Source organism: Triturus cristatus, chromosome 5_1, assembly GCF_964204655.1.
Source record: "Triturus cristatus chromosome 5_1, aTriCri1.1, whole genome shotgun sequence".
NCBI classification, from domain to species: domain Eukaryota; kingdom Metazoa; phylum Chordata; class Amphibia; order Caudata; family Salamandridae; genus Triturus; species Triturus cristatus.
This window is the reverse complement of record NC_140587.1, coordinates 806,578,058-806,866,415: the sequence shown is the minus strand read 5'-3', so window position 1 is coordinate 806,866,415 and position 288,358 is coordinate 806,578,058. Positions and strand designations below refer to the sequence as shown.

General features: G+C 45.3%; 2 protein-coding genes and 1 long non-coding RNA gene across 4 annotated transcripts; 2 read left to right on the top strand and 1 right to left on the bottom strand.

Annotated features, from left to right (window-relative positions):
* Positions 1-67,002: 67,002 nt before the first annotated feature.
* LOC146831502 (uncharacterized) lies at positions 67,003-156,437 on the bottom strand. Of its 2 annotated transcripts, none has more exons than XR_014961583.1 (3): positions 156,274-156,437; positions 143,025-143,112; positions 67,003-68,530 (listed from the first exon to the last, which is right to left on the bottom strand). It is a non-coding gene; the product is annotated as an uncharacterized LOC146831502 (long non-coding RNA). The 2 variants fall into 2 exon arrangements; XR_014961584.1 differs by lacking the exon at positions 156,274-156,437 and adding an exon at positions 153,504-153,811 and having other exon boundaries at positions 67,135-68,530.
* TGIF1 (TGFB induced factor homeobox 1) lies at positions 153,897-181,684 on the top strand. The gene is made up of 3 exons (XM_085605837.1): positions 153,897-155,802; positions 174,130-174,350; positions 180,652-181,684. Exons 1-3 carry the CDS (start codon positions 155,745-155,747, stop codon positions 181,228-181,230), a joined length of 858 nt encoding a protein of 285 aa, XP_085461963.1. The 5' UTR covers positions 153,897-155,744; the 3' UTR covers positions 181,231-181,684.
* Positions 181,685-245,350: 63,666 nt separating this feature from the next.
* MED24 (mediator complex subunit 24) lies at positions 245,351-256,103 on the top strand. The gene has a single exon (XM_085605836.1). The coding sequence runs from the start codon at positions 245,719-245,721 to the stop codon at positions 248,707-248,709; it is 2,991 nt and encodes a 996-aa protein (XP_085461962.1). The 5' UTR covers positions 245,351-245,718; the 3' UTR covers positions 248,710-256,103.
* Positions 256,104-288,358: the final 32,255 nt, after the last annotated feature.

Here is a 288,358-nt window from a genome sequence, read left to right as displayed (position 1 = left end):
TACGTTGACTATCAACTTAATTTCTAAGCTTTTTCTTAAGTGCTACTTCCCTACTGAGTCTTGTCACTCTGCCTACCTACTGCAGTTTGTAAGAAATACTTATTCAGTTCAGCTGGTTTTTCAACTGCACAAATAGAAGCAGAATTCTCTGTTCAGCTATGTCAGAGGTTAAAAAATTTCCACTCTGTCGCCTTTTAAAAAAACTATAAAAAATAAATCCCAAGTTAACGCTGTCCAGTTCCAAATCATTATAGGCTATTGCATTTAAGGCTGAATTTCCTACAAAAAATTTACTTGCTAGCACTATTAAACTAAAATATTTTTCAGACTTGTGTTTATGAAATCATAACTGCATTGCATTTTTCAACATTTCTGATAGAACCTTTCCTTGGCCTTAGGCTAACCTTTAGCCTTTTCTCTTTAAATTTCTCTTAGTTATTGGCTAATAGAGCTGCCAAAATATCTTACTTATAATTGTTTTTATTGATTTAGGAGTCTCAACTTGTGTAGGAACAGACTCGAGCCACTTCTAGCCACAGGACTCTTCGTAGAACATGTGCCTGGCAAACCTAAGGTTAAACAAGCATTAGCATAGCACACCAGCAGGTTGGACTACGGAAACGCCCTCTACGCAGGAACCTCGACCAAACTACTGAGACGGCTTCAACGCATCCAGAACGCCTCTGCACGTCTGATCCTCGACATCCCCCACCGTAGCCACATCACACCCCACCTGAGAGACCTGCACTGACTCCCTGTCAACAATAGGATAACCTTCAAGCTCCTCATCCACGCACACAAAGCACTCCACGACACCAGACCAGCATACCTCAACAGACGACTCAGCTTCTACACCCCCACCCGCCAGCTCCGCTCGGCCAGCCTCGCCCGCGCCGCAGTCCCCCACATCCAAAGAACGACTGCCGGTGGCAGATCCTTCTCCCACCTCGCCGCCAAGACCTGGAACACCCTCCCCAACCACCTACGGCAGACCCAAGACCTGCTGGCCTTCAGAAGACTCCTCAAGACCTGGCTCTTCGAGCAGTAGCAGCACCCCTCCCCCCAGCGCCTTGAGACCCTCAAGGGTAAGTAGTGCGCTTTACAAGTGACATGATTGATTGATTGATTGATAGCCAATAGGTATCGCCTTTGGGACCTTATAAGAGTTTAGCCATGCAACAGTTGATGTTGTTGCACCAAGGATATTGTGCTGGATAACTAAACACTTATAAGGTCCCAAAGTCGAGACCTATTGGCTGTGCCAATGCTTGTTTTATTTGGGTTGAGAAGACAAGATATTCTTAATGTTGCTTGTTTGCGCGTTTATTTGTGTACCTGAAGGCATTATGTCATAGGGAGCTGTGTGGCGACTGGTTTATTGATCAACACAGTAAGCTGCGTTATGATAAGTGAATTACTACTGTAGGTCGCACTGTGATTGGTTAGTATTTACCGTAACAGCACTGTGATTACATGATCAGTGTTGTTTATATCATGTGGTTCTGAGTTAGACCGAGTGAAAATTGGTGCAGGATTGAAAAAGTCTAAAGTTCCTCTTATTGAAGGAGAAAACATACCTTCAGAATATTCTCCTGCTTATGAAATTATGTTAAATTCCCCTCCTTTTGTGTATTTACGACTGATATTTGGGAAGATGAGGGTATACCCATTGCAAAGACTTCTCACTCCTTTGGTTGTGATTAAATTCAGGATTCCATACGTGTATGTAGTGAAAATAATTAAATTAAATCATATCTAATGACAAGAACATGCAATTTCCTTTGGAGGGTACCTTTAATGTTAACAACCTTGAGACTTTGTGGTGGGACGTGTGTGAAAGAAACCCTGCAACTTAGACCTGCACAATTTGAAGCACTGAATGAGTGGTGCTGTATAGCAATTGAGAAGAATTGGAAGAAAATGAAGAGTCACGTCAGAAATGCTGTGAGGTGTAGCTTCGATTACAAATGGCAAATGCAAAGAAAGGCAGGGACAAAGGAGGCAATATTGGGGGTGAGTGTGTTCTCAGCAATTCTAAATGAGGCAAATAAAAAGAAAATTGATAATGAAAATTATTAACTTAAAACTAAGAAAGAAAAAGAAAAGAAACGTATGGAGAATAATTCAAATTGGGGGATATGTTTTTAGATGATTTATTAGACTCGAGATCTCCTCCATAAAGTGATGTTTCACAAACAACCAGACCAGTTACTCAGGTTATCGAGGCAGGAGAACCAAGCATCAGTATGCATACACTAGGAGTACCAACTGCACCTGAGATTAAAGCAGGCCCTAGTGGGATTATTACTACTAATAGCATTACATCTACCGTTAATACAGTTGTTCCTGCTGTTGCTACTGCTACTGCAGTACAATAGAGTGGACCGACAAGGAAGGGAATTAATATTTTCCAGTTAAAAGCTCAATTTGCTGAAATTATAAAAAAAGCAAAACTGGTACGGAAAGACTGGCTGTATAAAGGCTGTATAAAATGAGGAGGAATTGAAAAATCGGATAAAGGAAACAGCTAAATGTGCATGTCAAGCATAGGCAGCCTTGAGCATTTGGCAGAAGAATGTAACATTGATTTATACAAAAAGAGAAGTTCGCACAGAAATTATAGAATGGATATGAGTGAAGATGACGTGAATGGCACGGGTTTATTGACTCTACAAGCACATAATAAAAATGTAGTGAGCTGTACCAAAGATTGGATAGATTTAAGGAAATACAAGGATTAGTGGAAGAAGAAAGGGGCGGTAAGACACAAAAGAAAAGGACTGAAGTAGAAAAGGAAGCGAGTGGGGGCAGTGGTGTCAGAATTTCCTTTGCGAGAGGTACTAGCAGGAGGTTAGGTGCATCTTCCCTAGTAGAGATCTGATCACCTTGCATGTACGCCACATTTTCTAAAACGTAGGGAAGAACCAGATATATGTTATACGCAGGTAGAAACATTACGGACAATTTCGAAGGTACTTTGGGTAGATTTGAATATATTGTTTGAAATTATTGTCCCAAAAGTCTTGTGGGCTGAATATAAATCATCTGTGGCCTGGCCAACAGAAGAACCTCCATGTGTGCCTTCTCATAGTGGTCCAGCTGCATAGAAAGCATAGTGGAGTCCAAGTTCTGACAAAACAAGGCATAAGTGATTTTGTATCTGCCTTTGTGTTAGGTTTGCGTCCAGAGCTTCGTTCTCATATTTAGCTGAGTGTGATGTGTTGACAGACTAAGAGTATCAATGAAATACTAAAGTACGAGAAATTTTGTAGAGACTGTTATGACTCGAAACAGAGGAAGTTGAAAAAACAACTCATGATTGCACAGACAAAGCAGAAGAGGTAGAAAGCATTCAGTGGATTTGGGTTTTGATGATTCTGGAATTTCTGGAGTATACAAGAAAAAGGTGTGTAAGGAAATAATGTTCAATTTGTGCAAGATGGGAATGTTCTCCCACAAGGTAAAGGAAGCGGATTGGTGAACCCTAATGGGAATAATGTGAACATAAACATGCTAAAGAAAAGTACTCTCGGTCATTATTATGAGCTTGAACACTGGAAACGGAATTGGAGGCAGATTCCAGACCGGGTTCAAAATGCTTCTGTTCGCCAGATGCAGCATAATCCAAATAAGATAGTACACAATGGTCTGTAACATCCCCAGTCAATGGTCCCATCCCAGTTGACATCAGTGCATATCAAGGGCAAGTCAATGCAAATTTGCCTGTATCTCCAGTGATGCAGCAAAATATTTTAAACAGAATGCCTAATTTTCTGCAAAATTCAATTTTTTTCACAGAATTCTTTAATGATCAACAATGATTTCCCTCAGTTTTCAACAACATTAGGAACCCCAAATCAGTCGCAATGACAGTGCCTGAGGGGACTGAGGAATGCATAATTGGTGCAGTTCTTGCCTTGAGGTAGTCCAGAGGAGCCCATATGTTGAGGTGAGCGGCCATCCAGTACAATTTCTAATCAATACAGGTGCTACCTGCTCCACGGTATGACCTATGGAGATTTCCCAACCTACCCTTCTTGGGAAAAGAAGTCCAAGTCATAGACATTAGTAACAAGACGTTTATTAATCAAGTCTCAGGAAGTGTTCAAGTGAAAATGCGGTCAATAGAGGACGGCCATCAATTCATAATATGCAAGACAAGCCCTGTGAATCTCTTAGGTTGGGATATTCTATGGAAGATGAACTGCATGATTTATTGCACACCAGATTGAGTTGCAATTCGAACACACGATGACGAATCTGAATCTAAAATACAATCACAAGAATCAAAATTCCATCTATCCCAATTTTTGCAAAAGAGGATTTACTGCCTGATTTAGGACTTACAGTGAAAGAGGAGGTATGGGAGAAAGAGGGTGGAGTCTGTCATGTGTTGATGGTTCAACAGTGTTGCACTTACATAGCAGATAACAGTCAGCTGATTAATGATTACATTATTATTACTAGAAAGGTTCTTAAAGAGCATGGGTTGTGGGAGTCAGTAAATGGTTCTCAGGAAGTGGTTTGCAAAGGTGGCAAATGGTTTAATAATACTGGTGGGAGTGTGCTTTTGAAATTTGTAACCCCACTATTTATTGTCTTCTTTATATAATCAGTCTCATTCGTTTGTAAAATACATTCTTAAAGCAATTTGCTCTAAAAGGAGTTTAAATTGTGAGTGTGAGAAGGTGTCAGCAGCATCTACAAAGAATACGAAGAGAAATGAAACTGAGTTGTAGAACATTAAAGCTCATCCATATAATGATGTCAAGATTTTGGAAGAATCAAGATGCAAGAAGACAAAACTATTAGAAACTGGGTTGTAATTGGAATAGTGGGAATTGTGATGATTGATTTAACATCAGAGGGGGGATTTATAAGAGATGTCCCTGAATTAATAAATAATGTTTGTTTACTGTCATGAAAGTTCGCATCAAAAACGATTATATTGTACTTTAAAGAATTGTGTTTCCCTAAGCCTGGACAAACTAGGCCCAAAGAAGACCTGACTCTATCTTGAAATTCTACCTGGCAACGTTTTTCATTTCTTCTCTCGCCGCATGCATGAAAATGTGCGCTAATGAAGTGCTTTGTGGAGACATGTTGTTCCTAGTGAGCTCAGGAGGAAGCTTTCCTTTCAAATGTAACTGTTTAAATTTGTTCCTGCCTGTACCTCAGTGGGCCTACTCATTTCGTAAGTCTGACATTGCTTTGCGTGCAACTAGAATTGTACTGTCACATCCTATGACATTAGGTCAAAAGAGGGCCAATTTTTATTCATTTAGGTGATGATGATCGATATTGTAACATTTATTTCTGAATTGTGTTTCCCCAAGCCTATGTAACATTTTCCTCACTTCATGCAATTATTTTTGCTGTGTCTTTTGCAATAAAAGAGGGCTAATTTTGAAGGAGAGGCAGAGTTACTTTCTTGATTCTTAGAGAGCAGTCTCACATTGGTTTATTGCATGATCTGGACTTAGAAATGTTACAGTTGTATTGAGAGAGACTCTATTTAAGACCTCAAGCTGCATTACTAATTTCTGCAAATTATTTGAGCCTTATGCTAATTCCCTATTTAAGATATAATATGAATATTAACTGATTTTGGAAAAAACCCTAATTTGCCTTCTGTAATGATTGCTGATTTATTACTAAATCTTCATGATCTCTAATATATATCTGACTAAGAAGTCTTATTTAACTGGTTATGCTATTCGTTTTATTAATAATGTTGGTCTTGTTAGGGGCTTATTTCCTCATATATTCTTGAGGATAACACCATCCGCGATCGTACTTAGGCCCATTATCTGATTATTGTATCAGATTATCAAAGAGAGAGTCCTCAATTTATTGAAAAAATTAGTTGTTTAACCAATCGTTAATGATTGGTGATGGTATATCCCAGAGTAGGCTGAAATGCCATAGGAGCTATTCCACGGGGCCAATAAAGGGTTGTGGGGCAGCTGCTCGGGGCTTTAAGCGAGCAAGGGCCCTGGTAACAGCATTAAAGATGGACATTGGGTGGTAGGGTCAAATTCAAGTAGGGCACACAGAGGTATTATCAAAACACCCGGTCTTAAAACTAGCAAATATGTCTATGAAGCTGCTGAATCTGGATGACCAAAATTGAAATAACCTCTTGCAGTGCAATTGCCTGACTAACAGGAATATGTACACAGCATTCCTAAGGTGGTTTAAGGAATGAAACCCAGATATTTTCTTTCTAAAAATACATGTTAAAAACAGTAAACAAAAGTCTATGTTCCAGCTTGGATAGCTTTCATATATTTTTAGTCATAGCAGCAAATCCATAGGGGAAAAGTGAATCCTTTGCTGTGAAATGTTGTAATTTATTTCAGGTAAAGAAAGGCGATAGATTATGATGACAACTCTAATCTGTAGCACTATTTTTACAATGGTCATAAATTTCAGTCCCATCAATGATGATTGTAATTCCTTACAGCAATTGCGTATCTAATAAAAAGCTCTAGCTATCCGACAATGGGTGGCGATATAAATTTTTATTAGTTAGTAGGATTATATGCTTCTCTGAGAGGTATAAAGCAACATAACCAAAGAACTTCATAGATGATTGCATGTTTAAAGAAGGTATATAGGGTTGATAGAGCATTGCGGGGCTGATAACCCTCTGCGAGACAGTTTTTACACACTTCTAAAAAATATGTACAATGTAGTCCGACTGAAGTTCTTACTTTTGTCTCAACCTATTGTAAGGAACAAATCTGAAATGATCACTGACTCTTTTTCTGATCACTCACTTATCCAGACTGAAGTGGCATTGAATTCAATTCTCTCTCCTACTGACAGATGGTCATTTAATAAGCATATAGAACTAAATGATCGCTGTATACCAGATACACATTTCTTTATCAAGAACTGTTTTGAAATAAATATAGGATTAGCTAAACTATCAATTGCATGGGATGCGTTTAAAGCTGCATTACTTGGGTTGCAGATTGCCTACTTTTCAACATTGAAAAAACATAAGGCAAGTCAAAATTTCAGAAATGCAACCAAAAAGTGAACCAGTTCACGCATGTTAATTACAGTATCGGTCGAGAACAAACTAAATGGGAAAAGCACGACAAGTTGTCCATGATTTTAGTTTAGGGATGTGTAAAAACATAATCATGTATTCCTATTGTGTCTCCTACACCTGTATATCACGACGTAAACTGACATATTTTATAATCAAGTGTGGGGGTCGTTTTTGTATTAACAGCCTCAGTATGCTAAGTTTCATGATTCTGGCAGGCCTAGAAGTCGTTTGATCCGAAGTAGTGAATTTGCTCATTTCCTGCATCTCGTAGTAAAGCATAGCCTTGCTGTCAATGTTGTCAACCAGAAGTGTGAGTTTAGGAAATTAAATAGTTCATGAGTGTGTTCATGTCTTTGTGTCTTAGGTTCAAGGCTGTCTTGCATTTTCTCCATGAGAAGATCCTGCTACCTGTTCATTAGATAACTTTTGCTGAAGTAACAAGTTTCTGTCATGTTCTTATGCTGCATAGACACGTACTGAAGGAATATGTATAACAAAGCGTTCAACATTGCATGCATTTTAGCATTACATGCTCCATCTGGCCTTCTGGGCAAGACCTCTCTGGTCGATTGAAGGGACAATCTTGTCCTGATTATTTTCTGTGCTGCTTGTTATTTTTGCATTGAATGCATGTTAGACGTGTTTTATTGTAACAGATAGCGCATTGTCGGTGGGAAATTAACTCCAGAAGACAGGAAAGTGGCTCACATTATGACCCCAGGTGCTAGAGGTTTGGGAGAAGTTTCTCCAAGGGAACTAGGGTGGTGCACTGCCCAGCACTGGACCTGGTGAATTGACTAAATGCTTCGGCACTACTGAGCCAAACTTTAGATAAGTCAAACCGCGCTTACTGTATATTTGCTTACTTGCTTTTCATGGCCTGTATTTTTTTATGTTTGTCCACGTATGGTATGAGACGACTCAAAAATAGGTTGGTTGAGCAGGTAGGATTGGGCAGAGTCCGGTGAATAGAAAATGTGTATGAGTTTGAATCCATTGTTTAGAGCAAGTGAGATCTAGGAATAGTGCTGTAGCAGGAAAGATAGTGCCTGGACCAGAAGCACAGACCCTTGAAGGAAGAACATGCGAGAGAAAGAGGCACTCTGATCCAGTCACCACAGGCCCTTCACAAACCTCTCTGGGCACTGACTGAAAGTTCACCAAACACAAGAGGATCTTTGGGTGCGAGTGCATGAACCTTCACCCCCCCCCACACCATCAATTATAGATTTATAACTGAGGGAACCCTATCACGTTGTCTGTCTCATTTCCTACCTCCCTCCCGGGATGTGCAGCAGACACATTGCTGGCAGACCCCTTACTTAATACCAATGTGCGAGTGAGTAATGAGGAGCAGAGATGAGGGCTGAAAATCTTCTCCAAGAATACAGTGAAGGCACGTGCAAGTAGGACCCTAAAAATAAAACAGACACTGAGCAGTGGCCCCTCTTCCTGCAATGGAATGTGGAGGCACACAAGAATAAGCATGAATCCCATATCCAAGGTGTGAGAAATGCGAGGAGACACTAGAGCACCAAAATAGTCATCTTAGGGAGAGAGGTAAGGCTTGTGTTCTGCCTCAAACATATCAACCCCCTCAGATCACTGAACGACAAAAAAAGTAAAGTCGCAGTTGTGGTACTGACTGCATTGTAAAGGCACTACGATGTAAAGTCAGCGTTGTAATAGATGTTTCCCGCATATTAGTTCAGATATCCAGTGTGCTTGATTGAGGACCTTTGCTTGCGAGAGACTGTCATGGCTGGAGACTAACCCGACCAATGCTGCCTGACCCTTATTGTGCGGAGAGAGTGAAGAAGCCATTGTGAAAGACCTCAGGAGAAGTGCAAGCTGTGCAAGATCTCTCTCCTCCACAGCGTCCCGCCACCCGTGCTTGTGATGCTGATTCTGTATGTGAGAGCCTCAAAGTCTCCATACCCACAGTCATCACACCTTTCACCCTGACTTTGGAGTTATTCCTGTAAGAGAGGTCCCGTGATCTTCCACGCCACACCAGACACACTCTTCTCCTCTTCTTACAGTGCAAGGGGGGCAATCAGCCTCCATAGCATTCCTCACCTGTACCTTGATGTACGCCAACTCCGATGTGAGAGATCCCCAACGCTTATCTGCGCGCACTCACCACTCAGTTGCATGGACTACATCCACACAAGACCGTGCCACCAAGAAGCCACCTGCTTCAACCAAAACTAATTTGTAACCGTAACAAGACGAGGCAAAAAACAGGCACATGGGCAATGTGTCTTACTTCCACAGTAACTCGAATATGAAGTTGTGGTGTGCATGAGAGAAGCTGAGGAGCAATTTGTGTGTGTGCATGGAGAGTTTTAAGAATGATTCTCAACCATTTCTCAACAACATGTTACCATACATAGGTCTTTACCTGTTTGGTATCTCCACCTGGTGCACCAGGTCCATGAGCCTTGAGAGATGTTCCCATCACAGTGTCTATAAGTGAATAGGAGTTTTCAACACAATCGGATCCATGGAACGAGGGAAGGTCTACGTGCAGATGGGGCCTCTGAGGCCTGTGGCAACACTGATGCTCCTTCCCTTATCTCGTATCCCAGTGGTCTCGAGGAGCCCCAACCAAGGCCCTACTGGTCCTGCCTCTGCCATGTTGACTGGTGACATTCTTTTCAACACTAGGTGAAAGTTCTCAGTAAAGTCTGCCTAAAAGGAGGCAACGAGAAGAAGGGCATGATATGAAGAGAACTGACGCTCTAAGTCACAGAAGTGGAGAAGATAACATTTATTCCTTCAATCACCAACTGTCAACCACAACTGTCACCAAGGTGACAGGAGTTACGGAACATTCCAAGGACGAGACAGGGGGAAAGAGGAAGCCAGGAAGATATCAAGGGAAGTAAAATATGACTAAGCCAGGTAAGAGGGGAGTCACAATTCAAATAAAATAATATATTATGTAACTGCAATAATAACAGTAGAAGAATATTAGACAAGAATCCAACAAGAAGCATGCAGAAGGAAGTGGGGCTGGGTGAGATGTGAAAGGGGCGATTCTTCAGGTATTGAGTAAGGCACACAATAGGAAAATGAATTCTAGTTGTTGGAAGACCTTTATAGCCCATATATACCTAGATGTAATATCGGTATTTTGGTTTCCTACTGTGTGCACGGTAGACAGTCCATTACCTCCTAAATTATGCACAATATTATAGAGGCACCCGTCAGCTACCCTCTCCCTCGGGACGCATTCTTTAGCTACAATCTGTATTTAATACACAAAGTGTGCACTGGTTATCCTTTATCAGTGCAATTAAGTACTGCTCCACAACTTTTCCCTTACCTGCTTTTAAGCGTATTTTTTTTTTAAAAGGATGGTGATGCAGAAGGGCACAAATCCTTCGGAGATTGTCCCAAGACTTCAATCCTGTAGAGCAGTGGTCTCAGTGCCCGCACAAGGGGCAAGAGGAAAATAACAAGAGATTCTTACAACAGAGATGGACACAATGGGAATTAAAGGATAAATGCACAAGAACAGAAGATTATGAAGGGTGCACTATTGTTTCTTCCCTATGGCCGCTCCATGGCAGTCAACCCTTACTCTAATATAAGACTAGAGAATGGGGGCAATAGTTATTTAGAGGCATCAATTGCACCCATCACTGCAGAGAAACATGACACCTAGCTATGGGCAAAAGGAAAAAGGAGGTGAAGTTCCCAAATTCCTAACATTGATTTTGAAATAGATCTATAAAAATGAAGTCTTTGATACTGGGTGAAAGCTGGAAGGAGGTGGACGAGAAACGGCCTCTAGAATGCAGAATCTGGAAGCATCCATGTTAAAATTAGGGGGGAGCCCCAAAAAGAGGAGAGAAAGGAGCCCTGTTTTGGACACAACCCCTCGATCTCTGAAAAAATTCTACTCAGAACAAGAACTTGGTGGTGGAAACGTAACAGTAAGATAGGGAAGTTAGATAGAGGTTGGACCCTATCTTTCTCCACCAGAAGTGGCCACATCAGGAGCAATTGATGAAAGTCCTAGAACAGATGCCCCTACACCCATCACTGACACTCTTAGAAGGAATGAAAAATCCTAGTGGAGGCTCATAAGATGAAGATACAAAACATTAAGATGAAGGTGCATAAAATGGCCGCCAATATAAATACATCATCACCTCCAAATTCAAACCAAACAGTGACGTTGATCTAGGGCTTGATTTAGAGTGCGCCGAATGGGTTACTCTGTCACAAATGTGACAGAAATCCTGTTTACCTTATTACAAGGGCATTATATCCTCTGGCAGCTGTGATATGGTGAATGGGAAATCTGTCACATTGTGACGGTGTAAACCGCACGCCAAACTCTAAATCAGGCTTTAACAAATATAAATGTCGAACCAAATGATGCCTCATCATTGCCACCAAGCCAAAAGGCTACCTCGAGAAATAAAGGATGCCAGCTGGTAACTGTACTAAAATGGCATGAAAGGTAAACCTTTGACCTCCGACCAAAAAGCCATTGAATCGAACACATTTAAAGATGATTTTTGGAAACATCATAAAAAGTAAAACCACAAAGCCATGGTGAAGTAAAAGAGGATATGAGATCAAATGTCCGACAGACAGACTATCCTGATCAACAATGTCTCCAAATCAAAAACTAACCGTAGGAATCATTGAGAAAGACAATCTTTCTTGGTTATTAACTTATCAAGCACTGGCAAAGCCAATATGCTTGATGCTGGCCCTCGGGGGCAAACAGAAGCAATATGAAATGCTGCTGCACTGCAAAGTAATTTTAGAATGGATTGCTATGTGCCTACAATGCAAAGATGAGATAAAGAATTACATGTTTATTTATTTGCAGTTTTATATAGCGTGGACATGGCCCGAAGGCATCAGAATGCTTTACAGCTCACAAGATACAGAGTTGCAGCGGGTTACAGGAATAGTAGTTAAACTCATATGTTTACATCAGTGGATGTGTACAAAAGATACCACAAGAGACAGTTACAACAATGGGGCAGAGGACATACACAGTTACAAAAAGTCAGGTCAGGGCACAGTGGAGAAAGTACTTAAGTCTGGTCGAGGGTGAATTAACCAAGATGTCTGTCAAATAGGAGGAGCTTCAGGTCCTTTTTGAAGGTTGCCAGGCAGATGGTTAGACGGAGTGTGAAAGCAGAGAGTTCCAGGTTCTAGTGGCATTACAAGAGAAAGACTGGTTCATGTATCGTTCTTGACTGAAGGTGGGGGTTCCAGGAGCAGGGATTAGGCATTTATGGAACCTTGATTAACTCCGGAGATTTTCAGTTTCTCATTTAGATAGGGAGGTGAGGAAGAGTGCAGCGCTCTGTGGGTAATGCAAGCGATTTTAAATTGGGACCACACTTCAGTGGGGAGTCATGTGAGGGTTAGCATGGCAGGTGAAATGTGGTCAAATTTCGTGATACCCAAGACAAAGTGTGCTGCAGCATATAGTGTTGCTATCAGTGGGCCCTAGTGAACTTTGGGAATGCCTGAGCGAAGGGCAATTCCATAGTCTAGTCTAGAGAGAATGAGAGACTTCACCACTGGTTTGAGGTCTTGTTCCGAAATCAATTGTCTAATGTCCCAAAGCTGCCCAAGTTGGAGGCGTGCACTGTTGGCCATGGCTGCTATCTGAAGATTGAAGCAATTATCAAGGGTTATGCTGAGTGATCTGGCACTCGTGACAATGGCGGGCAGCAATCGAAAGCAGGAAAGTTGGTGATCCATTCTTGTGCTGGAGGTATTGCTTTCGGAGATGAGATGAAAAGAAATTCTGAATTAGTTGGATTGAGTGTTAAATGGTGGTTGGACATCCCCTTTTGAATCTTTAAGAATGGATTTGAAAGCATGGCAAGGTCCTCCAGGGATGAGATTTTCAAGTATATTTGGGTATCGTCTGCGTACAGGTGGAAGAGAAACCCAGATTTTCTGAGAATCCCACATAGCGGTTCTAGGTAGAGGTTGAAGAAGGTTGGGGAGAGGATCGAACCTTGAGGGACCCCTTGGTGAACGCTGACTGGCCTTTAGAACGAGTTGCCCATTTTCACAATTTGGGAGCAGTTGGATAGGTAAGAGGACAACCAGTTGAGGACAGTGCCTCCACATTACATGGTTAGTTCAAGAATACGAAGGAGGTCAAGATGGTTGACAGTGTTGAGTGTCAAATGCTTGATGATGGAGTGTACTTTTCCGATGTACTAGTGTCCCTCATGCCTTCTCATGAAGGCAGAAGCAGGGCCAGCGTTTAGCATGGGCGAGCTGTGCCCAAGCAGCCAATTGTTTGAGGGGTCGATGGAGCTGTGTGCATTAACTTTATGCCAACAGCAGCACCCTTCTCATCATGCTCCAGACTTGTCCTTGTCCTTGCCTGTTTGTTTCTGTCTGATTTGTCAGTGTAAAGTGGTTTTAGAGCTTCTTTATCATATGGCGGGCGATGTTTTTAACACCCCTTGGCCCCCCTTCCTTGCCCTCCCTTCACCCTCTGACCCCTGCTGGCACACAAAAACAAAACCATCATCTGTGTGAGTCAGCTAAGCTACAGTGATTTAGGTGAGCTGAACGAGGTCCGGGGATTTTTGTGTGCAGGGGCCAGTCACTGCTCAGCCAGGGACTGACCACTGAAGACAAAAGGGACCCCCTGCTGCCTCATTTATTTCACTTCCATCAGCAAAGGGGCCACATTTCTCTCCGTCCATGCCCAGGGTGCTATCTTAGCAATGGCCAGCTCTGGGCACAAGGAAACACCCAAACAGAGAGTGGGCTGATTTAGGATGTGATTGACAATGTATCAAGCGAATGGCTGAGCTAAAGAAGCCAGTGTTGGAAGGAGGCTTAAACAAAGGTCCTCAGAGTATCATAGTTCACAGTATGTTTGCCAGGAATGGCACAAGAACATTAATGTGAAGCCTAAGTTAGATTCAGTGCTGGTTTGGCTACGCGCTTTCAGAAAGGTAGAAACAAATTACAATATTCTAGAGTGTGTAAGAGGAATCTTTTAGGTTTAAATCTGTTTTATTGTCACACTTGCCTGGTAAGATAACAATAGACTGCATGGAATAAATCTCTTCAATGCATAGTATAATAATACAACTTTAACCCCCAAGACAGAAAGGGAAGGGGAAATTGGGACAAAAGACAAATCAACAACCCCCCCACACACAAAACCCCTCAACCCCACCCCTCCTCCTTACTCTTCCCCCCTGTACCACTTGCTATGTAATGTATGGTAGTGGTGCTATTGCAGCATTCTCCTGAGAGGTTTGGTCCTCTAGAAGTATGTGAGGTCTGCAAGTCGTAGTAAGCATATATACAAAGGGCAGGTCAGTTCCCTAAATTCCTTCGTCAAAAGGGCTATTACAGGGCGCAAAATAGTTCTGAATGTATCGTCTTGCGCTGTGAGTGTAAGTGTGAGTTTCTCCATCCCCTTATGTCCCAGAGACGCAGAAGCCAGGCTACGTGGGTTGGGGCAGTGGTGGTTCCCCATAGGGCTATGATAGTTTGATGTGCGGCCCTGAGCGTTATGCTAATCTGGCGCCCTCTGCGAGATGAGAGGGGGTATGTGAGGGGGGTAGGCAGGCCCAGTAGAGTATATGCAGGGAATCTGGGAAGTTGAGAAGAAAGGTGGGAATCAATTTCGTCCAACACCTTCTCCCAGAACGCTGTGACCCCCGGACATTCCCATAGTATGTGGGTTAGCGTGCCTTTCGCCCTGCACTGCCTCCAACAGGTGTCGCTACGGGCCAGGTTTTATTTATTTATAAAGTTTTATATAGCGCAAACTTGATCCCAAGGGATATCAGAGTGCTTTACAATTTGAGGGAAAGGAAGGTAACTGGTCAGTACAAGAGTCAAATGGGAATATAAAACAAACAATGAGTCAAATAGGGCCCACATAACAAAGCCGGTTACAACTCCTGGGGTCAACAAAGAATGGGCTAGTAGCTGATACAAAGCAAAATAGGAGGGGAGCAAATGAGTCAACAAGGGAGAAAGAAGCGAAAAGACAAAAAAAAACAATATATACAAGATTAACAACCACCTTTGGAGTATGTCCAATGCATTATAGCAGACAATCACACATCATATTTAAGTAAGAACTTATTCCTGAGGAATCATTTTACTTCCGATTTGAAAGCAACCTTGGAGGAGATTCTATGAATAACCGGTGGAAGAGAGTTCCAGATTTTTGGTGCAGAGCCGGAGAAAGCTCGTTGGCATGTTTTCTTTTTGCGAAAGATCTGAGGTTTCAGGAAGAGAGAGTTTGCACTCCTAGATGGTCTACCCCCTCCGGATAGTTCTAGCTTTTGTGCTAGATAGATGGGTGTTTTGAAGTGGAGGGCTTTGTGAGAAAGGCAGGCAATCTTTAGCTGAATTCTTGCTTCATAGGGCAGCCAGTTTAGGGATTTTAAGACTGGGGAGATGTGTGCATTTAGCTTGGTGCCCATAACCAATCTGGCCGCTGCGTTCAATGATGCCCTTAGTGGGGCCAAGGTATATTTGGGGAGGCCACAGAGCGTAGCACTGCCATAGTGAAGCCTCGGCAAAACAAGCACTTGGACCACTTGCTTGAAGTCAGCCTGTGGTAGGAAAGGTTTGAGATTCCTGAGTATCCTAAGAAGGTGGTTATCTCCCGTGCACACATTGCTGATTTCAGTCTTCATGTTCAAATGCTTGTCTAGGGTGACTCCTAGAGATTTAGATGAGTCAATAATGCGGGGGGAGCAGTTGAAGGTGGTGAGTTGGTTCAACCAGAGGTCGATTTTAGGAGTGTGTTTCGGGGGAGAAATGAGGAGGAATTCTGTTTTGGAGGGGTTTAGCAGGAGGTGGTTCTCAGTTAATCAGTTTTGAGTAGTCAATAGGGTGGAGTTGAGTGAAGTGATGTTATCCAGGGAGGAGATTTTTAGATAAAGTTGGGTGTCATCTGCATACATATGGAAGAAAATGTCCATGGATTTTAGTTTATTAGCTAATGGTTCCAGGAACAGGTTGAAGAGTATGGGAGAGAGTCGACCCTTGGGGAACCCCCATGGAAACTGGTGATGGCTGGGAGAGAGAGTGGTTGGCCTTAACTCTTTGGGATCTGTGCTGGAAGAAGGACGAGAACCATAGCAGCACCTGACCAGAGAGGCCCATCCTGTGCTCCAGAGTGGCTAGGAGGTTGTCGTGATTGACAGTGTCAAACGCAGAGGAAAGGTCAAGGAGGATAAGGAGGCAAGATTCATTTTGGTCAAGCATTATTAAAATATCATCCATCACGTGAGAGAGAGCCGATTCAGTGCTGTGCCCACTACAAAAGCCAGATTGATGTTGGTCCGGTAGATGGAAATTTTTGATGTGCGCACAGAGTTGAGCCTGGACGCATTTTTCTAGGAGTTTGGCTAGTGTGGGGATGCTGGAGATAGAGTGGAAGTTGTTAAGATTAGCGCTATCTGCTGTAGTTTTTTTTTAATATAGGTGTTACCTGTGCAGCTTTTAGGCATTCTGGGTTTGTGGCTTGTGAAAAAGTTGCATTGACGATCTTTGTTCAGAGGGGAGAGACATCATCCTTAATTTCTTTGAAGATGGAGGGATGTAACGGGTCGCTGAAGTGATTAGACGGGTTGATACTCCGAAGAACCTATTTGATGTCACTTTCACTAAGTGGGGTAAAGGTGTCCCAGGATGCATTGTTCTTGATACCCCAGCTACTTGGTTAGAATTTGTCTAGTAAGGCCGGGGGTTCCCCCTGTGGTGACGAACTGGTGTGAGGTACCAATAAGAAGTGAGTTTGACCGACGTTTCTGTGCTGGCCATGTTATAGGTAGTGTGCCGGGCTCGGTAATAAATGTCGTGCCAATCTTTCGGGGAGAGAGGACGGCCTATTTCAGCCTCCCACCGCTTCTGGGAAGGGGATTTATCCTCCAACATGTTAGGTTGGAGCAGAACGTACAGCTGCGAGACAGCGATCGGGGTCAAGGGGGACGGCAGGGTTGTCAATCTCCCTCTGCGGATGCAGTTGCTCCACACCTTTAACAGAGAGCTCGTTATCGGCGAGACGTACAGGGTGGGTGCTCTATGGGCTCGTGGTAAAAACGGGACCTTTGGCAGCGAGGTACCTGCATGGTACGGTCCATGAACAGCCAGTGCTTTTCTGATTCTTTCCTGGACCACTCCGCTAAGTAATGGAGCTGGACGGCCTGATAGTATCGGAGAAGACAGGGCACCCAAACCAACCTCCGCTGGTGGCAACCAACTCCAAGAAGAATCTTTTAGACCAGCTAAGGAAAAGTAAAACCTTGACAGATAGAATCTCAGAACTCTTGACTATTGTTTATACTAGTCCAATATCTGATCGCACACTTCCCCAGCTAAAAGACAAAGCAGAAATTTCATAACCGAAATTTATAACCCAGCAGCTCATCCCCAAGACATAATGCTGTTTTTTTTTTTTTTAAACCACCCTGCTTTGACTCTTCTACTAATATGACCTTTCAAGAGACTGAGGCAAGCAGTGCTTGAAATGGGAAAATAGAAGTGCAGGTACTCTGTACCAGAGTACCTCCTTGTTTCTGAGAAGTGCCGGTACTCTCCAATTAAAAGTATTATATTTCTCTTGAGAAGCGCCGGTACTCTCCCTCTAAAAATAAAAAAGTGCCGGGACTCAGTACTGGACAGTACCGGCCCATTTAAAGCACTGGAGGCAAGTCATCACCCTTGCTGGCACTCACTCCAATCGTCCTAAGTTTCATTTTATTCTGACTTTTTTTCTAATTTAATATTTTAAAAGAGTTGTATTTTCTAGCGGAAACAACGTTGCTTGTTTTTATTACATTTTTGTAATGTCTTTTGGACTGTAGCAGTCAAATTGCAACAAAAATACTCACTTGAAAGAAGCCTTTGAGCCATACTCTGATATTTCTTCTCACACAAACAGGAGGGAAGGTCTGATAAAGTGGGACCCGGCATAGCCCTTCTCTCGGGGAAGGGAAGGCGTGTATTTGGGGGATAAAAGTAGCACAGGAGGGAAAGAGTTAGAAAATACATGGACTCACATGGAGTGATGAAAGTCAAAGAAAAAAAAACTTGCCTACCTGTGAGCAGGGGAAAGATTCAAGCCAGCCAATAAAAAGGATGGTAAAGCGACTGTGCTCCAGGGGATGGACAAACAAAAACAGAGGAAGGCAAAACATCCAATAAGAGTAATCAAATGAGATTGACAATAAAACCAACTAATGGTACGCAATGGGTGGTCTCTAAACCCCCAGTAAGTTTTTGGAACGACCCAACTAAAGACAGCTAAAAGCTGTCTGGTAGGAGAGCCCTTAACAGATGGTTTTGCCTGGGGGCTATGGCGTTATGAATACCATCTATGTACTGACCTTTGATTTTGTGTTTTGCTCCCACTGATGTTGCTGTCTGCTATTTTCTCCCCCATCGTATGTGATGACTAATTTCCCACGCCTGCAAGCTGAAAATGTAGCTGTTCGAATTCGGGTTCTGTTTTTTTCTTCTTTATTCATAAACAATAATATATGTCAAACATATAGCAATCACGTTGGGGAGTCAGACATTCCCTCTCGTATCCATCTTCTACCATACTAGCCCTTCATTACCTCAAGATGAGGTCCAAGAACATTTGCTGTTGCTCTGAGCTTAAAGACGGGGCCAACTTTATGTTCCCAACCACATCCGAGTGGATTCAGGGGCGTAACACAGGCCCCCGCATCCCCCGCAGTGCGGGGGGGCCCCAAGCTTCAGGGGGCCCCCTCAGCACTGCACTTGGCAGGGGAGCTCCTGATAGAGTCTGGAGGGGGCCCCTCCACGTACCTTGCAGGGGGGCCCCCTCAATTATCGTTACGCCACTGAGTGGATTCTTTCACCCACTCCCGCAGGGTCATGTAACAATAACTCAGCAGGGGTTGGGGCATGTGAGCATTCTGAGGGTCCAAACCTCCTGGTGCCTCAAGCCAGCCTAGAGCTTTACAGTTCCTTCCCTTTGGTTCCTGAGAGCCCTGTCCCGTCTCCTGGGGGGAGGTGCCTCCTAGGTTAGGGGCTCCAAGGTGCAATCATTCTTCCTGGGGGGCTTACAGGGCATAAGCCTCTCTGGGGAGAGGATGTGGCCTAACGGCTAGAGTGGTCGACCTACACGCCGGAGAACCGGGTTCGAGTCTCGCAGGGGCATCCTGTGATTCTGAGCAAATCACTTAATCTCCCGGGTCTAACAAAAAATGAATGTGTCCGTCTGTAATGCAACTGGTACTCATGTAAAGCGCTCTGATACCTTCGGGTCAAGTTCACGCTATATAAAACTCTTGAGAAAAAAGTGCAGGTCCTCTCTGCTTAGCAGATAATCACAATCTCACTACTCTAGCTCCTTTTGAAATATTCTGTCATACTCGGCCACTTCCCTCATGCACATAAGACTCAGTCTATGTACACTATAGAACCCCCTCCCATCACTCAAGGGGGCAGTGAAGTCCTGCCATCTGGGTACACTCTCCGTGGCACCCCAGGAGGGCTTACAGGAACATCACACGCCAGAAGCCATACACGAACATGAGGCTTGGTCTCCACTCCAGCTCCCACTCAACATTTAGTAAAAAGATTGTTAAAAAAAAATGTAATCAAAGTTGGATATCTTGTCCTGGGAAGGTGGACTAAATCCGCTCTTTGTCCTGAGCTATGACTCAAAACCTCCACATTAAATATTAGATCCAGGAGGACTCTTATCAGGCCACCCAAAGCAGCCCTGGCAATTTTGTAGGACCAGCCCCTGGGGAAGCACTGTCCAGCCCTGGGAGGCTGGAAACGCATACTTGCTCTTGCTGCTGCTGGGGGGGCCGATAAGGCAGCACCACTGCAAAACCGGCCTCCAGTAACAAAACCGACCCCGCCACTGCAAGACCGGACCCCGCCCTTCCAGCCTCCTGGGGAACTGCCGATGCCCGCTACGGCCAGTCCGGCCCCGACTCTCATCCACAACAGACAGTGATGAAAGTGGGACTGGTCCTAATAATTAAAGGTCTGAGAGAAAAGGGAAACTGACCGATAAAACAGCTGATCCTCAATCTGACGTAAAATTTACATCTGACTTTAAGGAAAATGTGAGTGCCTTTGTTTAAGGTACTTGACATCCATAATGTGATGCTGTAAATGTCAAAAGTATTAAACTTACAATGTTGTGTGCTCTGCAAGCTACAAGCAAATGAAAAATAAAGTTTGTTCTTTTAACTTTCACATTAAACAAGTGAAGAAAAGCCACCAGCAACGTTAAGCCATAAACATGAAATTTTTTGCAAAGATTAAAAAAAAAAAAATCATTATAAGCACTGGCAAAGACAATAGATCCTGCCTTTTGGAGATGCTCTACAGTGTTGGGCTTTTTGATGATGCTGTGCAGCGGAGTAAAAAATAATAAATAAATAAAAAAGGCAGAATAATGTGACTGCTGCTGGTGGTCGTGCCATTTCACAGGTGTGCACATGTACAATGAACTATGCCTGTGCCAGCATCAGAACACAAGGGTGTACTTTATTTTTTTATTTACTGATCCAAGATGGCAGAGGCCAATCAGATCAGTAAATAAATAAATAACGATTTCTTAAGTGAGAAAACACACATTGTTGAAAAAAATGAGCATGGGGAGACAGTTTAAGCGATGAGTGAATGGGGGAGCAGGTGGTGGTGAGGAAGGGAAAGCATTGAACAAGGGAAAGAGCAACATTGGAGGCAGGGTAGAAAAACTCATAGAGAACAGAACACAGAGTGAGTGTGTTGGAGAGAAGAACACAGAGCGTGGGACAAAAGCACACACAGGAGCAGAAAGCACACGAAAGTAACAGCAACATGAAGAATGGAGGAGAAGCACAATAGAGCAGGAACTGTATGGAGCGTGAGAGGCATGGAGGAGAAGTACAAGAGCGAGAAATACAGAGCACAGGTGGATGGATATTTGGGGAGAGCACACAGCGGATAGATGGAGAGAGCTGGAAAACACATGCAGTCTCATGGAGAGCTTAACCAAAAAGTAAAAACAGTTCCCTAAATGTGAGTAGTGGAAGGATAGAAACCAGCCAATCAGATATACGGTAAAGAGGGTATGGTCCAGACAAAGGTCATACACAAGATGGACAAGCTGGGACAATGAAAGCCATCGAATAAGAAGCTCGCAAATGAGAGTGAAAATAAATCCAAGAGACGATAAGCAATAGGTAGGCAGTAAGCCCATGTAAGTTCTTTATAATCGCGCAATAGGTCATATGCAACAAGGCAGGCTGCGCTGCCTGGTAGGCTCGACCTAAAAATGCAACATTACTTTGATGCTTGGCAGTGATGACTAATAGGTCCTGAGACACCTCCTAAATCTCCCCAACTTGACCTTTCCTTTTTTATGTATTTATAAAGAGAAGTCCTTGCCAAAACTAAAGGAGCACTGTGCAGCTATAAAAGTCCAATGTAATCCAATTTGAACAAATAACAGACAGAAAACATATGAAAGATATTCCTGTACACAATAGATAAAATGTTCAATTAAGACAGTAATAAAAGAAGATCCACAAAATCAAGACGCTTAACTGTACGAATAAAAAGGTTTGAAGCTGTTTAGCAAATACCCGCAGAGTAGAAGCCGGTCTCCAAGACGGACAAAGAACATTCCAGGAGCGTGGAGAATTTCCTAACCAATGGGACCTTAAAGCACACAAGAGAGTAGAACACTGTCTTCCACAGATCTGGAGGTTTGCTGCCAAATATTAAGATTTCTATGTTATATTATGTTACGTTTATTTGTGTGGCAGGCATTTCAACTGGGAGGATGTCCTGCTGCCTAAGAATGGTGTAGCTGCCCTGACTGAAGCTTATTGGATGAGCCAGGTTTTCAGTTTCTTGCGGAAATCTGTGATGGAGCTAGCAGCTCTGATGTGGAAAGGGAGGCCAGTCCAGGCTTTGGGGTGCCAGTTTGTAAAAGGCGGGGCCCTGGCTCTGCAGACAGGTGGGTTGTGGGCACGGAGAATGTCAGCCAAGAAGCTTGTTACAAACCAAAGGCCTTATATGCAAGGCAGGCGACCTTAAACTGAATACGGGTCTCAAGTGGCAGCCAATGCAAAGATATGAGAATGCTGTTAATATTCTTGAATCTCTTGATTTTGGCCATTGGGTGATGAGTTTGCGATACCAACCAGGCGGCAAGACGTAAAACACCAATTAATGTACACAGGAAGTGTCTGCTGTGCTCCACGCCTACATACAATTTAAGACGCTCTATGAGACAGTTGAGCCAAAGAGGTGGTGTGACTGTGTATAACAATCAAGGCGAGTCTATGGAATAGGGGATAAAGTATTCCTATGTGAAGTGAGAACTCGAATTTTGGGAGCCACGTGGGCCCGCCGTCTCACTGGATTCATGAGGGGATCCATGAAGGAATAGAACTAAAAGTCTATGGAAAGACATACCCTCGAATATATACACAGACAGTAGAGATCCAAGTGTTAGAGAATCCACACTGTAATAATTGATACACCTACTATTGGGATATTTAATAAAATATTGTTGCAGTGATGTAGACTGAGACCAAATTAAATTGTCCTGCAGAAGGTGGTTGAATTTGTTTTTAATTCTACCGCAACGCGTTGACGCATTTCTCACGCAAAATATGTGTACAATAAGGGGCTTTAGATGAAGAAAACCTGCTTCATCTGGACCTTGGTTTGATAAAGATAACAGATCAGCATAGATAACAGATACATTAGTACTGTTTTGTACGGTGCTCTCGTTTGTGGTAAAGTTTCCTTGAATTATTTTTGTAATTGTGGAGTCATGTTGCGCCGTATTGTGGAAGGGTCACAGGAATAAATTGCATTTGACACTTATTCAATGTACTAATGGTTTTAACTGTATGATGATATGTAATTTTTATTTGTCATGTGGGCATTGTGATTTTATATATACATGATATTAAAATTGATATATTTGTCTAAATCCTGGTGGTACTTGTTTAGGTGAAACCAGTTTAAAACGGATGCTGTACGGACTTGTTTGAATGTGATGATTGACAACTTGTTGTAGTTTGAGATAATCTCACAAGGAGAGTCCTTTTCTACCTGAATCTCTTAATGCCTACAATCAACTTGAATGGAAAGCAGCACTTAGTGGAAAGACCACACGTAGAACAGTATTAACCCCTCTTGATTTCTTGTATAGGGAAGAATAGTTTCACACACCAAAGAAGAAAAAACCTGAAAGTAAGCCCTTTTGAACTTTTAGGAAGATATGCTTGCACAGAGAGCTTCAAACAGAGAAAAGACCTGAAAGAACTGAAAGTAAAGGTGTGGAACAATCTCAGTCAAGGAAAAAAAAGTCAAGATTGGAGCAGAGGATTATCTTTTCCACTTGGAAATAGAGCACATTCTGGTTTTCTAGGAATGAAAGAGTAGCTTGCCATCCAGGTTTCAATTGCATGAAGGCAACTCTGCAGACCAGAGGCCAGCCTGAGACAACACAATAAAATAGTTTGGCATCATCCACTTACTACTGCTCATGGACGCACCAGATGTCCCCGAGGCACCTTAGATAGCCGAAATACAGCTGGAAAAAGAAATAAATCATTGGATACTCCAAAGTGAGTGGCCGGGGTCTGTATGTATTCATCTAGATGCCTTGAGAGCAGCCGGAGAGAAATGATGTAAACTAATCCAGGAATTTGACTTTCCCACCCAAGCCCGGGCAAGATGACAAGATGGAAAGAAGTGTTCATGCCCCAGCCTCTCAAAAGCTGTTGAGATACCCAGCAGCACAAACGTTATGTTAGGTCACGTGGAAAATGCTTGCAACAGTTTACGCACAAGTCAGAGCGGTATGACGCATCACGCACAAACAGGATTTTGTGTATGTTCAGCTCCCTTCTGCATTCAAACCCTGCCAGCTCTCTGCAAACGTCAACTCTGACAGCACAGATGACTGCCTGGCTACTCACTGACAGGAATGTCCCAATCCCCTATAACTCCACAGCTCGTCCGAACCTCAAAGAATAGTAATAAAAGAGGCTTTCCGTCTCAAGTGCCAATAAATCTGAGCTGAAGGGGCGGCGGGCAGCAATCTGAGCCTGGGACAAAGACACAAGCAGACAGAAAGACTCACACAAACTATATATCTTATTTACGGCGTTGCTGGGAGCAGAGCAGGGAAGCAGGAGTGCAGGCACAACCACTCATGCTGCAGACCTGTGATGTATTGGTCTTTAGTCGAAACCTTAATTTAGTCACATGTATTGTCTTTTAGAAGGAAATATGGTCTAGTGATATTGTGTGTTACTTTGAAATAAATAGACATGGTATGCAATCATGCCACATGGACTTTGAGCCTAATGCTTTTTTAACATATTTTATTCCAGTTTTTTTCGTGTAATGTCCCAGTAGTTGGCACCACATATGATATGTATTCATACATGGATGGATAGCCAGTAAACCGCTATATGCAAACCAACTGTAGACGTAATAGAACATTTACAAGCATGGGATAAGGTTATCTTGGGGCTGAATGACAGATGTTTATTGTTACCCAACTCAATTGTACTCATTTTAAAGACAAAGTGATTCTCATGCGTTGGCTGGACACAGGCAATGTCCCTCTGGGCACACCGTAGCAAGCGAAAGCTGAGAGCGTTTTAAACCATCTGAACGCTGCATTGAGTAGGGATGCAGTAGATACTTAGAGTCAATAGTTTATTGAACAATGATTTTTTTCAAAGTGCTTCATGTGCTTTAGATGCAATGATGATGATATTATGTACACTCCATATCATCTGATTAACATGATCCCAATGCATTTCGGGCCCATTTGGCCCTTCATCAGGGGAATCTAAACAAAGAGATACACATATGTAACTGAACATTTACAATGAGGGATTATGCCATAAAACAAAAGCCGAAAAAGGACCCTGCCAATGAAGTAGCAGTTAGTACCAAGATACTTAAGTGGCCACCCTATCATGTGCTACAATAGATAAACACAATGAAAAGCAGAAAAGAACGTGCCATGTGAAACGAGAGTGTGTTACTCGAATTGCAGTGATTAAAAAATAATAAGTTGCTGAAGGTAGGAGAAAGAAAGTGGACCCAAACAAAACCATGTTCCGTGATCATTAAAAAACAGGAGAGGCAAAGGAAAAAAGTATTTGCAACGTCTATGCGTCATGTGCAAGTTAATCATATACAAACTACGGGTGAAAAAGTGAAAAAGTGAAACAAGTGATATTCACAATTCGTGGTACGTGAACTGAGGTGAAAACAACTAAACGCACAAGTGCTCCGGTTAAAACAAACATTTACCTCGTGCCGGTAGTTCAGCGTTTCGTGCTGTTTAATACAGCAATGCCGGTCAACGGTCTCGGGTTGAGTGTGTGACTGCTCAAAATAAAGCGCGTATATCAAAAAGAAAAAAAGCCGGCACAAACCGGAAGTAATGTGAGGTTGTTAAACCGCATAGACATCTTACACCAACGGGAATAATCGGCGCCATGTTGCAAGGGGTGGTGAAGGAGCAATATTGATGGGAAAAAGTCACAACATATTACATAAACATGGTCCCACCATGCTTAATGAATGATACAGGAAAAGATAATAAAGAAAAGATAGCAAAGAGAGGATATAGGAGAAGGATAAACAATAAAGATAAAAAAAGTGATAAAAAAGAAATGTAAACATGCACATGAAAGTGTCCTGATTCATAGGTAACAAGCGAATTCCAAGCGGTCATTGAGACCCTTAGGTTTCAGAGAATCCAGTTTGTAAATCCAATAGTTCTCGCGTTGTAGTGAGAAGGTGTCAGTGTCTCTGCCCTCCATCTTTGTCACAGTTTCCAGGACCAAAAATTTCAGTTGCGCAATGTTGTGTTGTTTTTCAAGGAAATGAGTAGCCACAGTTGATTTCAAATTGCCAGTGCGTATATTACTTTTGTGCTCAAGTATACGTGTCTTGATCTTTCTTATAGTTTTGTCAACATATACCAGGCTACAGGGGCATTTCAGTAGATAAATGACATTGTTGGTGTCACAAGTGGCATTGACATGTAGTTTGATGGGAGTACCTCTCATTGGATGTGCAACTGAATTACCCTTGATGATATTATTGCAGTTACTGCAGTTTAGACAGGGGACTGTTCCTCGGAATGGAGTGATAGGTGCTTCAATCCTAGGTCGGATTAGCTCTTGAATGTTTTTGCTCCTGGGATAAGCAAACATCGGTGGATTGCTGAAAATGCCATTGAAATCAGTATCAAAAGTCAACATTGGCCAATGTTTTCTGATGGATTGTTTGAACTTATGGCTCATGGTGGAAAACCGGGAAACCATTACCATGCGATGCTGCTCTTTACGTACAGTGGGTTGTAACAACCTTCCACGTGGTGTGTTGGCCGCTTTTGTAATGGCGTTGGAAACAACCTCCTGAGGATACCCACGGGTGGTGAAACGATGTGCCATGGCCTGAATTTGATCTTGTGATTCTGAATGATCTGACACAATTCTTTTTACCCGAAGTAGTTGTGAGAATGGTAGATGATTCTTCAATGCCGGTTGATGAAAACTGGTGTAATGTAAAAGGTTGTTGCGGTAGGTGTTTTTTCTCATTTTAAAGACTACAGAAGGATGAAAGGCTGAGTGGACCTACCAGGATTTGAACCTGTGACTATGAGGTCAAACACAGGCCCCTAAAGCGGATGCATTTGACCACAAAGCCACCAGACCCTGCTGGTAAACAACAGCGATAAATTCGTTGGCGGGATGGAGGGGATAATGACAATGCTTCTATGTACCCAATGGTTGAGCGGGATTGGAAGATGGCCTGTGGCGGCCGCTATTTACGGGGGTGGTGGGGCGGAAAGGAGCATATGGGGGTGTGTGAATTAAAATAAGAAAAAATAAAACACTTACTTTCAGGCCGGAGACCCACAGGCTGCCACCTCTCGGTCCACTCGCCGCCGCCTTTTGCTCCTAGGAACCAGGAAGCATCCAGGCTCCTGACTCCCCTAGCCTGCAAAGCAGCGTTGTGATTGGTCTGAGCGCTGTGGTTTGGTGCTCAGATGGGGAATGGCAGCCTGGGCATGTTCTGCACCAGGCTGTAATGCAGCCTGGGTGCAGAATATGCAAAGTGCGTATGTTGTGATTGGTCTGAGCGCTGTGGTTTGGCGCTCAGATAGGGAATGGGAGCCTGGGCATGTTCTGCACCCAGGCTTATAAGTTATAATGCAGCCTGGGTGCAGAATATGCAAAGTGTGCATGACTGTTATGGTCAGCCCCAGAGGACCAGCCAAACAGTTATGTGCACTTTAGAGTGGGCAACAACTCCTCCTCCTGGCCCCTGCCCTGGCAGTCCAGCCCCACCCATACCAGGAAGCAGACAACTATCATTATTATCATTTTACTTTTCCTTTAACTACTGCTCGCAGAGCAGTGGGGCGACGCTCCTCTGCCTGTGCTGACGAGCTGCCCCTGGAGATGGCGCTGAGATACCATAACTGTGAGCATGTTCTCTGTCTCTAGACCTTTCGTATCTCAGGGTGGCACGTCATCTGTGTACGGGTCTTGAAGGCATCTTCTAGCGTTGTTCATGACCATGAAAGGGATTTCTGCCTTGGTCCACTTAAGTGACTCTCAATGTCATATTCTCAGTGAAGGGCCATTCGTGGCTTTCCACCCCATAGTTCTATTTCATTTTACAGATAGGAGCTCCAAGTCTGTGAATCTACTCATATTTGGCTTGACCTCAGTCCAGGACTATGCCAGCAGGCACAACTCAAGTGTTCCCGACATTGCATAGTTGATATCTTATAGTAGTGCATGCCTGCATAAGGGATTCGTTCTGGACACTCAGATCCCAGATGACATCTAGGGCAGTTACCAGATCCAGGGTTTAATATTTGGCATACCTTGGCTGATGTGAGCTATATCTATGGAAGCGATAAAAATAATTAAGCATGAACCATCCATTTCTAGAAACTTGACCCACATAGGCCACACGGGCATTGAATCACCAAAATGCCTGGGGAAGTGGAAGTGACATCATCCTTTTGAACTCGATATCACAGGAAGTGACATCATAGAACCTTTGACTGTGAATACAGTAAAAAAAAGTGATGCCACATGATCTTGATTCTGATGACATCACATTAATTGATGTCACTGAAGTGTTGTGTATAACTCAAAGGACAAAACACATTTATACATCACAGGGAGATTCACAAAAAGTGATAAAAAACAATAGATAGGTGTCATGCCTACCGGTATTAAAATATGTGGCCCATATGTTGAATATGAATTATGTTATTCGCTTGATTTACTCCATAGCGTTGCTAGCAAATTTGATGTATGATTATTTGTAAGGAACTACCACATTTACGGAGCCTAGAGGTGACAGTTTTTTTCCAGCACATCATTAGGTGTGGCCCAGAGACAGCTTAAGCTGTTTCGCGACCCGCATTTAATTAAAATAATCATATGTCAAAGAAACGCAAATATATACATACAGAGAGGGGATTTGGGTCAATCTCTTCATCCATTGGTCAAACCGACAGTCAGTCACATTTTGCTTCTGCCCACTGCAGAATACAGCATAGAGCAATTGATCATCACACTTCATCCGTTTGCTGCTTTGCACTGTAAGTAACAGCATTTTTCCTGTCACATAAACACATGTTCCTCAAAAGTAGTGTACTTCAATGCCAGACAAGGCGAGCCAATACTTTACTTTCAAATGTTTCGTTCTTTCCAACCTTTATTGGTTTTTAGTCACTAATGTGTGTTTACCGGTGGCGGCTATCGTGAAGGAAAACTGGTGTGGCAGAGTGGGGGAGAAAACGAGGAAAATAAAAATAGAACTTACCTGCCGGCCACCGCCTCTGTGGTCTTCTTCTCCTCTGGGAGCCTGTGACTGTTCTCCACCCGGTTGTGCAGCATAGCTTGGGTTGCAGTTACAGTGCCCCCACTCCTCCCTGCTTCAAGATGCTGTTCATCAGGATGGCCCCGCCCCGCTCTAGACTCAGCTCAGCTAGGAAAAATAAAATGATAATAACCTTGTTTTATCATCGTTTTATTTTTCCTGTTTGCACTGCTGAGAGAGCAGGGGGGACGTTCCTCTGCCTTAATGGAGGAGCTGCCGCTGGTGTTTACGCTATGTCTTCAGGTTACGGTAATTTACAGTGACCATAAGAATCATATTTTCTATGACGTGCATTAAAACAAAAAAAATGGGTTTGTACACAATTTTAGGTACAGTTGTGACCTAGGTAGGATCCATGTTGTTCGATTAAAATTGTATTCAGTTGTTTTTTTCATTTAAAATTATCATTACAAGCACATCCCACCATGTTTAGGAGGTGTGTTTTTTTGTGTGGCATATCCTCACAGTAATAACACAGAACTAAACATCTCACAAGCTTTGCAAGACTTATTTGTTTTGCCAGTGCTTATTTTTCATGCACTCACAACAGTGAAGCATGACTTTTGTACATTCTACAGAACTCCCTTACTAACATTCAACTGGTGCTCTTAAAAAAAGCCTCCTCGAAGTTTTCAATGGAAGCTTAGAGTGGTGAATGATACATGTGTTCAATCATGTTATGGAGCAGAGATACCCGCAGCAGACAAGCAACTGTACTGTTTGTTGGCTGTATTATATTTGTTCCATGTGAGAAGTTGGCCTGGTATATGATGCTCACTAGTTAAAGTGATCACCTTGTACCATGCCAAGCAACCCTTATGGTGTGGTTGTAAGTCAACCTTTTCGGACTAGCTGCCCTAGTGGTAGCGTAGGCTAAGCAGTCTTTGAGGCTAAACTCGTGAAGCGTGTTAAGCCAGCTGTTTTACCAAATGCAACCCCCTTTTATACCAATGAAAGGACACCACACAGATATATATTCAAAATATATATGTATTTATTTCTCAAAGTAACCCTAGTCTCTTTATGAGCACAGGAGCACAAATCGTCAAACAAGATTACAGTAGAATACACAGAAGTTGCACTTTATATGGATAGGCCCTGGTGGCCACTCAAACCATATACTAAAATAGTGGTATAAGTACCACGAACAGAAAAGGGAAAAGGCCTAGGGCCTCTAGAATCGTTGGGCCTACAAGGAGCTAACTTCAGTTAGTGACCAGGAGGTCCACGGGTTGCGTGTGCAGAGCAAATAGTCACACGCGTGCTCCCATAGGTTTCAATGGGTGCGTAAAAAGTACAAAGTTACTGCAAAGAGGATCTTCCGGATGGACTAGGAACTCAAGATTTGGAACACAGGCACTAGAGATGTAATACTACACTTGGGCACAGGTGTGCCAGCTTTACCTCACCCACAGGAAGCGGGTGCATAGGTCTCGAAGTGCGTCGGGTTTCTTCTATCTGTTCCGTGGAGCCTGAAGACAAAGATGCTGCAGGCGGTCGGTCCGGGAGAGATGCAGTGGATCCAAGAGTGGATCGGAGATGTTGAAGACCTGTAAGCAGAGGGGACAGTGTTCACAGTCACTAGCCAGTGACCGGCGTGGCACCAGGTGGGTACCAGGCAATGTCGGGTGCAAACAGGAAGAAAGGTGTAGCTTGTCTCTGCAGCCACGTGGTCCCTGGAGGTCGACGACGTCCAGGAGTAGGTTCACGAGCTGTCCCACGCAGGCTCTCGCTGTCGGCGGTGTCGGCGACTTGATCGAAGCAAACAAGCCTTGGCAAAAGCAATTGTTGTAGGAGATGAAATAAGCTGATGGTTCTGACCAGCAAGGTCAGAAGGACTGCTCCTTTGGAGGGGAGCAAGGGCCAGTCTGGAGCAACCAGACCAGTGGTGTATTTCTTGAAGTTCGTCGCCAAGATGGCTACTAGCCAGCGGGCCAGCAACCGGTTAGGCGCGTCAAGTGGCAAAATGCAGAAGGGCCCCACGCAGATCGTGGAGATGCTGGAGGGCTCACCTTTGGTGCAGATGCTGCTCGGGTGTTGGGCTTCTCAGATCCCAAAGCACAACTTGGAGGGAGCCTCGGTTGTTGCACTTGTCAGCTTGTCGTAGTCGTTCCAAGATGGCTGGCTCCACGTGTCTCGGTGCCTCCACGGGTCTCCTCTTTTCAGGGACTGTGGATCGGGCGGTGAGAGGTCTGGAGGTCCAGGTCTTGTCAGTCTCTGGGCTCGGGCTCCGGCGGGAGGCGGCGGCAAAGCAGACGTTGATTCGCTGGATGGTGCTTGCGTTAGCAAGGTGGTCACTCCCTGACCACAGGGGAGATTGGCTTCAGTCCTCTGTGCAGCAGAGCGTCGAAGTTCCCGTCTTCTTCTTAGTGTTAAGTTGATTCCAGGATGTCTGAAGTCTTAGGACACAGCTCCTACCTTTAAGCGGATTCTAGGGGCCGGACTACCTGCTAGGTCCCTCCCTATGGGTGGGACCAGGAAGGGGGGTGGTTACACCCCCAATCCTTTGTCCAGCTCGCCCCAGGCCCGGGACTGGTGTGCCCCAGGACCGGTTTGAACTGGCATATGCACCGAGGCTCCTTGTGAGCCACAGGCATGTCTGGTTTCTTTCAAGCCCTACCTGACCAATACACAAAATCCTGTCTGGGGTGGTGCACGCACCTCCCCTGGCAGGAAACCCTTTGTCCACACCTCCCAAGCTGGAAGGACTCCCAGCAGCAGGAGGGCAGACTTGTGTCTGTGGTGGCAGCATCCATTTTGTGGAGCTGAGGCTATGTCTGATTTTAACCGGGTTTCAGGCACTGTACATGTCGTGTCCCTCTAGAAGGGTGGAATGCTAACCCCGTCGCCAGAATTGGCCAGGGGTTAGTATTCCAATTCGTATGACACCTTACTCGACATGTTTTGATAAAGCCAAACCAAAGATAGCATTTAACCGCGAGGTTCATAATGCACTTAAGAGTATATGGTATGACGATATCTGGAAACAGTAGAAGGAAGTTGTTCCGACCACTGCAGACAGGCTCAGCTCATGCCAGAGCACCATCTCACATGGAACCACGCACTCTGCCTTCAGGATTGTTAAGGCCTGCCATAGGAGTGACTTATAGGTTACCAGGTGTCCCATTTAAGGTTAGGTATAGGTATACTACACCTAAGTAAGAGGTGATTACACCAACTTACCCCAGCTGAGTGATCAGCCAGTTGTGTCAAATTGTTAGGCCAAGCCTGGGGTGGCATAATACATGCTTCAGCCCCTGGCAGGCCTTGGGTACACCAATGCCCTGGGTACCTAGTGTACACTGGTACAGGGGCTGACAGGGTGATCCACTTCCAATTGGTTATGCACCTAGGGTGCATAGTTTTAATTTAGTAGAGAGAACAGCAGGCTGGGGGTCTGATTGGCAGGCCCACAGCCTCAATATGTCAAAAACCAGTGAAGCAAAAAGCAAAAATTTGGGGTGACCATAGGATAGCAGACCCTACTCTCCTACACAACCCCCCCCCCAAACGCTGGGACATTAAACTAGCCTTGACCAGTCTCGTCTTCATGTCCTAAGTGGAAGTACCTGGAGAGACCATCTGCATTCCCATGGTCAGTACCTGGCCGGTGCTCCACTGTAAAGTCCATCCCCTGTAGGGAAATGGACCACCTAAGCAGTTTGGGGTTTTCACCCTTCATCTGATTTAGCCACAAGAGGGGCTTATGGTCGGTCTGAATCTTGAAGTGAGTGCCAAACAAGTATGGCCTCAGCTTCTTCAGGGCCCACACCACAGCAAAGGCCTCCCTCTCAATAGCTGACCAATTCTTCTCTCTGGGGGTCAACCTTCTGCTAATAAAAGCAATGGGTTGGTCTTGACCATCTACATTAAGTTGTGACAGCACAGCTCCCACACCCAACTCAGAAGCATCTGTTTGGACAATAAACTCTTTGGAGTAGTCAGGACTTTTCAGGATAGGTGCAGAGCACATGGCCTCCTTCAGGTCATCAAATGCCTTTTGACAGCTTACTGTCCACTGAACCTTTTTGGGCATCTTCTTGGATGTCAGATCATTAAGAGGAGTCACAATGGACCCATAGTTCTTAACAAACTTCCTGTAGTACCCAGTCAAGCCCAAGAAAGCTCGAACTTGAGTCTGGGTGGTTGGAGGGGACCAGTCCTTGATGGATTGTATCTTACTCTCCAGTGGTTGAACTTGGCCTCCACCTACAAGGTGGCCCAAATATACAACCTTACTCTGCCCTATCTGGCACTTTGTAGCCTTGATAGTGAGGCCTGCCCTTTGCAGAGCCTCAAGAGCCTTCTTCAGGTGGATCAGGTGATCCTCCCAGGTGGAGCTAAAGACAGCAATGTCATCCAGATATGCTGCGCAAAAGTCATCCAACCCAGTAAGGACTTGGTTCACCAGCCTTTGGAAGGTGGCAGGTGCATTCTTCAGACCAAAGGGCATCACCACAAACTGGTAGTGCCCACCTGGGGTTGAGAATGCTGTTTTGGCCTTAGACTCCTCAGCTAATCTGATTTGCCAATAGCCAGCTGTTAAGTCAAATGTGCTCAAAAACTTTGCAGAAGCTAGTTTGTCTATGAGCTCATCTGCCCTTGGAATAGGGTGTGCATCTGTCCTGGTGACAGCATTGAGTCCTCTGTAATCCACACAGAACCTCATCTCTCTCTTGCCATCTTTGGTGTGAGGTTTGGGGACCAGAACCACTGGGCTAGCCCAGGGGCTCTCTGAGGGTTCAATGACACCTAATTCCAGCATTTTATGTACCTCAGCCTTTATACAGTCCCTGACGTGGTCAGGTTGTCTGTAAAGCTTGTTCTTTACAGGCAGACTGTCACCAGTGTCCACCACATGGGTACACCAGTCAGTTTGACTAGGTATCAAGGAAAACATATGTGAAAATGATTGTAGAACCTGTCTACATTCAGTCTGCTGATGGGCAGTGAGGTTGCCTCCAAGGGTCACTCCTTCAACTGAGCCATCTTCAGGGTTCTGAGACAACAGGTCTGGGAGAGGGTCACTCTCTTCCTCCTGTCCCTCATCTGTAGCCATGAGCAAGCCCATGTCTGCCCTGTCAACATATGCTTTAAGCCTGTTAACATGGAGTACCCTGTGGGGACTCCTGGGAGTTCCTAGGTCGACCAAGTAGGTGACCTCTCCCTTCTTTTCCAGGATTGTATGGGGTCCAGACCATTTGTCTTGGAGTGCTGCTGGGGCCACTGGCTCCAACACCCATACCTTCTGTCCTGGCTGAAACTCAACCAAGACAGCCTTTTGGTCATGCCAAGCTTTCTGTAAGGCCTGGCTTGACTCAAGGTTTTTGGATGCCTTCTCCATATACTCAGCCATCCTGGAGCGGAGACCAAGTACATAGTCCACTATGTCTAGCTTAGGCTTTTTGAGAGGTAACTCCCATCCTTCCTTCACCAAACACAGTGGGCCTCTCACAGGGTGCCCAAACAACAATTCAAAGGGGCTGTAGCCAACTCCTTTTTGTGGGACCTCTCTGTAAGCAAACAGAAGGCAGGGTAGAAGGATGTCCCATCTTCGCCTGAGCTTTTCAGGTAATCCTTTGATCATACCCTTTAGGGTCTTGTTGAATCTCTCAACAAGCCCATTGCATTGTGGGTGATAAGGGGTGGTGAACTTGTAGTTGACACCACATTCCTTCCACATAGCTGTCAAGTATCCTGACATAAAGTTGGTACCTCTGTCAGATACTACCTCCTTAGGAAACCCCACTCTGGAGAATACTCCCAGCAGGGCCCTGGCCACAACAGGAGCTGTAGTGGTCCTAAGGGGAATTGCCTCTGGATACCTGGTGGCATGATCCACTACCACCAGTATAAATCTGTGCCCAGATGCAGTGGGAGGATCCATGGGACCCACTATGTCTATTCCCACTCTTTCAAAGGGGACCCCCACCACAGGTAGTGGTATTAGGGGGGCCTTTGTTGTGCCACCTGATTTGCCACTGGCTTGGCAGGTAACACAGGAGCGACAAAACTCCTTTGTATCTTCATTCATGTGAGGCCAGTGAAAGTGAGGGACAAGTCTGTCCCAAGTCTTGTTCTGGCCTAAGTGTCCTGCTAAAGGAATGTCATGGGCCAAGGTAAGAAGGAAGCCCCTAAATTGCAGAGGTATAACCAACCTCCTGGTAGCACCAGGCTTGGGGTCTCTAGCCTCTGAATAAAGGAGCCCTTCATCCCAATACACTTTATGGGTACCTTGAGCATTCCCAGCAGCCTCAGCAGCAGCCAGCTGTCTGAGGGGTTCAAGAGAGGGACAGGATAACTGAGCCTGCCTCAAGTCAGCCCTTGAAGGTCCCCCTGTCCCCAGAAACTCAACCTGATCAGGTTCAAGCTCTTCAGGGACAGTTCCTTCAGGGTCCTCTAGATCAGCTTCCTGGGAAGGCTGATCATCACTCTGAGGCAGGGGGGAAGGCACAGCCTTGACCCTCCTGTTCTTCTTCTTGGTAGGTGCTTGGTCCATTGTTCCAGGATCCAAGACCTGAGGTTCAGTGAGGCACTTTTTGGCCTGTGACCTGGTCACAGCAAGGACATGTGATGATATACCTAACATCTCTGCATGAGTCCTGTACTCCACTTCTGACCATAGAGAACTCTCTAGGTCATTGCCCAACAAACATTCTACTGGGAGGTCTGCACTAACCACAACCCTTTTGAGGCCAGTTACCCCTCCCCATGAGAAGTTAACAACTGCCACACTGTGTGAAGTAGTGGCATTGCTGGCATTGGTCACCAGGTAGTTCTCACCTGGTATGTACTGTCCAGGGTCCACAAAGCCTGGTGTCACCATAGTGACACTGGCACATGTGTCCCTGTAGGCTTGAGCCACTTTGTCATTAATTAAAGGAGTCTGTCTGTACTTGCCCAGGTTACTGGGGCTCACAGTCAGGGACAAATCAATGTCCCCATCACAGATCAAGACTGCCTGTGTCAGGGTTCTGTCTAAGTCAGAATCTCCTTCAGTTCCCATAGTGATTCCCACTACACCCTTTGTCTGGGGACCAACACTGCTAATAGTAGTACTGGGAGCAGGTGCCTTAGGGGCAACAGTGTTGGGGGCTCCACCCTTTTTGCAATCACTAGTCCAGTGAGTTGTATTCTTGCAATGATTGCACCAGGGTTTCTTTTGACCTTCTTTCTTCTTTTTGGACTGTTGTTGGGACCCACCCTCCTTAGCAGTAGTTTGGGGCCCTGTTGAAGACTTCTGGTCTTTAGATTTCTGATCTCCACCCTTTTGGTCTGTTTTCTTCTGATCACCCCCTTGGCCCTGGTTCTGGTTCTTTTGCTTAACCCTGGTTCTGACCCATTTGTCTGCCTTCTTTCCCAATTCTTGGGGAGAGGTCAGATCAGAGTCAACCAAGTGTTGATGCAGTTGCTGGTTTTGACAGTTATTTAAAATCTGTTCTCTCATCATCAAATTATACAATCCTGTAAAATCAGATACCTTACTTCCCAGCAACCAACCCTCCAAAGCCTTAGTGGCACATTCAACATATTCAGACCAGTCCTGAGTCTGTGTCTTTTGGGTGTCTCTGAACATTAACCTGTACTGTTCAGTGGTTAAGCCTAACCCATCTACCAGAACACTCTTCAGGACTCTGTAGTTTCTGACATCCTCTTCTCTAACAGTAAGGAGTCTGTCTCTGCCTCTTCCTTCAAAGGAGAGCCAGAGGATTGCTGCCCACTGGTCTTCAGGAACCTGCTGTACTTTGCAGGCTCTCTCAAGAGCAGTTATCCATTTGTGGATGTCATCCCCACTTTTGTAGGGGGGCACAACCTTAGACAGGTTCCTATTATCAAAGACCCTATCTTTGTCCTTAGGGACAATGCTGCCACCAGTGGGTATAGACCCACTCTCTCTAGGTTGCCTAGCCTTGTTCAGTTTTTCTTCCATCAGGGCTACTTCTAGCTCCTGCTTCCTGATCCTCAGCAGGGCTTCCTGCATTCTGGCCTCATGTTCCCTCCTCTGAGGGGTGGTCATCCTTTTCCTGGAGTGACCTTGAGAGCCTCTAGAGCCATGAGAAGCATTGGAGTCACCTGAGCGATTCCTTTGCCTCCCAAGCCCTGTGTTAAGTCCACTGGGGAGATCCAATGGGGTAAACCCATTGTCAGTCCCCAATAGCCTTAGTTTAGCTGGGCCAAGTATAATACTTGGCACTGGGCTAGTTCTCCCTTCATCATCACTACTTTCTGTATCCTCACCACTTTCCTCCCCTGTAGTATGATTCTCATCTAAGGGATGGCTATTGGAACTGGGTACCTCTGTAGCATCTTCAGAAGGGGGGCCTCCTGTTCCTGTCCCTAAGGGGGCTAACTGGGAAGCTTTCTTGAGCTCTCTCTGATTCTCATCATTTTGTAAGAGTTCTCTGAGCTCAGCAGAGGTAGGGTTCTTGGGCTGTTTAAGGCCTCTAAGAGTTGCCAAATGCCTGAGCTCATTCTGATTAAGGGTAGCAAAGCTGGATGGTGCCCTCTGGGGGTCACTCTCAACAGAGATGGGTACAGTGGACCCCTCTGCCCCGGCCATTGCTCTTAAGTGTGGGTGGATGTGTTGCAATCTACCTACACTTGGGTTTACCTACTAAACCTATCTAGTAGTTGTAGTCAGGGTGTGCTACTCCCTTTGCTCTACAACAACTAAGTTCAGTAGAACTTATGTATATCTAAGCTTGTTTTATATGTACCTACAGGTACCTATGTGATCTTTCAATTGGTAACCAAGAGATTACAATGGTAAAACACAGCAAGCTCAAATCCAACCGCTGCTCACCAATGTGAGAAGTTGGCCTGGTATATGATGCTCACTAGTTAAAGTGATCACCTTGTACCATGCCAAGCAACCCTTATGGTGTGGTTGTAAGTCAACCTTTTCGGACTAGCTGCCCTAGTGGTAGCGTAGGCTAAGCAGTCTTTGAGGCTAAACTCGTGAAGCGTGTTAAGCCAGCTGTTTTACCAAATGCAACCCCCTTTTATACCAATGAAAGGACACCACACAGATATATATTCAAAATATATATGTATTTATTTCTCAAAGTAACCCCTAGTCTCTTTATGAGCACAGGAGCACAAATCGTCAAACAAGATTACAGTAGAATACACAGAAGTTGCACTTTATATGGATAGGCCCTGGTGGCCACTCAAACCATATACTAAAATAGTGGTATAAGTACCACGAACAGAAAAGGGAAAAGGCCTAGGGCCTCTAGAATCGCTGGGCCTACAAGGAGCTAACTTCAGTTAGTGACCAGGAGGTCCACGGGTTGCGTGTGCAGAGCAAATAGTCACACGCGTGCTCCCATAGGTTTCAATGGGTGCGTAAAAAGTACAAAGTTACTGCAAAGAGGATCTTCCGGATGGACTAGGAACTCAAGATTTGGAACACAGGCACTAGAGATGTAATACTACACTTGGGCACAGGTGTGCCAGCTTTACCTCACCCACAGGAAGCGGGTGCATAGGTCTCAAAGTGCGTCGGGTTTCTTCTATCTGTTCCGTGGAGCCTGAAGACAAAGATGCTGCAGGCGGTCGGTCCGGGAGAGATGCAGTGGATCCAAGAGTGGATCGGAGATGTTGAAGACCTGTAAGCAGAGGGGACAGTGTTCACAGTCACTAGCCAGTGACCGGCGTGGCACCAGGTGGGTACCAGGCAATGTCGGGTGCAAACAGGAAGAAAGGTGTAGCTTGTCTCTGCAGCCACGTGGTCCCTGGAGGTCGACGACGTCCAGGAGTCGGTTCACGAGCTGTCCCACGCAGGCTCTCGCTGTCGGCGGTGTCGGCGACTTGATCGAAGCAAACAAGCCTTGGCAAAAGCAATTGTTGTAGGAGATGAAATAAGCTGATGGTTCTGACCAGCAAGGTCAGAAGGACTGCTCCTTTGGAGGGGAGCAAGGGCCAGTCTGGAGCAACCAGACCAGCGGTGTATTTCTTGAAGTTCGTCGCCAAGATGGCTACTAGCCAGCGGGCCAGCAACCGGTTAGGCGCGTCGAGTGGCAAAATGCAGAAGGGCCCCACGCAGATCGTGGAGATGCTGGAGGGCTCACCTTTGGTGCAGATGCTGCTCGGGTGTTGGGCTTCTCAGATCCCAAAGCACAACTTGGAGGGAGCCTCGGTTGTAGCACTTGTCAGCTTGTCGTAGTCGTTCCAAGATGGGTGGCTCCACGTGTCTCGGTGCCTCCACGGGTCTCCTCTTTTCAGGGACTGTGGATCGGGCGGTGAGAGGTCTGGAGGTCCAGGTCTTGTCAGTCTCTGGGCTCGGGCTCCGGCGGGAGGCGGCGGCAAAGCAGACGTTGATTCGCTGGATGGTGCTTGCGTTAGCAAGGTGGTCACTCCCTGACCACAGGGGAGATTGGCTTCAGTCCTCTGTGCAGCAGAGCGTCGAAGTTCCCGTCTTCTTCTTAGTGTTAAGTTGATTCCAGGATGTCTGAAGTCTTAGGACACAGCTCCTACCTTTAAGCGGATTCTAGGGGCCGGACTACCTGCTAGGTCCCTCCCTATGGGTGGGACCAGGAAGGGGGGTGGTTACACCCCCAATCCTTTGTCCAGCTCGCCCCAGGCCCGGGACTGGTGTGCCCCAGGACCGGTTTGAACTGGCATATGCACCGAGGCTCCTTGTGAGCCACAGGCATGTCTGGTTTCTTTCAAGCCCTACCTGACCAATACACAAAATCCTGTCTGGGGTGGTGCACGGACCTCCCCTGGCAGGAAACCCTTTGTCCACACCTCCCAAGCTGGAAGGACTCCCAGCAGCAGGAGGGCAGACTTGTGTCTGTGGTGGCAGCATCCATTTTGTGGAGCTGAGGCTATGTCTGATTTTACCCGGGTTTCAGGCACTGTACATGTCGTGTCCCTCTAGAAGGGTGGAATGCTAACCCCGTCGCCAGAATTGGCGAGGGGTTAGTATTCCAATTCGTATGACACCTTACTCGACATGTTTTGATAAAGCCAAACCAAAGATAGCATTTAACCGCGAGGTTCATAATGCACTTAAGAGTATATGGTATGACGATATCTGGAAACAGTAGAAGGAAGTTGTTCCGACCACTGCAGACAGGCTCAGCTCATGCCAGAGCACCATCTCACATGGAACCACGCACTCTGCCTTCAGGATTGTTAAGGCCTGCCATAGGAGTGACTTATAGGTTACCAGGTGTCCCATTTAAGGTTAGGTATAGGTATACTACACCTAAGTAAGAGGTGATTACACCAACTTACCCCAGCTGAGTGATCAGCCAGTTGTGTCAAATTGTTAGGCCAAGCCTGGGGTGGCATAATACATGCTTCAGCCCCTGGCAGGCCTTGGGTACACCAATGCCCTGGGTACCTAGTGTACACTGGTACAGGGGCTGACAGGGTGATCCACTTCCAATTGGTTATGCACCTAGGGTGCATAGTTTTAATTTAGTAGAGAGAACAGCAGGCTGGGGGTCTGATTGGCAGGCCCACAGCCTCAATATGTCAAAAACCAGTGAAGCAAAAAGCAAAAATTTGGGGTGACCATAGGATAGCAGACCCTACTCTCCTACATTCCATGACTGACTTATCGGACAATGGGATGACCGAGCCATCCAAGCTGAATTTGTAGATTTGGTGGGTGCGAAACCCCATATCCTATATGGAGGTGAGGTGCCCCAACTCTTCAGAAGTCACTGTAATCTGGTGGCTCAGGGGACTAATGCGTCTACTGCAGGGGCCTGTGTTCGACCTCATGGTCACAGGTTCAAATCCCAGCGGGTCCACTCAGCCTTTCATCCATCTGAGGTCGATAAAATGAGTACCATTGAGTTGGGTAACAACAAACATCTGTTATTTAGCGCCAAGATACCCGTAGTGGTGAACGTGTGCTTTACAAATTTATGTTATGTAATGGCTATTGACTGCTGTCATAAGGCTCTCTGTTGGTTGGATTGGGACTGATGGGCGACACAGGAAACTCCCCTGTTGTGTGGAACTTGGCTAACTGAAGCAAATGGCCACATGGACTTTAAGCAATTTCAAGCCATATGGATTTCCAGGGTGGAAGTTATTTGAGACCACGGTCACATGAAATCAGTCCGAGGCCTAACTGTAGAGTTTGATATACACTAGTCATAATTCTTTGAATAGCTTTACCTGAGACTTGCGGCGGAAGGGAATAGGAAAAAAATTGCTTATCTTCCTGGTTGCAGCCCATTAGAAAACAGACAGACACTTAGCTCAATGGGGAGGAAGAACACCTCACAGGTCTACCGATATGTAATGGCTGGAAACATTTGCAGACGGTAAGCTCTCTTGGAAGGCAGGTTTAGGCCTGTTGGAAGAAAGCAATGGCTTGAGGCAAAGGTGGCAGCCAGAGAGCTGGCAATTTCAGCCTTGCTCCACCCTATTCTATTCAAATACATGCAAAGAATACACTTCACGCCAGACAGCACTGGCAAAACGGGTAAAATCCCATCCCCCGAATGTTCCAGATGTCAGACTCATAACTGAGATTTCTATAACGAGATTGGGGGTGTGGGCGATCCAAATACACTGGTACTCAGTCACCCAAATGCTGTCAACAGTATGCCTTTAGCTCATTGATTTATCTCCTAAAATGGACATACTGGGTATAACCGAAGAGGCGGTATCGCCACACAGCACCCATACACTCATAGGTTTAGGATTCCGCCTTGCCAAGAGAGACCCTGCAAAGTATTGGAGGTCCACCTCTGCCCCTCTCATTTGTGAATTTCTACAGGGGATAGAGAGGTGCTCAAATAATACATCTGTCAAGCAAAACATGCACAAATCTGAGGACTTTGGGGTCTCTATAGACGTCAGTAGTATACCAGGATACCATTGCTCATCAAACCCCTGTCCTTAAAAGTGACAGCCCGGTTACCTGTGGAATGTGTGTCCTTAAAGTTTGAATGAAGTTTTAGGACCTGTGGAATGTGCTTCCTTAAAGTTTCAAAAACGTTTTGGGGACCTGAGGAATGTGTGTCAGTTCCTGCCCTGTAGAATGTGCGTCCTTAAAGTTTAAATGGGGTTTTAGGACCTGTGGAATGTGTCTTTAAAGAACTGATGGCCGCAAACTACCCCCAGCAGACTTGAGCAGACCAGGATAATCTGATAACACAGGGCGGACAAAGCACAGGGCCTGCTATAATTTTATCAGTCACACAGCATGGTTTACAAATATTTCCGGGGCCTAGCTCCTTACGCCAATGTTCAAACGGGATTAGCAGATGTCAAAATGCTATCAGGGATCCCAAACCGTCACTGCAGCTGTCTGAAAATGTTTTCGCCCAAGACCCCTTTACCTGTGTGTAAGCCCTCCCAGCCATTCATAATGTGTTACACTCTTCTAATTAGCATGCACGGACTAGTATAAAAGCAGACTTTAGAGTACAGGAGATACAGACATTTAAAAGACCCTTTTGGAACAGAGCCCTGGGCTTGTTTTGCTGCTGCACCTGCCTAACACAAGGATTTAAAGGACAGAATGGCATTTTCGGAGATTGATGCGGCATGCTCTACTCTTAATGAGGTAAAATAGGAGTACTTGTACAGTGTAGATGTCTTAAGGATTTATTTAATGTAATATGTTGAAATGTATTTAAGGGGGGGATTAGGATTGTACTTTTTTTAAATATATTTTTTTTTTTTTAAAAAGGGTGTCTAGCGCCATGTAGAAAATGTGTTCACGTTGTTTTAAATAATGCTTAATGCAGGGGTTGCCATTTTAAACTGCGCAATGCGCAAGGAGAATGCCCTTAAATTAAATACTGTTGTACTTTTAAAAGGGTCTAGCGCAATGTAGGAAATGCATTCACGCTGCTTTAATTAATGCTGCTTAAGTTGTATAATAAGGAGGTGAAATATGGCTGGCATGTTATTTTTTAAAAGTTGCAAGGCTTCATATATGTAATGTGAATGGCCGTGATAGTTTTTGATAGGCTGCTCATGACTTTAAATACAGTGTAGAGCAGGGTAGGGGGGGTATTTAAAAGTGAATACAGAACATGTAAAACATATTAAACAATTTACAAAGCAAAATACAAATAAAATAATACTGTTTTGTACTCACCATATGCTTATGCTGGCTGTGAACTCCTGCTTTCGGCCCAGGGATGGCTCAGGCAGGCTGTGTGTGGGCGTTGTCCAAAGTCGTCATGTACACTCAGGGTCCCGGGTCCACATACGGGACGTGCCATGGCTGGAGTCCCAAGCATATCTAGTTATAAACCCAGAGAGCTCCAAGGGCCGTGAAGGTTACGTTGTTTATGGTCGTAGGATCTGTCTTTGGCACAAGTCCCAGGGGTGAGAGCTGCTCTAGGGGGCCTGTGCAGGGTCTTGGGGCTTGTTCTGTATTGGTGCGGATTCGCTGGGGCCCCGGTAATTATAAATTAAGAGTCCCAGAACCTGTTGTGCACCACCGGGGCTCAGGGGTGTGTGTGTGTGTGTGTGTGTGTGTGTGTTTGTGTCTGTGTGTGTCTGTGTGTGTGTTTTTATTAAAATACGAGCCCCGTTGTCCGTGGTGGCCTCGAGGGGCTCTGGCGTGATGACTCGATGCCCACGTTATTTATATAAATATTGCCCCCGGAGTCCGTGGTGGCCTCGAGGGCTCCGGGGCACTGGCGGTAATGGGGGAGGGGTGGGGGGGTTGCTACCCCGGTTATTCATAAAAAAATAAAAATAAAAATACAGGCCCCGGAGGCCGCTGTGGCCTCGAGGGGCTCCGGGGGGCTCTGGTGGTAATGGTGGGGCCTCACGGCCACCCCTGACAACACGGAATGGGAGGGTCCTTCCAGCCACGAGGAAGAAGCCCCTGGCTGCAGGGTTTCCTCATGTTGTGTGGGGGCTGGGGCAACCAATGGGCAACAATAAATATTTAAAAACGTATTTAAAGCCCATAGGGACCGTTTAAGCAGCGTCCCTGGGGCTTCTTTTTATTTTAAAAAGGGAGCAATTTTATATAGCGCGAACATTACCCCAAGATGTCAGAGCGCTTTACAAAAGGGTCAGTTACATTACACAAGAGCTGTGATTATAGGCTTTAGAAACAGGAGTGGGATGGTCGGATTACCAGTGTACACGTTGTGCACTCAGTCCAGCAGGAGTAGTTGAGGGCTGGGGCAGCCAAGGGGTCCCACAATAAATATTAAAAAAATTATTTTCAGCTGCAGGGACAGGATTACAAGCGTCCATGCGGCTTTCTTTTGTTAAATGTATTTATAAATTTTTATATAGCTCTGACTTTACCCCGCAGTGTCAGAGCGCTCCACAATAGGAACAGTTACGTTACAGAAGGTGAATGTTACAAATTTACATGTTACAGAAGCAAATGACCTACAGAGGGGCATATAAAACAACAAAAGATGCTGGTCACACATAATCTCAAAGGGACCATGCTAATATAGCGGCAACAATGTCCTAATGTTTTGGCGCACGGCCAGGGACCGTTGTTTATTTTAATGTAATTTTATATAGCGCGAACATTACCAGGGGGCGTTTTAGAGCATTTTACAAAAGAATCATTTGCGTTACACATGAACCCGTTCATTTCAGGGGTTGTTGGGGGTTTAAGGGTGCTGGGGCTTTTCTAACATTTAACCATGCCCCTCTAAAGCGACTGCTGCCCCTGGTATTGTGGTGTTATTTATTTATAAAACCATGGCGTTTAGGATCAATGTTTCTAGGGGGAAAAAATAAATAAAATGTCTGCAGATAACAACCTGTACAAGTGGTGGGCCTGTGATTACGCATGCCCTGTGTAAGGATGTGTGTCACTGTGTAATATGTTTTTTTTATTATTATTTTTTTGTATTTAACCACAGACACAAGACCTCCCTGTATTATCATTCAACATCGATGACCTACTTACCACAATGCAGGGTAGGTGCATTTTAGAGTTGTATAGCTCTTTTGTATTTTTTTCACAATCGTGTCTCAAACTATTTTTATCTAATGGTATTCCCATATGTGTATGAATCTATAGTTGATGATGACGTATTATACCAACATGTGGCGGATCTGGAGTTGTACCTGGATGGTCAAGACCCGGCGGTCGATTTACAGGATAAAGCAGTTCCTACCGGTAAATAAATAAAAAATGTTTTTTAAAAAATGCCCTGTTTCTTTAAACTGCCTAAGACATGGTGGGGCTAGTCCCCCCCCAAAAAAAAAAAAAAACACAGCGTGGGAACTGTAGGAGGACGCCTCAGAAGGAATTGCTAAGATCTAGTTTATACTTCAAAGGTAATTATTTTTTTCTTTACAGGTCCATCAACGTCGTGCCAGGTCGGCAGGATTGTGCAGGAGCCTACAGATTCACGGTCAAAAGAAAGGCCTCTGAAGAGGAAAGCTCCACCGTCTAAAAAGGGCCCGGAGACAAAGAAAACAGCGGGGAAAATGGCTCTAGCAGGTGTGTTTTTTCACAAAAAAAAAAAAAAGGAAGAACTTACAAGCAGAAAGGGTCATCGACATGTAGTACCTGGTGTATAAAGGGTGTGTAGAAACTAGGTGTGGGGGTGTGATGTCTGTGGGACCCTATTTTTTCTAATATATATTTTTATGTTTATATTCTAGAAGCGGCACACAAGAGGTCTGGAGAAGAAACGTGTACGGTTAAGAGGACTACAGCACCTTTAAGGGACATCACAAAGACCGTCCAGAATACGGGGCAAGCATCTAAAGGTGTGAGTAGGAGTGCACGCCAAGACACTTTATGCTCTTATTACGACCACATCCAGCAGCGAACAGGCGTACCTGGGACATGTCAAATCAATACCGCTGTTAACATGATGAACACTCTCAATTTCTTAAAAGGGATTCTCAGCACAAGCAACCCCCCCCTTAAGAAGAAATAGTTGAACACGGGTCCCCAAACAGCCTCTTTTCCCCTCAAGGTGAAGAAACCGGGGGGCCCTGTTTCCCAAGCAACACTTTTAGAACTCAACAAGAAACCGACGGGCCCTGTTTCCCAAGCAACACCTTTAGAACTCAACAAGAAACAGATTGGCCCTGAGTCCCAGGCAGACCCTCTAGATCTCAACAAGAAACAGATTGGCCCTGAGGCCCAGGCCGCCCCTATAGATCTCAACAAGAACCATATTGGTCCCCAGTCCCAGGCATCCCCTATAGATCTCAACAAGACACAAGGGCACCCTGAACCACAAACAAATCCGTTAGACCTATCATTAAAAAAATGTGTCAAGCCGGGGAATGAGCCCTCGGCCCCCATAATCTCTAAGGGCCCCGAGGATGTTGCACCTGTTGCAGGAGTACCCGTGCCACCCCCAGCCCCTAAAGTAAATCGCCTCTCTAGAAAATATCTCAAGAAGCAGCAAGGGGTCCCCTGGCCTCAAGTAGAAACCGGGGTAGGGCCTTCTATAATCATTCCTGCAGGACTTAGGGCCTCCATCAGTGAAAATATTCAACCTCTAGAAGACCCTTATACCAGCAACAGCGACTGCTACAAAACTCTGACAGGGGCTGTAGACGTAGCACACGAGGGGCCGTCTAACACACATGATAAGGATATGCACACGCCTGTTACACCTTCAACCGCTCACACACCCGGCAAGTCCTTCACCGATAGGACCCTCAATTCTAGCGACAGTCAATTACACTGGCCATGCATTATGTCCCCGAGCAACGTCCCAGGGGCGTACGATCCAACCAGCCCCGTATCCAATGTAACCACCTCATCACCCCCACCAATATATGCTGATAACAGTATGGACTTGGACGCTGGGGCTGATCAGGATTTGGTCGTTTACGATAGTGAGAACCCAGCACCGAGCGTTCCTGGGTGTTCACACTGGGACCCCTCTTCTATCATCCCCCACGACCCTCCTTTACAGAATGGTGTTGCGCCGGCTGTTGTGTCAGAGAGCGTTATACAAACAGGCGGGGTGTTCATCCCCAATGAGCCGCAATATGCTTCTGTAAAGGATGAAATAGGAGCTTATTTGAAAGACATACAGATGGCTGTCAGAAGGCTAAAGCGACAATCCAACGCAGCAGCCTTAAAAAATGGGGTGTGGGGGTGTAGCGGTGCACGGATTAGGACGGAAGCGGAGCAGAACATACTGCAAAGTTTTGCCGTGTTTAAAAGGGGTGTCCTCCATAGTTGTCAGACAATTACATCAAACCTATGGGGTGTAAATGCGTGACTATGTAGGCGACGGTCCCTAAAGACACCTCCGGCCGTTACTAAAAGTTCAAAATACAGCAGAAGTGTACAGACAATACTGACAAAGTCAGTGCGTTTCTTACGCCTGCTCCGGCGTAAAAAGTACATAGCCCCTCGCAAACAAGGCCATACATTTTCACAAGCGGCCCCTGCAGCACATACACCCGTACACGACACCCTACAGCCCCCTTCTCCAGGAGCAAACAGCCAGAGCGGAGGGCATTTGAAGGGCTCAGAGGTTATAGAGGCAGTACTTCTGAACCCAAAACATATAGACGGTTCTAGGCCTGGGCCTGTAGCAGCCGGATCCACCAGTACGGCGACCCCAGATGCAGAGCACACTGTCCAGAACGGAGGGGGGTAGATGCCTAGAAAAGCAGGGGACTGTAAAAAGCAAAAGTGGGCTAGTAGCGCTAGGCAGCGAAGGCTTTTAATAAGTAAGCTAAAGAAAGCCAGAATATGTGCTACAAGGGTTCTTAAAAGACACACAGAGCCCACGCTAAGGCAGAACCCCCAAAATGATACCCTAACAAACTCCCCACCAGGTCAAATTCCTCAGGGTGAAGACGCCGAGGACGTCTTGTTAGAGAGTGTCAGAAGGTACAGGCGTACTGTAGAGAGATTTAACGCTACAGAACACTATGAGGAGTTTAGGTTTGTGAACATACATCGGATAAGGTCCTCAGATGAAGGTGTTTTAGCCATACACAGGGCTGTGCAAGTGCTCATAGAAAGGTTGTTACACGATGTGGGTCCTAATGATTTTTTCCAGATACGCTTCCAGGGGCAGGGCTTTGACAGTCCGCTGTTCACCAAACGAAGGTCTCTCGACATGTTTGACGCCGTGGAGTTTTTAGAAAACCTCTCTAAGCTTTTACAGAGTAAGGCTGAACTAGTCGCCTATGGTACTTTCAGAGTCATAGCCCTCATTGTACGCGGTCGTGAGGGGGGTGTTTCCAGACCTTTAAAGAGTGTGCTATACAGTCAGATAATTGGCAAGAAACAGCGTTGGCTGCTCAACTTTACGAACGACGCATCCAACACCTGTCTGGCGGCCAGCATCGTGGAGCTGTTGATGGACCGCAGCACACCCGACGCTGTCATAGTGTCTAGAGCTGCTGAAGCCCATGAGGTTCTTGAAATACCTCCAGACCGCATGGTCAGATTTGGCGACATTGGTCTTTTTGAGAACTATTTCGCCGCTACGGTGAAAGTTCTTTATCACAATGGTTCTTGGAAGTACTTTACGACCGGGGACCGTGTGAAAAACAAGACCATATATATCCTTCACCATGAAAATCACTTTTACGGTATCTTGAACCTTAAAGGTTTTCTGGGTGTCAAGTACGTGTGCACACACTGCGACCATATATACAACACGAAGGACCACCACCAGTGTGAAATGCACTGTAAGATGTGTCAGAGGGACGGTTGCGTCGCAGACACGTCCCTGAAGGTGAGGTGTCAAACCTTTAAGGCGTTTTGTCGCTCACAAGAATGCTTGAGCATACACCCTAAATCTGTTAAATGCTTCCCTAAAATGGATTGTGTTGAGTGTGGTCGGTATGTGGTAGAGGATCACAAATGCAAAGGCATGAAATGCCCAAGGTGTAAAACACCTTATTTGGCTGGAACTGTACACATGTGTTACATGGTTAAAGGACGACAGCAGACCAAAACCGAGGACTACATAGTGTTTGATATAGAGTGCACACAAGAGACTGGGGTACACCAACCTAACTATATTTACGCCCATCATCTAACTTCTGACGACAGCTGGGAGTTTGAGGGACGAACTTGCGTTGGTGATTTCCTTAACACTTTTATTCAAACACGCTTCAAAGGGTATACCATGCTGGCCCATAACTCAAAAGCATACGACTCATTCTTTATTTTACAAGATATGATTCGTGAAAAGTTACAAGTAGAACTCATCACGCAGGGTTCCAAGCTGATGCTGTTAATGGCTGGCCAATTACAAATACGGTTCATTGACACATTGAATTTCCTGCCCATGAAATTGAGTAAGCTGCCAAAAGCCTTTGGCTTCCCCGGGTGTAAAGGTTATTTTCCACACTTCTTTAACACCTGGGCGAACCAGGATTATGTGGGGCCCATGCCACCTCAGGACAGCTACGGGGTTCGATATATGATGCCTGCTGAGAAAGAGAACTTTCTGCAATGGTACTCTGAAAACCGTGAAAAGGAGTTTCATTTTCAAACAGAGTTGAAAGCTTATTGTCAGGCTGATGTTATGATCCTACGACAAGCCTGCAACCTCTTCAGAGTTGTTGTGGTAGAGATGACTAAGAAAGTCAGGGTGCTGAAGCCCAAGAACCCCAAGAATGGCAAGTTGCTGAAGCCCAAGAACCCCAAGAAAGGCAGGGTGCTGCAACCAGAGACCTCTCAAATGTCAAAGGCCATCGAATACATAGACCCCTTTCAAAACATCACTTTGGCCTCCATGTGTATGTCCATCTACAAACACATGTTTTTAAGACAAAAAAGTATCGCTCTTGTGCCGCCTGACCTCTATAACGGTAAACAGAAACGTTATTCAACCCCCTCTATCCAATGGCTCATGTACGTCTCTGAGAAAGAAGACATACATATTCAACACGCCTTACAGGGGGGCGAATGCCGCCTGGGCCCCTATCACCTGGATGGGTACGCTTTAATTAAGGGTGTGCCAACGGCCTTTGAATACAACTGGTGTTTTTACCACGGCTGCCCCCATTGTTACGAACCCCATGAGTTTAACAAGTTGCGGGGGGCCAGCTTTGAACACCTATACAGGCGTACTCAGATGAAGGCCCAGTATGTTGAAAAACGTGGCTTTGCTCTGAGGGTCCTTTGGGAGCATGAGTGGTTAGACCTGCTAACAACTGACAGCGAGCTCTGCTCTTTCCTTCAGAGTCGTGATTTACCACAACCTTTGGAGCCCCGCGACGCTTTATTCGGGGGTCGTACAAATGCCATACAGCTGTACAGGGCAGCTGGTGAGGGGGAGAAAATACACTACTATGATTTCACCAGTCTGTACCCCTATGTCAACAAAATGAAGGTATACCCCCTGGGGCATCCTACCATCATATATAGGGATTTTAAGCCCATATCCGAATACTTTGGGTTAGTCAAGTGTGAAATCTACCCGCCGAGACAGCTTTACTTTCCTGTGTTACCATACAGAGTCAATGGTAAGCTGATGTTCCTACTCTGTCGAACATGCGCAGTGTTTAAAGAGCTCGGTGGTTGTAGACACACTGAAGAACAAAGATGCTCACAGGGACCTGGTGTAGCATCGAAGTCCAAGCTGCCTTAGAGAAAGGCTACCGACTAGGGCGAGTACACGAGGTGTGGCATTTTAAGAGGACCACAAAACGTCTCTTTTCGAGCTACATTAATTTGTTTCTCAGAGACAAACAGGAGCCCTCAGGATATCCCGAATGGTGTACTAGTCAGGCTGCAAAGCAGAAATACATCGATGACTACCACGCTCACGAGGGTATACGTTTACGACCCCATTTGATAGAGGTCAACCCTGCCCGCAGACAGTTAGCCAAACTCTGTCTCAACTCGTTATGGGGAAAATTTGCACAGCGTACAAACATGTCAAATACGACCTTAATAACAGATCCTGACAAACTGTTTAAGTACCTTTTTGCCCCTTGTTACGAGGTGTCCAGCTGCCATTTTATCGATGACGAGACGGCCGCTCTGTGTTGGAAATATACAAAAGAGTACCCCACAACGTGTAACAACATAAACATCTTCATAGCGTGTTTCACAACATCACATGCCCGTCTAGAGCTTTACAGTGTTATGGATATGCTCCAGGACCGGTGCTTGTATCACGACACCGACTCTGTCATTCTTCTGAGCAAGCCAGGGGATGAAGACCCTCCTCTTGGGGATTACTTAGGTAATTTGACCAGCGAACTGGATAAGGGTGAACATATAATAGAATTTACCAGCTCAGGACCTAAGACCTACGCCTACAAAACAAACAAAGACAGGGTGTGCATGAAGGTCAAAGGTATAACATTAAATGTAAACAACACCCTAAAAATCAATTTTGACAGTCTGAAGGATCTGGTGCACGAATACTCGGCATCGGACTCTCGCGAAAAGGATAAAACCATCGTTGTGAACCAGCCCTGCATAGTCAGATCCAAAAAGAAGTGGGAAATTACAACACACCCCTTACATAAAACCTTACGCGTCGTTTTTGACAAAAGGGTCCTGACTGCTGACTATAAAACACTACCGTACGGTTATTAGGCACATTAGAGAGATCGACACCACACTATGGACACCCGCTCACAGCATCTCTTCTCCTGCGTGTTAGCAGGCCCCTCAAACTGTGGTAAAAGCTACTTTATAAAGAAGCTCTTAGAAAATGCTGCAGGCGTGTTATCCCAAACCCCTAATAACATTGTTTGGCTCTATTCCTGTTGGCAAGATCTTTATACCGATCTGTCCCGTCTTTTCCCACATATCAGATTTATAGAAGGTATACCAGACAATCTCAACGATGATGAGCTGCTTCCCCCTGCCCTTGTAAACATGGTAATTGTTGATGACCTTATGCGTGAAGGTGGTGATCATCCTGAGTTAGAGAGAGCTTTTACTCAATATTCACATCATCGCAATCTAAGCATATGCTACATTGTGCAGAACTTGTTTTACAAGGGTAAGAACAGTCGCTCTATAGCTCTCAACGCCTCATACCTTGTTTTATTTAAAAATCCCCGCGATAAGCAGCAAATATCCGTCAGAGCTAAACAGATGTATCCTGGAAATACACACTTCTTCATGGAGGCCTTTAACGACGCTACCGCAAAACCCCACGGCTACCTATTGGTCGACTTAAAAAATAATACTCTAGAAGACTATAGACTGAGGGCCGATCTTTTTCCACCGGAGCTCCCTGTCGCTTACACCCCAAAGACCAAGTCCCAAGCCTATAAAAAGCGGCGTTGAAACCCTGTTACAGACATTCGCAGCCTGACCCTTATAACACACGGTATTGACCATGTCTGAACGACTACGCCGCAATTTGGCTCTCCTGAAGATGCTAGTTACAGCCAGCCCCCAGCACCGAAAGGCCATCCTCTGCTCAGCTTCTGACGATTTAGTTGCGGCCATTTCAGAAATAGTCCTAAACACCCTAAAAGGCAACGTCCCTATATCCAAGAGCCAGTTACAGGTGTTGAAGAAGAAGTGTCAGCTTATCAAGAAGCTCAGTAATAAAAGGTCCTCACTCATTACCAAGAAGAAACTTGTGAAACAGTCTGGGGGTTTTATAGGCTCTTTTTGGGCATAGCCATACCCCTAATTACAAGTCTCATCTCAGGCCAGTGATGGAGCACGCCTCTAAGATGTATCTGGTTCCTAGACAACAGTTGGAGCAGTTGGGTTCTTCTGCGGACAATGCATGGGATATACGGCGAAATGAGACTCAGCGTCTGGATGCTGAAATTAAAGACATTTTGAACAGGACAGATCTAAATCCGTACGACAAAGCTAACCTTTACACAACCACCCTTAAAAACTTTTTAAGCTACTACAAACAATGGGATGCTGAAAAAAATAAGCGAACTCTATATACCACGGACTCTGAACAAACAGCAGCACCAGCGCCAGCTCCTCAAGCCCAGCAGTCACAGCCTACCCATGCACCACCCCCAGATATCTTCGTTGACGACCTCTTAAATAATATAGGTCAGAGGCACAGGGGAGCTGCGCAGATGTTGATGAGTAAACTCTCCGCTTCTAAAGACATAGCAACGTGGAATGACCGAGGTGAATTTCTCTACAAGTGGCAGCCTGTTGTTGGTTCGCACATGTACGATCTAGTCAAAGGGCTCACGCATCCTAAAGCTCTAACACCTCAAAATGCTCCTAGAGGTTGGGATCAGTTTCTGAGAGCCGCTGCTGAACTCAATATACCTTCAACAATCGTGGTTAATAATGACCACCGCCGTATGCTTGAAATTTTGAAGGACCCCCTCCCCCCATCGCCAGCCGCCTCTGTAGGCCCCCTCCTTTCCCCATCGTGGACTACCGCTCCTACGGCAGCTGCACGGAAAAAGAGGCCGCTGCACAAAGCCGCGATATGGCTTGCGCCTTAATGTTTCTACAGACTTCTTTCGGAATTGCTACTTGTAAAATCGTTTTCTGTTTTTTTTTTCTTCTTTCTTCATATATTGCTTCAGCAGGGTCCACCCTTGTATTGTCCAGCCTGCAAACCTGTTTGTAATAAACACTTTTTTTAATAACTTTTCAACACGTTTCACTCGTCTTTTAAAAATGTTTTAATTATGGTGTATGTACCTGCATAGAAATGCAGAGTCTGAATGTTTGTTTTAAAAATGTCTTTTTATTTTAAACGTTCATTATTAAACATGCGCGGGTTACAAACCCTTACAATTTTGACAAACGCTATATTCGGTTTTCACAGGCCTGACCGATGCCCTTGTATTTTCTTTTACATATTTCACAACTAGACTATCGTTGTTAACAAGGTCACTCGAATATAGATTTAAGAAATTTCTAAAAGGCACACCCTCCGACATTTTACTGATAAAATAAAGACAGTGCTCCCCACATGTGATGGCTAACGAATCCTGGACCCTCAGCTTGTTATACTCCACCCGCGCTGCGACTTTTTTCACAAACTTGAATACGGGTTGTGTATCGAGATGGTGTTCGGGGAACTCTGCTGTACTGTCAAACACCGTAACCTTGTCACTATCTATAAACACAGCAGCCCAGTGTGTTCCTCCCTTGTAATGGGGATCTGTGTTAAAGACTAGGGTGCGGGGTCTTTCTGACCCTATTTCGCCTGGTAGCCCGTCACTAGGGAAAACACCTAAAAAGTGTTTCCTAGCGTATTTATGTCTGGTTAAGAAGTCTCGTATCTGCACAGTGTCCATTTCACAAGCTCTTTAAAGATAGTCAAACAGAACTTGTCTGGCGTGGTTGATCTGAATGATACTGTCGAATACCGAGAAGACGATCATGTTCACATTCGTAGGTAACGGATTACTAAATCGTATTTCAGCTTTTAGATTCCCATTTTTGACCAGGTTGTAGTGCCCTCCATCTTCCATGTCGGGGGTCAGGTCGAATGCGAACAGTGTGTATCCGGTCCCATAGCCTTCTCTTGACACGGCTACTCCACAGTCCCGTAGATGCTTCCCAGTTATCGACACCAACCCCTGATATTCCCTGATGTAGTTGGATGTTATAAAACTGGGTGTGTAGGGTTTTGCAGGAATCACAGAGCCCTCATGGACCAAGGCGGCGTAGTTGATGCTGTAGTGCTTAAAATTGAAGGGGTTTGAGGTGTAAACGCCGCTAAAAGCTGTATTGTCCACAAATCCGATGATGATAAGCTTGGGTAGTTGTCCCAGAAATAAATTCTGCTGCTGTGTTAGCCGTGTACCGGCAGGGATGCTGAATACCTTCAGAGCTACTCTATCCACAGCGTACTTGGCGTTTGATATTTGCAAAGCGTCGGCGTGAGCTAGTCTGACACTCGCTGACACTTTCACTCTCTTTACAAATAGACTCGCCGATAGTATGTTCAGTTTGTACTGGTCCGCATCGCCGCTGATGAGACAGAATGAGTCCTTGTTGCGCGCGAGCTTGATCTTAAGATCAATTCCGTTGATGAGCAGTTTATCTTGGAAGAAGAGGTCTGAATGTATGCGCCCGAGGAGATCAAACTGGTTACTATTCCCAGCAAACCCTGCTCTTTTTACAAAACCTTGATTGTCACCGTCCAGCTCCTTGACTTCAAACTGCCCTGGTGTATCCTTGTAGAAGAGCCCCGCTGAAAGCTGCGTGTCGAGGGCGTCGCTACTGTAATTTAGAATGCTCTCTATGTAGGCTCTGTAGGCGTACATGTTATCGCTCTGTGTGATGAGTCGATCACCCAGGGTGATGTCCACCTGATTAAACATTTTTGCTAGCGGGTAAGCGATCGTCGCCACTTTAGCGTCTGCTGCTATGTCGGAACCATCAGGTTTTACGATTTTACACATAAGATGGATCAGCGTGTTGTTGAGATCCAAATACATATCCGTGGACCCCGACACACAAAACTCTATAGGGGCCAGCGGTGTCAAGGCGGCTAAAGGTGATACCTCCATGTAGAAGCTGTTTTCGATGCTCGTCTGCGTCGGATTTAGAGTAAACAAGTCTAACTCTGATTTGGCACACTCGCCGGATGCACAGTGTACGAAGGCCATGTTTTAGTTTATACCGCTTTTTAATATTTACTTTAGAACCGCTTCTCTTCTTCTTCGCAGCTCTCTTCCGTCTTGGCGCTCTCCTTTTGTGAGTACGTTTTGAAGAACTCCTCCTTTTTTTATAGGGGGCCGGAGGGCCTCGGCGTCTCGATGCACGCCGCTTCCTTTTAATACCTGCACGCAGTTGGTACACCAACCCAGCTCCTTCTTGCGGTTGCTTGTTCATGCGCTCTGCAACCGCCGATGTAACAGATCCTACAACGTCTTGGGCTATGTTCGTGGCGGCCGCTTTCACATGGGGTTTTACAATTTCATATCCTCTTCTCAAGATGGGCATAGCCCTTCTAAACAGACTGCGGAAGAAACCCCCTAGACCAGCACCGTACAGAACCGGTGACCCCTGAAAGTACGACGGCCCTCCATAGCTGGCCTGGTTTCGGTAATAGTCCCTGTACATAGAAGGGTCCCCGTATGTTTTCACAACTACCATGATGTCCGCTTAGTAGCCTCTGTCGCGTCTCGGCCTTAAATGAAGCTTAACAATAACTTTCCCGTATTTGAAGGACACCGGTTCGGACTGATCATCGAAGATCATAATTGAAATAGTGTCAAAATGGTTTTTAGAAACTGTGACGTAGTCGGGTTTGGTGAATTGTATATTGACCATCGTATTATTTTCACCTTGTACATGGACCCATCCCAACAATGGAGCGTAACTATCGGCGATCCTCTGGGCCTCTACAATATCGCTATACACATAGAGCGTGTAGAACCCTGCGTTAATATCGGGACAGGTATTATCATGCTCAACCTGACTTTTGGAATGTAGTACGGTGCCTAAAACTCTTCTTAATTCACCGGTGCAGTTAAAAGTTGTGTTGCGGTTCGGGACTTTAAGAAGAACCTTCCTTCTCACAGCATCTAGCGAAAGGTGGATATTGGTATATGTCTCGATGTTGGCTATGGACTTGTTGATGGCGTCGACAACACTTGTAACGGTTGGGTAGTAGCCGTATGGGATGTCAGCGTCCATAGTCAAAGGGTCCTGCTCCCTCTTCATGTAAAACTTGGCCTCGCTCGGTGTAAATGTATTCCATGTTCTAGGGTATTGGATTTCGGTTAGGGCTACCTCCCAATCCCCCTGTAGGTCCACAGGCTTAGCCAATTTAACGGTGTAGTTAGAAATCTGGTTGTCGGGGAACATCCCCTTAGAAGCGTTGGATGGCAGGGTAATATAAAAGGACGTTGTCTCCATCTTAACAGCTTCTTTTAGAGGGCCCTGTAGCTCACACACCCTTCAGGGAGCTTGCCAACACCCAACTGTTAAATTTCTCTGGCCACCCCCGCCATTTGACATATACCTGGCTCTTAGCACCACTACCTTTCCTTTTCACAATCTTTTCAACACTGTACACCTGGTGCGGATCATCAGGTACCCTTTGTAACTCCTCCTTGTAAAAGACCCCCGACACCTCTTCCCCAGTGTAGTCCTTTAACTTGTAAATATACAGTCCTTCTTTAAGTTCCACACTTTCCACTATAAATATTTCGTCGCTAAAAGTCTGCTGGTAACCCTTTGTAAAGACCCCTTTCGATTTTGAAATCCTGACATGATCATCTTTTTTAAAAATAGGCTTCTTCACCTTTGTAGCGAAATTACGGCCGTACACAGTTCTCCAAACAGTTAACGAATTATCATGAGTTACCTTCAGGGGCGCAGTTTTGATGGTCCTGTGATAACTGGCGTTATATACATCTAAAAGAGCCTGTAGAACATCCACGTATCTGTAGGTGTTGTGGGCTGTAAAATACCTCCACATCTTAGTCTTTAAAGTTCTGTTAAACCGCTCTACAACCGCGGCTTTTACCTCCGTGTGTGTTACAAAATGTTGAACCCCGTGGTGTTTTAATAATTTCTGAAAGGTCTTGTTTAAGAATTCTTTACCGGCCTCTGTTTGTAGTTTTTGTGGTATTCGCCCCTTCTCAAAGATGGCTTTAAAAGCGGCTGCGACACTGGCCCCACTTTTATCGCGCAGCGCTTCTGCAAAGGCGTACTTGGACAACACATCTATGACGGTTAATATATACAGAACACCGTTGTTATGTTTTGCTATATCTTGAAGGCTGATAATGTCCGCCTGCCATTGATTATCTATTTGGGCATTAACGATTGTAGGTCACCTCTTAAAGCGTCTTCTGGCTGGTTTATGGAGTGAATACGCCTCTTCTCTTGATAACCATGTCTTCACCAGGTCTCTGCTTACACGTTTGTTTTCATATACAGCCCTTCTATACAGAGCTTTGCCGCTTCCCAAACTACCAACACCCCTTGTATCGTAATAAAGTTTTCTTAGCAGGGTCCCCGGCATGTTATCAGCCACTACCCCACAGACAATGAACGACGCTTGTTTTGCGTAAGGACATTTTATTAGAAAAATAATATTAACAAAGCATATGCAAAAGGTACTTTACATTTTCACAGTATGCGCCTTAAGGGTTGTTTAACAAACAGCCACCTTATGGCGTAACATTCTACTATTTTGTTCTAAATACACGCATGTATATAACTCTACGTATTAACTCATTTTATTCTAAAATAGCCTTCGGGGGGCCAGAGACCCTATTTTTCTATTTTTTTTATACACATAACAAGATCGCCTTTGTACCAGTCTTTCTATCATCGTTCTATCAAAAGATGTGCAATACCCCTTCATACATGATAGTTTAAACTTCGGGTCGGGGGCGTATTGGACCTCCTTGAGAGCAGCTGCCATGATCCTCACCATCCGGAGGTGGACACATTTCTTTTCAGTGTACATACCATACACAGTGCTTAGCATTTTATACAACTTGTACGGATCTAGCAAACTACATATATAGCGTATTGTTCTTGAGCTGTATGATTCGCACAAACAATCGTGCGCAGCCTGTTCAGGATCCATGATCTGATGACCGTGACAAAGGCTGTAATAGTCACGCTTGACACAGTTTAGCGCCACCGCCGCAGCAAAACCTTTAGCAGCCAGCGTGGCTGTGTAGGACACCCCTGGCTCCTCCTTTTCACACTCCCCGTTCTCAACTCCGCATACACATTTATCACACCCTTCATTGTCTCGGCACTCCATACTTTGTGTCTGCTTTGAACACCACAGACAGTTCAAAATTACGTTGGTCGCTTTTGGACGATGTTGTAGCCACTCCTCTCTTTTTGGGGTTGCGATCTAGGGTTCAAAAGAAGACAGATTGTCAGTCAGTTAGCTGAAGAAATAAAACACATAGTTATGTAGCTGCCTACTGGTAAAAATCTTTTTTTTATTTTTTTTACTAACCTCCATATTTTCAACACCCTCTACGGCAGCTCTGAAATCTTGAGAGTCTGTAATATCTTGTGATTCCCCAGCATCTTCGACGCTTGTACACGGCTGCTGCACAACTACCTTCTCAGGAGCCTCTTCCTGCTGAACAACCATGTCTTCAGGGACTGTTGTGCTAGGAGGTGCTTCAGCTTCTTCGCCATAGTGCTTTATAAAGTATGTGCAGCCTCCTGTGGCTGTTCTCTATGGTAGAAAGAAGAAATATTAACAAACTCTTAGTTGAAGAACTAAAATACATCATTATTCAGACTCCTGATCATGACATTTTTACTAACCTTTGCATTGTCACCACCATCTACGACGTATCTGAAATTTTGAGATGCTGGAATTTCCAATGATGCGTCCTCCTGAAACACCATGTCTTCATAGATGGGGGTGTTAGGGGGAACTATCGATTCTTCATATTCCTCCATGTCAACGCTACTGACGCCCGCACACAAACTGCCCTTACATGAGACTTCATTGTCGCTGGTGTCACCCTTAATAGGGTCCCTCATGCGTGTGCCGTACATGTGATGGAGTGCTGCCATAGCATCAGCAGCGTACTCTTCACTGTGCCCCTCAAAGAAAATGCCACTACCCGAGACTTCACTCGCGCTGGTGTCACTCTTAATAGGGTCCGTCATGATGTCCCCGGCCCTGAGACGGAGTGCGGCCGTAGCATCACAATTGCAATCGTTAGAACTGTGAAGTTCGCAGTCCCTAGGCTTAGATAGTTCTAGTTGAGTCTTCGCCTCCAGTTGCTGGGATGTTAGGCTCTGGTAGTATGTCTCGATAAGGGGCTGACACCTCCACAACCTGGGGCTTTTCACGAGAGGGCTGTATCGCTTCATATCGATCTGAGCCTCTTTCTGCATTCAGACGCCTGCTGTCTGTAGACGGCGACATAGGGACTACTTATATGTATTCTAAGCAGGGCCTAAAAGAGACGCGCCCCTCTACATCACAACATTGACGAACCAGCGTCATAGGGCTCTGGTTCGATGTCCCCGTAAACAGCCCACCCCCTGTTAACTCCACCCCTTTGGACACATGCTCACACATTCCTCAGGTCCCAATACTTTTTTGAAACTTTAAGGACACACATTCTTCAGGGCAGGAACTGACACACATTCCTCAGGTCCCCAAAACTGTTTTGAAACTTTAAGGACGCACATTCCACAGGTCCTAAAACTTCATTCAAACTTTAAGGACACACATTCCACAGGTAACCGGGCTGTCACTTTTAAGGACAGGGGTTTGATGAGCAATGGTATCCTGGTATACTACTGACGTCATTATCCACTAATGTGTACTGAGTCGAGTTATAATTCTTTTTTATTATGCACTGCCAAATATGTTGTGATGAGCCTAATCGACCAGATGCCAATAAAAAAAAGTGCTATGAAAAATAGTACCACAGAGGCTTTGGCATGCCTGATGATTATAACTTACTTAATGGATTTAAAAAGCCTTCCTCTTCGTCTTCCCCATTTAGAAGTTCTTGCTGGACTAAACTCGAGCTGACATTCCAGCCAATTAAGCTCATCAACTAGCCATATTTCCTCTAACATTGGTGTTTGATCCTAATACAAGTACATAAATGGTTTGCAGTCGCTCAAATTTCTCATAAGCCTTTAATCTTCTAATTGTTTGTTGTCATCTTCATCATAGCAGTTTGCATTGTCGAGAGCCCCCAGAAAGGACTCACTACATGTTTCTTTTAGTGTGAATTGTTCCTTTAGGGTTACAGCTTCATTTGCCTTCATCATCTTTTCCAGGTTTCTAAAGGTCCTTGTTGGGACTTAAAAGTCCCTCGCATAGTGAAGAACGTGTATCCTTGCCCCGACTGCCCAGGTGCCAAGGATGACTGAATATCTGCTGCTGATATTTGTTGTCATGGTTTAAAACGGATCATGCGTGTGCGCCATGACAAAGGGTTGTCTCACGGATAGTGGTCTTGTTGGACCAGGAGGTGTGCCCAAAGCGTTACCCTAATAGTGGCAAAAGGCCTTTGCCAGAAAATAAACAGCACGAGTGTGGTGGTGGTAGCGTACCATGTAGTAATCAGGAGAAGTAAAAATACCTTTTTACCTGCATCACTAGAGTGAGGCTTACAGGTTCACACATGTAAAGCTCTGCTGCTCTATGCTTAACTCACCCTTGGCCTACATCAATTTAGTGTGCAGTGCTGTGCAGTGAGTGTGTGTTGTATGCATGTCCTGGGTGTATGTATGCCTGTGAATGGTATAATACATGAAAGATTCTAGGTTTCTTTTTGGGAGTTCCGCGGCAGACTGGGGGAGCATGAGGAATTCCCCCCAGATGGATTTGTGGATTGCTGCATTCCTGTGAGCTGGATGGGACACACTGGAGGAAGAGAGAGACAATCTCCTCAGTAGACTTCACAGGATACATTTTGATTCAAAGAGAGGTCTCTGAAGAGGTGCCTGGGCACATCTCAGGAAGGAGGCTGATAAGAGAATCATAAAGTCATACAGCATCCTACTGTGACAGATAGCTTTCTGGATGAAGGGCAGAGGAGTGGGCACTCCAAAAGGAAGCAGAGCCGCAGCTTGAACTTTTAAAGACGCAGACCCTAATTCTCATTTGGTATCTGGAAACGGACTATAAGAAGGGGAGATCGAGACCCCTAAATTGTCAACTCCCAAGCAGCCTGCTGGGCCATGTGAAGAGCAGAAGCTCTGCAAGACTTCTTCCTGTGACCAGGATTTGTGATTAAGGCCTGGCACTGTCCCAGCTGGGTGAGGGGACATCACCCAGGGAAGATCCAAGACCACCTGACCCTAGAGCACCAGTGTCTGCCTGCCCGCAAAGACCAGTGTGCCCTGTGAGGAACAGGAAAGCCCTGGAGGGAGCGAGGTCCAGTGGGGGATCCAGGTATGTGGATTCTGTAATGGAGATGTCAAGTAAGGACTACTGTGCTCATCAAGGCTGTCGTCCATGTGCGGTGGGTAACTTGGTGACCTTGTATGCACAGTGTAGTTAACCGTGCCCATTCGGCATTACCTGTGTGTGGTATGTATGTCGGTGACCCTTTATGCGACCCTTTATGCAAGATAGGGCCGCCGTGAAGAGAAACCTGCTGCTGTGCCGATAGGGCAGTTGTACGAGTGTGGAGCAGGTGGGGTGACCCTTTATGCCAGAGGGAGCTCCCGTAAAAGACATGGATCGGAAACTGGGTGAGGCCATCGTCACGAGGAGAGGCCGTCGTGGTCACCCATGTGAGCCCGAGCCCCAGCTGAGGACCAGAACCAGAAGCCGCTGATCCCCTCCTCCCCCACTTGCGGGGAAAACCAAAGGAAATTTATTGATGCATCAGAGCAGCACCGAGAACACCGAGCTAGGGCCCCTACAGAGCTGCTCAAGTTATATTCACTGAAGGCAGCTGCTGAAGTCACCACACCCACGAAAGAGATGTACTCAGAGACTCCGGTCGGGCAATCTCTGCTGGTTTGGGTAAGACTGATTGAAGGGCTGGAAGACTTCAGGGGAACTTGTGTGCCAGATAGTACTTTGGTGCTAGAACATTTTTGACTTTTTTTAAGAGAGTCAGAGTGGAACTCCTGAAACTCGGACTGCTAGTGTGGCCTAACCTAAATGTCGCCTATAGTGAATGGGGAATACCCACTACTACTAGTGAGAGGGAAGTAGGACTCAGGGGTCTGCCTATTGAAAACTAGTGCCCTGACCTCAAGGGATTGTGCATATTTTGTATGTATGCCATATTGTGTCGGGCCCCGTAAAAGGCATCAACTCCCACGGTTGGGCCCAGTAATGCCTGCTTGCTTCGTGGCCCTCTGAAGGAAATTCTGACAGTCCTGATGGACCCTAGTATAGTAGATATATTTTATACTGCATAATGTCTGGTACTCTCTTCTTTTTTTACAATCATATACTTTTGATAGTGACTGATTATCACTGATTGGGGTAGGTTACCACTCTCTAATCTCAGCATGATTCTGAGCTCAGCACATATTTGAAAATGTAATCAGCTTATGAAAGGTGCTGATGATTTTTCGCTGCTTGGAGCAATAAATAACAACTTTGTGAGCTTCTTCAACTGAAATAGGATTTGATGCCAACCAAACTCAAATCTACATGCCCTTGTATTTACAGTTCGGGCTGGACTGTTCCCATTGGGTACAGGCTCAAGGCTGATTTGCATATGGCTGGGTCCAAACTGAAATGGCATGGTGAGCAAAAAAACTATGGATTTAGGCCCAGATCTCTGTACTGGGGTGAATGTATGACATTGTTCTGCATTCTGTCCATCAATTGTTGTTTTTGCATTTGCCACCCCAAGGTGGGACGGGTAGGCCCAGACGTGGGTCCCATGCTCTCCATGCCACTGATGTCAAGCTATCCTGGCTGATGAGGGCTGAAAGCCCGAAACCATTCCTAGGATGCTTGTTTCCAGTCCAGGGAGGACCTGGCCTGGCAGTTCGGGCTGGACTGTTCACATTGGGTGCAGGGTCAAGACTGATTTGCATATGGCTGGGTCCAAACTGGAATGGCATGGTGAGCAAAAAAACGATGGATTTAGGACCAGATCTCTGTACTGCGGTGAATGTATGACATTGTTCTGCATTCTGTCCATCAATTGTTGTTTTTGCACTTGTATTTACCAGGCATTTTTCTTTCAGCAGGTTTGACCTGTTGATATTTATTTGGTGGACGTGGTTTTTATAACACATGGGATTTACCAGGCGCAATAAAATCCAGAAAACTCCTAATTCTGATATGTGCTTTAACAATAGTTACCCTAGTCTTCCCAGACTAGACACAGCTTCTTCAATGCCAGAAAAGATCCTTTGAAGCTGTGAAAAGGCACCAAAGCAAGCAAGGCTTAAAATATATCTTATTCTTCCCAGCTGAACTTAAAATTCTGAAGGAAGGCAAATAATTCTTCCTTATGGCTTCCAAAGCAGATTGGGACTGGATAGAAGGTAACTGACGATCAAACACTGAGAACCAAACATCATATTCTAGAGACACAGAATATTACAGAATGAAAAGGTCAACATGCAGATGAAACTCCACATCCTCTGGACAACTATATATGTACGAAGCTAGATGTATCAGTCATGGCTCTGGATCTCCCATTGTCCCAGACTCTGCTGGCAATCTGTGTCTCGCCTGTGACACAAATGTATATTTTTATGTTTGCTAACATTCAATTTTATGGTTTCAAGTTTTGAAAAGTTGGTGGGTTGTAGGGGGTGATCAGATGTGAACGGTGAGGTTACCTTCATATTTTTGGAAGTGGAACTACCACATTATAACATTAAACAAACATCAGTTCCTAGGGTAGGCGGAGAGAAGCTAGAAATACAAATCATTGATATACTGTACACTGGGCACATATGAGATAGATGCACAGGTGAGAAGCGAAATTAAGAGGGAGAGTCGATAAACCTGGCAAAAGCCAAAACTGCACACACTCAAAATCAAATGGCCGGTAGGGTAAAAAATACTGACTTGGAATGCATGTGACATATTACTATAGGGAAAAGCACAAGATCTTAGCATGCCTAAAACACCAGGGAATAGACTTCCCCAAAAGACACTCCTAGCAAAGACTGAACAAGAAAAACTAGCCAGGAAAAGGAGATAAGAGATATATTACTCCTCCTGTTCGAGATTAGTGGTAACATAGTTCACCAGAAGAACGCCCTTGCATGTTTTGCATATCCTATATATTAACACAGGGATGTGGAATTCCTATAGCCCGACTCCTAGGACATATTGTTTGGGGTCAAGGACAACAAGTTTTCATGTTTATTTTGTACTAGGGAAAAGTAGGCCCAACCCCCTACAGCACATACTCTTTGACTGACAGTTTAAAGTACTACATTATGGATCAGTAAAGGGCACTGTCTGAAGTTAAGGTAATATTTGTGTCCATATGATAATGCTGTTAGATATTTTATTCATGGTTCCTTAATGCAAAGCTTTTCTTATTAGGGTGAACGCTCTAAGGAAAAGGTGTAAGCTCGGACTGCACTACTGAGACAGTGTTCCAGTGAAAAATGTGTACACACGTTTGCAAAGTTTAACAATATGGGGCTACATACAATGCTCCCTGAATACTCTCTAATTACATGCAAATATCTGTAGAAGCTTGAAAGCAAATACTTTGTTTTAAAAAACAAATTCACAAACAAACTACTGTGAAATTGTAGGTAACATTTCTTTGAAGCATCATTTAGTAAAATGTGTTGATGCATCTAGTATTTCTAAAAAAACTATTCATAATGGAAAATCAGTGCAACAACAAAATAATGTGAAACTTGAAAATAAACAGGCATTGGCTAAGCCAATAGGTCTGATATTGGCGGTCAGCCTTCTGCTTTTGTCAATCCGTGTATGTCTTGTTTTAATATTGTTTTAGTAATACTTTGTGGAGGCTGCCAGACCCTCACCATTATAACGAACATTGGCTAAAAGCAACAATATTTTTTGTTCTCAAAAAGCACACATTACCACAGTAGTCCCTTGCACTGAACAAAACTACTTTGTGTGCTGATATGCTCCTTGTGAAAGAATGCAAGGCAGTTGACAGATAGATGTAGAGATACAAAAACAAAAGGTCTTTATTAACTCCAGACCTAATTAGGTGCCCAATGCTTAAATAAGGTCACAAAATTGCACCCAGGGCATATCTTCTTGCATTAGGACACATTTACGGCGTTCATTGATTCACAAGAATTTGCAGAAGTAGGCCAGGAAATCGTACTCCTAGAAAATATTTGTGGACTGCTTTTTAGCACAAGCAAATATAAAGGTATAGATTTGCTAATTTGAAAATCTGTTGAGCATTTACAAGTTCACTTTCCATCCAACACATTTTTTACCAAACCTGGAAGAAGTTTTACTTCTGCCGTTGTCAGGAGTAAATTTGCAACTTTTCTCAGTATGGGGAAAAATTAGAGAAGAGCTGGCAAAACCCCCTAAAACACGCAATTTATAAGGTTTGTACGGACTCAAACGGGCATTCTAACCCTGGAACTATTACTTCACGCTTACTCCAACCCTAGTATGTAGATCTGCGGAAAAGTGGCAAAATAAGGAAATTGACAGAATTCAAACTCTACTATAGTATGAGCCCTGGCATAATCAGAAAGGCTAATATCAGAGCTTTTATATAATGAGATTGCTGCCATAATGTTTCGCTGCACTACGTGGCACCAAAGGGGCAAGCATTCTCACATGGTAGTAGATATATGAAACAACCTGTCCCATGGACAAGTAGATATTTTATTAAATGCCACACCCCTGTATAAAGCAGGCAGACTTGCGATAGTGAAATTGGCTACAGACAGACAAGAACTGTGTTTGATCAACAAGTCAGCCCCAAACATCCAACATCCATATATTATAACTTGATATTTTCTACATCACTTTAGAAAAGTTGGGCACAGAAATACACACCCTAATGATATGTGTGAGTGACTTAAACAATGCTATATCCGGAGAATTGGATAAAAAACCACAAAGGATAGGTGAGACCGCTACAATAACAACTTAAAGAATCAGCAGAAACACTGACCTAAGGAGATCTATGAAGAGAACAACATTCCCTAGATAAAGAATTTTTATTCTACGCACCCCACATAATTCCTCAGTGGAATTCATTTAAATTAATTCGGACTTGTAGAGAGCATGGCTACCCAAAAGGGTCTCCCAGCAGTAAGACTAAGTTCAGAACCCACTAATCCGATTACAAAAACAATCAGGTTTTTTATCTCTTCCTAAAGTTACTCTCCTCTTCCACCCTCCTTAACGTGATGGGCAATACATCTAATGTTTTTGAGGGTAAATAAGATAAAGCCCGACCCCCACTTCTCACTCTATGCACCCTCTAAATGTCAAACAGGTGCAGAAAGGAGGATCTCAGAAATCATGTAGGTCTATAAACCTCGCTCAGATAACATGCTCAATGTGTGATACAGAGATTTAAAGTGAATTCTCTTTTTCACTGGAAGCCAATGCAAGGAGGTGAAAGGACTCACAACCAATTGATGCTTCAATATCTTTGGAAGTAGACAAGAAGCTGTATGTTGTACAATATACAGACTTCTCAAGACATATTGCAGGCATCCCAAGTATAGAGAATTTCCATAGTCCAGGCAAGAAATCACAAATACCTGTGTTAAAATTAGAAGTTCTAGGAAGACAAGACGAGGTAAGTGGAAATGTTCTTTATTCTGGTCATCCACTCTCCACACTGATAAAAGTGTCAACATTCTATCGTCAACTCTAGGTGGGATATTCCATTGTACATAGGGAAGGAGGGGAGCACCGGGAGGAAGGAACCAAGGTATGATGAGGTTACAAGGGGTGCAGAATATATTTACATGAAAGATTACAACATATCTCCCTATATAGGGGAGGGAGAAATATGCCATGTTCACAAGTCTGGGAGCTTGTGTTTGATGGGCACAATTCACCTGGTGTGTTCACACCGCTATGTAAACATGATTTCACAAATATTTTTTTATTTACTCTTAATAATTCATTTTCAATTCAAAAGATGCATATACTTCTATACAGTTACACATACCATTTTCCCCAAAAATTGTTTTTTACATTGCACATCTGTTTCTCATAGATGTGAGTTTCAAGCAAATTTATACATGTACAAAAATATACATTGATAAATGCTCATGCCCAATGCATTTCGGAACCTAATAGTTCCTTCCTCAGGGGAAATTCTTCAGTTGGTAGTCCTAACTGTCAGAGTCCAGCTTTCCTAATGAATAATCAACTCTCTAGGGTTTATCATATAAGCGGTCTTTAAAGCTCCCACTCAGACATATATCTGAAGACATGATGATAACGTTCAAAGAATAATCTCCGTGTGGCGTGTGGTGTTTGTGATGCCCATGAGGACTTGTTGCATCATTTTATGGAAAACTGATGCAGCAGAGGCAAGTCCAAAGGTCATCCTGACAAACATATAGGCTACGAATGGAGAGGTGAACGCCGTTAATGGCCTAGACTCAGGGTGTAGTTCCACCTGGTGGTATGCCATAGATAGGTCAATGACTGAAAAAAACTTGGCCTCCTCCATGGTGCTCAGCATCTCGTTTATATTGGTGAGGGGAAATCTCTCTACCCAAATATTGTCGTTGAGGCTGCGCAGATCAACACAGAGGCGAATGCCTTCCCCATTGACTTTGGCTGCTATAACTATGGGTGCCAACCATTCCGAGGATTCTATAGGTTGGATGACACCCATCTCGCATAACTTGTCTAGCTCCTTCTTGAAAGGCTCTCTCATAAGGAGAGGAACCGGGCGGGGTTTGTGTACCACAGGTTTGGCTCCCTGTTTAACCTTTATCTTTAAAACCAGAAAGGAAACAGCACAACCCAACACACACTACGAAGTGTATGTGACGCACCTTCCTCTAGGCAAAGAACAACACTCTTTTTGCCAACCCTCCTCTAATCAAACTGACATTCGAGCATTTTGCTCTCACAGTGTGCAACACCACTACCCCTGCCGTTTCCAAGGGGGGATCCCAATGATCAACATAAACTTTTACCAACTGTAGGTTGCACCTCCCAATTCAAATTTCCAAAGAAAAAGTAATTTATGAATGTCCATCCAGTATTAATAACGTTCAAGTTTCTTTATACTTCTTTTTAATTTGCAACAAAGCACCGGGCAGCCAACGCGTTTCGTTCTTTTTAAACAAGAACTTCGTCAGGGCTGTAAAGACATTTAAAAAACATATGTATAATACAATCTTAAAATACATTCACATCTAACAATACATTACACATAATACACCAAGACAGGAAACACTCTAAAAAATAATCTTACAGAAATTTGTTTTCTTTTTTATCAAATCATGATTTTTCAAATATGTAACAGGTCGAGCACCTAACCAACTTTCTATTCATTTAAATTTCTTATTATTATTTTAAATTGTTGATCCACACTCATATTCGCATAATGATTATTTCGATATCTACAAGAAAATATGATATGTTCATCTTCCACAATTGGGACCAAGTCAAAACTACAAGGACCCTTGGTGTCTGGTACTATATCCTTTTGTCCATCAACCTCGTCGTATAACATTTACTGGACAGATCTAATATTGCCCCATAGGATAAGTCAGGCATGCTTTTATGGAGGGAAGAAAGTAGAAATGTGTATAGTCTTTAAAGCTATCTTCAAAAGATGAAAGAAGAATCAGAGAAGAAAAAGAAAATTAGTAACAGCAGTTGCATCCAACAAGAAGGGGCTGCATGACAATCGCTATAAATTGGGAACAGCTCTGTTGGCTATATTCAATTCATCTAATTTGTATGGAGGTCATCCAAGAATAGGCCATACACCTACCAAGTTCATCCACAAATAATTTAGGTAATTCTTCACATAGCGTACATTTACTATTGGAACCCTCCACAAGGATGACTTGATCTTTATTGTTAGGGTCTAGTATGATGCCCAATTCCTTATGGTGTTGCCAGTCAAGGAGATTGGACCCTTTCTCTACAACATACACCTTACAGACAGTGGATCTTCCTTTGAAGTCTATGTGTACCTGTGTCATTTCTATACTTACATCTCCCCGTATTTTTTTGTAATCAGTAAGATTGAGTAAAGTGAAAGGGGAACAAGAATATGCGAAAATATCTACTGGCTTATTATTGAGTAAAACCATGCATTTGGGATAGTCAGGTTTAGAAATACCGTCTTCACCTTTCACTTGAAGTACAAACTTCTGACGTTGTTCACCCTCCACATTAACTATCTTAACTTGGTTGTTGTCCCCATCCCTATATACTCTAGCAAAGTGCCCTCTCCTATTGCATCTCTTACATGTAACACTGCGGGGAGGGCATTGTAGACTGTTAGTGAGGTGATTACTACTGCCGCATCTAAAACATTTCAAACCATGACATTCCTTTATGGGTTTGCTGACATATACATCTTTGTTTTTCACTTTGAGTATCTCATTGTGTATTTCCTCTACTTGGACGGACGGCACTACTTCTTCAGTAACCTTAATTTCTTTCATGCACTTAGCTGTGTGCTGAATGGATTGCACTAAAGTAATCGCTTCTCTAAGTGTGGGGTTCTTAGCGAGCAATTTTTCTTGTATTCTGCTACTATTTGTACATCTGACTAACTGATCCCTTATAAGGGAGTCATTGAGTTCCCCAAAATCGCAGAGTTGGGTGAGTCCCCTCAATTTTGTTACGTAGTTGTTAACAGACTCGTGTTTGCCCTGCACACGGCTGGAAAACGTATGGCGTTCAAGAACTACATTGACTTTATCCCAAAGTGTATTCCTAACTTCATAAGCGTAACATTATACACGTCTAGATCGTCATCATCCTCAACTTCTGGTTCTGGCAATGTTTCATATACCTTGCGACCATGCACTCCCAGGTTATGCAATAGAATATGTTGTTTGCGTACTGCAGAAAACTTCTCCCCACCCATGGCAACAAATAGTTTTGTCCAATCTTTCCAATGAACTTCTGGCTCCCCACTATCATTTAAAAAGGATGGTGGTTGATACCGGGGGTTCCCATAATGCAAGGACAAACAGTACAGTGGCCAGAAATATAACACAGTAATCCACAACAAGAGACACCGTAAACTTGAAAAATAATGGTACAACATGCACTGGAAAGAGAGGGGGCACAGCAATTTAGAAATCCTCACAAAATGATGTGTAACCGTAAAACAATGGTTTACAGAAACGAGAGAGTCACCGGAGAAATAATTAAAAGAGGAACAAGAGACTCAATGTGGTGTGCATGTCACCGAGGTGGTTGACACACTATTATGGTGAGTGTGTCACCGAAGGCTGAAGGGGAGAGGAGATTCAGAGATTCAGGTCGTAGCAGGTGCCCTTGGAATTAAATCTGAAACAAATGTACAAGGCGTTGAATGGCGTGTGTGTCACTGAGGATGGATGGCACACTGGTAAAGTGAGTGTGTCACCGTGTGGTATTGAAGAATTACAGTTTTACCTCAGAATGTAGAACTTTAAAAGCAGGGATCCAGGAAGATGAGGAGGTTGAGGAAGCGCACACGCAATACTAAAGGGATAAAAAAAGTAAGCAAGCGCTTTTCATGGGAGCTCCACACGGCATGCCCCGGTGCTGGGGAGAGTAGCATCATAGCAACGTGTCGGAAGACTGTTCCAAAGGAGCCGTTACACGTTGTACGACAGGAAATCCCAGGGGTTGCCTCGGGATAATCGTGGTCTGATGAGGAGTTGCGTAGGCAAATTAGGGTGAGCCGCGAACAGACGAGATACCTCATAAGCGGGTCCGAAGCAGCTTACAGGAACCGATTAGCTGTGGGCGTGAGCAGGACTGACGTGGAGCAGTGCCACTCTGAAGAACTCCACCGAGACGCGGGGCTCCGAGGGAAATCACCAAAATTAATCAGTTGAGGAAATGATCGGAGCTCACGCTGGTTAGGCACACCTCAGGAACAGTAAAAGTCATGCGGTAGACTAGGTGAGCTGGAAAGCCGCTCCGAAGATCTTCACAGAGACGCTGGCCTCCCAGTGAAATCTACAGAGGTAATCAGCTGATGACCTTCACAGAGAGAGGGGGCTCCGAGTGAAATCGATCTGGTAATCAGCTGAAGCAATGATCAGAGCTCTCACTGGCCTGGCACGCCTCAAGAACAACAAAAGTCAAAAAAAGTATACCAGATGAGCTGGAATGTGATGCAAAAGTTCCACTTCAAATCCCACAACGCACGCAATAAGGATGTAGTCTTGGAGAGAGTACTGAAAGGATAGATGACAAGCTGCCCCCTGAGCAGGATTGTTGCCAGTGTTAAAATTAGAAGTTCAAGGAAGACAAGACGAGGTAAGTGGAAAGTTCTTTATTCTGGTCATCCACTCTCCACACTTATAAGAGTGTCAACATTCTATCGTCAACTCTAGGTGGAACATTCCATTGTACATAGGGAAGGAGGGGAGCACCGGGGAGGAAGAAACCAAGGTGTGATGAGGTTACAAGGGGTGCAGAATATAACTAAGTGAAAGATTACAACAGCCTGAATCCCAATCCTCCATGTTGAAGAGGGTAAATAGTCTAATATCTTAAAATGCCATAGCAGCTGGCCGTCACTTTCTTTATTTGAGTCAAAAAAGTAAATTTATCATCCAGCCGGATACCACGATTCTTGATCTTGGCTTTAGGTTTAGGCCGTCTCCTAGAGACTCAGACCAGCAAACGGAAAACAGAATTGACTATACACTCATGTCCATGAGACGCAACCTTTCGTAAAGACACAAAACCTTGACTGAGTATTGCAAACAAAACTAGAATACTGCCTCACTAGATTAGAGTGGGATGCAACGAAAGCAGATGAGAGGTGTATACATAGGGAAGATGAACAAAGTCAGAAAACAAATATAGGCAGACATAGACAGTCTTGAAAAGGAGGTGGCTGTCCTGCAACAGGACATGTTGAGCAGACGAGAATGCTCCAGACATATACAGTTGAAGAAGCAGGAATGAAAATAACAAGATGACACAGTTGATAATTACTCCTACACCTCTGACAGGCAGAGACTATATAGTGAAGGAGCTACGTAAGCTACTAGCACTGATACTTAAGAGGGAACAAAAGAGACAGTGTATCCTGCAATATAAGATAAAACAGCATGGTTATATAACTCCCAAACAGGAATCAACTAAAGACTGCGCCATATACTAAGCTAGCCTCCTACAGAGTGTCAATCATATAGGTCTCTTACCATGATCCCAGTAGGCACCGAGATACTTAGTTTCATGTTAGCCAAACGAATATTGTCAGTGTTCCCGGAATTTGGTACATCCAGATCAGTCGGGATTCATTTGAAAACTCAAAACTGTACACAATCTATATAGACTCGCACATATACAATACTCCTTGGACATTTTAGAAAGTGAAGATAGATAGCTGCCCTGGACACCGGAAAGGCATTCCTCTTCCGAGATCTAGAAAAATATAGATTTGGCCCACATATAATGCCATGGATACAATTCTTAAGTAATAGAACTAAAACCCAAGTAAAATGGGTAAATACATATCAGACAGTTGGAAGCTGAGGCGAGGCACCGAAGAGGGATGTCCTCGTCACCTTTAGTATTTGCTCTAGCACTGGAAACACTAGCACAAACCTGGCTTTTTACCAGTCCATCAGTATGAGCTCAATGTGTTTTTTCGTCTGATGGCCCACCCAGCAGCGCCTTGACGCCTTCCGGTTAAGTCGCGCTTTATAAGGCTAATACTCATTCATTCATTCAAGTCAAACAACAGAGAACAAGAGCTACTCAGAGGTAGACACGGTGGTATTGATCTGAAATATATGTGCTTTACGACCGCCCCACCCCCAAAATAAATGTATTCCTTAACTGATTACTTTAATGAAGCCAATATACAAAAAGACTTGTAAACTGGATATAGATGAAGGAATTCTACTTAAGGGAGGTACATATGAAGGTAAAATGTTGTGCATATTTGAATAGACTAGAGAATATTATACACTACACAGATGGCAATTTCTGTTGCCCTACATCAGAGGGATGCCTCGGTATATTTACCGACTTACTCACGTTGCAGGCTTTAGTCACATGAAGTATAATATCAACCAAAGGAGATAGAACGTTTAGATCAGGTTCACTGTTCTTCCAAATGTATCATTCAATTAATGTGGAGAGAAACCACTATATGGTCACAAACCAATTAACTCATCCCAACGCAAACTCAAAAGGGAAAGGACTCTCACCCACTAGACCTAACTAATGGAATGCTTCATCCTCGAGTACTCACCAAGAATACCCATTGTGTCTGGGTAGGCTCGATCTCAAAAGAAGGGAGCTCTTATTAGAGTTACTTTTAGTGGTGGGATCTGTGCTAAACATAACATTGTCTTGTGTCCCCTCTACACACTTTATTCTGATTCAGGGTGCTCTGGCAAGATTAAAAACAAGGATGATGCTAGTAGGGACAATGAGTGATCCACTGCATTGGGTCTACATATTTCAGTCACTATTGCTCAGCCCAAAAGGGTCTCATGGCTTGCCTTATGACCTATAATAGCAGATCCTTGTGTATCATATGAAGGGGCTTTCCCATATGCTACAGCCTTTAATCAACTAATTATAGTCAGGTTTGCTATTGTATGCGGGATAAACACATACAGTCAGGCAAGCCACACGTACACACCCTTATGGTTCATTGGCCCTTCTGTTACCTGTGTTTGGGGAAAGAAACATAGATTAAACATTCAGAATTTTGGATAATGTTTTCCAGTAGATTAGGACTATCTCACCATTTGTGAGCACTGCAAACTCTATAGAAAGAGGGATTGTGTGATATTCTATGAACAGACAAAACTAATGCAAACTAGACAACAAATAGTGTGTTGTAGGTGTCAGCCACCAAGGCTAACATATTCTTATATACACAAAAATGTGGTGAGGGCGTGGTCATCATTCATGCATGAAATATGCATAGATCAGCTCTAGCTCAAGCGATAGGAAAAAAGTTCTACCATATCTTAGGGCATTCTGCGCCCACTAGGGAATTGAGAGATGGGCGGACCCTGTAGTCGTACACTAGAAGGGGAACCAAACTTTTGCTTTGGTGCCTGATAGGTTACTGTGTAAGCCCCCTCTGATTAACTCAAGACAATGTGACTTACTCCGGCGTCACTTCTACACCTGCTTCCTCTTCCAAATCCCTGCTTGTTGACAGTGCTGACCATGGTTGGGTCCAAAATATGCCCTTAGCGTAGCTTGTCTTAGCTCTGCACCCACTACGTTTAGCCGTATGTCATAGCACCACCCCTCCTGATATGTCCTTTAGGTCGATAGATCCATTGTTGTTCTCTTTGAAAATGAATTCTTTCAGCCTGCTTAGTCATGTCCTCCAGTTGTCATGTATATTTTTAAAGTGCACTATCGCCCATGAGGATATCCTTGGATTCCTGGCACTGAGTAGGTGTGTGTGTCTAGCCTTACCTATGGTAGGCTTTTTAATCAAAAATCTAGGTATTCAGTTTCCTGTGGATTTTAAGAAGAGAGGAGGACACTCTGATGTAGTGTGGCAGGTCGTTCCACGATTCAAGAGCGACGTAAGAGAACGCTCGTCCTCCTGATATGGTTCTGTGTATGCTTGTGATGTGTGCGAGTAGGAGTCCGGCGGAGCAGTAGTGTATGGGTGTTGGTGGAGGGAGATGCAACTGTTCAGGTTGGTGGGGTCTGAGTTGTGTAGTGCTTTGAAAGTTTGTGTGAGGAGTTTGAAATAAGAGCATCTGTGTATTGAGAGCTAGTGTAGTTCCCTGAGGTGTGGTGTGATTTGAATTCTGTGTGGGAGGTTGAGGATAAGTCTGGCTGCCGAGTTTTGGATGGTTTGTAGTTTTTTTTTTGGGAGTTGCATAGCGATCCAGCATAGAGGATGCTCCCATTGTTCAACTTGCGGGTGACTAGGGCTTGAGTAACAGTTTTGCTAGTTTTTCCATTTGAAGTGGGCACTTTATGGATACAGTGGTGTAATTTGTATGGGTGAGCTATTGAAAAAGTTTCCAGATCCAGTCAGACACCCAGGATATTCAGAAAGTGAGGGATATGTAGGTAGAAGTATTCACTACAAAGGTATTTCTAGGAGACACTAAATATTACTGTACATTCATCACCTTCTGAACATTCACCAGGAGTCAGACTGGATCCAGAAACTTTTTTTACACATCAACAGCTCTCATGGGCCAACAGGAGGCTCTTGATCATTCCGGGAGGGTCGTGGAAGATTTGGTAAGCCACTCTGTTAGAACTTATTACTCTGCTCTCTCATCCTCCCCTATACAGGGTGGGGCTGCTTTTGAAACTGGAGGGTGGGGTTCTCCACGTCATTCCGCTGAGGCTGCATGTGTGGAGACTGAGCTTTCTTCTTGCTGCCAGATGTTGTGGATGCCATATTGCCCACCAGGAAACCCAAAATGTTTGCTCAGTTGTGTAAATTGGAAGACCTGAACCCATTCCATTCCAACATTTCCAATGATTTAGGCTTCACAATATCTGTTGCCCAGCAGGGCTTGGTAGTGGCTACTCTGAAAAGCTGCCTTCTCTATTAAACTTTGGGCTTCACTGATCAGCATTATTTAACTGAACACTGTTGGTACATTTTTCTAAAAGGTTTACACTACTTAGTTGTTCTAATACAACCCATCCCAGGTCTTTCACAGTGTGTTCTTGTGTGATGAAATGGTTGCTTATCTTTGTTGTAATCTTTTTGCATCATATGTTAAACAACTCGCACATTGCTACCAAACACCCTCACGCCCAGCTTCATTGATTTTAAGGTTAGTGTCCATAGAGCCAGATAGTATGGTCTGAAAAAAATACTTTGACTAGGGGCACTATAACCAGACTGCCATGTGTGTCAGTGAGCACGTGGTCTTTGGGATGTATGAACAAGTGTGCATATGAATGGGATATATGTGTATGGGTGATTGAGAGCCTGTGTCTTATGTACTTGTGGCACAGGACATACCTTTCGCCACATGCCTCACCGTTACATGTAAAACACAAACCAACAACCATTTTTTTTAAATGGGAGAAATTTATATTGAAGAAAAATGTTCAGCAAAAATGATAAAAGTATGGAACATTTTCCTACAATTAAGTGTCTTCCAGTTATAAATATGGTACAGTGTACAATGACCGCTGGGAGCAAGAGGCCTGCTGTTTGTAAATACAACACTTTGAAATGGGAGAAAATTAAAATGAAACATAAACTTAATCATTAGGGTAACTTTCCATTTTAATTTTCTCCGATTTAAAAACATTCGGAAACATAATTTTGTTCTCATGCTCCAATATTGAGTTGCCAAGCATTTTTGTTTAAGCGTTAAATCCCTCAGTGCTTCAGTTCTTCACTTCTGTGCCCCAGTCCCCAGCCTGGGTGATAAATCTAAATGAGCACTGCTCATTATCAGACCCTGCTATCGGCAGCTTGATGATGATAAAGTAAAATAAGCACAGCCTTCCCTTAACTTTTAAAGGAAAATGTGACCATGCCCTTATTTAAAAATGAACTTAAGGCTGTGTGCTACTCTGAAGGTGTCTGGGAGCTACTTATCTTCATCTGCCTCCCATATAATCAACACATCATCAACATATCATTTCCACATCATAATATGTGATGGGATCAGGTTTCATTCGTTGAGGATGAATTTTCCCTTTAAGTGGTGCACATATAGGCCAGCCTCGATTGGGGAAAAAAGTGCTTCCAATTGAATTACCATGAGTTTGAAGAAAAAGTGTTCCTTCACATTCAAAGATTTTCCCTAAGTGCCAATCGTATACATTCCAAGATGAAATGTCTGAGGGTATTGCTATTGCATTTTTCTTGGTATATGATCTCTGTGATTGCATCCTCTCTTGTGTCTTGGGGGAGGATGGTGTATAGCCTCTCGCTGCCAAGTCCCACCAGTAAGCTGTGTGAAAGATCGAAGGTCAGTTCCTTTAGTGACAACAGAAGGTCTGTGGTATCCTATGTCGGTGTGTGCTGTACAATTGGTCTCAGGAAGAAACCACTGAACCGAGACAAAGGTTCCAAAATTGAACCTATCCCTAAAACTATCGGGCATCCAGGTGGAAGGTTTCTCTTCTTATAGATCTTTGGTAGGATGTAGAAATAGGGGGCAACTGGGTCCATGTTCCTAGGGAAGTCTGCTTCATTTTTTTAAATCCAGCTTCCAGTTTCTGCCTCCTCCACCTATTGTGTATGATAGTTATCAATTTTCTTATTGGATCCTCTGTGATCACCCTATAGTTATTACCATCCTCCAGAAGCCATCTGCATTTTGCCAGGTAGTCACTTATAGTCTGGAGGACAATACCTCCTCATCATCAGGTCTTATGGTAATGTTAGGATCCCTCCGGAGTTTTTTCAGGGCCCATCTCTCTTCCCGGATTATATTGTGGAAGGTTCTGAGTTTAGGGATGTCTTATGGACTCGATTTCATTAAAGATTGCTTGTTCAAATGCTTGGAGCACTACTGGGACGGTCAATGTGGGTGGGTAAAAGGAAGGTTTTGTCCATAGGCCTGTAACAACTTCCTCTGTGGTCTCATGTTGGTCATTCAAATTGGTGCAGAGTTTAATCTTCCAACAGAATTCTGCAGGATCACAGTGCAGCCAGAATCCGTCAAATGTTTGTGTACGGATACAGCCCAGTATCGAGAACTTTGCTAATAAATATGATTGCATGCCAGCATGGCATTTCAAACTTAAGGAACAGTTTATAAACTTTAAGCCTTCAAGATGACACAGTCGGGTTTCTAATGTATTCTTTAAATACTGTAGCCAAACATGTTTTAACATTGCAGTTGGTGCATCTGAGAAGGACCTCTCTAAAGGATTTGAAGGTCAAATAACAAGGCATACAGCTTTTTCTTGTTTCAAATTCTGTTTATTGAGTTTTAGATTGATACAGAAATGTAGTACACATGCAACAGTCATCAAACAGGCCAAGAGTTACAGAAATCACATGTAGGTTACAGCTTGTTCACAAGTTCTGTGGCATGGAAAACTTTATTAAAAAGTATAATCATATCCTGTTGCATTTAGTATTCTACGACATTTTCCGTCAATCCACCCTCTAAGGAGAGGAACATTGAAAGGAAACAATTTTTTTTTTAAATGTGATGTCATGGTGCAGATAATAATGAAGTGGTCATGAGGGATGGGCGTCTGGGCCACCGATGAGGCAGGCTACCAGCTGACATCTGTACTGTTATGGCATTAAATATGAAACAGGTTGAGGGACCTTAGACGTGGGGTGCACGCCGTCAGCGGGAGCCACAGCTTTTTCTTGTCCAGTTTGTTGCTCTAAAGAAGCATTTTCTCTCAGAGCCATACTTGTCTTTCTGAGGAGCGCACGGGCAAACAAAACATAGCTTTTTACAGCATAACAACATAGAGGCAATTGGCACAAATCCTATTAATAGGGTACTTAAGAGTCAGCAGAGTGAAAGATATGGGACAATGCTGCATTGCCCCTTGGGAGTGGTTTATTCTCAAGGAAAGACTGTATCCTCAGAAATCACCAGCAAAGATGACCTGAGGTACAAGCATACCCTATATACTTTCAGGAGTGGTCCCATCAAATACCCCCATATCTGTAGTCAAACCCTTTTGAGTGCAGTCATTGTTGATATATCCATAATAGTCATAAGATGGACATCCCTTCTCACAGACCAACACATAAGGCAACAAACATGTTTAAACACATTTAATGCATCAATGCGAGTGCCCCTAAATGACTATTATGCCTTCTTCAACTGACTGCATGGGCTGTTCTCTCTAGTAACTGTGTTCCAGACTAGGACCATCTCTAGCCTCACAGTGAATGAGCATTTGAATTGCACTGAAGAACCCCACCAGGGTATCTGCCTCTCAGTTTATCCCAGGGCAAACGTCTTAGGGGTGAAAGCATGTGATAGGTCCACACATCTAACATATTATATCCTCTGTTGGATTTTCAATATTTATCTTTTTTGTTTCACATTACAAATACCTGATCACACAACAAATAATTCTTTCTGAAAACAGCCTGGATCTCTGAAATATTGGATAGCTCTAGTCTAAATCCTTTTAAGGGTTTGAGCAGAAAGTCCAGGTGTGTTAATATGTGCACTTTAGTGCAAAGTTGTCAATCTTACTTCGCTGAGGTGCATAGTGTCCACCACCCAGTCCAAGGTGGATGCCATGTTATGAGATATGTTTCTGTGCTACACAACTTTGTTGCTGTTCTCTTAGGATGGTGTGTGTTACGACCAGATCGACGTATCTACATGGTGCACATGAAGACAACGTGGACAACAGTTAATGAGAAAGCAGCCAGCAAGCCGGCTTCATGGCCAGGGGCCATTTTGTGTGCATGATGGTACAAGAGTTTTAATCCAGTGTGTACACTTGATGTAATGTCTAAATATAAATAAATTGGGTATGACATTAAAGTAGTAAATGTGTGGCAACTAATCAGCTCTTAGTTATGTGCCTCACATCATGGTGGCATGTGTTGGCTAATGGTGTGTGAAGGGATATGCCTATGACTTGAGATAGGTGTACTATAGGGGTGTCAGGTGTCAAGCCATATATATGGTCTGCAGCCATGTTGTGGGCATGATGTAGTGTGAGATATGTGTAATGTGTACTTTTTATATAGTTAGAAGTAGGAGAGTGATGTTTCTGCAGAGTGGCAAATTCTTAGCCAACTATTTGTTTGGACTTGTGCTGCTCACAGGATGGAGGCATGGGATGCACCTAATGGGTAATGTCGGTGTGAAATAAATGTTTGCTGATTAGGAGATACTGGATGAAGAGCTGTAGTTTGAAGTCTTTAAGGAGAGGCAAATCAAGCCCTCACGGACACAAAGATTTCATAACAATCATTTGTTTATGCTCACGATATTAAAGGAAGGAATTCATATGTATTGTATCAGTCGTTCTCCTGGCATTGGATGTCTTCCATTTGGCTGAGATGCATTCACGGTAAGGAAACCCAACAGTTGTGCCAGAGGCCCCTACTCTCCAGGATTGTAGCTAGTGGCACAAAATGTATGAAGGGATGATACTAACAGACACAAGAGCCTCTTTACAAACTGCATTTTGTAGCATGTTTAGTACTACTACAATAAAACTACGAACAGACTACAAAGTGCTATTCGCTAACCTACATGTGGGTGGTCAACGTCTCCGCCTCTACTATCTTTTATGTGCGGAGATCTCTGAACACGTAGGTATATGGTTTAATAATAAATGTGGGAGGGACAGGGAGGAGTGACTGGAAAATGAGAAATACTTATTAATAGCTGGGGGGTTAAGGGAAGAGTAAGTAGGTGTTTAGAGGGGGTTAAGGAGGGCTTTAGGGAGGGACATGCAACCACTCACAAAACAGTAAGCCCATTGCTATTCACAAACTGTACTTCTGTAGTTACTACAGCCAAAAAGGACCCATATCAACAGTAAATGTACTCTAGCTCATGGCTGGAGTAAGTCCAGCACCACAAATGGTATTGCAGCACCCTTCCATAGAAAATAATGGCAGCACAAACTTTAAAAAAGGCCATACGAACTAATGTTAAATTACATGAACTTATTACAATTATAAACTTAATTTAATATTAAACTAATTAAATAAAAAATAAAGCAATTATTTTATTGTAACATGTCTAAATAACCTTTTTAAATTTAAAAAGTAATGTAACTTCAATAATAAAAATTTTCAAATAAATTTCAATTAATTCTACACAAAACGTTTAATAGGTTTTACTACATAATCAATATACAGTTAATGCTCCTAAGAAAAATAATTGTAATTATAAAAAATATATATATTTAATTCAAGATGTAGTTAATAATGCTGTAGCATTATTTCATGTATTCATACATTTAAAATAATACATTATTTACAATTAATATTTCAATTAAAATATGTTACTCATTTAATTTTATAATAAAGTTTTAAACGTTTCCCTCTATTTTACCATTGGGTGATGTTCGGCTCCGGTGGTGGAAACCTCAGCCTACATGTGAAAAATACAAGTAGTAACTTTACATTTGTAAATTAGGCTCCACCCACTGAATTCAGTGGGTAGGGACATATAAGTCTACACTTTTGCTTAATTTTACACCCATAATGGTGACTAGCCAAAACGAGTAGAGACACTCTAAAGTGCAAAAGTAAATTTACTTGAAGTAAATCTATATGTGTAAATTTATCTTTGTCAATAGGGCCCACACAGTGCAGGAATATGCGTCCATCATCTTTCCACTGTTTGTCTGGGTCTGGATAGGGTCTGACACAAGTGTCAAAAGGGGGCTCACCTATACTTGGATTTCTGGGCAAGAGAACCTGTATCAACTTGCGAGAGAGAGCTCATGTTTGGTTCAAATTGTCCTGATGGACGGATAGCTTCTTCAGAAGTCTTTTGGGATTGTAAGAATGAGGGTGTAAAGTCAGGAGAAAAGAGGAGGGTGCTCAGGATAGAGTTAATAATCTGGGGGTGAGGGGGGGGAGGTGAAAAAAAATGAAAAATAAGCTAAGGATGAGAAAACAAGAGGAAGAGAGGAATTGGAAATAGAGGAGCTATTTTCAGCTAATTTCCATATTTATCAGTTCACAAGATCTCCACTCTACCAGCTTGGTTTCAGTTGGTTTTATGGCAGAAATGGTGCATTTGGTTTTTCCATGTATCTTCAGTCGCTAGCGTAGCGTGTGTGGGTTGTAATGGATATGCAAATATCGCATTGCCCAGGGAGCACAGAAAGATACAATTTTTGCTCTATGTTGAGCATTGGTAGTGATATTGGAATGGTCAGATAAAGCAGAATTAAGGAGTTCACAGTCCCAAAGCCAGTGTCCATAGCTCTACCACAGGACTTGTCTCCACAACCTAGTATCAGTCTCTATTTTCAATGTAGGTTTTTCTCTTTTCAGTAAAAGGTGTCCCTCGCTGCCCCTATGTATGTTTATCCCTGTGTCAGTATTTATGGCTCCGCAACTCTGTGTCTGTGAGTCCATTTTTTTTTTTTTTGAAACATGTTTTTATTGCAGCATTTTAACCAAAACATCCATCGGGGCAACCGGCATCCACGTACAATCTCAGATCACACCCCACGGTGTAGCAAAACACACAGCCGTTTAGCCCACATCTCGGGGGCCGGGCGGCATAGTTAGACAGTCAGTCAAATTATCACAACGATCTCCTCATAGCGATGCCCGGTCCATGTCCCATGAGAGCCTCTGCTTTCCTTCCTATCAGATTCTCACCCCAAATCCAACTCGTCATAACATTACAACCCTACCCCAGTAACTCCCCCCCCGCCCACCCCACCCCCCAACCGCTGCTGATGTGGGCCCTACCAGTGGTCCCTAACTCTAATGCGTGCCAATCATCGGGGATTGCATGCAGTCTCCCCAGCCTCAAGGAACTCCGCTCTCCTCACGCTCGCGCTCCACACAGCTGTGTCTGTGAGTCCATGTCTAAATCTTTTATCCCTTCGTCTGTTTCTCCTGTTAAAGATGCCCAGGATTCCCTGTCCCAATGCCCTTGTTCAAGTGTAACTTTATTTCTGCACCAAGGCTTGTGTCCAGGTCTCCTGTCCCACTCTTTGTATCCCAGTGTATGTGTCCCCCAGCCAAGTGAGTACATAGTTTCCGGTTGGAGAGTCTGTGTTTCCCCAGCCTAGTGTAAGTGTTTTTCTGACCACAAGTCCCATTGCTTTTTTGTCAGTATGTCCTATAATGGTGCCCATACAAGAAGGTGGTAGTGTTTGTCAATGTAATATTGTCAAAGGACATGAGTAGCCGACACTGCATTGCTCCACCTCTCAAGTCTTGTGAGTTGTCACAGGCCTTTAGTGTTATGTCTACTGACTGGCCTGACTGCCATGTAATCAGGAAAACACACATGTGGTTACTTCATGAGGACATGAGGTGAGCAGGGGTAGTGGACACTCGGCCTGAGACCCCTAACAGGTGGGCCACGCCAGAGGGAAGATCGCGAAGGCAGCAGAAGCGACTGCGTTTAGGTCATGGTGCGGCTTGTTGCCCACGCCCACCCCCATCCCACTTCTTCTTTCACTCCTCTACCCTGCAGTATTCATAAAGGAGTTTGAAGGAATGAATGTCACAGACAGCAGTTTTTAATATAATTTTACTCCACCAGCCTTTCGTGAGGAGGCACTTTTCGCATAAATTGAAATGGCTTCTTTTCCTAGAATTTGTTAGGAGTTGCTTTTAAGTCTCCAGTTTAAAGGATATTGCGTTTGTTGCTCTATGGCTTCTCTCAGCCCTGCTGAAGACCTCCACTGGGGATCAGGCTTGGTATACCCCTGAGCAGTGTGATACTTAGGGGAGTGTACTTCATTTTTATGGGACTCTAACTGCGTAAAAGCATCTAATATCCATCATTCACCGCGTGATTTGAAATACTGCAAGTACCTCTCCTGTCCAGGGACCTTGAAGCTTGTGGTGTGCATCGGAGTACAACTGAGGTAGTGAGTGCAAGAAGTCTGAATAGGAATAGGACTGCGCAGGGCACACTCCGGGCTGTATAGTGACTGAGGACATAAGTCCTAAAGGGATCTCGGTGGTCTCTTATCTCCTCAAATACAAGAAGAGTGCTTGAAATACTCACACATGAGGTATCAGAGGAGCATAACGACCGCAAAGAAACTGAAATCAGGTCACCTGCTATTGAGGAGGGCGTGTACAAAAAACAAATCCAATCAGCTATGGAATAGAGATCCCTCAGTCATTGCACTAAAAGGCAAGAAATAAATCTTCACTCTGGGAAAAAGAGAAGACAACTAATGACAAATTGAAAGATATTGCAAACCACTTTCTGGGGCCAAATGGGGCTACTCGGTCTGAAAGATTAAGTGGGTGAAGCTCTTTTGGGGGTTGTTCCAATAGCAACGCCCGTTGAGGAGGACAATTTAACAGCATTGCACCACGTGGATCCTCTCCAAAGAGAAGAACCTGGTCCACAAACTGTGACCCCTAAACTCCCCCATAAGCACTCCTCTCCTTTATGCCTAGTCACTGATACGCCACTATCAGCCCCTATTGTAGCAGACAGGTCATCAATAGCAACCCATGAGGTTCCTTCTCAAAGAGCAGACCCAGGCACATTGGTTGAGTACTTCACGTTGCCAGACATAGATTTAAATCTGTGTAGGAGGTATGGGCTACAAGATAGGGATCATAAATTGCAGCTCGTGGAGCCCCCTCCTTTGATATTACCTACTGGTCTCAAACTCTTCAGCAGTACACCTTCAAATCACTCTTCTTTGTTATCTCAACTATAAGCGACACCAGATTTGGAAGTAATTTACAATCAGCTGTGTCACCCTCCCCCGGATCAAGAGGTAAAGGTTTCTGCCTCCTTATTCTGCTTAGAAAGAGTTTTATTGTCCATTTTAAATTTGCTGGAAAAATGTGTAGGCGGGTCAGACTCTATTTTTGACACAGTGACGGCAATATTGAAGGAACTGATCAATGACAAGAAAGACAAGGGACTGGCCCTGGGCAAACGGCCCCAATGGAGGGGATTCCAGTGACAACCATAATGGATGACCATAAAGAAGCACGTACACAAATTGATTTAGATTCCCAGGCAGGAAAACCACAGTGTAAAGTCACCCCTAAAGAAGCTCTCACTGCTGAAAGACCAATCGGTTCTATAAGGTACAACTTTGACACTTACTATTCCTGCAGCTAGGGTTTCCGCCGGGAACAATTTGAGTGCAGAACAGGAAGTGTTCCCTAACTTCAAATCTCGCTCTAGGCAGTACATAAGTGTCGGTGAGTCCTGTCTCCTCCAGTCAAAACCTAAGGGTGGGATAAAACAAATCGGAGAAGGAAGAAAAGATCCAATCACAGAATTCCAAAAAGGGGACTCAGAAAATTGTGATTCAGAGAGAGGACGGATCTCTCACAAAGCTCATAATGGCCATTGCCAAATTTCTGGTAGCGAGCCCTGTAAGTGTACCCTCATGCTTGGCGAATCCAATGACTAACCTATTTGTGGATTAAAGCATGCAGACGGACCCCGGAATCGCCTAATCAAGAAGCCAAAAGTTCCATGTGGTGCAATATTGCAATATTGATACCTGTGTATTAGACTTTATTCCCCCTTTTGACCCTGGTTTAATTCTGAATAGGTCCTCTTTGCAGGCATGTTTCATGGACATCGAGACTTTGAATTTAATCCAAAGCAGGGAAATTACTTTAGTTCTTTATTATACACAGGGCTAGGATCTAAATCAAGGGTGACCTTTCATTAAAAAATAATTGCAATTACAATATTACAAAATTCTGAAAGCTTGCCATTGCAGAGGTATCAATGTTTTTCCAGCACTGGAAGAGAGCGGTGTACAGGGCGTAAGTATGGTCTCACACAAGAGTAGCGAGAGGGGTAGGGGGTTGTCTCTCCCTGCATCTTCTAGTAGTGAGCTGTCGGTCGATTATAAGGGGCTGTAAGTTCACCTAGGAAACAATGGCAGACAGGTGTCATTCAGGGAACCCTTAAAAACCTTTGATCAATGTGTAAATGATGAAATACACAGATGGAATTGGTTGCCTGCTGTTTTAAATAGTGCACGTATGCTCAGTCATTCTCTGCTGCCCCATAATTAGCAATGAGCTGAAGATTATCTACTAGAATGCAGAGTGAATATAGAATAGTAGGGAGAAGTTGCACTTTTTAAGCTTGTTAAAGGCAGACGTGATTGGTCTCCAGGAGACATGGTGTGATGGGGAGTTTCAGTGCGAAGATTATTTTATTTTGTCTTGTAAAGGCAGGCCGTCCAGGAGCGGGACACGCAAAGGGAGGAGTAACATGCCTTTTGTCCAATAGGTTTAAGTGGAAGTATGTGTGTCAAAGAGATCCCACTAATTTATTTATGGCAGTAACTCTGTTCCATCCACTTTTACTGGTAAATGCTTATATTCCGCCAGATACAACCAAAGATGCACTCCTGCAGAAGGTATTTTCTTTTATCCAAAAAAATCCTGGATAGGGAACAGGTTCGCCATGTAATATTGGTAGGGGATCTAAACTGTAAAATATCTCATTATGCTTTGCACCAACAGTGCGATGATGAAAAAGAGGAAGCCCTGTGAATCCCTCCATTTGCCTTTCCTCCAAAGATAAGAACTGATAATAGAAGGACGTTCCTACACGACCAATTGAAAAGCAATGACTGCATTATTGCTAATGGGAGACTACCCTCAGACTCCCCTGCACAATCCATGCATAAATCACAAAGGGGAGGAGCAATTTTGAATTATATTATGGTCGGATGTAACTCGTGTTATCTGTTGGGCAACTTAAAGGCAGTGGATATGCCCATCAGCGACCACTGTCTGTTGACTTTTTTCCTGGATTTAAGTTTGTCTCCTATCAGTTCGTGGAGGTTTGATGAGTCCTCTTCTAGATTTGATCAAAAAAACTGGGAGAACACAGTGGGAAAACACACTTGAAAAACTTGATGTCTGGGTGAGAGATTAATTGGATAGTTCCAAAAAGCACCCAAGGGAAATTTTAAGCAAACTCCCCTCCCGGTACTACTATTAAATAGAGAAATAAATGCCCTAGTTAGGAAACAATGTGTGTCATATTATCCTGAGAAGGATGCTAGGATGTTCCTATTAAAGAGACGAAGGAGTTGGCTAAAGGCTTGTATAAAAAGAGAGGCATGTGACAGGCTTTGGGTTGATGTAAGAGAAGCTGCTGTTAAGGCACAGTTTAGGTCCTTTTGGACTTTAGTGGCAGAGGGCTGTGAGTAAAGAGTTAGATCTTTTCCCTCGGCCATTTCAGAAACAAGCTGGTTTGACTTTATTTCTAACTTGTATGCAGCAAATGGAGAGGAGGTTGATCTGTCCAATTCAGAAGGGGGTATACATAGCCATGACCCTCCATTCGTAAATGAAATCAAGAGGCCATCTGAGGAATGCAGACCTCTGCTGTGATGGGGCCCGAAGAAGTCCTAATCTCTGTTATAAAAAAAGAAGAAACATTTGGAGCAAAATACTGTTCCTGGTTTTCAAAATCTTCTATAAGCATAGGAGAGTTAAACCCTCCTGGACTGGAAGTGTTATAGTCCCGCTATTTAAGATGCGGGAAATTGAAAACTGCCAGGGAACTACCATCAGATCTCCCTCTTAGATGCGGTGGGCAAAGATTTTTGAAAATGCCTATTGACCCAGATAAGCAAGTGGGCCGAAGATAACAAAATCATACCCATGGAGCAAACTGGGTTCAGGAGAAAACATGGAACTATTGATAATATAGCAGCTCTCTGGGTGATCAATGAGAAGTATGTAACAGTGAAAGGGGGAGTGAAATATGTGGCCTTTATAAACTTTTCCACAGCATTTGATAAAGTCGATCAATCTTTGCTGAGGAGAAAGCTCTTAAGACTTGGTATGCCGTGCACCCTCCTAGATTTAGTTATTACCCTAAACTCCTCTGCCTGTGCAGAGTATTGCTAGGCGGTGATCGGGCTTTTGTAAGGAAATACCAACACTAAATGGTCTAAAACAAGGGTCTCTCCTAACTCTGTTACTCTTTTCTCTATACATTTCGGACCTCCGAGCCCGCTTATCACAGTGTGAGCATAGCTCAGTTAATTGGCGGAAAGGCAATAGCCTGTTTATTAAATGCGGACGACATAATAAATCTGGGGCCAGATGTACGACCATTGGATTTAGCGCCTCGCAATTTGCGACAAATTGCGAGACGTAAATTGCGAGGCGCTAAATCCAATGTACATCAGTGTCTCAGACACTGTTTGTGATTCCCAATGGGTCGCAAATTGCAAGGCTCATGAATATTAATGAGCGACACGCAATTTGCGAGCCCATTGGGAATGACTGGCGGTTACAAAATATTAATAAATGGCTAGGGACTCACTATTAGGAAGGGAACGCCCCTTCCTAAAAGCGAGTCAATTTTATGTGATTTGCAAAATAGTGTTTTTACATTGACCATGTAGGTTTTTGCATGCGCAAAAGGGTCGCACACCCGTTTGCGCATGCAAAAACTGGTCGTAAATCTGGCCCCTGGACCTTACTCTACGAGGTTTAAATAGTCGTGATCAGGCATTGCAACAGTTTGCTCACCATTTACAGATTAACATCTTTAAAAGTAATATCATGGGCTTTCATGGTAGGAAGAAACCCAAATATTGCATTTATTTATGGTCCCGGGGCGCACAAAAGTTAGAACTAGTAAATCCTATACTGTTCGGGGGAAGATAATGTGTGGTAATCTTAGTGATAAGGGCCATATTGAGAATAACATGAATAAAGGTCAGTCTCAGGCTAAAGGTTTGGGCGCGCTTTACAAGGTTGTCGTGTCCCCGATGTCCCATAAACACGTAGAGACATGTAGGTGGTAATTATTCTTTATTCTTGTTCTTCGTCCGTGCCCACAGGCAGGTCTTCTTTCCTGCCCTCGTAGCACCACAATGCCCGTCGTCCCCACTCCTTGACCGGAAGTGGTGTCCGTTTGCTGATCCTTCCCACGACTGGGGTGCAGGGTCCTAGTACCCTCTGCCCCAGGTTACGATATCTCTCCCAAGAAAGAAAGAAAGAAAGAAAGAGAGTGAGAGTGAGAGAGAGAGCGAGAGAGAGAGAGAGAGTGTTTGCTGACCCCACCACTATATTTCCTCAATAAGTCTCTGTGCCTTCTGCTCACTTTCTTTGGGCAAGACCCTTCTGTCCCTTCGTTTGGTACCTCTTCTTGTCTCTTGCTGTTGTGTGGCATCATTCCCAGGCTGCCCATAACTTCCTCTTTGTCATGTGTTGCATTGATCTTGGATGCTGTATCTCTTCCGTCCTCATCTGATGTCTTGAGTCCCTTGAAATGTGAACTATTTCTGGAGATCACAGTAGGGGCCCGATGCAGCTGTTATCATTGGCCCTTTGACATTTATTATTGTCAGCGGTTCACCTGAGAAAGGACTGTCTGATTATCTTGCTTGTCGTTGGCGCACCAGAACTGAATCCCCTTGCCTCATTTATGATGATGTGGCATGTCCGCATATAGTTTCATTTTGTTTTTCGCTTCCTGATCTCTTGCTGCAATGCTATTGTGTTCTGGTGGCGCTTTTGCCTCTAGCTGTCCTGCTTGTTCTTCCCAGCACCAGTTCTGCTGGGCATCATCCCGTGGAGCTGTGTCAGGAATCAGACTCATGTGGTGTCAGCAGTGCACCATATATGGCAAAAACCAAAGAGACAGCGGATTCTTGTGAAGCCGCAAGTGGTGAACTTATATCGAGACTTATAATGTTCTATGTGCAGTTGGACCTTTCAAGATGGCCGCGGCTCTTGCCGTCATTTGCTGTACATCTTTGACTTGACGGTTGGGCGCGCGGCAAACTGCGCACTTCAATCGAGATATCCTGAGAGAAGCTAGTGTTTTCCGTGAGCTCCAGTATCCTGAGGAGAACTGCCCTAGAACTTGAAGAGAGATATTTTCGGAATAATCCACAGAACCGAATCAACCGCTAGTAGTCGAGTAGTCAAGTTAAGCGGTTTTCGGTTACCCAAGTTTCAGTCAAGAAAGTTGCGGAGAGTTCAACTGGCTGGAATATTCGTTTGTTCATCTGAGAAGGAAGCTGTTTTCCGGAGTGGCTGAGTATCAGATTTCTCTGTGAACTAATAGAAGCCAAGTCTGAGCCAGCGACTAAAGTCAGTGAGTGCGCATCTGCGCCGAACCCCCAGTTTCCTCTCCTCCCTTTGGCGACCTTTCCTTTTCCTTTCCTCCCTATTTTACCTTTCCCTGTACCTTTTTGCGCGCATCTTTTGCAAAGGAAGTTGTTGAAACTACCTAGACTTTCTACACTACAGAATCTGCAAGAAAGAGAGAGTATTCCGTTAATTCATTATTTATGTTCATATCAAATTCTTTGTAAGAAGATGGAACTTATTTCTCAAGCCTGCAGATGTGCAAGTCAGTAATAATTAAAAGATTACAAAGAATATCACTATATAGAAGAGTAGCAAGCCTGTAGGAGTAAAAGGTAGGAGCAGAGGAATATAAAAGTCATTAGGAAGATTAGGAGAGTAGGATGTTCTTGTAATCCCCTTTTCACCTCTGTGCATTAGGTGTACCTCGTTAAGACGTGCCAGTGAAGAACCACACACTACAGAAGACTCAGCAGAGAAGGCAGAATCACCACCTAGAGGTCATACACCATCCTGAGGCAGTCTCTTCTCTTCTCTTCCACTTCCCCTTTCCCCCGTGCTAGTGCCGTTACCCTTGCTTGGTGGCTGCACTGATGCAGGGGCATTGGGAGTAATCGTCACTTCTGCTTCTGTGGAACTTGAGGTACATTCTGACAGATTGAAGTGCCCACGAAGTAATTTCCACCCAAGCAGAATGGCGGAAGGTTTTAGTTTAAAATCCTTAGGGGAGATGTTAGAGGCCATTCAAAGGGATTTAGGAGCGGTAAGGGAGGAAACGGTTTTGCTAACTCGGAGAGTCGATGGGTTAGTATCGGGAGCCACTCCTGTAGCTCAGACCTCTTCCCCCAATTTGTCTTCAGAGTCCAACCCTAGGACTGTTGCACAAGTGGTCCATTCTGTTTCCCCACTAATTCCATTAGCTTCTCCTGAAAGGTATTCTGGGGACGCACAGAAAGCGCAATTATTCTTGACACAATGTTCCCTCCATTTCATGTGTCGACCAGCGTTATTCCCTGACGCACAATCCAAGGTTGCGTTTATTCTCTCTTATCTGAGTGGGGATGCGGCTAACTGGGCAATGCCATTGGTGTCCAAAGACTCCCCATTTTTGTATGACCTGGAGCGTTTTAAGGCCGAATTTTTGAGGATTTTTGACAGAAGAAAGATCTCTCAAGTCACGGACAATGAACTTTTAGAACTTCGTCAAGGAAGTAAGGATTTGGTAACTTATTTAACCCTGTTTAATAAGTTGATTGTGGAAACGGAGTGGCCAGAAGAGAAAAGAGCGGCTCTCTTCTACAGAGGGTTGCGAGAAGAAATCAAAGACACATTAGCTCAAATTCCTAACCGTCCTACTGAATTATCAGCTTTAGTGGATCTGGCTTTAGAAATCGATTTTCGTTGGACAGAACGGAAAGGTGAAAGAAGAAAAGAATTTCGTTTCCAACCTCCTAGATTTGATCGAAGTCGACAAGAGACCAATAAGACGTCTCCTTCGGATGTGGAACCAATGCAAATTGGAATGGTAAGAGGCCCTTTGAGTAAAGAAGAGAAGGAACAACGAAGACAGAAAAGACTGTGTATGTATTGTGGAACTTCAGGACACTTTGTAAAAGAGTGTCCAAAAAGGCCTAAAACTTTGGTGAAGGGAAACGAGCAACACCATCAGTAGAGGGGAGCACACTGGTGGTGTCAGAAGAAAAGATGGCTCCGAATTCCCATTATGTGATGAACACTTTACAAACCATGACACCTCATTTGATTTTGCATATGACTATTCAGTTTCGGGAGCAAGAAATTTCTGGGGTTGCCATTATGCTAGATTCTGGAGCCACAGGAAACTTCTGCGACATAAAATATGCACGAAGAATGGGTATAAAAGGCATCAGTAAAGAGAGAAGTGAATTGGTTCGGGCAGTAGATGGAACTAATCTCTCCTCTGGGCCCATCACTCAGCACACTGAACCTTTGAAGTTGATTCAAGCAGATGGCCATAGTGAAACTATTCAATTTAATCTTATTGATGCACCTCAATTTCAGATGATTTTGGGGCTTCCATGGCTCACTATCCATAATCCTACTATAGACTGGGAAAACCGAACAGTATACATGAATTCCCAATATTGTCTAGAACATTGTTACCATGATTCTGAGGAAGATACCGAACCCTCACAAGCAACCTTGTTATCGGGCGGAGGAGAATCAATTTGTGTCATCAGTACTACAGAAATTCCCCCTGAGTATCAAGAGTTTAAAGAAGTCTTTTGTGAAAAAGATGCAGAAAAATTACCTCCACATCGTCCATACGATTGTACCATCGAATTGGAACCGGGAGCGGTTCTGCCTTGTTCAAGGATCTACGCCCTAACTGAAGGTGAAAATCGCTACCTCAAGGAGTATTTGGATCGATATTTGGCTAATGGATTTATTAGGCCTTCACAGTCCCCAGTATCCTCTCCTTTATTCTTCATCCCCAAGAAGGAAGGATCTCTTAGGACTTGCATTGATTATCGTGCCCTCAACCGAGTGACCATCAAGAATCGATACCCGTTACCCTTGATTTCCGTCCTTCTTGATCAAGTAAAGGAAGCTCAAATTTTCACGAAATTAGATTTAAGAGGGGCATACCATCTTATTCGTGTCAAAGAAGGCCATGAGTGGAAAACGGCATTTCGAACTAAATATGGGCTATTTGAATATCAAGTTATGCCGTTTGGCCTTTGTAATGCCCCAGCCGCTTTTCAACATTTTATTAATGATATCATGGGAGATTTGATTGACAAGATCGCAATTGTATATTTGGATAATATTTTGATTTTCTCCAAGATTCCACAAGAACATGCTACCCACGTAAGGAAGGTTTTGGAAAGGCTGCGTCTGCATCAATTGTATGTGAAACTGGAAAAATGTGCTTTCAGTGTGCAAACAGTAGAGTTTCTCGGATTTGTCCTTTCCTCAGCAGGAGTGACCATGGATCCAAAGAAGATTCACTCAGTTATAAATTGGCCCTCTCCAGGAAACGTTAAGGAGATACAGCGATTCTTGGGATTTGCTAATTTTTATCGTCGCTTCATTCAAGGATTCTCACAGAGAATTATTCCTATCACCAAACTCTTGAAGAAAGGCCAGAAATTTCATTGGACTGAGGAGGCTGAGATGGCTTTTGAGTTTCTCAAGAAGAGCTTTACTACTGCTCCCATTTTGCTACATGCAGACCCGGCAGAACCCTTCTTTGTGGAAGCGGATGCTTCAGATTTAGCCATTGGAGGAGTGCTGTCTCAGCGTCACAAGACAACGGGACAGCTTCATCCAGTGGCTTTTCGTTCTAGAAAGCTTACGCCTGCCGAAGTCAATTATACAATTGCTGAGAAGGAATTGTTGGCGGTGAAAGATGCGTTTGAAGAGTGGCGACACTATTTGTTGGGAGCTCGTCATACTGTTACAGTTTATTCTGATCACAAGAATTTACAATTTTTGAAATCTGCTAGAACTTTGACCCCTCGTCTCTTAAGATGGTCTCTCTATTTTGCAGACTTCGATTTTGTGATTACCTACCGCCCAGGAAATAAGAACGGAAAGGCAGATGCATTGTCCCGAATTCAGACAGAAGCTCAAGAGCCTCCAATGACTCAAAAGACTATCATCCCAGAAACCAAGATCATCTGTACACTTGATTTGGTTGATTTCAAAGAAGAAGTAAAGAAAAGGTTGTCTCCAGAAGAGATACAGAATTGGGTTCAACAGGATTCTGTACGAGAAATCTTCGAACAGTTACCCTACGTTCAAGGTGCCCTGTATTTACCCACTGCAGAACTTCAGCACAAAGCAATGCAAGCATGCCATGATCAACCTTTGGCTGGACATAAAGGTATTCAAAAGACTCTCGAGCTCATTCAACGATATTTTTGGTGGCCAGAGATTCGGTCCAGTGTCATACAATATGTGGGAACTTGTCCAACCTGTGCCCAAGGAAAAGCCATGAGACAAGCCCCATCAGGCCTTTTGCATCCCTTGCCCACCCCTTCCCAACCTTGGCACACAGTCACCATGGATCTCATAGTGGATCTGCCTCCGAGTCATGGGTATAACACTGTGTTAGTTTTTGTTGACACCTTCACTAAGATGAGCCATTTCATACCTTTAAAAGGGGTTCCTACTGCGAGGGAGTTAGCCAAACTTTTCAGTGAGCACATTGTTAAGATACATGGAGTCCCAAAAATCCTGATTTCAGATAGAGGGTCTCAGTTTGTATCCCATTTTTGGAGAGCCTTCATGCAAGAGTTGGGAGTAGAGACCAGATTTTCCACCAGTTATCATCCTGAAACAGACGGGCAGACCGAAAGAGTCAACCATGAGTTGGAACAATATCTGAGAATGTTCCTTCTGGATCAGGAGGGTGAATGGTCTGATTTTTTATGGATGGCAGAGTTTGCATGTAATAATGCAAAAAATGTGTCTACTGGGTTCTCTCCTTTCTTCCTAAATTATGGTAGACATCCAAACCCTTTCATGGGACAGGGAGATATGGGGGTTCCAGCAGTAAGAGACCTCATGCAAGATCTTGTTAACACTCGCAAATCGGCAGAATCCAATTTAGTCAAGGCTAAAGCGAGTTATAAGAAACAGGCAGACAAACATAGAAAAATGGCTCCAGATTACAGGGTGGGTGATTTGGTGTGGTTATCTACACGTAATCTCCATCTCAAGGGTAATCGGAAATTTCAGCCACGTTTTGTGGGACCTTACCTAATTGAAAAAGTACTAAGCCCTGTAACGGTAAAATTAAAATTGCCCTCAAATACAGGTATTCATCCAGTTTTCCATGTCTCTCTGATTAAAAGATGCACTCCAAACACGAGAATAGTGAAGCCTCTAGCGCCCCTAGTGATTAATGGACATCCTGAATATGAGGTCAAAGATATATTAGATTCCAAAAGAACTAGAGTTGGGCTTTACTACTTAGTAGACTGGAAAGGCTATGGACCTGAAGATCGCTCCTGGGAGTTAGCTAAGAATATTCATGCTCCTCGACTTTAAAAAAGATTTCACATTCGATACCCCTTCAAACCTGGGCCGATGAATCGGCCTTTGAGAGGGGGTACTGTCAGGAATCAGACTCATGTGGTGTCAGCAGTGCACCATAAATGGCAAAAACCAAAGAGACAGCGGATTCTTGTGAAGCCGCAAGTGGTGAACTTATATCGAGACTTATAATGTTCTATGTGCAGTTGGACCTTTCAAGATGGCCGCGGCTCTTGCCGTCATTTGCTGTACATCTTTGACTTGACGGTTGGGCGCGCGGCAAACTGCGCACTTCAATCGAGATATCCTGAGAGAAGCTAGTGTTTTCCGTGAGCTCCAGTATCCTGAGGAGAACTGCCCTAGAACTTGAAGAGAGATATTTTCGGAATAATCCACAGAACCGAATCAACCGCTAGTAGTCGAGTAGTCAAGTTAAGCGGTTTTCGGTTACCCAAGTTTCAGTCAAGAAAGTTGCGGAGAGTTCAACTGGCTGGAATATTCGTTTGTTCATCTGAGAAGGAAGCTGTTTTCCGGAGTGGCTGAGTATCAGATTTCTCTGTGAACTAATAGAAGCCAAGTCTGAGCCAGCGACTAAAGTCAGTGAGTGCGCATCTGCGCCGAACCCCCAGTTTCCTCTCCTCCCTTTGGCGACCTTTCCTTTTCCTTTCCTCCCTATTTTACCTTTCCCTGTACCTTTTTGCGCGCATCTTTTGCAAAGGAAGTTGTTGAAACTACCTAGACTTTCTACACTACAGAATCTGCAAGAAAGAGAGAGTATTCCGTTAATTCATTATTTATGTACATATCAAATTCTTTGTAAGAAGATGGAACTTATTTCTCAAGCCTGCAGATGTGCAAGTCAGTAATAATTAAAAGATTACAAAGAATATCACTATATAGAAGAGTAGCAAGCCTGTAGGAGTAAAAGGTAGGAGCAGAGGAATATAAAAGTCATTAGGAAGATTAGGAGAGTAGGATGTTCTTGTAATCCCCTTTTCACCTCTGTGCATTAGGTGTACCTCGTTAAGACGTGCCAGTGAAGAACCACACACTACAGAAGACTCAGCAGAGAAGGCAGAATCACCACCTAGAGGTCATACACCATCCTGAGGCAGTCTCTTCTCTTCTCTTCCACTTCCCCTTTCCCCCGTGCTAGTGCCGTTACCCTTGCTTGGTGGCTGCACTGATGCAGGGGCATTGGGAGTAATCGTCACTTCTGCTTCTGTGGAACTTGAGGTACATTCTGACAAGCTGTGAGGTGTGTTTCGGTGGTCTCTTAATATTTGACAGAGTGCCTGGCCTACAGAGATCTGTGCCAGTTTTGCTCTTTGGACTGCTTTCTTGATGTTACCCATGAATCTTTCCACCATGCCATTTGCTTGTGGCCACAGGGGCATTACCTTCCGGTGGTGAATGACCAGGTAGGCCATGAATCTGTGAAACTCCTCTCCTGAGAAGGGTGGCCCATTATCTGTCTTCATTGTTTTTGGGGAGCCCCAGGCTGCAAAAATGTCATCCAGTATTGGCAACGTTGCAGTGGAGGATGAGACGTGTCGAACTATAGGAGACCTGGAGTACCCATCAATGACCACTAGCAAGTAGTTGCCATTGTCCAATGGGCCATAGAAATCAGCTGCCTATGTTGTCCACACTGCCCCTGGAAGCTACGACATCTGTAGCTATTCTGGCTTTGCGGGCCGTCCCGTTATTTGGCATAGGTGACGTTTAGGATGGTGTCTTCCACCAGTTGATCCAAACCTGGGAACCATACTCTTTGCCATAGCATCTATTTTGTTGCTACTATGCCTCTGTGGGACTCATGTGCCAGATTTACAGTCTGCCACCGCAATGCTTTTGGTATTACTATCTTTGTTCCTCTTAGTATGATTCCTCTTTCTGTTTCCGAGAGTTCCTCTTGTATGTTTTTGAACGCAAGCATTTCTTCCCTGCTTACTCCTCTTCCCATGGGGCTGTTGTTGTTTACGCGTCTCCATCTTTGCTGTTGTGTTGTTATTTTGATGGCTTGCATTGTGGCATCCCTTGTTGTCTTTCGTTCTAGCTCTTCAGTTGTTATTGGCACGGGAGTTTTCTGCTTTAACACAAAATTTAGGTACTCTTCTGCCATGGATGTGTTTTTTGTTGCCTGCGGTAGGGGATTGTCAGCTGGGTTGTGTTACTTTCCCGGTTTGTTTACTGTCTTGAAGTCATAATTCATCAGTCTTATTCCCCACCTTTCAATGCATGGCGGTATCTTTGCTTTTGGGTTTCCATATATTGTCACTAGGGCTTGGTGGTCAGTTACAATGGTGAAAGGTTTTCCGTAGATGAACATGTGGTAGTGTTCACAAGCCCATACTACTGCTAGACTTTCCTTCTCTGGTTGTGAGTATGCCCTTCCATGTCCGATAAGCTGTTGCTCGCATATGCGACAATGTGCCTGGGCGAGTCTCTTCCAGGCGTGTGTTGCGTTAGAATTGCTCCTAACCCTACCGGGCTGGCGTCAACAGTGAGCTCAGTGCATAGCGATGGGTTGAAATAAGCAAGATGATCTACAGCCATTACTGCGTGTCTGATGCTCTCAAATGCCCTGCCACATTCATGTGTCCAGAGAAATTTCTGACCCTGCTTCGTTAGATCCCGAAGGGGTGTGCTCACTGTGGCAAAGTTCTTTATGTATTGAGCACAGTAGCTTGCTAACCCAAGAAATGACCTCACTTCTGCCACTTCTGTTGGAGGCCTTGCTTTTTCCAGTGTTTCCACTTTGCTGGGATCCAAACTCATTACTTTTTTTGAAAAGATGTGTCCAAAGAACACTAGTTCCCTTTTCCCCAGTTCACACTTATCTTCATTTAAGGTCAGGCCTGCTTGTTCCAATTGGCTGCAGACCTCATGTAGGGCCTTGTCGTGCTCCTCATCTGAGCGACCGAATACCAGGATGTCATCATTGTAATTCAAACTCGTCTTTACAGGCCTGATCACTTGCCTTATGAGCTCTTGAAATATTTCTGCTGCTGCTGATATTCCAAAACTTAGTCGCTTGTAGCGAAAAAGACCCATATGGGTGGAGAATGTTGTGATGTATCGTGATTGGGGATCAAGCTCCAGTTGATGGTATCCTTTGCACAGGTCTAACTTTGAAAATCTGCATGCACCAGTAAGACAGCTGATCATGTCGTTTAAGTGAGGACCTGGGTGTCTTTCCCTCTCAATTGCCTGTTTGGTATTCTCATGTCAACGCAAATGCGAATCTTTGATGTGTTCTTCTTTGGTACTGCGACTGTCGGAGATACCCATGGGGTCGGTCCATCAGCTGGCTCTATGATGTCTTGTGCCAGTAGGCTTTGTATTTCTTCTTCCACCTCTGGTTGCAGATGTATGGGCACTCTTCGGTAATGCTCCCTCAGAATGTCTTGTCGTTCTGACATGTTATAGGTCATTGCTAAGAGAACCATCACCTGCGCGGTGACATTGCTTAGTAGACACGGTGCTGGAATGTCTCCTCGTAGCACATGTACTTCCTCCTTTACCGACCTTTCTTTGTATGTCAGTGTCTCTATGAACTTCCCCATGTTCACCACTGGTTTTCTTAAGCCCCAGGTGAACACATCAACAGCGAACGGTGATAGCGGCGGTTTCACTCTCATCTTTTCATATTCTGACATGCACATGATGTTGCATGTAGCTCCATTGTCCAGTACAAAGCTTGTGCTGTAACTCCCTACCTCAATGTTCACCGTCGCTGTTTTCTTTATCTCCTGTTTGTCTACTAGATGGATCTGTTCTGGGGTGCTATCTTCCGTTGGTACATCTGACATCAGATACAGCCGTGTGTTCATGTGCCGTGCGTATCTGCTTGTCGCTGTCCGTGGGCTTGCTGGTCTCCCTTGCTCACTTTTGAATTGTCCACTCATGCAGGCACTCGAGAAATGGTTTTCCTTGTTGCGTTTCCGGCACTTGTGACCAATCGCTGGGCAGACGCCAGCATGTGGGAATTCTAGTCCACAGCGATAGCATATTTTTTCTTGTTTCTGCTTCCAGGGCGGCGGTGTTTTGTCTCGTTTTCTGACGTTCCCAGCTACGCAGTTGGCTTATTCCACTGCTCTTGCCTTTCCATTTTTCATTTGCCTGGCATTTGCTTTTGCTCTGGCCTCAGCTCGGGCCATTGTTTGTATTTTTTCGAAAGTGTACGGTTCTTTCAGTATTCGTGCACGGAATTCCACTGACTGACAGCCTTCAATGATGAGTAGTCGTATGCCCTGCTCATTCTCAAATTTGTCGAATTCGCAATATGTAACTAGTTTGAGTAGTCTGGTCGCAAAATCTGTGAGGGACTCCTCTGCCAGTTGGCATGTGGTGTTGAACGTGTATCACTCAAAGTCCACATTTCTTTGAGGGCCCAATTTGTCCGTGAGGCACGTCATCAGTCCCTTGTATGTTGAGGTCTGTTCTGAGGGAAATGTTATCAAAAGGTCCTAAACCTCACTACCTACGAAGTTTAGGAACAGATCTATGCTTTGCTGTTCTGTGTAGTCCTTTCATGTGGCACGCATGTAGCGTTCAAATTGCCTTATCCATCTGTTAAAATAAAAGGGTTCTTCACGCAGGAGATAAATCCAGTGTAGTTTTTAATAAGCACAAGAGTAAAAGACCACCAGTCCATACACAGGTCAGGCTTTAACAGACTCTCAACACTCCATATTCCAAGTGGAATACAGGAGTTACCAGGCAACATGGTCAAGAGTCAGAATGAAGTAATAATGTTCAACCACAACACATCTTCCTCCCATGAAATGATAATACAATAATAAAAGAAAGATAAATGAAAGAAAATATGAATAAATGGGAAAAGGAACAATATAATGGTCACATCTATGTCTAAGTTAACACATAAGAACTTTGTATATAGAACCTAAATCCAAAAAGAGAAAAATGCATTGTTCCCAAAAAATGTAAAAACGACATCATAGCATAATCATGATGCCAAACAGGAGGAAACCTTAATCCGCTTGCGGACTGTCCTCCAGTAAGGTTCCTGTCAATTACATTATTAGATTGAGCATCAGAATTAGAAATTTGGTCACTTAACATACTCGGTAAAGCAGGATGACCATAAGAGGTTTTAAAAGATCTGGAACTACAACTATTCCACTTGACCAATTTGGACATACTCCAAACATTGCCGGAATTAAGACGCACAACATTCTTTCTTACTTCAGCAATCACAAATGGGCCCATAAACCTGGAACTACCTTTTTTTAGAAAACCTGGTCTCCTGATTAACAATTTTTCTCCGACACACCAACCTTTATTGCAGACCCTATTTTTACAATCATATATAGCTTTATATTTTACTTGATGAGCTAATCTTTTGGTCTGGAGGCTTTCTTTAGATTGACACACACTTAAACTCCTCCTCAACCAAGCTGGATTTAACTTATCGTGAGGTTTTCTACCCCTCAAAATGGAAAAGGGTGACATCAAAGTTACACAATTGGGAGTATTGCGGTGGGCCCAAAATGTCTCCCTAAGCATGGATCTGAGAGATGATTTGATTTGCAGAGCTCTCTGGGCACAGTTCTTCACAATTGTGTTCATACTTTCTGCTAAACCATTAGCTTGTGGCGAATATAATGCAGTTTTGAAGTGCTTGATAGATAGATCCTTAAGGAAAGAACACATTTCCTGAGAAACAAATTGGACCCCATTATCAGTAATGAGACATTTTGGAATGCCTTCTCTAGAATATTCCTCTGAATGGAACTCTATTACAGACTGAGTGTTAACTATAGGCACACATTTAGTTACGACCCATTTTGAAGTATAATCAACAAGTAGCAGCACATAACGTTCATCAAAAGGTCCAGCAATATCCAAACCCAACTTGTACCAAGGTTCAGTGGGAATTTCTACTGGAGATAATGGAGCTACATTAGTTTTCTTACTTTTGTCATTGTTAGCACATTCCCAACAGTCCTTTACAACTTCTTCAATCTGACGGTCCATGCCTGGCCACCAATACCATTCGTGGACCCTAGCCTTAGTCAAATTCCTACCTACATGTCCTTCATGTGCCAAATTTATTAATTTGCTCCATAGACTACGAGGAGGTATAATTCTCTCACCCCTGAGTAGTTTCTCATCAATTATGCACAACTCATCTCTCACATGGATAAAAGATATATAGGGATCCGGCACATCTTGATCAGAAGGCCAACCTTTGACAATCCAATTTTTAAGTACATCCTTGTCTTCTTGACAAGCTCGAGACCATCCATCAGCATCAACAGCAGATTCACAAACCCATGCCACTAAGGAATCCTCAACTCCTCCTTCTACACGATCCAATGGCATCCTAGACAAACAATCAGCTGGTACGTTTTTTGAGCCTGGAACATATTCTACTCTAAAGTTAAATTCAGATAGTCCTTCCATCCATCTTTTGATGCGAGGGGACAAGTTTTCAGCATCTCTACAAGAAAAGATCTGACATAATGGTCGATGATCTGTCTTAACAAGTATAGGTATGCCCCACAAGAAAAACTTAAAATGATGAATAGCCCAATATACTGCCAAGGCCTCGCGTTCTACAACGGAATATCTCTCCTCAGCGCCTCATAGAGAACGCGAGGCAAATGCAACAATTTTGGTTCATCCATCAACAACCTGGGATAATAGCGCTCCTAATCCACTCATACTCGCATCAGTTGTCAAAATGGTCTTTTTGCAAGCATCAAAGTGTCCCAGGGTAGGCATCCTGCTTATGATTTTCTTGATACTTTCAAAAGAAAGTGAACACTCTTGAGACCAATCAAACTTTGCATTTTTTTTTAACAATAATCTTAATGGAAGAGACAAGCTAGCAAAATTTGGAACAAATTTTGAGCAAAATTCTGCAAGACCCAAGAAAGATCGTACTTGGTCCTTGTCTGAGGGTATAGGCACTTTAACTACACTTTCAGCTAGGTCTAGTTTCGGACTGATTCCTTCTCCTGAAATTGTGTGCCCAAGATAATTCACGAAATTTACATTTTTCATTCTTGATTACAAGCCCAGATCTTTGCAACCGAGAAAGAACCTCCCGCAACTGCTTGTCATGCTCCTGTTCATCACGACCATATATTAACATGTCATCTTGAAATATTAACACCTTATGTAAACCTTCTAACACTTTACACATGACTCTTTGAAAACAAGCAGCTGCAGAGGCCAAACCAAATGGCATACGGATAAACCTGTATGCCCCCATAGGTATGCCCCCATAGGTGTGACAAAAGAAGTTATGTGCCTGGAATCCGGATGGAGCTTCACTTGGTGGTATGCGGACGATAAATCCATCACGCTGAAAAAGTTTGCATCTTTAATAAGTGACAAAGTCTCTGAAATATTAGGTAGGGGTTGCCTACCACCCAGAGCTCTCAATCTCTTCGATGACACCGGCTTGAAGAAGTTTCTTGATTTCTTGCTCTAAAGGTTTCATCATTAGATGCGGTACTTTCCTCACTTTTGAGACAAAAGGTTGAGCTCCATGTTTCAAGATGATTTTATGTTCAAAATTCTTTAATAAACCTAGTTCGTCACTAAAAACCATAGGAAATTCTGAACAAATATCATCAGGTAGTTGACAAATAGACAACAATAACACTTTCTCAGGAGAATTGGGATTCAATGTGATGCCCATGTCTCTCTGATGACTCCAACCCAGCAAATTATGTCCTCTTTTTGCCACATAAACTTTACCCACCGTTTCTCTATCTTTAAATTGTATTTTCATTACAACATAACCTAAAACATCAATCTTCTTACCACCATATCCAACTGGATTAATATCAGGTGGAGAAAGCTCTATGTCTTCCGTACTGAATAACGTTTCCCAGTTCTTATCTCCTACCATCGTGTAAGAAGAACCAGAGTCAGCCAAAACTGGCAACTGCTTACCCCCAACAATGATGTTACAAACAGGCATCTCCAAAGTATCACCATCAACTACACCATCTCCTTTGACACTCAACAAAGATTTTTCCTCCTCCTCTACACAATGTACAAATTGAGTCTTAGCACAGCGACACATACGGGCATAGTGTCCTTTTTTGACCACAATTCTTACACAATGCAAATCTTGCAAAACAACTCTGACTATTTGATAAATGTCCTTCACTACCACATCTAAAACACTTGAAACCATTGGGAAAACGCCCAACATTTTGATGTTCATTACCGCTAAATTTCTTGCGTACATCAGAATTATTTTGTCTTTTAACATCACTCACCTTGTCACAAGCACTACTGTCATTATCGTTCTTTATTTCATTGACAACAACTTCCTCATTAGGCACTGTCTCCTTTTGATCATCTTTCATTTCACGAACCCACATATTAGTATTTTCTAGGCTTTCAACAATAGCTATTGTTTCTTTGAGATCAGGATTTTTTGCTAAAAGTTTTTGTTGAACCTTCACATCATCTGTACATCTTACAATTTGATCCCTTATTAAAGAATCAGTAAGTTGTTCAAAATTACATGTGCGAGCTAAAGTCTTTAAAGTCGCAACATAGTTTCCAATTTTCTCCTGCTTACCTTGAACCCTTGTGAAAAATTTATGACTCTCTAATACGACATTTATTCTAGCTCCAAAATGCTTCTCTAACATCATAACTGACATATCATATACGTTTTCAGGCTCACCTTCACCACGTCCCAAAACAATTTCCTCTAGACTTTCATAAACATGTCTACCCTCAATTCCAAGGTTGTGTAAAAGAACTGCTTGTTTTCTGAGAGCAGAGAACGTTTCACCACCAATGGGCAACAAATACGAGTCAAATAATAATTTTCATCTATTCCAACAGAGAGCAGGGTCACCCTTATCAGAAAGAAACTGCGGTGGTTGAGACATGTTAGATGATGCCATGGTAAATATGTGAAAGAAAAGCAAACTATTAATAAATGTTGACAGAAATCCCAATGAAAATTAAAAAACAATAATAATAATATTGAATAAGCAATAACAAGTAGACTGTATAAATATTTAAAATGGTCAAATTACTTACAATATGCCTTACACAATGCAATATTCTATACTCGTAAATAATGTGTGCATCATCGCACACGTTTTAGGAGAAATGTAAATTCAGGCAAAGGTGTGCGCATCACCGCGCATATCCAATGATGAAAATTCGAATTTTAAATCCAAATGAATGGTGTGCGCATCACCGCGCATGCTCCAAAGACAAAAGAAGTTGTTATTTGGTGTGTGCATCACCACGCATGCTCAAGAGGATCAGTGAATTTGTTTAGTAGGTGTGCGCATCACCGCGCATGTGCAAAATGCACTGAAAATATGCTCCGGAAGATGTAGCCGACCAGGAAATGCTTCGAGGATGCGGAAATGAAGAAAAGGCCAAAAGAAGTTAGCGCGTTGCACTTCCACACGCAGCCTCACGCCACAGAGGCACATTAGAGGAAAGACCATAAAGAGCTGCTTTTGCGCGTTCAAACGTCACAGGAGGCCCACAAGAACAGTCAATAGAAGCAGAGTCGCGCTGAATCATCCGCGAGGGGCCACAATCTGCCACTTCATTTGAATCATGCAGGTAACGGTCAATTCAACAAGACTCCAATTTATCCTTAACAAGGAATACATTTTAAAGATGACGGAGATACAGTCCATTTAAGGTTGACTTACAGTTTATATAAGAAGGTAGTTCCTCGAAAAATAAACGATTCTTCAATGTTCGTTTTATGGTTTATCCTTGTATCCGTGGGTTCAAGAGGGAAACTGGTGGTCCATGAATACCTGTCCCCAGCAGGTTGTTGTCCATCGTCGCCAATGTTAAAATAAAAGGGTTCTTCACGCAGGAGATAAATCCAGTGTAGTTTTTAATAAGCACAAGAGTAAAAGACCACCAGTCCATTCACAGGTCAGGCTTCAACAGACTCTCAACACTCCATATTCCAAGTGGAATACAGGAGTTACCAGTCAACATGGTCAAGAGTCAGAATGAAGTAATAATGTTCAACCACAACACCATCTTTCCCAGCGAATGCCTGTCTGTGGGTCTGAAAGTTGAACGGTAGTGGTCTGCAAAAGATTGTATTTGCGCTGTTGTCATTGCCTTCCTCTGTCATTGTTGTTGTGGTGCAGACCTGCTTCTCCTGACTCTGTATGCCTTTCCCCTTTTTTGTGTGCAGTTTCCTCTTCGAGTGTACTTAATTTCCTTTAATTTCCACCTTTTTGCTTTTCTTGTGCTTTTCCAGGGCGCACCTGACTTCAAAATGGCTGCCGGGCCTTCTCCAGCCTCTGATTGGCTCCCTCACCTGACTTCAAAATGGTCGCCAAGATTTCTACGGGGCAAGATTTCCTATTTTTTCCTTGCCTGACTTTAAAATGGCTGCCGGGCCTTCTTCAACCTCTGATTGGCTCTCCCGCCTGGCCTAAAGATGGCCGCCGAGTTCTCATGAGATTTCAACTTGATATCTACGTGGGAGGCTCGGGGCTATCTCTTCAGTCAGCGGGAGACTGCAGTCACGGTCGGGTGCACTGCTCGTTTCCTCCTCACCTTTCTCACTCGATGCGGCTGAGGTTGTAAAGTTGCTGCTTTGCTGTATGGTGCAGGCCCTTCCCAAGGATGAGCAGGAGACAGGATATAAATGTGTAATTTGCCTTTATTCACCAATTATAGCCACCTCACCGAGAGAGCGCCGGGCAACAAGCTCCGTTCGCTTCTCTCGCGCCGCGCTAACTAACGCGCATGCGCAGTAGCGTCCAATATGGCCACTACGCGCATTTCTGCCCTGACGTAGTGTGCGTCAACTAGACCGCGACACTACATATCTCCCCCTTTTATACCATACAACACAATGTACCTAACCAGGTGGTCAGTCCATTTCATAGTCTCTGAACTTGGCTGGTCTCACCACTGCTCGCCCAACCCGGGTGTGTCTTACCGGGGTGGTATGTCCTTCTTGACCTCCTTCTGCGACCGGGCTCCCTCTTCTACCTTCCGGAGTGCCCTGGCTCTCTCTCACTCCGTCCTCACCGTCTTCCCGGGCTCTCTCCTCTGGGGCCCATCCTTCCAGTATGTCTCTCTCCCCGTCTTGTTCTTCACTCCTGTTCTCTCCGCATTCTCTCTTAGGAGCTCCTGCTTCCCTTGTCGCCCCTTCTGGTGGTGTCGCCCCTTCCGCGTCCTCCCGGGGCCATTGTAGGATTTTGTTGCACTTGGCCATGCGGTCATGGGACCACACGTTTCCATCACTGAGCAACGCTGCTCGGTCGTACACTTCTTCCACTCTTAGGAGTGGGGAGTACTTGCTTTCTCCCTTTCGCTTTAGAATTGCCAGCTTCACTCTGACCCACTGCCCTTTTTCCAACACTGTCTCCTTCACCTTTCTGTTGCGGTTGTAGTGTTCCATGTAAATGCGTTGTGCCTTCTCCAGGTTGTGTTGTACCACCGCTGGAGACCACTTGCTGGTGATTGTCTTCTCTTGCCAAGCAACATTGTCTCTGGTGAATGGTTGCCTTCCTCGTAGGATTTGGAAGGGGCTGTACCCCGTACCGGTGGGGGTGATGCGATATGCCCAGATGGTGCTTTGTACTTCCTTTTCCCAGTCTTTGCCCCTCGTGATGGTGGCCTGTATGGAGCCCATGAGCACCCTATTAAACCTTTCTACTTGTCCGTTACTGGCCGGATGATATATCGACGTGTGTCTGAGTAGAATGCCGTTCTTTTCTGCGAATTTGGACCATTTGTCCGAGGTGAATTGGGGACCATTGTCACTGATTATAGTTCTGGGGATGCCTTCCCTGAGGAATACCTCCTTGAGGAAGCGCAATATTGCGTCTGTGTCCATGACCTCTTGGATGTGTACCTCTGGCCACTTTGAGTACTTGTCCACTAATACGCATAGGTATTTGGGTATCCCCTGATCGTCCAGTATAGGTCCTAGGATGTCCACTGCCACCTCTTCCCATGGGTTGCTGGGATTCGTGAATTTCCCTAGTGCCGGCCTCATTGGCTTTAGTATTTTGTCCGCTCCTTGGCACTGCGCGCAGTCTCTCACGTGCCTTTCTACTTGCATATCCATCCCCGGCCACCAATACGTTTGTTTGGTCCTGGCCTTCGTCTTCTCGATTCCCAGGTGTCCTTCGTGTAATATGGATAGCAGGTCCGGTATTATGTTCTCCGGTGGTACTACTCTGTTTCCTCTGTATACGAACACTCCGTCGTTCCCCACCGACAGCTCCTCTCGAACCTCATAGAACTGCCGGACTTTGGGCCTCTATCGTCTCCTCTCCGGCCACCCTTGTACGATGTACTCCTTGATGTCGCCCAGATCTCCATCTGCTGCGTACGCGTCTTTCCACTCCTGTCTACTGATGGTCTTTTCCGGATCGTCCGTCAGGGCCACCATCTCGTCTTCTTCCTCTGTGCCGCTGGTGGCGCTTTCCATAGCTGACGCCCTGCTGAGGTAATCCGCTATCTTGTTTCTCGAGCCCGGTATGTACTCCACGTCGTATCTGTACTCCAGGAGTTTCAGCGTCATTTTTGCAATCCGGGGAGTGGCGCTAGCATGGCCGCAGGACATCAAAACCTTCACTAGGGGTTTGTGGTCCGTTTTCACTTGAAAACGTGTGCTCCACAGGAACTGGCGGTACTTTCCCATGGCCCAGACCACGGCTAGCATCTCTTTTTCGATCACGCTGAACTTTTGTTCAGGAGACGTCAATGTTCTGGACGCGAAGCTGATCGTCTCCGTCCCGCCTTCTGGTCTTTCTTGCATGAGCACCACTCCTAACCCTTTTTCACTTGCGTCCGTCATCAATATGGATCTCCCCCGGGGGTCGTACCCATGCAGCGGGATCGCCTGGCTGATTTCACGTTTCACCGTGTCAAACTCTTCTTGCGCCTCTTCCGTCCATGCAAACGCAGTCTTGTCCCTCGTGAGTTGTCTCATGTTGTGTGTTTTCGTGGCGAAATGGTGGACAAACTTGCTGTAGTATTCCGCCATCCCTAGAAAGGACCTTACTTCTTCCTTGCATGTGGGCGGGGGCGCGTCACAGATGGCCTTCACGTTCCTTTTCTTCGGTGTTCTCCAGTGTTCTCCTATCTCGTGCCCCAGGTATGTGACCGATGTCATTCCGAAATGACACTTCTCCCACTCCGCCGTCAGACCGTTTTCCTCCAAGATCTTTAACACCGCTTCCAACTTGTCGTGGTGGTCTTCTAGCTCCTTCCCCATTACTAGGATATCATCCTGGAAGTATTGCACTCCCTCTATAGCTTTGAATAGGCGGGCCATCAGCTTTTGGAACACTGCTGCTGCGGATGCTAGTCCGAAGGGCATGCGACAGAACTGATAGCATCCAAACGGCGTTATAAATGACGTCAGTTTCTTGCTCGTGGGATGCAGCACCACCTGGTGGTATGCCGATTGCAGGTGGATGGTGGAGAACCATTTCACGCCTTTCGTGCGGGCCAACATTTCCTCTATGCGCGGTAAGGGGAATTTCTCTACCACGATGCACTTGTTTAATTCTCGGAGATCCACACATAAGCGCACCTTGCCTGACGGTTTCATGGCCACTACCAGTGGCGCCAACCACTCCGCGCTGTCGATCGGTTCGATGATTCCCCCGTCCTCCAGTCGGTGTAGTTCCTGTTGCACTGCCTCTCTCACTGCGATCGGTATGTTCCTTACTCTGTGCGCCACAGGGCTGACGTTCTCCTTGAGGACGATCTTGTGGGTAAACTTCTCAAGTTTACCGATCTTGCCGCCGAACACTTTCGGGTGTCCGCCCCGCCATTTCGCTGCTGTCAACTCTTCTCCGTCCAAAGTCACCAGCACTTGGGTGTCTCCTCCTGGATTCAGCTGTACGCCCAACTCTCCTTGGTCCATCCACCCAAGGACTGATGGTCCCTTCTCCGCGACATATAGTTTACAGTGGGCGCTGAGTTCTTTGAACTGGAACAGCAGTCTCCTGAATCCTACCATCGGAATGGGTTCCCCTGTGTAGGTGACCGGTCGTATGTCGGGTGGTTCTAGGCGTGAGCCCAGTGTGGGTTTGAACCTCTCGTTCCATACCGATCTTTGGACGATCGTGTAAGGGGACCCCGAATCCGCCACTATGGTGATTCCTACTCCTCCGATGAGCATGTCGCACTGGGGCTTGCGTGCTCTTCTCCCCTCGATGCCCAGTACCTGGTCTTCCATGCACAGGACTTCGTCGTCTTCCTCCTGGCCGTCTTCTTCTTCACCTATGTCCTGCGCCACGAATTTCACCGCGCGTTGTTTCCCTTTCCTTCTGCACACCTTTTCATAGTGGCCGACCAGGCCGCAAAATACACATTTGGCTCTGAAGGCGGGGCACCGTTTGTCATGTGCCGCGTGACTCGGGCTTCCACATCTGTAGCACCTCGCCGTTTCTCCCTTGTCTTGCTTCCACGGCTGTCCCGGTTTTCCTTTCGCCTTGTATGATCCTCTGTATTCTCCAGGCGCCGGTTTTCCTCTTCCATACTGGTCCGCGTCGTCTACCTTGTTTATCGTGAGTCTCGGGGCTTGATCTCTCTTTGCTGCTTCTGCGCAGCGCTTGGTCAGCTCTGCCCTCTTCACTATGGCGATCACGTCTTTCAGCGTCGCATCTCCACTCACCCACAATTTATCTTGCACTGATTTGCTTGTCGTATGCATTACGATTTGGTCTTTGATGAATTCGTCTTGTAATACCCCATATTTGCATGTTATCGCAAGTTTCCTCAGTGCCGCCACGTAGTCGTCTATCGTTTCCCCCGCTTTTTGCTTCCTCTGCTGGCAGTTGTAGCGGTCAATGGAGGTGCATACTGCGGGACGATAGAGGTTGTCCAAATCTTCAAGGGCGTGTTTGAACACGTCGGTGTCCGCTGCCTGTCTGGCGACCGGTGTTAGGTTTTGGAATACCCGTATGCCTTCTGGTCCCAGGTTGTGCAAGAGTATCCTCTTCCTCCTGGCGCTGGAGAACGCCTCCTCGTTCTCATCTTCCAGCACTTCTAGGTAATTTTTGAAGTACTCCCTCCAGTCTTCCCATTTCATTTGGGGTTCTCCTGGCCGTGGGAGGAACGGAACCGGCGTCGTTAATGCTGATGCCTGCGCACTCATCTTGACGTCCGCCTGTTTCCTCGGGCTACCTGGCGCTTCTGTCCTCTCCCCCCTTCTTCGGGTCACTGGGATCTCGTCAGAGCTGCCTGCGCCGTCTCCACCCGATTCCGCCAGGGTCTCTGCTGCCGCACTACGGTTCGCCCCTGACGTTCCTCTACCTCTTGGAGGGCACACTTACTGCTCTCGTGCCTCCCTCTGGCGTCCGTCTGCCACTGCCGCGCTCTCTCGGTGCGTTGGTGTCTGTCCTCGACCTCCTGGACCTGCTTTCCGCGTGTTGTGTCGTCCCCCTGCGTAGGTCTTCCTCCTATGTGCAGGTTGGGGGTGACTCCCTCACTGTGGATCACCGGGTCCGCTCTGTCCGAGCCTCGTCGCCACTGTAAAGTTGCTGCTTTGCTGTATGGTGCAGGCACTTCCCAAGGATGAGCAGGAGACAGGATATAAATGTGTAATTTGCCTTTATTCACCAATTATAACCACCTCACCGAGAGAGCGCCGGGCAACAAGCTCCGTTCGCTTCTCTCGCGCCGCGCTAACTAACGCGCATGCGCAGTAGCGTCCAATATGGCCGCTACGTGCATTTCTGCCCTGACGTAGTGCGCGTCAACTAGACCGTGACACTACAGAGGTGGCCTCCCGATGTCGCTGCAGTTCTCCGTATGCAGACCAGGGTGGGCTCCTGGATCCGTTCTTCTTGCGATTGGGGTGGGCTCCCGATGTCACGTTTCCTCTTCTGGGGGCCAGCGGACCAGGGTGGGTTCCTGGTTCCGTTCTTCTTGCAATCGGGGTGGGCTCCTGATGTCGCGTTTCTTCTTCTGGTGGCCGGCGGACCAGGGTGGGCTCCAGGCTCCGTTAGAACGTTGCAGTGGCCACGGGCACGCGCTTCCGGTGGCGATTGCAGATACCACCTTGTAGTCGCCAGTTGTCATGTCCTCGATGTCCCATGAACACGCAGAGGTAGGTAGGTGGTAATTATTCTTTATTATTGTTCTTCGTCCCTGCTCACCGGCACATCTACTTTCCTACCCTTGTAGCACCACAATGCCCGTCCCCACTCCCTGACCGGAAGTGGTGTCCAGTCAGGGAGTGGTGTCCAGTTGCTGATCCTTCCCACGATTGGGGTGCAGGGTCCTAGTGCCCTCTGCCCCAGGTCACGATAAAGGCGACCTGCAGAAGACACTTCTCCTACCTTAGAGGTTTTCCAAGCAAAAATTCAAGCTTCCCTGCTCTATGGTTTGGAGCACACTGAAGAAGCTAAATGGGGCTTCTTAGATCTGATAGAAGGGTGCGTCCTAAGAAACATCTCCTTGGCTAACTTCTCTTATGCTGTTGATCAGCTCCAATTAGATTCCAACTTGGCTCTTGAATTACCTGCGTCACAATTAAAAGCTAGCCTAAAACTAGACACTTGGGCGTTATTTTTTCGCCTGGAGAGGGAGGAGTGCCTTAAAAAAAGGGGGAGGGGTATCAGAATATAATAGATTTCAATCTCAGCAAAGTCCAACCATATATTAATTGGAATCTACCTCATGGGCGGATGTGCTTCTGGATTTTGCTGAGGTTGGGTATACTCCTGCTTAAACCCCTTTTGGCCAAATGGTATGGAATCCCCGCTGAAGGTAATTTATGTCAAAATGAGATCCAAGTCCTGAATCAGGTTATTTTTGTTTGCCCAGTGCTTTTATTATACCGTTGAAAATGGCTGAAGCCCTTGTTTGCATTAATCCATATTTTCTGTCTCAGATGCATTACAGTCACTTTATGTGCCCCCTAATGAAATGTTCTGTTATAGAATTTTTAACCTTTTTAAGAGTTTTTTAAATTTGTATTGTTTTATTTTTATTGCGCTTAAAATACTATACCAGGGATGTGTTATGGCACCGACCCTGTTCTCTCTTTTTATAAATGGGGTGGCAGACTATTTGAGAGATGACGGGGTCGATGCCCCAACCCTGAGTGAGGAAAGATCACCCTCTCTCCTTTTTGCAGACGATACGCTCCTGATCTCTAAGAGCCCTATGGGTCTCCAAAAACTCCTGTCCCGCTTTACCGAGTTTTGCAATAGCAAGGGCCTTAAGATTAATACATCTAAGACCAAGCTAATGGCCATGTCCCCCTCTAAAAGATTCAGGAACAACATTAGGGTGGACAATTGCAATCTGGAGCTTGTGACTGCCTTTGATTACCTTGGGGTGAGGGTTATCAACAAGTTGAACTGGGCACCTCACCTTTCTAAAATGCTCCTGAACCACAAACGAGCCGCAGGAGCCATAGCCAGGCATCAAAGGCTATCACTCAGTCGGCCAATAGCCGCAGCAACCATGGTCTACCAGGGGAAGGCTTTATCAGCTTCTCTCTATGGGGCGGAACTTTGGGGATTTGATAATGTAGCAGAGTTGATAAAATCTGAGAATAAGTTTTTTAGAGACATTCTTTCACTCCCTCAATCTACTCCATTAGTTCCCCTTTGCAGCGACCTCGGTAGACACTCCATAAATGATGTGGCAAGGCTGCGCCCCCTACTGTATTGGGTTATGCTTAGAAGGTCTCCGGACCTAAGCCAATATGCCGCGGCTTTGAATGACATACTACATCTTGGAGCATGCCACAAGATTCCGTGGTTATTCAAACTAAAAAAACTGGTGCTAGAGTTAGGTTTGGGCGAGTTTTGGGAGAATCAGCAGTCACCTCCTAAACCCATCGTGAAAAAAATCTATTGGGATTGGGTTAATGCTGCTACTTTGAGGTCACAGAGAGGCTCCCTAACTGAAAAATATTTAGGTGTTAAACCTGCTCCTAGTTTGGAGATGTTTTTGGACCTTATTGAATCCCCCAACGATAGGTCCCTTTACCTCAAATTAAGGTACGGCACACTCCCACTACATGAGTTTCAAGTAGGGTGGAGAGGTGGGTTGGAGGTTGCTAAGGGTTGCCCAGGTTGTGCATCCACTACGGAATCTAACAGGCACTTCCTGTTTGCCTGTTGGGCCTATAAACAACCGAGGTCTCGATGGCTGAAACCCGTATGTGCCAACCTGGGCTGTAAGTTGCATTCGGTGGCCTTACGCATCTTAACGTATGAGACGAAAGTGCCCAGTGTTATTTGTGGGACCGCTAAGTTTCTGGGCAGGGCTTGGAGGATAAGGCAGAGGCTTCTTGAGAAGCACTAATCACTGAGTAAAACATCATCTTTCTCACTTCTGCCTTGGCCTCCAGTCCCTAAGTAAATACACTTGTCTTCCTACTTCTCCTTCTTTTATGGTGTCCATATTACAAAACATCTTTTTTTCTGTTCTGGGGGCATCGAAATACGTTGTTTTAACTATGTCGATATTTTATTTTGTACCTATAGGGAACCTGTTGTTGTAGTGGGTTCTTTTTATCCATCATTGTTTTATATAATGTTTTATACTTTTATGATATTTTTATATATCGAATAAAGTTACTACAGCTTAAAATACTGTTTTTTAATGTTGTCCTGGATCTTAATGTTTTTCTAGGAATCTAATTATTATTTGCATTTTTATATTCTGCGACCATATTTAATCTTGTAAGTGTTTTATGTGGATCTCATCGGATTTCCAGAACGTAAATAAAATAAACTTGAAACTGTATTCATGTAGTGAATGCTAATAAAATGTTCTTCAACAAAACAATTTAAAAAAAGACTTGAGTGCTTAAAAACTACATTCAGTCTCATGGGATATCTCCTAAGTACAGGAACCACTCTCACCTCACCAGAAAAGATAAGAAAAAAAAGGCATGAAACTAGTAGTGACTACACCAGCTCGGAATGGTAATGATTTGGTTGGAATACATCTCTTAATTTGAAAATAATTAGCTAAAACAATAAGTCCACATAGCTGTTCACTCACTCGTTAACATCTTGTGTACTTTGCAGACCGCGTATCGCAATGTTTTTAGTGGCACCTCCACTATGCCTTCATCATCCTCGTGGGACCGACACACCATTTTGTAGTTGCATAGGATGTGCATCCTCGATGATGCTAGCATACTAGCCTCAAACGCTTCAACACACTGTGTACTCTCAAAATAAAGCTAACATCTGAAATATTTGCATACGCGCCAACATTTTAGATCGTGGGAGATTTTTAAATAATAATCTTGAGAACGTATTTCCCCATTGACCTCTATTGAAGCAGTTGCAATTCCAGGTGGGAGACAGCCAAAATGAAGGAATTCTTGACTGAAAAAAGCGTGAGTCTCCCACCTGCATCGGGTCTATAGGGCATTTATGTATTTGGATTATTATTATTGATCAATAAATGTGTACTCCTACTATCTTTTCTTGTTTCTCTTGTTTCACTTCTTTAACATGTTCTGATCTTTGCACCTATAGTAAATTCAATAATACACATTAAATGCAAAATAAACCATAAATGGATTATTATTGTCATAGCAACACTCCCAATTCAAACAGGGCACTTAGTTTTAAAGCCACAAATGTCTTTCTTTTAATTTTCCTTCTCTAAAAACGCCCTACTCTTCAATGCAAGTTAATGGGGAAGTTATATTCGTAATTTCTCTTTTTTGATGGAAGCCTCTATCCACAGATTCCTCACTTTGAGAATCGCCTCAGGCGCCAGACAGGATCCAAAAACTCTTGCAATAGCTTGTGTTCTAACAGATGGTGCAATCAGTCTTCATTGCGACTCTGTCTTGTAACTGTACCTCTGCTCTGACTTTAGTTCCCCTTTCCCACACCTAAAGATTCAGATCCGGAGCACTGCTCCTAGAAATTTAGTTTTTTCACCGAAATTTTTTAAATCATGCTTCAGCAGTGTGCAGGGATGTCACCCCTGAAGACAACAGCATTAAAGTCGCACCGCATGTATTGGATGCCTGAGTGGTTAGAATTATGGTGCCTTGGGGCCAACCAAAACTCCAGGGCCTCTGACAAATGCTCATAGATGCACATGAAGGCCATCATGAAAACAGAGGCCAAGCTTAACACCCCAAACATAAGAAACAGGGCTGATCTTAGTCGAGGTTGCCAATCTGTCGAAGGTGAATTTGAGGGACAAGTTGAAAAAGAAGCATAAACAAAGCTAGCGCTCGCAGCATCTGAGGTAGACTTCGGTGCCTGATTCGGACCTTATGCTGGATCTGGAGCAGATAGGCTTTGAGTTCCCCAGGCCATCATCGACTCTGCAACAAAGTGAGACATCCAAGAAAGCCATGCTGCAGATCAACAAAATGAATCTGGGTCCCCCTGGCATGCCTTTTGGCCCCAAGCACACATCAGGTCTCCATTTGGACGTCCACCAAGGGGTCTTTTCCCGGCTGTCCCTGGATGAAATCAGCCCACTCCACCACTGAGCTGCACCTCAACTCCTCTGCTGTAGGTCTCACTTCCTTGTCCACATTCAGTGGCACCGGTGCCAGATTTGTACCCAGCTCAGATACGGAACCATTGCAAGGGCTTGTCTAATCTCGATACACCATCACAAAGGCTGTGAAAGGGCCTTCCTAAGATGAAGGACATTTAGTATCTGATTCCAATGCCATAATTTGTATGCTGAGCATGCATATGCTGATGGTTACAACGAGGAGGCAGATAATTTGCTCCACTACCCCACCAATAGAGAAGATGGCTTTTAACTTGACTTGCAAAACCCAGTTGCTTGGATACCTCTGCAGAGTCTGCCCTGGATTGACCTTGGAGCCCACAACAGAGGAAAGTGCATCTTTGGTGGTGGTGTTTCACAGGGCCACAGAAGCACTGAAATTAACACTCTCAATACTGAGGAGAATAAAGGTAACCTCCTTACACTGATTTTGCAACCTCACCCAGCTACCTTTGAGTCCTTGTTGCTTTTCAATGAAGCCCGAACTGACACAATCCAGGCAGCTTGTTCAAGAACAGTCTATGGTCCAGCAGTAAATCACCCATTCACAAGATGTCACAGACCAGCAACTGTTGACCCTAAGTTTTCTAACACAGCATCCGAATCCTTAGAGTGTTGTGATGCATAAACCTTCATCAGTAAAGTAAACCCAAATTAATTTCAGACAACTCCACCAGACAGGGAATTTTAAAGCATTAACGCCATGGGAAATCAATCAATCATAGCATTTGTAAAGCGCACTACTTACCCGTGAGGGTCTCAAGGCGCTGGGGGGTGGAGAATGCTGCTACTGCTCGAAAAGCCAGGTTGAAAAGCTAGGTCTTGAGGAGTCTTCTGAAGGTCAGTAGGTCTTGGGTCTGCCGTAGGTGGATGGGGAGGGTGTTCCAGGAAAAAGTATTACTACGATTTTGCCGTTGTGCTCCTTGAATAAGGTTTGCTACCTGGGTGGCTGCACGTGCCATTTGGGACATTGCTCAAAAGATGTATCCATCCTTGTTAGAGGCTATGCGCAATGCCTTTGCTCAGATAGTATAAGACAGATGGGATGCTGTGAAGTATATTCTATGTTATGGTCAGGACACTGCAGATTCTGTTGTCCGTGTGATGGGAACCAGTGTCACTGTCAGGAGACTGCCCTGGATGCATTAAACAGGCTTGTTTGGGGGTGTCCAGGACTCTTTGATGACCATGCCTTTAATGGATCAGTGAGAAGGCTGGAGCAGCCTTAGGGAAATTTAAAGACAGTGGTGCTACAGTCCACTGATAAGAGATTACTTTTCTCTGTTCAACAGTTCCATTAGCAGAACGGATAACACCAACAGGGGGACAAAATAAGCTGTTCAGATACTGAATGTTAAATTTGTAGAATGATTGAACTGTAATGGACCCATGTGATGAACATAGAATTAATAAAATGTGTGTTTTTTGTTTAAAAACCAGTTCAATCAGCAGTATAGAAAGTTCAGAGGATATTTGAGCGATCTTGTGCATTGCCAGTGACAACCTCTAAGCCGGTACAGCAATCCGCCCAGACTTTTTGTGGTGGCAGAGGTGGTCAATAACAAAAGCAGTACTCCTCCTTTTTGTCTCGCACCACTGACAAAACTCTTTAATTCATCCTCCAGACATCTGTTGAGGTTGCTGGAGGAGGATAAATTCCAAGACTGCATCCATTATTAGCACTCTATCACGTCAGATCGATGGATCCTCTAAAAGGTCCAATTTGGCTTTTCCCTTCCCACGCATTTACCCAGTTTACGCTCAGACATCAGCTGATCATGCCAGTATTCTGCCCAAAGTAATGCTGATATTACTTGGCAAAGGAGCAATCATACTTGTACCCGAGGCAGAGAGAGGGCTGCATTGCTCCTCTGTACCTTCTGACCCCAAGAAAGATGGTGACTGAGATGGATTCTGCACCTCAGGTTCTAGAATTGTTTCCTAAAAAGGAGAAGTTCAAAATGTCAACACTTGCTCAGGCCCTGCTAACCTTTGATCCTGTAGACTGGATGGTGTCCATGGACTTGCAGGATACTCACTTTTGTGAGCCGGTCCTGCAGTCCCATAGGAAGTATTGCATTTTGCATGAGGATCAGGCCACTTCCAATACAAGTGTTCTGCAATTTGGCCTCACTCCAGCTCTTTATGTCAGTGGTTGCAGCACAGTTTCGCAGGTTGGCGATAGACGTATTACCATACCTTGCCTGCCTGCTGGAAGGCGGGATTGCCTCAGTCTCTAATCACCTACAGGCAACAGTGTCATTACGGTCCACCCTATGGTTTTCGAGCATTGACCCAAATCTCATCTATAACCTGTGTAAAGAATGCCTTTACTTAGGCCATTCCAGACACAGTTGCCATGAAGGCCTTCTCGCCTCCATAGTGAGCCAAGTACAATCAGACTTTGATTCTGACAGTTCTGGCAAGAGCTGTTGTTACGAACTAGATGATTCTTAGGATATTTGGGCTCTCAGCATTGTACATCCTACTGCACCTTATCCTGTTGGCAAATGCAGGCCCTTCAATGGAATATGTGGCTGCATTGGTGAAGCCTTTCAGACAAGATCTGTGTCTCTGATGAGGCAGCAAAGAACCTTTAATGGTGGATGACAGATGCCAACCTGACGTGTGGCCGACTGTTCTCCCTGCCCCCTCTGGAGCGAACAGAAGTGACATTTGTGTCATGTATTGACTGGGGAGGAAAACTGGACCTGTGAACTATCTCGTTGGGTATAAAGACAGACCACACGACTGCCATGTGGTACTACAACAAAAAGGGCAGAGTGATTACTTATCAGTCAAGTAGTCGGGAGGCTTTGGCAATGTCTAATGCTTCAGATGGTCATAATGTGGCAGAATCCCTCATCGTCAGGATGGATAAACTCAGCAGGCTTCATCGTGCCCATCACAAGTGCCATCTGCGGAGGAGCCTAGCGCGCAACCAAGATGGCCGCGTAGGTGCGAGGCTCCCGAGGACCTCCGCGACCTCCTACACAAATCCTGAAAATATCCTGTCCTAGATGAGGGGACTGTGTTGGTGAGCCCGAGCTGAGGTGTCACCCGTTTTCCGCTTCCAAATTGGACCTCGGACACCGGCGGGAGCACCGATTGAGGTTTGCGGCCTTCTCCACGCCGGCCCCCCGGATTGGAGTTACGGGGCGATCCGGAGACAAAGTGATCAACAGCGGCGGGCAGGGCTGGGCGACTCGCGTACCCCGCACTTTCACTTTCGCTTTTGCACCCTCCTTGCTGTATAGGCGAGGTTGGGTTGCGGGGCGGTGTGTGGTGGTGTGGCCTCGTTGGGGTGCCCTGCTGGCCCGCCGGCTGTGACCCGTCCTGCGGACCTGTGGCTGCTCCCCCCCGGAGCCCGTGAACTGGTTTGTCGGCCCTTTCCGAGGTGATTGGCACGATTTGGGGACTGAAACCATGTCCTCAAAACAAGATGGCGACCGGGCGAAGGTGAAATCGACCCGCCGTGGCGCAGCCCATCAGTCCAACAGCATGGACCGTTACACCCTCCAGAAGGGATCTCCCGAGGTGCCGCGTAGGTCTCCTGAGGACCCGACTGATGCTCCTGCGCTGCCCGCGGATCTGACCCTGCGAGATGTCATGGGTGCTATCGCCGAGATGAAGGCCTCGGTGGACCAGCGCTTTGACACACTGGCGCAAAAGATTGACTCGGTCCACGTGGATGTTGGCCTGGTGAGGGCTGATTTATCCAAGACCAATGACCGGGTCGATTCTTTGGTCCACACCACCTCGGGCCTTACAGCGGACGTGGCGGCCCTCCAAAAGGAGGTGCGCCGGCTTGGCCAGGCGAGCGCCCTGATGGATCGCCGACTGGAGGATTCCGAGGGTCGGGCCCGGAGGAACAATGTTCGCATTGTCGGGGTGCCGGAGGGACGTGAGGAGGCGGCGGCGGACCTGTTTGTGGAGGACCTGATTCTTACCCATCTCCAGCCCCGGGGGCTGAGTAAATTCTTTGCGGTGGAACGTGCCCACAGGGTTCCCGGAGGAAGACCTAAGGCCGGAGCCCCTCCGAGGCCTATCATTGCCCGGATTTTCAACTTTCGGGACAGAGACGCTATCCTTCAGACTTCTAGGCAACAAGGACCGGTCAGACTTGACAATATGGACGTAAACTTCTATCCTGATTTCACCCCAGCGGTCCAGAAGCAGAGACTGAGCTTTCTCGGAGTCAAACGTCGTCTACGGGACTTGAACCTCAAGTATGCGATGCTTTTTCCAGCTAAGTTGCGGGTGGAGGTGGATGGCCGCACGCACTTTTTTGATCGTCCCGAGGCGGCCGGGGACTGGTTGGACTCCTTGCCCGGGGATCGGGGCCGGGGGGGTGGGGGGGGCGCGGTTGGAGGGGAGGGCTCGCCGGATCAGGACTGAGGGATTAATAGTAGGCCTTGCTCTGGACAACATTGTCGTCATTTTTGACTGTTCGTTAAGTCTCCCTCCTGTGGAGGTAGTACGGGGTTTCTTGGGGGCTCTCCCTCCTCCTCTGGGGGACTAGTTAGTTTAATCATTCATGGGGCGACAGGCACACTGCACTTTGGGGGGGCTGTTTGGGCTCATGCAGGGGTGCAGGGAGGGGGGAGTTCTGTTGGGATGGGTGGGTTGGGGTGGGGTGTTGTTCGTTTTTACCGCAAGGCAAACCCTTTATTGTATTGGTGTTTTTAAGGTGCTCTCCGGGGGACGAATGATGGCTTCTGTATGTGATGGGGGGTAGGGACCTGACTTTATTGTCCTGGAACGTTAACGGACTGGGGGATAGGATTAAGCGAGGTGTGGTCCTGCAGTATTTGAAACGACTTTCACCAGATGTGGTCTTTCTGCAGGAGACACACCTTATTGGTAATTCCTTTTGTGCCATGAATCGACGTGGCTATCGCTTGGTGGCCCACTCGGGCTTCACGTCGGGCTCACGGGGGGTGGGCATCATGGTGAAGAACTCGCTCCCGTTGGAAATAGACGAGGTGCGCCATGATGAGAGGGGACGCTACACTGTCTTAGTGGGGAGAATGGAGGGTAAAGTAGTTGTCTTTGTATCAGTGTATGTCTCACCGGGGTTACAGTCTACGACTTTTGCAGACTTAGGGCGCCTCCTCCTTGACCTTCCAGGGGGGCTTCTGGTGGTTGGGGGGGACTTCAATGCGGTGGTTTCTGGGACTGTGGATCGTCACCCCCCTAGGGACCTCCCCCGGGCGCAGGCGTGGCTGTCCGGCTTCTTAGATACACTGGGATTGGTGGACTGCTGGCGCTTAAAACATCCCACGCAGCTGCAGTACACTTTCCACTCGGGTGCCCATGGTAGCCTCTCACGGCTTGATTATGTCCTTGTCCCTGCGGCCTATGTTGGGAGGGTAGGAGAGGTGCGCCATTTGGCGCGGGGTATTTCAGATCACTCCCCGCTCCTGTTGCACGTTGATGTCTTCCCGAGGGGGGAGGGCAGGGTAGCTCCAATCAATGCCTGGTATCTGCGCGACCCCACTATTCGCGCTGATTTGATTAAATCCTTGCAGCGGTATTTCGATGAGAATGTGGGGTCTGTCCCTTCGGCTATCTCCCTGTGGGAAGCCTTCAAAACAGTTCTTAGAGGGGAGGCCCTCTCCCTTATTTCCCATGCCCGGAGGCGCGAGCAGGAGGAGGTGACCCGAGTGGAGGCCGAAATTGCTGAATTGGAGGGTGGTCTAGAGGGTGGGGTGACGGACGCTGCACTACATGTCCTACAGCTTAAGCAGGCGGCCTACAGGGCCCTCGTCACGGAGGCGGCCAGGGGCCTCTATAGAGAGCAACAGGGGCGACTGTATGATGTGGGTGATAAGGCGGGTAAACTGCTTGCATGGTTGGATAAAAAGGAGAGAGCGAGTCGTGTGGTCCCGCTGATTGAGAGGATGGATGGTGTGCGTGTCACCGAGCCAGAAGACATTGTCTCTTGTTTCGCGGATTATTTCCGCGAGGTGTATTCCCCGGTTTCTCCCTGCTCGGAGGAGGACTCCCATGCCCTGCTTAGGGATATCGCGCTGCCTTCCCTTTCGGTGGAGGACAGGGTGTCGTTAGATGCCGCTCCTACCTCCGACGAAATTGCCCTCGCCATACGCTCGGTCGCCTCCGGCAAGGCCATGGGCCCGAACGGCATCCCTATTGAGTTGTATAAGCTGCGACCGGATGTCCTGGCACCCCACCTCCGTGCGATGTTCCTGGCGGCCCACTCGCTGGGCTCCCTCCCGCCGGACCAACGTCTGGCTACAATCGTGGTGATCCATAAGGAAGGGAGACCTCGAGACCGGGTTACATCCTACCGGCCTATCTCGCTCTTGAACGCGGAGCCCAAAATCCTCGCCAAGGTGCTAGCCAACCGGCTGGTCGGCGTGGTGGGCGATTTGGTCCACCAAGACCAGTCCGGCTTTATTCCCCATCGCAACACGGCCCTTAATCTGCGGCGCTTGCACGGGGTGCTCGCGCGTGTCCCGTTTGTGCGGGAGCCGGCCATATTGGCGTCCTTAGACGCCACCATGGCGTTTGACACGCTCGAGTGGCCGTACATCTGGGCTATGCTGGCGAAGTTTGGATTTGGCCCGGGGTTCATCAGCTGGGTCAAATTGTTGTATTCGGGCCCATTGGCACAGGTGGTGGTGAATTGAAGAGTATCGGTCCCATTCGAGCTGGGACGGGGCACGCGACAGGGCTGTCCCTTGTCGCCGCTCCTGTTCGCGCTGGCCTTGGAACCCCTGGCGGAGTGGCTGCGGTGGCACCCTTCCATCCGTGGTCTCCGTTGGACCCCCGAGTATGAGGACCGCGTGTCCCTATACGCTGACGATATCCTATTGTACCTAGCCTCCCCGCGTAAATCACTGATTGTCCTGGTTGATGTTTTGCGCTCATTCGGCCGCAACTCAGGCCTTGTCATCAACTGGGCTAAATCATGTGTGTATGTGCTTTCCGGGGAGGCTCCCGTCCTCCCGCGGGGCTGTCCGATCCAGATTGCCTCGCAGGGGTTTCGGTACCTGGGGGTTTACATTACTCTGGACCCGGAGGCCCGCTACGAGCGGAATTTGCTTCCCCCCCTCCAGCGCTTGAAGGAGGACGTCGCGCGCTGGCGGCGCCTGCCGCTTTCGCCGCTCGGCCGGGCGGCATTGTTTAAGATGATGTCGTTGCCACGCTTCCTGTACGCTCTCCAGAATACTATGGATTTAGTCCCGGCGCGCTACTTCCGTGAGGTGGAGAGTCTACAGCGCCGCCTGTTCTGGGACGGGAGGCCGCGTATTGCCCTGGCGAAGTTGACGCTCCCATGGTACGACGGGGGGATTGCCCTCCCGGATTTTAAACGGTATTACTGGGCCTCCCAGCTAGCTGCAATTAATCATGGCCTTTACGGGCCCGCCTTAAACCCGGCATTTGAAATGGACAAGATGCTCCTGCCTGGTGGCGACTATAATCGAGCGCTCTACTCTGGCGCGCCCGGACCCCGCCTGACGGGACCTACGCGTGTCATGGTGCGAGTATGGCACGCGGCTAACGCAGCTATGGGGTGGAAGGACCGTTTGACCCGGGCATCGCCGTTGTACGCGTCTGAGAGATTGGGCTCCCTGTGGACCTCGAAGGGCTTCGAGAAGTGGGACACGATCGGCATCAGTAAAGTGGGGGACCTCTGGACGAGGGGGGGATTTAAAACATTCGAGACGCTGCAGACGGAGTTTCAGGTGCAGGGCAGTGAATACTTTCGGTACTTGCAGGTCCGTCACGCGCTGGGCTCAGTCTTCCCAGACGTCGCCTCCATCCCGGAGTCTTCCCCCCTGGAGGATAGAGTGCTGGATGGCCATGTTCCGGACAGCACGATCTCCCTCATTTACAAAAAATTGATTAATGATCGCTCGGGCTTGCTGACTGGCCTCCGCGAGGCTTGGGTTGCCGACGGGCTGGAGTTGGACGACGAAGACTGGATTTCCGCGGTGGCCTCTCCGAAGGAGGTGGCCATACCGGCTCGCCTTCGCTTTGTCCAGCTTAAGATACTCCATCGGGTTTACATGACGGGGCCAAGGCTTCTGCGTATGGGCTATGCTGAGGATGGATTGTGTCAGCGTGGGTGTGGTGCTTTGGCGACTTTTTTGCATATTTTGTGGGAATGCCCGAAGGTGGAGCGATTCTGGCGTGGTGTGCATGAGGTCTTGCGAGTGGTTACGCATGTCGCGCTGCTGCCTGAAGCGAGGAGATGCCTGCTGAATGTGTGGGAACCAACTGACTACTCGGTTCCGCAGACGCGATGGGTGACTCTGGGATATATGATAGCTAAGCGTGACATTGCTCAATTGTGGGGATCCCAGAGACCCCCGGCGGTGTCGGCCTGGAAAGAACACATGGATTGGTGCATGTTCCGAGAAAAGGTGGTGTATGTGGCGAGGGGTAAGCCTGGGGCATGGGTGAAAGTATGGGGCCCCTGGAACGCCTACCGCGGGGGTATCTGCACGCCACCACTGCTGCCTGCGGCCTCACCAGCCCCGTCCCCTTAGTTGACTCCTTTCCATAGCCCCGAGCACGGAGTTCCCCCAGTCCTCGATCTGTTCCCTTTCCCCTCTTTAGACTCCTGTTGATGGCTGGGGTCCCCCATTCGGGGAGCACCTGCTGTTACTTTCGATTGCGGGTTGCCTTGCGGGTGTGGTTTTTGTGTTGTGTGTATAAAATGAAACCGTATTGTGGGGTCAGAGTGATGTGGCCCACGACGCCGATACCTCCTGATTTTGCTTCTATGCACCGCCCAGTGTTCTTATATGAATGTCATATGCTCCTGTCATTCTAGCGGCCGGCCGGAAGGTTGTAGGCCCATACTTGTATATTCTTGAGATTGCAATAAACGGTTTCAAAAAAAAAAAAAAACAAGTGCCATCTGCACTCAAAGGTGGCAAACGGTATCTTCGCCCAGTGGGGCATATCCTCAGTAAACCCTTTCACTACCGCCAAAAATACTCAATGTCCAGCTTTCTGCGCTCTAGAGTTTCCTCTTCATGTATAGGCTCTGGCATGTATACACAGGAGAAAGTCAGGCGGGACCAAACAGAGCTGATTTTTGTGGCCCTATATTTGGCTAGAAGGGTCTGGTACTCCAAACTGCTGACATTGAGCATCAATACCTCACTCAGACTTCCTCTTTGAGAGGGGAGCTTCTGCCTCAGCAGCAAGACAGGGTGCTACACATAAAGAACCATAATCTATGCCTTCTAGTAAAGAGATTGAGCGAAACCATCTGAGAGGTTTTGATACACGGTCAAACGTGGGGGTTTTCCTTTTGGCTGCTTAACACCCTGCCACCAAATCTGTCTATTTAGGCTGCTGGCACACGTGTGTCACCAGATGACAGGAAAAGCAGGACTTCCCTCTACCTACAGGCTACATTATCTATTGTTGGGAAGATGTGTGTGCTTTCAGTTTGTTTGGATCTATCAGCATTTGATTATCTATTTGTTTCCTATCGTACCAGAAACCTGGTTCTCTTGAAAAAAAGTAAAAATGTGTTTTTAAAAAAAAATACATTATCTGATGTTATTTTGATCATGAAGTATTAGCTGTGGGCATCATAAAGAGTTACTTGTCGGTCCTTTCAGCCTTTCTTCATTTGCTTTATCAGCCCTCATTCTGCAAATCACATGTTGTGATGAGTTTCTTGAAAGGGCTTTCACTAATGATTTTCCTTGCTCCCTTTATTATATCGCAGAGTGACCTCAATTTGATACTAACATTCTTCATGTGGACTTCTTTCAAGCCTCTTCATAGCTGTACTCTGAGACTCTTGAGTTTGAAGTTTGTGTTTCTCATTGCAATTACATTTGCGTGTTGCGGCAGTGAACTGCAGATTTTGATAGTTTAGCCTGATATACTACTTTCTTCCCTGACAAGCTGGTACTTAGGACTTGTGCGTCCTTTCTCTCAAAATGGGTATCCCTTTTCCATGTGGCATAGCCCACCATGTGCCCCAGGTACTTTTGTCTGTCACATCCATCTAAAAAGAAGGAAAGACTACACTGGTTGGATTTGAGGCCTCTCCTCAGCTCCTACATTGATAGGACTAAGAAGCACCGTGTGGATGATCATGTGTTTGTCAGGTTCAATGGTGCAGAGAAAGTAAAAGCAGTCCAGAAAAGTGCCTTGTCCCTGTGGATTGTTTTCCATCAAGCTACACAACGCCTTGGCCAAAAAGCATCCCCCTGAGGGCCACAGAAGTTCTGCAAGAAAAATCTACTCCTCAGACCTCTTTGGAGAGGACATTTCCCTGGTATTGAGTTGCAAGGTGAGGAGTCTGTTGTTTGAAGTATCCATCAGAGAAATAAGTTACTAACCTTTGGTAATGCTCTTTCTGATGGATACTTTCCCTCACTGCAGATTGCTCACTGTTGGAACTAGCCCTCTCTGCATGGTTACTCCAAATGTTTGCCTTCCTTTGTTAAACCTGTTTTGTTGGCTTTTAAGACTCTGCATTTTACTTCTTCTATTCACTGGTAAAGTGCTTGTGAACGCCCGTTAATAGATGGCAAAATTGGCCTACAATGGATTGGTACATTTTATTTACTTGTAATTCCCTTGTATATAGCACTACATGTACCCAGCACCTGTAAATGTATTGCTACTGGTGGGCAGCAGCCCTCATTGTGGCACCCACTAAAGCAGCCCTGTAAAACATGTCTCAGGGCTACCATTGCAATCTGCAGTGCAGTTTTAAAATGCCATTTCGACCTGGCAAAACAAACCTTTTGTGAAATCCAATTGGGGCGTGGGCCTACGCACTCCTGTATTCAACTGGTAATCGTCGTGAACAAATTTTATGGGTGCTGATTAGTGAACCCTCCTAAGTGTGAGGAAAATTTGAAATGCTCCACAAGCGTTATCTCTCGTAAGAGTAGCGTTCCCAAAAGGCACTCCTTCGAATAAATTTCAATAATGATTTCCGTAAATTGTTCATAAGGCCATATTTTAAATTCAAAAATAAAATATGACCTTATGAACAATTTACGGAAATCATTATTGAAATGTATTTGAAGGAGTGCCTTTTGGGGACGCTACTCTTACGAGAGATAACGCTTGTGGAGCAAAATAAACCTTTTGTCAGTCCTAACCCTTCCCGTTTAATACTCTTAAGTCAACCCAAAGTTAGTTCCTAGCCACCCCAAGGGCTTGTTGGACTAGAAAAATACTTCCAATCGACTCCTCCTATTAGCATTATGCTTAAGTTAGCATTTGCGGCACCATTTTGCATTTAGCCGCCATTTTGTGTGATGATCGGAACTAACTTCTGTTTCACTTGTTGTGCCTCAGCAGAAAGTAGCTTCGATATTTTTTTTGTATTTCTCGAAGGCTGAGCTTCGTTGTTTCAATGAATACATGAATGTGCCTTTGCATACCTTCCTTGTTAAATAGACATGTTCTCATGCTTACAGTGGCAGGCACGGGCAGAGTAACCTTGAGGCTGCGATAACAAGTACCCGATCTCAGTTTTGGGCGGGTCTTGCTGGGCATTGGTATGTATAACATCTGATTGAATGTTGGTGAGGGTCAGTCCACTCTGTAGCATCTTAGGAGGCTAGTCAGACTGTACTCCGCTCAAGCGCAATACAAATAAATAACTTGGTTTGTATTCTCTACTGTCTGACCGACACTTCATTTGTATGGAAGGCTGACAGGTGGTCACTTCCGTCATTTGGCGCCCGAACAGGGACTCCATCGGGTGTGACCCATCCTCGCCCGTGGACGGATGGGGAGGATGGGGCCACGTCGGGTCGGATGGGCAGATCAGGGATCCCTACACGATAGAGCCTAGTACTCGCAGCTGCCCCGCCTGTCTGATCGGGTGTTGCCTCGCCTAGTGGTCATCCCGGCTGGGGTCCTGCAAGGCGAAACCCTTGGATCTGACTGTTTGGTCTGAAGAGTCAGCAGTGGAGAATAAATGTGCTTGACCTGTGTGCACCAGGTGAATTTGCTTTTGATCTTTGTGATTGTGGCACCACATCGGCTTAAATTGGATATGGTCTGCCGATAATTTTTGTTTGGGCTCTTTTTGAACATGGTACCATTTGAGAATTGTCTTTGACGAGGTCTGTGGCCCAATTTTGGTGAAGCTATTTGCACATACTTGTTTGGTATACATAGTGAACGTGCGTCTGTGGGAGGGAATGCCTTGTCTGAGCAAGTTGTGTTGTGTGGGATGTTGTTGTTCTACTGATGCTCGATTGGAAGAGAGTCAGCCTGCTCCTCCGGAAGGCACGCCGAATTATGAAATGTTTATAAAGCATGGCATTGGCCCTATTATGTTTAGTACATTATGGCACAAATATACGAGGGACAACGCCGAGCTGCAGTGGCCGTTGACCTGCACCTTTGATGAACAAAAATTGAATTTCTTGCAGGATAAGTTATTCGCAAAAAGAAGTAGGCAGTCAATGTTTGATTCACTTCAAACTTGGCAGAAAGAGGCTAAAAGGAAGCGGATGAAGGCAGAAAAAGAGGCTCGGAAAAGGAGGACGCAGAGAGTAACTCAGAAGCTGTAGTGTATGATAGACAGAAAATAGAGAAAGGAATAGAATGTGCGGATAGGAAGTTTCGATTACAATGCGATAAGTCTTATGTTTCAAGAGAGGAAGATGACCCGTTTGTGGAGGAACTATTGGAGACCCGACCTCCACCTCCATATGCCCCGCAGAGAATATATCCTGCTATCCCGCAGCACCAGCCATCTGCTCCTCCTTTGTCTGTGGCTCCTGCTTCTTCTGCTAGCGACCGGGCTGCTTCAGTCGTTGCCTCTCCAATCTCTCTTTCGGCTTCTCTCCCCGCAGCTACTACGACTGCCAGTCTTCCTGCTATGCCTGCTGCTTCGGCATCTCTTTCCCCAGCTCTTGCACCTACTTCACAGCCTCTGATAACTTTAGTACTGGATGCTTCCGTTGCTACTGCCTCCCCACTCCCTCCTACCCCAACACCCTTGAGTATTGGAACGCCAGAGTGTGGATTTGGAAGTGGGGACTAGGCGGCTGCTAAGGAACGGTTGGGACGGGTATTGATACGATCGGATGTGGGGGAGGAGGAGAAGAATGGTAGCTAATCAATCCGCCCAGTGGGCTTGTGGCCCCATTTATAGCATAGAGGATGTGTGGAGTGTGTTAAAGGACTACGAGCCGTTTGTGCAGCAACATGCCCTCAAACACATGTCGGCTACCCTGATTGGGTTACGGGAGCAGTGTTTTGGTGGAGTGGCTCCTCATGTCATTTATGATATTAGTGACCATGCATATGCGGCTGACATGGCACCTGGCCAGATTTTTGGTAAGGTTGCAGTGTTACTTGGTTATCGAGGTAGGTTGATTCAGAAAAGTCCAAAGGCGATACTTCAGTTTTCGATGAGGGAAGTCCACCCTTTGTATCACCCCGAAATACCGGAAGTAAGAAATGCGCAAGCTGTTGTTGTACGGCAGCGAGTGGAAGGTCGTTTTCAGGCGCAATGGATTAATACCCCGTGGAAGAGAAGTGAGGTTCTGTCCCTCAAGAGTCAGTTACTCGATCCTAGAAATAATCCTACTGCTGATTATAAAGAATTGACAGAGGCCGCATCGTCGACAGTGATGACGTTGGCAGACATTGAGATGTTTTTTGGTTTGTTGGTACCAGTTGATATTTGGCGGCAGGTGCACAGACAGGATCACGCTGTGGGATTTGGTAGCACGTGGAACGAGATCAGAGCCTGAGATACGGAGAGGAAGCCTGATGAGAAGCCTAAGGTTGAGATACTAGCTTTGCCAGGTCGAATTATTACCTACATGCACTCTCTTATTCCACCTAGAAGAGTAGATTGGGACAAGTTAACTGCATGTCGTCAGAAGAAAGATGAAAGTGTATCTGATTTTTTTACCCGGTTCGAAGGTGCGTTCTTGGATTTCAGTGGACAGGATTTGTCAATGGAAGGAGGTGTCCGATTGTTCGTTAACAGATTTTTTACGAACCTGCTTCCTGAGATTGCAACTCGGTTACAGGCTTCGGAGAGCACTTGGACTACCTCCTCCCCATCAGTGATATTGACTGTGGCACTGAATTATGAGCATAGAAAGAACGAAGAGAAGGAGAAGGTGGAGAAGGAAAATAAGGAGTTAAAGACGAAGGTGTTGATGCAGCAGGCATCTAGGGGGAACGGAAGAAGACGTGACTAGCAGAAATGTCGCGCCTGTGGGGCCAAATCAGTGTGCATATTGTAAGGAGGAGGGACACTGGTGCAGCGAGTGCCCGGCATTGTTGCAGAAAGTTGCGGCCTCTAGAGGACAGGGTTCTCGTGGACAGGGTCATGGAGCAGGTGGTCATGACTGGTTCAGGAAGATGAGGCATCGCAGGGACGCTCTGATCAGAACTATTTTGATGACCCTCGAGGGCGACAGTATTATCATGATGACTATGATTTGGATGAAGTGACGGGTTGTCCCACGGTTAGGACAGCCAGGGACAGGGCGAGGGACCAGTTCAGATACCTGTATATCTGCGCGGACCTTATGTTACTGCTGATTTGCAGGGCTCAACTAAGCAATTCTTGGTGGATACAGGCGCAATGAACAGCTCTGTTTCTCATTCACTGGTCCCCGGGGCATCCCTGTCTGGCCATAATAATGTTTCGGTAGGCTTTTCTGGTGTGCCGGTTGTGAGCCCAATATCCAAACCCCCTGCACTGACCATTGGTCCTTTTACTGTTGATTCACCATTTTTGCTGACGTCCAATTGTGGAGAGAATTTGATGGGACTGGATTTATTGAAGAAGTTGCATGCTACAATTTATTGTTCCTCGGCAGGTGTCTATATGACAATGGGTCCTAATGTGGTTAGTACTAAGCAGTGTTTGTCCAAGGATGCGCCCCTCCCGCCTGAATTTAAAGATGTGCCGCACACGTTGTGGGCTACAGGTGATACGGACATAGGACTATTGCAGATACCTCCAGTTTCTATTAAGATCAAAGACAATGCTGTTTTGCCTCGTATTACTCAGTACAAAATACTGCAAGCAGGAGAGCGAGCTATATTGCAGATTATACAGGACTTGATTAAGTCAGGGGTTGTTGAAAAGACGACTTCGAATGTGTGTAATAGCCCTATCCTTCCCATTCTTAAGAGGGTACCCTCGGGATCCTCTGATGACCATCCTGATGTCTATCGTTTTGTGATTGATTTGCGTGAGGTTAATAAGATTGTGGTCCCTCAGTTCCCAGTGGTCCCCGACATCCCTGCCCTTCTGACAATGATTCCTTCCTCTGCCAAATTCTTTTCTGTTATTGATTTGAGAATTGCAGTCTTTAGCATTGTGATACATCCATATATCAGACATCTATTTGGATTTTCCCTAGCCGGGAGAAGCTTTAGATTCTGTCAAGCTCCTCAGGGCTATACTGAAAATCCTAGCATATATAGTAAAGCTTTAAAAGGCCATTTGGATTCCCTCACACTTCCCCCAGGTAATGTGTTACTGCAGTACGTGGACAATTTCTTGATTGCCTCCGACACTGAAGAAGGTTGCAAAGATGCAACGGTTAAATTATTGCTACATTTGACACATCACGGTCATAGAGTGTCCCTTTCAAAATTCCAATACTGTCGACAGGAGGTCACTTACCTAGGTCACCTTCTGTCAAAGGAGGGAAGTAGACTAACACCTGAATGCATTAGTGCTATTGTTAAAATGCCCATCTCTAAGACTCAGAGGGATGTTCGAGCTTTCATTGGCATTACTTCGTATTGTCGGCACTGGATACCTAACTTTTCCTTACTAACAAAGCCATTGCTGCAGCTAACCACTAAAGATATGCATGAACCCTTGCCCTGGACGCCTGAATGTCAACAAGCTTTTGAGAAATTAAAAGTTAGGCTTTCTTCTGTGCCTGTGCTTGGTATGCCAGACTATGCTAAGCCGTTCGCGCTGTATGTGCATGAGACGGCTGGTTATGCACTTTCTGTCTTAACACAAGGATTTGGAGGTAAGCAGAGGCTGTGTGCTTATTTTTCTGCTTTGCTTTACAACGTTGCGAGAGCCCTCCCGAGCTGTCTAAGAGCGGTTGCGGCCGTGGCTGTCTCTATTCGACAATCTGCAGGTCTCATCCTTGATACCAATCTCACAGTCATGGTACCTCATGCTGTGGATACACTTTTGAAGACACAGCCCCTCACCAATGCACGTCTGACTGGTTATGAGCTGACCCTCTTTGCACCACACGTCACGATCAAAAGATGTGCCACCCTGAACCCAGCCATGTTACTGCCGCTCCCTTCTGAAAGTGAGGAAATAGAAATACATGATTGCATTTTTCGGACTGATGAAAAGACGAAGGGAAGGGTAGACCTGACTGATGTTCCCCTTTCTGAACCCCAAGGGGGAGCTATATGTCGATGGCTCTTGTTTCAAATTAACGGATGGCACAACAACTGCGGCATATGCAATCACTACCTTACACACAGTAGTCGAGACATCACAAGTTCCCTATCAATCAGCCCAAGCTGCAGAGTTAGTTGCCCTTCTTCAAGCTTGTGAGCTAAGTGAGGGACTGACTGTCAATATTTATACTGACAGCCAGTACACCTTTGGAGTTGCCAAATTTTGGGCGGCTCTGGGCATAGAGAGGATTCCTGACGTCACACTGGTTAAAAATCCAGAACGGCCCATTAACACATAGGCTTTTGTCAGGTCTGACACTCCCCAAGAAGTTAGCAATAGTGAAGTGCAGCGCCCACAAGGCAGTTACTGATGATGTGAGAAGGGGAAATGCATTCGCAAATCAAACAGCTAAGGAGACGGCTCGAACGAAGATGATAAAGATGTTTGTGGCAGGTCCTGCTAGATAGGTACCCGGCGTTACTATGTTTGAGGATACACTGGACAGTGTGAAATAGATACGGAGCGAGGCAACGACTGAGGAGTTAGCAATATGGCAGGAAAGCACAGCACGTTTAAACGAGGAATGGTGCTGGTCGGATAAGTCAGGAAAGTAAAGGTGGAGGCTGCTGGACGCCTATATCTTCTCTGTAGTCGCTATGGCGCACGGACCAGCTCACATTAGAGCCAAGGGCATATGCAGACTACTAGACCCCATATGGCAGAATGATAACATCCCCAAGACCGCTACTCACTTGGTAAAATATTGTATGGTATGCATGATGTATAATCTTGGAAAGGGCACTCCTACACTGCCTGGTAATTTTGCACCCCCTTCCTCCCCTTTTGAAGTCCTTCAGATGGACTTCATTGAGATGGAACGGGTCAACAATTTGAAATATGTGTTAATGGTTGTTTGCACATTCAGTCAATGGGTTGAGGTATACCCCACTAAGGAGAACACAGCCGTGGCGACGGTGAAAGCCCTCCTAAAGGATTTTTTCCCTCGCTTCGGTTTGCCCCGTTTGATCTGGAGTGACAACGGCAGTCACTTCAATTCAAAAGTCATCCAGCTGGTGTGTGATGGCTTACCCATCAGGCAGACGTTCCATGCTGCACACCATCCCCAGTCAGCAGGTTTGGTTGAGAAATACAATGGCACTCTCAAACTGAAAATGGCAAAAATCCAGGAAAGCAAATGATTGAAATGGCCAGATGCTTTACCGTCAGCTCTTTTGTAAACAAGAGCTACGGCTCACACTAGGACAGAATTGTCACCGTATGAGGTCGTTTTTGGCCGCCCAGCAAATGTCTGGGGTGTCCAGCGACCAAAACATTTTTCTGAAATCGAATATCCTCTGTTAGTGGATTCGCTCTATTGAAAAGATTTGTGTTCTATTCATCAACAGATCCAGGACACGTTGCCACCGCAAACAGAGGGGCCCGGGAACGATATCCAACCTGGTGATTTTATCCTTGTGTGGCATTTCCAGAGGAAAGCAAGTTTGGAGCCCCGCTGGAAGAAGCCACTGCAGGTGCTCCTTGCCACCAGAAGTGCTGTGAAGGTAACCAGTCGGAAGAACTGGATTCACACAAAACACTACCGCAAGGTACCTTTGCCTCCCCAATATGATCGGTGGGTGATCGATGGCATTGGTGACCATGAGATAGAACAAGTGCCACGTTTCATCCCTTTTTCGGATGCCCAACAGACGTGGGCGCAAACAGAGGAGACCGACGCAGTGCTGAATGAGGTAGTGCCCCTGGAAATAAAGGCCATTCAGGATTCTCCTTCAACTGGCCCATCAGTATTTAAGCCCCCGTCCCTTGGCCGCCCTGAATTTGAGCCCCTGTTGACTGATCACTCCGTGCCTGGAGTGACTAGGTACAATTTGCGTCCCCGCGGAGGGACAGTGAACCGAAGGAGAAGTCAGATTAGTAGGGATGGACTGCGAGGCTGAAGAATAGGGTGAATGTACCCTGTTTGTGGTACCAATCGTAGCTTAGGGAAAGGGAGATTGGTGCATTGTCCAAGACACTTAACAGGATAAGCTGAGGGTGTCTCCCCGGAAGGGGGGGGTGCCCTAACCTGAACGATGTGGGATTTCTTCAAAGGGCCGCGATTGCGCTGCCCCACCAAAGTGGTCAATAGCACCACGTGGATGAACAATAGGAGTCTGCCAGCGAGGCTCTGACGGATGCTAGGAATATTCGCCCGTTCACTTGTTTCATTAGTAGTCTGCCAGCGAGGCTTTTAATGGACGCGGGACACATTTTGCCCATCCTCTTGTTCCCTTGTTGCCAACCCTATTGCATTGCATTTCTTCCCCTCTAATCACCATGTATCCTTTTGGTCGCCCAATTGTTGAGGAGGAACAGCCTTTTGCAGCACCACGTTTGGAGGGGGAGGGGGTTGGTTGGCCCAGTTGATCAAAAAGGGGTAAAATAGTTTTCATAGTGATTGTCCTGATTTCCCTAATAGAAACACTAACAATAATGTGGTTTCTGGAAGAGAAATACCCTGTGCAGTCTTTTAATTGGTACAACACCTGTCCCCCCTGAACACGTTTGTCACCCTGGCTCCTCATAAAGGTGAACACAGAAAGACATATGTCGATAACGTGTTCCTCCAAATGTTGCATCAGGCCCATGGTACGTCCAATGTCACAAATTGCTGTAGTCTGCTCCCTTCTGTAACACACAAGAATGACGTGTTACTGTCCATGCCCGTTTCTTACCACGTGAGCTGTGAAGGCTGGTTCCTGCTCTTCACTATGGTACACACTGATTATAATTCTGATACTATGAATATGACATTAGCTGACTATGAAACTGTTTTAGAGAATATACGTGTACATCAAGGGTTTACCCCAGGGGAACAAGGGACCCTGGATGCATTGCTTGCATGAATGTGTACGAAAGAGAACAAAATGTAACATGGCTTCAAAATGAAATGTTAGATTTTTGGGGTTTCAATGTCACTGAATATTTCAAGTCCTTTCAAATACGTAATATTACTCATGATATGGCAATGCAAGTGCCAGTGGTTAACACAACAGCGAGTTTCTGTGTTAAAGGGAAAGGAAAAGTCAGGGTGGGGGTGAGTAATTGCAATTACACCTATGTACTGAACACTGTAAATAGCCCACCTCTGTTGCCCCCTCACAATGTTTACTTTGTTTGCGGGTCCCAGGCCTATGTTTGGCTTCCTCTGGGATGGTCTGGAATATGTTATCTCTCCTTCCTCCTTCCCCCATTGTATATAGTGCCATCCAATTATCATAGGGATCACCGACTGCAGCGCAGGGGTGCTCATCTGTTTCGTGTTAGATGAGTTATTGACACCGCAGACATAGATCAGACCGACACCACTTTGTAGCAGTTCACTGATGCTATGAAAGGTATTGTTCCCTTTTGGGGCCCCATGTCCAACAGTCTCAATATTTGTAGACTCGTCAGGGTGGTGGAAGGAGTAATGAATGCAACTGTTGGTATTCTCACTAATATTACAGCTGAGCTCCAGGCTACAATACCCGTTGCTCGTCAGAATCGGATGGTGTTAGACGTCATCCTTGCTGATCAGGGTGAGGCCTGCTGTGTCATTGGCAGTAGCTGCTGTGTATACATACTGGACCGTGCCCCAAATGTATTTGCTGCTATACAGAAACTCCATAGGCTTGCCTCTGACATATACCAACAGAATGGTACATGGCGTCCCACTGGGTGGTTTTGGGTTCTATTCACGTCCTGGGGTTGGAAGATTCTCATCTCCTTGGTCGCTATAGCTGGTATCATTTTAACATGTTGTCTGTGCATTCACTGCCTTCCTGCCTGTTGTGCCTGCTGTGTACAAATGCTGACGCCTCACCCCAAACGCCTAGAACATGACTCTAAGACTAAGGACATGCTGATGCAGGATATCCAGGAGGTGATGCGCATTGACAAGGGCATTTTTGAGTATTGATGGTGTATGTCTAGAATTGTAAAATGTTCATCACGTAATGCAGAGAGTTCGAGCTTTCAATAGTAGCAAAATTAGTTAGCAAATGCTAAAAGGGGGGGTCTGTTGGACTAGAAAAATACTTCCAATCGACTCCTCCTATTAGCATTATGCTTAAGTTAGCATTTGCGGTACCATTTTGCATTTAGCCGCCATTTTGTGTGATGCTCGGAACTAACTTCTGTCTCATTTGGTGTGCCTCAGCAGAAAGCAGCTTCGATATTTTTTTTGTATTTCTCCAAGGCTGAGCTTCGTTGTTTGAATGAATACATGAATGTGCCTTTGCATACCTTCCTTGTTAAATAGCCCTGTTCTCATGCTTACAGTGGTGGGCACGGGCAGAGTAACCTTGAGGCTGAGATAACATGTACCCAATCCCATCTTCTATGTCTCCTTTGTTAACCTACTCCAACAGGAAATTTCCAGTTTTGGGCAGGTCTTGCTGGGCTTTGGTATGTATAATATCTGATGTAATGTTGGTGAGGGTCATTCCCCTCTGTAGCATCTTAGGAGGCTAGTCAGAGTGGACTCCACTCGAGCGCAATACTGATAAATAACTTGGTTTGTGTTCTCTACTGTCTGGTCGACTCTTCATTTGTATTGAAGGCTGAGAGGTGGTCGCGAGTGACCCGGGTGACCCCAATTGGGTCACTTCCTTCAGGCTGGGTGTGGGACATTTAACAAGTATGACATGTGGGTTTACGTTTAACATGCTGTAAAGTTTCAACAAAAGATAAAGTGCCAAAAGTCTTCTTTATTCAAGCAACACAGTACACTGCATCTGCATGCAAGGAGGCCCACTGAAAACAACTGTTAACAGAGATATTTCATAACGCCTTGGCAACCATGGAACTATGACTATTTATGAAAGGTAAACACGCACAGAATAAAATGATGTATATAATGCATTTTCTCCCTTTAAATACACAAACAAAAAGGAACAAATTAAACTTACACAAACCTATATAATCAAAACCCCGCCATAGGACCCCTACCAGCTGGAAGCAACGAAGAACCCCTAAAACATATACCCAAGACCCTACAGATCTTCCTTTATACCTCTGCACTTGACAACTCTCCTCACATTCCACACTATTCCATCCTGAGTGACTAAGCTAATTTTATAAACTTTCATCACCTTAAGCGCACAATCGAACTTTGAACCTCCTTTCACAGTAAAACCAGGTTTGAGTAGCCTCACCCAATCTCCCACTACAAAATTGGGTTCTCTCTCTCTCCATTTCTCATCATACTTCGCTTTCATCTTCTCCTGTGCCTCCTTTACCATCTCGGCTACTCTGCCAAGATCAACTAAATTAGCCTTTGGCATCTTCTTCTTTATCCACCAAGGACATTGTTTGGAACTAGGATCCTTCCCTTTCAGTAACCGGAAAGGACTTACTTTAATGACCGAATGAGGAGTAATAAGATACATCCACAGTCTTTCCCCCAGTGCACTTTTCCACTCACCTCCTGAACTACGTGCCACTTCAATCCCGTCTTCGAGGACGCCATCGAAGCGCTCAACCTGACAATTCTCCTGCGGCTCGTATAAAGATGTGGTGACATGCCTGATGGCACACCCAGACAGGAACTCCTCCATCTCCCATGCAGGGCCGGACTGCCCGTATCGGGCACCGCGCAATCCCCGGGTGCGCCGCACGGATGGGGGCCGATTTCGGGCCCTTGAGGGCGTTTTTGTTACGGGCCGTTTTTGTTACAGGGCCGTTTTTGCAGCATAGCTACAAATTCGGCCCTGTAACAAAATCGGCCAAAAACCGGCCCTGGCAAAGAGCTCGGCGGCACCCCCAAGCCCGGGGGGCAAATGGCCGCCAAGCACTTTGCCAGGGCCGGTTTTGGTTCCCAGTCCGGCCCTGCTCCCGTGACTTAAGTTGCACACCATTATCGGAAACCACCACTTCTGGACACCCTTCATAAGAAAAACTTCTCTAAAGAATTCAGTCACCACCTGACCTCCGGCCACTTTGAATAATAGTCAATCATCAACAAAGCAAATCTGGATTGCTGGGGCAACCTGTTAAACAGACCAGAAATATCAAATGCCACTTTTTCCCATGGTGAATTAGAACAGGACACAGGTTTGAGGGGAGCATGGTATGTATTAAGCATTCTATCACTGTTCACACACACAATACACTCCCTCATCATTCTTTCTACCATAACATCCATACCTGGCCACCAAACATTAGCCCTGCTAAGACTCTTCATTGATGACATTCCCTGGTACCTCTCATGTGCCACTTCCACAATTTTCCCTTGCACGGCACCATGAGGAACACACTTTCCTCCTTTAAAGATTAAATCACCCTCCATTTCTAACTCACCCGAAACTTTAAAGAAGTGCTGCACCTCTGAACACAAACCTTTCTCCTTGGGCCAACCTTCCACCAAATATTTCTTGATAAGCTGCCACACAACATCATCACTAGTCCCTCTTCCCATGCCTCCTCTGACAAACACTTGAATTCCATATTCACAAAATGACTAACTGTTGCAACCATTTCCATCTCATTAGGCTCTTCGCTCCTGTCATCTAGACAGGGATGGCAATCTAGAAAGACAATGGCTGTAACAGTGCACTATCCAGGCACATACTCAAAACTGAAGTTGTGTTCCTGCAATCTCGAAGAAAGTCTTGCTATGCGTGCAGTGGTATTCCATTTCCATTTTTTCAATTTCCAAGCTTTATTTCGATCATTACAGACCATAAAAGCAGAAGATAAAAAAGCATGTAATAAATAATTTTTTTAAGCATCACAAAGTATAACCAATAGCAGTTCATTATACAACCTTGATAACAAGTTAAAAAGTTATTGGAATTTAAAAAGCATATAAAACAGTGAATTCATATTTAATAAGTTCAAAGCTATGGAAGACGGAAAAGGTATATTTAGGCTGCACTAGTGAAATTTAAAAACTTGTGTCGCCTAAGTCACATGGAGTTAAGGAAACGGGACACAGCAAAAACAATCGGGGTGCGTTCCACTTCGCATAACTCTAAGAACCTCCCGTGTCTGCCTGAACCCCAAGTTCCTGCATATTGGTAGGAGCCAGTACCTTCTAGTTGCAATATAACCTGGGCAGAAGAAGAAAACATGTGTAAGGGACTCTTCCTGGCTCTCACAGGCAGGACAGCCAGATGGGGAGGCTTTAGTCCATTTGTTTGTGAATGCATGAACTGGCAGGCAACCCCATCTAAACTGGACATAGAGTTTCATTGCCATAAGTGGATAGACGTCATCGAGGAAAATCTCAAATAAATATTGATCTTTAAAGTTAAAAAAATCAGAAGTTAAACAGCCATGTTTAGCATTCCCATAGAGTTCTCCCAATCTTAAAAGCCTGTAAGCTTTAACTAACTCGAGGCGTGAAATAGACCAGGACGCTTCCTCCGGGTGGGTCCATAAATTTGGCCAGCCTAGTCTAAAGCACAGGTCTTTGATATGTGCCAGCCAAGATATTTTTCCCACCCCTGGAAGCCCCAGGATCTCCTTGTGTTCCGACTGGTAAACTAGTAGTTTGGGTGTCGCCCATAGTCGGCGCCAAAAGGTCAAGGGTCGCAACTCAATTTCCTCATCTATGGGTCTACGGCCAAGGTCCATGCGTAAGGGGATGAGAGGGGTACTTGGCGGTAGGCCCAAGAGTTGCCTCATAAACGTATTCTCAGTTCTGACTAGTGCACCTAAAGGGCGATGTCCCCAGAGTTCAGCCCCATACATGATTGCGCTCCTGATTTGAACTTTGCAAATCTCTGTTAACAGGCCCAGTTGTCTTGATGTTATATTCCTATATAATTTTGCTAGGCCCCCTGTCATGTGAGCTAGCCTCAGGCCTGCCTTTTCTTGATGCGGGCCCCACCCAAAAGTTTCCGTCAACGTGACACCCAGGTAGTCAAGAACTGCCACCCTCTCAAACTGGGTGCCATTTAGGGTGGGGTTGGGACGAGAAGTTCTGCTAGGATTAAATACTATCAATGGCATCAAGACAATGGCTGTAACAGTGCTCTTTCCAGGCACATACTCAAAACTGAAGTTGTGTTCCTGCAATCTCGAAGAAAGTCTTGCTATGCGTGCAGTGGTATTCCATTCTCCTCCTGGTGACAAAATCCCCACCAGAGGCTTATGGTCAGTCCTAAGAATGAACCTCCTATCCCACACATAGTTCCAAAAGTGTTCCATAGCCCACAAATAAGCTAGCAGTACTTTTTAAATGACAGCAAACCTTCTCTCGGTTTCATAGCGTTCCGGAAGCAAACGCCACACACCATTCCTCCTTACCACTTTTTTGATCCAAAATTCCTCCAATACCATCTAAACTGCCATCTACTGTAACAATGCAGACTTTGTTAAGGTAAAAAGGTTTTAGTGTAGGTGCATGTGCAATTTCCTCATTGATAAGTTGGAAAGCGGTCTGTTGCCTTTCTGTCCAAATGAAATCAGCGCTGTGCCCCGTTAGCTCTCTCAGAGGTTCCATTTTAGCTGCAAACGCCTGTATAAACTTACTGTAATACTCACACAGCCCTGCAAAAGAAAAGAGAGCAACTTCTCTTTCTTGTTAGGGGCAGGAGCATTGACAATGGCATCAACCAAAGATTTCTTAGGAACCACACCATTACAAGATAGTGTGAGTCCAAGATACTCAACAGACTCACAAAAAAACTTGCACTGCTCCTCTTTAAGCGTCAGACCATGACACTCAAAACCTCTGCAAACCTCTCCCACATGCTCCATGTGTTCCTTTTCATTTCTAGAAAAATTAGGAATATCGTCCTGGAAACATTTTACAAACTTGTCTAAATCTCTGAAAATACAGAATATTGGTCTTTGAAAAACTGATGGTGCAGACGCCAGGCCAAACGGAATTCTGATATATTGGAAAAGGCATTGTGGAGTATTAAATGCAGTAAACTGCCTTGACTCCTTTGTTAGCTCAATCTGGTGGTTTGCAGAATGAAGATCTAATGTAAAAACAATTTGGCTCCTTCCAGCATACACATAACCTCCTTGATAATTGGCAGCGGATGACAGTCCACAACCAGGTTGGCATTAGGACCCCTCAAGTCCACACACAACCTAAGACTTTTGTCAGCCTTATGGGCCATAACAATGGGGGATACCCACACGGACGAATCGACCTCTAATTATTCCATTCGTAACCATTTCATCCAACATGTTTCTCAGTTCTTCTCTGATAGTCACTGGAACACCTCTCAACTTCTGCTTCATGTGCTTTGCATGTATGTTCACCTTGATTTTATGACTACACCCTTATAACTTCCCCAGCTTCTCAGCAAAAACCTTGGGGAACTGTTGGACCACCCCCTCCATGCCCATCACATCCCCCACCACCAGAAAAGGGTTCACTACTTCTCAGGTTGAGGACGATACCCAACTACCACTGGTCCTTCCATCTCAACACATTGACCCCTTGTGTGGCCACATACAACTTAACCTGAGCGTACCTGCCCTTGAATTCAACATCCGCCAACTCATACTCCACGATATTTATTCTTGACTCATACAAAACTCTCAGCAATGATATTGGACGCCTTGAGAGAGTCGAGGCACACCTTATCACCAAACCTCTACAAACAATATTCCTTTGTATTGATAGTCCAAGATGATCTGGAATCGGCCATCAACTCCAGTTCCACATCAAATATGTGAAACACACTTAGGAGGTCTTATACTTCCCTCATTCTGCAAAAGCCTCAGGGCTTGTCCACCCTCTTCCTGACTTCTAAGGGCTGCCTGCCTTGTCACTGACAAATGCAGCTCACACTTAGGGCTGCCTGATCTTTGTTACTCTAGACATTTTGGAGGCAACCCCGGGAAAGGGGGAAGGTTATACAAAGGGGGCATTTCCCACCCACAGATAAAAGTGGCACAATCAGAACCTCTCTTCGGAACACTGCTGGACCTGAGGAAGATTCAGAAGAAGGACTGCCCTGCTGTCTACGGAAGGAAAATTGAACCTGCTTGCCTTGAACTCAGGTGCCCATGAAGCGACTCCAAGAGTCAGTTGGCTGGCCTCCTGTTTGAGCTACAGGGACACAGCAAGCTACCAGAGGCCTCCCTGCAACTGCCTAGCTGATCAACACCAACTGGACCTGCCTGAGCCCTGCTGCTGGCCTCTGCTGGAGTGAATCCTAATCCCCAAAGATGCCCCTCCAGGTCCTGGACCCTTGGTTGGCATCAGAACCAAGTGAAGATCCAGAGGTTTCTGGGGGTTTTTCAACCGTGGGCTCCTTGTCTTGCCCACCAACTATTCACACCAACACAAATCTGCAGTGATTACTTTCTCTTCGTGTCCACTCCGAGAACCAGCGCCAATGGCCACAGTCCACATCACCTGCCACCGCGAAGCTCTATCAATGACCGATTCTTCACACTGAACAGCGATACCCGACCTGCTCCTTGAGCCAACAACGGTATCCACGCATCGACTTTCAACTCCAAGCTCCGCTGCAGTTCCCTGCGTGGACTTGGATTCTGAGAAGGTAAAATATTCAGTGTGACAAACCTGTCCCTATATCAGATTCGTGCCCCATCGAAGCCAGCCTGAAATTGTGACTTTGACCCAGTCTAGCGCAACCAGATAACCACAATTGTCACTTTTTGGTGCTATTTTCACTAGAAACTTCAAGAATTTGTAACTCCAATTCTACTGATTGGATTTTTGTTGTTTTGGAGTCATTTTATTTATTTAAAGTGACTCTGTTTTACAAAATTGTCTTCGGATATTTCTTCTGAGCTGTTTTCACTTTATTGCTGTTTGATTGCTGCAGAAATGCTTTACACATTGCCTCTAAGTTAAGCCTGACTGCTTTTGTGCCTAGCTACCAAAGAGTTAAGCACAGGTTTATTTAGCACCTTTTGTGGATAACCTTGACAAGGACTGTTTTTATTATTTGAGGGGGCTTTCGACCAGAGGCGGCTGAAAAGTCCGCAGATAAGAGGAGCGAGAAAAAGATTGAATACATATTAAAAAGTACATAAATACAATTAAATACATAAGAGAAATAAAAAGGTACTTACCATTTTCCAGAGACATGTCCTCCTCGCTCTGGTCGTCTTCTTCGCCTGACGTCACCTCACGTCCAGCTAGGCTTAAACAATCCTGGCCCTGCATGAGAGAAGTGACAGGATTGGAGGGAGCGGCATCTCTCACCGCTCCCGAGGACATTAGAGGCCTGTGTAGGCTCTCAACCCGACTGTCTCAGACAGCCGGGTTGAAAGGTTTATAGTGAGCATATCAGGCTGGCCTTCTCAAGACGGCCGGCCAAATGGACATGCGCACTACAAACTAGTGAACAGTCAGGCAGCCCACCACTGCTGCTACTCAACAGGCACCACCCCTTCCTAACACTCTGTTCAGGACAGGTTGACGGAAAATAAAATGGTAATGAATTAACTTCATTACTATTTTATTTTTCGTCTCTGTGGCAATTAAGTGGGGCGACACTCCTCCGCTCAAACGTTGGAGCTTCCCCTGGTTCCGACCCTTACAACTAATAACCCAATTTCTTACATTCACTGCATGCCCACCTCTCCATTTTGTGGAGTGAACTTTCGGGATTTAATAAGATTCCATGTTAGATTTGGCACACTCCAGGGTACTATTAAATCTGTCATGTTCGCTACGAGATTTTGGGTGTAGAAAGGAATGATGATTAAACTGACATTAGAACATCGGAATGTTGGGAGACACATTGAAAACAATAGCGTGCTCCAGGCGTCTAATGGCCAGTAGAAGCCCGGAGCTCCAATATTCCAATGTTGTCGTTCACAGCTCTTGCTGTGAACAAAGGCCACACGGAGCCTGAGGGGATATCATCATCATCATCAAATCTTTATTTCGGCCACCAGGGCCATAAAAGAAAACACAATACATCATTACAAAACAATATAAACAGTTAAAATTACATTAGAACAGTTTTTAAAATCGTCCAGCATTAAACTCAGTTATAAAGACTTGATGTAACGCATGCGGGTAAACCACATAGAAGTTAAAAATGTTGCCACCGCAAAAACTATTGGAGGGGAGAGGTCCATTTTCAATATTCTAAAAGCGGGGGCACAGTGTCTAAAACCCATGTTTCTAAGAAGGGGCCGAAGCCAGTTGTTCCTTGCTCTGCGGTAAGTCGGGCAGAAAAATATGATGTGGAGATCCGTTTCCGCAGGGAGTAAACATATAGGGCATTGAGCAGAGTGGTTTGAGTGTGCCCAACGTGCTGTGTAGGCCCTTAATGGCAGTGTGTTATAGCGCCATTGCATAAAAAGTTTCCTCGTTAGGGGGGGACCCATATCATCATAAATAAGCTCCAATTGGAAAGAATCTTTGAAGCCCAAAAAGTATGCTGTTTGAGAGCCCTCGCGGGCGCTTGAGATGGCAAGGCTCAGGTGATACTCATAGTAGGCCTTGGAGAGAGACCTTCGTGAAATCTTTGGACACGCCCGTGCCGGATCTGACCACAATTCCGGTCTACCGAGTGCTTCACAGGTACGTTTGATGTAGGTGAACCATGGAATTGAAGTACTTTTGCACAAACGCAGAATCTCCACCAGTTCGGCTCTATATTTCCAGAGATCCTGAGACTACCAGATTTTACGCCAGAAGGTCAAGGGTTTAAGACCGAGGACCTCTGAAATCGGTCTTAGGCCCAGGTCCAATCTAAGCGGCATAAGTGGAGTACTGGTCGGTAGAGCGGTCAATCGTCTGAGAAAATCATTCTCCGTAGTCTGGAGTTTCTGCCCCATAGTGTGACCCCATAATTCAGCTCCATATATCACCGATGCTCTTGCTTGGGTTTTATAAATCTGCAAGTCGGGCGCAAACGGCCTATACGTTAGACCCCTCGCCATCCTTGCAATACCCCCCACAAGCTGAACGAGCTTCATATTCATCTTGGTCAAGTGGGGGTCCCATGACATGGACTGGTTTAGCACCACCCCCAGGTATTCAAACGTGAATACCCATTCTAGCCTGACTGTCCCAATAGAGGGCGGTGCTCGAGTTCTGGAGGGTGGATTGAAGATCATGTATTTCGTTTTTGTGGCATTGATCTCCAATCCACGGTCTGTACAAAAACGCACAAACCCATCCAGGACTCTCTGAAGACCCATGGGAGATTTAGAGAGCAGCAGGGTATCATCCGCGAACATAATTGCGGGAACCCTGCTGCCATCAAGCTTGGGAGCGTCGGTGTTACTCAACTGGTTGAGGAGACTTATAACTCCGCTGACAAAGAGGCAAAAGAGAGTGGGTGCAAGAACGCACCCCTGACGAACCCCCCTGTCAATGGGGAAAGCATCAGACAGGGAACCATCCCTACCACACCTTACCCTGGCAAAATTCCCATGGTGAAGTCTCTTCAAGATTGATAATATATCGGCCGGGACCCCTAGGTCCAATAGGACTGCCCACAGTTTGTCCCTTGGGACCAAATCAAAGGCAGCCCGTAGATCCACGAAAATCGTGAATAGACTGCCGCCCTCGAGAAGGACCGTTTTCCAGTAGATAAGGTGCAAACGGAAAATTTGGTCGGTAGTCGAGATCCCCCTTTGGAACCCTGCCTGGTATGGACTCATAATCTCATTGGCTTCGATCCAATCCTGAAGGCGATTTAGCATGAGTCTGCCGAAGATCTTTTGGGAGACGTCAATTAAGCTAATAGGTCTGTAGTTGGCCGGAAGCAGAGGAGAGCCCTTCTTAAAAATTGGGACAATCTCTGCACCCAGCCAAGTACCAGGGATAGCCATGCCTTCAAGGATGGCATTAAAAAGGATCGTGAGATAGGGCGCCCAAACATCCGGCTCCTGTTTAAATAGGTCACCTGGGATGCCATCCAACCCAGGTGCCTTCCCTGATGCCAGGCCAACTACAGCCACACGCACCTCATCGACTTTGAGAGGAACCACCAACCCTCCTTGATGTAAAGTGGATATGGTACTGTTTGAGACATCCTGTGGCGACTGATAGAGGGACTGGAAATGGTCTTGCCAGACCTTTGGTGAAATATTGGAAAGTGTGGCCGGGGCCAGCTCCTCTAAGCCGGAGTTGACACAGCACCAAAATTTGCGTGAGTCTCCTCTGGCTAAGAAGGTAGTCAGTCTTTCCCACTTATCATGCTCCCATTCCCCTTTGGCATTAGTAATCAGGGTTTTATAGGCTACTCTTCTTGCCCTGATATCCTCTTTATCCTTGCCCACTTTAATGGAGAGTAAAAGGTCGGTTTTTGCCTTCCGGCAAACTTTATTATACCATAAGGGAAGGGGGCTTTTCCTGCCAAGCCTGTTTACTTTTTGAGTTAGGCATTCTGAAAGGTGTTTAACCAGATCAGCATGGATCTGTCCAAGTTGCATAGAAATAATCTGGGGAGCTTCTTCTGTTTTAAGTGCCTCAAGCTTTTCAAAAATAGGAATAACCTGTGCATATAGTAGAGGGACCTTCTCTTGGTGTGAGACTAGATGTTCCCATTTTACTCTGCGCCTGTTGTTAGCGAGATCCAAAAGGTTCTCCTCAGCAGTCCCTGGAGTACCTCTCGGGTCCAGTCCGGGATGGTCGTAGACTAGTTCGAGGGCGTTGTGATCACTGTCCTCCCTGGATAGAACGCTAAAATCCCTTACACGTATCCATGAAGACAGGGGGACCATGACATAATCTATACGGGATTCGCTACCCTTTCGGTTGAATGTACATCTAGAGGGGATGTCCGACTTTAGCCTTCCATTGCAAGCTCTAAGGCCAAATTTCAGGGACAGGGAAGTGATTTGTAAAACTAAAGGGGAACAAGCTCTTGCGGCCGGAGCCTGTGTGGGGGGAATGGACCACAGGAGATCTTCTTCCGAGGTCAGCCCCTCTAATATACCTGGAAGGGGCTCATACTGACAATTTAGATCGCCACCAATAATAAAAGGGATGTTCTCGGGAATTGTTTCCAAGACCGTCACTAGCTTTGCGATAGTGGGCGATTCCTGTGCGATGCTCACTGGCCGTGCATAGATATTGACCAGGAGAAGATTGTAGGAGTTGGGCCATTCCAGCAATACAGCTAGAATGTCTTCTGAATCGGTTGGAAAGATAGTGGCCTTACAGCCCAAATCGATAGCCACCCAAATGGCTAGACCTCCGGACGGGCGGCCCCTCCCCCCACAGGTCGCATGTGCTGAGAATGTGGCGAAGCCAGTATGTAGGACCTCTTCTCTTGCCCAGGTCTCCTGGAGGAGGCAAATATCTTTGCCCCCTATAAAGGAGCTCCAGGCCGGGTTGGACCATTTGTTGGCTAGGCCCGCGACATTCCAGGATAAAATCTTGAGAGGAAACAGAGCAGCCGTCACGTTTTGAGATTCTGGGCTGCAGGCCTGGTCTGGGCATGGCTCCAAGTACAGATCAGAAGAGAGATTAGGGATTTGAGCATTGCTGGCCGTGGCCAGATTGGGCAAAGAACAAGTAATCCCCATAAGACCGTCTACATTTGGATGATTAGAATGGTGCTCCTGTGCAATTAGAGTATCAGAAGGCAGAGGGGAGATGGAAGGAGAAGTTTGATACGAGGCTACACCACCCCCCCAAGTGGGTGGTCAATCCACCATGTCTAAAGGGCTAAACCTGTTGTATGTGCGTAGGTAGTCGTAACAAGGAGGAACCGCAGAAGGGGGGTCCCTACTGAACCCTTGGCCACCCCACTTCCCTCCCCTACCAACCAGTGCCCATCGTTCCTGCTCCTGGGCAGGCAATATATTCGGATAAAAAAATGTAAGTGGCTGGGGTTGGATCAGGGATCCCTGGGTGTTTTGAGGCCAGCTACAAATATGTGCCACCGTCCGGGGATCACGAAAGTTGATCAGTACACAATCTCCCTTGGTAAGTTTGGTAGCAGACCCCAACCATGGAACCCTCCTCACCATGAGAACCTCACTGTAAATGCCCTGGGGTAGGGGTCTATTTTGAGAGAGCCAGTGGATGCCTTTTTAGGGCATCAACTGGCTCCTTGGCAAAAGGGCGGAGTTCCGGGATACCAGTTAAAACAACAGTATATGGAGCAGCCTCCGGGGGCAAATGAATTGGGCCACAGCCAGTATCAGTGCCTCGTGTCCCTAATGTGGGTTCAGATATCAGCCCATGGGAGTTGGAATCAGTGGGACAAAATGTGGGCAAAGGTTCAGATGTATGCAGAGTGGATGCAGTTTGGGTACATAGCTGTGTGGACTTGGGCGGAAAACGGCCTTCCTTCTCACGGGTGTTTTGGGGATTGTTTACATGATGCTTCATGAATTCCCTTCTGAAGATTCACTAAAGAGGTTTCAACTAGAGCCAGACGGTCCAGTAGTGGCAAAAGTAAGTTCTTCAGGAGAGAACTAAGATCTGAAGGAAAAGGGCCGGCCCCACACGATATTAGATTGTGTCCCAAAGGTGTATGGGCGGGTATATCTATGGGGTCTGACCCTGTTTCGGTTAGACTTGGATGATTGAATATACTCCTCGAATTTGACTTAAAGATCTTAGACTTTTGCCCTTTGTTGGTTTGTGCCTTTCTTTTCCTCTTCGAGATTGCGCCCTCTCACTCTCCCTGACTGGATAGTTTAGTTGGGGGATTGCTACAGTGAGTGTTAATCTGATCTAGAATTGGAAGGGGCCTTGGTGGTGGAAGGGAGGAAATGCTAAGTTCAGTTGAAGCTGAAATATCAGAGTCAGTGCCAGAAATAGACGGGATAACTGGCTCAGGGATGCCAGAGTCAGAAACAACAGAAACTACATTGGGATCCTGCGCGTGAGGTGGAGAGATAGCCTGAGCGAGGGGACCAAATGAGGATCTTCTTACCCAGTCAATCTCCTGGGAAATGCGTCTTTCCAGGACAGTAATCTCATCAATCAGCAAAGAGCCCGCCTTGGCAAAGTACATATCTAAAGTGCCAGAGGCAGCTCCGGCAGCGAGCGCAGATTTGCTTCTGGTTTCCCTGGCAGACATGGGTGCGGTCAGGTGCAGAGCCTTAAGGGCCCCTAGATTGATGCAATGAATAACAGTAATGGGGCCCTGGGCCTGGCTCGCCCGTTCTCGAACGGCCTCAAACGGCCCGCTCTTTGCCCGGTCTTCGCCCTGGGCTACGTCCCGCTTGCGCGCGGGAACAGGGCTGCGCGATGAAGTCAGGGGGACGGAAGGGGAGGAGCCGGGAAGAGGAACCAGCTGCGAATGCCGCCAAGCAGCCTGGTCCTCGCAGTCCCGGTGAAGAATTGTCCAAGTTGATGGCGCCCCCCAAAACAGCACAGTGTCCTCAGGCAGAACCCACAGTGACCGCAGCCATCAGCAACAGCAGCCCAGGTAGGGTGAGTGCAGCAGCAAGCCTACGAGCGGCTCCCGCGAAGCGGGGGCCGCGAGGCGTTAAGAGCCTGTGGAGGGAGGAGCCGGGAAGAGGGGCCAGCTGCGAACGCCGCCAAGCAGCCTGGTCCTCGCAGTCCTGGTGAAGAATTGTCCAACTTGATGGCGCCCCCCAAAACAGCACAGCGTCCTCAGGCAGAACCCACAGTGACCGCAGCCATCAGCAACAGCAGCCCAGGTAGGGTGAGTGCAGCAGCAAGCCTACGAGCGGCTCCCGTGAAGCGGGGGCCGCGAGGCGTTAAGAGCCTGTGGAGGGAGGAGCCGGGAAGAGGGGCCAGCTGCGAACGCCGCCAAGCAGCCTGGTCCTCGCAGTCCCGGTGAAGAATTGTCCAAGTTGATGGCGCCCCCCAAAACAGCACAGCGTCCTCAGGCAGAACCCACAGTGACCGCAGCCATCAGCAACAGCAGCCCAGGTAGGGTGAGTGCAGCAGCAAGCCTACGAGCGGCACCCCAATATCAATCATCCTGGGCTCCGTGAGGCTTTAGTTTATTTGTTAGAAAATTCTGCCCTTAGTGGTGGAATGTTCTAATAGCCTTACAGCCCTCCATAGCTGGGCTGTACCAGCATTAAAATCCTGCTCCCTTGTTAAAGGCCCTCACCTTGGGCCTTTAACGCTTGGGTGGGCCTTTTTATGGCTGTTAAAGCCTGCTACAGCAAGCTACAAGGGTATAGTAGAGCGCAGGAATGGAGCTTTTATGTGGCACTGTGTTGTTATGTGCTGTGATAGGACCGAATCATGATGGAGACTGATGTTGCCACCTGTCGGAATACAGGAACTATTGCAAGAGCTTCCCTCTCAAGTCCGGCACCTGGTGAAATTCACAAGGTGTGGCAATCTGCTGTTAGACAGAGCATCCGCCAGAAAGAGCGTTATTAAAGCTCAGTAACTTAGTCATTTGATCCCAAATATTAACATGCAAGTTATTAGTGAGGTAGTAAGTGGATAAGCAGCAGAGATATGCCACAATTTTTCAGATCGCTGGTTAAGAAGCTGGTAAATAACTGCAACCTTTCTTTTTGGGGTAGGAGTGCAATCGTTCTCGGATTCGAGTTGAACTGAAGACTAAGGAGTGGTTACTGATTTACAAGGCTGGTGAATAACACGTGACTGATTACGCCTGTCTGCCAACAGAATAAATGCAACGAGATATCATCATGCTTGAAAAGCCCAGAATGCTAGTGTTTTTAGAAAGAAAGGTGTTAAAAAGGCATGTGCCCTTAATCATCAATTTCCTTATCTATACCTTGGATTGTTGAGAAGCTGAGATGTCCAATGGGTACCAGAGCTTACACCCAAATTTCTGTAACAACTGGTATTATATGTTATGGAGCTTTCGTTAAACACTTTTTCGCCTCCAAAAGGTTTTTAGGCACTAACCCAAGCTACTACAAAGAACAGTGGCTTGGCACTTATGCTTTAATTACTTTTAGGAGGCAAAGAACATCTTACAAATGTCCAGTGCTGGACCGTAGATACTTATTTATTGAGACCACAACAGAAAAGTAGTAAGTTGCCCTAAAAGACCTCTTAGACCCTGATTACCAGTAGCTCGTTAAATTCTAACCCATGCGTAAACTAGTTTACGTACGGGTGGGAATTAAGAGTTTGAAGGTATTTAACCTATTCAATAATTTTCGAATGTGTTATATAATCCAGCCTTCTGTAGATTTCGGCAAGTCAAACCTGTCCAAATGGAACGGGTGAAGAACATATGGTATTTACCATATCATGGAGATTTTGGTGCTTTAACCCCTTGTGTGCCCCGCCCTTTCCACGCCCTGTGCCGGGCGTTGAATTAGCGGGCGGGGTTCATGACGAGCTAGTCTCGTCATGGGCACAGCGCAACCGTGGCCCATGACGAGACCATCTCGTCATGGGCACTCAAGGGGTTAAACACCAAAATCTGAATGTTATTCCCCAGTAACTCATAATAGGTGTTATTTATTGAAGTAGATAAATAACGTACCCCGTGGTATCGTTATTAATCAGGAGCGATACGTAACTCCTAAACCAGGGTCGGATTGGTAAAGTGGGCACTCGGGCGATGGGCTGGTATCCGAGTTGCAGCTGTGGGCCACTTTTTTGGCAGCGCGGAGGCCAATTTGGGTTGTGTCTGTGCAGTTACAGATTCTGCCAGAGAACCAGTGGGGGCCTGAGCAGCCTTTCTGGTGCCTCTATTACCTCCCTTTGACCAAGGAGGTGGAGGTGTCATTCCCAATCTCTAGCTGGCCAGCCCATTAAAGTATGCAGATTGAGCAGGGGTAGGAGGCTTGAGCATAAGTGGCCTCACTTATATTCAGCTGTGGTTCACCACTGTGAGCTAATCTGTGCACAAATAGTCCTGGCAACATATGCATTTTTTTTTTCTCAGTGAACTTAAGAAATATGCCTCTTTTAGAGAATCCCCCCTCCTCCTTTTTTATAATACTAACAAGCATTTACAATGCAATGGTCTCGGCATTGGTAAAGTTAGAGCTATTGGCATTGCTCATGACATTATTTTTGTTTATGTTTTTAAAACATTGAAAGAAACGGCATTGTCATGAGCAATGCCAATAGCTCTAACTTGAACAATGTCGAGACCGTTGCATTGTAAATGCTTGTTATCAATAAGCCTGGGTTACCATGCAGAAACTCTTGTAACATGTTAAGCATATCATCATTTTTGAGCAGCCTTTTTACTGCTTTCCTCATTTTGCAGACGTAGTTGCTCTGACTTTTACCCAAATCTAACAGACACTGCCTAGCTATACGTACATTCCCCTCTTTAGTTAGCAAAAATTAAAAAAAGTTTAAGCCAACTTCCATTTAAAGTGCTGGGGCCTCTAAATGTTGTTTTGAGACTGACGCACTGGGCAGGCCTAAGACTTGGCAAAGTACCCTTCATCCATACCATATATTTTAAAATCGGAGGCTTTACCCAGTATTATTCCTGCATTACCGTAATTCAGAATGGGATTTATTTTAGAAGAATAGTCTTAAAAATGGGTTCAAGTCCCTCTTCTCCAAAACATGAAATCTCCGACTTCCGGTTCTGCATTCGGCAAACCGGACGGTCCTCGACCTAAAAACACTGAAGCAGTGTTTGTGAAAAGGAGCAATCCGCAAATGTGGGCCACTTTTTGTTAGGGTGCCCTGGCCTAAACTACAAAAACTCCTAAACAGGCCCATATGTTTCACTTGAGTTTCTAGAAATAAAACGTTTTTGCTTAAAAATGCCTGGAAGTAATTTTAGCCATTTAATCATAAAAACTATAAAAACCCTAGTAGGTAGGAAACTATATGTCCAGGCATTCACTGCCAGGCAGTTGGAATGTTTTCATGGTTTTGTGTGTTAAAAGCCATGCTGGCCGCAACTGTGTAATAATAAAATAGATGTTTGCTCCTAAATGTCAGGGTATAACTTTTAAGAGAGCGCCTGGAGAGAGCTGGGTGCTTGTCTCCCTGGCAGTGGCGTTGCTGTCCTCTGTGTGGGGGAATGCTTTGCCATGCAGTTCAACGAGAAGCTTTTACAGCCCGACATGAAAGGGCACCGACGTGACAACGAACAAAAGCCTCCACCCCCTCCTCCTTGCTGGGGGCAGGCCGAGCAAAGCAAACTTCACACAAAGCTGCTGCAGCTGAAGTGAGTCACCGAGACACCATGCAAATGCAGAGTAAAACAGTCTCAGGTTTTTGCCACTCATCCATTGACAATACAACTGATTTCCTGTAAAGGGTGATTCACACGAGGGACAGATGCGCGTGAGTCCCAGCGTTTAAAATGTGGTTTGAATGAGAAGCTCACAGAGACATGGCGGGATTTAATAGAAAACAGAAAAACACATCAAACTACAAGTTTGTAAAACTGGGCTATATTTGGAAGGAAGATGTATACTATAATCATCATTGTGTCAGTACTTTTTCTAGAGCCCCCTCAAACCCTCTTGAATTAACTTATTTTTAAACGTTTGGCGATTATAAACTTGAAAATAGGCAATACTACGTGGGCTTTTTTTGCAGTTTTAATTAGTGCAAACCTCAACCCGAAGATATTAGAGCGCTTTACATAAGCACCAGTTGAGTTACAGACGAACACATTAATTTTTAAGCATGGAATGGTTTGCACAAAATCACTGCCTATGCATAAGACTCACGCCAGACTCGAACCCGGTTCACTCCGCTTCAAAGTCGGACGTGCGTGGAAATCCCACCCAATATATTATAACGCGTCAGCGTCCCCTGCGTCCAGAAATTACTCTTCGTATCATCGCGCTTTTGGGTTGTGTTATGGTTGGTTACTCCGATATTTTGATTTATTTTAGGAAATGGTGTGGTTTTCAAGAGAGTGCTAGCTTCCCGCCATGTGTGCTTGCATGGCGCTCTAGGCAGGCTCTGTGTGCGAGAGAAACATGACATTCTTTGAGCAGCGGGAGGGGGCGAGAGCCCTCCCTGTCTGCCTTCAGACGGTTGGCTTGTTGTGTGCTCAGCCAGTGAGTCAGAGGGGTTTAAGTGCACCGGATATGAGCCACCCAAGCTACCCCCGGGCTACAGGAAGTGTGAGGGGAAAACCAGCAGCAGCTGAGCCACGTTACCGAGCACTGAGTGCAGCGCGCAGCTGCAGCCATGTGGAGGGGCGTGCAACGGGCGGCGATGTTGATTTTTAAAGTTTAAATGGCCCATCCCTCCCCCTCTCAGCCTACTTTGCATAACGTGGCAGTTTCCAGCTGAATGTCAGATTTTTGGGGGGGAAATAGGAAGAGCTGCTTAGGTTTCTGTCAGTAGCAGCTTCAAATTTTGACAGAGTCCCCCCAACTCAAACAATTGCAAAGGTTCTGTCCGGAGATTTGTTAGCCTTTTGCTGCCAGGCACTGGAGCCTCAACAAAGGACAACAAAAGTACGTTTCTTGCTGTGAGTTTTCAGCACATATATCTAATAGTAAATATTAGAACTACAAGTCCCAGAACGCAAAATCATGTTGACTAAAAAAACGGTGGATTAAAAGAGTACTAGTGACGCGCAGTCACTTGGGGGCGGTGGTTACACACCCAAGAGGTGCAGCTAAATATTGCCTAATCTTGAAGTGGTCGGTATTTCTGGAGCAATACAGTAAAAAATAAGGAACAGTAATATTTTGGGAAAAAGCGGGATTGCCTCCTAAATCCTAATGCTCTGTGGTATGTCTTATTTAATGTGAATAAACGCCACTCTTGGTGACAAAATACAGTGTTTATACACGTATATGTTAAACGTATTTAAGATTTGTGAGGGGCATTCGAGAGTGTGTCAGCTAATCGATTTTTATTTTCGAGGACCATGAAATGCATTTTTGTAAGCATGTACTCGAGCAATGGTAGTAAACTGTCTTATTTACGTTGGGCTTTTACTAAAATAGCCTCGGGGTCTGCCCTCTAGCGCCATGTGGCGATTCATAATAACAAAACACGAGGCAATGCACGTGAATGTGCGGTCTGTAGCATAAAAATAAATGGTGCTTGAAACCCAAAAATAAGATGTTAAATTGTGGTGATCTATTGGGTAAATATGATTCCACCGATCTGAGCATAAAAAAGGATGAAAACTAGCACCCTTAACTTCTGTAAATTGTGGCCAGTCACTCTGCGAGTTTAAGGGAAGCATGTGGGGAAGAAGTGACAGCCGAGCTTTCTCTGTCACTGCGATTTCGCAAACAAGTCATAAACTACCCAACCACTCCCCGTGACAAAGAATGAATCAAAATAATAAGAAGCGCCGTGGAGTGGGGGCGCCGGCGCCTCCTTTGTGACCTGGCTTTTTAATGGCATGGTAATCTCCGAAGAGTTTTTTTTTTTCCTTTCTCTTTGCATTTCTGCCTGAAACATCCTCCGCTTTCTTGTCTGCGCTCTCCCCTCCTCCCGGGGGTGGGCGCACTCATCCGGTTTCACCGCGCCAGGGAAAGGAGGCGAAGTAGAGGGCAGCTGTCAAACAAGAGGGAAACAAAAAAAAGCAGCCCGGGAGTCTGGAGCTGCCCCTCCTCGCCGCAGTTTAATGATCAAACGGTTGTCTGGGAAGGAAGAAAGGAAACACAGGAAGCGGACCAGGCAGCGAGGCTCTGTGGCCAGCAGTCGTCTGCGGCATCTCTTCGGGGCTGGTGTGTGCGCTGCGTGTCCCTGTGCCCCCAGACCGGTGCCTCCCTCTGACAGCCGGGGGGACAGTGGCAGGGATTCCGGCTGAGACCGAGGGGTGCTGTTGGCAACACGTGCTGCCCTGAGAGGAGACTCCGCACTGAAGCGCAGCACGCACCGACAGGAGGGCACCCCAGAGACCTGGCAGAGGGCATCTGCGCCAAAAGCCTGCACCGAAACCCCTCCAAAGCCAGGCGGATTTCAGCGCGTCCAACTTTGCCCGCGCTGCTTCTATGTTCTTTCCGACCGGGGAAAGTTTTGAAGTGCGGAGCAGGATGAAAGCTAAGCGAGGTGAGTTGAGTTTGAGTGCCAGGGAGTGGGTTCGAAGCTGGTTACTATGCCAGGAAGCCACAGAGCGTTCATAGTGGCTAAAGAACATATGGGAATCGGTGACAAGTTTCGTTAACTTTAAGATGCGCAAGCTGTGGTAATAAAAAAGTGGACTGAACCGTGGCAAGAGGCTTTTGGTTTCAGCCGGTGGAAAAAGCTACACAAAGGGCTGCTGTGTGCGAGTTTCGGGCTCAGACAAAACATCCACAGTCGTCCTGTTGTGTGCCCCTGCACGTTTCCATGTTGCTGGCGCGCTGTCAAAAACAACGTGTTCAACTGCCTCCCTCTTAAACTGTCTTTTAGTTTTCTTACCTCATGCACTTTACCCCTTTTCGTCTACTGAATCCCACCTCTTAGTATCGCGACTTGGCGCTTCTTTTACCTTATGTCAACTTGTTGAATGCGCTCTTTTGTTTAAAGTCCTGTACTAACCCAACAGCCCGGTGCAGGGCTCTTTGTCTGCAGCGCTGGCATTCCTGGCTGGGAAGGCGTCATGTGTTTTCCAACTGCTGTCTGGGGCTCGGCCTTGCCTTCAACTTTTTTTTTAATAACTGAACGTAGTATTCTTTTTATGCATAGTTTCGCATGCTGAGAGTTGACACGTGGGTGTGAGCGAGAAACGGAACATTTGCTCCATTCTCGGAATTAAAGTTAAAGAAGGTAAGGTAACTGTCTGTTTCATTTACTGCCTCTGTGGTTCGTGCGACAGCCCACTGACGCACAGCCCCCCCCGCCCCCCTAAAAGCAAAACGGCGCTTTGCAAAGAACAAGTGCATTTTGGCGGATGTTAGAACCCACATTCAGTAATGTTTATTTAGCGGTTTTTATTCAGCGCGGAGTTGCCCCAAAGGCACCAGTAAACTTTAGTAGAGAGCAAGTAATAAGTTGACAAACATAAAACCAATTAGCAATCGGAAATAAAGGAACACATACTTCATACCAGCAAGGACGTTGCAGCAAGTAAACAATCTGCCCAACCAGCACCAACTCGACATATCTTTGCGGGTTTAAGTGACACTGACTGTCGAGAAAGTGACCACGTGTCCAAAATCTTGTGAACATTTGTCCTCGAACGCGAATACAAACCGACTTTATTTAAAAGGCAGTGTGCCTAGTCGGTTTGTTTTTATTTTTTTAAACTTTTTACGCTGTCCCTTTTTAAAACAGCGAGGTGGCTGAGTAAAATGTAAGCACCCCAACCCCATTTCACGGACGCACATGTGCTCGGGCAGTGTCCCTCGTCGTGCGTGCTCCAGAGGTTGGCATGTGTGCACGCGGCTCATTGTGTGCTGCCAGCCATGTGCTCTGTTGTTCTGCGCTCGGCTCTGACAGGAGGGGGCAGTGCTGCTGCTGCAGCAGCCGCCGACCGAACACACGAGGCGAGAAAGCACGCAGATGCCAGAAACTTTTCCTCCCCTCCTCCCGCTCGCTGGGACAAAGGCTTGCGTTTCTCCCCTTGGCTCCGGGCGTGAGACCGGATCTTTTTGTTCTGGTTTGTCAGCCACTGGTGCTTGACAAAGGTGGTGGGAGTCACCCACCCACAAGGTGGTGGAAGGTAGAAAAAAAGGTTCTTTTCAAAATCAGTCCTGTTTTGTGTAATTTGAAACCCCTTTGATTCTTTTTCCAAGGCAGCGGCAAATTTCTGTTTTTCTGCGGGAACTTAAGATGTTGAGTTCACGCAGGGGAAGAGACAAGAAAGGAAACTGGTTCAGCTGCTTTTTTTTTTTTTTTAAGCTTGAGGTGAGAAAAGGCGGAAAGTCCCTGGCACCCCCTGGCGTTCTCATACCAATCCCTCACCACCCTGCAAGGGGCACGAGTAACTCCCGCATAACTGGCCACTCTGAGGCGTTTCGGCGGTGGGGCTGCAGTTTGACAGGCACAGTCCTTCATTTGAGGGCTCCACCCACACGCAGAAGCAATCGTCCAGCTGTGCCCCCTGTTTGGAGTCGACCCGAAAGCATTTAAAAGTGAATGTCTAAGCTCGACCAGCCATTTCATGACAGAATCCCCCACCCCATTTCCGCATTAAACGTTTTAGATATACAAAACCGACCACTCAAATAATGAAATGTACAATAGTATTTTATTGGTAGGCCATTTTAATACAAGTTCTTCAGTTCAGGCCCAAATAGTAGTCCAAATCTTCACATTAAGTTTGTAGTGATTATTATTTCCACTTGTGTTCAGAAAGCAGACAATCCAGTACAGTTGTTCAGAGCGAGGAGCAGTTGGATACACAGGGGCAGATTTATGAGCCCCTTGCGCCACTTTTGCGTCACTTTTAACATGGGAAAAGTGACGCAAAAGTGGCGCAAGGGGCTCATAAATCTGCCCCACAGGGTAGAGACAAAAAGCCAACACGTGCTTCGTCGTTGGGTCATTAAGACCTCGACTTCTTCAGGGCTGATCAAAACGGTGTATGCAGATGCAGCCACAAGTTTGGACAACCAATAAGATTCTATTGTACATATGATTATTTGGAGTGCTCGGATTTGAGTATCTAACATTTCTGCTCTTCTTTGGGAGGGCATGGCATGTAGGATTGTGGGTGGTAACCAATCCTTTCCTTGGAGCACCATTTATACTCTTCTTTTGCTATATACTTTCCCCCAAATAAGAGTGCAGTGCGCCCACGTTTTGCTTTATACCTGGTTGCCATATCTCTTCACATCATTAAAGTTTTGGCCTATGTGCCTGGTCTACAAGGAGACCCCACCCCTGCTTTTCAAATCAACTTTTACTTGAACCGCCTCAATCAAAATCTTTAAGATTAACTGAATTTAATATTGTTGCCAAAATGGCTGGACATATTTGCCAGTGTGTACATGTCTCCTGACCTCCTAAAGGGCTTCCACTGACATTATAAAAAAGCTGGTCCAAATGTAACTTTGGTTAAATTTCCATGACTGGAGAAATGACTTTGAAGGTACCCTCAGGGAAAGGTACATATTTTTGGGGAAACGATGAGAATGAAACGTTAGGTGGACAGTTCAAACTCGCCTCAACGGGAGCTGTGGATGGAGGGGAGGGAGTTTGGTTGCAGCCAGTGCTGATAAATCTTAATATTGATATGGTATCAGCAGGGCATAGGAGACGTTGCAGTCATTTACCCGGCAGAGCTTGTGCGGTGTAGGAAAGCATGACTGGGGCCTGGGGAGGCCTACTAACCAAGAACCATAAAGGGTGTGAGAATCCTAACAACTAGCGTCATTGTTTGCTCAGGAGGGATGGCACTCTAATTTGCATGTTTCTTCACAAGTTCTTACAGGACATTAAATATACTGAATTCGCCAGGGAGGGTGGCAAAACCTGGCTTTCAGCAGGCACTGGCAATGCTAAAAGGTCAGAACTGTCTGCCTCTCTGTCAGTGCCTTGGTACGTCATGGTGTTTGTAAAACATTTTAGTTGAGGGAACTGCTTGGCCTTTATAGCCTCAAAAGCATAACCACCATGGTACTCCTAGGCACTGGAGGGCCAACTTTCCATGCAGCTGTTCTAGAGAATGCTGCCTGTCACTTGAGAAGGAAGCCAGTGGTGGAGTGGGCACTGTATGCTATGGTGGGCAGAAGAAACATGTGAATGACACAACAGACCAAAGGCTGAAGAAGTCTGGCTGAAAACCCCAAACACTTGTATTTTGTACATAATGTTTCTAAAAATCCAGAGGTCCTGGCTAGCACGAGACCTAAAAAGCCATCTCTCAACTGTCGGGAGAACCGTGAAGACTATTAGACTCTAGCTGACATCCCCAACAGGGAAGCACTTTCAGCAGAGCCCTGCTGGCCACCAGCAGGATAGAAGGGGTGTCTTTTAAAGCAGTTTGTGTGCTACAGAAGCCTGGTGAGTACATCCAAGCACTAGGAATGCAGATAAAATACATCATTATGCAGAACCGGATTATCTCAGTCATGTTGCTGATTGTCATTGTCACTGTATACCTGATTTGGCAAGGTGTGGCGTAATTATGCCACTAACAGGTAACTAGTGCAATTTCCCAGGATATGTTAGATAAGCTCCCGTCCAGGCATACCAGTCAGGTTCTAAGCAGTAAAACAGTAGACAAACCTGGACATTTGAAACTCTATTGCTCGTGCTGTCAAAACCATATCTGTAGGTTATCTGTTTCTTGCCACAGCTGCACAATGGCCTTCTAAAAGGTGTCAAATTCAGCAATGGAGTTTCAAGTATTACAGAAGAAGTAACTTGATTCATTTGAAGGGTGCATTCAAACAAGATCCCAACGTTTTGGGTTTACTGTAAGTCACCATATTGGTATCAAGGGAGATACAGTGACTACGTTTCCTTCTTATTTTAATGGTCTGATTGTGGGAAGTATGGGGAAAAAACTGTCTTTGCCTAATTCAAGCTCAGCTGATAAGTCTCACAGCAGGGATATTTCTGGAAAGTGAAATGTATTTGGAGTTTCAGTCATACGAAAGCCCCATTGACAACTCTGGTGGCTTAGTGGACTAATTCATGTGTTCACTGTAGGGGGTCTGTGTTTGACCTCATGGTCGCAGGTTCTAATCCCAGCGTGTCCACTCAGCCGTTCATCTTTCCAAGGTAAATGATTGATTACTATTGAGATGGGTAACAAAAAACATCTGATATTCAGCGCCAAGATACCCTTCTGAGTGCCGTGCGCTTTACCAGTATACGTTGTTATATGATCTAAGCGAACTATTGATGAATTGCCCATCGTTTGTTGGATTACAAAGGCTAATTCCTGATTCTGAGTGTCTGGCAAAGATGCTGGGCAAAGAATAAGAGATGGGCACGAGCCCTGAGGGACTCCATAAGTGAACCAAGGGCCAGATTTACTAATCTCTTACTTTGCCATTGCGTCACACAAGGTGAAGCAGGGCAACACATGGGCTTAAGTCAGATTTACTCAGCCACGCAGAGCCACCTTGCGTGGCATAGGAAATATGGAGTAATGTGAGGCAGCACAAGTTGCTGCCTTGTGGTACTCTGCCTTGGGAAGGCATTCCATGGGTGGAGTGGGGGCGTTGACACATTCACCCATGGTTTTTGTCACATTCCTAAATTTACTAACCGTAGTACTCGTGTATGGGTCAAAATGCTATGCCTTCCCAGGTGAGGCGTAGCAAGGAGAAATATTTTTATTTCTCCAGTTGTTTTTCTTCTTTTTACGTGTACACACATAGAAAGAGGAAAACGCCTAAAATGAGTGTTTTAATGGAAGGTGTCTCTTCCTGCAAAAAAACAATCCTGGCTGTAACACTGGCGCCCTTGCACCATGGATCAAGGGTGCCTGCGTTGGTGCTAGGATGCACTCAGTGTGCCAGATCAGGGACAGAGCAGAAATGCGGCATATCTTAGTATATATGGAGCATTCCTGCACTCTCCCTGTCACGCAACGCAGCACTGTAAATTGTCTTGCTGTGTAGTAAATCTGCCCCCAAAATGCCTTAGATTTTAATTCTAAATTAGTTATTTTTGTAAGAAAGCCAGAAACCTGTTGTTTGCTGCCCAGTTATGCAGTTTCTGTGCCCCAACTGAGGCTTAAAGGTGGGAGGAGATCCACCCAACACATCTTTGGGGCATTGAATGACCGGAAGTACAAACAACAATAATCCTCCAGTCATTTCTTTTTCAGTGTCATTTCTGTAACTGTTTCCCAACTTCAACAATTGAAAGATAACAGTTGACAGCTGCTCTCTTTCACTCTTGTCATTCTATGACAATTTTCAAGTTTAAAAAATGCAGAAGCTACTTTAAGAAGAGTATGTACTTGAAATGTGTGAGAGCAGAACAAGGAGGGAGAACAGTTATGGCTGTCAAGTGTTAGTTTTCAGCTGTTAAATTTAATGTGACAAGTTACATTGGGGAAATAAAATGACTGGATGGTTCGGGGATTTTTGTACTGCAGGGCTTTTGATGCGCCAAAACATGTGGATAGAACTTCCCCCTTCAAGCCAAACGTTGCCACCTTTTCAAGGACGTAAGTAGGAGGGGGAGATTAGAATCAGGTAAGTAGTGACAGCAGAGCGCCGTTCGTGTGAGCACCGCCCTGAATGCCAGCAGGGTCATGGCGAGATGTCACTGTCAGTAGAGGGTAATGCTGCGGAATCCGCTGCGCGCCTTCCTCTTCCTGTTGTCAGAATTTAACTTCAGGTTTCAAAACAGCTACAGCTGGCCAGCATGCAGAGGACCATATGTCATGCATGAAAAAAAATATATGCATGTCATGCCAGTGCAAATAAACGTGGGCCAATTAAATGTCATTTCGTTCAGGTGTACTGATAAATCACTAGCATACATTTGTAACTACGGTGCAAAGGTCAAATCCCATTATGATCCCCTTGGAAATCCTATATAATTTGATTTAAAAAAAAAAGATAGACAAGCTTTGTTTTCTACGTCACAGATTCCACGCTACAAGCACTTTATAGAGAGAAAATAACTGGGCCCATAACAGCAATGCCTATATATTTATAAGATCTCACTGCACGGTATAACCTCGTGTGCTGGTTATGAAAAGACACAATGAAATGTACCACTATGCAGATGCGCCAAAATGGCATACATATTTTAGCTGAAAACATTCTGCAGTAAACGGTGACCCAAGTGTAACAATATTCATGTGAACTCGGTTGTTAATGTAAAAATGTTGTTTTTATATTTAAAATATCTAACGTTATTTTCAGACTGTTTATCTTAAAGTTGACTTTTTGCTCATTGAGTTACTGCCAACCAACATACACAAACCACCACATCCGCGTTGCAAATAAATCGTGATTCATGAGATACAACGCGTTTACCTTTCCCTTTGATCACGTGACTTGTGCTAGATTACCTCATGGTTGGCAGAATGTGTGCGTTTTCTTGGCAAAATGTTCCCCTTTGGAATTCCCCAGGCTGCGCTTCAGCAGACCTGAGCTCACCCTGGCCTCAAATGGGGGGTGTGCTGGGGGCCGAAACTGCAGTGTTATGACCGCGGTCTGTATTAGACACCCAGGCTCGCTCTCTCTTGCCCGGCGCTGGCACTTAAACACAGAAAGTAGCCTCCACCTCAGCTTATGATGCTGAACGGTTGCTTTTGGCCTTTGTGCCCAGTTTGTTGTTTAGTGCACACAACTCTGTACCGGTCAGAGCACGCGCACCGCTGAGGCGAGGAGGCGCCGAGAGACGCCACGCGCAGCGTCGACGCCTGAAGAAGCGCATGTTTTCCTTTTGTCATAAATTACCAGCATTTGCATAGCGTACTTCTACCATTTCCATGGTCACGTGGTGGTTACAGTTTCCGGAGCGGTCTGAGATCTTGACTGACCAGAGTCAGTGTTTTTAGTGTCTAAGATATCAACCCTCCTTAAAGTTGTAACTCCTTTCTCCACATTCAGGAACACTACACTACGTAAGTATTCAGCCATATGTAGGTAACTCTTCAAACAGAGGCCATGTTATTAATTTATAGGTTTTTCTGCTTTGTACTTCGCTAACTAGTCAATCGCCCCCATTTTGAGAATGTAAAACTGCTGCTTGCTCTTAATCCAAGGGGGATCAGCATGCATCTCCTTCTGCTTCGTGTGGTGGAGGCAACCTTCTGTGGCCATATGTGAAAGGTTTGAATCTGTGCTTCATATCGACCGCCACCTCTTGTTAAGGAAGTCCTGCACCCTACCTCTGCTGCCACACTGGTTATAACCACTCTCAATATGTCATTCGAATATGGAGTGTTTCCCAGTGAACTTGATGTCATTGACTCCTACATGTGTAAGCCCATCGCAGACCAGTGCCTCGTGGCTGGGGGATTTGAAAGAAGGACGTGTTTCAATCTCACGGCGTTCATCGAGCTCGATCACCCTTTTAACCTATATCCCCGATGTGACTGGTTAGAATAGCCCCTCTAAGATGACCACAAGACAAAAATGGAGCAGGCACATATATCCTTCTGGACGTGTCCCCAGTCATTGACAGCATAAATTATTCCACCCTCCATCTCCAGCTTTCCTGCTACCAAATCTCCATTACCTCTTAAATTCTTCCCTGTTCTTTCTGTAGTCCACCGTAGCACTTCAGCAGGCCTGCTACTGTTCAACTTTTATTCCAGTCCTCTTAGCAACCATGTCTAGTGCTGCTGGACATCCCTGTTTAAATAGAGACTTATAGGCTCCAGTCCTGAACCAGAGTTATAGGCCTGAGCCACAGGTGAGGGCCTATAACGAGGGAGAGGGCCTTTAACATGTATAGCCCGAGACTGAAGGGCTATAAAGCTATTGTAACATTCCACCCACTAAGGGTAGAATGTTCTAAGTTAAAAAGGGAGAAACGGAAAGACAAACCTTGGACTGTTCGGGCAGAAGGCCTATACTAGCCATTATTAGCCCTGACCAACTCCACTGTCTTCAGTGGAGCTCTCAACATTTCATTGCTCTAATTTTGCAAACCACACCAATATCACTTTGAGAGAAAGTTTGTAAGGCATCTAGTAACTGTTTCAGTCACTGACTAGGCAACTTTGACCATCTAAAACTAAATGCCAAAAAGATTAAAGTTGTGGCATGCAATTAGCCCTCCATTGCCCAACATAGCTACACCTGCCGCACTTCCCTTCCACCTATGGAGCACCTCCAAGTAATTTTTCGACTCCTATCTCTCTTGGCACCCTAGATCAACTGAGTCGTCAAGTCTTCCTTCCACTTCAGACGTCTTAGTTGTCTCTTTCCTTTGATTCATGTTCAGAGAGTACGCCGCCACAACGTTTGTACTCTCTTCTGCAGTAAACGATGCACATGAATATCTTCTAAACAGGCTCCAAAGGCTACAGAGCTCAGGTGCAAGATTTCTTCTATACCCCTGACAGTGGGACCACACCTTCTGCAGCGTAAGCACTCCACCGGCTGACTGCCATCCAGCAAACTGCTTTCATGGCCCTCTGCTCTAAATGCCGAACTCTTCAAGGAGTCAGTCCATTGTTCCTACGGGGGAAGCTGCACGGATACTGGTCTAGATGTTGTCTGGCAGCCAATGTAACAATTATGATTTCCGATCGTTTACCCAACTTAAGGAGCCCACCTTGTTCTCGATCCAGACCCCCAAACTGTGGAATTCTTTACTATTTCACTTTAAACGGTGGGAAACTGCCTCTATTCTGGAAAGCTGTAAAAGTTTGACCACCCTGGAATTTTTGATTTAACACCACCCACCTTCACCCTTTCAGTAGTATCTCCATGACCACTCTATGACGCGCCTGATGATTTTGCAGTTAATTACTTGGACCTAAAATTGACCTCACATATAGTTGATTGAACTAAGTGTGAAACATGGCCTACCTAGAATACCTAACACACATTTCTAACACTTGCACACTGAATAGCAATACCAGGTTTCCTAACATGATTGGAGCACATCTCTCGCGTTCACCTACTTTCTCCAGTTCTTCCGCATTGTAAAACATTCACTCCGACAACTAACAACCACTCATGCTCGCTCTGGCTTACAATCCACCAGACAAGGTACAAGCTTCCAGTAGCCACGTCATGTGCTATACAAACACCAGGGATCGTCTTATTCAGAATGCCTAGGGGGTGCAACAGATGTGTGTATGCATTTTTTGTGCCTCCACGGTACTTTGGTATCAAGGTGCTGGTGCACATGTAACACCAGCGTTATTATAAGAAGGCGTTCCCTCGGTCCCATGCAAATGAGCGAATCACTTTGCCTCATTGCCCATGCCCTATTAGGATTGTCAGCGCAGAGGCAAACGGACCCTTCGGAGCCGCACTGACAGTATACCACAAAAAGGTGGTGCACTGTTGATGTACCCCTTATGCGCGACCCTCTGGACTGGGGAAATTAGATACCGGCGACCTTTCAGACATTACCCTACAGTCACTCCCTGCGCTCTTCTGCAGGAGGGTTTCTGTCCCCCCTTCAAGGCGTGGGCAGCAGCCGCCTGTACTGTGGAGCACACAGTGGCTTGCCAGCCGCCACTCCATATTTCACTAAATACGATACCCTCCAGGACAGCATGAGTTTGCAGCTGCCCTGGGTGCAGCTCATTCACCATAATAGGGTGCACAATCCCTGTCTGGGCCAGGCACACCTTTTGAAAGGTGTGCCATGACACAGACTGGGCACCCCATGTGTAATGTGACCCCTGGGCCCAATATTATAGGCAGAGGTGCACCTTTAAACAGGTGAACCAAGCGCAAACAGGAACAGTGTGCCTTATTACAATGAATGCGCTGTGCACATGGCAGCCATGAACCCGGCGGCTCATTCAGTGAAAGATGGAGGTGCTGCTCACTAGCCTCCGCATTTCATAGTGCAGGTGGCAATCCACCTGCACTTTAAAGAGGTTCCAGAGATCCCCCTGAAAGCAGCTGCAATCAATGACTGCGCCCGCCTGCAGGAGAATGTCTGGGGGTGTCCATGGGACCCCGTTTGCCACCGCCAGGGGGATGCATTAGGAAAACACACAATCAGTGGCACACAATCGGAGGCAATCTGGCCTGTTTGCCTCTCCCTAAACCGTTGCTGGCGCAGAGGCAAAGTTATTCGCTCATGTGCATGGGAGTGATCCCTCATGTGCATGGTTGAGCGTACACCCTCTAAAGCTAGTGCTGGCGCTACATGTGCGGCAGTGCTATCAGTATTACAAAAGGGGCTCCACAAAAGTCTGCACGATGTAATACGGCCCCAGATAATCTGTAACTACTAGTATAAGGGCTTCTGAGTGAACAAATGCAAACCTTTTAAGAGTTGGGCCTTGTTCAGACCAACCGCCCCCAAAATACAGTACATAAATAAACCCATTTTGCCTGAGAAATCCAGTTTCAAAAGTTGGACTGCCCCCTGACAGAACTCTGTCTAGCAGCAAGTACCTCATGTTGACTCACAGATTTCCTCACACATGAGCGCATACCACTGAGATTGCTGGTCTGGGATTCACTAGGCAGCTGAAACCCTCAACTATTTAATTACTGTTTCTGAAAGTGCTCGCTACAGCTAGAAGGTGCATGCTGGGCCGGCGGAATTGGAATGCTCCTGGAAGATAAATGCTCTTTAATTACATTTTACTTCGTTTCCTAGACTCTCTTTTCTCTCCTGGTTCAAAACTTTCTGGATTTGAGAAAAAAAATGGATGGGAAAATTCTTTTGAAAGGCCTTTTCTAAAGGGCCGATGAACTGTGGTAATTGAAGCCTCATGGGGCCGGTGGTGGCTATAGAATGCGTGCATGGCTCCCAAGATTCCAGACATTTCTGGAAGGATTAAATGATGGTTAAATGGGAGGGGCTCCTGGGAGGATAACGCCGTGGACAGATTTGTACTGCACTGTGACAGCATAGGATCTTAAGAACAGAGGTCTGTGCTTCCTGTTAAGTGTCAAGACGGACATAAAGTAGTAAATTAGCAAGTGGCCCCTTTGGGAAGTTGCAGGTTTGTTTTTTCTGTCGCAGGTATGACCTTCAAGTAACAGCGTGCACAGTGTTGGCCCAAAGGCGAAGACAAGATGGATGTGTTGTGGCACTAAGGTGCATTATTGCACGTTTCTGCGCTGAATTTGTGCACTTTTTGTGATAAGTTCTTATAACTGAATGTCTGTCCATTTGGGAGCAATGTATGAGGTGTCAGTGCATGGTGATAATTTTTTCTTAAAGTAGGTCCAGGTTCCTCCTACACATACAGACATGGCACCTATGTAAGCAAAGTGCTAACTTCAAGACGCCCCACTAATTGTCCTGCCTGCCCTGAAAAGCTGGTCAACGCTTACTTTGGTGGGGAGTGGAGAATGTTCGGGGGCAGGGCTGTGTAATGGGGCAGGGAGTGGACAGTACAGATCTCCAGTATTTCGCCCATGCCAGATGGGAAAAGTTTGTCTGCAAATGGCACCTAAATGCAAAAAAGACAAGAATATGGTAGTTTGACCTGCTCATAACCATAGGCGTTGGAGGTAGAGGGTGGGAGTGCTGCCGCACCCTTAAAATAACCATGCTGCAGTTCCGAAGACGAATGAGCAATAACACTTCATTTAAATTTCGTTTTTATCATGTCACATTTGCAGTGCGTTCAAAGTCAGATGTCAAATGTCAAGCCCTGTCTTCTAATAAATGGCTGCTTTTTTATTGACCATAGAAATTGAAGCTCACTGATTGGTCTCTGACTGCAGAGTGAGAGAATTTTGTAAAATTAACTGTGACAATCTTGCTGGTGTGAGAGGAAAGGATGCAGGGTGTAATTTTTTCTGACACAGCAAACTTTAGATACCTATACATAAACTGTACACATTTCACAATATGTCAGCAGTTAAGGGAAAACAAAGCGCTTTGTGTTTTATCCTGAAGTTTGATGGAAACAAAGGTTTAATAGGATCACAACAAATCAAGACACTTTACTTGATGATGTGCAAATGACAATACTCGCTGAAACCTGATTTTCTCATATTATCGTGTGGGCGCTATATTGGTTTATCAGTAAAACTGGATGTCTTTTCAAACTTAATGGCCAATTCAACAGAGAATGTGCTGTCCGTAAATACAGTGACAGTGTGCTCCAAAATGCACCACCAGCTACATACCACACCCTGACCATTAATGGGCATGGATAATTTACTACACTTGTTCTATGTGGGACACGTGTATTTTTGACAATCCCTATGAACTTAGTGATGTAACATTGACCATATCACCCCCACTCTGAAAATTGTTCTAGCACCACTGCTCATAACTGAGATAGGACAAGTTGTGATTGCAGCAACAACATTCAGAAGACGTGGCATACAGATTTGTTGACATATTTAAGCCACCTTATGCTGCACAGCATGTTTTCGTCAAGCTATCCCATGGCACACAGCACGATTATGGTGTCTAACCGGAAGTAAGCTCTTTATTTGAGCTGTGATGGTGCTAAAACCTACTTGTCTATTTGACCTTACTATGCGTGCCCCCTCTCTCCCAGGTCTGGTAATTCTTGTCTGGTTTTTAACAAGCCGCCATGACACAACAGTGCCTTTAGGACATGCTAGGTATTGCCATTAACACAAGTGCGCACAGGTTGGCTGAGAGACATGTTGTGGAGAACTTGAAGCGAGAACGCAAGAGCGTCTCATTTGAGGTGCACTCGTCCAGTGAGGTGTCCATGGGGTTAATTCTGCCTGTGAACCTCTTATCAGTGACTGGAACAGTACTTTGGGATGAGAGTTGGGGGATCCTGGGAGGAGGTCTCTAGGCCCAGTCTGAGTCTCTGCATTAGCTTCCCTTGGGACAAGCTGGCTCCCTAGAGCTCTTCTGACTGGTACAGAGTGGCCATGGATGCAATGGCAGGGTCCAGGAGGAGTGTAGTAGGGGGCCGGCAAGCTGGGCCACCTGCTGGTTAAGGGACGCGTCGGCAACCTGGCAAGGTTAGCATGTAGAAGAAGCAATCTTGGTTTCTTCCTAATCCCACTGCTTGAGTCTCTTACTATGTATAGATGCCAGTACAGCCATAGTGAAGGTAATGTCTTCGAATGCATTGAGACTGCATTTTTTGTCCCAGACCAGGCCTGAAAGGTGTCAGTGGCATCATCTCCTTCCTGTAATAGCCAATCTTTCAGTGTCTTTGCCTTCCTGTGCAAGCGTTGGCACAGCTACAAATCCTTAGCCCTTGTAAAGAAATCTGGTACAGTCTGTGTATGGCCTTGCTTGGAGGGTTATGAGCGACGTTTTGTAGCTTTGGTATTTCTAAGCAACAAGTTACTAGGGAGGATGGTTGGTGGGACATGCGACATTGCACCACACACACTCAGTGCTGATAAAGCCACTCTGGTTTACTACTCTGATTGTGCCCTCTCGGCTCAGCCTAGAAAATGGGATCCGCAGAGCCATGTGGCCCTCATTCTACAGAGGGTGCGGGAAAACAAGGGGATATGCCTCCTATACTGCCTTTTTGTCATTGTATTCAGAGGCACGCACCGATCTTTTGCATTGTAGTTTCAACATTAGGTTCGCCCGTTCAAGAATGTTTTCAGGAGAACGGACTACAGCGAGACATAGTGGGTATAGGGTTTATTCTGAGTACCCGATGGCCATCATCCGTTTCTATGCACAGCAGATAACATGAAGTCAGTCATTCAAACAGCATTTGTAGAGCGCAACACTGTCACTCCTAGGGGTATCAGGGCGTTGTGTCTCCGTCAAAGAGCCAGGTCTTAAGTCTCTTTCTGAAGTCTGCCAGCGAGGGGAGTGTAAGGAGCTGGAGGGGAAGGTCGTTCCAGATCTTGGCAGCGATGTAGGAGAGGGAGTGTCCACTGCTGCAACGGATGTGGGGTGTGTGTGCGCAAAGGCAAGTGAAGAGGAGCGCATGTGTCTACAGGATTGGTGGAAGTTCAGTTGATGGTTAATGGTGGCATGTCCCAGGTCGTGGAGGGCTTTATGTGTGTGTGTGTGAGAGGACCTTGCACTGGCATCTCTGCTGGATGGGGAGCCAGTGGAGGTCACTCAGGTGGGGGGCGATGTCGGCTCGTTTGGGGAGGTCCAGGATGAGTCCACTCATAATTTAATTTTAGGCACACGTTTATTGTCGTAGGGTTCCACCGAGCTGGTATGAAGTGAAATGAATGTCTGACACTTTTCCATCAGGTGGCTGTTCTCCCTTTTGTGTGTCAGTTTTTCATAACAAGTTCATCCCTGTTTTCCACCACAACTTCTTAACTTTAGAAAGATCCACTAGCCAGGCGCTTGCAGGAAATGTAAGTCGTGAGCACAGTTCATGAGACAACCAATTGACCCAGGCGATGTAAAATCGAAGACTTTGTAAACCAGCATTACCTGATAACGGATTGGTAAGCATGCAATCCCATTTGCAAGAAAGGGTTCCTGTCACCCCTTAGCACCCATCACTGAATAAACTCCGATACGTGGCTCTTATCTTTGAAATAGATCAATAGCCCGCCCCTGCCCCGAGCCAGGAATGTTGCACTGTATTTTATGGGGAGGCAACAGTTGCTGAAAGGGCCTGGCTTCATTTGGAGAGCGACCCATCTGTGTCTGTGCAGTCCACTCCGCCTGAGGTCTGAGGTGGATAACTCGGACATGCCGTTGGCTGGTGCATGCTGTGCATGAATCGCTTCTGTTGTCTTGAACCGGGCTTGTAATATTGACTCATTCAGGCTGCAGTTATTCAATTCTCTGTCTGGCAGAACACCCGCGTGGCTGCTCTCCTAAAGTCCAGGCTTGCCATTGAAGTGCCTTCTGTCACTTTGCACATTGTGGTGCATCTGCAGTCTTGTGGGTCATCGGGTTTATTGGCATAAACTTCACAAGCACCCCCTCCTCCCTCACCACCAGGAGGGCCGCCTGCTGCATTGGTACACTGCCTGACCCAGAGTAGGAATCGTCACATAGATAAGAACCCGTTTCGACTTAAGAAGTGTAAAAACAAAAAAAGTGAAAACTCCATATTGAATACGGTTGTCTTCAGTGATCTTGGTGGACGTAAGAGAATTCATTTGCGTCCCAGCATTTTTCTGTACGATTCACTTCAATTACATATTTTCTTTTGTAGGAAGTTGTTTTGCAAGACAGCCTCGGGCCTCTCCAATTCAGGGAAGGTTTAAAAAGCAAACAGACCGCACATCCCAGTGTTGTGTCTAAATGAGCCTATGAAGTATGCGTGTAGTAAAGTTGCAGCGCGCCGGACATGTTGAATCAGGAACCGCACGGCACAAACTATGGCATTTCGTTCTTCCCAGTCATGTGTGTGTCGTAATGGCGCCCCTCCCTCTGCACCTCCACCTGACAGCCCTGGGCATGTTTCCTTGTCAACGTGAAGGAAGCCTTGCTCCACATTCGCAAAGCTTGTTATTTATTGCCCCATATGATACATATTTCGGTTATGCCGCCACAAACCTGCAACTTTCTTTAATCTGCCACTTCCGGTTACCACAGGAAAAGTTGAGTCGAGAGTAGCAGAGGGTCAGCCGCTTCCCGCTGACATGACCGTGTGAGACCGTGTGAGGTGATGTCATTTGGGAGTGCGTGTGCAAGAGAAGGTACATGCAGGAATGCTCAACAGAGCCATCGCTTAATATGTGCTCTTTTCACTTCCTATACAGCAAAATATGAGCTGAACAGATTTATTGACATCTTTCAGGTTTCGACTAATGAAAAAGGACCACTGTAGGGGCACGATTGTTCAAATTTGGTTGACTTGGAACCAGTTGGATGTCGGTTGAGAGTGAGGCCAAATGGTTAAGAGGGTGCTCTCATTAAAGTAAACGGAGTAAATACAGTTTTGGGCGAGAGATGCAGGTTTGCAAAGAGGGTGGCCTAATGGAAGTCCCTGGAGACATGTTGCCTTTTAGAAGGGGGGGATATTACAGAACAGATGGTGACACCCACCAAATGAGGGTGAGTTCACGGGTACCGTTGCAGTTTCGAGAGAGGGTTCAAAGCGGGACAAGCACAAATGACCATTATCAGCGTATTGGGAATTTGGGTGTCTTAGACCTTTAAATAATTGCTACTGGACATCTAATCAAGTGACCCTGAGCTGAATGCTTTATTATATGGCTCTAGTTTAAAATATGCGGGCAATTGGTTAGTGACAGATTAAGCAAACTGCCATTTTACCCTCCATCTGATCTCAAACCGGCCTCCTGGCTCAAAATTTCTGGACAGCGCAGAGAGGTTTCTAGTTTCACAGCCTGTGCCTAGAAACGGCTCACTATTCCCGACCTCCCCGTGCCATAATTGGGGTTTGCCTGAAAAATATAGACCAGCATACCCAAAGATATCCGATTAGAACCTCTGAAAAGAGATTGAAGAACCACCTGTCCCACAAACACTGACAGATGAGTCTTTCTCTTAACTTTAGGTGTCTCGAGAATTGAACAAGCTGTCCTGTCACATGTGCAGGGTTCTTCTGTCTGCTTCCACTCTGCCATATGGAATAATGCCTCCTCCTTCATTGAGTTGGCATTGCACTGCCCACCTCCTCAGCACCACCTTCTCCCGCTTCTTCTTTCCCAGACTGTTAACTTTTCCAGTCTTCTCTAGACACTTGTTAGTTATTGCTCCCGAACATGTTTTCGTAATGCACATTGCACTATAGGGCTCCTTACTTGAACTCTGAAGCCTGGAATCTCTGGGACTATGTGATATCTCTTTAATATTTACTCCTTTGCAGTTTCTGTAGGCAAACCAATTATTCTACTTAGATGAGCAACTATCCTTTGTAGTTCGAGCCTGGGCAGCGCATGCTCTGCCCTGTGAGGCATGCTGTATTCAGGTAGGGACTTGAAGCTCCGCCCACTTTGCTCATATTTTTAATCGGCTTGTGTCATTGTAAACTGTGGCTGTTCGTTGGTCAATAGGCTTAGTAGTCCCCACACCGCCTTATCTCATTTTGTAACCTCCCATGGCGACAACCCCTGTTACGTGTGTTGTTACTTTGTAGGCTTTAATCACAGCCTCCGAACACTATTTTCCCAAATAGCTTTGACACGCTCTCTCCTAATGCTTTTTAAATTTTTTATAGCTCGGGCGCCGAACGCATTTGCAATGCAATAGGTCTAGCATTTGCGGGAGTTTAAGCTTTGGCATTGTAAATGACAATGCCTTTTATTTATCTGTTTTAAAAACAACCCATAAATAAAAGGCATTGTCATTTACAATGCCAATAGCTCAAATTCTCGTAAATGCGAGACCTATTGCATTGCAAATTGTTGTTCTATACCTGGAGGAAGATTGTGCTACTACTACAACCATCTTTTTTGATACGCATAACCATAACTCTGTCTTTATGGATTTTTACACTCTTCATTGCTCCAGGATTCCTGACTCTTTAATAATCTACCCGGACTATGCAAAGCGCTCTGGTGTTCATCACTATGTTCGCTCTATTGAGAAAGTAAACTAAATAATACATGTCTGTTTATGAAGATTGTAGGACCTATTTTTTTTTCTGTTTCTTGAAGTAAAATAAATAATACATGTCTGACAATTGTAGGAGATATGTTTCCTGTTCTTGAACCCATCTATGGTGTAGAAATTTGCTAGGCCCTTGCTCCTTCCTGTTTTTATACAGCTGCACACAATGAAAGCAAAGTGTTAGTCTAGATTAAACAGTGTGTTGGAGTTCTAACTGAAAATGCAGGTGGAAGAAGTTCATATGTCTCTTCATTAGTAGCCCTCTTTGTGAGGTAGAACTTTTAATGGACTCGCATCAGTGGTCTGTCTTCTTAAATCGCTGAAGTAGCATAAGCTTTGTAAACAGAATGTGGTTTGGGGAAATGTGCTAGATCTAGCCACTGTTTGATGCCCCCTTTTCTACTTCACATGTAGTGACTTTATCGGGCAGTGATACAGACGATGATGACGGTATGGATATTCCTCTTGACCTGTCCTCCACGGCTTGTTCGGGGAAGCGACGAAGACGAGGCAACCTACCAAAGGAGTCTGTGCAGATCCTAAGAGACTGGCTATATGACCACAGATACAACGCATATCCCTCGGAGCAAGAAAAAGCACTTCTGTCACAGCAAACGCAGCTTTCCACACTACAGGTATTTATGTGAATTAACTTGTAATGTTTACTGTTAAGGCATGGTCAACCGTCAACATAGCAGCGACGGTGAATTGTGATCCAATATGTGTCACTGTCCCAGCCTTGTACCACAAAATATCTTAAACGTGTCCATGATCCCGTTTGAAATGTAAATGTACTTCTCTCTTCCGCCTTTACCCCGTCTCCTTCTCTGTTTTACATCTCTTGTTTTTTCTGCAAAAACACAAATGCCTTTCCTTGGTTAACATCGTAGTTCTTTTTTCTCTCCAGTCTCTTGCTTTTCTGCCATTTTTGTTTGTCCCTTTCTGCTTTCCCCTTCCTGTCTCTCTCTCTGGTCCCACAGTCACAAGTGTGCTCGTATTAGGAATATGTGGAGTGCATCCTGGACCTGTGTTGTCTTCATTGACCAATATGGTTTATGGTCTAACTGACACTTGCTTCCTGAGGGCCTCCTTGCTCAAAATGCTTAGGTTGGTAAACGTAACCCTGTATATATTGTTAAACGACTATCCACTTCTTCAGAGGCTATCTCTGCCAAACATTTCATAAAACATGATTAAGGCTGCAGTAATTTGTCTGCAACATTATGCAAACGCCATACACTTACATTCCATTGTCACTGACCCGAAGGAGCTTGGACTTCTAGGTGCTGTTTATATTGAGTGGCGATTTACTCTAAGTCATTGCAGTCTGAGTATATTTTTTGATAGGTTGGACAAACCAAAAAGTATTAAGATTCCTTCATGGGAGCAAGAGGCTCTTCAAAGTGGCAGACAATAAATGTCTCTGTAAACTGGGGACAAAGACAGTGGTTCAAGTTAGTATAAAGTGATACTGAACTGGAACTGGGATAACACATTAAAGGCTCCAGGGAGAAAAACAAACCCTTCATGAGCAGAGCGTACATCAGAGTTTCTGATGCCAAAACTCGGTTACAGCCAAATGATGAGAGAGTGTATTGTTTTGGAATACAATCCATTATTTTACTCAATACTGTATTGGCTTTGCCAAGCAAAATTCAAAACAACCTTACTAAAAATATAGTAGCAAAACAACATGTGTAATAAATCTTTAGAATTGACCGTTAAGGGGCTATATGAAGAAATATTACTTAAAAAACAGAAGAAAATCGTTTAATATTAGAAGAAATTCGTTGTACACCATAGAGCAAGTTTTAGGACTTAAACCCTGATTTTCTAGGCTGTGAAATTGACAATCTCCCACATGCTTGGTAGGAGTCTTGGGTAAGTAACCCTTGTGCTGGGCAGCTTCCCCTGTCTCTGATGTTGCTACATTGACAGTGGTGAAGAACTCCACGCTTACTTTATCCCCCTCTACTGCTGTAACAGCATCATGCGGCTACTTTCTTCTCTCTAAGGGATTGAAGGTATTCTAAATGCAGTGCAGACCAGCTGTAATGTTCCCCATCACTGGACTGGCTGTATACGCACTTTGGAAAATCATCCAGTCCATCTACTTGCGATAGCAAGTAGGGCTTGACCCTCTAGAAGGCCAACGGGTCACTCCAAATTAATATTTTGTTTTTTTCCAGTAATAAAAGTACTTAATGCTGCACTGTACCAGGGACTGTTTTGTTTCTGATGTTTTTTTTCATAGGAGGGTGATACAGTAGTATCAAAAAGTACTTCACCTTGTTTAGGGAGTGATAGTCCAAGCCAGGACCATCACGCTTGTCGTCAGCCTGTTTCCTAATTCTAGCTGAGCCCTCATACTAACAGCAGTTGTAGGAGGAGTGGAGCTGCCGGTCTGCCCTGGGTGCACATTTGGTTCAATGGTACATGCTCCTCTGGGGCTCAAGAAATGGAAGGACAGAGACCCTCAGGCCGCACTGGCCATGGCACCCCAAAGGACCTGCAAATTATAATTTAGGCTATATTTTCAACTTCCTCTGACTCAAAGCATCCTCCCCAGCAGCACACCACCGTGTGGAAGTTCCACCAATGTGAGCTCTCAACCTTTTTATTGAGGGTAAGACCCCCTTCCTAGCGACCACTCATCTGATCGAACAAAGAAAAACGGACAAAGTGTATCTTCGAGAATTTCTGTGAACTCTACAAGTTGCTGAAATTCTTTAAGCTCTCAGCTGTAGTAAGGTGTGCGCAGAGCAAGGCGGTGTTAAGGGAAATCTTCCACTAGGGAGACGTTTTAAATATTTTCATGCACCAGCCCCTTTATTCATAATCTTTAAACCACCAGGAAGTTATTTAGCTTTCATTCTTCTATTATTATTGTTTAAAGTTTTTTTTTTGTTGAGCACACTAATCACTGTCTAGGAATCTTTTGGTGCTGTGGAGGCTCTTTGCCAGTGATAAATTAAAAATGAGTCAAGTAAAAATGTTCAGTTGTTAAAAGAACAGGTTTCCTGTTTTTTAACAGAAGTTTAGGAGAGTGGAAGCCAAGCCCATTTCCGAGGGGAGGGTGTTCACAGTGGAGCAACAGCTACCCTGAACTATCTTCTATCCATTTTTGAGAATTTGAATCTTCGAATTCTTAGCATTTTGGTGGAAGATGATCAAAAGTTTATTTCTTGGGATTATATTTGCTGATCTGTTTATTTATGTTGGGAGAAAGCTAGGGTCACAACCTTGATAAGCACAAAAAACTACAAGCTGCCTTAAAATGCATTACTTTTCTTACTGGAAGCCAGTGCACTTTCCTGAAACATGGCCAAATTTCTAGCATCTTGAAAGGAGTTGAGAGGGCTATGTTTTGCATATATAGGCTTTAAACTCCAACTCCCCTGCATATCTTGCACGGAAACATGTGATTTCCAGAGGAATCAGAAACTCCTGGGCTGCCAGAGACCTCTTGCTCCAACCTGCACGCTTTCGGGGAAAAAAAGTACAATCTGGCTTTCTATGGAGCCGCTCCAAGAATATGGAACTCTCTCCCACCTGACATCAGAAAAATCCCTTCTCTGGCCCGCTTCAAAAAAGACGCCAAGACCTTCCTTATGAGTAAATTCCTCGTTTAAACTTTGCCCTCAACCACCACTATGGCCCTGATCTGTGTCTGTCTATTGCCTCCCCTCAGATTACATCTCTTTTGTATCCTATACCTCTTGGTGATTCTATGCCTTTCTGTATAATGCTATGTTCCCTGTAAAGCGCTCTGATACTCTTAACAGGTCAAGTTTGCGCTCTATAAAACACAGTAATAAATAAATAATAAATTGCAACTTGTTAAATTTGTGTGTGGACTTTCCAAGAAAAACGTTTTTCCCATAATCCCTTCCAGATTGGATAAATGTATTTATTGTGAGAATCCTTGTGTTAAGTTCAGGAATTACTGCTGAGAATTCACAGATGGAAAAAGCATAAATTGGGACTCATGCGGGTCTGATGTTAAATCCGAGTCACTAGCCGCTATATTCTGAACTTTGCAAACTGGGCTGGGGGCTTCATCAAGGCCCAAAGTTTTGTTCTCTTGAGTTGATAAGATTGATCCTATCAAATCCTATTGCTGGGATTTCGGTTTTTGCCGGGTTCAACTTTAAAAATGTAGATTTCCAAGTTTAACACCCAGGTCCCCGTTCACAGCCTGATGCAGCTCTCAGACTGCAATCCTATTCGCCCTCGTAACTCGGGGCCTCATTTATGAGGAATTGGCGTAAGGCAGCGCTGCAAATCTTTTTGATGCGCTGCCCTACGCCAAAGCGAAAGGGCAGGAATGCACTGTATATATGACATACGGTGCATTCCCACCCTTTCCACCTGCGCTGGTGCACAATAGCCTCCGTTGCACCATGGTGCGAGGAGGCCTCCTTTGCAGACAGGATTGTTTTTGTGCAGGAAGGGGCACCTTCCTGCACAAAAACAATCCTGAGAGGAGCCAAAGCCCACTATGTGTATTTGAAAGAGTAAAGAATTTGCATGAGTAGGCCTTGCAGACTCCTGTGGTGTTAAACTAAACCTAAACAAATGACTAGCAGTATGCGAGCTACAGGTCGGTTTAGATGGCTTTAACAGCTCAACAGATTACTCCCTGATCCCCTTCCATGGTCTAGGTTCTTAGCGCAACCCTGTCTTCGTTGAGCTGGCTATTGACGCATTTGTGTGTGTGTGTCCTAATGTACACACTTGAAAACGATTACAAAATTGGAATTTCATCTTCCCTATGAAATTACTATAACACTGTCTATCTTGAATTTACAGTATCTCGCTGTTAAGTTTCGAAGTGAAGTTTCTATATAACCACGTCTCGGGAGCTCTGTGTTTTTTAGAATCCTATGTCGGCAAGGACTGCATCCATAGTTGCTACCAGTTCTCTGTTCTGCACTGGTCTAGGTTTTGAAAATCTGGTCAACCTACCACACCCACATGCAGCCGTCACTCAGCCTCCACAAAAAAACCTCAGCTATCCTTGGACTATAAAGTGTCACTGGGTCAACGATTTTACTTGGGTAAAAGTTCTAACACCGGATCTTAAAAGTCACCCCTCACCAAAAGGTTCAGTTGGAAGCTTGGGTTCACATCCGCAAGATTTTGAAACCCTCAAAAAATCGGTTTGCATTTATTAGGTTTCTTGTGTGGCTTACGGCATACTCGCCTACCCACCAACACGGTTTCACAAATGTAAGAGTCAAGTGGAGTGAGTTTGTTTCTGGCAAGTGCAACCTGCTTTTATCTTTCCACAAATGCTTACGGGCAGCACTGTCCTGTGCTAAATGTTCTTAAATCTGCTTTCAGGCTCAGGTCTAGTTGCGACCAATCATCCTGTTTTCAGCATACCATCTATGACACCACGCACTTTGTATCTTTTTGCTCACCTGCTGTATTATTAATGTGTTTATCAGATGTGATTAATTGTGTTAATTAGAGCGACCTTTCCACTTGGTTTTGTATGCCTGACTATGGAGCCATTGCACCCAGGCTTCCTTTTCAAATAAGGTTATTGTTTAATATGGTATGTGCCCGTGAGGACCGTTTTTATCATATTTTGTTGTGTGGTTTTATTGTCTGATACCGAATAAAGATCATTTATGATTTGATAGTCTAGCCTTCAATATAAAGCCTAGGCGAGGGGGCCGAAAGTCCTGTCCTGCCACTTCATAGCCAAGAATTGGGTTTCTCAATCGTCTGGTTGGTGTGTATGCATTCCACTCACCTGGGGTATGGCCCCTATCCCATATACACGCAAACACAAAAGGAGAATATTGGTTATGGTTAAAGTTGACGGGCAGGTTATGGTAGGCCCAGCTCCCCTGAAATTGTAATTTTAGTGAGGCCCTTCTTTACTTAAGCAAACATGCTGAACTGTCACAAAATTGATGATACACGTTTTTTTTCATTCATGCAACATTCATCATCTGGTTGCAGAATTCACTGGGTGCCAAGCAGTCCAATTAGCTGCCTGCCACTTTAGTTAACATTAAATGTTGGCTTCTCTGAGATTCAACTCTTTGCAGTGGGTGTCCTTTTTAAAGTAAATGTATTTTACAGAGTATGGTGGTGCAGCAAATGGGTGGGGCAGCGCCTTCAAAAAACACACAAGGCCCGGGTGGCCGTCTGGCTGGTGTGGTCAGGTCACCCTTTTGCCACTTGCACTGCCGAAGCAAGCAGGCGCCAGGCTCGTCTGTCAGAACTTATTTTGGGAAACAAAGCTTCAAGAAAAGGGGTGGATTCCAGAGTGCACTGGGACGCGTAATCAGGCGGCTCACTCAGTCCAATAACATATAATCAGTGAAAAGGCCGGCTTTAATAACCTCACGTCGCTGTCTGTGGGCGAATTCCTCCGATGTCACCCCTACGTGTTTTTAATCGTCGTGCAGGGATGGTGGGAAAAAAGCATTCTCCGAAACCTAACACCGAGCCCTGACTCCTTCCTGCCCCTTTGCCAATGAAATAAGTTAGCTATTTGAACAGGAACACATCTCAGTTCGGTAATTCAAGTTCTGCCTGTTGACACAGGCTGTTGAACATTGAAAATCAGTTAGAGCCGTGTGTGGGCTGGGAGGCGCTTTTGCAAGAGGAAACACTTCCCTGCCTTTCACCGGAGAGGCCGAAACAAAGAGTAAATGGGTTAATGCATGCGCAGGCACACAAAGGGGCCCTTCAGCGGATGGCGGGTGGTTTCTGGTGGCCCCGGGCTCTTCTTACGAAAGGGAAGGAAGGAGTGGTGTGGCAGCAGAACAGAGCGTTCAGTTTAGGTGTGTCAGAAACGGCGAGCCATCCCTTCTTGGCACAAGAACGCCGCCGCTTCAAGGGACTGTCTCTGAATGACTACTGCTGCGAGTAAAACCAGGAGGACTAAAGATTTGTTTGTCTTTGTGTTTCCAGGTCTGCAACTGGTTCATCAACGCCCGCCGCAGGCTGCTGCCGGACATGCTGCGGAAGGATGGCAAAGACCCGCACCAGTTCACCATTTCCCGGAGGGCCAGTAAGGTTTCCGAGTCTGGCCACGCGGAATCCCCCCCAGGGACCAAGAGCTACATGTCGACGTTCGACGACCTCTCATTCCATTCCACTGCTGCGGAGCCCTACTTTATCTCCAGCAAACCACTGACCCTCAAGCCTTCCCCGCCCTCTGTCCTGGCCCGACCGTCTGTGATTTGCCACACCACGGTCACCGGCCTGGGCGACGTCCCCTTCCGCTTCTACCAGCCTGTTCACCGGGACCAAACCACAGACCTCAAAGAGCACACAGACAGCAGCTGCACGGACGACGAAACCTCCTTCTCGTACCACGAGGAGAGCAGTAAATCTGAACTTGGGGCACACACACAAAGCGGACTCTTTAACACTCCTCCCCCAACCCCACCAGACCTCAACCAGGACTTCAGTGGCTTTCAGCTGCTGGTGGACGTTGCACTCAAAAGAGCCGCAGAGATGGAACTACAGGCCAAACTTGTCGCCTGAGACTCTCAGGTCAAGAACTCACTGATATCCTTTCGTGTATGTCGTCTGGCCAATTTCAAAGACTGATTCCATTATTTGATACAACCTTTTTTTTATTTTTTATTATTATTTGCACAAGGGATTGCCGAAATGAGGCATCCTGTTAGGCTGTCTTAAACAGGATGTAGTCGTTCCAAGAATAATAAACCTAGAACTACTTTAGAAACAAGTTTCTGTTCCCTTTGTTTCTTAGTAGATGATGCATAATGTGAGATGGTTCCCAAAACTATGTGATTTTTTTTGTATGTTTGTTTGTTCCTTTTATACTGTGCAATATTTAGTGATAAAATCGTTCTTGTTTGTATTGTTTATCCAAGAAAGCAACTGTTTTCAATTTCTTTTTATTTTTTACTTTTTACAAAATGAGACTGGATGATTAACATTTCACTATGTAAATAAAAATATTTTCTGTAAAGGTGATGTACCATTGAGTTTTTCGTTCAAATAGCTTTTAGAACATTTTTGTGTGCTATTAAGCTATGTATGTACATTCAGGTCCTGATGTTTTTTTTGTGCATGGTACACTTAAGAGCACAAACAAAAAAATGATGATGTGGGCTCACATTACTGGATCCTGATTAATACAATCATTTTTTCCTTCCTTACTCCATTAAAGGGCTGCAATTCTGTGTACCACAGGAGTGTATTAAAACAAAAACTACACTGTGTAGTGTATCCCTGTTTTACTAATCCAAGGAGGCCAGCTTGCAATGGTAAACAATGATACACTATGGACGATACCATTTCAAGATGGCTGCCCAGTTTAGATTTAGTATTGGCCACACAAGATGCAGCATGCTGATAATAAAATGAGTGGCCCGGTAGGGCTGTCTCGTAAGCTGCAGGACGCTGTTAATGGAAGGAAAGAAATGAAACTAGACCTATAAAAGGAAAGATAAAAACTAAAGGACTAGGCACCATCCCAGACACTAAATCAAGTACATTTTCAGGTGTGATCAGGCAAAATGATGGTAATCACAGGCCAATAGACCAATGCCAGAAAAAGGCTAACCTATTGCCCGTGTGCAGCATGTGGTCATTGGGGGTGGGGGGCTGTTAATGACACTTGAACAGACAAAAGAGAACAAACGCAAAACCTTCTATATATGCATGTAGGGGTTTTTATTAAAAGGGATTAGCAGCCTTCTTTACCCGCAAGGGTCTCTTCAGACTGTCTAGGAGGATTATCACAGTGTAGGTCTTATACCTACAGGGGTTGTCGAAGGAAGTAAACTTCACCCAAATGCTTGCTAATTACAGTAATCTGTAAGATTCCATTTGAATGCCTGTCGACCGGCATTAACACTGTAATATCAATCCGCTTTTAAAGGCCTATTGACATGACCTATGATTTTTATAATATAAGGGATAAAGTACCCCTTGCAATACATTATAAGTATATTGCAAGGCACTGAAGAGTTCCATAACCATATAGAGGAACGAGGCCGAAGGTCAAGTTCTTTTATAAGGTTGTGTAACTCTAAGGTGACTTGCAATATCCTTATCATGTGAGCCAGGTGGAACTTCAGCATATATAATACATGGCCACACCATCAATTTTCCAACAAACCATTTAAAACTATGGTGCATAGCTCTTTGATATGAAAGAGCGAGCATATGAGCAAACACGAACAATACAAATAAAACCTCAAGTACAAAATGGAACACATTAAAAACCTGTTAGATATTCGTTGCAAATGGATATTCGTAACAGTTCAATACAAGTCAGTAAAAAAAAAAAATCGTCAGTAGCTCAGAACGCGTAGAAACGTGCAGAAATATTCTAGCTTTTATCTTCTCAGAGGAGTGCAAAAAATAAACGTATTCTTTCTGCTTGTCATTGTAAGCTATTGAAATAGAGCAGAAGAGTTCTGATGTCTTTTCTTTCTAATTGGCGATTTGGTGCGTGTCAACTCAGATTATAAAGAAATTAGGGACTGCTGTTTATACAGGGATTACAGAATCCGATGTATGATACATAAATCAGGTGTTCTGCTTTTGTAGCAATTTTTCAACTAAACAGATTATATATGGCATGTGACCAATCAGGCCTATACACTTTATCGTTGACTCGTCCCTATAACCATTTAAGGGGTACTATATTGAGAATACGTTTTCCTACAAGGTAACCATTAGGTATAAAGTCATAAAATTATAACTATGTATAAAAATAGAGTTGGCAAAACAATATACAACCCCTTCTATAAGGGCTTAATGATTCTCTCGGTGCAGCTGTTCTAAACCTAGGGTTTGCCAGAAAGGCAACAAACCCAGACCCCTTCCTATTTCAGTAATCCATGAGATTCCATGCAACACAAATACGGTCTGCAGACTTTAATGCAGTTTCACCACAATCCGTCCTTAAAGGCTTATTGGCTGCAACACATGCTTTTTACAATAGCTAACTCATGCCTACTGTGTTTGTTATCGCTTTTCATAATCATCAGATCAGACCTAGGACATCAGTGAATTTTCCCCAATTAATCAATCTTTCATTGGCTTGTCACCATAAAGTCCTCCGGTATATTTCTCACAAGGCAACCCTTAGGCATACAGTCAGAAAATTATAAATAGACAAAATTACAGGGGGGCAAAAAAAATATTCAATCCCCTCCTGAGATAGTAAACAAGAATGATCAAATTGCTCATCTTCTGCCTGCAGGGTTTCACGGAGAGAGAAACGAAAGGGGGACAACATCAAAGTCCTTACCTAGTACACTACTTTACATGCTCTAAAGCAGCATAGTATTATTCATAATTCACCACATAGGCCTATTGGCTTTAACATGATTTCCACAATAATATATGCCTACTGCTTTTGTTGTAAATTTTAAGTAATGAAAATATTAGAAATATGGCCTCTGACATATCTTTTTTGCCCTGGAAAAATCATGCGGGTTGCTTTTAATTGCTGGCATCTCACCATAACCAACACAGATATACAGTATTCCGCATAAGTTTCCAAGGCAAATATCGGTATACAGTCATAAAATTATAAATATGTACACAATTATAGCGGGCAAAACAATATACAGCCCTTCTTAAAATGGGACAACAAGGATTCCCAATGTGCAATTCTTCTACCCAGAGGGCTTGTAACACAGGGTGGCCTGCACCAAAAACAATTGCGTTCTTTGGTACTGCGTGAATCTGATTCCCTGTAACATGCTACCTGTGTGAAATTGTTAACAATGTTATCATAATATGCCCTTAAAGGCCTATTGGCTTTAACATATGCTTTTCACAGTAACAAAGTCGGGCCCGCTGCCGGTGTCATAACTTCATAATAAACAAATCAAGCCTATAGCCCTGATCAACAGTTTGTCACCATAACTAACCCACTCCTGATGCACTGAGCTTAAGTTGTGCAGTAGAATCACTGTAGTCAAGGATATCAACATTTTGGCAGAGCCAAAGATCCTCTAATAGTAGTCTTACAATTACAAATAACAAAATTTCAGTTGACAAAATAATCCACACGCCTTCTTAAAAAAAACCTAACCGGCATCTAAAAGTCCAAATCTTGTACCCTGAGGGTTTGTCATACAAGGTTAACCAAACCCAAAACAATTGCCTACTGTGGCAACCTGTGAGATTCCCTCTAATATAATACCAGTCTGTGAGCTTTACAACTGTAGAATGAGAGTCTGCTGTTGAAGCCCTGCTGGCTTTAACTTATAGTTTTTTCCATAAATAAGTCGGCCTACTGCCTTTGTCATACCTTTTCATAAACAAATCAGGCCGATATATTTTATTAATGGCTTGTCCCATAACCCCCCTCAGTCCTACTGCATTGCACATAAGATTTCTCACAAGGCAAAACATGCAATAAAAGCACTATTTTAAACAGATATATAAAACATCTGGTCAGTCAAAATCTGTGCTCAAACGAATCACCATTTGGTCGGAGCCAAAGCCCCCTCACTCAGATTAGGTTTTTAAAGCTCTTTTTCTATTGATCACATAAGGTCTAGTGACAACTATGCTATGAAGCCAGACCTAAAAAATTGACTGCTTTCTGTACAGAATGCATATATGAGCTAAATACATCAATGTGACCATGTGATGCTTAAGGGGACGCATTTCTCTACCTACCTTGTGCTAAGGGAAACGGCTGATTGTTTGTCTTTGCGCTGACCTCTCCTCTCCCAGGCATCACTTTGAACTGTCGCCAAACCGTGAGGGGAACGGATCTCCACTAAAGGAAAAAGCAGAGTCCCTGAGCCTACAACCCCCAGAGGCATCCGCGCTATCGTCGCGCCTGATGACAGCAGAGTGCAGGAAGCCCTCATAAGCGCAGGGCGCCTCCCGCAGCGCGGGACGCACGCGGGCTTGCCCGGGCCAAGGGCGGGCCCGTCTCGCGCCCGTCATCGCCAGGAAGTGGCAGGGCTGGGCCTCCCCTCTTAGATTTGACTTCCATCTTCTAAGGTACTGTGACCAACACGGGGTTTGTTATCCCCAATTGCTGTGACTCTGGGACTGTGTTCCATTGGTGTACTAAAATCGCAGAGGGCGTATGCCTGTTTTACATACCAAATTGCTATTGTAGAGTACATTTCGTGAATATTTTGGGTTCTACATTTGCATACTCGGGTGTATTCATACATTTATTATTATGGTTATATAAATGTTTTATATCTTTTGTTTACATTAGTTTTATATTATTCCTTTCCATCATAGTCTAATATCTTAACGTAGTATCTTGATCCCTATTCTAACTACAGGTTGGGTAATGGCGGGGAAGGGTAAACGTGCGGGGGGGGGGGCGGGACGGTTACCGGCACCCTAGACCAGTTTATAACGCGTGCTGTCTCAGTCTTACAGCATGAAATCGCCATAACTGAGCGGCGACTCTCTACTGAACCAGCGCTGACAAGACGCTCATCTATTGGGCCTCTAGCACTAGCTAAATCCCCTATTAGACCAGTCGGGCTTGAGGTGGATAATCCCTCTCAGCTCGAGGATCTTGAGGCAAGTCCCATTATGAATCAGAATAGCACAAGGATTTCTGAGGCCTCCGGTGAAGTCGCTTCTGTAGATGAAAATCCCATAAGACCCGACGTAATGTATCCTCAGACACAGGCTAGCAAGAAATCTAAAAGTACGACTAACCCTAAAAGGAAAAGAGCAGAGGAAACCCAAGGTGGGAGGCAGCCGAAACTTTCTAAAAAGATCGCCAATCCAAATAATGTTTCCTGCATTTCATCTGTGAGGGACTGTGAAACTAATGGCGTGGGTAAAAAGAACTCCCTTGACCAGCTACAACCTGATGAGCTGATCATCCAAATTGAACAGATGGTACGTTCACTAATACTCCCCTTGGTCGAGAGGGTTAAACTGATAAATACAAAAGTCGAACACCTCGAGCAGACGATGCTTGATAATTTCTGCTCTTTAAAAAATGTCATCAAACTTGTTACACGAGAGAGAACTAATTCTAACTCTAACCAAATAGTTGTGGCAGCACCTACAACAAACGCCACAACTATCCCTGTTGTTGATCCCGTTGTAACCATCAGAGATAGGTTAGGGACTGACCCACCTATTGTTCCGGCTAATATTAGCCATACCAAGCTACGGACAAGTTTCACTAGAAGTAAGCATGGGGGTAACGACACTGTGGAGAATCCTAATAGGGTAAGCAGGGGTACAAAGGCAGGATCCAGCAGCATTACTCACACCGATCCTGCGAAACCTCCAAATGCTCACATTCATCTTCCCCCAGCTTCTCTTCCTTACGTAGCAGTATTAACTGGCGTCCCGGAATTAAAAGACGGCAAGTCTGAATCTTACCCTGAACTTAAAAATAAAGTGACCTTCTGGCTAAATAAAAACAGACCTATCCATGCTGGTTTGAATGGGAAGATCCTATTTGCCCGAAGGGTCTGCTGGGTTGGAACAAGACCAAAAGATGTTGAAGGTGATTCTATGGTTGTAAATTTTCAAGACAGACGCATAGTGCGTCTTATCTGTGATGATTCACTCTCTGGGGGCCAGCCGGGGATAGGGGTGCGCGACCTGGGTTATTTTTATAATTCAGCCATTTACTATGCTGAAAGATTTTCCCATTATTGGGGAGCGCCGAGAACGCTGCCTGAGACCATTATTCCCCATCCCGATTATTACAATCTCAATCACAACCTAGGCTATTTTGATTGACCGGAATCCCAGTCCTCAAGGGAAGTCATGACAGAGGGAGTTGTTCCTGTGGATAAAAGGGTTGAAGTTGAGTTCCCCTTACCCGGGACGTCAAACCTAGACAGGCACTCCCTCTTGCAAACACATTTAGAGCATTCAAATCATCACGATGAAAGCCCTAACGTTACCTGCCAGATTAATTTTCCGGGAATAGGGGTGGGTTCAATGATTTCGTGGAATGTTGCCGGTCTGAAGACAAAAATGGACTCCCCAGAGTGGGTTCAATTTATTGGTAATTTTGATGTCTGTCTCCTCCAGGAGACTTGGTCCTGTGAGCCTCAGCTTCTCCCGGGTTTTTTGAACTTCCACGTTCCCGCATCCAAGGGACCCAAAGGGCGTCCTATGGGCGGTTTAACAATATGGGCTCGCCAAGATTTATTCTTGGTGGCCAATGAAATCAATACAGGGTCTCCTGACATTCAATTAGTCAGATTATCCTTGGGCCCAGTGGGTGACGTGGATATTTATAATTTGTACCTGAGAGGGACCAATGGGACGAAGTCCAGGACCCTGGTTACATTGGACTCCCTCATTGCTCAGCACTCATGTGAGAGGGGAGTGCTTGCTGCGGGGGATCTGAATGTAACCTTTGAACCACTTTTAAACTCAGACTTTTGTTGGGGACTTGACCCTGAGGAAGACCAGTTATGGGGTATCCCTGGTCTCGACATGGACCCAATAAAACGCTGGTCCGAGGTCGCAGTGCAGGTCAATGCCCTCTGCTTTGAAAGAGGTTTGAGGGCTTTGAATGGAAGAACCCCAGGGGACAAGGAAGGGGCTAACACCTTTGACAATGGCCGTCACAGGAGTAGAATTGACTATGTCCTTTGTAGCACGAGGTTATGGCAATTTATAAAAGATAGGGTAGTTGAACCCAGACCAGAAAGTGACCACAACCCTCTATGTGTAACGCAGTACTGGTGGAAAAATGGCAATGCTAAAGCAGTGGAGGCGACATCTGTGCCACCTGAAGTATTCCCCTCTAACGATATGCGTAGGCTTAAGTGGAGTATGGTTAGGTCTAATAAAAAGGCAACTGATAGCATTGATAATCTGCTGTCTAAAGTTGTACTGGAGTTTGAAAGTTGCAGGTACACTGACTCAGGTATTTTGCCAATCACTGGTGTCCACGAATCATTTTTTGAGGGATTACGCCGGTTTTTTCTTAAACCAGCTCGGAAAGGTAATCGATTCCCCCCAAAGCGCCTGCGGTGGTATGATAATGATTGTAAGAGTGCCAGAACTAATCTTATTACAGCCCTCTCCAGCGGTAGTATTGATCACGTGAGGGAAGCCCGCCAATTATATAAGAAATGTATAGGTCTGGATAAAAAGAATTGGGACGAGCTATACTGGTCTGACTTAAAGGATGCTTGTGATGCTAGGGACACACGACTGTTCTGGAATACTATTAAGTGGGGCAGGGGAGGGTTACCTGATAGACCCTTAAACCATGTTTCACAAGAAGATTGGGTAAATTATTTCAGACCCCAATATGCATGTGACCCCCAGATAAACCCCGCAGGGGAGATATCCCTTGCTTTTTTCTCTAGTGGTCCTTTTAGTACCAAAGATACCCTAATGGCATTGGGATCTGTTGCAGCGGGACGAGCTCCAGGACCCGACGGGATTCCATCTGATCTCTTTCTTTTCAACAAAAAGTCCTGGAGTAAATACATCACCCTATTGGCAAATGCCATTGCTGTTGGCGCCCCAGTTCCCAAATCCTGGGGGGGGCTGTCATAATCCCCGTGTTTAAGAAGGGTGACAGATCCCTCCCTGGGAATTACAGACCAATTAGCCTAATTGATACAATTCAGAAGGTCATAGGGAGGATGATATTGAACCAGTTGTTAATGTGGGCTGATGATAACATGATTCTGTCTCCCTTCCAAGCTGGTTTTCGCAAGTCAACCAGCACATTGGACCAGGTCTTTTGTTTTGTGCAACTCCACTGGAAAGTAGTTACTCTGGGGAAAGGCAGTCTCTATGTAGCCTTTGTGGACCTAAGAGCTGCCTTTGACCTTGTCCCTCGCCGTCGGTTGTGGGTAGTCCTCGAAAAGCTAGGGCTCCCAGCAGAAATTTTGACCTTGATAAAGAGACTCCATGAGTCTAATTTTGCTAAAATCCAGTGGGGAGGAGTGGGCGAAGTCACCCCAGAGTTCCCGGTTGAACGGGGTGTGCGGCAAGGCTGCACTATGGCTCCTACCCTTTTTTCCCTATACATTAACGGGATTAGCCAATCTATGCTTAGCGCCATCACTGATGCTCCAAAGCTTGCTGGAGTTATTACTCCGATATGAATGTTTGCGGATGATACGTTAATCGTAGCAAAAACTCCAAGTGGCTTGCAGAGAGCTTTACTAGTCTTTGAGGATTTCTGCCTTGGTCATGGTTTGGAGGTAAACGTGGCCAAGACGAAACTCATGGCCTTCAACCTGCATCCAAGCTGTAGAGGGAGAAAGTTCTTTTTGGATGGGCAACCAATAGAAATGGTCTCCAACTTTGTTTATTTGGGCATACATATAACTAGTAGCAATAAATGGGATAAACATATAGAGGTAGCCGCCCTGAAGCTTAGGCAAATCTCAGGTACATTAACTAGAGAACATAAAAAATCCTTCACCAAGCCCGTAAAACCTGTGCTCCAAGTTTGAGGCAAAGGCCCTGGGTTCAGCTTTGTATGGGGCAGAACTATGGGGGTTTAATCGGCTGGTTCCTTTAACTTCAGCCGAAAATTCATTCCTCCGTAGCATAACAAGCCTCCCCCAGAGCTCTCCTATGGTTCCTGTAAGGTATGAGCTTGGTAGGAAGGCCATTGCGGATATTGCTAGACTTCGCCCGGTTTTATACTGGCGAAGGCTCTGGACTACTCCCGAGCTCTCCCTGTATGCCAAAGGGCTTATGGATGTCATAGATTTAGACGTTTTTCACAAGATCGAATGGCTGAGGCAGCTCCGCCAGACCTTGACAGTTATGGGCATGGTGGGATTATGGAGCAATCCAGCAACTGCACAGTTTCCCACAAAGAAAATTATAAAAGCTATCTATTGGGAATGAGTCGACCACCCGGTGTGGAGCCGAGCAAACCCCAACGGGATGGCTGGTCGCTATCTAGAGGCGAAGACCACGCCCGTCCTTGAACATTATTGGGACTTGATCACGAAACCCAGAGACAGGAAGCTCTACTTCCAGCTTAGAGCAGGTTCTTTACCACTTAAGTCCCTTACAGGCAGGTGGTTTAGTCCTCGAGAGGAAACTTGCCCTGCCTGTGGATTACAGGCAGAATCTATTGCCCATTTCCTGTTTGTCTGCCCAGTGCTAGTTATTCCTAGACGAGTGTGGTTGTCACCACTGTGTAGAAATTTGGGCACCAGGAGTAATGCTGTTGCTCTAAGAATTTGAAGTACCAGCACTTCCCCAACTATTTCTATACCAATAGCCAAATTCTTGGGTTGGGCATGGACCCTAAGGGCGAAAGCCTGTGCCAAACACCAGAAAACTTCCCTCCATACAACCCAAATTGTTGTCACTTAGTGTGAAATTTCATTAATTGATTCTCCATAACACTGTAGTTAATGGGGGTTTATTAATTATGTATTGTTAAAGTTGTCATTCTGACTAGTTTAATGCTTTTAATTTTTTTTTTAACCTATTTATTGATGGATTCAAATTTTTTTTAATGTATTTTATATGTAACGTTTGGATTTATGTTTGTGTCTTTCATGATTTTTCCTAAATCGAATAAAGACTAATGATGATGCTTAAGTATACCTTTCAGATGTAAAATAGTCCCTCATGCATTTTGATGGCAATACTTTCTGGAAGGCGGAATGATACAAAAGCAGACAATAGCATAAGGTTATAGGCTAACAATCCTGTGGGTGAAGCCAAAGCATAATTCATGTACCTTTTAAAGAATTGTTAGGAGTAAGCCTGGGCGTTGAACTACGCTCCGTTCGCGGAGCTTGCGAAGTTTAGGTAACTTCGCGCTTCGCGTAGAGCGCGAAGTTGCAGATTGCTACGCAATCTAGCGCGTAGCGTAGTAAATTTGCTTCCTCGCGCGCTCAATATTCATTCTCGCGCGCGCGGTAACGTCTTACCTTGATTCTGCGATCGCCAACTTGCTTTTCTGTCTGTTTGCGAGCGCCACGAGATTTGTACTATGGCTGCCCAAGCTTGCGAGAGTGTGCGACCCCGAACACGTCATTGGTGCGCGCGAGCTGACTTCCGGCGGCTGTTTTGGTAAGATCGCGATCCCGAACATGGAAAAACTGCAATCTGGCAAAGAATATCTCGCGAGCTTCATAAAACCTTCTCTAAAATGATCATTTTGCTCAGAAAACTCCTCAGATTGTGATCTTGCTGTAGTCTTTTGTGTAAGAAAGAGTCCTTTAATTTTTTTAACACTTTTTTTTCAAGAGGAAGGAAGTGCCCCTGAGTCTACAACTTCCTGTTCCTGTCCAGCAGGCTCCTCCCACGTGCTTTGTGCATGTGTTGTTCACTTTCATTTGGATTTGGAGCTGGAAGGATCACTTTTTGTGTCTGTCTGCTGCATCATACCATTTTTTTGGATTTATTTGAGGAATTTTTGATTTGAGATTTAATTTACTACAAGTAAGTTGGAGAATTGGTGTGTTTGTTTCATTGGGGCTTGTTTGTACCTACATTTTTCTGGGATTTTTATTGTTTTTAAAAATTATTGTTGTGGTGGGTGGCCTGTACTACTTTCAATAGGGGCCTAGTTGTTTTTCTCTGCAATTTCAGCCAGTAGGGTACCCATGGGTCCATGTTTTGTGGTGTCTGTAGAATTTCTACATCATGTAGGGCATGGATGGCATAGGATTGAAATGCTAAACGTGGCTGTGGTGTATTTCACTGTTGGTGTGTGTGTGTGATTTACCTTTGTTGGATGTGTGTGCTTGTGGCCTAGTAGTCTTCCACTAGGCCCAGAGGTAGTCAGCCTCCAACCTGTGGTGCGTGATTTAAATGTACAGTTGGTGTTGTCTGGTGATTTTCCTTTACTCCATGGATGGCTTTGGATTTTATTGCAAAAGGTGTGTTTGGGGTGCAATAGCATTTTTTGGGTGTGTGCTAAACAAATTGGGCTATTTTGGCCTGCATGTAAGGCAAGGGATTCAGCTCGCGAACTTTCGGTAACTCTGCACAGCGCGACAACGCGGACTTACAGTTTTCGTCATTTTTGCGCTCGCAATATGCGTGTTCGCGCACGCGAGAAAGCCTTTTTGTACAGTTCGCGATCCCGAACACGCAGCTTTTGCAATCTGGCAAATAATATCTCGCGAGCAACATAGACCCTTCTCGAAAACGCTTTTTTGTGCATTTCTGCACAAAAAACTCCTCAGGCTGTCATTGAGCTGTAGGTTTGGAGCAGGGAGAAGCTGTTATTTGTCTGGAAAACATTTTTATGAGAGGGATTAAGTTCCGCAGACACTACAACTTCCTCTTCCTGTCCTTTGCAATCACTTTTTGTGTGTTATTGTGGTGGGTGGGCTGGGCTGGGCATGTGTGTGGCGGCCATTTTAGGAAGGCATGCATTGTGCCTTTGCCATAGGCGTCCATTGACTGTCTCCCATTTCTTGTGGTTGTTGTGGGTTTGTGGCGGCCATTTTGTGAAGCCATCCAAGCAGTGTGCTTGCTTTTGCCATCCGGTTCCAAGCTTGTGGCCTAGTAGTCTTCCACTAGGCCCAGAGGTAGTCAGCCTCCAACCTGTGGTGCGTGATTTAAATGTACAGTTGGTGTTGTCTGGTGATTTTCCTTTACTCCATGGATGGCTTTGGATTTTATTGCAAAAGGTGTGTTTGAGGTGCAATAGCATTTTTTGGGTGTGTGCTAAACAAATTGGGCTATTTTGGCCTGCATGTAAGGCAAGGGATTCAGCTCGCGAACTTTCGGTAATTCTGCACAGCGCGACAACGCGGACTTACAGTTTTCGTCATTTTTGCGCTCGCAATATGCGTGTTCGCGCACGCGAGAATGCCTTTTTGTACAGTTCGCGATCCCGAACACGCAGCTTTTGCAATCTGGCAAACAATATCTCGCGAGCAACATAGACCCTTCTCGAAAACGCTTTTTTGTGCATTTCTGCACAAAAAACTCCTCAGGCTGTCATTGAGCTGTAGGTTTGGAGCAGGGAGAAGCTGTTATTTGTCTGGAAAACATTTTTATGAGAGGGATTAAGTTCCGCAGACACTACAACTTCCTCTTCCTGTCCTTTGCAATCACTTTTTGTGTGTTATTGTGGTGGGTGGGCGGGCATGTGTGTGGCGGCCATTTTAGGAAGGCATGCATTGTGCCTTTGCCATAGGCGTCCATTGACTGTCTCCCATTTCTTGTGGTTGTTGTGGGTGTGTGGCGGCCATTTTGTGAAGCCATCCAAGCAGTGTGCTTGCTTTTGCCATCCGGTTCCAAGCTTGTGGCCTAGTAGTCTTCCACTAGGCCCAGAGGTAGTCAGCCTCCAACCTGTGGTGCGTGATTTAAATGTACAGTTGGTGTTGTCTGGTGATTTTCCTTTACTCCATGGATGGCTTTGGATTTTATTGCAAAAGGTGTGTTTGGGGTGCAATAGCATTTTTTGGGTGTGTGCTAAACAAATTGGGCTATTTTGGCCTGCATGTAAGGCAAGGGATTCAGCTCGCGAACTTTCGGTAACTCTGCACAGCGCGACAACGCGGACTTACAGTTTTCGTCATTTTTGCGCTCGCAATATGCGTGTTCGCGCACGCGAGAAAGCCTTTTTGTACAGTTCGCGATCCCGAACACGCAGCTTTTGCAATCTGGCAAACAATATCTCGCGAGCAACATAGACCCTTCTCGAAAACGCTTTTTTGTGCATTTCTGCACAAAAAACTCCTCAGGCTGTCATTGAGCTGTAGGTTTGGAGCAGGGAGAAGCTGTTATTTGTCTGGAAAACATTTTTATGAGAGGGATTAAGTTCCGCAGACACTAAAACTTCCTCTTCCTGTCCTTTGCAATCACTTTTTGTGTGTTATTGTAGTGGGTGGGCTGGGCATGTGTGTGGCGGCCATTTTAGGAAGGCATGCATTGTGCCTTTGCCATAGGCGTCCATTGACTGTCTCCCATTTCTTGTGGTTGTTGTGGGTGTGTGGCGGCCATTTTGTGAAGCCATCCAAGCAGTGTGCTTGCTTTTGCCATCCGGTTCCAAGCTTGTGGCCTAGTAGTCTTCCACTAGGCCCAGAGGTAGTCAGCCTCCAACCTGTGGTGCGTGATTTAAATGTACAGTTGGTGTTGTCTGGTGATTTTCCTGTACTCCATGGATGGCTTTGGATTTTATTGCAAAAGGTGTGTTTGGGGTGCAATAGCATTTTTTGGGTGTGTGCTAAACAAATTGGGCTATTTTGGCCTGCATGTAAGGCAAGGGATTCAGCTCGCGAACTTTCGGTAACTCTGCACAGCGCGACAACGCGGACTTACAGTTTTCGTCATTTTTGCGCTCGCAATATGCGTGTTCGCGCACGCGAGAAAGCCTTTTTGTACAGTTCGCGATCCCGAACACGCAGCTTTTGCAATCTGGCAAACAATATCTCGCGAGCAACATAGACCCTTCTCGAAAACGCTTTTTTGTGCATTTCTGCACAAAAAACTCCTCAGGCTGTCATTGAGCTGTAGGTTTGGAGCAGGGAGAAGCTGTTATTTGTCTGGAAAACATTTTTATGAGAGGGATTAAGTTCCGCAGACACTAAAACTTCCTCTTCCTGTCCTTTGCAATCACTTTTTGTGTGTTATTGTGGTGGGTGGGCTGGGCATGTGTGTGGCGGCCATTTTAGGAAGGCATGCATTGTGCCTTTGCCATAGGCGTCCATTGACTGTCTCCCATTTCTTGTGGTTGTTGTGGGTGTGTGGCGGCCATTTTGTGAAGCCATCCAAGCAGTGTGCTTGCTTTTGCCATCCGGTTCCAAGCTTGTGGCCTAGTAGTCTTCCACTAGGCCCAGAGGTAGTCAGCCTCCAACCTGTGGTGCGTGATTTAAATGTACAGTTGGTGTTGTCTGGTGATTTTCCTTTACTCCATGGATGGCTTTGGATTTTATTGCAAAAGGTGTGTTTGGGGTGCAATAGCATTTTTTGGGTGTGTGCTAAACAAATTGGGCTATTTTGGCCTGCATGTAAGGCAAGGGATTCAGCTCGCGAACTTTCGGTAACTCTGCACAGCGCGACAACGCGGACTTACAGTTTTCGTCATTTTTGCGCTCGCAATATGCGTGTTCGCGCACGCGAGAAAGCCTTTTTGTACAGTTCGCGATCCCGAACACGCAGCTTTTGCAATCTGGCAAACAATATCTCGCGAGCAACATAGACCCTTCTCGAAAACGCTTTTTTGTGCATTTCTGCACAAAAAACTCCTCAGGCTGTCATTGAGCTGTAGGTTTGGAGCAGGGAGAAGCTGTTATTTGTCTGGAAAACATTTTTATGAGAGGGATTAAGTTCCGCAGACACTAAAACTTCCTCTTCCTGTCCTTTGCAATCACTTTTTGTGTGTTATTGTGGTGGGTGGGCTGGGCATGTGTGTGGCGGCCATTTTAGGAAGGCATGCATTGTGCCTTTGCCATAGGCGTCCATTGACTGTCTCCCATTTCTTGTGGTTGTTGTGGGTGTGTGGCGGCCATTTTGTGAAGCCATCCAAGCAGTGTGCTTGCTTTTGCCATCCGGTTCCAAGCTTGTGGCCTAGTAGTCTTCCACTAGGCCCAGAGGTAGTCAGCCTCCAACCTGTGGTGCGTGATTTAAATGTACAGTTGGTGTTGTCTGGTGATTTTCCTTTACTCCATGGATGGCTTTGGATTTTATTGCAAAAGGTGTGTTTGGGGTGCAATAGCATTTTTTGGGTGTGTGCTAAACAAATTGGGCTATTTTGGCCTGCATGTAAGGCAAGGGATTCAGCTCGCGAACTTTCGGTAACTCTGCACAGCGCGACAACGCGGACTTACAGTTTTCGTCATTTTTGCGCTCGCAATATGCGTGTTCGCGCACGCGAGAAAGCCTTTTTGTACAGTTCGCGATCCCGAACACGCAGCTTTTGCAATCTGGCAAACAATATCTCGCGAGCAACATAGACCCTTCTCGAAAACGCTTTTTTGTGCATTTCTGCACAAAAAAGTCCTCAGGCTGTCATTGAGCTGTAGGTTTGTAGCAGGGAGAAGCTGTTATTTGTCTGGAAAACATTTTTATGAGAGGGATTAAGTTCCGCAGACACTACAACTTCCTCTTCCTGTCCTTTGCAATCACTTTTTGTGTGTTATTGTGGTGGGTGGGCTGGGCATGTGTGTGGCGGCCATTTTAGGAAGGCATGCATTGTGCCTTTGCCATAGGCGTCCAAACTTGTGGCCTAGTCGTACAGTAGGCCCAGGGGTACAACTCAGCAATCATCACGGCGGGTTTTTGTTCCTTGCTATTCTTCTTCCTAAGTGTACACTACACAGTACAAATACAACAGGATCCCTGGCCTTGTCAGTCTCTTAATGGCTGGCTATACTGTTGATGTTGTTCACTGACTTCATGAAATTTAATAATTGTGATGACCACCCACGAGACACTAATAAGTTATATATTATATTATGGATCTTTTGACTGATGTTCTTCTGGCTTTTTTGCTTTTAGGTGCACAAAAGACAGAGGTGTGTCATCATCATCCACTGTTGTGGTGCCAGACCGACGTCCTGCTGCTGTAGTGTACACAACGTGACGTGTCAGTGACCTGACCAGGCATCTCTGCAACTTGTGCAACTGAGTGCTGTTTTGACATCTGTTGAAGATGCCCCCAAAGAAAGCAGGTAGCAGGTCCTCCGGTACCAAGAAAGTTGCCATGGAGAAGAAGGAACAGAAGAAGAAGGAAGTGTCACTTAAGTCTGGTGTGCCTCCCAAAACCTTTTTTGGTTCACCAAAAATGAGGCCTGCAGCAGCGGTGTCGGGGGGGGCAAGCTGGGGGCAGCACCTCCACATCAGTGGGCCCAACCCACCAACCCATGCCCAAGCAGATGAGTGTGGAAGAGGTAGCCAGCCTTATGGTAGAAAGCAGTGATGCTGAGCCTGAACTAAACTTATCGCTATCTCAAAGTAGTACACAATCAACGCAGGAGGGAACATCATCAACACAGCAGATAAGTGGTCAACAGCCGCAGCCACCGCCCGCAATAGTAGCTGTTCCTCCTGAAGTAGGGGCAGTTCAGGAAATTGAGCCTCATGCAGAGGAAGAAGAGGAAGCCACTCCTTTAGAAGTTGCATTGGCTTTTAAATATCCAGCAAGGAAAAGGAGGGTTAGTACATCAAGTTCTTCACCAAGCCCCCCTTCTGATGATCTAGATGTCACTTGGAAGCCACAAACTGAGTCTGAGAGGGAAACACATCACAAGAGCAGGCATGGCAAAAGGAAGGTTCCAGAAAGCCTTACACTTATGGATGTTGATGTAGAAGAGCAGGTTGATGATGATGATGAGCCAGTCATCACAAACATCACTCCCGGGCCTGAGGAGATGGAGAGCAACATTTTTACATTATCCAAAATGGATGCGAGGGATGTAGCCCGCATACCTCCAACACAGGTAACACCAACACGACCTCCAGCTTCCATATTTACATTAGCAAAGGGCCGGCAGCGTCCTACATCCAGCACAACAAGCACCACCTCAGCAGAAGTAGGTAGTGGTCCTGCACAGAGTCAAATTCAACACACACCCTCCAGTTCATCCGGCATTGGAAGTGGGAGTGGCACCTCCAGCAGGAGACAAAAGTTAAGCTCCCCAGTGTGGGACTACTTTACGGTTAGCCCAAAGGAGGAGAACATTGCTGTATGCTCCGTTTGTCATTCCTGTGTTAGCCGTGGAAAGCTTGGTACAAACTATGGTACCGGAGGCCAAATGACCCATCTGAAAAAACACCACGCAATCCAGTGGGAGGAGCACCTTAGGCTCATCAAAACTGGAACCATTGCTGTTGGACATAAACGAGTAGAAAGTCCGCTCACGGTGGAACAGGAAGAAGAGGGAGACATTCTCTGTGCTAGTGGTACACAAAGTAGCCCTGTCCCCAGCACTGCAGTGGTAACGCCCACATCCTCAGCCACATCTCATTGGCACAAGAGTAAGAGCCAGCCTGAGACACCAAGGAGTACTGCTGGCCCAAAAAGTGCGACGTCGACCACAGGAAGGAATACCATGCAGCCTACCATTCTTAGCATGTTTAGTAGGCCGGAGGGGCAGTACGAACGCAATCACCCAATAGCACGTTTGTACAATGCTAAGCTGGCAAAAATGTTACACTGGACCTTCTCCCTTTTTCTTTTGTTGAAGGGGTGGGTTTTCTTGAGTTTGTGACCACCATCTGCCCAAAATGGAAAGTTCCCAGCCGCTACTATTTTGCAAGAGTTGCTGTTCCAGCACTACATCACGACGTGCTGGAATTGCTTGGAAAAGCCTTAAAAAAGAGTGCTGTTCAGAGTATACACCTGACAACAGACATGTGGACCAGTTGCCAAGCCACTGATTACATGTGCATCACTGCACACTGGGTCTCTTTTTCGGGTGTTAAAGATAAGATATCTGACGGCGTTGTTGACACCGCTGAGATTTTTAAAGACACTCGCAAACATGCAACTGTAGCCATGTTTGCAATGGAGAAATCTCATACTGCTGCTAACATTTTGGATGTGTTTAACAGCAAGGTGTTTGAGTGGCTGCGCCCAAGAGGTCTTACCATTGGTTTTGTTGCCACGGACAATGGCAGTAATGTAGTTCGGGCCATGAAAGATGGTGGGTATTTCAGGGTGCCATGTTTGGCACACTGCATTAACATTGTTGTGCAAGACTTTCTGAAAAATGAAAGCAAAGTCAGCAGCTTACTGACCACCTGCAGAAGAATATGCACACATTTCAACCATTCTTTTAAAGCCCGGAAGGAGCTGAGGGTGATTCAACGTGAGCATAAAATGCCAGTCAAAGCACTCATCCAAGAGGTGCCAACACGTTGGAACTCAACGTATTACATGCTTGAGCGTCTGTTTGAGCAGTACATACCACTTAATGCTTATGTCATGAAAAGGTCAGGGGATCCTACAGTGAAAGGCATGAGAGTTGAGATGCCCAATGGGACCTTGTCAAAAGCCTGACAGAGATGCTACTTCCTTTTGAGGTCTTCACCCGTGAAGTGAGCCGGGAGGACTGTACTATGGGCCAAGCTATCCCATTGTTGTACATGCTAGAGCAACAGCTGAAGGAGGTGGCAGAAATGTACGCAGGTGTGGATGACAAAGTAGACGCACATTCTTTGGCAGACACCTTATCCGCTCGCTTATCTCACAATACAAGGATTCAAAATAACATTCTGTCAGATCCACATTACATTACTGCCTCAATTTTGGATCCACGTTACAAATTATTGCTGCGCAGTAATGAAGTCATTCCTTTTTCAGAAGTGAATGTTGCCCAGTACAAAACTTTGATAGCTGAGGAAGCCACTGAGTTTGAAAACGAAAGGATCTTCATTAAAGGCCCGCCCCTCCAGGGCAGAAAAAGTACTGCAGGGCACCCTGAACGAAGTTCTACTTCAGAAGCCAAGAGCAGTGCGTTTGCCTCCCAGCAGTCAACACTGCCAGCAGCAATAACATCAACAGCACCAACAGGATCATCAGGCACATTTACAAAAACGGCAGGTGATTCGTTTCTACGGAAAGGGTATTGCACATCAATGACTGATGCAAAGGCAAAAGAGGCCCAGGAAATCGGAGCACCCCTGAACATTGAGCGGATGGTTCAGGCCTATCTAGATGACACAACAGAGGTCTACATGGAGCAAAGCCCATTGGTGTATTGGTATGGGAAAAGAAGCCAATGGCCAGTGCTCAGCAGGCTGGCGATAAAGTATGTAGCTTGCCCTGTTGCAAGTGTCTCTTCAGAGCGTGTTTTCAGTGCTGCTGGTGCCATTGTTACTGTCAAAAGGACCAGTCTCTCGCCCAAAAGTGTTGAGAGGTTAACCATGATCAAAATGAATCAACACTTTATACCACCAGAGTACAAAATACGTGAATCACAGGAGGAAGAGGAGAGCGACTTTGATGACATAGGTAGTGGATTGTTAGACGTACTGCTGTCCGAACCACCAGAGTTTGAGGACGAGCTCCTCTTCCCTGACAACTAGGCTTTCAAATTGTTCTCCCTTCCTTTATTTGTGTGTGACTGTGTGTATCTGTTTTTCTGGTTCAAAATCTACATTCACAACAAAGCCATCAACAGTCTCCTCTTTTTATTTCCCTATTGGAGTTGCACGTCTGTGCATAACTGTCCACTCCACTCCTCAGGGTCCTGCTCCATGTTCCTTACTCTCCCTAAGTACATTTCAAGCAAGTCAGACATTGGATGGAGATGGAGAAATACAGGTTGCCTCTAACAGTCCCTCCATAAGAAGTGAAACGTGACTCCACCTATATTCCATTTTGTTTCCAATCCGAAAGAAACTCATCACTGACTGGCAGAAGGCTAGGCAGGCATCAGATCAGACAGCCAAAGAGAACACCAAGACAGGTAATGAGTGATTATTGTGAATGATGGTGGCATGCATTGCATTGGATGCTGGCTGACTACGAAGAATTGTGCATGCCATGAAGTAGAACTATACTAGTTTATCGACAAAGTAAAAGTGACTCAGGTGTGGTGACAGTTAATGTTTCCTTGTTGTTTAATAATGACCACATTGTACTCCTACCACTGCAGGTGCCGGCCAATATCCGTTGCAATTTGGTAATATGGAATATATTATAAACTTAATCAGTCACTACAGACTGAGTTGGTGTTGGAGAATACGTACCACACGGTCACCATCATTGAGGATGCTGAGCATACTATCTTTGCACACAGTCAGTTGGATTGGAGAAAATTGATGGAATAACTGCGTTTCATGGGCTGACTTAAAAGGTAAAAAGTTTGAACAAGAACCACAGCAGACCTAGGCTAGATGTCCGTGTAGTGGTGTGGACTGGAGTAGAGTGTAGTGGTATGACGGACTGTGGCGCATTGATTTAGTCACTTCATTGGGAAAATTCTAGGTTGCTGCAGTGCATATGACATTTCTCTGGCTCGGTCAAAATGTAAGTAAGGGGTAGGGTGCCTGGCCTGTGCCGCGGTTCTCCTGTTCTGTGGCTGTGCTGGCTCCTGAATCCTGTCCCGTTGTTGTTGTACCTTAATGCTGTAGAGTAGATACACTATGTAGCCTATCCAAGCTGCCTCAGTCTGAAAGTGTTCTCTCCAGAGTGTTGTCTTGCACTCCACTGTAATTGAGTTTATTGTTGTAAAGGCTGTAATTTTTCAATACCCCGTTTGTTTTTCCATCTACACTTACAGGCCGGCCTTTACCCTGTGCTACAGTGGGAGAAACGACTCACACGTACCTTACCAATCCGCATCAGGCGTTTCATGGGCTGACATAAAAGGTAAAAAGTTTGAACAAGAACCACAGCAGACCTAGGCTAGATGTCCGTGTAGTAGTGTGGACTGGAGTAGAGTGTAGTGGTATGACGGACTGTGGCGCATTGATTTAGTCACTTCATTGGGAAAATTCTAGGTTGCTGCAGTGCATATGACATTTCTCTGGCTCGGTCAAAATGTAAGTAAGGGGTAGGGTGCCTGGCCTGTGCCGCGGTTCTCCTGTTCTGTGGCTGTGCTGGCTCCTGAATCCTGTCCCGTTGTTGTTGTACCTTAATGCTGTAGAGTAGACACACTATGTAGCCTATCCAAGCTGCCTCAGTCTGAAAGTGTTCTCTCCAGAGTGTTGTCTTGCACTCCACTGTAATTGAGGTTATTGTTGTAAAGGCTGTAATTTTTCAATACCCCGTTTGTTTTTCCATCTAGACTTACAGGCTGGCCTTTACCCTGTGCTACAGTGGGAGAAACGACTCACACGTACCTTACCAATCCGCATCGGGCAGGCAATGATACCCAAGATTGATGTGCGGAGTGTCCATGGAAGGGAGGACCAAGAAGAATGACGAGAATGATGCAACTCCACATTTGGACCAGGATAATACAGTAACTTTAGTATCATCATTCGTCTTTACATTTATTTGCTTGCTTTTTTCTCTTTAATCATTACGACTGTGTGTTGTGGTTTGTTTGTTAATTGATCCAACTTTTTTTTAGTTTCCTTAGCTAGCTTGAAAAATAAAAGTAAGCCCGGTACAGCATGTAATTGGGTTCGGTCTGAGCTCTGAGGGCGTCAGACAGGCAAGGCAAATTTCAATTTCGTCCCTGACTGTACTGTCTCATTGGGTCATAGTAGTTATAGTACAACTCATTATCATTAACCATCAAGTTATCCTCCTCAGCATGCATGCATTTGCTTTCTCTCACTTCATACTTTGATTTCCTTGATAATGGATCATGGTCGTCTTACAAGATTGTGTTTTACTTTTGTTGTGTCCATGCATATTGTCTGTTTTTCTTTCTCAAACATTTCCCAAAACCCCACTTCCCATCCAATCATCAATCCCTAACCCTCTTCCCCCGGGCTGTGTGATTTATATTGAGGTGTGATGTGATGACTATGTACACCAATTGATCACACGCTTGCTGGGGCAGATGTGGTGAAAGCAACACTAATTGAATTAAAAAAGGGGCAAACGACGAGGTCCTCTAATTGAATTTCAACTAAGGCAGGGCAAGGATCTTCTTCTGCTTGACCACCCATGCTGTAGTTTACTTTGTGTTCTGTTCCACTCCTCCTCCCAGAGTCTCAGTCAAGTGACTTTCTCTTTCTTTTTTCAAACGCTATTGCCAGTGTCTACTACTACCACCACAATAATGGCATCTACTCCGTCAATTTGGGAAACCAACCATGCAGCCATCAGTGTGCTGAACTTCATCATCAATCACAGGTAAGATAAGTTTGGTGGGAGGTATGGACTAGGAGGAGAGACTGACAGTACTATTATGACAATTAAAAATAACTCAGTGAGGGGTACTGCATCTATCGGTTTGTGTGTTACAAAATCGGCAGATCTTTTAAATCAAACACTGGCTGTGGGCATGCAGCAGCACGGAAACAAAGTAAACAACCATGTAACTTACATTGAATTCGGCAAACTGTAACCCACCACAAAAAACATTAACATCGTATAAATAAATAGTAAGTATATTTTTAATGTCCCCTAACAAAAATAAACTATCCCGCTCTGACCTAACCCACCCCCCTCCCTAACCCCAACGAAACAAAAGTCCAAAGTCCCAATGTCTGTAAAAAATCCCCAACGCCCACAAACCCACCCACCAACAAAAGGAATTAAAAAAGGGGCAAACGACGAGGTCCTCTATTGTCGGCGGGCCTTAAGATGTTTGTCCACCAGGATCTTTACCCGCTCCTCCATGTTCTCCTCCAAGCGGGCCATCCGGCGGAGCAGCTGGCGGCGAAATGCCCTACAGTTACATCCAGGGTGGGGGGCAGCAGTGCTGGAAATAGAGGCGCGGCGGCGGGCGAATGCCGGACCACGGCGCCGTGAAAGTGGAGGCCGGGCCTGACTGGGGCCCGGGGCATTGGAGGAGGCTGCAGCTGCAGCCGCCTCCTCCTCCTCCTCCTCCTGAGCCACCAGCCGGCGATAATGCTCGCAGATGGCCTCCAGTTTCCGGCGCCGGGCCCTAGCAGCCAACTCCTTCCTTGATGGTTTAGTGGAAGGAGTATCATCTATATCAAGAAAGAAAAAGAACATGTTGGAGCCAATACTCTTAGCAAAACAGGAACACTAAAATCATTCAACACATAGTGTCACAGTATCACTAGCAAGCACAGTTCATAACATTTGGGATTTGGTGCTGGGGTAAGTATCTCTAATCCTACTTCCTTGGACTCTAACATTTGTGACCGTTTCAGACATTATTTATAAATATAATCGTACTATGTATGTACTCCGGTACACCAGTCGTGCTGTTCTTATCTGTAGTTTAGCCCAATTACATAACCTTGTTGTAGGCGGCATGCCAGGTCCATCAGCTAAGCTTGCACCCAAGAGAAACAGATATGAGCCACATGATGCAGACTCACGTTAGTTTTATTTACTACTACTGTCTGCAGGTGGGGAAGCTCATCTTTTTGTCTGACGCCTTACGGCCGTTGGCACTGGTCATACTCTGTTACATGAGGGCAAATGGCATGCACAATTTCACTTACACCCTGCCATGGGTACTACAAAAAGGCTGATTATTTATTTATCGGATCCAACGATCATTGCTTATATTCATATTATAGATGCTGCTAGTGCTAATACGATATACGACATCAGGTCGGTAGCGGTCGGTGGTGGGAGTGCTGCCGGTCGGTGACGTGGGAAGGTGCAGGGTGGGGATAGTAAACTATGGATTAAGGACATTCACAGGTAATTAAAGAATACATTAAAAAAAAAACATTGCTGCACACAGTAGCACACACTGCATCGCATTCGGCGGTGCAGTGCGCACCTTGAAAATAGTTTTATTTATTTTTATGTTGATTACCTGTATTTGGCCGTAACAGTAATAAACAGTTTACTAGCCAGTGCCACCCACCCGTCCCCTCCCCATGTCACCGCCCGCCAACAATCCCGCCACCAACCGCTACTGCAGAGGGTACTTTGCTTTCATTGATTGTGTAACCAATATACATAAACATTAAACAACAGATAGGCCACCCTTTGCAGGCTGGCTGCCCCAATCGAAAATACATTAATAATAATAGGTAGGGAGTGGTCCCCAGAGTGGGAGGAAGGGGTTTCCGCTTGATAATATGACGTGCTTGCACACTACTGCAAGTGTACTGTATGCTCATAATACTACCTTGATTCCTCTAGGCTTTGCTACTGTCGCGCAGTTTCTGTTACATTTTCTTCAAAGTAAGAATCTCCAGTGACACTTTCCACCTATACTGTCTCTTGGTGATAGTACATCCAGGCATACATCCATTAAAGTAAACGTCTATCCTTTTGTATATATCTCTTAACAAACCTTAGTTGGTTTCACCAACAAACACCCATGCTTCTGCTCCTTCCTTCCTTGCCTTGGCTTTGAGTTTGAACCAAAAACACCGCTGATTCTTGCTATCTAGTACTATCCACCCATACTGTGTCGCCCACCCAGGCAGGCATTCTTTGACCTTCCACCCATCCTTCAACAACCCATGCATCTGATCTTATTACTATCAGACTCCTATACATGCTTCCAACAACATATTCTTCTCTGCCGGTCAGTCATATTGTTTATCTCGCCCGTCCTTCCACCCTTAGTGCTTTCCCTCTATGTTCAACACATCCATGAAGGTCATCTGATCTGAGTTTGTCTTCTCCATAAAACATTCACAGCTGATTTTGGAGTCAAATAGAATAGCCCATTGGTTACTCTACTCACGCTGGTAATGCTACGTAAAGGGTGTCTTCTTCAACCGTTGTATAATAAGTCGCACAGTACAGTGAAATAGTGAACACAGTTCCATCTAGCTGTAATGTAAAGAAGTAATGAATTTAACTTACCGCCGCCGGCCACTGCTGCTGGATCCCCCCTGGGCCCTGTGTCTCCTGCAGGTGCCGCCAGTTCGCCTGCCCCCTCCGGAATGGCCGCATCGCTGGCCCCGACGGCACTGGTGGATGGTAGTGTGCCTAGAAAAAAGCATCACAAATTTTTCAGATGCCTGTAAACCTCCCCCTATTTTAAGTGTTCACTTGGAACATTGAAAAAAAAGTTAATGCGATGCAACATACATCAGCACTAGACAGTAAGTACAGTCAGTAGACACTAGTAGGATATGGTTCCACTTCCTAGGGTCATCTAGTCCTACTCTACTCTTTTGAAAGTTAGCCTGAGCCATGAGTAACCCTTTTAGATTCATCATGTCGACTACTACTCTTTTGGTGCATATTATACCTGCCAGCTTATTGACATGTGCAGTAGATGCCTTTAAGGCCGCTTGACTGTTGCGTACAAGTGAAGAGGTCGAAAAAAAACCAACTTATTGACTTTGTTTAGTTTATATTGCTTAGCCATCACACATACATGTTACACTTTTTGGCATGACTGCAAAATGCTAGCATTCACCAGTATACTATCTAACGGCTAACTCGCAGCGTTTTTCTCATATATCATAGGCGGAACATTCCCTTCTACAAACCAGAGATTTACAGAGCATATTGGATGCAAGATGATGTAACCAGTATTTCTACGTTCTACGGTGAGGGATCTTCCAGAATTAAAAAGATCTTGGCTCTTGTTCTTGTTGTCAATCATGCACTTGTAAATGTTTACTGTTTTAATGTTAGGCTTTTTGCTGGCTTATTGACTATGGCTGTCGTAAATTAAATTTCATATTAACGATGTACAGAGTTTGATACTTGTTTCAAATAAACCTTTTGAACTTACACATAGACTCTGTGGTATTTGGTGTGGTGGAGTGGACTTACACAAGTGTGTGAGCAAAATGGTGTTTGTTATTATGTTCTGGGTTGTCTCTGTCTCAGTCATCATCAACATTGTGTATCGTCTTCGTGGGGGGGTCGGGAGTGGGACCCTAATGTGAGACACTATAGCTAGTCGGTTAGGGGATCCTGGGTTCTTCGGACTGAGGTGTGATCAGTAAGATCCAACCTCCCATCAGCACCATCCTATTTTGTTGTGCATAGTTCTGTATGTGGCTCTGCAGAATCCTAGACAATAGTAGTATCATGTACTATCCGATCAAAAATACTAGTCAAATATCTGGTTGGGCATTTTGTTTGTGGTAATTGTCAAAGCCTCAACATTGAGAAGACTTGAAGAGGACAACCCAAAGGACAGGACCCAGTGGCTAGAGCTATTGGTCAATCAGAGTTTTATTGTTGCAAAGAAAACCTTCTATTAAAGAGTGGGCAACTGTGCAAGCTTCGCTACACACAGAGTAATAATAGTAATAGTAGTAGTAGTATTAGTAGCACAGAGAGTCATAGCAGAGGGAGTTAGAAGCAACTTCGAGGCAGGGATAAACAGAATTAGTAAACAGATAGTCAAGGTCAAAGAAGTAAGCTTTTGTAAAAAAGAGATTCAGAAAGTGGAACCATAATTTAGAGTTTGGGAAAAAAAAGATCCAGTAACATAACATTTAGGGAAATATAAATGTCAATCTAACCAATGGTGGACTTACTGGGGCCAGCTGCAGGAGCCTCAGTAGAGGAGAGGTCCTGGGGTTCCCCCGCCGACTCCGACCCCGTCTTCTTGCCCCTGGGTGGTGCTGATGATCATGTAAAATATAATAAAGAAAGAGACCAACATTAAGGAGTGCTGTGAGAAAAATAATAAATCATTTGGAAAAACAATAAGTCAAAGAACATTTTAGGAAACAACAAGTGCAAGAAAATTGACCTATCTAATCAGATGGATCGACTACTGGCTGCTTCCTAGTGCATTTACGGATCGTCTACTTATTTATGAACACTCCAGTGTTCCTTGATCATTCTGATTCCAAATACTAACAAAGCCTAGTAAGTACCACCTGACCTACACCACCTATTCCAGACGGGCCAATTGTTCACTAAGTCTGCACTTCAATTTTTTTCAGCCATCAAATGCATAGATGAGATGGAGGACACATGCATAGTTGCATACATTAGTGCATACATACAACAAATTGTGGGTTGGTTGCATAATGCTGATCTAGTTCTGCTACTGACTGACCATGCTAAGCCTACCACTCACTAAACAAAGTACAAAAGGTTCGACGGAGGACTGGGGTAAGCAGCACTCAGTGACAGAGGATGCGTCACGCAGACCGCATAAAACAATTAGTAACTACTACTAACAAACTAAACCTAGTATCCAATATCCATCCACCACTATTTCACAGTAGGACAATGGAAGGACTAGAGTCTCTCTAGCAAATCGCATTACCTAACTTCAGTTCTGTAAAGTAAACTCTTACATAATCAGCATCAGCACAAGCTAGCGCAAACTACGTTGCAAACAAGTAAGAGTACCACCGTGCACCTGGGTCCTTAAATCAAAGAACATTTTGCTTTTTGGAACGTAATTTACCAGCAACGCTTGGCACGCAGCAGTAATCTTGTTGTTCATCTAATTTAATATACACAATCAGTTACTCACCAAGCCCGATGACCTCGACACCTAGCAGGTCCAACAGGTCCTGCTCCCGGTCCAGGATGTCGGACCACCGGTGAGCTAGCTGGTTGTGGGTGCGCCGGATCCCAGTGCACCGGAACACGGCCCGGCGCACCTTCGCCCACCGACGGTGCCGCTCCTGGGTAGCGTACCCGGAGCCGGGCCTGCCGCCTTCTGCCAAGGTCAAGGGGAGGAGGCGCTGGATGAAGAAAACAAGAGCCGCCACCTCCTCCTCCCCAAACAGTTGCCGGGCCTGCACCCCTGCAGGACGCATTCTGCCGCAAGGCAGGCGGCGCTTCTCTGCGCCTGCAGGTCCCTTGCCCTTGGGACTTGGTGTGCTCTTGGCCATGGTTCTGGGGTGGGTGGGAGGCGGAAAAGAAAAGTCCGAAGGGGAAAAAAAGTTAGGGGGAAGAAGATAGAAAGAACTTTATAAAAGTAACAAAAACACAGTAAAAGTAGAAATAAAATGCAAAATATAAACTGAGGCAAACAGAGAGATAGATAATAACTAAAAAAAGTCAGGAAAAAGGCTTTAAAGACAAAGGATTGCTATGATAAAGGGAGGATACAAAAGTAGGCCCAGAAACATGGCATAGAGTGAAAAACAAGATGGCCGCGCCCATTTGCGACCGCGTGGGTAAGTTTGCGTGATATTTCTCGCAAACATGTACTATTTATCGCGAACAAGTAAAATGCGCTCCCGAACACGTCAATGCACATCGCGAACACGCTATCCGCGACCCGGAACAGGAAATAAGGCATCGCGAGCGGGCGGGACTATAGAAAAACAAGATGGCCGCGCCCATTGGCGACCGCATGGGTAAGATCGCGAGATATATCCCCTGAGCATGCAAACAGTTCCCCGAACATGCTTACCGCGCTCGCGAACAAGAAAAAGCCATCGCGAACAGGTTGCCACAAGCAACTACGCAAGCTCGCGAAGCTTCTCGAAGGTCGCGTAGTGCAATGACATCTTCGCGAAGCTTCGCGAAGCGCGACTACGCGAACTACGCCCAGGGTTAGTTAGGAGTAGGTCATCCAGACGACTGTGCTGTCAAGCCAGACCTAATAAGGGGCACCCACGTTCCAGCTTGCTCTCAACTTACTTTTATATAACAGCCCATAAAATAATTAATTATTTGTAATATCTACTTCATATTTATTTCAAGGATTTAGATAATTATTAGTTACCAATGGCAGTGAATTTCACATTCGTATACCAAACATTTTATTTAAATGTAATTGTGCACACTAGTTAAAGAAAACATGCAAAATAGATTGCACATAGTTTTATTGCCCAGCGCGGGAAAAGTTTTACAAGAGCTGAGAATCTGTGCATCTTAGTCTTAAGTATATGATTAATGTAGAGTTTCAAGTTTTTATGGATTTATAAAAAAAAAAGTTTGGATTATTGATGGATATCTACACAAGCTGTAGATTTACAGGCATGCCCTTCTCACTCATCTATATTCCTGTGGTGGACAGTGCACTGGGGAATATTGCCTGTAGTTTCTCAAAGGTCAAGTGAAAAATTCTCATCTGCAAATTGGTTTTGGTGGGTTTGCTTTCCCCCTATGAGTGGAGGTTAATACACACTGTGGTGTAAAATGAAGAACCTGTAGATTGAAAAATGAAGAGAGGTCTGCTTTGTAGTGGAAACGAGAAGAAGTAAGCCTTAGCTATACATGAAATTGCATTGATAGTGGAAATGAGAAGTGAGTCTTAGTGGTACACGAAGTCCTTGAGTCTTAAACAACTAGAACACCCTCAAATTTGGGAGAACCTTTTGTGGTACACCCTAAGAAAAATGGACCTGTATTTGTCACGTTTTCTTGCTGCGTAGGGCTGTACCAGTGTAAGTTCTATCCATTCTCTTCCATGGCTATATGATTCTACTCGCTTGTGCCAACCATCAAGACTTTTGGATTTTAAGCTGGTGGACATGACTTGGAAGTATGTCTCAATTGATAACACAGCGAGATACCCTTTCACAGATGCCTACATGACATGCCTGTTGATAAGGCAGACCAAATGTGTTGTCAACTGGACCACAACAGGTTCTACAGTTCACTACTCCTATACTACGGCCTCTGGTTGAAACAGTCTTCCATTCTGGACCATGCCGCACTTACCTTTGTTTTTTTTTGTGAAAACTTTCTTTATTGGCATTTATAGATAGTATAACACACGGGCACAGGCGATATCGGCAGTAGCACATAGGTTTACATTTCAAGTGCACCCGTGCACAGTCCATAGTCCATACAATCGTGCAGCCTTCTGGCCCTTCAAGCCGTTCGTCGCTGTCCTGAGTGGGGCTGCAGATGTGTGCCCGGGCCAGCCTCTGGGTGCACTCTACCGGAGCGCGCCATAATCGCCTCGCCGTAGGGGTGCCAAGCAGTAGGACCACCCCCCCTGTGAGGGGCGTCGCAGGGGCTATGGAAGTGCAGCCATTAAGTAACCATGAACTAACTGGGGGCGGAGAGCCGCACTTACCTTTGTAACGCGGTCTGGAACTTTGGCCTAGTTGATCATAACTCCTCACTGCAGCAACACATATCAGAGGTTGTCAGTACATGTAACTATCTGCTCCTGCTGGCACAACTGTAATCCCATTCCTAGACACCTTAGATAGGTTTTGCCCTATGTCTTTAATAGAAATTATTACTTTCCTGTTAGGAAAATCTGTATGTTAAAATGCAAGGCTTTAGACTCCTATTAAGCTTGTTTAAAGCCAATCCATCTCTGAGGTGGAAGCGTGAGCCACCAGTTTGCAAACAAATGTGTGGAAATTAGAGACATTAGACCAGTCTGCTTCCTTAAGAATATCTTTGAGTTTTGCACCCAAAGGTTAAGCTTTTTAAGCCCTAGAACCTCAGTGATGGCGTGTGCAGGCGGAGAGTCTTGGGGAGGGGGGTTGGGAGGCCTGAAAAACGAGGTGTTGAATACAGCATAATGTACTTTATGAAAACACACAGTGATTGAGTATAAAAGGAACTTGGTGAAAAACATTCTTTCCCCAAGTGAAAAACGTCATAACTTACGGGTTCAAAAGAGATATTTGAGAAGTCTTCTCGCCAATAACTTATCGTAGCATGCTTCATCCTTGGCGACCCCCACACCATAGCAAGATGATACTACTTCAGTGAACTCAACCAAACCTGGGAGTTCTTTGATATTCATTCTTTGAATATCTAAGAACCCCCAGGTTTGGTTGAGTCCACTGGAGTAGTATCATCGTCCTCTGGTGCAGGGGGTCGTAGAGGATGATGCATGCCACGATAAGTTGTGGGTGAGGTGACCTCTCAAATAGCTCTTTGAGCTCATAGGTTAGAACTTTTTGACTTGGGGAAGGAAAGTTTTCCACCAAGTTCCATTGTTTTCATTGGTTAAATAGGAGGACGTTCTTGTGTTTGCTTCCTCTATCTCGCCCTCTGTGATTAAATAATTTACTTTACCCATCCATAGAAAGTCAAAGGATTTTTGAAAAGAGATTAGAAATTGGCGAGAAGAGGGGTGACTCCTTGCCGTAGTGCGTTGGTCATATTATTTTGACATACAGTTACCCATAGTTTTTGTTGATGTGGAATGTATGGATAAAATATATTTACAGAATTAGTTTTAGTTCTGGTGACCTGATAACAAGCTCTGTACAGAAGGTATTGTCTGGCTTGCATGCCTAGAGCTTTGATATCGCAAACCCTGTCAGAACAGAACTGTCAAATCTGCTGACATCATTTTAAACAAATTATCCTTGTCATTTATTTGTGAAAAAAGCACAATGTATAGGTTTCAGGTGGAGGAGTATATTTTGTTTTGTTCTTCTTAGAAGTCTATAAGTAAATACTTACGAGGGAGTGAGTAGCTAGAAAGGGGTAACCCTCAGCCTTCCTTGAGCATCTCAGGAGTGCTGGGAGTCAAAGTAGATCTAAGGGAGGACAAAGTCCCTTGATGAAAGTGTGACTACAGGGATCGCCCACCCCTACAACCTCATGAAGTCTTACTTCATAGAGGAAATAGACCATTACAGGAAAATATCCACTTTGGTCTGTATGTTTGCATGCTTCATGATGTTTGTATAACTACCACTCAGAGGAGGTAGCTACCAACTATATATTGTAGGAATGCTAAATACATTTCGGGCCCAGAAGAAAGCCTATTGACCCTTTGTGGCACTAGATACAGGCTGAAAAATGTCGACCCATTGATGTTAGGGGTCATTATACTCACTAAGCATCTCAATGTTTTTATTCCAGCCAAAGAACCTTGCTAGTAAACAGGATTTAGGATCCTAAAGGTGATTTTAACTTGCACTTGGTATCCCTTAGACAAAGAGCTCTGCATACAAACTGTGTTGAGCCCACCCACTCACACTAGGTACAGTGGGTGAAGATCTAATGATGAAGCATGCCACTGGTGGTTCCTGTGGGTGAGGATCGTACTAATATATCCACGTGTTTCCAGGGACTCACCAATTTACCTGGGTGTAGATCCGCCACCATCTTAATATATATTGAGACCAGATAATTGACCTCAGACTGTAAGAGTTAATTTCTAGACAGGCTAACCCTCTCTTTTGTAATTATTGATACTAAGAAGTCTTACACTTTTTGACAATCAGCCGACAAGAGGATGGTCATGTATTGGTTTACCATCAATGCAAAGATTTTCGGCTGAAATAGCAGAATGGTAACTATAAATTGTTCTGCAAAAAATTCCATTAGAAACTAGATGGCCCAAGAACTTTAACACAGAAGAAACATTAGCTGAACCAGGATTGATTGTTCTTTCCAGTCACTAGCTACATTAAACTCCCCAAGAGGAGTTACGAGCTTTGGAGGTACCTGAAGCCCAGCAACCCTAAATCAGAGAGAGAGAGCTTGTTGCTAATGTCCTGACATGCGCCAGGAAGACCCCAATCCTACCTTCCAGGTTATGAGTTAAAGGGACTAAGAAAAAACTAGGTTGATGGGGGACCCTGAGGGAAACAGCAGAAAAGACAAAAACAGTAGGAAAGGGTTTGAAATTAGCGTGGTCACCAGTTGTGACCTTTAAACCTACTAATCACTGATTTCAGGTGTTAGTATAATTAGTTCAAAGGAGGCAAAACAAGACTACACCCAGAATTCAGTAGGCTATCACACTAAAGTCCAGGACTGGAAACAGTGTCTATAATAATTTGCAAAGATCACCCTACCACACTGTAATAGGGCAGTAAGAAATCACCAAATACCCAGATACCCGTTTCCCCTGACTCCATTGGTGAATAATCCTGATTTTGTGCTAGGAATGTCAGACCTGCTAACCCTCCCACTCAGACTAGGAGCGCTACTTCAAGACAGGGCCCTGAAAGGTAGAGACAAATGTGCCAATGAGTTGCTGTTGAGGCTGAGGAATCTTTACAGGCTGACTCAATTAGTCCATTGGGCATGACAGGACAAGATACAGAAAGAGGCAGGCAGGGACCATGGAAGCCTTGTTCACTGAAGGTTCCTCAGAACTAGCTATATTGAGTCTCAATCACATACTAACAGTAGGCCACCCATACCAGACATTAACCTGTGTCAGCTGGAAGAGCGGCCTCTGCCTCTGTTAGCCCTGAAAAAACACCACACACATGGATGAAACGCTTTCGTAAGAAAAGTTTGAGCTTTGTCTAGTGAAGCAAAAGCCGTCACAAACTTTACAATTTCTTCAATGAAATTTTCTCTGAAGACAAGACTGTGCTTCTGGGCCTAATTCATAAGACAAGAGTTCACCCAATTTAGAAGCCAGCTTTATGAGAATATCTTTAAATCACTCAGTAGTTACCATACAGTTTGCATTTCCAAATAAATGTAATGAGTTCTGCGCACAGTTAGATAAGATGTCAGGGGCGGTTGTGGAGCTGGACAGGCTAGCTTCCTCAAACAATTCTAGTATTTCTGTGAGTTATATCATGAGATCAAAAATGTTATCTTTGCATAAAGTTCATGCCCTTTGGATGCCTTCCTGGGATCCTTTCCCAATTTGTATAGCAAAGATTCTAAGTTTGGGTCAATTGTTGGGGTCGCTACCATCCTTTCTGAAGGGTATGAGACAGAATTCTGCCTTTAGCTTGTCATAAGCTGGTTTGTCTAGCGATAGCCAGTAGGCACACACCCAGCTACGTGACACATGGGAAGCCAGTCTGAGGGATGTGGGTGTTGATTATGTGCCGGCCAAAACATTAAATCCCCCAGAGGAATGCATAAGTGTTTGGTTGGCTTCGTATTCTTCGGTTTCTCATTCAGAACTATCGATGCACGCGTTGGTTGCATTGGAATCGGGGTCATATGAATTAGAGTACATTGCACTGGTTGTAGTATCTGTAACTGTGTCTGTAACTAGGTCGCTCAAGTTAGTTTAAAAAATAACCTTTAGTTTAAAAATATTACTTTAGTCTACCTCTTATTGAGAGGATCTAGGAAATTGAACTATATCGCTGACCAGTTCCTGGATAACACCACCAGTCAACTATTCAGCGGTCTGAAACGAGTCCCTATCACGCTGTTTGTTTAGACAAATTTAAATGCTCCACTTTTGTTTTATTTTTGCCACAAGTAGTCGAAGCAGAAAGATGATCATTAGCAGGTTTAGCCATGAGTGGAGCCCGTATTACATTATTAGGTGTCTGGTGCCACCACTGACTTTCCCTACTGAATGATTGGCACCATTCATGATCAAAATGTTCATATATAAATTGTAGATTTTTGAAATGGAAAGCTTAGTATGTATTGAAAATAAGTTACACAAGTTTTTAATTGAAAGAGCCAATTCTCTTTAAGAAAAGTCCTGGGCACAGGTAACCATGTTGCAACAAAATATCTCCTTCGCACTCTGAAAATGATGAGAGAGCGCGAGCGGAAAGTGGCATGGAAAGAGGACTGAGGCAGTAAGGTAGCTCTTGAGTGACAAAACAGAGATACAAGATAATGGAAAGAGGAGCAGTCAGGATTGTTCTTGTACAGGAAGAGACACTTTCCTGCACAAAAACAATCCTCAAAGACATTTTCCTCTTTCTATGTGATCTGCTAAATGCAGTACACATAGAAATAGGAAAAAATGAGGAGAAATAAAAATAAAATCCTCGGTACATCTCCCCTGGGGAGGTCTGGCATTTTGACACATTCCCAGGTCTACCACTAATAGTAAATCTGGGAATGCTCCAAACACCATGGGTGGATGCTTGGGAACACCCACACTCCACCCATGTAAAGCCTCCCTGGGGCAGAGTAATGCAAGACAGCGACTTGCATTACTCCACATTTGCCAAGCCATGATGGGACACACAAGGTGGCCTTGTGTTGCTTGGCAAATGTCATTCTAGGTTTTGCATCAAGCTTGCATCCCCTTGTGTGGCACAAGGCCAGTGCAAATCCATGATAAATAAGGGCCTCAGTGTTTTGTGTTGCACTGGCACCCAAGCAAAACCTTCACAAATAACCCCCTTATCTTCCACAGTCTTTTCTAACATCCCATTTATGAATAGGACTACAGTCTTGTTTATGCTGTTCTTATCACCACACCCAAGTCTTCTGGTCTCAGATTTACTCCAGTCTTATTACCTTTTGCGCACATAGCTAAAAATTAACTGCTATCAATGTCCTGAAATTTTCTGGCAGCTTTGGACAAAAATAGTTGTGTCCATATTCACCTACATATGAAAGGCGAGATCTATAAAGAATTGTAAATAAGATAGCTATACCATATTAAATTGGTGCTTTTCCATTAGTTTCTAATCTAGTCAGTCAATGTCTACCATGAAGAATAGTAACAGCAACAAGCCTCACTACAAGCACAAACTATCACTACATCTTCTTTCCATAACATCTGACTGTGAAGATCACAGGGTATTGACAAAGAAGCAGGTTTAACATGGGAGATCTTGTGTTCATCGAGGAATGTTTCTAACACCAAAGAATGGTTGATGGTAGCTGTGGTGGGGAGGGCTGCTCATGAATATATGTGTCAAGCGTGGGTCTGTTGGAGACCTGACTGAGCCCCAATACCTTAATGAGGTTAGTTAAAGCAATGGGAGAAAGGGAGTTAAAGGCAGGGCCAGCTTTAGCGCTTGTGGCGTCCAGTGCAATAATTGTTTAGGGCAGTCCCTCAATAATCTCCTTTTCTATGGGTTCCCTCACTACCACTCTCCAACAGTGCCCTTCATCTCTCTATAGTATCTCTTTCATATGCATTTTATTTGTTTTATAGCGCTACTCATACTAGTGTTGGGGGAGTCAGAGCACTTTACATCACACACATTATACATAGCCAATTAATCATATGTGTGTAAATCAGTCAATATGAAAGGTTTCAAAAGACAATGAGGATTACAAGCAGGGCTGGACTGGGAACGGAAACCGGCCCTCGCAAACAGTTCAGCCGCCGTGGAGAGGGGGGGGGCCGAGCTGTCTGCTAGGGCCGATTTTATTACAGGGGGTTGATATTGCCAGCCTTCGGTAACCAAAATGGCCCCCCAGGGGCTCAAAATCGGCCCCCATCCTGGCAGCCCACCGGAGAAACGCCCGGTGCCTGCTACGGCCAGTCCGGCCCTGATTACAATGTGTAGGAATCACATTATCTATATTAATAGGCAGTATATTTTAACCTTGTTTGGTCTGGAGAAGCACAACCTCAGGATTTAAAACGTACCACAGTGGTTGAGGTTTGCTTTACTGATGTGAATGTATTTCTACCTAATTAAACCCTTTTTAGAAACATTAGGACAATGAACAACTAGGGTAAAAAGCATAGTGTTCGAACATAAACCATGCAGTTTGCATGCAGTTCTATGATGGCAATTCACAGGTCACTGTGCTTTATTAGGATTGTAACTTATGAACTGCAAGTACCAAAAGGATCTCTGTGACAAAAGCAGTAACCCACGGGGGCTATTCACATGGAATACAGTTCTGTAATCTGTATGGTAGGCATTCTTTGCAGCAGGCATATTAACCCTCTGCGCTACTTTATGAGGAGTCAAAACTGCCACTAAGCAAAACTGATCTCTCTCCAGCAGTAACATTAATCACATTTGACATTTTTTATTGCCTGAAAACTGCTGGACACACAAGGTACTCTGCAACAGGTGCTGTAAAATCCTTACATTATTTAAAAACAGCGAATTCTGAGCAAACCCTCCCTATCTCATCCATCCAACCCCCCTCTCCTGAGCTGCACCGGTCGCACCGCCCTAAACTCAGCCCTGGTTAAAGGAATTTAACATAGGTTGTTGGTTGGGTTGATTGGTTTAGTTTTAGCTCTTCGTGTCAAAGTACTTGTTCCAGTTTCTTGGCATCTGGGACAAAGCGGTCGGCAAAGGAGTCATAGTTCATGAGAGTAAATGATTTTGAAGGCAGTGTTTTCTGGGTTCTGGAATGTGGCAATTATTTGCTTGAAAATGCTGCAACAAAATGGCTATGCTTAAAAAGATCATGTATGAAGATAATGGATTGGTGATAAGAGACTAAGGGCCAGATTTGTGCGTTTTTTTGTCTGTCCAATTTAGAGATGACTTTCGACCAATCAGTTTTCTCTGTATACTGAACCGTCATGACAGTTCCTTTCAATGTACAAAAAGACAGGTTCCTCAGAAAGGACAGGGAAAGAAGGCTCACAAGTGGAAAATGCATTTTTTGTTAATCCAATTTCTTTTCTTTTTGTACGGTAGCACTCAACTTTTATTTTCTAAAGGGCTTGGTGGTGGAAGACATGGCGGAGTCCAGAAGTATAAGAAAAGTCTGCATGGACCTGTAAAGCAAGAAGAGGGAAGAGAAGGCAGATTACTGAACGAGAGGGTCATGTATTTCACAAACCATAAAGTATGAGTACCTCAAAATAAACATAACAGCTCTTAAGCACATATTACTGGCTCTCTGAACAATTGCTGAACCAGAGGATACCCACAGATTACATGTTTGGAAAGGCCTTGGCCAAACGTTCTCTAGAATTTGGGAACTAAATGAGGACCGATTGATTCGCTACCTAGGCATTAGACCATATGTGAAGATAATTAATGGAGAACTTTAAAAAAAGTATTAATAATAATGTATGTTTAATTTAAAGAATTGTAATGTTATATTCTATCCGCGACCTTTTTTTATTTTTTTTAAATGGCACAATTGTAATCCCCATAATATCAAACATACATCTGATCAATGTACTATATTCTCTTAGAGAATAAAAACTAGCATAGTGGTATTGGGCACATAGGCACTACCCAGCAGTGATCAGTACCATCTAATTTACCTCAAACCAGAACAAACCTGGCCTTATTGTCTATGTGCAGGTCAGCAGCAACAAGAAAATCCCGATGACTGACCTAAATTAGAGCTCCACGGGCGAAGAGCCGCCCCTTGCATTTACGTTGTAATCTTCTCATCTCATGGCCCATGAGGTGCGTCTCACAATGATTTGATACTTCTGCGTCCCCAACATGAGTGTATCTTTAAGTGTTTAATAGCAGTGCCCATACTGCAAACGTTCTAAGTGAGGAACGTGTATGTATTTTGTTTAGTCATTAGAGAACAGAGTGTTATAGTTAGGGTTTGGGCCATCCTGGCTACCCCACAGTCTTACCAATCCAAGTGGTCCAATAAGGACCAATCGTTTGTTTATAATAAGTGTTATAAGTTGTGTTCACCGATTAACAAGGTTACACCCAACCGTCAGCCCAACATAACCAACACTCAACTTCCTGACCTTAGGAAAGTTCGGCAATGAACTTGCATCCATAAAATAATAATACAAATCTTCTTCCAACCCTTAAATAATAGGGAACTGGGTAAGAAGAGTGCTTCTTGCCCAAGTACTTATCGTACTTCAACTTGCAGGGCTCTATGAGCATATCAAGTCTCTAAACAAACACATCCATTGTTTCACCAGGTTGCTGTCTTGCTTGGCTGAAAGTGTACCTTTCATAGTCAACATTGGGCATTGCATTGAACTGGCCTCCAACGTCTTCCTGATTTGACGACGATGCTTCTTTAGCTTGTGATATCTTCTTTATCATTACTTTTACTCCATCACCTGCAAGGTTCTTTAAGTATTTGATGATCTTTTTGTCATCTGCTTCTTCTATAGCATCTATGAAGTCATTGAACGCTTCAATCCAAGCAGTCCTTCTGGTGCCATTAGTTGGTTTTTGGCAGTGTCGAATGGAGGTGGTGGTTTCAGGAACGCAGTGGCGCCATATTTGTAGCTCTTTTCAACAACCATTGGAGAGCTTCAAAACTTGAAGATCTTTTAATTTGTGCTGAGTGCCACCAGCAACTTTTTTGGCCGCTTCTGCGATGATCAACGGCTTCATAAGCTGTTGTGGATGCCACATGCTTTGAACGCACCGGCTCCGGCCAAGACTCGATTGGAGGTCAGGTGTCGGTTTTCTTGTTCGCTCCGGTCAGCACAGTTGTATTTTCTGCACCTGTTTGTCTCTGCCTTTAGCGTTTTCTTGCAGCCTGCTTTCGCTGCCTTTAGCGTTTCTCTGTACCTGATCGTATTTGCCTTTAGCACCTTTCTGCACATGGCTGTTGCTGCCTTTAGTGCTGCTTCCTACCTGGTTGTCACAGTCTTTAGCATTTCTGCTTTGTAGCGGTGCTGGCTCTGTGTTATGAGAAAGCTTAGTATCTCTCCTTTTGGCTTTACCAGTAGATTTTTGGCAGGCTTAATGACTGTGCTGCTCCAAAGGACCTTCACCTTCTTCGAGGGCCTTTCAAAAGCTGGGGTTGCACTTTGACTCCACATACACCAACTGTAGACCGCTTCTTAGAGTGCATGTGGCACGCACAAGCAGTTTTCTGGATCACAGTAAACTCCAAGGGAGAGCAGACTTGTATCCTTGGCGGCACGTATCCCCTATCTTGTCGCCAGTTGTAGCATCTTCCCCAGCCCTGGAGCAGGTAACAGACCACGCCACATGCAGAATTCTGGTTTGCACGTCTTTATTCTTCAGCATGCAACAGTTAACGTAACACACAGCGTCACAAACTTTATTAACCCCACCCAGTCGCACCCACCAGATTACTTGTAAGGAGTCCACTAGAGGCCTCATGCACAATGACACAGGACAATGGGTTTAGGGTAGTCATGGATCTTAAGAACATGAATGCCTGGATTCACAATCAGAATGCAGCACACTTAGAAAGAGGAAACAAATAAAGATATTTCTCCTCGTTCACCTCTGGTGGGGAGGTGTACAATTCTGATGCATTCCCAGGTCTACCACTGTTGGGAAACCTGGGAATGTGTCAGAATCCATGGGCGTATGTGTGGGAATAACCACGCTCCACCCGTGCCATGCCTCCCTGCCGCAAAGTAATGCAAGGCAGTGATTTGCGCTGCCTTGTGTTACTCTAGATTTATCAAACCACTCAGGGCCACGCAAGGTGGCCTTGTGTGGCTTGATAAATCTCATTTAGGTTTTGTGTAGCCCTTGCGTTAACTTGTGTGGCGCAAGGGCGAGGAAACACCTTCATAATTATGCTCCAAATGTGTAGTGCTCATGCAAGATGCAGAAGCTGTTCCTGTAGTCCTTCTACAGAGTGGAAGGCACCTGATACTGATTCTGCCAAAAGTTGTCAGACTCCTTTCACAGTGTCTACTGCATGAGACAATAGATACTGAGGAAGGACTACTGGTTACTAAAAATGGACTGCAAGGTACAGTGGAAAACATGATATGAGAATTCTAGTATCACCACGAAGAGTAGCACAGGGTGCTCTAGTACTGTGCCTCTACTTACATGTGATGATCACATACATATTATGGGCATTTGAAAAAGACTGGCATCACTTGTGGCACAGACAGAATGATAGCAATAATTGGCACTTATATGATTAGTTCCCCCCATCATGATGCTAAGCAAAAATAAACATCAAAGTTGGCCTACATTAATCAAAAAAATGAAGTGGGTAATGCTGATGGAGCAAGGTTTCGTAAAGAAGAAACTTGCTCGGATGCAATCCTCTCAAATAAAGTATAATACCATAATCAATTTATCTCGTAAATACTAATATTGCATTATACATGACATATTGTATCTACGGGATGCTTGCCTATGTGTATTACTAACCAGTAACCACAGTGTCACTAAAAATGTCCGACAAAACCCGGGAATTTCACTGCGCATGCGTCTACTGCATCTACGTAGTATGACGTTTTCTATGCTTGCAGGGAAACCTTTGCAGCTGCGCAATAGCTTCTAAAATGGCCGCTTGAAACTCACATGTTAATGCGCATGTTACTGCTTAAACTAAACCTCATAGATTCTACAAAATACTAATGCGAAAAATGTATATAAGTAAATGGGGATAGAGTAGAGATAAGTGGTATACAGTGATTTCATGTATTTTCGTATTCTAACATGTCTTTCTCTGACTTTATTATTAGTTCGTATTTGGGCCTCGGAGGGTGACTGAAATCCCTACCCCACCTGATCTGTGCGCACATGCACTAAACCCTGCCCGGAACTATGATGACACCGTTGAAACCCAGCCACGGTCAAGCTGGCAAGAATCCCTTAGGAAACTAAACCCATCGACCCGGACAGAGGAAACAAAAATTACAATTTATATAAAATGTATTGATCATGATGTGAAATGCGGGTGGGAATAAGGCTTGGGAAAATGAATTAAGGGGTGGGAACATAGAACAATGAACCTTAAGTGAAATATTACATTTAGCATGGTGTGATGAACTCACCTCCTTGCCTTGTCCAATCAGAAATAGAGGATTTCACGATATTGAAACATTTGGGGGTGGTACACGAACACAGACTAGTATAATTGAGGTAGGTTAGTTAGTTAGCTGTCACTGACCCGTCACAGACCCGACACCGATGCTGCCACAGACTCTGTCAGAAACGCTGTCTCTGACCCTGCAGATGCCAGAGACCCTGCTCGAGAGATCGAAATACTGATCGATAATCCAATCATCTAGAAGGGGAGTCGCGGAAGAAAAATCAAGGAGAGTAGTGCCAGAGAGGGGTGCGACGCTGGCGTTGCACTTAGAAGAGGTCACCTTCCTGGTCCTGAACCTGTTCTGATCCTTTGTCTTCCACCTGTCCTGGTGGACTCCGCCTGACTCATCTTCAAGGAGTTGGGTTCATCTAACATCGTAGGTAAATATAATTCTGTGAAATCTGTCCTTGTACCTGCTCTCTGTTTTTCTCCCTCTTCAGGTACTGTCATCACAATATTTTAATGAGACTTATATTGAACTAAACTTGATTTCTTTCCTGAATGAACCCGATGTTAATATGTATTTGATTTTTGACTCGCAAAATTTTGATTAGATAAAACTTTTAAAATTCATTGATGTTATTTCTACCTATTCTTCTAGCTTCTAGATTCATTGACCAGAGGATTTTTTTTGTCAAGGAGATTGGATTGGTAAGATTTGGGTAAAGATAACAAAATCAATATTGACTCCGGCGGTACTATTAGCTAATTTTTATGAATGTTTATGGGCCCAGGTGAGTATATGGTGTGTGAGTAACCCAAGCTGGTAATCCGCTGGATCAATGCTTCCATCTGAGAAGCTGTAATCTCAAACACTGACTGCCTTTGGTACTTTGTCTGCAGAGGTTCTGTGTCAGAGATATGGCAAGTTGAAAAAACACATAAGGGGTTCCTAGACAATGTAAAGCCTGTAAATGTGTCAGGTTTCACCCCTTCCCGGCCTCGTGGAACGCTCTGAAGACTCACCTCCTGAAACCCCCTCTTCTTGTTTTCAGCTCTCGGACATGGAGATCACTAACAGCGATCCAGGGACAGCTGACATCCCCGGGTTCTGGCCCTTTAACACCGATGCCGCCAGTCTCCCGCAAGACTCCGCCCCCTGGTTACGCTACCAGAAAGGATTCGTCTACCTTAAAAGGGTGGAGTCCCAATCAGGAAGGAGAAGCGAACCACGACAGAAGAGTGTGAGAGACGAGCCGAGGAGAGAGAGAACGGGAAGAAGGACGAACGACTACGGCGGAATCGATTCCTGACGTCGGACCCGGTGTCGAGGAGCCAGGAGGCATTCCTCGCTCAGCGCCCAGCCACGGACCAGGAGGTTCGTGGCTCCAACAGGTGCGTGATCGGCTCCGGGGGTCAGGGCGACGGGCGGTTGACTCCTCTGTGGGTGGTCACTGAAACAGGCGGGATACGTAAGGATACCTTGCGGGTCATTCCTGATCCTGGCGCTGGTTCCCCCCCCCAGCCCTCACCGTGTGGCCCCACTGGTGCTCCCTCACTTCCCCCCTCCCTGACAACCACGAAGTAGCCTGATAGTATGGCAGTATTTTCTTTCTCTTTTTTTTTCCTCATACGGCTAATCGGAGAGTCCGCGAGAGGATACGCGACCCCGAGGAGACGAAGAGCAATTCCCCAAGAACGTGCAAGAGCGCGAACATGCGGACATTTTGCCTAAATTGCTGAGGCTAATTCCAGACAGGATTTAAATAAAACACCCTTGCAATAAACCCCTTGGTCACAAGCTTTCACTCAGCCCGCAACACATGGTGGAGAATGCGGGCATAGGGCTCCATTGATATTTACAAATGGAGGCGCTTATCCAGCAACTGGTTGAGGGACAGAAAAAACTGGAGTGGGCGGTAGAGCACCAGCTCACCAGCGCCCAGGCAGACAGGGATACCTTTAGGGACGAGATGAAAGCTCAACTGGATACGCTATTACGTGTTGTAGAGGAGCCCCCATCATCCAGAGGTACCCAGATAATAACCCGGACCTTGGCCACGGCCCCCACGGTATCCCTGCAAAAATGCCTTCCAGGTGAGGACCCAGATGCTGACCTTTGACCGAGCGGCCCGAGCGTCAGGCTGGCCGGTGTCAAAGTGGCCATTTTTCCTGGCCCCTCTCTTGTCAGGAGAAGCCCAAGCTGCCTACTAGGTGACCAACGCCGGAGGGGTCACCCCCTATGAAGAGGTGAAGGCAGTGATCCTTGATCATTTAGGAATGGACACAGAGGCTTATCGCCTAAGATTCCGCCGAGAAAAAGGGGCCCCCGGCCACAGTCCAAAAACCTTATACTTTAAGCTAAAGATGGCTGCTGAAAAATGACTGAAGCCAAACGATCAAACAAAGGAGGACATCATGAACTCCATTGTCCTAGAACAATTCCTGGAGGCACTCCCGTATGCCACCCAAAGATGGCTGGAACAGCATGCCGGCTTAACCATAGAAAAAGCAGTCGAGGTGGCAACATCGTTTGTGAGGGCACAACCACGCGCTCTCCCCTGGGAGCCAGAAAAGGGGATGAAAACCGATCCCTTACCCAGTAGACCACTACGACCTATTAAGGACCCTGAAAAAGTCAAAGCACCAAAACCAGAACCACTCATTCCCAGACAACCTCAGTGCTTCGAATGTGGCGAGTGGGGCCACATTGCCCGGATCTGTCCCCGAAGAAAGACGGAAGAACCAATGGATGTCTGCTACGTGCCACGTAATCTAATGTGCACTGCTGAGATGGGGACCTGTTACTACGTAAGTGTTTTCGTGAACAACCACTCTGTTACTGCATTGTTGGATTCAGGGTGTCGGCAATCAATGATCAGAAGCCAGTTGGTCAAACCCGAACAAAGGATTCCAGGGGGACAGGTAGCGATACGGTGCGTCCATGGAGACGTTCGTGTCTACCCCACAGCCAGGGTACCTATTCACTGTCCAGGGAAAGAGAGCCCATCGCATGTTACTGTACGTCTTATGGCTAATCTCCCTGAGGACATTATACTAGGCACCGACAATCCCGACTTTCTTTCCCTCTTTTGGAACACAGTGCATACTACAGCCAAAACCGACAGCACCCCGGCATTTTTGGCGCAAGAGCCTTGGGAAATAGACAAAAACTTCCACTGAGCTCAAACAAATGACGCCACCCTTTCTCATGCCTGGCAAGAGGCCAGGAATCAACCGCCTGCCCTTAACCCAACATATCCCACCTTTTTGATACAGAACGGGCTTCTATACAGGACCCTTAGCCGTACAGCACCTCTCCAACTCCTAGTGCCCAGGGAATTCCGAGAACAGGTCCTGTTTTTTGCCCACTCCCACTTACTAGCTGGTCATGTGGGAGCCCAGAAAACAACAGAAAACATCCTAAGACACTTCTATTGGCCTGGCATCTACGGCCAGATAAAGAAATATTGCCAGGAGTGTCCCATCTGTCAGTTAAAGAACCCCTATCGCCCACCACCGATTCCCTTACAACCCCTGCCCATCGTAGGCCAGCCCTTTGAACGCGTAGGCATGGACCTTATAGGCCCCCTTCCCCGATCCTCAAAAGGCTATCAATATGTTCTGGTCTTGGTGGATTATTGTACCCGTTTTCCTGAGGCCTTTCCCCTTAGGACCCCCACAACCCCAGTTATTGCCGATAAACTGCTGGAGTATTTCTCCCGGGTCGGTTTTCCCCAACAGATTCTGACGGACCAGGGAACTCCCTTTGTCTCAAAACTAATGTTTCAAGTGTGTAAATTGCTGGATGTCAGACATATCAAAACCTCGATTTACCACCCACAGACAGATGGTCTGGTGGAGAGGTATAACGGCTCCTTGAAACTGACCTTAAAGAAAATGTTGGCGAGCGAAGGGAAGAACTGGGACCGTCTCCTTCCCCTGGCCTTGTTCGTCATCCGAGGGCAGACTCAGAGCAGTCTGGGATGTTCGTCCTTTGAACTACTGTATGGCAGACAGCCTCGTACTCTCTTCGAGATGACGAGGGAGACTTGAGAAAAGGAAGACAACAACACTCAGAACCTCCTAGAGTACTCCCTACATTTATGGTCTAGGATCGATAAATTACGAGACCTGGCTCACCAAAACCTAGAAAAAAGTCGGAAGGATCAAAAATACCACTACGACAAAGGAAAGAAATGGCGTTCCTTACACATAAACGACTGGGCCTTGGTTCTGTTACCGTCCTCTGTCTCCAAGATAAGAAGCGAGTGGAAGGGACCCCATAAAGTGGTAGGGACAATAGGACGGACCACCTACCGTCTACAGATAACCCCTCAGAAAACCCAGTCCTATCACATTAACCGCTTAAAAAAATGGTTGGGACCCCCTCCGCAAATCATCCAGTTGTCTCTCCCTGAGGAAAGACACCCCTGCACCCTAGAAAAACTAGTGGTAAACCAGAGTCTACCCATCGAAAAATTCACAGAGCTAGTAGACATCTTCCATCCTCACCGAGACCTCTTTTCCGATTGTCCGGGAAGAACTTGCCTAGTGGAACACCACATAAACACCAAACCAGGCGAGGTGATAAAACAAAAACCCTACAGAAACCCGGCGGCCCGGCAGGCAGCCGTCTCAGCAGAAATAAGCAAAATGTTGCAAATGGGGGTAATTAGACCATCACAGAGTGAGTGGTCCTCTCCCATTGTCCTAGTTCCCAAACCGGATGGTTCTATTCGGTTCTGTATTGACTTCAGGAGGGTTAACGCCATCTCTAAATTAGACGCCTATCCCTTGCCCCGGGTGGATGAGTTGATTGAGAAACTAGGAAACGCCCGATATATCACCACCCTGGACTTGACCAAGGGATACTGGCAAGTACCCCAGCGAAGCACTGATCAAGAAAAGACCGCCTTTTCCACCCCTGACGGTCTGTTCGAATTTACTGTGTTGCCTTTTGGTTTGCATGGTGCCCCCGCGACCTTTCAACGGTTGATGAATAAGGTCTTGCGGTCCCATCAGGCATACTCCTCTGCCTACCTCGACGATACAGTGATTTTCAGTCCCACGTGGGAAAAACATATTGAACACTGTCGCCTGGTGGTGCAGGAGTTACAAACCGCAGGCCTTCACATCAATGCCGGAAAATCTTTTGTGGGTTTTGACCTGGTAAAGTACCTAGGATACCTATTAGGAGATGGGTGTATCGAACCACAAAAAGAGAAGGTCAGAGCCATTACTGAAACACCTGACCCTACTACCAAGAAAGAGGTCCGTGCCTTTTTGGGTCTCCTTGGGTATTACAGACGCTTTATCCCACAATACTCAGAAATAGCGGCACCATTGACAGAACTCCTAAAAAAATCCTCACCCAACAAGACATTGCTACATCCCTCCCCACAAGTCTTAGAAGCCATAAACAGACTGAAGAAAGCGATCACTAGTGGGCCTGTTTTGGTCTCTCCTAACTTTGACTTACCGTTTGTCCTGCAGACCGACGCCTCTGAGATTGGCACTGGAGCTGTTCTATCTCAGATAAACCCAGAAGGCACAGAAAATCTATCCTTTTCGTTAGTCGGAAGCTATTTCCCCGAGAACGGAACTATCCGGTTATCGAGAAGGAGTGTTTAGCGGTAAAATGGGCCATAGAAAAACTGCGGTACTACCTGGAAGGCAAACGTTTTCAACTGTATACGGACCATGCCCCTCTGGTGTGGATGAGCAGGAACAAAGCCAATAACCTGCGCATTATGCGCTGGTTCCTCTCGCTACAACCATTCACTTTTGATGTCCATCATAGAAAGGGGGCAGACAACTCCAACGCGGACTTCCTCTCCCGAATCCCATATGTCCCCGAACTGGAATACTCATGGGGAGGGGCGTGTCAGGGTTCACCCCTTGCCGGCCTTGTGAAACACTCTGAAGACTTACCTCCTGAAACCCCCTCTTCTTGTTTTCAGCTCCCGTACCTGGAGATCGCTGTTAGTGATCCAGGAACAGCTGACATCCCCGGGCTCTGGCCCTTTAACACCGATGCCGCCAGCCTGCCGCAAGACTCCGCCCCCGGTTACGCTACCAGAAATGATTAGTCTACCTTAAAAGGGTGGAGTCCCAATCAGGAAGGGGAAGCGAACTGCGACAGAAGAGCGCAAGAGACGAGCCGAGGAGAGACAGAACGGGAAGAAGGACGAACGACTATGGCGGAATTGAGTCCTGACGTCGGACCCGGTGTCGAGGAGCCAGGAGGCATTCCCCGCTCAGGGCCCAGCCACAGACCAGGAGGTTCGTGGCTCCAACAGGTGCGTGATTGGCTCCGGGGGTCAGGGCGACGGGCGGTTGACTCCTCTGTGGGTGGTCACTGAAACGGGCGGGGTACGTAAGGATAGCTTGCGGGTCATTCCTGATCCTGGTGCTGGTTCCCCCCCCTGCCCTAACCGTGTGGCCCCTCTGGTGCTCCCTCACTTCCCCCCTCCCTGACAAACACGAAGTAGCCTGATAGTAAGGCAGTATTTTCTTTCTCTTTTTTTTCCTCATACTGCTAATCGGAGAGTCCGCGAGAGGATACGCGACCCCGAGGAGACGAAGAGCAATTCCCCAAGAACGTGCAAGACCGCAAACCCGAGGACATTTTGCCTAAATTGCTGCGGCTAATTCCAGACTTGTATGAGGATTTAAATAAAACACCCTTGCAGTAAACCCCTTGGTCACAAGCTTTCACTCAGCCCGCAACAGAATGCCTTGAATAATTGTTTTTAAAAAGGAAAAGAGCCACCACGACTATATGAAGAACCCCACATATAACGAGTTTGATGCAATAAATGTTGTTGAGCCTCTAAAAACAGATCTTTTCAAAATGGCATCCTTCCCCCAGGTGAAAAACCAAACTGAAAAGTATTAAAATGACCTCATGAATTGCAAATATCTTTGTGACTTACAGTGTCACTGTTGCAGTTTTTGGTGAATTGGAAGAAGGTGTGGCGAAGAGGTACTCCCACTGCAGCTTGCACCCTTAGCGAGGTGCAGTACCTTCAACCATTGTACGGCTCTGTGATGTATTGGGTCCTGGACCATCACCTGGATGGAGGATGCAGAATGCCCATGCGGTGGGTATTCCAGCATAAAATGTCTTTCACTAGAACTCGGCCATTCTCTTTTTTGATAGCTTTGATCTTCTGTTCTGTGGGGAAAGGGTTGCTGTGACTGAGTTTATGTGGAAACCCTAGAACTCTATATGAGCAGGCAGAGCCAAAACGAGTGGCTCTGGTTTAGCACAAATCCTACCTGCTGTAAAAGGAAGATTGTCAAATGAAGATGCTGAAGTAGAAGAGTTGATCTGTGCCACAATTAAGACATAGTGAAGTATATTATAAATCAAATTGCTCTTGCTCTGAGAAAGAGAACCACAGGTTTCATTAACTTCATAAAAAACCAGAAGTCTGATGATATCCCAAAGCGAAGCGCCAAGAATTCATTAGCTGAAGCTCTCCAGTTAAACCGAAGGAATCAACAATGAAGTGGAAAAATAGGAACTGAGAGATAGATACCTTTGAGATATAGACTCGCCATGAAGTCCCCTTGTCTCAACAGTTCTCTTAAGAGATAGATACTCTGCCTTTTGAAATATCTATATAGTATCCATGTGGTCAGGCTAATGGCTAACCAGTAATCTCTTCCTTTCTTGTCTACAAGGAGATGGTTGCTCACAATGCCAGCTGGATTAGGGGATGTGAGCTGCATTTCTTTTGAAGCAAAGAGACAATCTGTTGGTCTATGAACTCAAGCCTCTGTAGTGAAAGCTGTATTAGAGTTACAAGAAAGGACTAGTGTGGGGTAGCTTAAAATTCAAAATGGAAGCCTCTCACTGTCTGGAATACCCACACATCCTGAGTAAACTGAGCCCAAGCAGGAATGAATAATCGATTTATGTTCCAGTTACATTAGACAAAAAAGGTGAAGTCTCACCTGAGAATAAAGAGATGAAATTTCTTTTGCAGGTTGGTCCACGATACCTGTGACCTCTGAAAGCTCTGGAGGGCAAATGCTGTCAGGTGCAATGCAAGATGAGCTGGTGCCAAGCGGTGTAGGGTCAGGGCTCCACAGGGAGGCCTGTCAGCTCCATGGTGAGGCTCTTCATTTCTGTGAGGAAACACACCATAAAATAGTGCAAGGGAGTGAAAGCGGACAGTTGGAGGGAAGTCGTGAGGGGTGAGGGAGATTAAGGCTGTGTTATGCAGTGGTGATAACATTTGACGCTGAAGGGTCAAATTCTAAGGTAGAGGGACAAATCTTAAGGTAGCGGTGTTGCTAACAAACGTCTACACGATGCCGAAAACATCTACACAATGCTGTGAAAATAAAGATAATGTACACACAACACCAATAAATCCATTAAGATATAAAAGGTACTGAGCAGCAAGAAAGAGGTGGTACTACAGTTGTCACAAGTGTTAATTTGGTTTACTGGACTGTTATTTGCAGAGGGCTCCCATCTTGGGAGTTGCAGTTTTTATTCAAAGAACCACATGTATTGTACTTCTTTGCACTTTACCATTGAATTACTGTCCTTCATGTTTGGCCACTGTTTAATAAATGAGAGACGAATAATACATAACCTGAAGCCTCTGGTCATGCCACAGAATAAGCGTCCTATAGAGCATGTTTGTCAACAATCTGAGGTTTCCTAGCTGGCAGGGGATGAGAAAGATCATCTGTGCCTGTTGAAACGTGTTACCTGGACATTGAGATCATCTCATCCATTTAAATGTTATTGCCTGATTGACATTTCAACTCGGTTGACATTCAACATATAAGCCGATAAGGGATAGACGGTATAGTTTCAAAATGGAAACCCCCAACAACAAATTCCCCGAAAATCTGAACCTCTCAAAATCCCCAAAACAACCCTCCTATCTTTCCCCAAAAAATCTACAAGTTATGACTATAGTGTAGTCAAGGCAGTCTAAGAAGCCAACATGAAGTGGTCTAAACTCTTACAAATAGTTAAGCATAGTTGCTGGGGTAATCATCAGACCCTCTCTGTTGACCTTGATACAACACATCTTGTCAGTCTCTTTTTGTTTTTTATTCCCATCAAACCAACGTGGTCTTTAGTACAAGCTTGCATTGACTAAACTGACGACAATTCAGTCCTTTAGTACTTTCTTTAGAGTTTCAGCCTAGCTAACTGGTAAAACAACAACTTAGGAGGCTGGTCCACATATGTTTTTAATTTGTCTTCCTTTTGGCAGTGGTTTGTGGGGGGGAGGTTGTATGAGTGTTTATTGCTTCGTAGTCTTGACCTCTGCTACACAGTTGGTATGGGGGTGTCACAAATGGAATGTGTTGTGTTCCATGTTATGCCAGGGGGCTGATTATGTATACAATTGGATAGCATTATTTTACCTCTGTCTCCATCCATTAATGCGGTGTTACATCTCTGAGGGCATTAGTAGCTCCTAGTTTGTAGAAAGGGCCTGTTTTTCTGACAACCTTGCCAGGGTAGCTTCAGCCCTAGTTTTTGTCACTGGTTGGTGAGCCTGCCACTTGTTTAAGTAAGAATTAACTTAGCATTGCATCCTTTTTAGGTCTCGCGCCTAGCGTTGCAGTGCGCAGACTGCTCGCGCAGCGAGAGACCTCTTGTAGGGGGTTTCAAAACTGACCTAGGAATGGCACACGCTCGTGCGTGTGCTTTTCCTTTTGGGACACGCTATTGCCTTTGCGTGAGTCTTTTTAACAAAGACAGCACGCAATTGGCCAAAGGCGGGTGCATTGCTCCACCCAAGGCCTATTGGTGTCGGTTACCCGCACTGCCACCATGTGGTTTCAATTATTATGCCCAGACACGGGCGCGATAAATGAAACCACATTTCTTGCTGTGGTGCGCGCGCGCGCACCACTCCTTTCTGAAGGGGATGCGGGGGCTAGACTAGTTCCAATAGGGGTGATAGTTATCCTTAAATGTAATTGAACTCAGAATTTAGGGCAGCCTGGAAGAAATGCGGGTATACAGTAAAATGGTAAATCTCCTTTGAAGCAATGTAACCATACTTTACATTTACACTTCACATTTCATGTCTTTTACAGTTACCTGCACTTGTTTGGAAACTTTAGCCATATTTACTAATTTTTGGGTAGGCCTTCGGTCAATGCGACGCATTATGGCTCTGCCCATGCGAGGCTTTATAATAGTAATTAAACTGACAGCTGCTATGGCCTTGTATTGCACCGTGTGATTACCCGCAAAAAACTTTAGTAAATGTGGACTTTTTTTTTTATTCAAATAGTCTATATTAATTTTCATGAATGGAAAAACACGAAAAATAATGATATGCAAAGAATAAAGGAAAACTAACACAGATGGATATAAGACAATAAATAAAAAGAAGGTTACAAAAGAGACTGTCTGGTTTCAGTAATGTTGTTACATGGGTATTGCATCGGAGCGTTAGAGATATACATAAGCATTACGTACCGTCAGTTCGGAATACAATCATCCATTGAGTGAGTACTCTGTAGAGTCTAAAGAAGGAGTGAAAAGAGTTATGCATAGAAGAGTAGAAGAAAGGAATGTCTGGTGACATACTCCCATAGCAAAATTGGACAGGGGGGTAAACCCCTTTCCTGTACCCAGTGAAGTGTAGTGCTTCGGTTTCCGTGTTAGTGTTCTGTATTGGTAATGCAGACTTTCTTCTACAGAAAATTGTTTTTTGTATAAAAAAATATATATATGGACCAATTACTGTCCTTTGCCACTACCAACACATACGATAAATGCCCTTCTGATTAATTCCTCTAGTTTTATTTTCTTCCTTGTTGCGTTTTCATTTTATTCACCCTATGCCTGAGGAAGCTATACTTGTTTCAGAGATGCAAAACTAATCGTCACACCTCAATTTCTGCCTTTTATAAACTAAGGATTTGTTTTGAATAAATTGCTTGTCATTTTGTACACACTGTATTTGATCCACCTGTATAATATGCTTTTTGCAGTACGTTTGATGACGATCCGATAATAAACGTCAAATGGCAAAAAAAAAAAATGCTGTTGTAGAGTGCCCACCTTTCCTGGGCAATATGAGGCTGAAGAGATGGCGACTTACAATAAATCATAGTGACATCATGTGTAGAACAAAAGCCTGCTTTGACTGCTTTTCATTTTGTCTGAGGTGCTTTGAGGCTGCAATGCTATGGATGGCAGACAGCTTACATTCATTGACTAAATGTCCTTTTTAAGTTTTCTATCTAAATTGAATAAACTTGCTACATAATCTGGGAGTTAGAGCCTTGCTTTGTCGGAGCTGAAGCTTTTCTGAAATATGGGTGGATTTTCTGAATACCAACCGGCATCCATGAGTAGTAGTGGGTAGATTGCAAACAGAGGTTGCAAATTGGACACCGCCTTTTTGCAACTTTCCCTGCATTTTGCTGTGCAACTGATGTAATAACCAGCTTCTTTGCACAATATATATTTGTAGGAGGTCACAAAACCTCCTGCCTCAATATTACTAATTAGAGAGTGTGCAATTTGCAACTCCCTACGAAAGACTTCTCAGAGATGGATGAAAGCCTCTGAGGGACAGCAGACCTCTAGACCTACCTTCAAATTCCATGGATGTTAACACTTTTTAGTCGAGCATTGGAGACCTCTTGTATATACTTTAGTATATACTTATATGTGTATGTACTTTGTGGGCTCTGGAGATCTGCCCTAGGACTTGTCTGCTTCCGCTTAGGGACTTTTTTTCTGTTCAACTGCCTCTATTTAACTGTCTTGATAGAAAACGACCAGCAGAGGTCAGTAAAATACCAGAATCACTTTGGCATCCTCTAGATTCCAGTCCATAGAAATTGTCTTCCACGAGCACCCGTAGACAATATTTTTTTCAAATCTTGTATTTTCAGTGATATGATCACTGAAGGCCCTGATTTTAAATTAAAAACAGAGCTTTGGACTATAACATTTCCCACTGAAAGGCAATATTTCTCTCCATGTGTTCCCATACCTGGCGTGTCAAGCAGTTTGGTGCTTACTTTCCCTCCATGTTAAAGAACATTAGATGTTTCAGGAACCAGGCTAATGTGCCGCATAGCTAAATACATATAAGGTCCCAAAGGCGAGACCTTTTGCATTGCAAAAATGCTTGTTTTTATGAACTATGGGTTTTCTGCTGCGGGTTCTAGCCTCTTCCCTGTATAGTGTTATGCTTTCTGCCTAGGCCGACATTTGAACCACCTACCTCCATTGTTCTATAGTCGGGACTTTAGTGGCTTTTTAGAGCACAAGACCTCATTCTCTAGCAGAAGGGCTAATTTAAAAAAGATGTATCCCACCGTGTTCTGTTTAGGAAATTTAAAACTTCCAAGGAGACATCCCTCTGGATAGTTCTGTTATTTGTCCTCAGAAATGAGCTAGCATAGGACAAAGGGCCGACTTTAGGGCAGTGCGACTGGTGTGGCTGCACTATGTGCTGACCTGTTGAGGAGGGCGCTGTGACCTCTGGGGGGCGCTGAGCTTAGCAATTTCTTATGTTAGGAGAGATGAGGAGCACTTTGCAGGTGGTAGGGAGAGAATTCGAGATGGGGTCATGGGACGTAGGGGCGCTTAAAGTGACTGTCGCACCGGGTGCCACCAGTGCTAAAGCCGGCCCTGGGGACACCACATAATATATAAAAACCCTGGCTCTGGTTGCGTGCATCTAGGTCATGTTGGACAGTGCCGATTCGTAAATACAACTGGGCTGCTTGGGCGTGAGGTAGGTTCTGTGTAAGTAAGTAAACTGTATGCGTTTAAAACTGGCGTTTCTTGAAATCTTGTGGGTGTGCGCCAAGATGAGTCCCCATTCCTTGTTGTCCAGTGCCTTGGGTAAATCAGTTACCCATTTTGCTCTTGTCTCGTTTAGTGTGTTTTATGTCATGTTAATTATTGCTTCATAGCTCCATATAATCAGCCTTCTCCCGCAACCCATGGTATAGATTACCTGGAGTATTCCATGTGTCTCTGGTTTAATTTCTAATGCACACCACGTCTCATGGAATGTATTCTTTGATATGATATAATAGGAATTTATAACGTGCACAGCTACTCCAAGGAGTGTCCCAGCACAAGCAGTGAGATCAGAATATGAAAAGGCTTAGATTTGCACAAAGAGCCTGGTCTTGAGTTTCTTCTTAAACAATGCAACCTCACTCATCACTTTGGGATTCTGTATTGCACACATTTTCCTCTCTGGTGTCCGAGAGATTATGCACCATTGATATTCCACTATCATTCCATCATTGCAAATGAATAGCTGTATTGTGTTTGTTTGGGGTTATTTATTAGTATGCTTTTGCCTGCTAGTTCGGAAGAGAGTTAATTTGCCCTCCCTATTTTGAGCATCTGTGATTCCTGTCCCAGGTGTCTGATGGCCCTCTGTTTATAAGGCTAACCACTGGAGCTTTGCCACCAGATAATATGATTTAACAGCTGGGGCTCTTAGACTGCCCTCCAACTTTGGTATTTTCCATTTATGATATGTAACTTTCTGCCCATTAGGAAACCAAATCAGGTCTGAAACTTTCCTATCTAGCTCTTGAAAATACGATATAAATACCTAGACTGGTAGTATGTTCTATCCCACATTTGTAAAGTGCGAACTTATCACGCCTAATGTTATCCACCTGCATAATTTGCTATGATGTGTCCCTTCCTTTTGCGCTGCACTTTTAGAGCTTCCTACTTGGTGCGGTGCATTTCTTGCAGAAATGCTATATTGGGGTCCCTATGCTTCAGGAAATCGTTTGTTAAAGCATTTTTTGCTTGGTCCAATACCCATCAATCAATCAATCAGTTAATTTGTAAAGCGCGCTACTTACCCGCAAGGGTTTCAAGGCGCTGGGGGGAGGGGGGGTGATGCTGCTATTGGTCGAAAAGCCAGGTCTTGAGTTGTCTCCTGAAGGTCAGTAGGTCTTCGGTTTGTCATAGGTAGAGGGGGAGGGTGTTCCATGTCTTGGCGGCGCGGTGGGAGAAGGATCTGCCTCCGGAAGTGGTTCTACGGATGCGCGGGACCGTTGCCAGGGCGTGGTCAGCGGAGCGGAGTCTCCTGTTGGGTACGTGGAAGGAGAGTCGGCTGTTGAGGTAGGCTGGGCCGGTTTTGTGGAGTGCCTTGTGTGCGTGGATCAGGAGCTTGAAGGAGATCCTTCTGTCGACGGGGAACCAGTGTAGGTTCCTCAGGTGGGGGGTGATGTGGTCGTGGCATGGGACGTCGAGGATCAGGCGTGCAGAGGCGTTCTGGATTCTTTGTAGTCTGTTGATGAGCTTGGACGAGGCTCCGGCATAGAGGGCATTTCCGTAGTCGAGTCTGCTGCTGACTAGGGCCTGGGTGGCTGTTTTCCTCGTGTTTGTCGGGATCCATCTGTAGATCTTGCAGAGCATGCGGAGGGTGTTGAAGCAGGTGGAGGAGACTGCGTTGACTTGTTTGGTCATGGTGAGTTTCGAGTCGAGGATGACTCCCAGGTTGTGTGCGTGGTTGGTAGGGGCCGGGGGGGTCCCCAGTGATGCGGGCCACCAGGAGTCGTCCCATGCTGAGGGGTTGGGGCCGAGGATGAGGATCTCCATCTTGTCTGAGTTCAGCTTAAGTCGGCTTTCCTTCATCTAGTCGGCGACGGCCTTCATTCCCTGGTGGAGGTTGGATTTGGCGGTGAGAGGGTCCTTGGTGAGGGAGAGGATCAGCTGCATGTCGTCGGCGTAGGAGATTATGTTGAGGTCGTGCTGTCGGGCGATGCGTGCTAGTGGTGCCATGTAGACGTTGAACAGTGTGGGGCTGATGGAGGATCCCTGTGGGATGCTGCAGATGATCTCGGAGGCCTCAGACCGGAACGGGGGGAGGCGGACTCTCTGAGTTCTGCCGGAGAGGAAGGAGGTGGTCCAGTCCAAGGCCTTCTCCTGGATCCCTGCGTCTTGGAGGCGCGTACGCAGTGTGTGGTGGCAGACGATGTCGAAGGCGGCGGAGAGATCTAGGAGGATGAGGGCCGCCGTCTCACCGTTGTCTAGAAGGATCCTGATGTCGTCTGTGGCGGCGATGAGGGCGGTTTCGGTGCTGTGGTTGCTGCAGAATCCTGATTGAGAGGGGTCCAGGATGTTGTTGTCTTCGAGGTGATGGGTGAGCTGGATGTTAACTATCTTCTCGGTGACCTTTGCTGGGAACGGAAGCAGGGAGATGGGCCGGAAGTTCTTGAGGTCGCTCCGATCCACCTTGAGTTTCTTCAGTAGGGTGTTGATCTCTGCGTGCTTCCAGTTCTCAGGGAAGGTAGCGGTCTCGAAGGAGAGGTTGATGATGTTGTGCAGGTGGGGTGCGATGGAATTGCTGGCTTTGTTGAAGATGTGGTGTGGGAGAGGGTCGGACGGGGATCCGGAGTGGATTGTGCCCATGATCTTGATCGTGTCCTCGATGCTCACGTTGGCCCAGTTTGTCAGGGAGTCTTGGACGGTGGGGTGCGGTGGGTGCGGTGCGGCGCGGCCCATAGGGGTTGTCCGGGGTTTGAAATTGTCATGGATGTCGGTGATTTTTCGGTGAAAGAAGGTGGCGAGGGAGTCGCACAGGGCTTGCGATGGCGGGATGTCATTGGCGCTGGAGCTGGGGTTGGAGAGTTCCTTCACGATGTTGAAGAGCTCCTTGCTGTTGTGTGCGTTGTTGTCAAGGCGGTCTGTGAAGGAGGTCCTTTTGGCGGTTTTGATGAGGTGGTGGTGGTTGCGGATGGCATCTTTGTGGGCAGCGCGGCTGTCCGGCATCTTGTCGCTATGCCATATGTTCTCCAATTTCCGGCAGGTGCGCTTTGAGGGGAGGAGTTCCGGGGTGAACCAGCTGGCTCTTTTGCTGGTGTCTCTATTGGTGGGTTTTTTCAGCAGGGCTATGGTGTTGGCACAATCGTTCATCCAGCGTTCGAGGGTGAGTGCACCATCATCCTGGTTGGTGGGATTGGTCGGAGGGTTGAGTGCGAGGCTTGTCTGTAGTTGTTCCTCAGTGACTTTGCCCCAGCAGCGGCGGGGGGATCTGTAGGGTGCGTGGTGTGTGGGGGGTTTTCTGAAGGAGAAGTGGATGCAGTGGTGGTCTGTCCAGGTGAGTTCGGAGGCGTGGCTGAAGGTGACATGGGGGATTGAGGAGAAGATGGCATCAAGTGTGTGACCGGCGATGTGGGTCGGCGTCGTGACGAGCTGTTTTAGAACGAGGTTGGCGAGGTTGTCGATCAGGGTGGAGGAGTTGTTGTCGTTGTTGTTCTCCAGATGATAGTTCAGGTCTCCGAGGAGGATGTAGTCGGTGGAGGTCAGCGCGTGCGTGCTGATGAGGTCAGCGATGGAGTTGCAGAATTGAGGCCGGGGTCCTGGCGGTCTGTAGACGAGGGTGCCTCTGAGGGTGGTCTTGGGGTCCGTGTGGATCTGGAAGTGCATGTGTTCGGCAGTGCTGAGGGTGTCGTTGGTGTTTGTTGAGACCCTGATGGTGTTTTTGTGGACAATGGCGATTCCTCCACCGGCCCCGTTGGTGCGGTCTCTGCGGGTGATCTTGTACCCGTCGGGGATGGCTATGGCGATGTCTGGCGAGGAGGCTTCGTTCATCCAGGTCTCGGTCAGGAAGGCGACGTCCGGGGAAGCGGTGTCGAGTAGGTCCCAGAGCTCGATGGCATGTTTGCGTGCGGAGCGGGTGTTGATCAGGATGCATCTAAGTTGGTTGGATTCTGTCGTGGTGGGTGTCTCGGTGCCTTCGAGGCAGGAGAAGCTACAGTTCAGGCAGGTGAAGGGACCGTGGGTGCGCTTTGGGGCGGCCTTGCAGCAGGTGTGGGTCCTTCCTGGGTTCAGAGCGACGAGGGTGTTGGCATCGTAGCGGAGGCGGTCTTCGTGGCTGGTGCGGGGGGCAGGGGTTCTGGCACTGGGCGCTGGGCGCGGTCCAGGTGCGGATGGGCGCAGACGAGCTTGCCTTCGGCGCGGCCGTCCGGCGGCCGCCATATTTGGGAAGGAGGGGAGGGTGGAGCAGCTGGGAGGCGGGAGGTGTGTTTGCAGGGGCAGCGTATGGGCGCGGAGGGGGCGGGCCGCAGGGGAAGTAGCGGTGGAGACGGGGGCCGGGAAGCGGAGCGGAGCGGAGCGACCGTGGGAAGGAGACGGGCAGGGGCAGGGATCAAGAGGGCACGGAAGTCAGCAAACGGGGCACAGAATCAAGGGGGCAACAGCAGAAAACACGGGGCACAGAATCAGAGGGGGCAACAGCAGAAGCAAACAGGATACAGAATCAAAGGGGGCAACAGCAGGAAAACACGGGGTACAGAGTCAGAGGGGGCAACAGCAGAAGCAAACGGGGCACAGAATCAAGCAATGGGGCACCTAACAGAACGGCGAGCGGGGGCAGGGAGGCACAGAAGAGGAGCGGACAGGCAGAGAGAGGCACAGTAGAGCGGATACAAACCAAGGCCACCACTGGCCACCATGGATGAGGCGCAGGTGGAGCCTGCGGGTGGTGGATGGTCTCGACTTCGGCAGCGATCAGTACACCTCAGCGGGAGTGCAGGCGGAGCTGCAGCGGGGGGATCGACCTACCAGGAAGGTCAAGGGTCGCTCTCCTCACCGCGCAGCGGCCGCCATATATGAGGAGGAGGAGAGGGAGGAGCAGCTGGGAGGCGGGAGGTGTGTTTGCAGGGGCAGCGAATGGGCGCGGAGGGGGCGGGGCCGCAAGGGAAGCAGCGGCGGGGACGGGTCAGGGAAGCGGAGCGGAGCGTCCGCGGGAAGGAGACGTGCAGGGGCAGGGATCAAGAGGGCATGGAAGTCAGCAAACGGGGCACAGAATCAAGGGGGCGACAGCAGAAGAAAACGGGGCACAGAATCAAAGGGGGCAACAGCAGGAAAACACGGGGCACAGAATCAGAGGGGGCAACAGCAGAAGCAAACGGGGCACAGAATCAAGCAATGGGGCACAGAACAGAACGGCGAGTGGGGGCAGGGAGAGGCACAGTAGAGCGGATACAAACCAAGGCCACCACTGGCCACCAGGGATGAGGCGCAGGTGGAGCATACGGGTGGTGGAGGGCCTCGACTTCAGCGGCGATCAGTACACCTCAGTGGGGGTGCAGGCGGAGCTGCAGCGGGGGGGGAGCGACCTACCAGGAAGGTAGATTGTAAGCTATGAGTTTATACTTGGTGAGTTGTGTCATGAGGATGTTTCACAGCGCATGTACTCCTGCTGCTCTTGTAACCCCTCCTGGTGTGTCCCTCCGTTTCTCCCTAGTCTTGCCCTCACATACATGAGTTTCACTGTTTCATGCACTTGAGCCCAGAGCCTGAAAATTTTCCCAACTCACAATCCCCAAGTCAGTGGCGTCTGTGCAACCCACCCAAAACACAAACCTTGGAAACAAACCAGCTCTCCTCTTACCTGATGAGGAGAGCAATATGGAAGGGGGGCACAGAATATCCTTGGTTTAAACCCTTGGCTCCTTTAACAAGCTGACAAATCAATGTTGCATGTTGTAAAGGAAGATACAGAGTCCATCTGTACATGTAAGTTACTTCTTTATTAGTAGCTTGGTTCCAGTGTAGGAGATCAGGATAGTAGGAGAAGATAGATGGTAGAAAGACAGCCCCACCAGGAGCAGGCTCCTAACAGCTCAGCCTGAGTTGACTAACTGACTCTCTAACACAGAGAGGCACTCAGGCATTCTATGATGTCATGGAACATTCTGATATGGCAGTACAGTGGAGAATAGTAGACAAGTAATTTACTACATTGCACCTTCATGACTGACCCTTCCAGGATTCTATTTAGTGTATGGGGATTCACAACTTTCAATATGTCTGTTCTTAATTATTATCAGACATGGTGAGATCAATTTATCAATTCAAATGTCATCTGCCGTTCTCAGCGTAAGGTCTGGCAGCAATGCCTCATCACAATCAGGGTCATTGGTATTTTTCTTATTCACAGAAGAGTGTGCAAATTCCCCTCTATGAGCCGTCCCACCCTCTTCCTGGGTGTGGACAAGTACAACTACCTTTCCTCCTCTGTTTGGCTCCTAGAAGGTCTACTGAAGTTGTAACCTGGCAGTCAGCATCTTCAGTGCCTTTACTGTGGTCTTAGGGAAGAGCCCATTCATGCAGTTTTGTTTCTCTTAACTGCTTTTTGACTGTTGCGAAGGAGGTCTCTGTTATTAAATTGATGCTGTTTAATCCGGGTATATGTGGACTTCATTATTCCCTATCTTAATGTTGCCCAGCTCACAGGCTTTCTGCACAATAGCGTTTCTATCCTGGTAGTACAACAAGCGGGATATTACTGTTCTAGGGGACCAGGCTGGCGGTGTCCTTCTCGCAGGTATTCTCTAAGCTCTCGCCATTGCATAGAACTTTGCAAGTCACGGAGGTGCCACCACAATTTCTAGCCATTTCTTTAGATATCTAAGCATATCACTGCTTTCAACACCCTCCACAACGCCAATCACTCTGATGTTGTTACATTGGGGTCTTCCTTGTGCCTTTTTAGCTCCACCCTCCAAGAACCACACTATCTCCATGAGTGCTCAGACTTTGCTTTTATTTTCAGAGTTGTATGGTTACAACAGTAAGAAGGCTTTAGCAGTCTTCTTGACCCTGTCTGCTAGTTTTTGATTGTCATCCTGCAACAATCATGTCTCTTAGAGAGTGGAATCAATCTTAGTTTCCATCACCTCCCTGGCCGATAGCTGCCAGCATCTCTACTAGTTTGTCTGTCTGACCTCCTTCCTGACAAGCATGCACTGACTCTTGCAACTGTTTCTGATCACTAACTATGTGGCATATGTACCAAGAAGGGACGGAGCGTGGCGTTAGCCTTCTTGGCTCAATGCTGCACTCTGCCACTTCTGAAACGCAGGGCTGCCATGTATTTACAACAATACGGTACAGCCCTGCGTTTCCCCTGCGCTGGTGCTAATATCAGCTGCTTAGCGCCAACGCAGGCACCCGGCGTTGTGGGGATGATTGTTTATGTGCAGGACTGTGTTGCTTCCTGCCCATAAACAATCACTAATGGCAAATTGTAACTTCTATGTGTGCTGCTCGTGCAGCATACATAGAAGTTTCAACTTGTCATTTTCTAATGATCGTTTATGTGCAAGAAAATGGCCCTTAACATAAACAATCATGCATGTCGTTTTTGCTGCACAATGCGGCACACAAAAACAGCAAAAACGAGTAGAAATAAAGCATTTCTCCTCGTTGCACCCTGTTAAGCCCAGGTATTCCCTGGTCAAAGTTTCTTCAAAGGCATGCACACTGTTAATGAATCTTCCCTGGTTAGGGCTACCATCGCTGGTAAGGCAGCGTGGCCCTTAAGTAGGCCTTCCAGGAGCTCCCAGTTTACGTTGCGTGTGATGCAGCGTGGAATTTTAAATCCTCCCTTCGTCACAGATCAAATATCACACTAGCTAATTCACTCAATACATTTATTGGTGGGGCCCATAACACCAACACTCACACTTCATTGATCCGTTCTCACAGGAGAGATAATTGATCTAAACGCTGACATGAAAGGAATATCTTTCAATTAAAAGAACCTAATTTACCTGAACATACATTAAGTACTTTTATTAAACTCAGAACCTCGAGACATTCCCCTCATTTAGTCGACAGATCAGTTAGTTGTTTTTGAATATTTGGTGACTCAATTCTTTGCTCTACATTTAATCTTCTTCTAATTTCTCTAAATAAATCACCGGACACATTTGTTTATCTAGTCAATTGCAGATTTAATAAATCATAAACCAAATCACTGAACATCATATTTACCTAATCTGGCTATTAGTCGTCCTCTAAGTCAATCAAATCGTGGAAAAGTCTTTAATTAATCAAAGTCAGGCATCAATTCAGTCTTTCAAAGATTCAGGATAACAGCTGTCCAGCAGAGTCACCGTCCTCTCCGTCAGCATAACGTAAGGAAAAAGGAAAGTTCGCTCAAAAGAAGGAAGATCCTAATTTGCTTTGTCTACCCACTTTTATAATAAAACTAATGTCAAAATGTAACAAAAGTCAGTTTTAGACAATCCTGATTGGCTGGTTTGGGGTCATTCGGTAAAGTTCTCACATAGTCCATTAGGTTAAGTCATCACACTTGCTGGTTCCGGTTTTAAAGACAGTCCTTTGTTTCGTGATTTTGGCGAAGCACCCAGTGTGTCCTTGATGGGTACATCTTGCCTGGGGTCAGGACGAGGCCACTGTTGCAGCGGTGGCGCAGGCGCACTTCACCCTAAACCTCGTGAAACGGTAGCAGTCACGTCGTGTGTCTCAGTCAGCCATCTTTTCTTAGGCGCAAATGGTCAACTTAAGTAAAACAAACACAAAACGTAATTAAAACATTGAAATGGCTAATAAAATGTTAACCCCTCACTAATTCCCCTATGTGTAAGTAATTATCTAGCATGATAGCAACATTCAAAGCGTTTATATTCACCCAGTGATGTCATCTGGTGCAACTCACAATAACGTCACAAAAGCAACATATATCATGCAATATTCTAATTTTCTACCATTAGTATGCGTACATATATTAGTATACAATTAGTTTAGCCATGCAAATTGCAAATCCCACGTGTAATTCTTTTGTTATTATAATTGGTGAGTTATCACTTCAAACAGATTAATAGCATTACAATTAATAGATTATTCGGATTAATATAAACATGCAGAATGGGGGGGGGGGTATACAAAATGTTGTACTACCCCGCTCCAGCACGTGTAGCAGGAGCACATTAGCTGCCATTGTGTGTGGATTTTTGGAGGCATGAAATGCTCACCAGAGTAGCAACACCCACCCAGGTGAAGATCCAAAGAAACTGGAAGCCTGTCTAAGAAGGTCAGTCACCACTAGATGGTGTTGTCAAATGATTCCGCTGCACCGCAGTTTCTGGTGTCAAATTCCACTGCCTCATAACAGAAATTTCAGGGTGGATAGTAAGTGGTCAGTAACAATAGGGAAATCCCAAAGTCTTTATCACATCATGCACATGATTGTGCACAGCTATAGCAGCCTAGCTGTGCTAGAACCCCTGGTTTGTTGAGGACGCACATAGTCAAGGTGGTTTGTGTTATATGCTGTGACCTCGTAACAGTATAAAACACACAAGTCGCTATTCCCCACTTCACCAACCAGAATTCAATTACATGGCTCTCTGGCTACATACCAAGATATCTGCAGTGATTGCATTAAGCAATGGAGGTTTCATATAGTAATCTGTAGTGCATCTCTCATTGATTAGTTTAACTTCCAATTATTTTTCATTTAAGGTGTGTTAATTCACATGCAGTTATTTGAAGGTGAAAGACCAAAAATAGCTACAGAATGTTTTGTCGTTTTTAGCCACGCCTTTATCCCACCCCAGTACCCCCATACTCAGTGACCCCGTAGCCTTTTGGGGTCTCGTACTTTTGTAATGTTCTTGGACCGCTGCTTTGAATAGTGAATTTTAACTACAGAGCAGACCACAGCACGTTTTCCATAAACCTAGCATCAACCATTATGTTTACTAGGAAGCGTGACATATTCGCACAGTTTTTAAGGCTTAAGTATTTATTATCAGAGCTTAACAAGCTGGAGGGTCGCTGCAGGATTCCCCCGGTGCGTCACCGGTTGCCATGGCAATACTTGCAAGTCTCCTCATCGCTGTTGAGTTACCACAGTGACCAATGCGCTTGTCTTTTTCAAAAGCGAGCTGTGGCAGCGTCCGAGATGCAGGAGGCTATTGAGGACTGCGAGGCAGACGAAGGATTCAGACTCCTTTCTCGGCGAGGCTGCCGGGAAATGTTTTCAGGTGTCGGAGCGCGGGAAATACGTCAGGCAGCGTCACCCCATTGAGTGGATTCCCGGGGGAAATAACGAGCCTCAACGACCTTGCACGCACACTCGCTTCCTGTTTTATTTCCTAATTCCCGTTTTTAAATGCGGTTTCTAAAAATGATTGTGGCTTCCAGTAATTCCCCGAGCAAAAAATAAACGAGTAGAGCAGCTCAGGCCTCATCGTGCGTGCGTGCGGGGCGGGGCGGGGCGTGGGGGGGGGGGGGGGGGGGGGGGGGGGGGGGGGAATAGGGGCAGACACACACTGCAGCAAGCAGGATCTCCACAGGGCCCGCAGGTCTCAGGCGCGGCCCCAGCCTCCCCGGACACCGCTGCCCGACCCCGGCAGCCGAGCACCGTCGCGCCCCAGGTGTCACACTCACCGCACCGCAGCCGTAGATCGGGCCGACAACCGCCTCCTCACCGCGGCTCCGGGACAGCCGCCTCCCGCAGCACACAGGCCCCACAACGGTGATTCCGGCCCTCCGCCTCCACAGCCAGCGGGCTCAACACTCTCACAGCGAGCCTCAGGACGCTGGCGGGGCCGCCATATTGTAAAGCTGCGGCTGGCCGGGAGGGCAGAACCTGCCGGAAGACTCCGATCCGGGACACATGGATGTCTATGCACAGCGGAGCCTCGTTATGAAGGTGGTGAATCTAAAGCAGGCCATCCTGCAGGCCTGGAAGGAACGATGGAGTGACTACCAGTGGGCCATTAACATGAAGAAGTTCTTCCCCAAGGGAGCCACATGGGACATCTTGAACCTGGCAGAAGCACTTCTGGAGCAGGCTATGATTGGGCCATCTCCAAATCCTCTCATTTTGTCATACCTGAAATATGCTGTCAGTTCACAGATGGTTTCCTGCTCCACAGTCCTCACAGCCATCAGCCGGTTTGATGACTTCTCCCGGGATCTCTGTGTTCAGTCGCTGTTGGAGGTCATGGGCATGTTCTGTGATAGACAGAGCTGCTATGGGAAGGCAGAGGAGTGCATTGGGCTGTGTCGTGCCATGATGAACACCTTGACCTGGTTGCTGCGCTGTGCTGCATTTTACACTGAAAAGTGCAAGGATAGCCTGGAGCAGGAGGCAGGGGACAATCAGCTGAAGATGTGCCTTGACCGCATGCAGTCCATCCTGGGCAGCACCAAGAACCGCGCGCTGATCCACATCGCCAAGCTGGAGGAAACGGCTTCTTGGGCGTTGCTGGAGCAGTCCCTGGTGAAGCTGGACGAGAGCCTTCCAAGCCTTACCACTCTCCAGTTGAGAAGCCAAGCAGAGGAATGCGTAGGACTCACAAAGAGTATTCCTACTATGTTGTCTGTCCGTTCTGAACAGCTGAACAAGACAGAATTTCCCACAGTGCATGCAGTTGTCTTGCTAGAAGGCACCATGAACCTGACAGGAGAGACGCAGCCATTGGTGGAGCAGCTCATGATGGTGAAGCGGATGCAGTGCGTTCCTGCCCCCCTGTTTGTTCTGGAGATATGGAAAGCATGCTTCGTGGGACTTATCGAATCTCCAGAAGGGACTGAGGAGCTAAAATGGACTGCATATACATTCTTAAAGATACCTCAAGTTTTGGTGAAGCTGAAGACCTACCCTCAAGGGGAAAAGGACTTTACTGAAGATATGAACTGTGCCTTTGAGTTTCTTTTAAAGCTAACTCCCCTGCTGGACAAGGCTGACCAGAGGTGCAACTGTGATTGCATGAGCCTCCTCTTGCAAGAATGCAGTAAGCAGGGACTCCTCTCTGAGGCAAACACAACTAACCTCATAGCCAAGCGGACTGCAGACAGAGAGCAGGCTCCACGTCTGAAATCTACAGAAAATGCGAATATCCAGCCGAATCCAGGACTCATTCTGAGAGCAGAACCAACCGTGACTAACATCTTGAAGACCATGGACTCTGACCATTCCAAGTCCCCAGAGGGGCTGCTAGGGGTCTTGGGCCACATGCTGTCGGGCAAAAGCTTGGACCTCCTGCTAGCAGCTGCTGCAGCCACTGGGAAACTCAAGTCCTTCGCCCGCAAATTCATCAAGTTGAATGAATTCACTAAGCAGATCAGCGCTGAAGGCTCCAAAGCTGCCTCGGTGCGCGCGCTGCTCTTCGACATCTCCTTCCTCATGCTGTGCCACGTGGCCCAGACCTATGGCTCTGAGGTGATTGTGTCAGAGTCGACAGTCGGTGGTGAGGTGCCATTCTTCGAGACATGGATGCAGACCTGCATGCCAGAGGAAGGCAAAATCCTGAATCCTGATCACCCCTGCTTTAGGCCTGACTCCACTAAGGTGGAGTCTCTTGTTGCTCTCCTCAACAACTCCTCGGAGATGAAGCTGGTTCAGATGAAGTGGCATGAAGCCTGTCTAAGCATTTCAGCAGCCATCCTGGAAATTCTTAATGCTTGGGAGAATGGCGTCCTTACCATTGACTCAATCCAGAAAATCACCGATAACATCAAAGGCAAGGTGTGCAGTATGGCAGTATGCGCCGTGGCCTGGCTAGTGGCTCACGTCCGCATGCTTGGATTGGATGAGAGGGATAAATCTCTGCAGATGATCCAACAGCTGGCAACACCATTGGGCAGCGAGAGCATATTACAGTTCTATAATGAGCGTCTTGTGATCATGAGCTCTATCCTGGAGCACATGTGTGCCGATGTTCTACAGCAGACTAACACACTGATCAAGTTCCCAGCCACAGGGATAGAAGCCATCCCGTACCGGAATCTGCTACGGCCTAAACAGCCTATCAAAGAAGTTCTGAGTAGCACCTTCTCCAAGGTGCTGGACAAGGGCTGGGTGGACAGCTCCTCCATCCATGGCCTGGACACTCTGCTACACATGGGAGGCGTCTATTGGTTCTGCAACAACCTAGTGAAGGAGCTTCTGAAGGAGACACGGAAAGAGTACACTCTACGGGCAGCGGAGCTACTGTACGCTGTCTTCTGTCTTGACATGCACCAGCTCACGCTAACCCTTCTAGGACACATACTGCCCAGTCTGCTTACTGATTCTTCCAGTTGGCATCTACTGATGGATCCTCCTGGCAAGGCTCTTGCAAAATTATCTGTATGGTGTGCTCTAAGCTCCTACTCTTCACACAATAAGGGCCCATCATCACCCGGTCAGAAAAAGCGGCATCGAGAAGACATTGAGGATTATATAAGCCTCTTCCCTCTGGATGATGCCCAGCCCTCCAAACTGATGCGACTTCTGAGCTCCAACGAAGAAGACCCCAACACCCTCTTCAGCCCTAATCGGTCAATGACCAGCTCGGTCTCTGCCTCTCAGCTTCATAAAGTCAACATGAGGGACCCGCTCAACCGAGTTTTAGCTAACCTTTTCCTGCTAATCTCTTCAATCCTTGGTGCTAAAACAGCCGGAGCGCACACACAATTTGTTCAGTGGTTCATGGAGGAATGCGTGAGTTGCTTGGAACAAGGGACCCGTGGTAGCATCCTGCAGTTCATGCCATTCACTATGGTTTCAGAGCTGGTTAAATTGTCAACCATGTCAAGTCCGAAGATTGTGCTGGCTATCACAGACCTAGACCTACCCCTGGGACGCAGAGTGGCTGCAAAGGCCATCGCCGCCTTGTGAATCTAGCTCTTGCTCCATCGGTGCCCGCCTCTGTGAACCTAGAAGCTATTTAGGGAAGCACTGGCTGGCCACCACAGGGAGACAAAGACTATAAAAGACAAACTCATGTGAAGCCCTGTGTGGAAGTCCAGGTCCTCTCTCCGATCAGGAATGTCTATCACTAGAGTTCTGAGATGCAATGGAATGCACCTCTGATTGACAGAAGCTCAGAGGTGACTACAGTGTGGCCGAATTCTGCTACTGATGAAACATCTCGCTTACTCCTTGAGGTGAAATGCCACGAGGGTATAATGGCCAAATGCCACGTAGAGTGACCACCGAGAGGCCAAGGATTGAGTGGGTGCCCGAGCACCAGTAAGCCAGCTCAGCAGGGTGGAGAGACCTATCGAGGACGTTTGAACAGGGGGCATAGCCCGGCCACTTTTGGGATGCACTGCCAAGTCTCCGTGGCACACCTTTCTCCAGCACCGGTGCTTGCCAAATAAAGGAAATTGCGTTGATATTTAACACATTTTCATCCCACCCTTAAAAGCCTCCGCATTTCCCTTCCAGTTCATGTTCTCGGTCTGGGTCCCCTCCTGCCCTGTGACATGTTTGTTTTGATCCCCTGCTGGTCTTGCACGGTTCTTTTCCACCTGCACATTTTTCTGTCTCTCTCTCTGACCCAGAGCATAGGTTAACAAGTGTCTTTTTGCTGGTCTGCTGTGACACCTTCCATTAACTTCCCTGCCTGGTGAGTACCCTTGAAACAGGTGCTTTCTGACTGCCGTGGTCCTGTATGTGCCCGCACCTTGGTCTTGCTGAGGTCGGTGTGCACCCTTTTCTCCCTTTCCTGGCTGGTACCTAATTATTTCCCTTTCCCCGTCGTCAGGCTGTTCCTGTATCTTCCCCTTAGCACTGTGGACCCGTATCTTTCTACATGGCGCGGGTTTCTCTATTGGCCTATTCTGGCGGGGTCTTCTGTATCTGCCCGCCCCTGTTGCCTTCTTTCTCTATTTAAACATTTGCTCCATTATCGCTGCTTTTTTTGCCCAACACTTGAAGATAAAAAATATTTCTGGAGGAAAATTATCAAAAAACTCTAGCGCTGGTCCACTCTTCGGGCAATTGGAGGACAGTAAATGTTTAGAAATAACTTTTGATACTTGAAATGTTTTGTGAATAAAAATGTTTTCCAAGGGAAAAAAAAACAAAAAACGAGTAAATGCAATATTACAAATCTGAAGTAATGTAAACAATGAAGGTTTGCAGAACAATACATACGAAGACTTCATAGTTATTCTAAGACTATCTTGTGAAACCAGCCAGTAGGACTGCAACTTTTTTGGGGGGTGGGGGGGAGGTGTAAGAAAGGGTGGGGGGGTGAAACACTCCCAGCCAGGGCCGGCTCGAGCGCTGTTGGTGATGGTTACCAAAGTCTTTTTTGACGCTCTCCTCCCCCATCCTTCTCCATTAATTCCCTCACTAGCAATCTTCAACAGTGAACCTCATCTGCCCATAGCCTCTCTCTGACGTGCAATTTCAGTTTTTTTATAGTGCTACTCATAGTTCACTCACACTCAGTTTTGTGATCTACATGGTACATTCTTTGCTACAGGCACATTGACCCTCCGCGCTAACTTACGGTGAGCTAAAACTGCAAGTAGGCAACATTCTGAACTCTCACTAGTAGGAACAATAATCATCAGAGTAATCTTGATATTTTATTTTTGCCTTAAAACTACCTGATGCACAAGGAAGTTCATGTGGTTTTAAACCCAAAATTATTTTTAAACACTGTGCGCCCCACCAAAGTCAATGCCAGGTTCGGCTGCGCCAGCTGCACCGCCCTAAAGCCATTCCTGCTCCCAGCAATGGGGCAGGACAAGCATTTCTAGAAATAGGGTCAGAGCTAATCTCATAGCCATTATATGAGGAAAAAGATCTACGGGGCATATTATCAAGAAAAGGCGTTAAAATTATCGCTGCTTTAGCGGCGATAATGGGCTTGATAATACGCCACAGAGAATTCCCATAGAAGCCCATGTTCTGGTGTCAACATGGGCGTCTATTGGAATTCTATGCGCAATATTATCAAGCCCATTATCGCCGCTTTGGTGGCAGTTTTCTGCCGCTAAAGCGGCGATAATTTTAACGCTGTGCTTGATAATATGCCCCTGCGTAAGTGGTGGGGTGTGATACTTTTCCCAAATTCCAACAAGCAAAACAAGTTAACAGATTTCTTGTAGATGATTTAAGGGAGAGTAGACTTCTCCCCTCAGAATTTTATTGAACTTTTGTGATAAATTTTGCTAAAACGCCTCATACCATTATGGGCATTCATGAAATATTCCAGTACTTTCATGGTGCACCAGGGAAGGCTGGCATTTCCTAGCAGTAGTGTTTTTTGCAAATGTCATTAGTCAAAAATTACTTTCACTATACCAAGGTCATCATTTTTTCATGGGTGTGCCCCTTATGCCAAAGAGTAAATTTAATATGACAACGCCAGAAATTTACCATGGATACTTCAGCCACAGCCATGAGTACCTCTCAAAATTCCCTCCGGTATACAAGGGTCAGAAATTTTCCACTGAAACCTCCTATAAAATGAGTACAGGAAATCTTATGACAAGAGTTACATCAAATATCAGTTCCAACCTTTTGTTATGGATCCACCATATATGCTAAGAATTACGTACATCATTTCAGGGCCTTCGGCCAGGTGTGGTGGTGCGTGTTCTATGTCCCTGCCGAAGGGTATGACTGGGCTAGCGGCTTTCTCAGTTGGACAGTTCGAGTCCCTACAGCCAATGATGGTGTCTTAATAGAAGCATGTCAGGGCCTGCAGTTTGCCATAAGTAACACCTCCCATCCATATTCTCTTAGGGCCCTTGTCCATAAGGCAAGAATAATCTCCAGTATGCCAGACCAGCAGCACACTTGCACACATAATACACATACACTCACACACACACTTTCTCTCTCGCACATATTCTCACTATATCTTTTGTACTCTTTTGTACATTTGTACTCTGTCACACTCACACACAGACACGCTGCCACTCACACTTCCATTAGTCAATCTGCTTTTATTGTGTTAGAACAGCTTGCCCTGCTGTTTCTGCTATACCTGCCTTGCCTTTTAGTGTAGCTTAATAGAGCTTAATATAAACATATTCTCTATATGCTATTCAAAAATAATAATATATTGCCATCTCAATGTTTTGTACAAGTATGATGTGAATGAAAGCGGTGGAGGGCGGCGTTTGCGAGATGGGCAGGCGCGGAGGGTACGCTCCGGGTGCAATTAGCCCTTCGGAGGGACGATGAGAAGGCACTAGCGACGGCCCGGGCATGGGAGGCGTTGGTGGTGGAACTTCAGGGGTTGATGTCTGATGCAGGGGAAGTGGAGAGCACATCTGATAGGCAGGAGGTAGCGGGGAGTAGGAGGGGAATAGTGGTAAGCCCTGGACGCATAAACTTTAGCTCGGCGCGAGGGAAGGCCTTGTTTCCTTAAGGAGAGGTTGAGCACCCGTACATACTTCATTGTGGAGGAGGGGTACATCAGAAGAGGGGTAGGTAACGGGGGCACACTGACATGGGGTGGGGGAGGGGGGGGAAGGGGACTGTGTGGGAAGGATGTTTCTTCTCCTGAAAAATTGGTAGCGACGATAAATGTACAGTACTCCTTTGAAGGGTGGGGGTAGTGGAACGTGTGTTGAGTTGTTGCTTTGAAAACAATAAAAAAATGTTTCAACAAAAAAAATGATGTGAATGAAAAGTGCACTTTCTTAAAAAAGCTGAATAGGGCTTATATTTGGTTTCACGAATGATCTATTTCATGTTCCTATGAAATGCTTGACTTCTTCAGCAACCATGGGTTTTAACCTGTGTGTGGTGTAGGGTGAGAGGCGAGAGTGAAGGGTGAGTGCATGGTGAGAGGAGTTAGTGTAGAGTGAGTGGTGTGTCCCTATGAGTTCCGGCAGACTATTGTCCCTGTGTGCTGGCAGTATGAACAGAGTGCCTGTATGAATGCAGGATGAGAGGTTTGTCCATGTGAGTGCAGGGTAAGAGGAGGAAGTGCAGGGTGAGTAGTGTGACTCCAGGATGAGTGCTGTGCTTGTTTGCTTGATGTGAGTGCAGGGTGAGTGTTAGGACCATGTGAGTGAATAATGAACTGTGTGAGTCACATAAGTGCCTATGTTAGTGCACAGTGAGCGATGTGACAGTGTGAGAGCAGGGTGAGAGGAGTGACTGCCTGGTGAGTGATGTGACATGAGTTTGGGTGCGGGTGAACGTGCAGAGTGGGAGGAGTGAATGCATGGTGAGTGATGTGCTTGTTTGAGTGAGATTGCAGAGTGAGCAGTGAGAGTGACAGGTGAGTGAAGTGTCACATGAGAGCGGGGTGAGTAGTGTGCTTGTGTAAGTGCAGCGTGAAAAGTATAAGTGCAGGGTGAAACGTGTATGTTCATGTTGAGTGGTGTGAGTGCAGCGTGATCACTGTTTGTGTAGGGTGAGCGGTGTGCTCATGTGAGTGCAGGGTAAGTGGAGGGAGAACAGGGTGAGTTCATGGCAAAGACATAAGTGCGGTGTGGTCGCTGTGAGTGCAGGGTGAGTGGTGTGCTTGTGTGAGCACAGGGTAAGAATAGGTTGAACGATGTGAGTGCAGTGTGATCACTGTGAGTGTAGGGTGAGTGGTTAAAGTGACAAGTAAGTGGAGTGTCATGTGCGTGCATCATGAGCAGTTTGCTCGTGTGAGTGTGAGGGTGAATGGGGTGAGTGCATGGTGAGCAGTGTAAGTGCAGGGTGAACATGAAAGTGAAGGGCGAGCGGTGAGAATGAAGAGGGAGTTGTCTGAATGCAGGATGTATTCCCAGACGCTCGGAGTTATTCAGAATGTATTGATGGCTGGCGTAGCGTTCCAGAAATAAGTTAAACCATTGCTATTATGGCATCCATCAGGGATGGAGGAAATAAATAATGCGCTGATCCAGCAACAAACTTTCAGTCTCCTGATTAGGGTTGCCAGCTGATCAGATTTATAGTGGCACCACCAGTATTTTGATGTCCCAGCCAGTAAAAAAATAAGCAAAACCACCTGTAGACTGTATTTTTAGCACTTATTTGTGCATACTTCAAACATAAAATATAAATAGCACTTTTAAATGTGTTCTAGGGCTGCATTATTGATCCATGACTAATAATTAAAGGAAACATAGGCAGAAAAGTCATGTTACAAATGAATGCGTACCATTTTATTTGCAGTCCTATTTAGAGTCAAGGCGAGGACTTTGCAGGCTCCTTAAACAACAGCAAATGGCCCATATTTGTCTCTAGGAAAGGTGCCCTCCTACTCGTGAGTTGGCTTTTCACGAAATGCATTCTCCCACTGTTGCAGTAAAATAAAATACAAATGTAAGGAATATGCAGAGTGCGGACCCAGGGGGTACTGGAGCCAGTGAAAAAACACAAAGCCTCATTAACCAGTTCACAAAGGCATGTAAATGGTCTTTTAAAGACGTGTAAAAAACTCGGGTGTGGCGGATGCAAGACTCCAGACACTGTCCAGCCGAGCCCACAGCAGCTCAAGCTGCAGCAGCCCGGGCTGAGACACGCAACGGAGGTTGAGGGCATGAGGGGATAATTCCCATTTAGCCCTATGGGCGTTGCACACCTGGTAGGCCCCCTGGGGAACAGAGAGCTCATCATTTACACATGCCTGCCAAACAAATGCATTTGCACTTTCCAGTATTTTTCACTGTAGAGAAACACATGCTCCTGCATCCCATCAGTTTTAAGGGTTAACACTACCCATTTCCACCTTGGTATGGGTTTGCTCCCGTCCTAGACAGGAGCAAATCTCTGGAATATCAAAGATGGGAAAGCGCCTGTAGTGTTGTATTGTAGTGGGTGTTTACTTTCTTATGTGGTTATGTCATAGCATTCTTATGCTATGTCACTGCATCATTGCATGGTGTCATTGCATTCTGGAGGGTTCAACTGCTGCCCAGTGCGTGGTCAGTTTGCTGATCTCCCGGCTGGACGGCGGTCAGCCTATTGATCTGCTCCCAGTGCTCGCTTCGTGGGCTTGGTAATGCTTGCATTTATTTCTGGAACAAACTTCTCAGAAAGACTTTCCACCGATTTTGTCTTTTGTTACTACATGTTGTTAGCTAGGAGCTCCATGCTACATCACAATTATGATGTCATAGAATTAAGGGTTGGGAGGTTGGGATAATTTGTATAATGTGACACTTGTGGGCAGACCTGAAAGGGTGAAGACTGTATCAGAGGGGTGCATAATAAAGGTGATTCTTTACTTGCTTGAGAGTTGGAATTTTCATCAGTTAGGACACTATAAAGTGGTGACAAGCACAACTCTCTGGCTACCCACGGGTTGCTTCGAAGAGGCCACTGCATATCATTAGCTGCTGAAACGGGAAGTGAAATGGAAAATGAAAGAGCCTGTGAGTTCTCTCATGAGGTCAGTAGATGTAGCGGAGTTTTGCTTTAGTTCCTTAGTGGAGGAGGATTCGCAATTAAAGGCAACTTAAATGTTTTGTATGCAGAGGGTTATTTAGAGGTTATTTCACCAAGACGAAGAAGTATGCATTCCAGTGACAGGGAGGACCAGCCTGGAAGATGCCTCCAGGTCCTGCATTTTTTTTAAACACAATTGTATTGATTTTATTTATGTAAGCAAAACAGTCTATTAGGACATTAGTTTTCACATCAGGAGGCATTCATTGTTACACAATTTTTTCTTCAATAGTATACTCGTTGTTTTACAAAGTTTCGTTATAATTGCTATAATCCAATATTTGCATGCCCATTTTGTTACATTCTTATGGATGTTGTGTCTTTATACATTCTTGATGTCTCCGCTATAAAGAAGTCTAACCTAGAACACAGTAACATACCCCAACTCCCTAATATCCCACCCGTCTCAGGTCCTGCATATGCACTCCAATGACTGCGGAAGACCACGAAGCAGTCCGTCATCAAGTCAATCCTAGTGGATGTGGAAAGCGGGTACGCAAGATGACATTGCCTGACCCATGTGACAGCCATCTTGGTTTTGGTCTTTTTACAAACGTGACACTGCCTCTTTGGAGATATACGTACAATGCCTGTTATGAAAGCAGGCAGAGTTACCCTAGCATGCTATGTCTGAAGAGATGTACACACATTGCCTCTTGTGAAAGAAGATGAAGGTACTGTTGTTGGGAATTTCAGTTAAATTGCACAGTTTATTTTAGGATTGGGCTTACTCACAAGATATCCGAACTTTGTCTACGATTTTATTAATATGGCTGTCGATGGTTGTATGCCTCAGACATTGACATTTCTTACTGCTTACACCAGACTTGTAGTAAGGGAAATGAGTAAATAAAGGGTGACATTTTCATGAATGTTTTTGATGATTTAGCCATTATTCATCTACTGTATGTGTTGCCAGAGACAGATACAATTTTGAAATAAGAAACTAGAACAAGGAAAGCCTATTTATAATGTGTCTCCATTTAAAAAGTTAGCAGTTCTTTGCAGGTTTGAGTTTGCATGATGGATTAATCAGAGACAACATTCTAATATATACTTAAATTAAGCTATTCAAGAGAAATTATGGGTAGATGATGATGCAGCTCTCAAAGATGTGTTGACAATCTTAAGATGACATTTTGGGCATGTGTGTGAGAGCAGTTTTAGATAAAAGAAAGGATAATGAGGTACGTAGTAAAATAAACACAAAGGAAAGCAATAAAGTGATTAGAGAAAAAATTACAGGAGTAAAAAGATGAGTAAATCTCAAAGTCAAGTTCAAATATTTGCTTTAGATGCAGGAGTACAGAACATTTACATAATAACAAAATATGTCCAGCTAGAAATCAAAAATGTTCAGGATGAGGGTTGATTTGGCATTTTGTAAGTGTATGTAATAGGACGGGCATTATTGGTAAAGTTAAGTGCATTAGAGAAACACAAGATCCGAAAACTCAAAGTGATGGTTCTCTGAATGTCCTAAATATAAGTGAAAAAGTATGGCATTTAAAAACTGGGTTGTGAAATGCATATTGATGCTGTGAAGATGAGTATTGTAACTGATTCAGGTTCACCTTAAACGACTGTCAACAAAGAAGAATGGAGGGAAAAATGGTGAATGCTATTGGTGAAGATTTGGAACCAGCTGATATTCGATTAAACAGTATTAAGGGTGATCCCATTTCCAATCTGGGTTTTAGATGGGTTACACTAGAATTAAACTGAAAGAGGGTGGAATGAAAACTTTATGTGACAGAGAATGGGCCTTCAGTTTTAGGATGGCTTGATCAAATATATTTAGATATTATTATTGACCGTAATAGCCCAGATCAAGTGTTGGTGGTGGGTGAGAGTCTTGAGGCAGGATACAAACTGAGAACAGACTTGTTTTAAAAAATATATATTTTTATTTGTTTTTGGCATGTAGCAGAATAACATTAGGTATTCAGTAAAAGCCACACAATTGATAATTTCTGCAGTCGAAGCTACAATATAATGTCTGTAGTTAGTACACGAAATACATCTGCATTATTCTTTTGCTTTGTCAGGTGCCATGTTCCTGTACAATTGTGCAGGCCTAGCTTACTCTAACCATTGAAAGATTAAGAACAAAACAATCTAACATCTAACCCAACTTTACCCAGTGTTTCCAGTATCATCTATCCTGAAGCTCTACAGAAGCCGCTTCCCCAACGATCTAGGGTTGGGGTGTCTGGGTGTGAGGGTATATGGGCCAAAGGGCAGTGGGAATCCACGCCTCACAGTTATTCCTCCTTGTCTCATGTCATATATCGCTCCCAGGCCTCCACTTTGACATGTTGCACTAGGAAGCTTGTCGGCCAGCTAAGGCCGCATGGTCCAAGTACATTTTGCTTTACTGCTCGAGCTCTAGGGAGAAAAGAATTGCTTAAGGTATTTTCTGGAAAGGTGGGAAAGTTGGCTGCATTTTAGCATACAATAATTGTGAATGATGTTGCTTGCCCTTAGATCCATAAAGTCCGTAACAATCCTAAAGTGTTAAGGGAAGAAGTAAAGCAAGAACTTAAAATGCTTCAAGATTCAGGAGTAATCGAACCTGTGGAATCATCCAGCTGGATTACTCCATTAGTCATGACACAATGTGCAAACAAGAACATTTGACTTCACATTGACATGAGTGATTTAAATAAAAACATTTTGTTGGATACATTTCCTTTTTCAAGGATCAACAAGTTATTGACTAAAATTAAAGTAGATGACTTTCAACAATTGACTTGCCTTCCACTTGGTTGCCACTTCACCACAAGAGCAAAAGATTGACAACATTTATTACCCATGTGGGTTGTTTACAATATCTTAGAATGCCTTTCGGCATGGCATCGGCAGCTGCTATTTTTCAAAGATTTATGTGCCAAATTCTCAAGGGATTTGATATCATGTTGTTTCGGAATGATAGTCTAGTGATGCTAAAGACAGAGAGGAACATGACAAATGTCTTAAGAAAGTATTAAATATTTTAGAAAAAAAGACTTTACAGATGAATTTCAGGAATGCAATTTGCAACACAAACTGTCACATATCTGAGTCATGAGATTGTTTACAATGGATTAAACCAAAAAAAGAGTTGGTTGAGGCTGTTGCGAATGCTCCTCCTCCAATTAAGGAGGAGCTATGTTCTTTTTTAGGTTTAACTTGATATCACTTAAAAATGTGTATGTAGTTTTGCAGAGAAAACCTGTTTTGAGGCAATTGCTAAAAAGTAAATCGTAATTTGTGTGGCTTGAAAGCATGGCAGATACATTTGTGAGTATCAAAAATTATATTAGTGAAGCCACTCCCTTAAAAGAGTTTGATCTGCATGCCTCAAGTGTAATGACTACAAATACAAGTTGTAAAGGATTCAGTGCGGTATTAACCTAGAAGGAGGCTGGTGAAAAAGAAGTGGTAATTTGAAAGTTTTAGGAATTTTACAAATTCTAACCCATTGAGTGAAAGAAATGTATGGCATTTTGTCATCTAGCTAGGTGTGAAAGAATGGGCGAGAGTAGAGAAAGGGTTGAATGCTCCCTGCATTTTTCCTCTGAAGTTAGTGATGGGTTGTTTGATGATGTAGGTGAAGAAACTACAAAAGATGACTGCCAGATTGATGTGGAAAGGCTAGCGGATACAGACAGAGTCAAAGGTAGGGGAGAGGAATTGGCCTAACGGCTATGGCGGTCGACCTCAAATCTGGGGAACCGGGTTTGAGTCTTGGCAAGGACGGCAACATCCTGTCATTCTGGGCAAATCACTTAATCTTCCTGTGCCTAACAAAAATGAACGTGTAACTTATCTTAAATGCAACTGGTGCTCGTGTAAAGCGCTCTGATTCCCAATACCTCCGGGTCAAGTTCGTGCTATATAAAACTCCGTAAAAAAAAAAAGGTCATCTGAATGGTTCTATAAGGCAGAGTCAAGCTCACTACATGATCCAAAACCGTGCAGGAGAAATCGAAGTTTAAAAAGTTGAGTAGGTTATTCAATAAATCCCCTACAAGACTTAAGGACTACATTTTGGAATAGTTATTCTATTTTAGTATAATATTATCAACTTCAATTCAATATGTGGTAATTGTTATTTCTTACTTACTCAAGAGTTGACATTTTCTTCATTTGGACACCACAAAGCCTGCCATAAGTTTGTGAATACTCACACACTCACAAGCTAGGCAGACTTTAATATAATACCCACCACGTAGTGTAAATGAAGAAGTTATGGACAACTGGTAAGTAGAAGAGCATACAAGTTTATTAGAAGAACAGGAGCCCGTGATGAAAAAGCATCTAAGAGGGTGGCTGCAGACTACTGACTCCAGTCCAACAACCCAATCCCCCCTTACATATCATTCCAGAATTGTACATATGGAGTGTAATAGGCAACCAGTCAAAACACAAAACTAACATAACAAAGTATGACAAAATATTTAATTAAACAAGTAAGTATTGTGAAAACACATGACACAAAGAATAAGCAACCACGAAACACCACCCACAATCTACAAAAATGACCATATTTACACACACACAAAGTTACACAACAGTTGCATAATTTTACAAGCGAATAAATCCCTTTACGGGTGTGGACCCTTTCCAAGTTCGAGCATAGGACTAGCTCTGATCTGTTCTGGGGCCCAAATTGAAGGACGAGCCAAAGAAGAGCCAGGGCAGAACCCTCACTCTTACCTCCTTTACGTAGTTTGGTAAACTAAAAAAGGTGCCATCCTTCAAAACCAAGGAATGCTGCCATACAATATAACAACCACGAATCACATGCGAAATATCAATTTTTCTCCTTCCCCAAACCTTGCAGCTTAAAGGAAGTGTAGAGCAAGAAATTCATAATTTGTTTTGCAGCCTGCAGTCACTTGAAATTAGCACTGCCAACCTTTATCTTTGGAGCAGGCCCCATGCCACCGTTTGTGACCTTGAGATCCCCTTAATATATGTTATTACTTCAATTGAAGTGAGGAGCTTCTTTGAAATATTTTTGCTTGTTATTTTAAGGGATAGCCAGTGGCATTAATGTGTCCAGTACGGGGCAGATTTATCAATATTTCACCCAGTGCTGCACTGCGCGAAAGCTGTGCTGCACTGCGTGAAAGGGAACAGGCAGGAGTGTGTCATTTTTAACATCATACGGCATCATCGGGGGCGGCTCCTCCGCTAAGGCAGAGGAGCATCTCCCCACTGCTTTCAAGCAGTGCAAACGAAAAATAAAATGAGAATACCGAAACGTTATTAGCATTTCAGTTTCACTATTGCAGTTACACTATAGCCAGCCAGGTTGTTAGAGTGGGTGGGGCGAGCCTCCCTTGATATACGTCGAGGGAGGAGGAGTGGTGGCTGCACCTTAAGTGCGCATGAGGGTTTGGCCAGCCGTCTGAGGCCGGCCAAAAGGTCATGCGTACTGTGCATGTTCTCCATAGGCTGTATTATACAGTCTAGGTGGAGAACATGCCCAGTCTCCAAGCCCCTGTCTGAGCGCCGAACCATGGCGCTCAGACCAATCACAACATTGCTGTAGGGTAGCATTGTGATTGGTCAAGGGATTCCGGGAGGTTGAGTTCTTCCTGGTTCCTGCTTGAAGGAAAGGCGGCAGCTGGCGATGGCGACCCCAGGTAAGTTTTATTTTATTTTTCTCTTTCCTAACCTCCCCACTTTCCACCACCCTCCTGCCACCGTTTCGTACCAGCCACCACTGCTTTCTTTGTGCTGGTGCACAATGTGCTGCCTCGTGCGAACGCAGGCACCCTTGCATTGTGGCGCAAGGGTGCCTGCGTTGCAGACAGGATTGTTTTTGTGCAGGAAGGGGCACTTTCCTGCACAAAAACAATCCTCTGAGGCATTTTCTTCTTTCTATGTTTGCTGCAAAAAGCAGAATGCATAGAAAGAGGAAACAACGAGGAGAAAGAAAGATATTTCTCCTTGTTACGCCTCACCTTGGGAGGCATAGCATTTTCACGCATTCCCAGGTCTACAGGTAATCGTAAATCTGGGAATGCGCCTAAAACCATGGGTGGATGCGTGGGAATACCCACATCCCACCCACCTCCCTGGGGCAGAGTAACACAATGCAGCAATTTGCGCAGCATTGCGTTACTCTGGATTTATCAAGCCACGTAGGGCTACGGAAGGTAGCCTTGCGTGGCTTGATAAATCTGAATTAGTGGTTGCGTCACCCTTGTGCCCCCTTGCGAGGTGCAAGAGCAATGCACCTTGTTGATAAATCTGCCCCAATGTGTGCAAACGTCAAAGCCTCTCATATTCGCTATTCTTACGGAGGCATGTGCGGAGTTCCCGTTGCTGCAGTGAGCAGCGTGTATGGTACTAGTTGTCCCAGGCCAGAAGAGGTTGAGAGGTAAGAGCAGCCTTCAGTGGCAAAAGCAAAACGCAACACTTTGCAGCCTGAAGTCGCAACCACCATGGGTAGAATATCTGGCTGCAGGAAAGGGTCAGGAAAAATAAAACTTCTCCTCAACGTAAGTCAAAAAACTTCCCCTTCTTCATGATGGATGAAGTTACTGGACTTCGCCCAGAATCACAGGCTGCCAACCCTGTTGCAAAGGGAGTACTTTATTTTCCTTACACTTATGTTTGTTCTATGGATAACATTTGCAATGCATTTTTTAATCCTTGCAGTTGGCTGGATTACTTTATATACATTTTTTGATAATCTTGGGTGATTGAATCACATCCAGATTAGCCAACGTGTTTAGAGAGAGATTTATTTAGTGGCAGGTAGATTTGGTATGTGATTGTATACTTTGCAAGTCAGTTTTGTTAGTGTGTGCTAATTTAGCATTCGAAAGGCAGCTTTGTACAAAGCATTGTCCTTTACTTTAAAACTAGAGACAGGAGGAGGTAACTCTTGTTGTTGATTTGGAGAGTGTGACCATAAAAGTGTGTGACCCTGGGTGAAAACTTTATGCCATTGTACCTCTCTGTCATTAAATGTAACTTCGGGGAGCACAAGCAAGTACATCATCAAACAGATAAACCTGTGCAAAAACGTTACTCCTTTATGGTGTTATAGCTGCCTTTTGAATGCTTAATTAGCATTTTACTCCTGCTTGGATCCGCCACGTCAGGCGCCATTTTGAGTGAGCGCCCTACTGGCTCTCTAGGCGGTGTCTCACCTCTCTTTGCCTAAAAAATGACAGAAAGACCACGAACGCACAGTTTGTATAGCGGTAATTTGTTTTTTTCCAGCAATTAGCTGTGAGTATTTTAATGACATTTTTAAATACATTGTGGAATTTCTTATTTACGGTAGTTTTGTGTTAAGAGTTGTTTTGCCAAATCAAATTGGACTGGTCAGGGTGTTTCAAGCAATGTACATTAGGGTCATTTTTCTGCAGTTTCTGCCATTTTTTTCCCTGCTTTGAGTCACTCCGCCAGGCACTGTTTTGAGTGTGCACTCTAGTGGCTCTCTAAGCGGTGACTCACCTCTCTTTGCCTGCCCATAAAATGTGGGTAGGGTTTTCGGACGCTCAGTGGATGTATGCAGCTGGCGCACCGAAGGCGTGCCAAAGGCAAGCCGGTCGGCACCTGTCCGCATCCCGAACACATCCAGCGCCAGCCACTAGTTTTGCTCTTTTTAGATAGCACACGCAAAGTTTATAGTAAGGAGGCTCTTTTGTTGCTACAAACTCAAAACTGCATGGGCCCTTCTCTCTTTTTGGGGGCTAACACTAATACCTCGGTTTGTCAATCCTGCCAGTTAACACTAACCCAATGTCAACAGTCATCCTGTCAAGACATCTGCAAGCTTCAGGGTAAGGTAGACACTATGGGGCACATGAATCAAGGCCGCATTTTGCGATTGCCAAATAGCAAATTTTACCGATTCACTATTTGGGAATCGCAAAATGCTATGCATGTAGGAATCGCCAAAAATTTAGCAATTCCTTAGCATTACCTAATAGCGATTCGGAAATTGCGAATCGCTATTAGGTAATGTGACTCCATTCATTACAGGCCCAGAGGAATGATTGGTATTGTATTATGTAACTGCGATTTCCATATTGGTAATCGCAACTAGCGATTGCAAATCCATGGGTGCTCGGGGCCTAAGGCCCTCCTGAAGCACCCCTCAAAAAAAGGTAAGTGTGCACATGTAAAGCACAAAATGCCCTAAGGGCATTTGTGCGCTACATAGCACTTTAAAAAATGCATTTTTCAAAGCATGCACATATTACCATCAACTTGAAGTTGATGGTAATTAGCGTTTCCAAAATGCACAGTTCGCAATTAGGAAAGGCTACATGCATCAGCATTAGGGAATCGCAAATTGAGATTCCCCAAATGCATTCGCATTTAGGTAATCGTGAAAAATTGCGATTCCCTGAATTGCGAATGCCAAAACCTACATGCATAGGAAAAGGCTTTTTTCCATTCACAAATTGGCTGATTCTGCGAATATGCCCGTTTGCGAACGGGAAAAGGCTTGATGCATGTGCCCCTTTATCCATAAGGCAGGAAGCACCCTTAAATTGGCATCTCAGAACATGTCTAGTTTATGCCAGGTCCTTAGTTAAACACAAACTAGACATTTAAGAGTTGCTAGCTGAGAATTATTGGGATGTGCTATTTATTATAGAGACCTGACTGAATAATACATGTGGCCTGGACATTGTACTTGAACTAATAGATGGTTATTCCATAGTCTCTTGTAATCGAGAAAACAAATTTGTAGTGGTGTGGCGGTGATCCACTGTTCCAATTTTAACAGCACGACAAAAAAGCTGGAAGACCTTCGAAATGCCGAAGGGATGTCTTTCTCTCAGAAAATCACTAATAAGCTTTCCTTCTCTGGTGCCTTAATATATCGGCCTCCAGGCTGCGTCTGTAAATTTTGGCGAATTATTGGCAAAAGCAATAGCCCCTTTAAATGCAATATACTCGTTCTCTGTGTTTTTGGACTTTAATGTCCATATGGATAGACCTAACAATAAATGGGCCCTACAGTTGAGGTAAGGGATGACAGATCTGAATCTTCCCTTAAGAGGTAGAGGCCCTACTCATATTAAAGGGCACACCCTGGATTTTTTTTTTCTAATTTGGACAACTTGGTTTGTACTTTACTGTACCCTGTGATCTGGTCAGAACATGTTTTAGTCCCATTTTATTGGCACGTCAAGATCGCTAGAGAAACTCAACCCTGGCATAAGATCACACAGGCAAAAATAATCAACACTCTCCATATCAATGATTTGAACACAAGACTTGACTTAGATGCTCATGATGAGAATTTTAACAGATCCCTCTGTAAGGCACTGGATTGAGTTGCACCTTTATAAAAAAAAAGGGTATATCGAAATGTAAATATCCCTCAACTGCCTGGTTAGCGCCAGCAGTGCTTGGAAAAAAAGGCGCTGCAAACATTTAGAAAGAAAATGGAGGAGGGCCATGATCCTTGTGACAAGGTCATTTATAAAGGCACCTTTAGGGATATCCGGAAGAAAACAGGGAAAATGTGGGCAGCCGCAATGCGGAAAAAGAGGACAATGCAATTAAAGCTATCTTTCAGATAGTAAAGTCACTCCACTCCTCTCTCCAGCCAACACTAAACAAAAAGTTGTGGTCTCGCAGGTCTTATGTGATAAGCTTTCAGGTTATTGTCAGGAGAAGATCACTAACATCAATTCTAATTAGACTATTGACAGTGGGGCTCACAATCCTTTCCCCTTTTGGAAGCCTCAATACTATCAGATAGACTAGAATTATCCGAATTTGAGACCATGTCCTTGGCTCAGTCTCAAAAAGCACTCCTGGTGACTTAAGGGTCGATTACGATGCCGTTCAAAAAGGCTCCGAATGGCAATTGCGCTGCATAGGCGAGACCGAACATTGTCTAAAAACGTTCCTGCACTCCAAAACTGCCGCTTGTGCGCCCCTCTCAACCAAATTGCTTGTCACGCAGTCTGTCTTTAATGGGGGTATATATGGAAGACAGACAACAGCCTCAGTAAAACCAATACGTTTGCTATACAGAACCTTTTTAAAAAAAATTCACATCAATGTAAATATTTGTTATTATGGTGTGTGGGCCAATTGTAGCTTTCTTTTACCCTCTTTTTCTGAAAGACAACATACGGAATTCTTACTTCTCGTGTACATTTGAGTTTTATTTATTTTTTAACTTGGGGATGGCATTTATATAGATTCATGCATTTGGAATTGCGCCTGCTTGATAATTTAATGAGCGCTGAAAGTGGAATGACTGGCATTGGACAGGAACTTCGCATAACTGGCAGCATAAAAGGCTCATTGTCGGTGCATGTGCACTACTTTGTTCAAGATGTAAGCAATCTGAAGGTGTGCTTCTTGGCTGAATCGAAACTTTTTTATTCAGCTAACCCGAAACAGTTCTACACAAGTTGATGATGACTGGCACATTTCAATTTCTTACTGTCATAACTCCCATTTGTACGGAAATGGAGTGGCTTGATAGTGGAGTGTTGGAAAAAGTAACAAGTAATGACTGTGGGGTGGGGGGATGGACATGGGGAGGATGGAAATTGGGGTGGTTGGGTGAAGCAGAAACAAGGAAGGGCGTGGGGATGAAAACAGCAATGTGAAAACACAAGTGCAGGCGAATTTGAGGGCAAACAAAACGGGTTGCAAAAGATGCCGGACGGGAAGAAAAGTGCAACTTGATGTGAGGCTGCAGAGTAAAAAATACTTGTTTTACTTGAACTCTCAGCAAGAAGCTGCAGATTAATGCCAAAAAGAGTAAAACCATGCATGGAAGAGTACCAATATGCTCAGCTGAATACACACAATCCAAAGAAAAATGTGGTCTATATTACATATAAGGTGGCTAGATATAGCTCCTATTTCATATATTTATATACACACACACACACACACACGCACGCACACACTCGCACTCCCCCCCTCCGTCCCCGTTCTATCACTGAAACAGCCCAAGAACGCTGCGCCAGCTGGATGTACAAAATTCAGTGAGAAGCTCTGATCGGAAGTGATGGCGTCTGTTGTAGATGAAGCTGAACATTACCCTTTGAAGTAGATGGAGCTACCTTTAGAAATTGAAGCGAAATACAACATTGCAGTTAAAGCCCCAAAAAATGATTTATTACCAGCACAGCCATAGGCTACTATATTCCCCTACAGAAGGAAACGCGATTGTTCTCTGACTCATTCCATGCCTGGGAATCGACAACCTTGCGTTTGATTGCTGGCTGACACTGCTCACACCCTGCAGAGGTCACAAGCTGCAGCAGCTGATCAGGGATTGAAACTGAAGGACTACTCTTTGAGTTGTCCCGAGCATACAGTGGTGTGTGGTGGGGGTTCAGCAGCGAGCAGGCAATGTGTTTCTGGCCCATGCTGGAACCCCAGGAGAATCACACGGCTCACTGCTCCCATATGTGCAGAGGGCACGCCATGAGCGAGGGGTGACACGCCGGTGTTCTAACCATCTGAGCATCAATATTTGTCTGTGCCCCCCCGACGTCAGAGGGAAGCTTGGAAATACCGCTGCTACCCGTATGTTTGCAGGTAACAAACATGCTTTGCTTCGAGAATTGTAGTTTTGTAATAGAAACAAGCATAATTAGAAAGCAAGGTGAGCTACCTCTTCTTGTGCTCGGCACCCAGTTCATCCACTCCGAGTCTCTGTAAATCATGTTTTATTATGTTGTCTGCGGTGGGTGTGGGTGGGGTCTCAGCATCAGCTCTCCTAGTGTATTTATTGGTAATTAAAGAAAAACAGGAAAGCCATATGTATTAGACCAAAAGTTATGCCGTCAGCAAAGGGCATGGGTGGAGTCTCGGCATCGGCTTTCCCCTGTATTTATTGTTAATTAATAAAAAGAGCATTTGCAATGCAATAGGACTCGCAATTATGCGAGACCTATTGCATTGCAAATGGGAGTGCGGGCAGAGGAGAAGGCGTGAACAATGGTATTGCGGGGGGCAGTGAAGGCACGGACTGCGGGAGGGGGGAGGCACGGGAAGAAAATAGTGCTCAAAATCTAAATAAAACATACTATGCAACACTCGAAGTAAAGGGGCCAGTAGCCATGGAAGGATACAAATAACGGCATGGCCGTCATAAGGAGGGACTAACAAGCCTAAAACCAATCAGAAGGCAGCATTTAGGAACTAAGCCTATGAAAATGTGCGGGGGGCAGTGAAGGCACGGACTGCGGGAGGGCGGAGGCACAGGAAGAAAATAGTGCTCAAAATCTAAATAAAACATACTGTGCAACACTCGAAGTAAAGGGGCCAGTAGCCATGGAAGGATACAAATAACGACATGGCCGTCATAAGGAGGGACTAACAAGCCTAAACAAGCCTAAAACCAATCATAAGGCAGCATTTAGGAACTAAGCCTATGAAAAAGATGGGCGGAGAGTGGGCGGAGCTTCCACAGAGCTTCCACTCCATACTGAATACTGCATGCCTCGCAAAGCGAGCAGCGCATGCGCGCTGCAGCTTTAGGCTTGACCTAAAAATTGGGGCTGCAAGTGCAAGGACGGATATCTGTTGTCTCTTGCAGGCCTCCCTCCCTGCTTTCACAGCCAATCATGGTAGAGTTGCAAACTGCAACAAGTTTAATATTCATTAGGCAGGTCGTTTTGAGGCACCCTTTTGCTATGTAACCTAATCGTGCATTGGTTAAATTGCAAAATTACAGGCAGGATGCAAAAATTTGGTGCGCAATTTGCACTTCTGATTTGTCTGTACAAGCATAATTTACATTACTTGTAAAAGGGAAGTTGAGATCCATCTCTATACAGATGACTTTTTTTAACTCTGTATGGTGTGATGGCTGTGCTCTATCACCGTTCTTTCTCACCATGTTTCTCGTAGAAACTGTATTGGAACTCTGCATCATTTAAAAGTTTCTTCAACACCTCACTATTGCTTGGTTGATTAGAGGCTGTGTGTAACATACCTATATATCTGTTGTGCGTCTCGTACTGTGCCTTGAGACGCACAGTGTTGCATCCTTGGAATGTGTTTATATTTAGATCTGTCCGCTTTCTGAGTTCCTGCCTGTTTGGTTCACCGTTGGAATGAAACTAATTCTGCTGGTGAATTGAATGGTGTATGAGACCGGTCATGTGCTCTTTTACTTTAGAGACATAATAAAGTCTCCTGCTTCAATTCAACAACCATGTCCTGCTTGGATTTCTTTGTGGAAACCCATACAATATTTTGGCGACGATGATAGGATGTGATTGTGTTTTTTTTTTTTAGCCCACTGACAGCCTCTTACATCGACGGTTTGATCAACGGTTCAGCTACGTGTCAGGCTGCCACTCACTGCTTTTGTTTAGGTTTAGATTTGTCTGGGTTCCAAGTTTCTGCCCGTTTGGTTCACCGTTGGAATGAGACTCATTCTGCTGGTGAATAGAATGGTGTAGGAGGTCGGTCGTGGGCTCTTTTACTTTAGCGACATAATAAAGTCTCCAACAACCGTGTCCTGCTTGGATTTCTTTGTAGATCCTCATACAACACTGTGCTTGGGTGTTTGCGTAGGTGATCACATCTGTTCTTAACCAGTAATTGCCAGAATAGATAATAGACAGAAACAGATCGATCATCAGCTGATGCCATTTAATGTGGAAAATGCTGGCTGGTCCTGGCTGCGTCATTGTGCAATCTCGTTTGACCCTGTACAGTGCTCAGCTGCCTTTTGCAGTCTTGCAATGCCACAATCATATGCACATCAGAACTCTCACATTTTCTAGGTCCATGTGTGAGTTGCTCAGGTAAGACTGCTTTGTATTCAAATATTTGTAGTCCTCTTTACTCATTAGTAAAATAAACTTGAAAGACCAAAAACTTGAGGGTAGAGGCTGGTCAAATCCACACACAACAAATGAATACAGTGTCTGATTATTAGATAGTGCACGAAACCAGGGAGTACTCCCCTCTATACTCCCTAAAAAATAGGACAAAGTCCTACAACAACATTCAATGCAAAGAGTTTCAGTACTATATACATTAATATTGACGTGGCATATCGGTATTCAAACAACAATAGCACATAAAGAAGACGTCCAGTTCAAGATGTATGTTTCTTAGTGAAATGTTCTTCTTTATTTTTCACAAGTACATGTTCTTTACATTCCACATATCATAGCCTCATTGGCCATGAGGCTATTATATGTGGAATGTAAAGAACATCTACTTGTGAAAAATAAAGAAGAAAATTTCACTAAGAAACATACATCTTGAACTGGACGTCTTCTTTATGTGCTATTGTTGTTTGAATACCGATATGCCACGTCAATATTAATGTATATAGTACTGAGACTCTTTGTATTGAGTAAAAAAAAGTTGGATTGGATGAGTTATTCAAGCATGGACAAAGAAACTTGCTATCTATTCAAAGCTCATTAGTATAGTTTCAAATCCTAATCCTTTCTTCCTCCTCTAATTGGCTCACCCATGTGGAGCTACTGGCCCATCTCCCCTCCATGACTTACTTCCTTCTAGAGGTGGGCAAACCAATAAATTAATAGGGGGAGCCAAGCCAGAGTCGAGCCAAAGGCCTGTCTTGGCTGTGGGTCCCCACAAGCCGAACCATCAAAACATTTGGCAAGTAAATAATGCAACAAATATCATCTAAAAATATTATATTGAGTCTTTGAAATTCAAACGAGCAGAATCAATTTATCATAGTATATCAGATTATATCATTGTATTGAGAGGTATTTATTAAAAATAATATATATATTTTTTTAAACAAATGTAATTAGATTTCCAGGGCACATAATGGGCCGAAGCCCGCTGCATACATTATAGAGACACATCTGATCGAAGGTACTAATAAGTACATGGAAACGTAAAGCCTGCAAAACCAGCACGTAGAACAACTGGAACATGACAAAGGCAATCCCCGACCTGACCGAGGCAGGATATCTAGGTATGTGTATATTCTGATGATAGTTTTGTGTGACATGGGAAGGATAGAAAAAATAATATTTTACTATTTCCCTAGGATCTCACAATGTAGTGAACCAGGGAAGCCAGATTGACCCCTGGATTTCTTGTTTCATGTTGTGCAGTTTAGCCACTAAGTGGGAATCAATTTCTCCTGCCCGTTTGACACCAAAGGTCACTGCTTTGGTTTTATTTCTTTGTGCATGAGGTTAGAGCGTGGGTTGAAGGTAGAAGCTGCATGAAAGCATGGCTCCTTTAGGGCTCAAGGGTCTAAAACGACCTTGAGCTGAGCCGAGGTGGGCATCTGGCATGAGCCTGACTCAAGATTTCATTGGCTCACCCACCTCTACTTCCTGCTGCAAGAACCTAACCTACCACATTTGTCCTTGCCCTTATTGCCTGTCCTGGCCTTCCTTGTCCTCCTGGTGTTCATGAAGCTACCTGTTTGACCTTCACCCCCTTGTCCTCTTGCTACCCCTTTGCTGTAGTGTCCTCTGGACATACCAGTCTGGCTCCAGGTATCATGAATCCCATCCACCTCCAACCTTCCCCTGCGCAGGCTATAGAGTACGGCGCTCAGGCCAGCTCTCTATACATTTCTTGCTCATGCCCAAGAAAACGTTCCACTAAAGGGGTCAAAAGATATGACCATTGACATTGATGGCAGAAAAAGTGGTTGGTGCTCACAGCACAATACAGCCTCAAGAAATCCCCAGCAATCCACACACTGGAATTATGCAAAGCTCCTAAGGCGTGAATCAGACTGAGTCAAGGCCTTTTAACCAAAAGGCTGGCCTTTATTTGGCCCCAGGTGTCAGGATGCATGGGATATTCATGCAATGCAATTACCTTTCCCTACCCACCTCATTTAGCGACGACTTCACCAGTCCACACATTCGCATAGCATTGTGCATTTTCTCTAAACTTTTCTGTTGAACTTGAAAGATTGAGTACACCACTCAAATGTGTCTGGGGCCACTTCGTCCTAGATGTCCCTGATTTCTTACATATAGGTGTGCTACGAATAATGCAAACCTGCACCCTTCTTGCTGTGTTCCCCTACAGTCATGGACCTTACATTACTGGGTGATGCTCCCATGTGATGGCTCTATTGTGCAACATGATGGAATTGAATAAGACTCTTTTACTGTTCTCGGGTAAGTAGATTATTCCCGGGTAACTAAATAGATGCTTCAGTGATGGGAGGGCACAAGGAAAATACCTACAGATTCAAATGGATGATTGTACTTTCGAATCCTCTTTAATAGTCAATTCGGATTTTAAGTCATTTGATTTAAATGCCCTGGGTACATGTAGTTCTATTTACTATGGACTTACAACTAAATTAAATGAATGTATGACGTTACAATGCATACATTTACAACGCATGCCTTTACAACGCAGTTTTTACATTGCAACATCCTTTACAATGCATACATTTACATCACATTACAACAAATTTTTTAAAACTACATTTACAACGCATTCCATTACATCGCATTATACCTTTACAATGCATACCATTACAATGCACACCATTACATTGCATTTAAGGTAAGTACTGGATAGTGTAGGGGTAAAAATTACTATTCTAACTCCAGGGGGTGCAACAGTAGGGTGAGTGTTGGATAGTGTAGGGGTAACAATTACTATTCTAACTCCCGGGGATGCAACAGTAGGGTAAGTGTTGGATAGTGTAGGGGTAATATGTGTTGTAATGGTATGCGTTGTAATGAGATGCGATGTAATGCCTGCGTTGTAGTGACATGCGTTGCAGTGTCATGCGTTGTAGTGACATGCAATGTAATGGCTTCGTTGTAGTGACATGCATTGTAAAGGATGTTGCAATGTAATGACTGTGTTGTAAATGTAGTGCGATGTAATGACTGCGTTGTAAAGGTTGTTTCCTGTAACAATTAGGTGTAGGCCAATTTTACTATGTTTGAAGGAGAGAGCACCAACACTTTAGCACAGTTTGGCAGTGGTGAAATGCAGAGTCCTAAAGCCAACACACATTTAAGTGAAGACAAACGGTTTGCGGGACTACCATGCCAAGGATGCCAGGTCTAACACACTCCATTTTAATAAAAGGTTTGGAAGTAGTACAATGTCAGCCCTACTGAACGTCTCTCAGATCATTGCAATTGGGGGTGATCAATATGCACCCAACCTTCAGGGCCACTCTAATCCAGCACATTGAAATTGTACCAATCAAACTTTTGTACATTCCCTATCGTGCCTCCCAGTACCAGCTTCAATGATTGCACTAACAGCGGGACAAAATGTCATCTCAACGGATCATCAGCGAACCACTTGCCCGAGTCCTGTGTGGGTCCAGCTTTTGGTAGACCCAAAAACAGCAGTTTAGAGATCTGTATGAAGTGATGTTCTAGATATTGGCTGCCATGAAAGGTTGTATGATGTTACAACGCATTCCGTTGCAACGCATGCTTTTACCACGCATGCGTTACAACGCAAATGCATTTCCCACGCATAACCTTTACCATGAATATTTCTTTACCACGCATACTTTTACAACGATTTTCGTTGTAAATTCATGCATGGTAAGGGCATGCTCTTGGCAAAGGTTATTCCCCCACCCCTAAACCCTTCTTACAAATACCCCTCCCATGCCCTTAACCCTAAAATCGTACCCCTGTTTTTCTTTTTTTTTTTAAATCTAAAATTCCCCTTACCTCGCCACGTCGTCTCTTCTCGATGTTCTTCCGTGTTGGCGTTGCACGTCGTTAAGAGGAAACGGTAGTGCGGAAGTGTCATTCCGTTTCCTCTAATGATGCCCCCCCCAAGCCCCCTATTTTTTTCTTGCTTTTTTGGGGGGGGGGGGAGACCCCCCTAAGCCCCCTTTTTTATTTTTAGCCTTTACTACGTATCTCGTAGTGAAGGTATGCGTTGTAAAGGCTATTCGTTGTAACCACGCATGCGTTGTAATGCATGCGTGGTTAAGTTATGCGTGGAAACGGCCGCATTGTAGTGGCCGTTTCCCCCATGAAACACAATAGGCCAAACACACCTGTGCAGCATTATATGCATGCAGGCTGGAAGACCTCACAGGCATATCATTTGATCTAACAAAAGAGTTTATAGCAATAAATAAGTGCCTATTTTCGCATAAAATTGTAGCCATCACCTTCTTCTTTAAGTAAAATATGGTCACCCGCAGAGAAGTATACCTAGATCGCACGCACCCATTACCACTATTTATATGCTATACATCAAGCTCAGATGGCGTAAAATACATCAGTTCATTGTCAGCAGAAGTATTTCAAAATTAATTTCTAAATAGCTGTGACATTCAGGATCCGTTCCTAACTTTCAGTACATTTATTTGAGCCTTGTGCATTCATCTGCACATAACCAGATTGCCGCTGTCACATAGGTTGTAATATGGTTATACTTACATTCTTCTTTTGAATCGAGTAGATATGTTAACAACCTAATCAGCAAATACGAAGACACACTATTATGCTGATAAACAACTTTATGTGCTTCTTGATGAATTTAAGTAGGTTTACTATGCATTAGGGTCAATGATTAAACTAAACAATTTTTGATTTAAACTGAACCCTCGTAACTTTCAGCCTGGCCAGTTTGTGGTCGGTGCTCTGTTACCATCACATGTTACATGAGGACAGCACGAAAGTCATGGATGTTCATACACATCTGGGTCAAGGAATCAAGCAAACATCCCGTGACACAGCACTTTTAACGTGATAGTGATTGGAAAGTGATGGAGAGGTTGATATGTCAATGTCAATGTCAATGTCAAAGATTTTTGTATAGCGCACAAATCACCAAAGGTCGCAGGGCGCTGGGTCCAGCTGCCTACTAAGCATCTTTCATTTTAGTTCTACTAAATCACTCTGCACTCTATGCCACTCTACAGCACTCTATATGCGCTGCACTCTATTTCACTGCACTCTATGTCACTGCACTCTATGTCACTTCACTCTACGCCACTGCACCACCACTGCCATAAGCTGTCAAGTGACATTCTGAGTGATGTAGTCATGGATTAACAGGAGTCTCATTCCTTCCACAATACCACCACATTTGGCTGTGTCCGGGCTGGGGTGTACGAGAAAGGGGTGAAAAGTGAGTTTGGAAATGTGTTCCACATGGCTTCATATTCACGCCATGGACCTCTAACATGGTTGCATTGTGTAAGCAGGGCTGGACTGGGAACAGAAACCGGCCCTGGCAAACTGCTCAGCCGGCCCCCCCTGGTGTGAGGGGGAGTGCAGCTGAGCAGTTTGCGAAGGCTGGTTTCAGACGATTTTGTTACAGGGGGCCGATATTGCCGACCCCCGGTAACAAAAACGGCCCCCAGGGGCCCAAAACCGGCCCCCACCTTAGCGGCCTACCGGGGAAACGCCCGGTGCCCGCTATGGCCTGTCCGGCCCTGTGTGTAAGGGCCATTTGAACACACTGGGACACCATCTCAACCAGTGCACAGAAGTGCAACATGGAGACTCTGTATCATCTGTGTTGCAAGGTGTACCTGTCATCCACCTACCTATCGCCCACCCAAAATGTAATTCAATTGTGATGAACCTCAGTGGGATATGAACTTGCAGATCATAAGTGACTCATTCATGCAACTAGTGTGTTGAGCATAGTCAGAGCTTTTAATTTCTTAGCATGAATGTTGAAGTGACATGGCCCCTAATTTATACTATCCTGGTCCATTCATAATTTAGAATGAAGTCTCATGAGTAACCCAATGTGTTTCTTCTGATTTGTTCCCTGATGATTCCAGATGCCACATCTCATTCCAACTTGCCGCTGAAGGTCTGTTTTGCATTCCTAGCATCTGTCACTCATGCTCCTCTTGGAAAAAGGGATTTCTTCAGTGGCATTCCCAAGTGGTGTTATTTGATCTTTAGTTGTGGTGCAGTTGAATGTGTTTGACCTGCATATGTCATTGCTTGCGGCTTTCTGGAAGGCTCTCTGATTTTTCCAGAATTGTAGAGCAGATTCAGATAAAGCTTTCTTTTGTGAACAAGGATCAACATTTTGCCTTTGGTGAAAGTCAGCCATCTTCCTCTTGCATGCTTTTCCTGGTGGCCTTCATGGATGTAGTCACTAGTTTATCACAGTTTGTGAAGCTGATTTAGCTGATGTGAACTTCAGTGGTTATGGTGTGTCCTCCTGGGTTATAAAAAGGGAGGCTGTGGATTACCTCTTTGTGCGGAGGCTCCTGGGGACGCAATCTTGAAGGTCTGGCTTTGTGTGTGCTCAGATGCTCATGACTGTCTGAGTCATGTATGATTTTGTGACTGTGCTTTTGCAGGAGATGGCTGCACTTCTCAATATGCTTTTGGGGTGGTTGATGGCAGTGATGTTTCAAAAATATTGGTGGCAGTGTCTCCATCTGTACTGAGCTTTTATGGGCAGGGGACAGGTATAATGCATGAGTTCATGATGGTTGGCTGCAGGTGTAGGGATGCCGGAATGTGATGGAAAGTGGAAAGACAATGGATTTTGCTTTTCCAGTGGTATGTGAGGTTTCAGCACATATGAGTTGTGTCCAGAGCCAATACTGATTTCTAGTTGGAATAGTTAACAGCATGTGAGTAGTTACCAATTCTGGCAAAGTTTTGCATGACACCGAGATAGGAATCAGTTTTGTATTGGGGTAAGGTGTGACTTCCTCCCAGGGCTTTAAGTGGGATGAAAACACCCGGGGGGGGGCTCTTAAATGGGCGTGGCCAATGTAATTAGGGGCGTGGCTTTAAAACACATAAGTGAAAAAGCTGTGCTTAGCATAGTGTGCCGCCCAACTTGTATTTTGCTGTTTTTGTCATTGCATCCAGATATATGATACAAGTAACATCATACCTACAAGTCAGGACTATTGGCTTTGTCAATGGTTGTTAGTTGCATGAGATAAATAAGCAGCAACTATGGCTTGTATATAATACTGAAAAAGCTTCCACTTAAAGCCCTGGTGACACCACAACAATGTTGCTAAGCCTAAGTTTCAAAAAGAGAAGGGAAATCCAGAGAGAAAATTACTCTCTTTAAAGGATTTCCCTTCCCCCTAGAACGCTTTCCTGGCATGACGTCATGCCGTAACTTCTCCACTAGTGAGAAGTGAGCAGTGTGAGCAGCGCACATCGATGTGCCTGTTGTCACTGAAGTCCGCAAAAAAAAAGGACCGCCTGTGCCAGGGCACAAAACAGAGCCCAATAGAGACCCGTTTCGAGGCCCCCTTTAAAAAACTGCCGGTGCTCAGACCCGGTGAGACCCGGCCCACTTAAAGCCCTGCTTCCTCCATTTTGGCCGCACTGCATTCTTCTCTAGATGCCATCTCCTCATGGTTGAATGATAGGGTTCCAACTTGTTAAGAGTTGCGTCAGATGTCATTTGCTCTTTACGGGCTGTTAAACTCCATTGCGGAGAAAGCTTAGTGAGCCTGTTCCTTTAAAACTGGGCGTTATATGTTTACTCAAAAACAGAAAAACTTGACGCACAATTTGATTGGAGCCAATGCTCAGGTTCCTCCAGCCCTTGTCACCTCCTGTAGGAATCTCTGCAGACACAAGTTTTTCAATAAAACTGACCTTTATCTATAGTCTTGTCACCCATCGAGCCATCTTCCATCTCTTTAGTGTACATTTTAATGAGCTAAGCTTGTGATAAGTAAATATATGCAATGTTGCATCTGCACTGGTGTGGTGCCAGATTAAAATCACACTGTAGTTGTGCACATACTGTTGCAACGTCTAGCCTATCGCTTTCTAGTGACAGGTAGCCTTAGTATGGACACTTTATTATGATTTGCACAAAATCCCTAGTTCTTTTGCACCATTCCACATCTTTCACAAGTGACAGGACTTAGATTGAATTCCCATACTGTATTGTGAATTTGTTGACTTCACAGAAGACAGTTGTGGTGACCCAAGTGGAAGACTTTAACCACACACCACTCCTTCTGGAAGCAATCAATCTGTTGTGTACAAAAGCCAGGCTGTGGCTCTAGATTCCTTCGAAGAGGCTCAGCTTAAAGATCACTGCCACAAGGGGTGTCAAGCACAGATATGTGCTGCCACCCGTTCTTTGCAACCGACACTACAATAAGTGAATAAACAATAAAGTGTTTCCCTTCCAGCATTTTATGATAACATGTGATCAATTTCCCCCACCCAAGTGGGCATGCAGCATAGCACAGATCAGTGCTTTCAATTGAAATATAGAAGTGCTGGTGCTCACTATCCATAGTACCTGTTTGCTCCTGGGTAGTCCCTGCACTCCCTTTAAAGGTAATATAATGTAAGGTGGATTTGTAGATAACTGTTTGTCACCGGTGAGGTTATCAAGGCGATGCGTAAAAATGTATGGCACCAGTGTTGAGAATTGCCCTTTCAAGTGAAATAAGTGCAGATATTCAGTACCCAACAGTACATTCCCATTTAAAGCACTGGCAGGGATCCTCCAGCTTTGTACTTTATTAAACATTGACTTAATTCACAATTCCCCGAAAACCAAGCACATGACGTTCGATGTCCCCCGTAAGCATAAGACTGGGAACTTGGAGATGGTCCTTCGATACACATACTTGGGAATGATCTTCTATAACAGACTCACGTGGCGACCACATCTGGTTGAGAACAAGGGCAATGTGAACCCATTTATCAGAAAATATGATCGTCTCCCCCTGCAGGGAGCCAAATCGATCCATTAATTATAAATTGATGCCCAATGGGGTGGACATAACACTATATTGAGTTGGATTCCATCGAAGGTGGCTTGTGAAAAGCTGCTCTGAGACTTCATCAGTAAGTCTATTTCTTTTCAAACATTTATTTTCTAATAGACCTGGACTGAGCGTCAAATTTGCAAATGCTAAGGCATTACAATCAATTTTGCTGCACACAATATTTTGTGTTCTCCTTGGAACCTTAATAAAGTTGCCATTTGGCAATATGTACAGGGATGAACTCCAAAAGGCATTGGATAGATGTTCATTTAGCTTAAAAATACAAGTTCTTTCTGAAAAACAAGCATTGGCAAAGGCTTATAAGTCTTGCCTATGCGAGAGCTATTGGCTTACACAATGTTTTTTAGCCATGTTGTAGAGAAGCTGGGCTGCTGTGCTGCATGGCTAAAAGTAAGAAAAAAGAGCTTTGCTGCTGCCAGGCAAAATAAACATGTATACTACCTAAAGTCAGGTCTGAACAGCAGCTATATGTCAGACCATGTCATCCTAGAATCATTGATTAATTTGTGCAGGTTATTGCAGGGGTTCTGCACCGCTGCTCATTGTTGGAGACCTTGAACTTACTTTTCATCATCAGACTTTGACTCAGAGCAACAGGGAGAAAGGCAGAACAAGTAAAAAGAAGAACAGCTAGAAAGGTAGGAAAACAGTGACAAAGGGAAAAAGCAGGGATGAAAAAAGACCTGTCCAAGTGAGATAACGAGAAAGGAAGTGTAGGGAGGTAGAAAAAATAGATTTCAGGAAAAATCAAGCTATGGCATTTGGAAACTTGGTTTTTTAGCAGTGCCGTGTTCAAATCATCCAAACTCCCCATCTCCATGCGTCATGCAGAGCTGCCAAGTTTGCCAGGCTCATACAGCCCAAATTAGGCCAGTCCCGATTTGTTCTTACAATTCTGGGACTTGTAGTATCATTTTTTAACACACTTAGGGCCTCATTACGATGTCGGTCGGAAACTAAACTGCCTGACTCCTTGTGCTCGGTTCCGCCCAACCGTTCATGATGCTTCCGAACACTGTTGGGTAGGACCCCCATTGACTTCTATGGGAGCCTGTATTCCGACCAACAACGCAGAAAATGGGAGTCTGCGGAAAACCTTGCCCTGTCGCATGCACCCCATGGTGCCTGCCACACTGTGCATTGACTTACAAGAGGGTCCCTTGGGTACCCCCTCGACCCCAAATCGGAGGACTCAGGATGAAGGTAGGCCTGCTAGGGGCCTTCAAAGTCAATTTTATGACAGCTTTTTTGTTTCGGACAGACCGAGTCGGAAAGGCTGACAGAATCCGACATCATAATAGGTCGGTCGGAAACGCTGTCCTTTGAGATGTACAATTCGGCTCCAACTGACTCTGATTCTCCGAATGCCGGTGGAAACCGATTTGGAATGACCGAATGGTTCCCCTTCTGACCGCGCGCATCGTAATCGGTTGGTCGGAATTGTTTCCGACCGAGTCGGGCGAATGTGTTCGGAGACGGTCTAGGACATCGTAATCAGGCCCTTAATTTTTGGGTTGGGGGGGTCTCAGCGTTTGTAGTCTTATTTAACTTAGTATAAAACCAGGACAATAAGTCCCAGAATTCTAAGAAAAACCCGGGACTGGACTAAGTAGTCACCCATGGACTTGGAAAACTTGGCAGCTATCACAGAAGTTCTATGTTTTCCTAAAGCAAGGAGAAGAGCCAACTATTCCAACATGTTCCAGGAGAGGATGTTTTACTACTCAAACATCAGTATTTGGGGAAAAGTGAGTTTGTGAGCCTTGCTGTACCTTCAACAAACAAGGAGACGGAAAACACGGGCATAGCAGTGCGCATGCGTGCAATGCTTTCACATGCATACCCGAGTTTGAAAGACACTGACAGATGAGGAGCTTAAACAGAAAACGGCTATCAGCGCCTGCAATTAAGTTTTTGTTCGTCATGTTTTCGTTATTTAATTCTTTTATAAATTTAGCACTGCTTAGAGGAACGGTCTCGTGCTTCTGTTTCGCCGAGGTCTACTTCCTTATCTGCAGGTCGCTTTTGATGGCAGAGAGATTGTGAATCAATACAGGCACTAGAAGCTGGATGGGAAGAACATGGGAATATGGTTAATTGATTCGAAATCCAGCAAGGTCAAATGCAGAAACACATGTACTTTTTAGTTTCTTGCTGTCTGTATTTTTTACCGTGCTATGCTGCTTCTATATTTTAAATAATGTGCGTTGTTCGTTATACACCAAATGAAACTTAACTAAATGTATACATTGAACATCTATTTTTCACTACAGCTGTTTTCTAGTAACAGCTACTGCCTTTCACGGTGTATAGAATGCATACAAACTACCAACTATAGAGTTACAAGTAACTCTGAATATGAGCTTCTTACTTTACAAGTACAACATGTTATTTCATCTCTCCCTACTTACGTAATAAATCACGCTATCGAAAAATAATTACCTCAAGCGTAGAAAACCAGCGATGTTGTGATACAGAGCCATCTAGTGGCAGGCCTGTGCAATGTAAACTATTAGCATTTCCATCTCAAACACGCTACACCGATTTCCTCTAAGCAGAAAGAGTAATGGGCCCTATATTTGTATATGAGGAAATACATACCGCCCTGCTAGAGTACCTGTACGATTCGCAGAGCTAACTGATTTGTTTGCAAACTACAACCCCCTAAGGCGCACGCTAGAGAAACTTCCATAGTTTTCCTTGTAGACGCCATACATAACCGCACACCGTAGGATTAGGGTAATTGCACTGTTATTTTTGCCTTTATTTTCTTTTAATAGAAAACATTTCCCCCGTAATAAATCCATTCAATCTCACCCATGATTAAAAGGGAGGTTTAGGAACACATGCAACACTTGATACACGTCTTCAATGGGGTATACATAATATAATGCAATGCTTACGCCTACGCTTAGAAGTGCATTGCGTGTGACGGAAAAAAAGTTCTGCAAATGTTTGTGAAGCATCTATTGTGTGATAATTTAGCCCAGTCACTCGCCCTGTTATGATACACATTGCTGGTGCCAGCAGGCGATCCTGCAAAACACTGGACTGGCCGGACATAAAAGTAGGACTAAAGCCTTTATTCTCACTTCTATATTTGACATGTCCCCAGGGCCGGCTTTAGTGCTGGTGGCGCCCTGTGCGACAATGTTTGTTGGCGCCCCCCCATTGACCACCTCCACCACGGATTCTCTCACTAGCACCCTTTAACAGTGACCAAGTCTCCATTACCACACCCTCTCAGATGCATTGAATTAGTTATATAGCGCCACTCATACCAGTGTAGGGTGTCCGTGCACTTTGCATCACACACACATTACACAGAGACAATCAATCATACGTGTGTAAATCAGAGTATAGGATATGTTACATAAACCAAAGGACTAAAAGTGTAGGAGTCACATGTCATCCATACTGGTAGGCAGTATAGTTTAAGAGTGCTTGGTGTGGAGAAGCACAAACTCAGAGTCGAAAAAGAAAGAGCATAGTTGGGAGTTTTCTTTAATAATAAGATTCAATTTCTAGCCAAATTAACCCTTTTTGCAACATTAATCAATGCTCTAATAATGTATACTTTGCAGTGTGTATGCAGTTCTAGGATGAAAGTTAATAGCTCACTATCCTATATTAGGACTTTAAGTTATAAATTGCAAGTAACAAAAGGATGTCTCTTTTGAAAGCAGTAACCTGCTGATCTGTTTACATCATAGGCACTCTGTAATCTACCTGGTACACGTTCTTTGCAGCAGGCATATTAATCCTCTGCACTAACTTCACCTAAAAGTCAAAACCTCAGCTATACAAAATGCTGACCTCTCTCCAGGAAGATAATTAATCGCAGGAGTTATCTTGACATTTATGTGAGGCCTGGTAATTGCCGGGGGGGGGGGGAAGAAACGCTGCAGCAGGTGCTTCTAAAGCATAATAAACTTTCAAACACGGCGCCCCCAGGAAGCCAGCACCCGGTGCGGTGGCACCGGTCGCACCGCCCTAAACCCGGCCCTGCATGTCCCACACTGCTCTCCTCCCCAGTCTGTTTCTCCTCTGCTGGGATCATGCAGTGGACCACCTCCTGTGCTGCATGACACAAAGCGATTTAATACCTAAATTATTTGAGACCATAGAGGGCACTGTGAAAGGGGAGCATCACTTTCTATTCTATTTTGCAGTGTGACCTGACCTTTGTCCCAAAAACCAGGACATTGCACCGCCGGTGCGTCACTTTTTCCCATAATAAAAAAATGACGTGCGGGCGATGCAAGTGGCTTGTAAATAAGCCCCTACACGTCCTGGTTTTTGGTATTTAAAACTAAGATAAAGATCGGGACACCGAGACAGTCCTTGGAAAACCAGGACTTTCCGGCGAAATCCAACCCGCCTGGTCACCGTACCCTTTATGTTATTTTATGTCGATTTTAATAGCGCACCAATCACCCGAGAGGGTATCCAGGTGCTTGGGTGGGTGAGTAGGTGTGTGGTCCCCTAGGTGCTTATACGAACAGCCAGGTCTTGGGGGAGTAGGAGGCTCTAATGCAGGGGTCTTCAAGCTGAGGGGCAGGCCCACCTAAGAGGGCCTCAAGTGATCCTAAGGGGGCACCAGGCTCTGATTTTAGAATAGACTGGACAAAGCCAAGCTATGCATGCACAAGAATAAGCTCAAGAAAGGTGCAGTACCCGTGAAACATGTGGCAAGAAGGGTACCGCTGACTGTGAGGGCAAAGGTGAAGAAAATTCTGCAACAGATGTTTGAGGATAAAGTTATCGAACCTGTAGCGGCCACGGAATGTTTGTCCCCTGTCGTGATCACGAAGAAATCAGATGGTTCGCTCAGATTCTGTGCTGATTTACGCAGCCTCAATGAGAACATTGTCATGGATAGCTTCCCGCTGCTAACATAAATTTATTGATTCTGATGTTGTCAGGGGTAAAGTATTTTTCTAAATTAGTCTTAAGAAGGGCCTATCTTCAGGTGAAGCTTCAGCCAGACTCCAAGCATCTCACTACTTTCATTACGACGGAGGGCACTTTTCAATTCAGCAGACTTCCTTTTGGGTTGTCCTCGGCAGCAAGTGTTTTTTTCAGAGATTGATATCCAATGCGTTATCGAGGGTCAACAATATCATCTTCTTTCAAAATGGCATACTAGTTTTTGGTGGCGGTATTGCTGAACATAACAATACCCTGAGTGAAGTCTTGTCTAGTATTGATATGGCTGGGTTGACACTACGAAAGGAAAAGTGTTTCTTCCTGTTGCAAGATGTGGAGTACTTGGGGTACCTTATTATGAGAGAAGGGGTTAAACCAAAAGTGAACTAGGTAAGGATAATTGTTAATGGTGAAGTGCCATCTGACAGGGACAAACTTTGATCATTTAATGGATTTAGTGGAATATTGCAAGTTTTTACAGGGTTTTGCCAATAAAACCGAGGTCCTCAGAGAACTGTTGAGGAAAGGCAGGACATTTGTGTGGGGGAAAAACAACAATTGCTTTCTCACTCATTGAGGACAACATTGCAAATGCTAGTATCCTGGTGCCATTTCAAAATGTTTTGAAGATGATTGTTACAGTTGATGCCAGTGTGGTAGGGATTGGCGCAGTACTCTCACAGAAGCATAGGAGTTTGGAAAGGATGGTTGCTTTTGTGTGTTGCTCCTTGATGGGAGTGAAGAGAAATTACTTCGTCATTGAGCGAGAGGCCCTAGCTGATGCTTGGGCAACTGGTTATTTTAGGACCTTCAATTAGGGAAGTACGATCTTTCTGGGGATAGCTCATAAACAGTTGCTGAGAGTTTTGATGCTGGGAGGTACAAAAAAATTGTTCAGGGAGGTTGGCGATACTGGCAGTGAAATTACAATAATATGATTGAAGAGTGGAGTACGTACCAGGTTGGAAGAATAAAGTTGCAGAGTGCTTATCAAGGCTTCCAGAAAAAGCACCTGAGGAGTGTGAATTAGTTATGGAGGAGTTGGTAGCAAATGTGAATGATGCCTTGGAAGGTTTGGAAGCTTGTACCTCCAAGGAGGAGTGGGTGAGCACTATGGAGCGGGATGACACCCTCAAAGGGGCGATAAAGTTGATTAAAGGCGAGGTGAGAAAGCATGTGTTGCCTGATATGGTGAAGCGAAGCCTTTTTTTAAGGTAGTGGATGAGCTGTCTATTCAAGATGATTGGTGATGATCAGCGAGAGATTTTTGCCGCCCAGTGCAATAAGATTTAAATTGGTGCATTTAGCGCACAAAGGTCACCTAGGTCAGACATTAATGCTCAAAAGAGTGCGAGAAAAGTTTTGCTGGTCGCTTATGGACGAAGAAGTGAAAAGGTGGGTGGAGCAGTGTAAGACCTGCAAGTACTCTGAGAAGTGGTCGAGAGTGTAGTTGGGAGGTGTGGAAGAGGATCAACATGTGTCAGAAGCTAGTGTAGTGTGGAAGAAAGTTTATTTGGATTTCATTGGACCTTTTGCTTTTCTTCCTGTACAGGAGAGATGTGCGGCTGTGATGGTGTATGCCAAATCTAAATAGGTGGAGGTGGTCTTTATGAGTAATCACAACACTAGGTCTACCACAACCGTTTTGGGAGAAGTGTTCAGAAGGGAAGGCCTTCCATCTGTTTTGGTGACAGATAATGGCACTCAAGGTACTTCTGAGGAAATTAGGTATTTTCTGCACAATGTGAGTGTGAGGCATGTGTGAACGTCTTTGTACAATCTCCAAGGGAATGGTTTGGTGGAGAGGTTCAACAGGTTGGTGAAGGGCACAGATGGCTTGTAGTACAGGGTTGTCTTTGCAGGACGTGATTAAAGACATGTTGTGGGCTTACTGCAGCACAGTCTGTACCAGCCCAGGAAAGACTCCATTCTAAATGATGCATGGTAGGCAGCTTGGGATCAAGTTAGTGTCTTTGTGGATATGTGAGAGTAGTTCAAGAAGTTGAGTGGGAGAAACCAGCAAAGACATTTCATTGATATAGGGGACTGGGTCATGATCAGACCTGGCAGTGTTGGCAAAGGCCTGTCCAAGTTCAAGGGACCTTATAAAGTGAAGGCCTTTGGTGGAAATTGGTTCATATTGGATGTGAGAAGCTGGCCTGGTATATGATGTCCACTAATGTAAGTGGGCACCTTGCACCAGTCCAGACAACCCTTAAGGTTAATTTTAGGAGGTCTTAGATAACCTTGGAAATCTCTCTAAGTGGTAGCTGTGGAGAGCAGCCTTCAGGCTTAGTCCAGAATGAGTGTAAATCAGCTTGTTTTACCAGAATGCAATCTTATAGTATAGATTATGTGAAAAAGAACCACACCAAGTATTTCTAAAAATATGTATTTATTATATAATACTCTCTAGTACGTTCCAAAATCTCCTACACGGGGATAGACACAATGCATACAATAATTTAGCAAAGAAACACAGTAAATAGCAAGAAATACACAGTGGTCCCAGGGAGGACCAAACCATATACTAAGAAAGTGGTATAAGAACCACGACTTGAGTCAAGACAGTGTCGAGAGGACGTAGAAGTGCTGGGGCCCCAGAGAACAACGCAAGCTGAGTAGATAGGGACCCCACGGAGAGCGTGTGCAGTGTGAAAACACGACCCTGTGCTCCGTACAACTCTATGTGCAAGTCGAGGTTGAATTTTTAAAGGCTAAGGACCCTTCCCAGTGGACCCTGAAAAAACCCTGTGGAAGACAAGAGCCACCCCACTCGTTGATACCCTAGTACCCACATTACCTAGACCAAGGAATGCGGGTGCATACGTTGAGGTGGTGTCGGAAACCGTTGTGTAACCCAATGGAGGACTTCAGGAAAGTGCCACTGGCGAAGAAGGAGAAAGTGTCCTGTAGAATCCAAGGATGGATTCTTGATCAGAGGTACCTGCAAGCACAAGGGGCAGAGTCTGTCACTCAGGGGGGACCCGGAGACTTTGAAAACGAATGCCCTCCGATGTCGTGTGTTGCAGGATAGATGATGAGGACCTTGACTCTGCAGTTGCGAGGACCAGGCGACGCTGAGGAGGACCAGGACCCATGCATGAGCTATCCCACGAAGGATGTCGAGTGTTGAGGGGTCGATGTCCGGCGGGAGCAACAACAAACCTTGGAAAAGGCAAGCCACCAAGGAATCAAAGAAAGAGCAACATTGGGACCAGCAAGGTCCAGGGGACTCACCAAAGGCAGGGAAGTCAGGGCAGGCCCGAGCAATCAGGGAAGCCCAAAAGAAGCAAGTGTGCCCCTTAAGTGGACCCATAGGCCGGAGGCACTGGAGTCGTGAGAGAACCTCAAGCAGCTCACCAAAAGATGCAGGCCACAATGCACACGATGCGATGTGGCTGAAGATTCTGGTAACTGGAGGTGCTCGAGGTTGGGGCTACTTGGACACCAAAGATCTTCTTGCAAAGAAGTCAACAAGCCTATGCAACTGCAAGTTGGACGTGGTGCACAGGGGTTTAGTTATTGCAACCCCCACGAGGGATACTGGCCTCAAACTTGGTGAGAGGGCAGGGCAGGCCCCGGGAGCTGTGGAAAACCACCACCTGTGTTGCAGAGCCCACAGAGTCAGTAGGAGCTCAGGATCCGCAGACTGGTCGACTTAGTTGCGGTGCCTGCAAATGCAGGATAGTGACTCCTTTACTCCAAGGAAGATTACTTCAGGTGTCTTTGATGCTTCACAGGTCTTGAAAGGTTCCTGTATGATGCACAGGCACAGACGATGTCAGGCCCAAAAGAAGTCCAGAGTGCCCACACAGTAGAAGTGCAGTGGTATCTGATCTGAATCTTATCCCACAGCGAATCTAGGGACCTACACCCAGGTAAGCCCTTAAGTACCCTGGGGAAAAGGTTGGTAAGATTCAGGGCACCCTCCCAGGGAAGGGTCTGGACAGGGGTGAGGTTACTCCCATGCCCTTTGTCAAGTTTCACGGCCGAGGGTGAGCCAACAGCTCCCAGAACTGGTTTGAACTGGACTATGCAAGGGGACACCAAGTGTGCCCCTCATGCAGACTTTCTGGCACTGGCAAGTGCACCAACCCGGTCCCAATACACTAAATCCTGTCTGGGAGGTGGTCACACTTCCCTGTGACAGGATGCCTATTGTTCCACCTTCCTCTACTCGAGCTTGGCTCAGCAGCAGGAGGGCAGAAATGTTTCTCTGGTCCCCAGTAACCATTTTGTGCTGTGTGGGTCTAGAAGACTGGTACCGGGAACACTGAGAGCCTAACGGAGGGCTCTTCCAGTGCTTGGAATCAGACCTCTCACATTGTTTATCGTGTGGGGGTATGATACTAACATATTTGATACCAAACATGATAGGATTCGTTGCAGACGTTTTTGAGATGGTCATCACGTAATTACGCAGTGCATCTCTATATAGTATATGGCTGCTTCACTGATAACCTGGAAGAATGGAGTCCGTAGGCTGCAGGGGTGTCCTGCTCATGGAGGGGCACGCTCTCACTTAGACCCAAGCCCCTTGCCTCCAGGATGGCAAAGGCATGCTATAGGGGTAACTTATAGGTTTTAAGTAGAATGACCCTTAGATATAGAAAACCTATACCTTCAGTAAGTGGTACATGCACCAACTTACACAGGCTGCAGTGGCAGGCCTATAGATCCATTTTGCATGGTCTCCCATAGGTGGCATAATGCATGCTTCAGCCCATAGGACACCTCTGGGGTACCTATGCCCTGGGTACCTTAGTACCATATACTAGGGACTGATAAGGGTACCCCAGTATCTAATCTGGAGTGTGCCTAAATACTCAACACAACAATTTAGGGAGAGATCAGATAAACTGGGGGCCTGATTAGCAGGATCCCAGTCAGACTAGTCAAAATACAGCTTAGAACCAGGCAAAAAGTGGGGGTAACCATAGAAGTAGATCCCACTTTCCTACATTGGAGAATGGTCAAACTTGGAACCTGCGGAGAGTTGTCCTTTATCAATGACAGGGTGAGGTGGAGGTGAAAAACAGTGGTGGAGAAATTGCTCAGCATGGCCCCTTATGGGACACAGTGAGTTTCTGAATGAACGAGGGAGTAGGGGTGGGCTAATTCCTGAATGGGGGGTGGTGGCACTGAGGGGGCTCAGGTCCCAAGAGTAGTGAGGTTGAGGAGACCTCATGATTATTTGGGGGATTATGTTTGGAGATAGTGTGTGTGGACTGGACTCATAGTTCGGGCTTTTTGGGGCAGCTGAGGTTTGTGTCTGGGGTCTACCTGTTCCTATGTTTCATCCAGTGGCTTAATGTGTTTTTGTCATTGTTTGTTTTGCTCCTCATTAGACATGTTTGTGTAAGTGTCCCATGTTTTGTTGGAGAGGGTAGGGGATGTGTTGTAATGAGCTTGAATTGCCTATAACACGCTGGGGAATGTTCATGTGCAATACAATTATGACATGTATACATTTCATAGTTTGAATACCGAGTTCAGTTGCTGACTGTTCCTGGC

What these genes read in the sequence shown, in the direction of transcription:
- MED24 (XM_085605836.1), top strand. Translation starts at nt 245,719, where the DNA reads ATGGATGTCTATGCACAGCGGAGCCTCGTTATGAAGGTGGTGAATCTA.
- TGIF1 (XM_085605837.1), top strand. Translation starts at nt 155,745, where the DNA reads ATGTTCTTTCCGACCGGGGAAAGTTTTGAAGTGCGGAGCAGGATGAAA. An exon ending in CAGGATGAAAGCTAAGCGAG is followed by an intron (nt 155,803 to 174,129) that starts GTGAGTTGAGTT and finishes CTTCACATGTAG; the next exon opens with TGACTTTATCGGGCAGTGAT. An exon ending in CGCAGCTTTCCACACTACAG is followed by an intron (nt 174,351 to 180,651) that starts GTATTTATGTGA and finishes TTGTGTTTCCAG; the next exon opens with GTCTGCAACTGGTTCATCAA.